Raw genomic sequence first — 281,694 nt, forward strand, 5'->3', positions numbered from 1 at the left:
AAGAGTTCTACTGATTTTATCAGTGACACCTTTAATAAAAGGTAGAAAGATTTTGGGTTGATCCGGCGGCAAGGTTTCTTTTTTGGATGGAATGGGGTTTAGATGTTTTTGAATGCTTGAACCCATATATATTTCCGCGGTTAGTACAATTAAACTTAGAGCTAAGATTAATATTATTATAAAAATTAATATTAAACTCACCAGTCTTCCGGGTTGAACCGCGTCGATATCCATTTTGCCGAGCTTTCGACATCCTCTCTGATGTCTTCTTCAGGGCCTCCGAGGTCTCAGTCTCCCGAGCCCCCAGACACTACTACACTCACTAGTCACTTCTAGTTCACATATATATATATATATATATATATATATATATATATATATATATATATATATATATATATATATATATATATATATATATAATATATATATATATATATATATAATATATATATAATATATATAATATATATATATATATATATATATATATATATAAGCGAGTTGTATCATCATCATCATCATCATCATCATCACTGGCTCGACAACCCTTTTTGGGTCTTTGCCTGTTCCAGGATTCTTCTCCGTTCTGATCTGTTTCGTGCTTTTTTTTCTCCAGTTTTTTATTTTTAAGGTTGTTATATCATTTTCTATTTGTTGTAAGTATCTCAGCTTCGGTCTTCCTCTTGTTCTGTTTCCTACTGGCATCTGTTTGATTATTTTGTTCGGGTATTTCGCCTTCTTCCATTCTTTCTACATGTCCTATCCAACGCAGCCGTCCTATTTCAAGCGAGTTGTGATATTTCCTATTTCAAGTGACCTAAAGGCAGCTAGCAATGAAGTTGGCCTAAAAGTGAACTTGACAAAAACAAAACTAAACAACACTGCACTTAAGACAGTAGACAAGTATGTATACCTGGGACAATTATTACATAAATCTGGCTCCTTGCTCCCAGAAATCCACAGAAGAATGAAACTGGCTTGGACATCTTTTGGTAAAAATGCAGTTATATTCAAATCCAGGATGCCACTCCACCTGAAGAAAAATGCATTAGATGACTGTGTACTACCAATCATGACATATGACTGCGAAACTTGGACACTAAATAAAGGGATAATAGCGAAACTCAAAGTCACTCAAAGGTTAATGGAGCGATACACGCTAGGTATGACAAAGAAAGATCGAAAAAGAATAGAATGAATCAGACAGAAAACTAAGGTCACTGATGTACTCCACAGATTTAGATCTTTAAAATGGCAGTAGGCAGAACATTTAACGAGAACAACTGTTAATAGATGGTCCATTAAAATTACACTCTCCTATCCACAGAAACTTAGTGGTGGAACGATGAAGTGCAACAGAACATTGAAGAAAGAGGCTAAAAAGAGGTATGACAGGTCTAAAAGAGAGAAAGATAAGATATATATATATATATATATATATATATATATATATATATATATACAAAGTAGCATAGAGGGAAGCAAAACGCGCTGTTGCTACGGCAGCGGTTATACAGCATTGCTACAGCAAGGGGTATTCAGCAAGTCATCAAAGGAGTTGATCCACGTTCGGCAGATTAAAAGTGAGGATGAAAGCGTATTAAGAAACGATGTTGAAATAAAGCAAAGATGGTATGAGTACTTTAGATAGTTGCTAAATGAAGAACGCCAGAGGAGAGACAGAAGATGCGGGATCCCAAATGAGAATGTAATACTAGGGATAACGACATAGATTAAGAAAGGATGCCCACTGCATGGAGAGAGAGTGTATGAAGATAAAGTGGACATTCAGAACTATTTATTTATCGTATGGCATACAATAAGAACACATAATTAAAAATCAATATAAAACGTTACATGGAGTATTACAAACGAACATCTAATGTATTATTAATATAATGTAAAACATTTTCGGTCGCATTGCGCACAAGAGGCACACTCAGGAGTAAGGGCTTTTCTCCATCTGTATACGCTGTCAACATATCTACCGCTGCTTGTTATTATTCTGTTTAGCCTTGTCCATGTATTGCGGGTCAGTTCAAAGCCTGGCGGTTTCTGATCGATACAGGCTATTTGGTGTGCTTCCTATGGTGAGTCGCTCTCCCATTGTTTCTCCAAGCACTGGTGACGTTAAAATGTTCCTGATGTAAGGAGTTGGCTCTTAACAATGGAGGATATCTAGAGTGCAGTCTGTTTATTTTGATATCAAGCTTATGATGGTGGATGGATAGTTGATGGTTAGCCTCGATTTTTCGATATTCTCTGAGAAGAGAATGACCTCTGAAACCAATAGTTCGGTGTGGGTCTAATTGTACCTGAGATCATTCACATTGTTTGGTTTAATTGGGTGTCAATAATCTTCGTATGTTTGCTATTGAGCCATACTGGGGAAGCATATTCAGCCACCGAGTATACAATTTCGAGGGCGGATGATCTGAGTACAGAGGCTCAGGACCGCCATGTAATAATAGGACCGCCTAATATTCTGTACAGAGTTACTCTAAGATATTTTTGTGTTGAGTTATGAGTGAGCAGTCTGTTTTCAAAGTGAACGAAGAGTTTTTTGTTGGTTTGGGCATTATTCAGATGGAAACAGCAGACTTCGGTTTTCATTACATTGGGCCGTAGCCTCCATTTGCGAAAGTATTCTCCCATAACGGCAAGGTCATCCGTTAGTATTGTCTCTGTAATATCCATTGTATTATGTCTTTCTGCAATGGCCCAGTCGTCAGAGTAGCCAAATTTTTGCGAAGTTGTCCCAGGCAGGCAAGTGCCAAAACAGATCCCTGTGGCAGTCTATTACTAAGCTTCATTTGGACACTTTTAAAGTTGCCCATTATGACTTGAAAAGGTCTGTCGGTGAGCATGCTATCAATGAGTTTAGTTACCTTTTGACACGGTATGGCACGGATTAGTTTTCAGATTAGTCCTTGTCTCCACACAGTATCGTATGCAGCTGGTATGACAATGAAAGCAGCGGATGTTTTTTGCTTTCTTTGAAAACCTGCTTCAGTATGTGTTGTTAGGGATGGGATCTAATCTGTGCAGCTGCGGTTAGGTCTGAACTCTGCTTGCTCAATAGGTATCAGTTCAACTATGTTTCTACTAATTCTGTTGTAGATTAAGCGTTCCACCAGTTTATAGAAACAGCTCAGCAGTGCAATCGGTCGGTAGTTTTGCGGCTAATTATTTGAGGCCTTTTTTAGTGAATGGAGGATTTCTCCTGATTTTAACATATCTGTATAGAAATCAGCTAGCCACTTCCTAGCATACTTGCCACAGTGGAGTAAAAAATCTGGATGTATTTTATTGAAGCCGGGTGCCTTTCCAGACTTAATTTCTGATATTGCTGAAATAATTTCTTCTGGAGTAACCTCGTTAGAGTATTCAGATGGGGGCGAGCATGCAGATTTTAGTATTTTTAATTCTTGTTATACTTTGGTAGTATGGTCACGATCTCTGAGGTTGCTACAATGTGGGAGGCCACTCTGTTGGAAGCTATTGGTACTTTGTCTCTAGTTGGGAGTCTGCTACTATCGAGTTTTTTAAGTAAAAATTATGCTTTTCTGCTTGATTTACTAAAGTCTAATTTTTTCACAGTTTACATATATTTTTGTCGTCTGGCTGCATCCAAACTGTGTAGTAGTTTGTCCACAATTTCTCGGTCTTGGCTTTCGTTGTATTCTTAATACAATTTCTCACATATTTCATCCCATCCTGGGACATACTCTTTACGATCTCCTCTGATATTATTATTGTTATTTTGTTGCCAACTGCTATTACAACTGGTCTATGTTGGCTATGTGGAATATCTGGGAGCACTGTACGTGAATCTGCCAGGGGTTGATTGTTTTTATTTGTGGAAATGTTATATCCAGAGTTCATGATGACTGTTGAAGTCTCCAACACAAACTGAGGGGTGTGGGTGGGCGTGACATGCGGAGGTCACAGGACTGTCGGGGGTTTATAAATATTGCTGAGAGTAATTTCACCAATTTGTATAGTAACCGTATGAATGTTATTTATGTCTGATGTAGAACATATGTGTGCATTTTCTATTTTGTTTCGAACATAGGTTGCCACTCCATAAGCTAGATGGTAAGTTGCACCCAATAAATCATAGCCATGAATTCTTCCTCTAACGAGAATTTGTTCTTCGTTTTCTACATGAGTTTCCTGAATTGCGACCACGTCGACATTATTTTTAATGAGTACCTTTTGAAGGTTCTCACATTTACTTCTACTAATACCTTCTATATTTAAATGGCTGATTTGGATGTTTGGTCCCAGTCCTTTTGTCGCTTGGTCCTGAGAAGGTCCATTTAAATTGTTGGTTGGAGGCATATCTTATATTCGTGATGTATTTTTGCCAGGAGATCTAGAGATTCTAGATTTTTTGCCTGCCTATTATGCTAGTTCATTTAGCATTACCCAGGGTGCACCTGTAGTATTCTACGACGGACGCGAACTAGCTTTACACTCCATTCAGGACTGTAAGAACTATAGAGGGATAGACATCGATAGAAGAACAATTTGGGTTTATGCCAGGAAGGAGGAAAAGATGCCTTGTTTGCTTTGAGACAGTTAGTAGAGAAATACAGTGAGAAGAAAAGAGAGCTACATAAAATATCTATAGATTTTGAGAAGGCTTACAAAACAGTTCCTAGACAAGAGCTGTAGAGATGTATGACAAAGAAATGGGTTCCTGAGAAGTACATAAGGCTCGTGAAGGATATGTATGAGAGAGCATACACCAAAAGTAAGGACTTCTCTCGGATTGACCGAAAGTTTTCCAGTGACGCGACGGTTGGTTTGCATCAAGGCTCTTCACTGAGTCCTTACCTGTTTAATGGTGTTATAATCTTGTGATTTATGTATTATTTTTGAATGTTACAACTGTCCCCTATTCGTGTTACAACCGCCCCTGGTATGGGGTAGGTTGTAACAATCGCACACACTTATTTAAATCACATATTCCGTCCAAAATGTTTTACTTAAGCTACTGGTTTTAACATTAATTTAAAGACAAATGAATATGCCTTCACATTAAAGGCTTTGATCGTTGCTTACAGCTGTATTAGCAGTGCTGTGAACCATTTAAGAAAAATTGTTACAACCGTACCCTGTCTACCCTACTAAATCATCATCATCATCTATCTTTATATTCAAATCTACGTCTTCTTCTTCTTATATTATTGCCATCAACTTGACTTTTTTTAGTTAATGTTAACTTATATTTATTCCAAATAACGAAAACAGTAACTAAGGCAAAATCATCAAATTAACTGGAGCTCTCTAGAGTCAAACATTATTGTTCGATTACAGTAACACTCTCCATTTATAATTAGGTATATTTTACTGGAATATACTAAATAAATCATATTTTGTGTTTACTAAAACTAACATTTTTGTAATGCAAATGTAGTTGGGAGATTAATTTATTAAATTAGAAACTTTTTCAGATTAAATTACCCTCTCGAATCCTTATCAGCAAACAAACTTTTATGGGGTTAACCCCACATCATTGAAATAAGGCGAGCAGAGCGGACTTTTCAATTCAACTCAAATTATATAAGATGAAGCGTTTTGTCTGGTGTAATGTCCATTAAAACTTCAACTGAAAGGCGCCGTTCCGTAAAAAGATACGACTGTTTTGAATTCGGAGTAGCATCGGGGTGTGCGTGTCACAAAGTATCAAAGTCTGATTAAACAGTGGATAAAAGGCGACACTGTTTCGCTGTATTCATCACATAAGGTTAAATTATTAAAGTGCTTGCATTCGGTGTCATTTTTGATTAATACTTTCCTGATAATAAATTACTTATTTTAGACATATATATATATATATATATATATATATATATATATATATATATATATATATTTATATATATATATATTTATATATATATATATATATATATATATATATTTATATATATATATATATATATATATATATATATATTCCAGTTCAAAACAGTGGAGTGCAAACCTCTTATATTTTTTACCCACAAATAGTTGCGTTTTCCCAGTCCCTTCTTGTCTTTTTATTTTCTCTTCGATAATTATAGATTTCTCATTTAGTTAAATGCTGATCCTGTCGTTTCTATTGAAATCTTACATCTAAATCAGGATCTAAGTACGATCTTTGCGTTTGTGGTAGCTAACAGGGGTAGCAGGGATGAAATATTTTGATTTCATGATTCTCAAAAGTTTATTACTAACGGAATTGTTTCTTGTTTATTCTTAAGGGCCGACTGTTCGAACTCTAATCAAAACTTTCTGATGTTCGAATCAATAATAATAATAAGCAATTTTTAATAATTTTAACAGCTGCTATGACGTATTTGATTGTAATTAAATATTTGATTACAATCAAGTTTTGATAAGCGTTCGAACAATCGGCAAGATTATTATCTAAATTAACCGAAAAAATATTTGTCCTACAAAATGCAAGGTTTTATCAAAGACTCCCTTCTTTCCAGCATATATCATTATCGGGGTCATGAAAAATAATTACTAACCACCTGATTTTTTTTTTCTGTTTAACCAGTTAATATTTATATCGATCCTATTTTAATGGGAATAAGCCACAATTTATTGAAGGTTAAAATAAGTTTATTGACGTTTCAATTTCCACTTCGAAAATCGTTCTCAAAATACAATCATTAATAAATTTAAAAAAATTTTGTTTTTTATTACTTGGTGAAAAATTCTTCTAATAATTTAATTTTATCTGACTTATTTATATTGACAATTCAGACATATATTATACATTTTAAAGTAGATGAGTTTAAAATAATATTGCCAATATTGCTGAGTTGTGTTCCTGGGACGACTTTATTGTAAGATAGTTCATTCGATTGACATTAAACACGGATGGAACAGAAGAACCAGAAATTCAAAGAAGAATAGTAAAGGGAAACAAAACTTACTTTTCACTCGCCTATGTGTTCCGCTCCAAAAACACACACTGGAGATCGAAAATCTGACCTGAAAAATCCGAAAATCTGAAGACCTGCTTCGTGGCGTTTTATCCGCCTTCTGCATGCTTCTACCTTCGCCTCCTTCTTCATCCATATATGTAATGTAGAGAGGTGAGCATGACCTCCATCGAGGTGATTGAGATAGTCTACATCGCTCCTGTTAGGATTAAGCATGCTTCTCTGTGGTGGTCTTTTCTGTTGGCATTTAGACCGCCATATTAGTGCGCCATATGTAATAATATGTCTGACTACATATATTAGTCATTATTTCTGTTTGAGTTTCATACCCCATGTTTATCCACATATCCTTGGACATGTCCAAAGGGAATTCTTACCAAATCGGCATTCCATGTAATGTTCCAATGTTTTTGGGAATAACATCAGTAGTAGATAGAATAATAGGTACTGTCTGGGTACTTTTCATTCTCCATTGTCTCCTGATTTGTATTTCTAGATCTCTGTACTTGGCGATCTTTTCGTTGTGTTTAAGACGTAAATTATTGGTGTTGGGTATCGTCACATCAATAAGTGTTGTTTGCCCAGTAAGTTTATTAACTAGTATGAGATCTGGTCTATTATGCACCATTGGTTGGTCTGTAAGCAGAGTATGGTCCCAGTATAGCTTGTAGTTCTCATTTTCAAGCATTCTGTCAGAGATGTATTGATAATAAGGAAGATGGTCGGTTTAGAGAAATCCCAGTTGGTCAGCTAGTTCTTGGTGGATAATCTTTCATACTGAATCATGGTGTTATTTATAATCAGTAGCAACAAATGCCTGGCAGCCACCGATAAGATTTTGGATGGTTTCTTGGGCTTGGCATCCATATCGGCATTTGTCATTTTGGACTTGAGGATCTTTAACAATATATTTCAGGTAATTTTTAGTTGGAATAACCTGAGCCTGAATGGCAAGTAGGAAACCCTTAGTCTCGGAAAACATCTTTCCTGATGTCAACCAATAGTTCTACTCTGTATTGTCGACATATTCTTGGCTGATCTCATTGAGATGTCGTCCATGCAGAGGTTTACTCATCCAGGTGCGCATTTTTTCTTGCTGAGTCAGGTGGTTTATGCGCATTTCTTGTTCTTTCAGTTTAAGCGGCGTTGTATTATCTACTGCGCAAATTGCTCGATGTAAAGTAGATGTCTCAGCCTGTACCTGAAAATAAGTTCTTAAATTAGCAATTTGTTTATCCAATTGCTCACCTATATCCATTAGTCCTCTTCCCCCTTGATACAGCGGTAATGTTGTTCTCTCTATTGCACTGCGTGGATGATGTTTTTGCGCCTTCGTAAGGAGTGTTCTTATTTTCCGCTGAAGACCCTCTATATCCATTTTTAACCACTTTATAATACCAAATGAGTAGCTCAGCACGGAACAGGCGTACGTATTTGATACCTTAAACAAATTTTTACTATTAAGATATGACCGATTTAAATGTCTTACTCTTCGCACGAACTCCGCGGTTAGTTCAGTTTTCATTTATTTATGGTCAATTTTCCGCGCTTGTTTTACTCCTAGATATTTGTACATATCATTTTCACCCATTGCCTCGATGTTTTGGCCATCTTGCGTATCGAAACCTCCGGGCTGAACCTTTCCTCTGACTATATTTAATATACGGCACTTGGCTAGTCCAAAATGCATACTGATATCATTTGAGAAATTTTCTACAGTTTTTAGCATCTGATCTAAGTGGTTTCGAGTGGAAGCCATTAATTTCAGAGCATCCATATACAACAAATGATTAAGCTTCGCCACAACAGTATTGTGATTTTTGATGCTAAAACCTGAGTCAGTGGAGTTCAGTAGCTGAGATAGTGTCTGAGATAGAGTCCCCCTGTAAAAAGCCCCGGTTAATTGGGATATCTTCACTTTCGATGTTGGTCGAAGAAATGGTGGTATTTCTTGCGGATTAAAAATAACGTGATTAATGTTAATACTGTTAAAAGCTCGTGTGCACTCCAAAACTTCTTTAGCCATAAATTTTGAACTCCGTCTGGTCCAGGATATTTCCAGTTATGATAATATTCGAGACTTCTTCAGTGGTGAAAGGTTCATAGGGAATATTATTGTAGTATTGACAGTTGTTTGTCGTTTCTTCAATCCATCCAGTATTGTTGTTATGAGTAGATGGCGTTGAAAGTTGGTTTCCCCAAACCTCCTGAATTTCTTCTTGGCTTGGGTAGGATTTATTTGCATTTTCTACAGTGGAATTAAGTTTCCTATAGAAAGCCTTCTCTGCTTACCCAAAAAGTATATTGTCACATTTCCGGTTGTTACTAACTTTGTATCTCCTTAAGCGACCTGAATAGATGAAAAGTTTTTGTTTTAACGTGTCCAGGCAGTGCTGAGCTGTGTTATTTTCTGGATCATGTTGTGAGTGTCTTGGAGTGTTCAGAATTATTTCTTCAGCTCTTTTAACTACTTTTCGAGTTCTTACTCCTTGGATGTATTCCGTAATTTGTCAATATCCCTACGTAATATTTCAATTTTCCTCAGCAGTCGTTTTTCCCAGGGTGCAATTCTATTTTCGGTCCTTCCGATATTAGTACCCCGTCGTGTTCTGATTTTAATGCCCATAACATTAGCAATTGCTGTTGCTGCACAGTAAATCAGCATATGCAAATATTCTAATGTATGGGCTTCCACGATATAATTGGGTAGGACTTCAGTGTTTACAATTTGTAACAGCGCACCTAGTTTCTTTCTTTTTTAGATTTTATTTTTGGTAGCGGTGGTCTGTTAAGTGGGTTTGTCCCATTAAACTCTTGTACGGCAAGGGCCATTTCACTTACCAGGCTATCTTGCAACTCGTTGTCCTGCTGCGTATTAACAGGTTGAGTTTCTTATATGAGAGACTCAGGAGTCAGTGTTTTGTATCTCCGTGCAATATTATTAGTATTATTATTAATACCTACAAACGAGTATAGAAGGGTTATTATTCTCTAGTGCTTTATTTGTGGAACATTGTCTTTTCTGCTCTATCAAGTTTGTGACTTTTCTTCAATATTCCTTCGGTCATCCATTTTTTATTTTGTTTGTTTCGCTTGTACCTATAACTTCGTTTTCTAGCGTAATTATTATCTTATTCAAAGTATCACAAGCTTGTTTAGTATGTTTTCAAATCACGGGTATCTATAACTGATTTACTAAGTCTCAGGTTGATTGTTTATTGGTAAGTGCCGAGGTTTAGTGATACAAACTGTTTTAATTTGTTTCTTTTTTAATTTTTTTAAATCGAAAATTGCAATTTCCTACGACACGGTTATAGCCCGAGACAACATTAGTACCGGGATATGCCTTAAAACCTTGAATTCCATTTCTAAATCTGTCTTGGATAAGTTAAAATGGATGGTTTGAAGAGGTCAAACACGACACACTAGCCTCAGTGGCGAATTCCGTGAAGGCCGTCTAGCCATAGCCATTGTCCCGGAAACTTGATGCTGTGCTGTCCATATGAAGACACGTGTCGATTGGTGCCACATCACACCAATACGATTCAACAGAAATAGTTCAAATTTGGTATGGAACATCATGACTATATTGCTATGAGCCCGAAATGAAAAACCAATCAACGGTATGCGTGTTTCAAGGCAAGCCAAATCTAACAAAATTAGTCCGCAGCACTCTCAGCGTTAACAAATAAATGGTCGCGAGTTTTTCTGCAAAAGGGGGATATGTTGAAACGATTTAATTAGAGATTAAATCATTTGTCACCTTTTTCCGGTGACTTATCAGAGTCACCGGGAAAATAATATATTCTACAGACATTTCATAATAGCCAGAGGGGTATGAATACTGCCTCAAAATTATCAGGAGACTTCTGACATTTAGTAGCCTTAGAAGAGAAGATTCTGGACAAAATAGTGGAGCTAAAGTAGAAGGCCTAAATTTCGCAACCTACAGTTTAAACCATACTGTAAATCTTAGACAGGCAATCTACACTGGAGACTCTGAAGTCTACAACTTATGAATCCGTAAAATGATTAAATACAGATGATTCCAACATGTCCAAACATACTCCAGTCAGTTTTGTTGTTGTATAATATTCTTTTAATGGTATCATAGAGTTTATCGTGCTAATTACTGGAGCGTGAGGGAACATCATCGAAATTTGACAACATATCTATATATTCTTGTGCAAAGCTTGTAGAAGATAATAAACAATGCAAAGCAGATAAAAATAAATTTAAGGACAACCATCATCATCATCATTCTGACTTTACATCCCTATGTGTGTCCTAGCCTCCTCAAGAATTATCCTCTAGTCTTTCCTATCCATCATCTTCCTTCGCCAAACACGTACTCCCATGTTTCTCATATCTTCTTTGATGGTATCAATGCATCTTTTTATGGGTCTTCTTTCTTCCCAATTGGTCTATCAGGGAGTGTTGCTCTTAATGAATAATAGAATTTATGGATAATATTTACGGTTAAAAAGCTTTTACAATATTAGACAAATTACTGGAAAAACCAAAAAGGAGGAAGTTAATATTATTTTAGGCGACTTCAATGCGAATGTAGAGAATGGAAGAGATGAAAAGTTGTAGACTAATATGGACTAGGAACAGGAAGAGGTATTGGAAACATAACGGACAAAAACAACAAAATAATAATTGAAAGTCCAGAAAAAATCAATAGATGTTAAGAATACATAAAAGAGCTAGACGACGAAATAATGGAGACAATAGATTCAAGAGGTAGAAATGAATTTATACCGACAAGTTTATATAGATATCAGAAAGCCATAATACGAGTAGACCAACAAAAATCTAAAGAGATACCTATAAGAAGAGGAATGCAGCAAGGATGTGTACTATCATCTCTACTTTTTAATATGAGCTCAGAAGAGATGTTTATAGAGGCACTAGAAAACATCAATCAACGGAACACTAGTGAATAATCTCAGATATGCAGTCAGTACAATACTCCTTGCGACCAGCAGAGAAGGGCTGAAAATTTTGATTGATCGCACTACGTAGTACTGCGAGAGGTATATAATGACTCTGAAAACAAAAAAACCAAATTGATGATTGTCAGTAATAACAAGATTGAAGACGAAACACAATCTACGTTAAAGGAAAAGCTTTAGAGAAAGTACCCAGATACAATTACTTGGGAAGTGAGCTAAATGAATAAATAAAACGGCGCATCGAGATGGCCAGAAACGCTTTCAATAAGATGAAAGCAGTAATATACAATATAACACTGGTAATAGAAATTAGAACTAGAGTATTGAGATGCTACGTATTCTCTGCTCTTTTATATAGAGTTGAAGCCTGGACAATTACGGACCCGACCGAGAAAAGATTTGCTTTAAGATGTGATGTTATCGGTGTAAGAATGTGGAAAATTCGGAAAATATCATGAACACAACACGTAACACCCATGGAAATATTAAGAAATATCAAAAAAGAAAAAGAAATACTAAACATTACGAATATGAAAATATGAAGAAGAAACAGAAACAGTATAGCTAAAGGTTCATCCATAACTGGATAATTTCTTTCTGAAACATACCTAAAAATAGATAATGTGAAAGAAACAGCGTGTAAAGTGTCTCGTAGGTGTTCTGTCTAAACAAATAAGAAAAAGCGTCATACTTAATACATCTGTATGTAGATATTATTAATTTACCAGAAAAAATTCAATATAGAAAATACCTAGAAAAGAGCAAACTGTAATGTTGGTTGTCTATATTCGAACGTTTAACACAATATTATTTACTTCACTCCCGTAAAAGTTAATATTACATAATGTTAAATAAATAATGAATTGTAAAAAATTACTACATTTTATCAAATTTTATAATATTTTAATTATTTAAATATGTTCACACCACCACAGAACTATAATTTCAAAGTTGGTAATTGCTTTTCTCCACTGCCGCCACATTTGCCGATTTATCGGAGAATGTCATTTAGTTTTTGATCTGATTTTACATTCTTAATATATTTATTTAATAAATAATTATTATACAATATAAATTTAAATACAATAACTTTAAATCAAACATTGAAATTTAATATTTATTTAAAACTTTCCTTGCACAATATCAAAAGAAATTTTCATTCTACTTTTTTATATTAATAGGATTAGTTATTTTACGTACATACTTATTAATTTATTACTTCACTTTTCGTAAATATATTCTAATATGTAATAAATAATTTAGACTATATTTTATTGACTGAAATTGTTTTAATTAATGTGTTTAGTATTCTGGTATTTTATTTTACTTTATTATAACTTAAAAAAATAACCTGAACTAAAATTGATTTTATTGAATATTTTTCTCTGGAGAGATATATTTCTTGTTAACAAATAGTTTTGTTTTTATTTTAAAGTGAATCTATACAAAATGTTTTCAAAAAACCCACGATTTTTAGTTAGAGAATCGTGGCAGCAACGATTATGTCACTAGTGTCAAATGGCCCAATCCGACTGCTACCTGCTAGCTTGCTACCTATATACAAAGAATATAGACGCTTATAGAAGAATTTTTCACTGTTATTTTTGAGCATAGCAAAAGATGTGACATAGATAAAGAAAAGTGGGACGAGTGGAACGCACGTGTTGCACGTGGTACCACTAAGGAGCGGTTTGCTTCTAAAATATGAAAGAGTGGGGCAATAAATGCAACTTTAGATATTTTTATATGTAGATGCCGCGTGGTCGTAGAATAGGATTAAATTTTTGCGTTTTATAAAATTGTTTAAAGAAAATAATATTATTTTAACTTTTAATAAATTAATCTTTTTAGAAAAATTATTATAATTCAAATTTTTAATTGAAATATGTACAAATCTTAAGTATAAATCAGTTTAAGACTATATTGTAATAATTTCACCAATATTCATTCATTGTGAAAATTATGTTTTAGATACTATTAGTTGTTATTTTAAAACAAGATTAAATAGTACCCATACAGCGTAAAAACTTTCACATATAGGTACTATTCATTAAAATGTACTGTTAAAGTTTATTTTGTTATTTCAAAAATAAATCAGGAATGCTTTTTGTTGTTATTGAAAAATTATGGATGAAATGGAAGTTTTGGCGAAATGGAAAATTTCATAATTTAGTAAAAAGTTTCATTGAATACTTTTTTTTTAAATTGAAATTTTTTAAAATTGTTTCGTTAATTTCTGGGCCGAAAAACAGTATAATAAAAAGTTATGTGACGGTTTTTCGTTGTGTTGGAACAAACCAATTTTTAATTCAAAGTTATACAATTAAAAAAATAAATACTTTGAATATTGTAAATATCATACATTTTTAAGTTTTAAAATTAAAAATTTAAATTGGCAATAATGATTTTATTGTGAAAAAACAAAAAAAAGACAACAAAAAAAAAGTTTGCAAATCAATGGCGTCGAAATTTGTTTCGGCGTAGATGCAAAGTTACCCGTTCGTACTCCTTTCCCACTTCCCCCTAACTACATATTTCATTATGAAATTTTCATGATAGTTTTAAGCCGACGGCCACGGCACCACGCTGTGAGTTTATGCAGCCACCCTCTTAAACCGTAACCAAATCGCCCATTTGAACTGGTCTTCTATAAGCGTCTATCTTCTTTGCTATATACCTATCTTTCTATCTAAAATGTCAAACCTCAAGAAGACCCCATAATGATGTGAGCTAGACCATTTTCTCGAAAATGGCAACACAAAAGCCTGGAGAATGGGCTAATACTTTGATTATTAGGTTTGAGGAACAGGTTAGTGTTTATTATAAACCTCTGTTTATAATACTTGCTTGCTTTTCTATTGCCCACCTTTTAATCAATATTTACATGCTAGTCCATCATTCATATATACAAATTTTTAAATAGATGATTTAATAGTCTATTTATTTACCTAGTTGAATTAGCCCTCAAACAATTAAAAATTAATGAAGTGCCCTTGGAATATTAAGGGAAACAAACTGTATACATGTATATAAATATATATATATATATATATATATATATATATATATATATATATATATATATATATATATATATATATATATATATATATACACACAATTTATTACAGTTATTGTTATTCATACAGTAAAGCAGATATATTACATCTATTTTCTTATTTTGTACATATTAGGTCATTCTTACAATCTTTTAATGATTATCATTTAATTTTTCATTTTAGTTACCCTGTCGAATTGGTCCTCAAACAACCCATTCTAGTATTAATGAAGAACAAAATAAGAACTGCATAATACAAATATCAAGATACCGATTTGCACTTGTCTTAGATGGATTTGTAAAAGTTCTGAAAAGAATTCATGAACTGGTAAGTTATTCTTTGGCAACTTTCTATACATGTTGCTTGTGTTAACTAGTGTACAATAAATCTATTGTCATTGTCGAGCTGCTTGTTAAACAAAATATGTACATTGAGATCTATAATATATAATAAGTACTAAACAAAATAAAAAGTTGAACGATTAATCTAAGCTAAATCTTTGCACAAAATAAACAAAAAGAAAAGAAATTTATAATGGAACAATGAAAATGAAAGACTAGCAAAAGAAAGCAGAAAGTTTGGATTGATAAATGTCACTAACAAATTACTAAGCTAGAGTCAAGAAAAATTGCAGAAAGGATTTATAAGATGGTGATCAAAGCTTAAAGTAAATTTTTATGAGAAGCACGGAATATTAGGGAAAGAAGAAAATCAGTATAGTCTGAAATGTAAATACTAAAAAGAGAAATAAACTGCTGCAAGACAAAAGAATAAATGAAGTAAGGAAATAAATATACATGAAATGCAAAAATAACAAACAACACAGTTAAAAAAGAGAAAACAGAAGAAATACAACAGCTGAAGAAAAGTTCATAAATAAAAATATTCACAAGATATTATTAAAATTAATTTATTTATAATCATTTTGTCTTTTTTACAGTACCAAACTGGCACTTGTAGTGCCTCCAAACACGGTCCCGAATTAGAGAAAAATTATTTTGATAGTTTAATAATTGTATTGGAAACATTGGAAAAGTGTTTCAGTATTCAACCAAAAGACTCAATTACTTTAACCATGGAAGAAAACAACAATTTAAAATGTTTATTGAAGGAAATATGTACTTTCTTAGTAGCTAAAGGTAAGTAAAATGTTTGTACCATTTTGTCTTACAATAGATTTATATTTGGTAGAATTTTATATTGTAGAAATAGGCCTTTGAAGGTATTTAAACAAAAAAATAGTACAAACTAGGAAAGCAAATAGTCAAAAGAGCTAATGTCAGAAAATTAAAGGCAAATTGACCAAACTTAAATCCAAAAATTTGTATTTTATACTACAAGTGTAGGGTATAAATTCAATATTCAAATCTGAATTGATTATCTACCAAAATAGCAAAGAGTGTGGCTCTTTATGCTTACTGTTGCACAAAAAAAGGTGAATTTTAACATGTAAATATTACGCCAAACTTACTTGTATCAAATAACACATTTTCTGTGTTTTTTTCTAGTATGAAAAGGCATTTAATAACTAATTAATCATGAAATAATTATTAAATCTGTTTAAGAGTTGGGATTGCACAATAAACATATATAATCACTATTGTTAATTTGTAGTGGCCCCAGATAGTAACAATATTTTACAATCTATAACAAAATAAGGCAATTTGTATTAAAAAGTTAATATAGTTTGGATGTATACTTTCCCTTATATTGTTTAACTTTGACCAAAAAAGAAAGAATTCACAGAAGGAATGAAAGATTCTAATAAGGCAATTAAACTTAACAGTTTATTTATTAGTTAATCCAACCACACCACAGTATCATTCAGGGGACATTAAGAACCTACAATATCCTTTACATGATATCAATTTGGCAGTTAAAGCTGTAGATCTAAAATAAACTTTTAGATTACAAAAATCAAATAATGATAAAAATATCTAAACAAATTTAAAAATATTTGTAGCATTAGAATTAATAGAAAAGACTATTTAAAACAATAGTGGACTGAACTAAAAAAACAGAGTTGTACTAACTAGATGTGTTTCTTAAAACTGTGGCAGTTTCTGTGCTTCAAGTATATCCTTACCTTGTTAACTTTGCTCATTTAACACCTTGCTGTGATAACGAAAAATATCAACCTTATATTATGTGCCTACCAGTCATAAATGATTGTTACTCTAAATTTTTATATTTGTACAAACCAGTTGAAATAGACTGTTAGTACTTAAGAAATTTGAGTGCCTGTTTATATGCAAGTAACACACACATTTGTGAAAAATTATATTAGTACTAGATTATTCTATCTGGTAAAACAAAAACTGAAACTTGATTGCAAAAGTCCTCAGTTTGTTTCTTTATTCCTGTATGTTTCCATTAGCTACCTTATAATGAAAATTGTTTCTGTTGCTTATCTGCCTTAAATAAATCCAAAAGTGATTTTGAGATATTTCTGTTTCTTCCTGAATCAGCCTATCAATTACTCTCTCCCATATTTTCATGATGTAACTAAGTAGTTTTATATCTCTGTAGTTTGTGCATTGTTGAAAATCTCCTTTCTTCTTGTAAACGGGACTAATATACTGATTCTCAATTCGTCTGGAATTTGTCCCACTTCCATAATTCTATTAAAAAAACCTATTAGCCAACTTGTTCCTGTCTCTCCTAAAGCTGTCCATACTTCACCAGGAATATCATCTGGTGCAAGTGCTTGAACAACTTTCTCATTTAGTATTTTGGTCTCTATTGCTGTTACTATCTCTGTTAGATGTACTGGTTTCTTGTCAAATTCTTTGTTTAATAAACTATCAAAGTACCTTTTTATCGCTTTCTGTCATCATGTTGGTAAACTAGTATTATTTTAATTGTGGATGCATCTTCTTCTCCTTCCTCAGCTTTTCCATCCTGGGAGATTTGTTAGTGGCAGAGGAGAGCTCCTCAGCGGCGACCTGTCAAGAGTGCGGGGTCGAGCCTTGACCTGCGCTCACCTAGCCACCCCGGGGGGGAATTAACGGAGGGTGTGCGTACCGCAACACAGGTACTACGGGGAGGGTGGAGCCCCGTGTAGCCACTTTAGCCGTGAGCCACTTCATGTAATCACGCCACTCTCAAATGGTGTCGGACTCATAGGTGTAGAGGTTCCGCTAACGGTCGTTTGCCGAAAGGCCAGGTAGACCAGGGTCCAGAAAATGTCTTTACATTGGAGGGTACACGAATTCTCTCAATGCATGACCCTAGACAAGGATGACACTCTTGTATATCTTTCCTTTCAGCCCTTCCCTGATTTTTCGATCACAGAATACCCCGCTCATTTGCTTCCAGTTAAACCAAGCAGCCTGTATCCTTTGGACAATTTCTCAATCTAGCGCCCCATTTTCCGTTATGTAGGAGCCAAGTTAGTTCAATTCTACTCATCCTAGTTTTTCTCCAAGCAATTCGATGTCCCCAACCAATCCTCTTCCTCTCAACCACATATACTCCATTTTCGACCTGCTAACCTTAAGTCCTCCATCTTCAGTAGCCCTTCTCCAACCTTCCAACTTCTCCTTCAGCATTTATTTGCTCTCCTCTACTAACACGATATCATCAGCAAAGAGCATTGACCATGGAGCTCCTCCCTTACCTTCTGTCAGTAGATCCATAAGAGAGGTAGGGACTCAACAGGGAAGAGCCTTGATGCAAACAAACCATCACTGGAAAACTTTCGGCCAATCCGACACAAATCCTTACTTTGGTTTATGGTCCCTCATACATATTTTTCACAAGCCTTACATAATTCTCAGGAACCCATTTCTCTGTCATACATCTCCATAGCTCTTGCCTAGAAACTGTGTGATATGCCTTCTCAAGATCTATAAATACCAAGTTTAGCTTTTTTTTTCTCGCCATATTTTTCTATCGGCTGTCTCAAAGCAAATGCAGTTGTTGTCCTCCTTACTAGGTATAAACCCAAACTGTTTCTCACTTATCAATGTGTCTCTTCTCTACAGATATCTTTATACAATGATACCATCACACTATCTCTTCATACATTGGCATCCTTTCCTCCTCATATATCCTCATCATTTGCCACAAAACATCAACCCCTTTCTCTCTTAGACCCATCCAAAGCTCCAAAGGTATTCCATCAGGTCCTACTGGCTTACCATTCTTCATCCTAGTTAACGCCTCGACAACCTCATCTCTAGCTATTCCCAGTATTACATTCTCATTTGGGATCCCTTATCTTCTGTCTCCCCTCTGGTGTTCTTCATTTAGCAACTTTCTAAAATACTCATACCATCTTTGCTGTATTTCAACATCTGTTCTTAACACTTTTCCATCCCCATTCTTAATCTGTTACACATGAGTCAAGTTCTTTGATGCCTTGTCTCTGTATAACTTTTCATCTCCTTGGGTGTTTCCAACTCTGCATACAGTTGTGCAGACAACCTTTCCTTAGCAGTAGCTACAGTACATTTTGCTTTTCCTCTTTGCTACCTTGTATAAATCTTTATCTTCCTCTCTTTTAGACCTTTCATACCTCTTTCTAGGCTTTTTCTTCTCCCTATCCTTCCGATGCACTTCATTGTTCCAACGCCAAGTTTCTTTGTCTCTAGGAGACCCTTTACCAGATGTTTTTTCTAGTATTTCCTTTTCTACTTGTAATAACACTTTGCTGTTGGCTTCCCATCAGTCATTTACCATATTTTTTCCTCAAATTCTTCTAGCACTCTACTCTTAAAAACCCATGCCAAATCATTATCCTTTGACTTCCACCACTTTACTTTCTGGTGTCCTACTTGCGTTCCTTTTCGCTTCACTGTTATCTCTGCATCTACTATCACCGGCCGGTGTTGACTAGCTATACACTCACTATTTATCACTTTACAGTACCTCTTTAGCTGGCTTCTTCTACATAGCACAAAATCTCTCTGAATTTCCTTTTCACATTATTTGTAAAATATTGTTCACAAAATATGTATTATAAATGCTAATATTATTAATATAAATATTAAAATTGATGTATTATGTTTAAACATAAAACTGGTTTTCCCTCACATATATCACAGTTTGTAGTGACTTTAGTTACCTTTCTATTGGCATCTTTATTTTTCATTCTTTTCCTCAGATTTTTATAGTATTCATATTCCATACAATTTCTCCTTTTTTCAGTGCTTGCTTTTCTAGTTTACTTTGCTTACTTACTTGCATTTTTAAGCTCATTATCACTCTCAGAACTGATTTCATAATCTTTGTCCTCATGTGAGTACTAGTTGAAGATTCAGAAGGAGTTAATTAGGATCACAGTCCTAATTATTTCTTGCCAAAAGGTTCTTTATCTGAATCATTAAAGGTATTTATAATCGATATTATGTGTAGATCTAAATTTTGGGTAGATTCTATACACGACCTGCTCTGTTCATTTGTAATGGTACTTTGTAAAGCTAAATTTAATAATTTATCTGTTTTTTAATTTTAATTTTTAATCTGTTAATAATATTAAACACTATTGCTTAAATAAGACAACTGAAACTAACAAACTAAATTACCTTATACCAGATAAATTCGTCTGATAATCCCATATTAGAAAAAAATTACTTGTATGCGTTACCAGCATGATCTGTCTGGTAGTAAATTATCCTTATATAAGACAGATATCTTTATGACAAGAAAATAAGTACCTATAATGTTAATTTCTACCAACAGGTTTAGTTTTTGTGCTAATTGCAAGATGGATATACAATATACATGTCTTTATCATTAGCCATGTTTTAAGTAAATGTAGTTACCAGTCTTTCAACTGGTGACATAGTGAAGGTGTTAATTATAATCAAAACCGTAATCATAAAAATATTAGTAATTGTTTTGTTATAGATATGCCTAGTGATAATCCAAATGTACATGCAATAAAACAGTTGGCAAGTAAGGTGTTATTTGCTCTGAGTGTAAATTTTTTTAACGCAGTATTTAACCGTATATCCTCAAAACTACAGGAGCTAGCTTCATGTCCAGATGAAAACCCTGATTTTAGTGATATAGAACTAATACAATACATTAATGTGGATGTGAGCAGGTTAAGTCGACTTTTTGTGGAAGCTATATCAAAATTTCGTCTGCTGAAAAAAACTGCACATCTTATGCTCGTAACTTCATTGGAAAAGGCTATATGGAATTGGATGGATACCTATCCATACGAGTTTGCTGAGTTACAAAAAAATCCCAATGAAGATATGGCTAAGTGTGCTGAACAACTTTTTGATATATTGGATGCTTTTGGAGATAATAAAAAAGGAAGGTCTGCAGTTTGGTCTCTTCAAATAATGTTATTAATACTTGCTCCAGTAAGTACTCACCCTTTTTACTCTGTTAGAGTAGAATGTGCTTTCCTTTTGTTTTAATTATTTTTTTATTGCTTGTAATCATAAATATTAAGTTTGATTTCAGTGCTACTTCCTGTATTTTAGTTTGTTAATGTTCATTACTGTACATAGCAATGCAATTCTCTTATAATTATTAGTTGTCGCAAGTATTAGATTAATGTCAATATTTTTAATTTTCAGAAAGTTCTGGAAGAAATAGTCAATGCTGATAGCGGCGCTCCTTGTTCACCACGTCATAGTAAAAAGAAAATGTTCATTGACAATATTAAAAAATGTATAAGTCCCCATGGTAATAGTAAACAGCTAACAGAAGCTGCAGCAGTGACTTGTGTGAAACTTTGTAAAGCCTCAACATACATTAAAGTATTGGATCCTAATAATGTTACATTCGTATTAGTACAAAGTATTTTAAATGACTTAAAGGTAAAGTCTGTGTTAGATTTTCAGTTCGGGGTAATCTAACTTCTCACTTTTTTCTAGGCCCTATTATTTAATCCACAGAAACCTTTTTCAAGGGGACAGAACTACCTATATCAAGATATGGATTTAATGATTGACTGCTTTGTATCAATATTCAGGATAAAACCACACAATAATGAAGCCCTGAAAGTGTGTTTAAGCCTAAACTCACCTCCAACGTTTCATTTTGTGTTGGTAAGATCGCTTTACAAGATAGTTACTCAACCAAGATTATTTTGGTGGCCTCAGATAGATATTGTGTATAGCAAAGCATCAGAATTAAGAGCAATGTTTACCGATACACTTAACAAAGTTTCTCAAGGATACATAGCTCACACTCCACTAAGAATGATACAAATTACTTTAAAAGGTAAAGATTGTCCAGGGAAATTTAAAGACAGGGCAGAAGAGGTGCATTTACTTCTCTACATGGTGAGGTTAGTACATGCAGATCCAATGTTGATGTTAAACAACCAAGGAAAAGCCGGCCATGAAATCCAGAGCTCTACCCTCGAACTTATAAATGGCTTAGTTTCTTTAGTCCACCAACCAACAATGCCGGAGGTAGCTCAAGAGGCTATGGAAGCATTACTAGTTCTCCACCATCCAGAGAAGATTGAAGTATGGAATCCAGAAGCACCAATTAACACATTTTGGGATGTCAGCTCCCAAGTAATGTTTTCTATTTCCCAGAAATTAATACAACACCAAATAATGAACTATACCGATATTCTAAAGTGGCTGAGAGAAGTTTTGATATGTAGGAATGCGTTTCTAGCTAAGCATAAGGATTATGCGAACCTGGGAAGCTCCATTGCTATTTGTAAACAGGCTCACATCAAACTAGAGGTAAGTTTGTTTTAAATAAATAGTATTTTTCACAGCTGCATCTTACACATTTGCATACTGCCTACAGTTTTAGTAGCTTGTCTAGCAACATTTTTAATTCAATAAAGGCTTGAGAATATTGTATTTTAAACATACATTAGGTGGAGTTCTGCCCTGACAAACATTGTAAACAGTATGTTTGTCTCTTGATATTTTTGTGTTTAATTGCGAATATTGAAAGTTATAAATTACAGTTAAAGTGTACCAACCTTATTTAAGACTGTAAGTTTAAATATTCCTTATTAGTTAAACTTAAAATCGCATTCTAAACTGGATTTACCAACCTTATTTAAGACTGTAAGTTTAAATATTCCTTATTAGTTAAACTTAAAATCGCATTCTAAACTGGATTTATTAGGTTTTTGAATGATTCATCGATCGTAAATAATTATAAATTTGTCAATAATAAACAACAACCAGTATTGTTTTTTGCTGGGACAGAGGGGTACTATTTTTCTGCTACTGTGAAAAATAATTGGTATGTCGACAGATGTCTCTATATAGAACGTTTCTTGAATGTACAAATCTTATTCATTAACAGCAGAGGTTTCCTACTAAAGATCAAGCGATTATTTTTAGTGCTATAACGCCCGTCTTCAGGATTATTTGATCCCGGCTAGGCACTTTAATTAATCCAAAAAATATTTTATTTTCTTCTCGTTTATCCAATAAAAGAATATGTATGTACCTAAATAGTAAACTCACCTTAAATGAATTTATGCGAAATATGGTTCTACTGAAGTGCAAGGAGAAATCTTATGAGCTAGAAGACTTATAACACCAGCAGAAAGACTAGTGTTATCCAACGTCTGTCCAACAATCCTACATGATGTACTTATCCGGGAATAAAAAAGAGATGAGCTTAAACCTCGTTTTCTCTATAACTCTCTTAAAAATCGATGATATACTACAAGAGTTTTACCACATATTAAGCTTCAGAAGACAAGTATTTGTCAGTCCGCATCACTATCCCAGATTCTATTGAAATAACACCACCTACAGAATTGTCTTATCTCAAGACAATCTGACTTGTTACACATGTAAGCAATTAGTATCGAGTCCTATTTCAACGCCAAAATCACAGTCTTCTATCGATATTGGTAGCCAATTACATCAAGTTGGAGTAGGAGATCAAAATATTTACATACCGCAAAACCATCTTCAATTTCTTGTACTCCAGAAACTTTATAACTGCCTACTGAAATGAAAAGAACTACAATTGCCAATGAGAACATTTCCACTAAAACTTCAACTGAAAAACCGTGGGAAGAAAAGAATCCACAAGCTTCACTCGAAATTATGAAAGAATCGCCCCGTTCATCCGTGAAAAGAAGCATTAAAGAAACATTATCTCCCCCATCGAAAATCTTAAATGCAAGTGCAAATACTCAATTATTAACTCCCCACCCATCTCTTACAAAATCAAAACCCAAAAACCAAAAAAATCCAAACACACAGCACCAACCTCTGACTCTCTTAAATTATTTATGAATGAAAACTCCATATCAGTTCTATTCTATGATCAACTCATGATGCTAATTGAAAACACCCAAAGCAATTAATCACTTATAGAAATTGTCAAGGAATATACATCCGATTTTCTTGTCCTAATAAATCTGTTAACCATATCTTATCCATACATATCAGACAAAACTATAAAACATCGTTAAAACTACATTACAAATATTGAATTATCATCCCTCGATGCATAATTTTCAACTTTATACTACAGTGGAGTATTGAGGGACTATTCCATCGTCTACCTATGCTTCAAATTATTCAATCAGAATACTACCCATCAATAATATGCCTACAAGAAACTAACCTTACTCTTTCCAATATATATCCACCAAAACAATTTAACTGTTTCCGTAAGGATAGATCAAACCACCAATCGAGCTAGTAGAGGAGTCGCAATTTTTGGTAAAAAAAATCAATAGACCATGAAGCTTTTCAACTCACAACAAATCTCGAAGATATTGCTGTAAAAATATCAGAATCACATAGGAAATTCTACATCTGTAATATTTACTGTAATATATTGTATTGTAATATTAATAATAATCTGTAATATTTACTTGTCTCCTAACATATAAGTTAGGTACGAAGACCTTAACAAACTTCTTGATCAGATACCCACACCACGCATAATTTTAGGTTGCCTGAATAGCCATAATACAATTTGGAGCTCACAAGATAAAAATTTAAGGGGCTAAATATTAGAGAACATTATTACAGATTTTCATCTAAACTTTTGAAATGATGGTAACCATATTAGATTTAATCTGGCATAAAATGGTTGACAAATATATTTAACAGTATATATGATACGGGCGTGGTTCCCCAAGAGTGGTTAGTGTCAACTTTTATAAATCTTCCAAAAAAACCCAATGCGAGAAAGTGCGAAGACTATAGAATTATAAGCCTTATGAGCCATTTACTTAAAACATTTCTAAAGGTCATCCACAAAAGAATATATACAAAATGTGAGGAACAACTAACAAGAACACAATTCGGATTTCGTGATGCTCTGGGAACACGGGAGGCCCTTTTTGCTGTACAGGTGCTATTTCAGAGATGCAGGGATGTGAATTGTGATATATACGTATGCTTTATAGATTACCAGAAGGCATTTGACAGAGTAAAACATGACAAATTAATGACTCTAATGCAAGAAATTGGAATTGACAACAAAGATCTTAGAATTATCAGAAACATTTACTACAATCAAACGGCCAAAATCAAAATAGAAGACCAGTTAACTGATAAAATTGCAATAGAACGTGGAGTACGACAGGGCTGTATTTTGTCTCCATTGTTGTTCAATATTTATTCTGAATGGGTATTTAAGGAAGCTTTAGACGGTTGTGCGAAAGGAATACTAATAAACGGTGAATGGTTGAATAACATTAGATATGCAGATGACACTATAGTTTTTGCCGATAATCTGAATGACTTACAGATATTAACAAATCGCATAACAGAAGTCAGCAACAGATACGGACTAGCTCTTAACATAAAGAAAACCAAATTTATGACAATTAGTAAAAAACCAATACTAAACGCTCAACTTACAATCAACCAACAGAATATCGAAAGAGTCGAGCAATATACATATCTAGGCACCAATTTAAATAGCCAATGGGACCACTCAACAGAAATTAAACAGCGAATAATAAAAGCAAAAGCAGCATTCGTTAGAATGAGAACTATTTTCAACAGTCGAGACATATCATTAAAAACAAAATGCCGTCTATTGAACTGCTACATATTCACAGTTCTGCTCTACGGAATGGAAGCATGGACACTGACTGTTGCATCTATGAATCGGCTCGAAGCTTTCGAAATGTGGTGTTATAGGCGCATCTTACGTATATCCTGGGTTGACAGAGTTACTAATGTGGAGGTCCTGCGTAGAATGGGGAAAGAATGTGAAATTCTCATGACCGTCAAAACTAAAAAGTTGGAATATCTAGGTCATGTAATGAGAAATCAAGAACGTTACGGCCTTCTCCAGCTGATTCTCCAAGGGAAAGTAAATGGTAAGAGGACCGGGAAGAAGACGCATTTCCTGGCTTCAAAATTTGCGAAAGTGGTATAACACGACTACCACTGAACTGTTCCGCGCTGCAATAAGCAAAGTGAAGATAGCCGTGATGATCGCCAACGTCCGGAACGGATAGGCACTTTAAGAAGAAGAAGAAGATGGTTTTGGGTCTGGGAAGTATTGCCTTATACATATGGAAGTGATCACTTTCCCACATTAGGAATTGATCGTTATTACGAATCTCAACCATGACTCAATTTCTCAATATATTGATAGTCACATATCCAGGGCCCAAATAACCAATGATATTGACGAAACCATTAAAGCAGTAAATGTCAATTTTAGAAAGTGCTATATTGCACATTGGTAAAATGTAAAGAGGGACGTACACCAGTACCGTAGTGGTCTAAAGAATGCGAAGAGGTCATAAAAAACACTAGACTTGCTTTTAATAATTATAAAACCGCAAAACAAAATAATATAAGACACCGCAAAACAAAATTAAAGGCAAAAGCGCAACTTACTATAACGCAAGCTAAAAATAAGTCATGGCAGAAGTTTGAATCGGAAATAAATAACACAACTAGCTCTAAGGAAGTCTGCCAAAAAAATTGAAAAATCTGTGGTAACCCGCAGATGACTTTTATCAAACACTTAAAAGTACAAAATAAAATAATATCCACAGATGAAGATATTGCAAACGTTCTAGCTAATTTTTACGAAAGCCTCTCAATCGACAAAAATCCCCGTGCAGACTTTCACATTTATCATCTGAAACCTATATACTCTTCCTAATGTAGCAATGAATAGTCGCATTACATTTCAAGAACTTAATTCAGCACTTTCAAGCCTTAAAGATGCTTGTTCTGGACCCGATGAGATCCAAACCATATTTCTAAAACATCTTTCGGCCAAATATCATATACTTGATATATTTAATTTCATATGGAGCAACAGCGTTTCCCTTCAATATCGACTAATTCCTACGTCCTACCTCTTTTAAAAGACAAAAAATCAATATATAGTGTAGTCCTACAGGCCAATCTCAATTACTTGTTCCATGTGCAAACTTCTAGGGAAAATCGTTAACAGTAGTTTAATATGGACATTGGAAAGAAATCGATTACTGATTACTGAGCAAAACAGATTTAGACAGAATCGATCAACGGCTGGTAACATTCTGGAACTTGAAATCGATATTATGGAATCGTTTGTAACTGTACATGTTTCTGTACTGTAATCGTTTGAAAATGTACAGCGATATTTTTTTACTTAAAAAATGCCGTTAATATTGCCAGGAAACACAGCATTCTAAAAACGTTTTATTAGTGGAATATCCAGGGAAATTGTTTATCGTTCATCAACAATTTTTTAACCAATGGGACTGTTCGGATAAGAGTTTCAAATTCTTGCTCGAAAATTCACTGCTTACCACAAGGGTGTGTTATTAGCCCAACACTCGTCCTAATAGGGATTAATGATATTTTGAAAAACATAGAAAAACCTTTAAAAGCACGGTACTGACGATTTAGCGGTATTTACAAAGAGAAATAATATGTTAGTGTGATAAAATGTTTACAAAGCTTTATAAATATACTGGAAATATAGTCTCAGAAAACTGGCTTTGAATTTTCTATTACAAAAAAGAGAGTCATTTTTCTACTAAAAATCCTAAGAAGACAAAGATGGTCCTCTTCACCAGAAAAACAAGAATCAAGGGCTTAATGCCCCCTTGGATTCTAAACTACAGTCTAAACTTTTCTGACGAGCTGAAGTACCTTGGTATTACCCTCGACAGGAAATTAACATGGAACTCACAGTTAGATGGTGGAGCTAAAAGATTAGCATATATTGCCTATGAACAATGTCGACGAATTCGCCAAGGGGGGTGATCGCTTGGGTCTGCTGTGTCATTAGGCTAATGCTAACTTACGGAGCTATTGTTTGGGTACCAAAAGTGCTACAGGCAACAACGATTAACAAACTAAATATAACAGTTGGTCATTGGCATCACGCCTCTAGACTTTTGTGTCAAAGAGGTGGCGCTGGTGACAATAATGCGACTGCGCTCAGCTAGTGCAAAGTTTGATGTACAATTGAGAACTCGTTCCTGGCGGGGAGAGCTGGATGCGCTACCCCGGCTACAGGCAGGCAGCCATTCAATTAAACCAAAGTTTGTCTTTGACCAACCATACAAAATCGAAACAAGACAGTATAGGGAGACAAACGTGGCAAATGCGTACTGCATATACACCGATGTCTCCAAAATCGAAGAAGGCTCAGGATGCGGGATATACTCCTGATCACTGAACCTAAGAATAAAGTGGGGTATGGGCAAAAATGCCAGCGTAGTTCGGACAGAACTGGCTGGTATCTCCATAGCCGCAAAAGAGATAACCGAAAAAGGTATAACCTTGAAAACTATAATAGTCTGCACAGATAGCAGAGAAGCGCTACTAACCTTGAATAGACTCACATCATGTACCAGCATCCTGAGGTGGGTTAAAGTACACAGTAGAAATAAAGGCAACCACATTGCTGACCGATTGACTAGAAAGGCGGCAGGCCTAAGACTCTTAGGACCTGGAGATCTTTTTGGTTGGTCAACTACAACAATCGCGTAAATTGTCAAATGTCACTCCCACACGCAAACCGTGAAAAGATGGGAAGAAGGGCAAGGATGTAATCTAAGTAACCTTGAAAAGTCAGCATCAAAGAAGTACTTGAAAATGACCAGGAAAAACCTACTCTTGACAGTTGATTTTTTAACTGGTCATTGTCAAGTAAGCAAACACCTCCACACACTAGGCTGGTAGACACACCTCTATGCATGTGGTAGACACACCTCTATGAAGTGTGAACGAGAAGACGAAACTGTAGAACATGTCCTATGTGATTGCCCGGAGTTATCGTTAATACGAGAGTACGCGTTCGGCGAGTCCTGGCCCACACCTGCCCACATAAGGGAGATGTCCCCTGGTGACTTGTCCACCTTCCTAGAAATGGCAGGATGGACAATGAGCTAAGGACGACAGCTCCCTGGGAGGATGCATAATGGGTCAATTGTGGCCTGAGTCCTGTGGAACTTAACTCGCCCTCTTCTACTCTACAGATATTGATACAAAGGAGTCATAGTTTTGTAAAAACAACAAATATAAATATCACGCCAATTATTACGTTATACAAAAAACCAATAACAGTCGATCCTCTTATTAAATTTTTAGGAATGCGTTTGGACAACAACCTAATACGGCGAGAACATATAAAAAGCAATTACAGTTAAGTTGTCATGAGAGAATAAATATTTTAAAAGCATTATGAAACAGAATATACAATAATTATTAGTATACAAATCGTTAATCAGGCCTAAACTGGATTATGGATGTATAGTTCGTCCCAAACCCTTCTTTCAGTGCGTCATAGTTGATCGAATTCTCTCTAACACATTAAGCTAGAAGTGACAGAAAAAAACGTGAGTCTGTGATTATTATACATAGAACTTAGAAAATGATTTATCGTAAAGCTAATTCTACTTACGGATGTATAATTGGTTGTAGTTTAGAATACGCTAAATAGATATCCAATCAACGATGCGCATAAATATAATTTGACGCAGATTGTCTCGATCGTGACAGTACTTTCACAATGTCAACTGATAAAATGATAATTTTCATTCCAGGTTAGTATTATCAGAGATTTTACAGTGAAAATTTTGTATTTACATAAAAATATTTTAAATATACCGGAATATATCGAGAAAGAACAACGACTAATATTAAAATTATTAAATTATTTTCAATTAGAAAAAGAGAGAATACGATCCTACAACTGTCAAATTTAACTAAAATGTCATGCAATAATTCTCGACATTCTTAAAATCCTATATGACGGCAAAATTAGTGACGCATTGAAAGAAGGGTTTGGGACAGACTGTATCGCTTATTCCTCAGCCACAAAATCTCTTTTAAAATCACTAGATACAATTCCTAATACCATAAGAATCGTACTACGAGCATTTACAAGTACACCTATTAAACGTTGATTTTCAAGATATATTCGAACCAAACATCGCCAATCCTCATACCCCTTGGTCAATCAATATACCACAATGTAATGTATATTTGAGCAAATAAAATAAGTCAGAAATACATCCCTCGGTAATAAAAACTATTTTGTCAAATATACTGCAATCTTAAGAAAATTTCTCCAAAATGTTTGCAGGTACTTTATCGAGCAATTAAATTTATTAATAATGCCAATATCGTTAAAGCGGTGATTCTTTCCGATTCTCTGAGTTCGATTACTTCACTTCAACGAGTATACCCTAAACACCCAGTTGAACAAATAATCAAATCAGAACTTTGCATATCTCAAGAAAAATGTAGAACAGTTGACTTCATATTCCTTCCCTTGTGGGTATTCCCGGAAATGGAGAGGTAGACTTAAGTGCGCGTAGTGCAGTGTCTAGTGCGGACTCGAAAATAATATAAAAGTGTGGACCAGAAGATGTAATAAAACTTTCTATTAAGGCAAAAATCTTGGAAGTCTGGCATAAAGCATGGCAAACATCAACGTCTAAACAACGACAAATTAAAGATACAGTTATAGAGACAAACCTTTCTACAAAAATTGCCATGAAAAGAGTGAAGTTAACTGATTACGATTAGGTCATACTAAACTCACACACTCTTACCTATTTTCAAAAAGTAACCCACCAATAAGCGAGCACTGCTATACAAACTTAACAAAACCTATTTATTATTGAATGTGACAAATTCAAACATCAACAATTTCTTTATAACATAGATTCAAATTTATCAGTTGTTCTAGGTCAAAATAGTAATTCAAAGAACTTAATAGACTATTTCAAAGTTATGGATGTATTCAATAAGATTTAATTTTTTTGTATAAAATTGTTTACGTTTTAGTACTATTATGTAAAAATATCTTATTTGTAACCATGTAATCTACCTATAATACTTGTAAAATTGTACAGATATGTCGCTAATACCCATTAGGTCGATGCGACTTTGCCTTTAAATAAAAAAAATCATTAATTCATTTCTGTTCTTTTAGGTGGTATTTTTCATGTACTTATGGAGCACTGATATGGATGCAGTTCTTGTTTCAATGAGCTGCTTCGCCTTGCTTTGTCAAGAAGCAGAAATACGATGTGGCTCTGATGAGGTTACAGTAACATACTTAGTACCAAATTATCATGTTTACCAAGAATTGGCCCAGGCGTCTACAGTGCTCATTACAGGTTAGTATTATTGTGCCTTACTACCAACAATTAAGCTAAATAAATATTACCAATATTATATCAAGATTTTTTTATGTCAAAAACAAATTTTTTAAAGGACAATTATCCACTTTTACGTATTTCTCTCTTAATATATCTATTACTCACAGCTATACTAATTCCAATAAACAATTACTAGCGGACCAACTCGACATCGAGTTTTTTAAATGAAATTTTTATTTTGCGAGAAAAATATACAATATATACAATGACCGGAAGTAAAAATATTTTTATCAATAACTCAAAAACTATAAATGATAATTTCGTGAACTTACATTTTTGAACTCTACGTTGAATTCTCTATTGATTTGACTAATAAAAACGAAACCGGAAGTCGACCTCAAAACCGGAATGCAATTTTTAGTTCATCAAATGTCGACATGGATATCATTTAGCAGTTAATTTTGCATGCTGATCACGAATTCGGTGTCATATTTGCTCTATCTTGACGTTTTATGCGCGTTTCGGGTTACTTCCGGTGTCGGATCGCAACCGGAAGTACATATTTAGATTCGTCTCGACGAGACCTTTCGATCCATATATACATTGTGGGGTCTAAAACTTAAAGTAAATTTTAACTTCCGGTCATCTCAAAACCGGAAGTGAATTTTTGTACCAAAAGTATATCTTGACAATCTCATACGTAATACTAATAATATTCCGAAAAAATATTTTAATTATCTAATATGGTTTTTGAGTAAAGTGGTGGACAAGAAAAGGGCTTAGCGTTTTAGTATATAAGATTTCTTTAATTTTATTTTGCGTTTATTAAAAACTCATTTCACATTGTATTTATTGAAATTATAACATATAGGTACGATTGAGAAAAATATACTTTTTTAAGTCAGGAAAATAATCTCAATTTGGCGCCAGCATAAAATCGGCTAATAATGTAACGTAAGTTGCATACATTTGGCGAAATTTTCGTAACTGATAATTTGATTATAAAAATGAATTACATATTCATTTATTCCTTAATTTTATCATAAATTAAGTTGTAATTATTAAGCATCCTAGCTCCTTATTGAAATCGTGCCTACTATTTGTGCGATAACTGTTGAAGGAAAAGCTCTACACAAGGGAAAAGTTAATTTTGTGTAGTCGGTTGTATACCACAAACATTTTTATTAAAAAATCCTTCATAAAAGGTATATTTATTTAAATAAAAGAACTTCCACATGCTAAATCACAGTACGTTGTACTAATTAGTCCATCTTCAGTGCTGCTACTAGGTATACATGTTTAAGGTACTATTACTGTATAGAATGCTAAAAAAGGCAAATTGTCGGCAATTTTGTTTGTATTTTATTTATTATGTATGGCAATTAAACTTCTTTTTTAGTATTGTACAACTTTTGAAGATTACAAAAAAGGTTTTTTTTTTCATTGTTCGTATATTTTAAAGATGGTCCCAAAAATTATTGCTCCATGCTCTGGAACGGCAAATCTGAAATATAAAATTCGAGAAGTTTTAAAAAAGAAGTGCCCTTACGTGATAGTTTACTAGAAAAATCTTTAAAAACAAAATGGCGGACATTTGAAACAAATTTTCAAAAATTAACCTTTTTTCGACTGTTTGAGTCACAAAAATTTTATTATTATTTTTGTGGTCAAATTGTAGTAAACTCTCAGAGGAACCCAAAATAAACAAAGTGCATCAAGGTTTATTAAAAACAACCGACTATATCCGGAGATTAAAGATTTTCAGAAAAACTAGGTTTTTAAAACTGGCGGACAGTTTTGGTTTTGTCTATATTTTACCACAATTTTACAAAGAAAAATAATAATAAAATTTTTGGGACTGAAAAAATCGAAAAAGGTCAATTTTTGAATAATTTTTGTAATGTCCATTTTGTTTTTTTTTGTAATTTCCAATTTTTACTGGTAAACTATCACATAAGGGCACTTCTTTTTTAAAAATCTTCCCAACTTTTATATTCCAGATTTGCCGTTCCGGAGATTAACTGTCCGCCATGGAGCGGTAATTTTTGTACGAAAATACAGGAACAATGGAAAAAAGAAAAAAAATTGTAATCTTCAAAAGTTGTATAATAATATAAAAAAAGTTTGCCATTTATAACAGATAACAAAAAAAATTGTTGAAAATGTGTCATTTTTTAACATTCTACCTTCTTCTACATTCTTAAACCTACTAAAGCAAACAGTTGCTACCTAAAGTCCCTTTAGAGACTACGTCACCGGACCAGTAATCCTGGTTGAGAGCTTACGGTGCCATGAAGTGGTATGAATCTACTTAAAATATTATCATCCTACATAATTATCAGCAATTATGTAATCTAATACCAATTAAATAACATTTTAAGAGTTTTCGCCCATATATTTAGTGGCTTTAAATATGTATAACTAGTAGCAGCACTGAAGAAATGTGTGAAATTGTTGAAATTTTGTCTTGGTGTAAGAAAGCACAATATTGAATTTGGGCCAAAATATGTTCTTATTGTTATTTGTTTTCTTGTTCTTGGAGGAAACTCCTAGTCTTGGAACTTGTACATATCAGAAAGAAACAGTGTGTTGTAACTTGGTCTTTTAATATTTTATATTGCATTTATTCCTTGTCCAGTCCTGGAATTCCTAATTTAATTCCTTATTTTAAGATTTGCAATATATAACTAATTTCGGAGGATAAGCTAAGCGCGCACAGGGTCGCGAGGGTATAGTACAGGGCGGACAGTTTTTAGGAACCGACAGAACAGCAAGTAGTCACAACATAGATAAAATGGTAAATTATAGGATGCTGAAAAGGACTTTGACCTCCGAGAAGTCTGTCTGTCTGTCGAGTCCCTTCTGGTTTCTTAAACGGAATTAAAAACAGCAAGTAAATGAGTTAATAGACATTGAAAGACAAACAATGTATTGAGAGTACAGTTATCATAATTTGTCGGAGGATGGTAAAAAGAAAAATTCAGACAACTTAAATGAAATATTCCGAACACTCGATAAGCCAAATACAAAAATTAATGCAAGAGAAAACCAGGAGGCAATGATTGAGTTAATGAAACAATTAACAAATGATAAAAAAACAATAAAGGACTGAAGGATAGCAAATCATGATGGGGGATATGGTAGAAGAATTGAAATAAATTAGGAAATAAAATAGTGAATATAAAGAAAATTAAAATTTGAAAAAAAAGGAAATGCGAATATCAAACAGAAATAGATAAAATAGAAATAATTAAAAATATGAGAGAAATTACTTTGAGAGAGTAGTATTATGTCGTCTGCATAAAAGATTTTTTTAAGTTGGTATCCTTTCTCCCATTTGGTATCTTTTAGTTCTTACTTTTTTTATTATTTCATCCATGATCAGGTTGAACAATAGAGGTCTCAGGGTATCTCACTGTTTTATCCCATTGCCAGCTTCAATTAGGTCAGTTAGTTCTTCTACTTTTACTTTTATTATATTGTTTTGGTAGTTATTTTCGTCCTTTAATTTTCTTCTGCTAGTGTTATAATTTTATTCAGTTTGTTTAGTTGTTAATTTTAGTGTTGTATTTAATCTCTGCAATTTTCATATTTCTTTTTGTGAGAAGCTCTGCCAGTGTTCCCTTTTTATTTGTCTGACTAAAGTATTTGTTTCATTTCTGATTCGTTTATAGTTGCTGTAAGCCTCTTGTGCTCTGTATTGTAAAAAGCCTTTCTTTTTTTCTTGAAAAAAGCATTTCATAAGAATGTATTATTGTCCAATGTTACTCATCCATCCAATCTGAATTTAGTCAGAAACTTAACAATTTTCAAGAAAGCATTTCTGGCTTATTCTATTCCGATTTTGTTTTAGTCTCAGTATTCCAACTGTCATTTAACAGATAACCCAAGTATTTAGCTTGATCTAGCAACTGCTTGATTTGCTCGATTACTTATCCAGTTCCATATATAATTATGCTCCGGCATTTGGGTAATTATTTCTACCTATAAACATGTTTTCAGTCTTCTTGATATTTATTGTCAGCCCCAAGGTTTTAATTGCGAGAGTCAGATCATTTAGAGGACATAAATGATCCACGGCACTGCCAGTACAGCTTTTTTGTCTACATACCTAATGTTTTTATTTAATATTATTACTAGAGTCTGCCACTCTTCTGTGAACGCTCTCTCTACGTACAAGTTAAAACGGGATGTGGGACTCCGGGAGTGACCTAGGGGGGAAGCATAGGTTTCTTATCGTCTACGCACAAAGCGATGGTTTTTATTATTTTATTTTATTCTATTTAATTCAATTTATTTTAATTTATTTTATTTATTTATTTTGTTTATTTTATTTATATTTTATTTAATTTATTTTATTTTATAAATTTTATTTATTTTATTTATTTGTTTTATTTATTGTACGTATTTTATTGATTTTATTTTATTAAGAAACACGCATGAACTCTACTCCACATAGTGTGTGGTCGCTCTATATGTCTTTCCATTGCGTTTTAGTCGTTTTTATTTGTTGATAATGCACGATCCACTGCACCGATACGATCAATGCGTATTGTCCGTACCCTGCGATAAGAAAGCTATTCTTCCAAAAAACATTGGAAAACAGTCTACACCTAACCTCACTTCTTTTATTATTAAGACAATTTCTGTTCCGTTGTAGTGTTTATTCCATAATAGTGAATTTAATTGCTTTTAAATGAAGCCCTCTGCACTTAGTTGCTGTAAAAAAATGAATTTTTCCTAGTTTATGTCTTTAGTCATTGATATTCTTCCCAAAAATTAATAGTATAAAATATAAAATAAATACTTAATGATACCTATTTTTATGTTAATGCAGCTTCTGGGGAAACAAGGCTTTGTTTTCCGGATCATTTAAATGGTAAGTTTTATTGTTGTTCAAATAATACCGCTAGAAGACGATCAGAACTGCTAAATCCTTCTCCAAAGAAGAAAATTATCACCTACCAGCAAAGAGGATATGATGAAATAGGTAGAACATTTCTGAGACTTACTGAAGTATTAACCCGTTGATAATACAAACAATAAAGAAATATAGGCCTAAACGAGGAACTTATGGATCCTAAACAGTAGGTGAATTGAAAATGGTCATAAAAAAAACTAAAATACAAGACATCCCCAGGCAGCGATGGAATCTCAATAGAGTTGTTTAATAATGGCATACAACATATAACCAAGGATATGCACAATATAGTTTGCAATATCTGATTTTGCATTTCAAACCAATTAAAGTGCAGTAACTACTGCGAAATAAGCATTGTGAACAACGCACATAAATTGTCAAACATCTATGATGTATTCAAGCACTACACCTAAGCCTAACTGGCAGATTATCATGACTAGGCCATTCTACCGTTAACAAGATTGTCATTAAATTTTTGAAAAAACCTAAAGAGTTCAACCTATTTGTCGACCTTAACGCAGCAAATGATATATATAATCGAAGATCAAGTCTTTATAATGCTATGAATGATTTAAAGATTCAATGACAACGTCATTGACAGAGTAATCATTTCTTTCTTAAATTGTTCACTCAAACACATCTCCAAAAGTTTAGAAGAGCCTTGTAAATTTACGCATTTAAATGTTGTTTTACTCATATTTATTGTCATTATCTTCGCCTACTAGTAGTTAAGGGAATAAGTAAAAAAAGTTTTTAATTAATATATGTTTTGTTGTTTTTAGTTAGTAACAAGTGCAAAAAAGGAATTTTTCGACTTTTTACTTACCATTACAAAGGTAGTATTTGAAATTTACCTTTTTAAATGTAACTAAAAAATTAGAAAACAATTACATTTTTGCACTTAATTGTTAATAACTAATAAACAACGCCGAATTCTCTGCAGTCACATGTATGTTTTCTTTCTATAGTTATATATTAACTTAGGAACTTATTAGTTACCTGGAATGTTCCACAGGCTCGAGAAAAACTTAGTTCACTGGAGTGTAAATACTATTCTTCATGAGATGTCTCATTTATTTCTAGGACGAGCAGCGCTGCAAAAGCGCATAATGGCGTTGCTGAGAAAAATAGAACATTGTGTAAACGGTGTTCAGCCCGCTTGGGAAGAGACATTTATGAACTGGAATGGAATGTGTAAAAACTTATCTTCCAAAGCGAGATCAGAAGAGGGCCAAATGGAACCGTTTCACAGATCTGTGGGTAAAAGAAGAGCGTCACATCAAAATTCTGAACATGAACTGGAGGTACCTTTAAAACTTTATTTAGTTTTTTAAATTTGTATGTATTCTCACGACCTTTTTTCAGTGCCTCATTTCTTTCAAAGACGATAGCGACAAAAAAGTTTTATATCCGTGCTTATTTATCAAAGAAAACCAACATTGTATCATTAAAAATATATTCCTATACAGACACGAAAAAAACTTATTGTTAGTATTACAAAATTAGCGAGAGATACTGTCAAGCATTATGCATTAGCATTATGTTTCCACTTAACAGACAGAGATCAACATCATATTTCCTCCTAGTCTCCTGATTCAAACCCGAATGTTTCTGATCGAATTTAACACTGTTTAAAATAACATCCTGCGTTGCTAGGTGTACGATAGTATGTATGCCATAATAGTGAAATGTACGATAATTTTAGTTGATGCTATGATCATCCTCTTCAAATTTTTACCTCGTGTAACAAACATCTCAGGCGCTACAACGTCTTAACGCAACGTAAGGAAAATAAAATAGAAATTAATGGATGATTTGGATTGGGAATTTTTTTACCTATTTAAGGAATGGGTTTTACCAAAATTTGTGGAATTAAATAAATGTTTCCAAAGCGATAGTTATCACAAATTTGCACGTTTGGAATGATCACAATGTATAAAGATCTATTGCTTACTTACATATGAGACAAAATAATTTTAAAACAATTGATCCTCAAAATATTACAAAATTTGTCAACATTTATCTAGGACATGTATCAACATGTCAACATGTATCTAGGAATTGGGTTGACGCAAAATATTCATGCTTTAGCTGATGAATCGAACAGGATTTTGACGAAAAATGCAGGCATTTCTTGATTACAGCTTGTATGGAAGAAAAGAAAAGAAATGATTTTGCAGATCCAGTCATGGACAAGAGACACTTTCTAAATAAAAGTAGCTTTAACATTTGCCAAAGTCTTTTACCACTAATGTCAAAATTGCCCCAAATTTGTAATCCTCAAGCCCTACAAACGATGCAAAAGATCGACGGCGAATGGAGGAAACTTCAACAATACCAGTATATTTCAATAGAATTCAAAAATCTGGTGGATGGAATTCTATTTTAAAGTGGGCAAATAAAACATTTTGTCGGTAATCCTCTATTTGGTAATTTAAGTGATTTTGCATTGTCTGTGTTAACTTCTTAGAAGTATATGTATAACCTAGAATTTTTATAATATGACTGATTTTCTGTGATGATTTTATAACATAATTTTACTTAAATGTTTGTATGTAAAGGTTTTTTAAATGTGTGTTTTGTGTAAAAATGTTTTTTAAAACAAAGAATTTTTTGGATAGATTTCGCCTTTCTCTCCAGATTCTTCCAATTTGTAGTTGCCCTTCTTTTTGCAGAAGCATCTATTAGTGTTGCAAGTTTTCTTGCATACACAACGTGATCTTGACCTTCCCTATAGCACATCTAGCAGTAGTTCTTAAGGAAATATTTTCTTCGGGCACTTCTTTAGATGTCAAAAACCTTTATATTTTACGAAAATAACTTTTACATCCCAATAATCAGCATTAAATATGTAGCAGACTATACTCGTACTTACCATCAATACAGTTTTCTATCCTTCCATATTTTATTCCAATTTTGTGCAGACCTTCTTGGGTTTTTTCAAGCATGACTCCGATAATATTTCGCAGATCAGCTTTTGCCCTGTCGACATCTGGAATCGGCAGAATATGTTATCGTCTTTTTCTACAGGGGGATGGAGAACATCAGATACTAATTTAATTTTTTAGCTTTCGTTTTCAAACTCTCCTTGCTTGCTTCCTTCGCTAGCTAACAAAATTTGATGTTCTCCAATAATACCAGCATCTTCAACACCAGATTCTTTATTTTACGAACTCAACTCCTGAACAATTTTTTGAAGGTCATCTTCATCAGTCAATTTTTCAATCACTTCTGATGTCAAGCTTGATGTCGAAAGCCGTACTCGAGGCTCAATCCCAAACATAGCACGATATGGCGACTGTTTTATGTCAGAATGAAAATCTCTATTTTTCATAAATTGTACGAACGCAAGTCCTTTTGAGCACGTTGTTGTGTTATTGTCTTGCATTCAGGCTGCAAACATTTTCTCAATATCTTGATTAGCTCGCTCGACTGAACCTCGACTCTGGCTGTTCCTTGGTTTTTCATGAACTAATTTTGCCTCAGACCAGTATGACATTACCTCATTTATAACCGCATTAACGAACTTTCGGCCATTATCGGAATGTAAAATGCATGGTGCGCCAAAAGTCAAGAATATACAACAATGTCTCAACAAAACAAATTTAGTTAAATGGTCTTGATAAACCATAATAAACTTGTAGCCGTGATCCTCTTGTGATTCCATATCCATGAAATCTACCTGTCAGCGTTTATTCATTTCTGAATGCAATATAGGTTTCGACACAAGACCCCTCTTCGCTTTACTCTTCTTCCGTTGGCAGGTTTCACACATTGATATAAAAGTGTTGATCATATCAATTGTTATATTTGCGTATTTTTTGGCAGTTTCAGTCTTCAACCCGACCTCCATGACCAATAGCAACGTGGTCTGCTTCAATTATGTCAAAAATGTCTTCAGCAGGTACATAATATTTGATGGGTTCAATTCTAGAAGACAACTTTTTTATTTGGCCAACTTCAACAAAAATAAATTGTTTTAGTCTTCGATGTTGTAACGGTGTTTTTTTGACAGACAGTTCCGCATCTTGTACTTCGACCATTAATTTATTATACATGTTTTTGGTCACAACATTGTAGTGACTTTCTTTCTTCCTGTCTCTTCCTTTTGTAAAATCTTTTCCAAATAACGTTCTTTCCTCGTTCTTAAGTCTCTTCTCTCAACCTGATCTTCCTCATTATCACTCATGGTGGGTAATACACAGTAGTATAATATAACCCATTAAAAACGATGCAGAAAAATCAACAGTTGCACACACTAGTTTGTTACCGACTGGCCGCCTTCGTCATTTATACTACCTCGAACAAGCCAAATCGTATTTGTCTCTTCTCGCAATGATTTTAATTGCTATTATCTAGTAATTCCTGTAAAAACTAGTTTGAACTAGTATAAACTACTCTAAATGAAATTCGTTCGGGATTTATATTTTTAACTGAATTTAGCAGTCAAATGTAGTTTTGACTAGTTAAAACTAGAATTGTCTAAAGCGTATAAATCTATATATACGTACATATACATTAGGATATACTGCTCTTAAGCTCGAAGAAATGCCACTATGACTGTTAAGATACACGATAAAACCCGACCAATAAGAATAAAACGTGGGATAAGGCAAGGAGATATATTAAGATGGTTAATTGGGGGACCACAGAGAAGTATCAATAGACGGCGAGAAGCTTAGCCACCTCCGTTTCGCAGATGACATTGTCCGTATCACAGATAATTTAGGAGAAGCCACAGATATGTTAAATGAATTGGACTTTGTATGCTCGAAGGTGGGCCTCAGAATGAACTTAACCAAAACTAGGTTTATGACAAATAACCATTTAACTATTCAGACACTAAGACAAAGTAGTAGAACTGATGGAGAAATATACGTATTTCGGTCATGAAATAAGAATTAGCAGGGATAACTAAACATGCAAAATCTAAAGACGAATTACTTTAGCGTGGGCAAGCCTTTGAAAAACTGCGGGACACACCTAGGGCCAGCATACCAATTAGCCTCAAAAGAAAAGTATTTTGACCAATGCATATTACCGGTCATGACCTATGGGGCGGAAACTATGACTCTAACCAAGACTACGGCTTCGAAATTGAGAGTAACATAGAGACGAATGGAACGGTCTACGCTGGGAGTGACGTTGCGAGCCTGAATAAGAAACGAAGAACGACGAGTATTGCTGATGTTGTGGAACGCATAGCGGAACTGAAATGGAACTGGGCAGGCCATGTAGCGAGAATGCAGGATGAGCAAAATTACAAATTGGAGGCCAAGAGTAGACAAACGTAGTAGAGGAAGACCACCTACACGTTGGGCTGACGACATCAGGCGTATCACCAAAAATTGGCAACAAAGAGCACAAAATCATAAAGAATGGAGGAGTTTAAGAGAGGCCTATGTCCACAGTGGACGTGATAAATTAAGGCTGGATGATGATGATGAAGCTTGAAGAAATGAGATTAAATTAATACTTACTTTTTTCAAAAAGGGCTCGAAGGATGATTTTGATTTTGGGCTAGTTTATTATCCCACAAAACAATTATTGGTATTGCGTAAAACGCAATAAAATATTGGTTGTTTTGACTTTGCACAATAAGTCCTTTAAAACTCACCGTGTTACCCATATCCCATTGATTGTGGTCGTTCAATCTTTGTGAGAGGTCAAATCCACATTTGAAAAAGCAAGGTCAAGTTTTATATAGACGAAGCACATATTTACTAACAGGTAATTTTCACTACCACTAGAAATCAGATTAAAATGCATCGAGTTAGAATCTATGGAGAAGCTATGAGCATATTAACGTGTGTATTAAAAGCGGCATCAGTAGGTGTGGCTAACGAGCATACCAATATGGCGATGGGATCAGGGCCTGACTCAATAGTATTAAAACTGCTATATAAATATGACTAGTTATTCAGAAGATTTAATCATAATCTAAAAAAGTGAAATACATTTTTAATAAACTATTATTTATTTATCCCGCGGTAAACACTAAAAACACGACATATTATATATAAAGATAAATTAATTCAGTCAAATAACAAGTTGTATCTGAAAGAGATAATAATATAAATAATATTTTAAAGGGTAAAATGAGTATACGGTATGAAATAAAAATACGTTCGTTTTACAACTTATATATTTGATAACTACAAATTAACTGACACTTAAAAATTTAGTTCAATTAACAAAGTTAGAAAAGTTAGTATTAAAAAAACAAAATTGAATATCTGCCGAATATCACAATGGAAATACTGTGTAGAAATAAAAATAATTATGTTGCAGTAATTAATAAGAAATTTTAAGATATTTAGGATGAAGATATTTGAGTATTTTCAAGAATAGCACGATCTACCTTACTTATAAGATTTTTTATGAATACTATTAATTTATTTTCTGAAGTACGGGCCATTATTTTGTTTACATATTTGTATACTAACCCGTGGAACGTTATTCCTGAAGATTTTTTATTAACATTGCTTCTGCTACTGCAACTACGTTGAGAACAAGAAACCACCATTATTATGCACTATCACAATATAATATTACCGTTTTTATAAAAGTATTATAAAACTAAAAATATTCGAAAAACAACGTAAACAATCATACACGATCTGTCAAAACGATCATAACAATATGGCCGAAGAGAGGTCGTTTTAGTCACGTGATGCCCTCTCCATAGATTCTAACTCGATGTTAAAATGTTACATATTAACGGTTTTATTGTATGTGTGGAAGCATGGACCATGACTACTTGACAAACAATCCTTAAACTTTTGCATTCAAAAAAGAAAAACCAAAATTGCCTCCTTTTTATACATATTCCCGTAAAAACACTACTCCACTGGCACCTGGAAACTTTTAGACGTGTCCATTCCAGTCAACACTTTGAAAAAAAAAAATGCTCCCGTCTGGGCTTTTATGTATCCTAATCTATATCGTTATTGTTTATATTCATTCAAATTGAAATAAACACTTTCCATCAAACCAATTTCTAATTGGTTTATACAAAAGTAAGTAAAAACACAAATTTTGTTTTTTAATTAAAATTGTAATATAATACCACTTTAATTTCATAACAAGTGCACATTTTATTAATAAAACCCTCAGCTGTCAAATTTGTCTCGAATTGCAACATTACGTCAAGACTGAAAGAAGGCACTGAGAAGAACCATAATTTGTTTTGTTTTTTATATCTGTCGTTTCTGTTATTAACAATCGTGGAAAGTTTTGAACCATAGAGAAAAAATTTTATTCAAGTGTTTATATAATATTATTTTTACAATTAATTTTATTATAATTTTATTATACATTTTAGAATTTTTACGCATGCTTGTTACCATTCAAAATGCATACAATCCTTTCTTTTGATATTTTTGAAGGATCAAATAAACGAATGGGCAAACATGACTGGCTTCCTATGCGCTCTTGGAGGAGTCTGCTTACAAAGGAAATCGCCATGTAGACCTCCATTATCAACTAGCTCACATTCTGGTTTATCCTCGATGAGTTCCATTGGAAGTAGTAATCTTGGTTCAGAACCAATTTCCGGCACTAGGAAGTCAAATACACTTCAAAGTCAACAAACACCACAAGATCAGAGGCAATATTGTCCTGTGACTTCGTAAGTATTTTTAATATTGCTACTAATATATCATTATTATCTCTGTTTTTATCCGTACGCAGAGTATGTTTGTTTAATTCACATTTAAATTCCTAAATATTTTATAGAGGACTACGTATTATGCACCAGAAGGCATATATGTATGTCTTTTATCTCTAACAGTCTGTCTTTGTTCACACTTCGACATGTTTCGTCTTTATTGAGACTCATCAGACAGTGCCTTCCTAAATATTGATTTTCTTTTGCAGATTCGTTGACCTGCTGTTACGCCTGTTGGTCTGCAGTAACGAAAAATTCGGTGCTCAAATACAAAAGCATGTAAAAGAATTGATAGGGCACGAAATGTCTTCGGCGTTATATCCAATATTATTTGAACAAACAAAATCCATAGTAGATAAGTTTTTTGACCAACAGGGACAGGTTGTAGTCAACGAAGTAAATACGCAGTTTATTGAGCATATAGTGTTCATCATGAAGAATATTTTAGACTGTACAAAAAACGATCAACCATCTGAACATTTAGGAGTGACCAGTATAGAAGGAATGATGTTGGCAGTAGTTAGATACGTCAGACATCTAGACATGACAGTTCATGCAATACACATGAAGACGAAATTGTGCCAACTAGTAGAGACTATGATGAACAGAAGAGACGATCTGGCCTTCCGCCAAGAAATGAAATTTAGGAACAAACTAGTTGAATACCTTTCAGATTGGATCATGGGAAATTCCCACCAAATTGCTCCCCCTGGTTCCGGCGATGTTACAACTATTACCAGAGAATTAGATCAAGCCTGTATGGAAGCAGTCGCTGCGCTACTTCGAGGTCTTCCATTACAACCCGAGGAGTCTGATAGGGGTGACTTAATGGAGGCAAAAAGTCAGTTATTTCTGAAATACTTTACACTTTTCATAAATTTATTGGGCGACTGCACCGAGCCACAAGAAGTGGACAAAGATCTTGGAAAACAAAAGGTGTTCAGTGGAAAACATAATACTTTGAGAAATGCTACCATACAAGCTATGTCAAATTTGTTATCAGCTAATATTGATAGTGGACTTATGCATTCTATATGTAAGTATTTTTTGATCCTATAAATATTAATATAGAGTGTAATCTTACTAATAGTAAACTGTAAACTACCCCGGCACTTTTCTTATGAAAGGTGGTTTCAGTTAAATTGGCTGAAACTTTGGCAGAGATTTTGGTCATGCCGATCAAAAGTTGTCATTGCCCCAAGAGTCCGAAAATAATCAGGGTTCAAAGTGTTGGTTCTTAGGCAGTTTGAATAATACATATTTGTATAATATACAAGGTGATAGTAAATAAGTTCAACAAACTTCAGGGAGTAATTCTGCAGAAAAAATAATGACAGTTTGCTACATAAACGTTTCGTTTTCCGAGATACGGGGTGTTGAAATTTTTCTTACAAACTGACGATTTATTTATTGCTCTGAAACTGGTTGACATATGCAAATGAAATTTGTTGTGTTTTTAGAGGTAGTTGTTGCTCGTTTTTTGTCATATAATGAAGAATTTTATATTCATCATGATCGTGCATACGGGTAATGGTCTCAATTTATTTAAAGCAAAAAATGGTACGCCACGAGATATTTCAAATTAAAAATTATTTTTGAATTCTTCTTTTAATTTGTGTAAAAAAATATATTCTTTATTTTTCATATGAGGCACCGTGTTTATGGAAAAAAAATGTTGCCGCGTATTTTTCATTTCTTTAATACATTCTCAAGAACTATCTAATACAATAACATTAAATAATAAACTCACAGAGCTTTATATCGGTCCTAATAAATTTATTTAGTAATTAAATAGATACAAATTTCGGTAATTATTTAGTAAGACGGAACGCCCCAAAAAATGCCCAATTTTTTGTGGACTTGTGGCCGAAAAAGTGAAAAAAATCCTAAAATTTTAATGTTTTCTTCAAATAATCGAAAAATACAGAAAAAATTTAAAAAAAGTATTATGAACCAAAAAAATTTAATTTATACAAAATACAAAATATATTTATGTCTTAATAAAAAAAACGTAACTAAAACATATTAAATATCACTAATTTTTACTGTTAAATTATGAAAAAATGCGTAAAATTGTTTAAAATAATCAAGATTTTTAATATCTCAAAACAATATGGCGGACATGCGCAGGAAGTTAAATTTTATGTACATTCGACATTGTTGCCAGTTTTAACCTTTAAAAGATCTAAAAATTTCATGAAAATTACTTACCTTAATATTATACTGAAATACAACAAACCTCGCAATAGTCACAGTATCAGTCACCCGTAAAATGAAAATTAATATTTGTAATATATACTTACGACATCTTACTCATTCAGACATATCTGAACTAAGCAATGTTTTAAACCAAGTTCAACATTCAAAAATAACATTAGGCGATTTTAACTGTCACAACAGTACTTGGGAACTAACAAAACAGACAAATGTGTTAAGCTCTTAAATAATCTCATTGATTATTTTATATTTAGTTTTACTAAACACTGGCAAATCATACAATGTGGTCAATTCACAAGGTTCAATTCATACAATGGTACATTTTCTGCTATAGATCTGTCTTTATGCAGTTCTTCGCTAGCTCCTGTATTATATTGGGACACATTGAAGTATTTATATAATAGTGATCATTCCCTATCACAATAGCGATATGCACTAATGATAAATCAACTTTTCCAATTCACCAGACATGGAAAATAAAGTCTGGGATTTATATCGAACTCTCGTAGAAGAAAAATCAAACAACTTTAATTGATAGTGCAAACCAAAATTTTAAATTACTTAATAATATAATCATTTCTGCAGCAACAATTGCAGTGGGAAAAACAGAACTGAGTAAAAAAACATAAAACTAACGATAACCTTTTAACCTATAAAAACCTCAGAGCTCAAAGCAGACAACCAAAAGATGAAAACAAGAAAGTTGAAAAAAGTATGTGTCTTCAATAACAAAGTCCACATGTCCAAATGCATTCAGACAAGAAAGTTAATCCAGAAATACTAGCAAATATAAAGTGTAAAAAATTCGACACCAGACCTGATGATATTCATCCTCTTTTCTCGCGAAATCTTCCTCTGAATGCAAAACTAATGTTAGTTGATATTTTTAACAATATTTTTTATTCACCATGACTTTCCTGATCTGTGTTCGCGGACAACTATAATCCCAATCCTTAAATATAATAAACCAAAAGACGATCCAAATTCCTATCGCCCAGTATCACTTAGTGCTGTACCCGAAAAGTTGTGTAACGTTGCAGAGATCATTTTGAATATTTTTTGTAGCTTTGCGCTTGTTTAAAATTTTATTAGTGGTACCTTCTATTATTTTTCTGATTTAACGTTATTGTATTAGATAGTTCTTGAGAATAAATTAAATAAATGAAAAATACACGTTAGTGTTTTATTTTTTTTGCATAAAAACAGAACCTAATATAAAAAAAGAATAGGCAATCAAAAATGTTTAATGATTTTTATTGAATTTTTGATTTTTAATTTGAAATATCTCATTGCCGCATCATTTTTTTCTTTAAAAAAATTGAAACTATTACCCGTATGTACGCCAATGATGAATATAAAATTCTTAATTGTATGAAAAAAAAATGCAAAATAACTACCTCTTAAAACTAACTAAATTTAGTTTGCATATCTCAACCGGTTTCAGAGCAATAAAGAAATCGGTCAGTTTGTAAAAAAATTTCACCTTTTATCTTGGAAAACGAAGCATTTGTGGAAATACGTTTATGTGGCCAACTGTCATTATTTTTCATATAGAATCACTTCCTAAAGTTTGTTTTACTTATTTACTAACAAACTATATACACTGCTCAACAATTGATAAGGATCATAATTATTTCAAATATTTTAAAAGTTTGTTGACGTAGTATTTTTTCATTGGTTATAGTTAAAAAATATATATTTTTTTTTAAATATAAATAATGAAAAGTAAAAAGAAAATATTTTAACAAGAAAAACAATTTATTGAAATAAAGTAACACAAAATTGTAATAATATTTTGTTGGACTTCCTCGTGAACGAATTAAACTTTTTACTCTATTAGGGATACTTTCAATAATTGCACTCAAAATATTTTGATCCAAAGTTGTCCATATGTGCTTCACGCCTTCACTTAACTGTTAAAGCGTATTCACAGAATTATCTAACACATTTAGTTGTCGTGTTATAACGGCCCAGACATGTTCTATGCAGTTCATGTCTGGTGACTGGGCTGGTCACTCCATTCTGTCAATACTGTGATGGTGTAATCTTCCATTCACTATTACTCAGCAACAGTGCAAGCTTTTTGCTAAGGAGAAAGTATTTGTGCGGCTCCCGGTTAAAAATAAATATTTATAAGAACTGTGATTTTATTTGAACATATTATTTATTAACTTATATTTAAATTATTCTAATGCCTATTTTAAATGTTTCAGATCTTGGTTACAATAAAGACTTACAAACCAGGGCAGCTTTCATGGAAGTTTTAACGAAAATATTGCAGCAAGGTACAGAATTCGACACCCTAGCAGAAACGGTGCTAGCCGATCGGTTTGAACAGTTAGTCCAGTTAGTAACAATGATCAGCGATAAAGGAGAGTTGCCAATTGCAGTAGCCCTTGCTAATGTTGTGACCACTTCACAAATGGACGAACTAGCTAGAGTATTTGTGACACTATTTGACGCCAAACACCTTCTGGCCCCTTTGTTGTGGAATATGTTTTATAGAGAAGTTGAGGTGTCGGATTGTATGCAAACTTTATTTAGGGGAAACAGTCTCGGAAGTAAGATAATGGCGTTTTGTTTTAAAATCTACGGGGCAAGTTATCTACAAAGCCTCCTTGAACCTTTTATCGGTCCTTTATTGGACGATCCTTGTTGCAGTTTTGAAGTTGACCCAGCTAGATTGGAACCAAATGAAGACATAGAAGAAAACCGACAGAACCTAATAGCTTTAACACAAAGAGTTTTCAATGCGATTGTTAATTCAATTGACAAATTTCCACCCCAGTTGCGGTCAATGTGTCATTGTCTCTATCAAGTTTTGAGTAAAAGGTTCCCTCTAGTTCCTCAGAATAATATAGGAGCTGTGGGAACAGTGATATTTTTACGCTTTATTAATCCTGCCATAGTTTCTCCACAGGAAATGGGTATTGTCTGTAAACAAGTACCAAATTCTGTGAAAAGAGGACTTATGTTGATGTCTAAAATCTTGCAAAACATTGCAAATCACGTCGAATTCAGTAAAGAGCAACATATGCTTCCATTCAACGATTTTTTACGAGCGCATTTTGAAATTGGACGACGATTTTTTGTCCAGATTGCATTAGACTGTGAAACCGTCGATCAAACCTCACATTCCATGTCATTTATTTCAGATGCAAATGTCTTAGCGCTTCATCGGCTGCTATGGAACCACCAAGAAAAGATTGGAGATTATCTGTCAAGCAGTAGAGATCACAAGGCAGTAGGAAGGAGGCCTTTTGACAAAATGGCAACACTGTTAGCTTATTTAGGACCACCGGAACATAAACCAGTTGACTCACAGTTAGTACATACATATTTGTATTTTTGTTTTTAACATCAATTTAATTTAATAATTAATATTTTCTTTATTGTCATACCCTGTATATTGTACAGATTGTGAAGAACTTTTTTCTTTACAGTATGTTGTTTTCATCGTATGCAAGGTGGAGTTCAATAGATATGTCATCGAACAACTTTGAGGAATTGATGGTTAAGCATAATATGCACGAAAAGGAAGAGTTCAAATCCATAAAATCGTTAAATATATTTTATCAAGCAGGTACCAGTAAATTCGGACACCCTGTATTCTATTATATTGCCAGAAGATTCAAGTAATGTAGCCTACGTTATTTAAAGTGATTTATTTTAATATATTTCTGCGTTTTAGGTTTGGCGAGACAAATGGAGATCTTTTAATATACCACGTGATTTTAACTCTGAAACCATTTTGCCATGCTCCTTTTGAATTGGTTGTAGATTTTACCCACACATGCACAGATAATAGATTCAGAACAGAATTTTTACAAAAATGGTTCTATGTTTTACCTGAAGTTGCATATCTTAACCTAGCAGCTGCTTATATTTATAATTGTAACAACTGGGTCCGTGAATACACCAAATTTCACGATAGGATTTTAGTTCCCCTAAAGGTATGTAATTATATATACATTCACTGGCACGAAAAACGGGCACCTTTATAATTTCTTTTACAAATTTGGCAACCAATGAATACGGTTTAGCTGAAATCCCTAAAGATAGTTTTTAACGAGAAATGTCTTTCAAATGGAAATTGTCCAGGTATTGTTAGAAAATCTCAACAATATGAAAGTTATCATCTTACCCTCACTTCAGTGCTACAAGTAGGCTGCGCATTTTGAAGCGTTTGAAGGGAAGTTTTTTCTTACTATGACATTTATGTTTATTGATGTCTATTATTATCGTACTTGTGTCACTTTTTGGCAATTTTAAGATGTCTTTGAGTGCAGAAATTGTTGCTCTTATTCAGTATGGAATAAGTCAAGTTTAGGGAGCTAACGCATACTGAGTTTACGAAGTACTGTGCAACGTGTCTTTCCTCGTTTTATAGAGACATGAGCTTACACTCGACGTCCTCAAAGGAGAACTGCTTATCGGCACGACAGTTTTATGTATCTTCAGTACTAAGAATTCGTAATTAAACTGCTATAGACGTTAGAAACAGTCTTCAAGATGTCATAAACGAAAATATTTGTGAACGAACCGTTAGAAAACGGTTAAATGAGGCTAATCTCAATGTTCGAAGACCCGCTATAGGACCCGAACTTTTCGGAGAACATCCTGTAATCAGATTACATTTCGTTGCATAGCGATTGGAATGCAGACAACTGGAGAAATTTGATGTTTTCCGCTGAGCCCAGATTTTGTGTATGTTCCCCGGTGTCGCGGAAGAGTCTGGAGAAGAGATGGTGAACGATATGCCGAGTGCACTTTTTGTCCTAGAGTAAGTTTTCGAGGGGGTTCAGTTATGGTGTGGGCTGATATATCTTCGGAGGCGCGTACAGAATTGTACGTTGTCCCTAGGGGATATCTAACTAAAACTAAAACAATTTTCAATTGACGGTGATTAATTGGAAACATCGCACTTAAAGCCTTATAGAAATTCCCCTTATCAACTTTTCAGAGGCGTGCCAAAATAATATTTTAATTATTTATTTAAACACATAAGTAATTTTTGTAGCCGTTCCATTGCGAGTTCTAACAAACTTTGGACACCAGAAATTTTATGTAACGTTTTTTTTCAAGAGCTACGTAACCCTTTACTTGAGCCCAGATTGCCTCAAAATAGTGATGCCTTTAGCACAAGCCATTGTATGTACAACATGCTGGCTATATCTGTCATGATGCTGTCTAATTACACTTATAAGCTTAGCCTTAACCATGTCTAGATGTTCTACTAATCGGCTGTGATAAGAAGCGTTATCCACCACTATTACCAAATTTGGCTCGACTCGTGAAAGAAGGGATTCAAAGCGTTGGGCCGTCCATGTCTTCGTGATAATTCCCCATTTTTTTTTTGATAAAAAAACTAGTGTACTATCGTCTGAAGAGCCACTCTCACTACCTATATGGGCGACAATCAGTCATTACTCTTTACCCGTTCGTCCTCGTAACCCTGTTGATAAACCGTCCACAAATGCTTGACGAAGTAGTATCTTGTCATATCTCAGATACTGTGTGACCAACATTTACCCACGTTTCGTCCAGATAATAAATGTTTTTATGGTCAGAACGAACGTGTCTAATAGAGCGAAGATATTTTCGTCGCCATGAGACTAAATATCTTTAAATTAAGACAGATTTATGGAATGTTTCGCATATATAAATTTTAAACCTTTTATTATTATCCGTAATGTCTCTTTGCCCATTTTTGGAATGAGGTCATTCTTTTGTCGTAGTGTATTCGAGGTTTGGTGCTTTATTCTCAAAAAAGATAGAATGAATAGTACTGCGTATAAAATTTTTCTGGTAATCATCTAATTCAATTTTTTTTTCTACCACGGCAATGTACTTTTGGAGCATGCACAATCCTAGTCACCTTTTTTCCACGTAAAATGCATTCAATTGTCGATACGGATACTCCCGTTAAAAATGTGTCAGAACGTGATTTCACGATTGTAGCGTCGTGCTTGATCGACTATGAAAAGGTATTTGACAGAGTTCAACATCAAAAGATGATAAACATTTTAAAAGAAGCAGACCTGGATGACAAAGACCTCAGAATAATTTCAGAACTATACTGGAATCAGACCGCATACATGAAAATTAACGGAGAAGAAACAGATCACATAAAAATACTACGTGGAGTTAGACAGGGATGTATCCTATCGCCGTTGATATTTAATATGTACTCAGAGAAAAATTTTAACGAGGCTCTTTACGGAATAGACGAAGGCATCCTTCTAAATGGTGAAAGAGTAAACAATGTTAGATATGCCGACGACACCATGGTGATAGCAGATAGTTTAGAGGAACTTCAGAGGCTAATGGACAGAATAAACGAGTACAGTCAACAGTACGGACTAAACATTAATACCCACAAAACGAAACAAATGATTATCAGCAAGGAGAATATAAATGTGGCTCATCTATACATTATTGGGACGCAGATAGAGCGAGTAAAACAGTATTGCTACCTGGGAACTATTATAGACGAACAGTATAGCAATGTACAGGAAATAAAGTGCCGCATAGGAAAGGCAAGAACGGTCTTTAACAAAATGAGCGCCATCTTCAAAAGTCACAACATATCTCTAGATACAAAAATGAGACATTTGAGATGCTGTTTTCTCTGTGTTGTTGTACGGGGCGGAGACATTTGAGATGCTATGTTTTCTCTGTGTTGTGTGTAGTGTTATTATAAAAAATATTAACAATTCAGTACTAAGCCGACATAAAATTTCACTAACGTACATATGGTAATAACACGCTATAAGAAGTATTCACTTCTGTTGGCACTCTCCAAGTGCCATGCTATTTCTTGTTTCTTTTTTCAATCGGTAATATTAAATATCTTCCGATCCCTATTTTATTTATTCTTATATCTGTCTTTTTCTCTATTCGTTTTTAAAGTATTGTCTGTTAATTTCATTTTTGGAGCTTTTCGGCTGTCCTTTTACTCTATATGTATTCCAGCCACTAGATCTTTTGCCATTTGCTGCTTAGCGAAATATTTACGTTAACTTTCACATTCTTCCAAATATCTCAAGAATGAATCAGCCAATGTAAATAAGGGGGCTGTTATATGAGCGCTAATACCGTCGCGTTGATGCCGCGGAAAGCAGGGCGCATAATTTCCAAGTTATACATGACTGTAGTTGCGCCGTGTTGAGATCACTTTGTCCGCGTTGTCAGAGCTACGTATAACTTGATAATTAATACGCGCTCTGTGGAACGGGTGAACTGCGCGATACCAATGCAACCTGCCGTACTAGCAACGCTTGACGTCAAGATAACGCGGACTCGTCGATGGCAATGTCGTTCTTATAATTTACTCTGGACTGACGCTAACGCGACGATATTAGCGATCGTATAACGGCCCTAAGAGTCATTTATTGCCACTACAATCTGTCCACGTAAGAGGGGGAAGAAGTATTTGTGAATGAATTTTTTTTTATTAAATAATAAATTCAGATGTTATGTCAAATCTGAAAACTAAAAGGTATTTTCTAATGATTAACTTAATGATATTTCTTCCTTCAGATCATAATAGAGTAGAGCGTAGGTAAGATCGAAGGTAGACGAAGACCAGGTACGCTGAGAAAGGCTCAAGATAAAGGAAAATTTTGCAAGATTGTCGCTCATCCTCGATAGCAGAAGGTATTCGAAGAAGAGACATTTTTGTGTTTCTGACATAAAATCATGTTTAAATACTAAATTTTGTCAAGTTGGTTTTAACAAAAGAATAAAATCAAAATAACAAATGAGTCTTAAGTTAGCCAAAGGACTCTACCTTCCTTATGAAACTTTTTTTGGGTAAGGTAATATAGGTTAAATCGACGTACAATCACGTCAACTATCTGCGATTTTCATTTGGCGGAAGAGTTTCTGGTCAACCTGTATATATTTCTTAGAAACTTCTATTCTCCAGAGTGTTGTCACATTTTCATTTTAGTTTATATTTGGATTTATTGCTGCCTACAGTGCTGCATTGTATGCTTTGATTCTATTTATAATTATATTTTAGGGAAACCGAAAAATAATTTTTATAGATGTTCCCAACAAACTTAATGACTACATCGATTCTGAACAACAGAAGCTACCTGGAGCGACACTAAGCCTTGATGAAGATTTAAAAGTATTCCATAACGCTTTAAAATTATCACACAAAGACACCAAAGTAGCAATTAAGGTCGGACCAACTGCTATTCAAATAACTTCGGCAGAGAAAGCGAAAGTACTGTCGCATTCAGTGCTACTGAATGATGTATACTACGCATCGGAGATTGAAGAAGTTTGTTTGGTGGATGATAATCAGTTTACACTGACTATTGCGAACGACAGTAGTCCACTTAGTTTTATACACAACGACTGTGATAGTATTGTTCAAGCTATTATTCACATAAGAAACCGTTGGGAACTTAGTCAACCGGTATGTTATTATTTTGATGTAAATACAGGGTGAGCCATAAGTGCATTGATACTAGCAATTTAAGACGATGTTTTTTCTATATCTTGGTAACATAGTAGAACATCATTTCTTTTTCAGATTTGTTGAAAATAATCAATCTGTAATGACATTAAATTAAGTAAATTGTGTAATTATTTTACAAGTAACATGCAAAAAGTTGTCCCATGGCAATTTTCTATTTATAATTTAATTTTAACAAAAATTATTTGGATATTTGGGATCTACACAAAAAATTATAAAAATAATTGTTTAAAAAACTTGTTGAAAGATCACTGGGAGTCCGTTGCTTTAGTCTTCTATTTGGTAGTGACCTCATAGGTTCGTTGCAAGATTGTTAGGATTATGAGAGTATGACCATGATTCTTGGAATTATTTTCCAAAAATTGAACTTTCACCTCAGCTAGATGTTCGCAATTTAATTGCAAGATTTAAATTTTAATATATCGTAATTTTGTATACAAATGTTTGACTCACCCTGTATTGTTAAAAATGCATATACGTATTCTTAAAATCATATAAGTAAATGGTTGGTTCTATGTTTTAGGATTCGGTAACAGTCCATCAGAAAATTCGACCCAAAGATGTCCCTGGAACTCTTTTGAATATGGCTCTATTAAATTTAGGGTCTTCAGATCCAAATTTAAGAACCGCCGCTTATAACCAGCTCTGCGCTCTTACAGCTACATTTGATTTAAAGATAGAAGGACAGTTGTTAGAAACGCAAGGCTTGTGCATTCCATCCAATAATACCATATTCATTAAATCTGTGTCAGAAAAACTAGCAACGAATGAACCCCATTTAACTTTAGAATTTTTAGAAGAATGTATACAAGGATTTAGGGTATCAAGTATCGAATTGAAGCATTTATGTTTAGAATATATGACACCATGGTTGCCTAACCTCGTTAGGTAAGTTTAATGTTGAAATAAATACATCCTTCCATTTTTGATAAAATCTGCCGCAGTTATAGACGAAACGTCAGAAATACAGATTATGGAAACAATTTATAAATCCCGACAACAATGGGCCTTTACATTCACTCACATAGTAGTAATCCCGATCTCGGGAGGCTGGGGAGGATTGGCCTCTGTACACGCCAGGAATGAATTATCACAACCACAACTCTCCTCAGGCACTACTACATCACCCTCCTCCCCATCCACACAATCCAATTCACTGTGAGAGAGTACTGTCATTTCATAGGTCCAAGTCAAGTAAAGGTCTTCACAAATTAGACGTCTTCTCCCCGTAATGTCCGGGACATTTTTTATCGTCCTGAAGGCGGTATATATTTATAGTATAGAACTTAGTTCCTTTTCTTTTTCTACAAGTAACTTAATGGGATAACCAATAAACTGAGAGTGTTTCTTTACTATTTCCTTAATTGTACTCTCTTCTAAAAATTCAGTTTGAATGCTCTTGATGTACAGAATAATTTTTGTACCACGCTCCAATGGCTCTCCAAAATCTGGTCTTATTGTAAAGCTACCTCCAGTAGAAGATTCCCAAATAAATTTTTTATCATCATTATTTTTTGATACAACCACCACTCGGTCAGCAATTAAGTAGGCTGAGTACAAATCTACACCAAATTGATCTATCATAATAATATCAGCTCCAGCTTGGAGGGATAAATAAATGCTCCACAAATGCCTTTGTCCCAGATTTTGAAATTGTACCTAAGCTGTTAAATAAATCTGCCTTCGTCATACCAATTCCTGTATCGATGTTATTTAAGGTCCATTCGCTCTTGTTTGGAACAGTTTTAATATGCAAATCATTTCCTGAGTCGAGACAAGATGGCATGGCTTATCCAAAGCATCTGAGGAGTTTGAGATAACTCTACTGATTTCTGGATTTGAGCATAATGTGTTTGATGATCAGACTCATCAGTTGAGCGGTTTCAGCCTGGAAGGCGAAGGTCTCGATATCTCTGCTTTCAATTTCTTCAGGCATTTTGGACTAGTTTTAACAAATATTCACGAGTCACAATGTAAAAACCGCTTTGAAATAATTTTCTGCTTTGGAAATTCACTTCGGCAAGTGACGCTCGCTGTCTCAACGTAAAGTTAACTTACAGCCTGACGGTTGGGCATATCCATAAGCTTAACACTCGTATGAAAAGTGGGCCCCATTTATCCTTGTTTTTTTTTTTAAGTTTTGTTAGTAATTTATGTTGTTGACGTACATTTTTGTGTTTAATGTTTTTTGTCTCTAACACTGTTTTGTCTCTGTTTAATGTCTATTTTCCCTCGCTGGATGTAATTCGCGTGGTTTATAGTTCAGCGACTTTTGTTCTTTCATTTTCGTCCATTTGATCCAGTTTTTTTTTCGGAAGTTTTCTATTATAAACCGGTTGTACTTAAGCCAGTTGGCTTATTGTACATCTTGTATTCCTTAATGATAGCTATTCCATAATTTTGGAGCCCTGTACCATCCTGTACAGGTCTAGTTCATAGGTACCATATGTTTTTGGGGTCATTTGATAGTCTTCAAAAATTGTTAGTTTTCTGCGATCTAATGCCTCGCAGTCATGGAAGATATGATTGACTGTTTCAGGTTTTCCAGGCTTCTTTTTAAACATTACTGATTGTATCGTCCCGGAATTTACTGCTAGTTTCAATTGTATGTATCAGTCTTCTAGAGTGTCCAGGGTTGCATGTTTCTGGTTGCAATGTTTGGATCTCTGTGTTTGGCTGCAAGTGACGTGTCGTCTGCATAGAAGCAGGGTTCCTGTTATTTTGGGAAGGTCAGCTGTCGCACTCGCAACCTTCGGCACTTCGACTTAGACATGACTTGCCTTATCCGAACTCTGAATGTCCAGTTGGCAAGGTACGAAGACAGCAGCTCCTTCATGGCGTTGCTGTACCCATAATTCTTCATCTCGTAGATTAACCCCTTATGCCATACTGTCGAATGATTTACTTACTTCTAGGAAGACTAGAAGTAAGTAAATCATTCGACCTGTGTACTGCCTAACATTGAAGCCTGCTGTGACGTAGTCTGTAAGTGTGAGTACCTGTAGTTCGCTTGAATGTTGCCTTCTTACTTCTACTGGACACTGTACTATGTTAGACGTCTCCCTTCAGCTGATCACTCACACTTACTGATTGATACTACTTTTATGCTTAATTAAGTATTTTCGTTTATACTGGAAGCTCTAAACGTAATTGTAGTTGCCTGCAATTTATTAGTAATTTACTTAGACAAGGAAAGAGCGGGGACGTGTAATCGTATGGAATTCACTGATGCCTAATCCGGCACCAGAAGGGTTGCCAGGTCATATTTGATTTCTTCAGTAGATTGAGAATAATGGATATATATCAATAAATAGATTTTTTTCAAAATTTATAATTGAACACTGATATAATCATCACTTTTTGAACATAATTTTATCATTACATATTTTTTAGTAGATCGATATAGTGTTTCAGTAAATTCAGACCTTGTAACCCTGCGAGAGGTAGTAATGGCCAAAGTACAGGCACCAAAACATGCCGGTCATATCGAAACTGGACTCACTTTGCGAAGGTTTTTCACTTGGCTTCACTTCGTTTTTTTTTGGCTTGCATACGAGTGCATTCGCCAGCACATTTCTTATGTGCTGCAGTTTGTCTTGCACTTAGCAATACTGCAGCAGCACTTCTCTATAAAAAACAAGATTACATAATTAGTGATTTCTTAAACCATGAAAATACGATACGATGGCAATTGTCCGTTGACGCGAACTGACGTAACATTACTCTCCATGTCTCCATAACGTTTTATGTTATCTTGTAATGAGGTTATGGTTATGTAATGTAATGCTTGCGAAGGTTTATTAAATGCGCGTTACCTGTCCTCTCTCTTTCTTACTTACTGGAATCTCCGCGCAGTCGTGGTTGTCTAACGTTATGGTACTACTACCGTCTAGAATGCTAAAAAATGACACATTTTCAACAATTTTGGACTACAAAAAAATATTTTTTCCATTGTTCCCGTATTAAGATGGGGTCAAAAATTTTTCGTCCAAATATTTCTGCTACATGGCGGACAGTTAATCTCTGGTACGGCACATCTGAAACATAAAGTTTGAGAAAGGTCTTAAAAAAGAAGTGCTCTTAGGTGATAGTTTACCAGAAAAAATGAAAATTCTTGATGAAAAAATGAAGAAAAAAACAAAATAGCGGACGTTTGAATAAATTGTTCAAAAAGTGACCCTTTTTCGAGGTAGTAATCAATGACTACGTTTTTAAAACTGGCGGACAATTAATCTATGGATCTAGTCGGTCGATTTTAATAAATTTTGATGCATTTGGTTTGCTTTCTTCAAAATTTGTAATCTTCAAAAGTTGTATAATAATATAAAGAATGTTTTATTGCCATATTTAATAAATAAGATAAAAAAATGTGTCATTTTTTAGCATTTTAAACGGTAATAGTACCTTAATAACATATGCCGGAATCTACTTGCTCAATCATGGTTGCCTACTATTTGGAGTAAATTTTATAAACTACTACATGTACAGTTTCCCCAACTGAGGGTTTTTATCACTTAAGATACTAATATATTCTTATATACAACTTCGGCTTTGTGTGATATTTTCCTCACAAATTTTAGAAACTCTAGAATAGTAATATTTGTAGATTTTGTAAAGCATCGGAAGAAAACAAAAGGCAGAAACAAGTGGCGGGTATAATAGAAAAATTAATCCTGCTCACTATAGAAGAAACCCAGATGTACCCTTCAATCCAGGCAAAAATATGGGGCTCGATCGGACACGTTCCGGAACTGATAGATATGGTGCTAGATAATTTTATTCACAGATCTGTAAATTCTGGACTAGGTTCACCTATGGTAGAGATTATGGCAGATACGGCTGTGGCTCTGGCTTCAGCAAATGTGCCTCTGGTGGCCAAAAAGATTATTGGTCGGTTATGCAGGGTAATAAAAAAAGTACGCATTCTCCAAGAGGATGTTTAATATAAGCATTAATGTGAACTATGCTCGTTTGGTGTCCCGATTTCCAATTATGCAGTTTACTGATCAGTCTATAACATCAAACTAAAACTAAAATGATTTATTCTATGACGTTAACTTAATTTTAATAAAAACTTGTCAATTTATTTAATTATTATAATTTTTAGTGTTTACTGAGTAAACCTAAAATAAATAAATCGAATAAAAACAAGACTAACAGTTTTAAGATACTAAATATCATATAAGCTTTGTGATAAAATGTTATATTTAATCAATTACATTTACGAGTTTAGGGCTTTAAAAAATTAAATAATTTTGGATCAGTAAACTTTGTAAAGTGTTTCCAAAGTCATTTGGACTGATTGTGTCGATTTTTGATGATGTTACATTTGGTGTCAAGGATATTTCTTTGTATGTTTTTAATTGTTAAATATTTATTTTCTAAATAACTAACTGCAGTATCCTGAATGCCGTATATTATTACTCCATACTTCCTTTGTCCATACCAATCTATTTACAAACGATAATATATTTGCTTGATATAAGAGAAACATAAATATATCAATAATAAGTGGACACAAAAATGTTATTTTTCTAGAAATATTCCGGACACTTAGTTGTTATCATTCATTGTGGTTGTCATAAATCCTCTTAATGCTTATGTTAACTTTCTTCCTTTAAATACAGTTACAGTAAACCAAATAAATTCTGTCACACACATTATATATATATATATATATATATATATATATATATATATATATATATTAAATTAATTATATATTAAACCAAAAATTATTTTTTACTTCATTTAAGACATTATTTATAAGTTTACTGTTAATACTTTACTTAAAATCCAAAATATTAAAATGTGTGCTTATCCTTTTTTCATGAATGTGTAGTAAAAGGGGTCATCATTAAAGGATAATACTTACTATACTCCAGCAAATAAAAAATGAAATAAGTCGTACGCGAGATCACTTAAGTTTGTCGTATCATTTAGCTGCCAATATGAGTTTTAACAAAAAGCGTGTCAGTAGCGGAGAAATTATTTTTTATTTGGCGTATGGCATACAAAGAACACATAATTAAAAGTAATAGAAAATGTTAAAGGGAATATTAAAAACGAACGTCTAATATATCAATATAATCTAAAACATTTTCAGTCGGATTCAGGGATTCCAGTCGCATTCTTGCTGTTCTGTCAGTATATTACCCTACTTATCTTTTCACATCATTTGTTTGAATTCTTTTCTGCTTTTGTTCAGTTTCTGGTAAAATATTCTTGTCTCTGTTGCCGTACTTAGTTCTTGTAGTTCTTGAAGTTGTTTATTCATATTTTCTCTCTTCGTTCTGTGGTGGATTTGCTTTGCTTCTTACGTAGTTATTTATATTTCTTCTCTGCCTGTCGGGTTCTGTGCGCCTGTTCCATCAGTAAGAATACTCTGTTTTTTCTTTCGCTTATAATCTGACATTCTGTTTTTTCTTTCTGTTATAATCTGACATTCTCCGTCAAACCAGTGATTCGTTCTTCTTCTTTGTTTACCTTTCATGCCGAGTAATTCTTTAGCTGCTTCTGTCATGATGTTTCTGCACCCTTCTCACTCTTCATTTATGTTTTCATGTTTTAGTCTGTTTTCTAGTTTGATATTAATATTTTGTTTATATTCTTTATTTTTGTTCGTATCTGTGAGTCCTTCTACATTGTATCGTGTAGAACCTATTTCCTTTTTTTATCTTTAAAATTCAGGCCCTTGCCCTACTTTCGACCAGTAGTCATCCGAATCCGCATTTGCTCCACTACTGGTTATTATATTCGATTGGTGTCTTGAGTCTACAATAACATGATCTATCATATTTACTGTAAGTCCGTCTGGTGATTTCCAGGTGTCATTATGTATATATTTTCGAGCGAAGTTAAAATTATATAATCGATTTAAAAAAAAACTACTATAAAAGAAGACATTTTTTAAATCAGAGCATCAAAAATATTTAAAATTCGTTATTTCTCAAGCACCAAATTTTTTCATTTTGTTGGCTGGGCTATCATTCCTGTTCCATACCATGCAAGTTAAACTTTCACTTTGTATTCCAGTTCTTCCTTTACGGAATTTTCAGTGTTTTATTAACGCTTGTAAAATGAAAGTATATGCTTCGTTGCATCAATCGTTGATTCATCTGTTGTGTCTTTATTTCGACGTATTGTCAGGACATTGATTAATTCCGCCATTAAATAGACTGAATCGGTTATTTTTGACACTCAAAAGAATTCAATTTTTCTCAGAAATAAAATTCAACTCGTGATAATTGCCTTTCATTCTGTTTACTGCCGAATACGCAGAACCAGTTGCGGGAAGGATTGTATTTGTAACAATTTGATTCATGAAAACTTATTTTATAAACTAGATCTAATATATTATTTTTGAAGTGAATACTTCTTATCGCTCGGTATGATGTTTTGTACGGGCCCGAAATGCTATTTGGCGTGACTCGACAAATCGAGACGCATATAGTAACCTTACGATATATCGTAATATACATAATATACATACATATACAATTATAAATTTAGGATATTTTTTTTTATAACAACTCGAGAACGACTGGATCGATTTGGCTAATTTTTATTTTGAAATTTTGAATTAACAAATTTTCAAATTATGAAAATTAACTAAAATTAATTAAAATTAAATAAAATTCAATAAAATTAAATTAAATAACCAAAAAATGTATAAAATTAAATAAAATTATATAATATTAATTTAGAAGCGTAATTCCTTTGTGGTTAGAGCATTCAAAGATATATCATTTTTTGTGTATGGTGTATTCCAATATTCCAATGGCGGAGAGATTTATGTGTCCATATTTCTTTTATAAGCTGCTGTAATGCCATAATGATATCATGGCCACCTTCTTTATATAGTTCAGCTGGGATATTATCTATTCCGGGTGATTTGTTTGTGGCTCGTTTTTTAACTGCAGGAATCGTTGGTGGTTCCTCTTCCCTCTCGTCTGCTACACTTACCTCATCTCTTTCGTCTTCCATGTTTTCTTGTTCTTCCTTCACAATAAGTGCCTGGTTAAAGTATTCCACCCATCTACTCATTACATCTTTCCTTGTCGTTAATAGGTCAGATTCAGACTTCTGCATTGTCTTGTGGTTGCCTTGAATTCTTTTCTGTTGATGTTAACTTTCTTATAGAATGCTCTGAATTCTTCCTCCCTGTTAAAGTTTTCTATATAATTCAAGCACATGGAAAAATGTATATTGGACAGGCATGCGCTTATAGGGCTAAAGTATTGTCCAGAAAAAACAATTCAGCTCAGAGTCATAACAGGCTTCATTATTTTACATGAGCCAGTCAAGGGACACCTGCATATAATGGGACTGTTTCATGGAGATTTAAGCTACAGACTGTGTTGCAGAAAACCTGAAATAGTCAACCATAATGTGCATAACTGCATATAGGTACCCAAACATTACTAATTAATTAAGATACCCTCCCATTATTAAATGGATAATAATATCCCTAAATACAAGATAATAATGAAAATGTATGTGATAAATAAATTTTATAGGTATTATATTTAACAAATTTTGAAAATTACTAAAATGATTAAACAACATTTTTAAAGAACTTACATATTATGTAGTGTTATTATAAAAAAATATTAGCAATTCAGTAATATGAAGACATAAAATTTCATTAACCTACATAGAGTAATAACACGCTATAAGAAGTATTCACTTCTGTTGGCACTTCCCAAGTACCACGCTCTTTTATTATTATACGCAGAAATATACTATTATATTTTTACACTGTAAAGTAACCAGCACGGAAACTTATTTACTTACGCGCCGCCATTGATCGAATTAAAAATTTGGGAGACGGGTGATTGACACGTGATTTAGACTATTTTCGACCAGTTACGACGCGTGATTTTGGATGAGTTATTTCATTTTTTGTTTGCTAGAATATAATTTATTTTGTATTTACTTCTAAAATTGTTTGTTCTCATCTTCTGATTTTCAAAAACATCAAAAATTATTAATATTTTGGAATTTGATACAGGTATTAATAGGTGGTAACTCGCTTGCGTATTTCTTGAACACCGATCGATTATTTTCATCTTTTTCTTTTCAACTGTTACGTTTATAGAAAGCTTGATTGTTCCTTTCCAATTACATATTCAGTACTATATTGAGTATAGTTTGGATGAATTCGGCTTGTTCCCCATATTGAGCTCATGTTTTGGTCATTCCCATATAACTGTATCGTCTTTCAACCGCCTTCATAGTAGTCAGGCGTTTCTGCTATTATAGTGTATTTTTATGTATGAGAGAGTAATAAAACAATAAATTATGTATGCAAATCCCTAAACTGTTGATACGGGTGACTCAATGAAAAACAGATATTTGTCAACAAGTTTACAGAAGTATATAGGAAAACAATTTTAAATTGAGTATGACCACCAGGTATAAAGGTTGGAGCAGAATAGAATACAATAGTTGTGAGGGTTACTAATCCCTAAATAAGGTTGCCAGTGTCGGAGTGATGAAGGTTAACAGGTACTAATGAATTTGCAAGAAATAGTAAGATGTTTATTTTATTGATTATATATAACCAATAAAAGTTTAATAAGTACCTACCTATTTGCAAAATAAAGTTTAATTCTTTAGATAAAATAAAACGTTTTATTTTATCTATTTGCAAAATAAAGTTTAATTCTTTGCCTATTTGCAAAATCAAGTTTAATTCTTTAGATAAAATAAAACGTTTTATTTTATCTGAAATGAGTGCATTCCACGAAGTAAGGGTTTCAACAATCAAACATTTAATTCTTTAATTCCAGGAATCTACGACAGTAATTGACTAGATAATTACCTTCTAAACTTATTCCACAGAAAATGTGATAGTGGGTTTTTCCATTTTGTATATAGGAAGGTCCAAGTGGCGTATTCAAAATTCTTAACAGTTCACTAAAAGTAGGTACTTCAGTTGCAAGGTGCAGTTTATTGTGTATACTAGTGTTATGGAAAATTTGGAAGTGCCGTGTAAACGCCGAAAAATTGGTCCTCTAACAGTTAATGAAAAAACATTAATATTTAATTGTTTTAAATCATTTACAGACAAACGTTTATGTGAAAGTGTTGATGAGACCGTTGAGTTAGTTAGCAGTACACTTGGTGTTGGGAAATCTACGATTTACAGAGTTATTAAAGAAGAGAAATGTGGTAGTTTTCAAATGCCACGTAATGCTCCAGGGAAACCAAAATTTCAAATAGAATATCATTTTAAAGAAGGACTTCGACGGAAAGTGCATGAATTCTTCTTTAGACAAGAATTTCCAACATTGGATAAAGTTCTTGTCTCAGTTCGAGATGATAAGGATTACCCAGAAATGAGTCGAAGTACGTTATGGAAACTTTTAAAAGAAATAGGCTTCCGCTGGAAAAAGAATCCCAGAAAGTATATTTTATTAGAAAGAACCGATATTGTCATATGGAGAAGACATTTTCTAAGAACCATAAAGGAAATGAGAAACCAAAAAAGAAAAATATTTTATCTTGATGAAACATGGATCAACGAGGGTCATACACCAAATAAATTTTGGCAGGATGAAACTGTTACAAGTCAAAGGCACGCTTTTGTAAATAACTTATCTACTGGTTTAAACCCACCATCAGGAAAGGGACGCAGGCTGATAATAGTACACATTGGCAGTTCAGACGGTTTTGTTGAAGGTGGTTTATTAACTTTTGAATCAACTCGTACCGGTGACTACCATGAAGACATGAACGCTGATGTCTTTCAAGAATGGTTCGAACAAATGATAGATCTTCTTCCTAAGAACTGTGTAATAGTAATGGATAATGCAAGTTATCACTCCAGACTTATAGAAGGACTGCCCACAACCAAGTGGTTAAAAAAAGACTTGCAGAATTGGCTGAGTTCAAAAAATATTACGTACCATCCCGGATCTATAAGAAAGGAACTTTATTCGTTGTGTGCCCTTCATAAAGAAAAATTTAAAAAATACGAAATTGATGAAATTGCCAAAAATCGTGGAATGACAGTACTTAGATCCCCACCATATCATTGTGAATTAAACCCGATTGAACTGGTATGGGCACAGATAAACAGTGAAGTTTCAAGAAAAAATACCACTTTTAAAATTCATGATGTTAAACAGTTGTTTTTGGAGGCCGTAAATAATGTAAAACCTGAAAACTGGGAAAAGGCAGTAAATCACACTATTAAAGAAGAGGAAAAAATGTGGAAGCTGGACAATATTACTGATAAAATGATCGAGCCAGTTATTATAAATCTTGGTTCTGAAAGTTCATCTTCTGAATCTGATTTGGATTTGTAACAAGTAGCTGTAAGTTTTATATTAATATTTTTATTCATCTATTTAACATACCTTAGACGGTTTTAAAAACTCTTTTTCTCTTTTGTAATTTTTAAAAATTAAAAAAAATGTGAATTTTTTAAAACCCTTTTTAATGTAGGCCAGTCAGTTCTAATATAGTGTGTGATAAAAGAGGTCACTTTTGTTTACATACACATAACACTTTATAACACTGAAATAATTCATTTATTTTTTACAATTATTCAAAGTAATTTTTCAATTAATCTTGAGCACGCCCATGGAGTGGTCGGAGCTACCAGTTAAAATTATGCTAATTACTCTCTCGTTCATAAAAATAAACTATAGTGTTGATCCATTATATCGTAATATGATTCTTAACCTATTTTCTTGTGGCATTTCTATATTCTCGATTCTATTTAATAGGAATAAACAACGATATTAATTCAAAATGCAATATATCTTATTAAATTCAAGTAGTTGTTGATAAACCGCTGTCCGCATGCCAACTCATACCAGTGGCACATCGTCTTGATGTTTGCAACAATCGCAGATGAATCGTCAAAAAGAAATAATATCAGTTCATGATCTGCATGTATTGATAATTTCGTTGAACAGTAGATCGGTGATCAAGTAACACCTATGACTGGTACCACCTTAAAGAGTTTGTGAAACTGTCGAATTAGTTACAAATATCTCAAATATGCCCTAAAAAGTCATTGTATTTCGACAGTTACATAAATGTTTAGCTTTATTTCAATAATTTTGCATAAATATCATTTAATTGGTACCATGACTCATATTTCATTTTTCATGATGAATTTTCAACAGGACTGGTGTGAGATCTACTGAAAATACGAAAAATGTGAAAGATTCTCTCTCTCTTATAAACTTTATATATATATATATATATATATATATATATATATATATATATATATATATATATACATACATATATACATTATATTATATATATATATATATTATACTACTTACACGATATTTATGAAAATTGGTTTATGGAAATTTCCTTAAGCTTTCTACGCCATTCTGTTCTCTCCCTTGCTTACATTTTCCAGTTGCCGACTCCGATCTTCTCGGCATCTTGTGTGACCCCGTCCATCCACCTCAGCTTTGGTCTACCCCGTCTTCTCATTCCCACGGGTTGTGCTGTTAGAATCTTTTTTATCACGTTCGATTCAGGGGCCCGGACTACATGTCCTGCCCACTGCAGGCGGTTTCGCTTAATTATATTGGTAATATCTTTCCCACCAAACGTATGCTTGTAGATATTCTGCATTTCAAAGATTCATCTGTTTTAGTTGGCGTCCATGCCTCTGATCCTGTGAGAACGGGGACTATCAGTGTTCTATACAGCCTTATACGAGTTTTTTGGGAGAAACGTTTGTTAGCTAAATACCTTGATAGACCATGATAACACCTGTTTGCAATTATTCGCCTTTTTATTTCCTCAGATTGTATTTTTAGATTGTACATAAAATTCTAGACAAAATTTGTATGAGGTATAATAGGTCAAAACTTCATATTTTTTAAGTTATTCATCTTTTTCAAAAATTTTGACAGATAGAGTCAAACTTTTCAAAGTTAATAGATCATCCATTTACAAACATAATGTATTTTAAAACCTTTGCACACAAATAACAGGTAACGTTCTTTCAGGAATTTACATAGAAATCGAATTCTATGTAAATAGAATTCGCTAGATACAGGGTGTTCACAAATGATACGCCATTTATTTAAATGTTAGATAATGGAAAGTCAATAATTTTAAGTACTGAGACAATGAAAAAAATGTCAACTGTCTTCCAAATAGAGAGTTTACTATTATCTCCAAAGTATTACCTAAAGTTAATACTTTGGTGATAATTGTGGTTTAATGGTAAAGGCAAGATATGTCATAGTAGTCATAATTGTCATTATTTCTGGTTACTGGCATTCTTACAAAGTGATATAAATGGCTTGTTTAGAATTAAACAATGAAGATTACAAAAATTTACTTTTAATACTTGGGGAATGTGACAGTTATTACTAGAACATGTGCTATATTTACTACAAGATATCTAACGAATGACACCATGAAGAGATTACTTAAAAATTTTAACACATTTTGGTTGTTTTCAACAAAAAGGTAATAAAGTAAAACCTATTGTTGATAATAATGATCATACAATTAATGTTCTTGGTTACTATGCTTATCCCAAAGCGTGATTACGTTGTGGTGAGAGAGATTTAGGTACACCAATGCCATCTATTCAAGAATTAAAAAAAAAAACATAAATTTCATCTCTATTCTTATAACTCAGTTCAAATTTTAAAGGAAACAGACTATAATAAAATATTGGAGTTTTCAGAATTTGTAACGATGAAATGTCAAGAAGATAATGAATTTTTGGAGAATATATGGTGCAACGAGTCAAAATTTACAAATGTCGCATTACTGGATCAAAGTAAATCAATATTTAACAAGATTACGTAATTTTGAGGAGCCATGGGAGTTTAATTATTTTTTTTGTGCGATCAGAGACAACCAGGTTGTAGCTCTCCACTTTTATGATGATAACTTGGACGGTTAAAAATTGCGGTTAAATAATTTTATAATTTTTTATTTCCTAATAACTAATTTTTTAGGTGAAAGATATTTCAATATATTACAAGAATTAAAAACTAATTATTTAGATCGTTTACCACCGCAAAAATTTAGAAAACTATTTTTTCTTCACGATCGAGCTCTTCCTCATTGTTTCAACGTATTAAACCAATTTTTAGATGAGACAATTTCTGTCCTGGATAAGTCTTTTTCTGTTAAATGTTTATCGAACTTTTCTTGTAAAGATGCCTTCTCTTCCTCTGACGAAGACCTGCATCGCCAGCACTCTTCACATTGGTCTTTTTTAGGGACATGCAATGCTAGATTAAATTCTTCGTTGAAGATCTTAAAGTACATAAGGTAGTTCCCCTAGGAAACATTTTGTTCCTTACATAATTTAAGGTAGTCCCTGTGTAAATCAGCTATGGTTTTACTTCCTTCAATCTACTCTTTAGTGAAATGCGACCGACAATAATGGCTTTCTGTCCTGGGGATAGAGTTAATGTGAGCTCTAATTGAATTTTTTGTGCTCTCAGAACCGTTGTTATGACTTTGTGATTAATTGATAGCGTTGCAAAAAAAAATATTTGCTCACCCTTACTTGCTGTCCGTCAATTAAAAAATAGTATGCATTATTTGATTTTCTGAATGCTTCTTTATTTGAATATCTGTACTGTGGTGCAACAGCGTTCAAATTAGACGAAATATATTCTCTTTTTTTGTCAAGGTCATTCAGATCCCAGTATTCTTTAAATATTTTGTTTCTCTGTAATTCGTCTAATTTTTCGGAACATTTTAACTTGCATTTATTTCCGCAGGGTGGTAAAAGAGTTTTAGCTGGCCGTAATATTTTGGATTTGGTTTTTGTGCCGTCTGCATTTTTAACAATTCTGGTAGATAAATAGGCTTCTCCGCCATTTCGCAATCTCTTTGAGTCTGCCTGTTGCCATGTTGCAGGCTGCCGAAGTTTCTTCCTACCCACCTTTTCATTGTTTGAAGGATCTTTAACTTTTCTTTTTTAAATGCATTATCTGTTGTTTTCCATTTTCTCCAAATATTTGGCATCGTGGGAACAATTTTATCTGTGGTATATATATTTATTATAATTCTTCTTAATATAGCTTTCTCGGCATCGTCGAGGTCAGTTTTAGGTTTTTTTTTGGTTCTATGTTTTTTCGGAGACTGGAATGACGAACTTTCACCAGCATTTATTTTACTTTTTTCTTTTACGATATTTCTAATACCTGTAGCAGCAATAGCGCGTTCATACAGCCGCTCGAACGAAATTTGCGGCGCTCCTAAGGATTTTTCTTCCTTCATAAATTCATTTCTTTCTAAAATCTATTTCGAGCTACACGTGGTAGGTCTATCTACTACGCCGTCAAAGGAGGGGCTTAGCGACCGGCAACAGTAGAATCCGTGTACAGTAAATATGTTTTGGTGAAACAATATAGATGAATCGGATTTATTGCTTTCTTGAAAAAATAGCCAACATGGACATGTGGTGTTATCAAAAATTACCTCCTCAATTATGACACCGTCATACACGGCCTTGCTAAAATAAAAGAATAAATATCTTACCTTTAACATTAAACCACAATAGTTATCTCCCAAAGTATTAACTTTACGTATAGGGAACTCGAATACTATTTAAAAGATAATTGACTACTTTTTTCATTACTATTATAAAATACAAGGTATTTTTTTTTAAATTATTGCCATACTGTGGTTTAAAGTTTAAAGAAATGGCGTATTATTTGTGAACCCCCTGTATTCAGCAATTCGATTTCTATGAAAATTTTGGAAAGAACGTTACCTAATCTTTGTGTGCAAAGGTTTTACAAGACATTATGTTTGTAAATGGATCATCTATTAACTTTGAAAAGTTTGACTCTATCTGTCAAAATTTTTGAAAAAGATGACCTATTATACCTCATACAAATTTTGTCTAGAATTTTATGTACAATCTAAAAATACAATAATATATAAAATAGGTACCATTATTTATTTCCGGTATAACCGGAAGTGGCATATATGTCAAAATATATTTTTTAAGTTCATCATAACTTATAATACCCATAAACCAATTTTCCTAAATATCGTCAGTATTTTCCCATATATAGATAATGTAAGCTCTTCGTGAAATGAACGAAAATAGAAGTATTTACTTTTATATACGAGGTTTGTTAAAAAATCATTACTTATTTTTCTCGAAAAAATATTATTTATTAATCGATATCTATTTTATCCCCTTTAAAGTAATCCTCCGCAGATATAATACACTTGTACAAACGCTTTGCCAATTTTAGTCTGATACGCACTTTTTGGTATGGCTTTGAGCTCTCCTAGAGTTCTGTTCAATCGTGACACACCTTCACCCTTTCATACTTTCTTCAATTTTGAAAACAGGAAAAAGTCGCAGAGGCCAAGTTCGGTTAATATGATGACTAAAGCATAATGGCAACTCAGTAAAAAAAGAGTGAAACACCTTATAATCGACTTCCAACCCATAAACGAAAGACTATGCAAAATAAGACTTTGAGTTAAATTCTTTCATTATTCATTAATAAATGCTCGTGCACCAACAGAGAAGTCGGATGAATAAAAAGAAGAATTAGACGTAAAGGTATTAATAGGAGATTTTAATGCAAAGATAGTCAAGGAGAGGGAATACGCGCCAACCATTAAAAATCACAGCTTACATGAAGAGTCGAACAACAAAGGAACTCGCCTGATACACTTAGACACCTCAATAAACATGGTAGTTGCTAGCACATGCTGCATGCACAAAGGTATACATAAAGGAACATGGAGAAGCCCTGATGGGAATACAGTTAATCAAATCGCCATGTAATGGTCGACGCAAGAAATTTCAGCGACGTAATAGACGTATGTGGAAGACGCGGGGCTAACATAGACTCGGACCACTACCTAGTCCAAATGAAAATAAGAGCTAGAATCTCCAATGCAAAGAAAGTCTTCTTCTTCTTCTTTTTATATAGACATGACTCTCTGTTTTTTAATGTGCCTCCAGTAATTTGTCGTTCCATCGTTTACGTGGTCTTCCTACTGATCGTCTTCCTATTGGGGAACCGTCTCTTGCCGTCTTTACTACTCTATTTGTTGTCATTCGGCTTATATGATCGTTTAATTCTACTCTTCTATTTCTTACCCAGTTCTTGATGTTCTCCACCTTGCATCTACGTCGTATATCTGTACTTCTAGCTCTGTCCCATAGTGCCTTACCATCAATTTTTCTAAGTGTTTTCATCTCTGCTGTTTCTAACATCCTTTTTGTCCTCTCTGTGTCGGATCTTGTTTTTGCCGCGTAGGTCATTATTGGTCTGATGACTGTTTTGTAAATTCTGACTTTCGTTTCTTTCTCGATATTTTTATTTCTCCATATTGTTTCATTTACGCAGCTTGCGGCTCTGTTCGCTCTATTCACTTGATCTTCCACTTCGGTTTTGACTTTGCCTAGCTAGATAATGTGATGCCTAGATATTTAAACTCCATCGCTTGTTCTATTATCTGACCTTCTAGCTCCAATTTACATCTTAGTAAATTTGCTGTTGTACCCATGCATTTTGTCTTTTTTGGGGAAATTAACATGTTAAATTTTCTTGCGGTTGTATTAAATTGGTGCAGCATACGTTGAAAATCATCTTCATTTTGAGAGAGTAGTATTGCGTCGTCTGCATAGCAGATTATTTTAAGTTGTTTTTCTCCCATTTGGTATCCGTTTTTAGTTCTTACTTTTTTTATTATTTCGTCCATAATCAGGTTGAAAAATATAGGGCTCAGGGAATCTCCCTGTCTTATCACATTGCCAGCTTCAATAGGGTCGGTTAGTTCTTCTTCTACTTTTACTTTTATTGTGTTGTTTTGGTAGATATTTTCGATCGTTTTGATTATTCCTAGAGGTATCTCTTGCATACAGTAAGTGGATAACGTTTTTTTAATTTGACCCGGTCAAATGCCTTTGTAAGGTCCACGAAACATAGATATGCCGGTTTGTTGTATTCTAATGATTTCTCTTGCACTGGCCTCATTATAAATATAGCGTCGGTGCATGATCTTCCCGACCTAAAACCTTGTTGTTCTTCTGCTAGTGTTATAATTGTATTCAATTTATTTGTTATCACTGTGGTTGTTAATTTTAGTGTTGTGTTTAATAAATGAATTCCTCTGTAATTTTCCGGGTCCGATTTGCCTCCCTTTTTGAAGAGAAGTATTAGGATGCTTGATCTCCATTTTGAGGAATTCTGTTTTGTTCTATTATTGTTTGGATTAGTTTTAATAGTTGTTTGCTAAGATCTGGTCCTCCGTACTTTAGGAGTTCGTTCGGTATTCTGTCCTCTCCTGGTGATTTTCTATTTTTTAATTTCCTTAATGCTTCCTTTACCTCTTCCTCCTCAATATTTATTTCTTCGTTTGTCGTCACCTCTGGTGTTGGTGGTTCATTATCGTCAGCTTTAGCAAATAGGGATCGAAAGTAGTCCACCCATGTTTCTTTCTGAATGTGTTTCGTTTTTATTAGTTCGTTCATCTCTTTTCTTTATCCTCTAATCATTCTCCATATTTCTTTTTGTGTTCCGTAGAAATCGTGTTCCATCTGTTTTGAGAAACTCTGCCAGTGTTCCTTTTTTATTTGTCTAACTAAAGTATTCGTTTCATTTCTGATTCGTTTATAGTGGTTGTATGCCTGTTGTGTTTGTTGTGTTATGTATTGTAAAAAGGCTTTCTTCTTTTCTTCACATTTTGTCTTCACTTCCTCTATAAACCATGGTGTTTTCTTTTTTGATATGTTAGTTAGTGTTCGTTACTTTCCTCTCTCCAAGTGATTCTGTTGCTGCGTTAATTATGTTATTTTTGAGTTTTTTTCAGCTTTCATCGATGTTATCGTTTTCTAATATTACATTCCCAGCGATCTTCTCTGATATTCTTTTCCTGTATAAGTATTCCGTGGATTCCGTATTTAGTCCTTTGACTTTGATTTTTGTTTGTGTTGGCGCCGCTCTCTTGGATGGGAAGTATTTCAGGATGATTCTTATTTTACATAATACTAGGCTATGGTTACTACCTACATCTGCTGAGTTGAGGCATCTTACGTCGATAAATTTTCGATGGATGTATATCTCTATTGGTTATAACATAATCTATCAGCTATCAGCAAAGAAAGTCAGAGGATTTAAAGAGGAAATTTGAGAAATATCTGGAAGATAAGATAGGGGACTGTACAGATGGTATAGTTGAAGATGTTAACAATTATTGGAGGCACTGTAGAACCATATTGGAAGAGGTAACAACTGAAGTAATTGAAAGACAAAAACGTGAAAAAATAAGGTCGGACTTGTACGATGAGGATTGTGCACAAGCAACACAAAGAATAAATCAAGCATATACAAGGCTCCAAGGTCGAAGAACGAGACAAGTAGAGAGTATAGGCAGCTCAGACTAGACAAAAAACAAATACTGATAAGAAAGAAGGAGCTTGTAGAAAACCTACTGAAAGAAGTGGAGAAGTATAACACACAAATGGACACGCGAAAATTCTGCAAGAAGGTTAACCATAACACAAAGGAATTCAAACCTAGATTATCAATAGAAACAGAACAGTAGAGATCATTGGTGATCAGGACCAGATACTAGAACGATAAGCAAACACTTTTGAGGAGAGCCTAAATATAAGAAGTGAGATGAAGTTGCAAGAAGCAGAAATCTAGTTCGAAGGCATAGAAGACGAAAGAGAGAAAGATAAGATCCCAACAGAGGAAGAAGTTATCAAAGCAATACAAAAATTGAAAGAAAACAAAGCTCCTGGAGCAGATGGCATTCCTTCTGAGCGTTTAAAATATGGCGCAAAAAATCTCACCTGTTGTATAAGTAGGCTAGTAGAACTGATTTGGAACCAGGTAAAACCACCAGAAGACTGAAACGTAGATATAATTGTACCTATTCACAAGAAGGAAAACAATTTGTGAAACTACAGAGGAATTACCTTCCTAAACATGACCTACAAGGTATTAGCCTACATTCTTTAACAACAAAAAACATAATAGGCGAATACCAGTGTGCGTTTTGCAAAGAAAAATCAACTTCAAGGTAACATCATTATTACTTTTTGGTAAGAACTTATAATGTACCACGCCATTGTAATCGAAGAAGACAGCAAGTCCTTAAGTTTAATTGAACTAGGCGTGTCCTTTTCGTTCTCCGATCTTCTCGTAGTTTCATCTGGAATAATTCGACTTCATAAATATATACCAATGTTTCCTCACCAGTTATGATTCTTTTGAGCAAATATAGATCATCGTGACGTCATTTAAAAGATGCAATATTCACGGGAAGCTTATTTTGGACAAAATTTAGTAATTTTGTAACAGACTTCACTTCTACACGTTTCATGCCCTAAATATTCGAATACGAGTATATTTTGCATGTATGAGCCAATCTATTGCCGACATCCTCATAAATTTCTCGAAGTGTTTTTCTTCATTTCTTCAAGCTTTTTATTGTTTGGTGACGTGCTGGGGCATACAGGACGGGTATAACATCTTCACGGCATTATGTGAAGAATCTGAGTCGCTGCTGTAAGTACTGGGTACTCTGAATGTTCCAGACAGCCGCAGTCGCTGGAAAAAGTAAGAACAGAGTAGTAAATAAGTAGAATTTGAGTCGGTGATTGTGGAGTATGGTAGAGCCCATAACCGCAAACACCTACCCCAGGGATATTGATGGATAAAAAACTGAATTACCAATAAATAGAGAGAAACACTAAGTTGTGAAGAAGCGGAGTTAATGTCCACTGTTACAGATAGTCTGTCTTGCTCTATTGTTGTGAAAGTTGAAGAATGGACTTTGAAACAGAAAAAAGAATAGATGCCTTTAGGATGTATATATGTATATATATATATATATATATATATATATATATATATATATATATATATATATATATATATATATATATATACGGGTGCTGAGAATTAGATTGGTACAAAAAGTTATCACTGATGAGGTACTTCGGCGCATCAGTAAATAAAAATAATTACTAATCAGAATCATAGCGAGGAAAATAATCTTAGGTCATGTGTTCAGAGTTGAAAGATATGAATTACTCCGAATCATATTGGGAGGTACAGTACAGGGCAAATATCAGTAGGAAGACGCCAGAACTCATGGCTTAAAGACCTGAGGAGATCGTTTGACCTCTTATCCGCAGAAATCTTTCGTACAGCAGTTTCCAAAGCTACAATTGCCATTTGGATCGCCAACCTTCGAAAGGAGGCGCAATAAGAAAAAAGTTGCATGTAGCTAAGTTCGGATTTAGTACACGATGAAAAGAGATAAGATCCTCGTTTCTTACATTTCAAAATACTAATACTATTTAAGTAGCACAAAACATAAATTACAGCCAGCCCATAGACCTAGGCAAGATGAGCTGGACTCCATTCACAGTAGAATGATTCGGGATTCTAGGAGTACAAAAGTAAACTACCTTTACTTAGAATAAATCTAATAATAAATATTCATAAATGAATTAAAAATGCAAAATGGCTGATAATTTCAACATCTTAGGGACAAAAACATCAGAAATTTGAATATTCATCGTTTTTTAACAAACCTCGTATTTTGTAATATATATCTAACTGATAGAACAACTTTGCCATCAGCAAATGTTTGAGGTATTCTGACCTTAATTTCTTCATATATATGTTTATATCTTTGTATTTTATAGCTTTATCACATATAATAATTAACTCAACCACTCCTGTAATTGCTTTAGCTTTAATGTATAATTCATGTTGTTTTTTAAATTTCTATTGCAGGTAGTTGATAAAACTTGTCAGTCTCCAACGCCACTGCTTGAGCAACACATGATGTGGGATGACATAGCAATTTTAGCGAGATATCTCCTTATGTTGTCATTTAATAATAGCTTAGATGTAGTGCGACACTTACCGTATCTTTTTCATACAGTTACGTTTCTGGTCTGTTCAGGATCATTAAGTATGAGAGCTTCTACACATGGTCTCGTTATAAATATTATCCACTCTCTTTGTACTTGTACAAAGCCTTCGTTTTCTGAGGAAACTCAGAGATTACTAAGACTGTCGTTAGATGAGTTTTCCTTACCAAAGTTTTACTTACTTTTTGGTATCAGTAAGGTAAAATCGGCAGCTGTGACAGCATTCAGATCCAGTTATAGACATCCTAACGAAAAATGGCTTGGCAACGAAAGAAGTTTTTCTGGCACTGGCAGTCAGGATAGGGAAAGGCTATCTCTTACCTCATTAGAAGTAATTACAGACGCTTTATTAGAAATTATGGAAGCCTGCATGAGAGACATCCCTGATTGCGACTGGTTGACTAGCTGGACATCATTAGCCAAATCATTTGCGTTTTGCTTTAATCCCGCTTTACAGCCCAGAGCGTTGATCGTATTTGGCTGCATAAGTAAAAGTATCACCGATAAGGATATGAAACAATTACTCAAAATCTTAGTCACTGCGCTTGAAAGTTTCAACGATATCATACTGATCGAAGCCTTAGTTATGTGTTTGACAAGACTGCAACCTTTATTAAGACCCGAATCTCCAATACATAAGGCTCTCTTCTGGGTAGCTATTTCAGTGCTTCAATTAGATGAATCTTCTTTATATGCCTCAGGATTGGCCCTCTTAGAACAAAATTTGCATACGCTGGACTCACAAGGAATCTTTGAAGACAAGGTAATTTACAATTATATTATTTTATAATGTTTCAACTAATACGAGAATTTTTACACGCTTTTAATGTGTGGCTCGTAAGTGCCGTCCAATATGCGCCGGCAGTGAACGGATAATATTTTTTTAATAAATTTTGAATCTGAAAGTTTTTATATTCTAGTGGTTTCATTTGTATGGTTCTTCTCTCGGCCTTTTTCCAATGCCCTCCTTCTTTCTAATAGATACGTTTACTAGATAGCGACAAAAAATTGTATGCCCGTGATTATTTCTCAAAAAAAAAACAACATACTCTATCCAAATATAATTTATTATATTATAATTTAACCACACACAGTATCTAGCCAATCGAACTGTACAAATATTTAAATTCAAAGTAACTGCCATTCCGTGAGCGAACGAGATTTTAATCGCGTCGTTTCGTGTTTGGATTGGCATTCTGTAACTCACATCGTAATCAGTGTAAATCTAAAACGCCATCTTACGCTATTTGATGCGCTCAGAAGGTGGTGGCAACCCCGCACTGAAAAATAAAATAAGTGTTCTGCGACGTTAATTTACAGGAAAGGCTAATGCGGCGCTAACAATTCATCAAAAAAAGAATAACTATATGTTTGTTTTGGTTAAGTTTGAAAAATTCAACACAAGAATACAAAATGGCAAGCGGAACACCAAAGAAACAAAAAGTTAAATTACTTAGTAGACTTTATGACTGAACATAAAATATTATTGCACAGTAAAACCAAACCGTCAGAAGCAAACAATAATAAGATAATTGATAAATTATGGGACGAGTTAACTCTCTCACTGAATTCCATGGGTTCAGGTTAAAATTAATCAATCGCTAATGTATTTAACAAATAAACGTTAAAACAATAATAATACCAAGGCGCAAGCTTCTTCCTCTTCTTTTTATGTAGACATGACTGTCTGTTTTTTAATGTTCCTCCAGTAAGTTGTCGTTCCATCTTTTTCGCGGTCTTCCTACTGATCGTCTTCCTATTAGGAAACCGTCGATCTTGCCGTCTTAAATACTCTATTTGTTGTCATTCGGCTTACACAATCGTTCCATTCTACTCTTCTATTTCTTACCCAGTTCAAGTGTTTTTATCTCTGATGTTTCTAACATCCTTTTTGTCCTGACTGTGTCAGGTCGTGTTTCTGCCACGTATGTCATTATTGGTCTGATGACTGTTTTATTGCTGTAAATTTCTTTCCCGATATTTTTTATTTCTTTTTTTATTTTATTTCTCCATATTGTTTCATTCTAGTCTAGTTTCATTGTCTAGTCGAAATCAGTTTCGACCCAACGTTCCGATAGAAGAGGTCAAGATGAGTTACAGATAATTCCTACACATTCCGATCCGACTTACTGACCTCTATTCGATTTGATTCATTTTTATTCGATTTGTAGTTACAGAATAGGGCTGATTGTAAAGTTCTTCACATTCATTATTTCAGCCCGGTATATACTCTTTGGGTTATACACTTACCTCTTGCCATACACTTTTTTACAGTTGAAATTACCGCACCTTCAAATCTACCGTAGTACCCATCTTATAACTTTATAAATTTCAGTAGAGAATTTTTGGCCAGTCTGCCTTCTAAAAGTTCCAAGTCTTGGTCTGGGAATGGATAGGAATCTGGATACATACTTTATATATTATTTGACAATATTTGCTGTGTAAGAAATTATTCAGGACTTTTCTTGTTACATGGACGGGTTGATTTTGAAGTTTTGGGTTGAGAAACAGAGGTTTGGGTTTTATTCTTTTTTCCACTCTGCGGATCTAAATGTTCCGCTGTCTTTTGCATCAAATATTAGACTAAGGTTGTTTTCGTCTGCCCACTCTACAAGTGCTTCGCCGTTCTGGTCACTGCTGTGATATTTCCACATTGTATGATAGCTATTCAAATCTTCGGATGGTGAAGAAGAGTTAGTACTTCAGGAGGCCATTGGATTTCTAGGGGCTTTTATATATTTGCAATTGTCAGTTGTTCGATTTTTACTGTAATGATTTACGTGTTGCCATGGGTACTGGTGTCCACCAGATGGATATTTTCTATGTTGCTGCGGATGTATGTTATACAGCCATATAATGATATGTTACGTCAAGAATTTCATATCCTGGTACTTTTCCTCTACGTTTTAGATCAGTTTCATCACCTCCGTGAGTTTCTTTAATGGCAACCACGTAGTTCCTCACACTTTGATCTGCTAAATGTCTCTATATTTAATTGGCATATTCGGAGGCTTGGTCCAATAATTCTTGTCATATAGTTCGGAGAAAACTAGTTTTGTAATTGTTGTCATATATACCGATGACCAGGAGATCTTTAAGAGATAGACTAGTCGCCAAATGTCGCGCTAACTCATTTAGCATTACCCAGGGTGCACGTGTAAAATTCTTTTACGGAAACGAGCTAGATTATACCCCTGTAAGGTTATTGTCTATATTCCGTGTGTAATTAAAATTTTATAACAACCCATTTTACAATAGTTTATACAAAATCAAGTAAAAACACAAGTTTTGTTTTTTGATTAAATTTGCAGTTAACTCAGTTTAATTTCATAAAAGGTGAACATTTGGGTCATACAATACTGGAAACTGTCAAATTTATCTCAAATTGCACGCAATAATTCTAGATATGCCTAAAACACGATCTGCCACGACTGATATAAGGCTCTGAGAAGAACTATATCTATGAAATCTATAATTTAATGTATTAATAGTAATAATTGGAATCGTGCTAATACTTAACTCATATACCATATCTATAAAATCTCCAACTTAATATATTAAACTGGAATCGTGCTAATATCCCAACTCTTATACCATATCTAGCAAATCTTTAAATTAATGTATTAAATTGTATTAAATGTATTAAATTGGCATCGTGCTAATACCCCAACTCTTTATTTTAGACACTGGAAATGGTCATGATGCAAACGAGAGAACCATTAGAGTGGCATTTCAAACAGCTGGACAATGCAGTCGGTTTAAGTTTTAAGGCGAATTTTCATTTTGCTCTGGTTGGTCATTTGCTCAAGGGATATCGGCATCCCACACCTACAACGGTTTCAAGGACTGTTCGAATATTAACTATGTTATTAACAATAGTGGCTAAGCCGCAGAAAAGAGATAAATTTGAAGTCACACCCGACAGCGTTGCATATCTTACAGGTAATTTATATTTTATAATTATCTCTGGACTTTTAGGATTAATGATACACATACACAGTTCAAGGAAATAGTAATTTTAATTTTAATGAGTTAAACTAAAACTGGTATTACTCCTAATGCAGAACTTAATTTCAATCCTAAAAAAATGCAATGTTATGAAAATTAAAATCTTATTTTTTATCTTGGAATGCCTATAAGACAATAAAATAATTGAGCCATTACTCCTGTTTGACATTTTCATCACATTGACAAATAACTGTTATGTGTTCCAGAAACGTGTATTTATTGCATATGAAACAAGCATATTTTGGTTTTCGGTTCTTTTTCCCATCACAAAAACTGCATCTTCCAGGTATATTATTCTTTGGAGGAGCAACTCCTGCCAAGTACAGTAGCTTCAGTAGAGCATGAATCTTAATCGCATTTGAAGGTGCTGCATTTCGAGGTCTTGAAAAATTGTGGCGAATACACTCGATATATTGATTTGTAAATTGAATAATCAAATTACTCATACCATCATCGATAAAGTATTTCCATATTTCTCTAATCCCTTTCAAAGGCCTGGTAATTCGTTTTGCAGAATGAAAAAATGTTTATAATGTTATGTGCTCTGGTTCTTATAGTCTTAGGAACTGATGAACGTTTTTTCCAGGTTGTTACCACATTCTTTTCAATGTATGATAATATATCGATCTCTGGAATATCATCTTGTGTGAGAGCTCGATATAATTATAATAATATCATATATCGAATTGATTTGACAATTGACATGACAGCTACCGGTTGTTAATAATAAGAATTGACAGTCGACACAAAGAGGAATATTTGGTAATTGAAATAACAGCTAACGGCTGCTTATAAGAAGGAGCGAACAGATCGAAAATTGACAATTTAAATGACAGCTGACGATTGCTGATTAGAAGGAGCGAACAGATCGGTTTGTGGCGTCGGTGAACTGGAATTTATTCCCATTTGCCAGTAGCTTTGTTCTGACATTAGCTACGGAAAAGAAGAGGAATTGGCAGTTGACAGACGAAGAAGAATTGACGACATTAGGTAAGGAAAAGAAGAAGTATTGACAGTTGACAAATGGTTCCGGTCTTGGCTAAGGTTCATACTCGACCGATAATGCAGATTCAACGCTTACCGACAGTGACGTCAGAATGGACTTTGATCACCTGTCTCAAGTGTCCCATACTCTACTATATATCGAATAGTAAGAAAACGATAGGAGGTAAGAGTAAAAATCAGGAAAGCAATAAGAATGGGAAGATGTTGATAAGTTTCGTACAAGACAATGGCATGAGAATAATTCCCAGGTCCATTTTTACCATTTATTACTAACAAGCTAATTTTTCGTGAGTAGCTTCATTTTGACGAGACACCCAACTTTTGTTCTTGCAAAAATTTTCGTTTATGGTAGCTAACAGGGGTATATCATTGACAAGGTCATCAAAAATAATTACTACCACCTGATTCTTTTTCTGTTAATTAGTTAATATTTATATAATTTAACACCAACATTGTCCTACAAATTGCGTGGTACGTTATCGTGGTCCTACGTTCAAAATTTGTTAATACCACAAGACCATTTTTTTATTAGTAACTGTCGGACAAAGGTATCACGTGATAGGTTAGTGTATTTTTCATCCAAATAAAATGTGCTACAATAAAGCAGGTATATATCGCTAGTCCGACAAAATTTATCATTTTCGTTTTCCAATTTATAAAACAACATAAAGTGATCACATATTTTTAAGTATAATTACATTATATTTTTAATATTTTTAAAAAAATAGCAAATGTATTAGAACAAAAAATAAAGCTGATATCAAGCAATGATGAAAGTACTGAGGAAAACTGGACGAGAATTAAAGATATATTAAAGGCCGTTCAAGAAACAATATTAAGTGCAGTATAATCAATAAGAAAACAAGGGTGGATGACTGAAGAAATACTGAGACTCATTGACCAAAGAAAAGCAGTCAGAAATAAAGATAAAAACGAATACAGGAGGATCCACGCAATAATCAGGCAGAAGATGTCATGCGAAAACACAATTTCATAGTAAAGAATGTAATGAAATTGAAAACTATGAAAAGAAACACGATACATTTTATCTGCACAAGAAATTAAAAGAGATCGCCGGAATCAAACGGAAACAACTATCCCAAAGTTTAGAAGACAAAAAGGGACACAGTTATTAGAATATCAATAAATAATTAAAACAATGGAAAAACATATATAACAAAAAGTTAGGTTATATGGTCAATACAAACGACAAAAAATGGAAAAGCACTTAGCCCCGTTGAAGTAAGTGCTGAAATACTAAAGTTTTTGGGAGAAAATGGAATTAAAGCACTGCGTGGTCTCTTTAATAACATAATTTGTGACACTGGGATATTACCAATTGATTGGCTTAAGTCGACATTTGTCACAATACCAAAGAAGCATCGTGCAAAGACATGCATATTTAACAAAATTTATAAGGTATATGCAAAATGTAACTGTAACAATAATATCCTCAAAAGATTGAAAATAGTTTGAAAACTATTTAGGCGAATGGTTAGTTTAAAAATCTTTATGAAGTCTATGAATTAATGAATCGAATAATTTTTGTACCTTAAGAACACGTAATAAAATCTAGTGATCACTATCTTTTGGCAAAAAAACACTAAACAATAATGATATTTAAATAAACGTAAATACAGCAAATCTATACATGTAAACTATACAGTAAATATTATTACTGTACTTATAATCTAAATTGTCCCTCATCAAAAAGAAAACTAAAGTATTGAAACGTTATAAATCACTTACAAAGGGTTTTTAGGCTTGTAAATCTTGACTGTTGGTCGAATAAAATAAAGCGACAAAATGTACTTACAGGTCATACTATTGGCACGTGTCTGAGAGGTATGTCCTCAGGCACAGATGAGGTAATCGTTGTGGACTGGCGTTAGAACTGACGCCAATAAACAACTCGAAGGTTGTGTCAACAGGACATATGTAACTAGCGGCCTAGAGGTATCTAGTTAGTGGCAAGATGTATGGCAAACAGAAATGATATTTAAGTCTATAATTAATAATAAATAGTCAACATTAGCGGGACTGTGACAAGAAATGATATGAGTAGAAGACTTACAGCCAAGAGCTGAACCGCTTCGTTCGAGAACTAGTACACAAATGAAATAAAACTTATAATATTCGTAGGAAGGCTTAAATTTTTTGTCTGAGGAGGGGAATTTCTATGCTCATGCAAGACTAGCCCTAATTATAATTTACGAAAGGGAACCGTTTCGGATAAAAGGGACTTTCTCGTCGTTTTTCTTAAGCTCCACTTTCGGAGAAGGTTTTAGAAAGGGAAAAAGATAATTCATTATATCCGTTCTTAGAAGTGAAGGGTTAGCAAATTAACAAAACATACAAGCTATTGACTTGTTTCTGAGAAAGGAAAGATCGTATGAATATAATGACTTTTTTTCGATACGCCAATAAGAAAGCGTACCATGCACTTTCTGCGGATTTGTTAGCCATCTTCTTCTTCAAGTGCCATCTCCGCAGCGGAGGTCGACAATCATCATAGCTATTCGGATTTTTGAGACGGCTGCTCTGAAAAGTTCATTTGATGTACATCCGTACCAATCTCTCAGGTTGCGCAGCCATGACATTCTACGTCTCCCTATGCTTCTCTTTCCTTGGATCTTTCCCTGCAATACAGTTGGGGCAAGGTGTATTTCTCTCCACGTGTAATATGTCCGAGATATTTCAATTTTCTTGTTTTAATTATATATATAATTGCCATTTCTTTATGCATCCTTCTCAGAACCTCTTTGTTTGTGACGTGTTCTGTCCACGATATGTTCAGAATTCTTCTATACACCCACAGCTCGAAGGATTCCAGTTTTTTCATTGATGTCGCATTCAAGGTCCAAGATTCCATTCAATAAAACGAAGTCGAAAAAGTATAGCACCTCGCCAACCTAACTCTTAGTTCCAATTTTAAATCCCTTGTACATAGCACTCTTCTCATTTTGTTGAAATTTGCTCTAGCCTTTTCTATTCTGATTTTGATCTCTTGAATGTAATCATTTGTGGAGTTAATCGTTGTTCCCAGATATGCATATTTGTCCACTTGTTCGACGTTTGTTCCGTTTATTAGAAGATTTTCGATATTTCTTTGAGTTTTCGATATTCTTATAAATTTCGTCTTCTTGACGTTCATTGTTAGACCGTACTCTTTTCCATACTCCGCTATTCTGGTCACCAGTCTCTGAAGATCATCCGTATTTTCGGCTAAGATCACAGTGTCGTCCGCATATCTAATCTTGTTAATGGAAACTCCATTTACCTTTATTCCAGCACCCTCAAGAGCGTTTTTCAAGATCTCTTCGGAGAAGACTTTTTTTTATTTGTCTTTCTTTCTTCCAGAGCTTCTTTAGCTGAGTCTAAGAAAATTTATTATATCTATCGCTTTGGATGATACATGTGTTTCTGCATTTTTCTGCTATTCTTTTTTCGTATAAATACCTTGTTGTGTCGTCCTGCAGATTTTTAACTTTTATATTTGGGGTGTATTTTGTAATTTTATTTTTATGATATATATGTGTCTTCATTCGGGTTTTGTGCAACAATAGCTTATGATCGCTTCCTATCTCTGTCAATATTAATGCCCTTACATCCAAAATTTGGGAAGAAAGTAGCTTTCTATTTAAAAGAACTTGTTTTTTAAATTATGTTTTTATTAAATATTGCCGTAATACTTAGTATTTTACTCTGTACTTATATGTATTGTAACTGACCATGAGAATGTTTAATTTGAATAGGATATAAAAAAATCTGGAGAAAGATTAATACTGGTATAATAAACACCATATGATATCAGTATCTGAATTTTTTTGACTTGCAAATCAAAATTGCCTGGTTTTTTTACTATAAACTACTAGCAAATTTACGTCCAGTTTACTACTAAATGTCATGGAAAGTAATACCCAATTTACTAATAAATGTACTACCATAAACTACCAAATTTATTATAGATAATGACTATGTTTAAAACCGGATATTTTTAGCTTTGGTTGGTTTTTCCGAAGAAGTGAAGAGTCGATGTCACATAAAGCACTCTCTACCTCGACAGATGACAGATTCAATATCACAAGATAACTTTTCGGTGGATAGCGGTCAGAATTCCGGTATACAAAAAGGTTCAAGTACAGAAAGCACTATGTCAAACAGTATGAATCGGCGACAGAAATCCTGGGATTTACTAGATCAGACTGCTATAGCTCAAGCTAGACACAAGCAGCCCACGTCTACTACAGGGCAACACCAAGTAAGTTACAATTGTTTTGATTACGTTCTATTTCAAAAGTTTATCACGCATCTATTTTACTTGTATTTTAGATTCGGAGTACCAGAGTATCCGTTAGTAATGAAAATAATGTCTTGCTCGACCCAGAAGTACTAACAGATTTCTCGACTCAAGCTTTAGTTTTGACAACGTTAGCTACCTTAGTCAAATACAGCACTGATGAAGCAGAAACAAGAACGTTATATCAGTATCTTGCAGAAGGCGCTGTGGTGTTTCCCAAAGTGTTCCCAGTGATGTAAGTTAGAAATACAAGCTATACGATATTAAAATTATAATTTTTGCTTTTTTGCAGTTACAATTTAATAGATATGAAAATTACTAATGTTCTAACTTCATGCCACGACCAAGAAATTTTGAGCGCTGTAAGAAGCGTAATTCAGAACATGATCGCATGTGAAGATACAGAGCAACAACAACTGCATTATTTGCAGAGTTGTGGATTCGGAGGGCTGTGGAGATTTGCTGGACCATTTAATAAAGTAAGGAATATTTTTCCAGCCATGGGTTTCAACATTTGCCTTTTTTAAATGAAAGATTTCAATATTAATTTAAAATTACATTAAGTTTTTTCAGTATAACAATATGGCAGAAAGTAGCGAACTTTTCGTGAACTGTTTAGAAGCAATGGTAGTAACATGTCTTCCAGTAGATGAAATCGAGGCAGAAAACGGAGAGATGACGCAATATCCATCAATGTTAAGCGTTAGTTCAAACACGAACCTCTCATCAAGTCTATCGAGTCTTACTTTAGGATCTCCCACAGAAAAAGATATGACCAGAGACGTCGAAGGAGGTAGTACCACATCTCTAGGACGGAGCTCATACAACAAACAGCGCGGAATCAAAAACAAGTCACTTATTCATTCGGAATATTCATCTAAACATGAATAGTCCATTAGTGACTGACAGAAATTTTGTTATTATTAGTAAGTACATGCCAACAGGTAACACGTGACATTTGGGCATTGATCCAACAAATTTGAACACATTTAATGTGTCCAAGAGAGTTGATACTTTGGTGACAGAGGTTTTTAAAGTGGTTCGCCTTATTTAAGCTTGAGTGGAATGAATTTTACGACAATGGATAGTTAGGCAATACTCAATACACCACAAAAGATACAAGATATAATATTTTATAAAGCAGGATACAACTAAGAAATTTCCTATAATGTAAGAATTATATATCAAAAAATTAGTACCAAAAAAACAATTAACTATATTTAATATCATTTAGAGCACAGTACAGGAATTTAGTTTTAATTCATGGAGTGCAAATGACAGAAAATGTTGTTTCCACAGTTGCCGTGTGTATTTTTTATTAAATCAAAAAGTTTTGAGTAATTTCAACAAACTTAACATACTGCGAAGAAGTAATTATTGATTAGTGAATGAGCTAGGACAGTTCGGGACCAAAACAGGTCATTTTCCCATGTAAATCTCCATAAGAAATTCTAAGGTTGATACTGCTCATTTTTGGCTTGTTTTGTGATAGGGGTAGAACAGTTCGTCGGATCGTGACGTATAATACATAATTGGAAAGGAGAGGGGATGATGAATATGTTGAGACAGAAAAAACAAGCATAAAGGCACTACATAGTATCTTGTGTAGTGTAATAATAATACTCGGTATTTATTAAATATTATATTTAATAAAAGTATAAGATTAACAATATACACGTTACATCTTTTTATGCTAACCTCCTAACCTCTATCTCTAACTTCATCGTGCCACGCCTCTTCTTCTTTTCCATGTGGCCTATTACTACATGTAGTGTAGTAAATCTATTTTCTTCACTATGGAAGAAAATAGATTTACTACAAGACAAATTTTGATTTATTGACTTAAGGTCTCTGGCTGAGTACAAAATAAACAACTAATCTAATTCTAACATGCGACATAGCAAATGAAAGGGAGGGATATTTACTTTTACGTTTCCAGGCGTGATTACTTCAAATATTCGGTCCAGAATCTTTCCATGACCTGTCGTTGGCCGCACGTACATAAGGTGTAAGACAAGTCCCCATCTTGCATTGTCGGTCTTCACAGCGGCCACGACCGATCTCATTTGGTTCAGTATTGCCCATGTCCTCCAGTCGCAGTTCAAACCAGTCGGTGTGTTGGGTTTCGGGGGATATTAGTCCGGAGGTTCCACGGGAATGACACTGAGAAAACCTTTCCTGGATAAGTCCTCGGTACTCCGTGGAGATCCGAGTACCCCAGACTGGGGTTTTTGGGGAGTTGGGCTTTAGCGAGTTCCTATTATAGTAACTTGTAAGGTTTCCAAGTGCTTCTTCGACCCTGGTTTCAACCCCTTAGGAGGTTCTGTCCTGTACGGGCAAAGCAAGGTCGTCAGCATACAGGAAGTGTTTGGTTGGTCGTTAGTGTAAACGTTAAATAGGGAAGGATATATGTAATACTATTTTGGCAATCCCCTATCCTTTCCAATGATATATCATACGGCATGATCCGACGAACTATTCTATCCCCACCATAAAAAGAGCCAAAAATGAGCAGAATGCACCTTAGAATTTCTTATGGAGATTTTCATGGGAACTGACCTGTTTTGGTCCCGAACTGTCCTAACACATTTACTTTGCTTGATTGTATTTATGTTAACAAAATGCAAAAACTCATTAGCCAATATGTACATCTGAATAGATAAGTTAATAATAATACACACCATAATTCACTACTTTCTGTACTATCCGGGTAATATGACACCTCTGTGTGAAAATAACCGTCACCGTTGGATGACGTTCAATCTAGTTTTATTTTCTTGATTTTGTAATGTTTCTCCTATTATTACAGCTCCAAACTTTCCTGTTAGCTGTGAGTTATCACTGTTTCAATTTTATCCTTTTTAGGCATGTAAACGAAAGGTTAAAGGAACCGAATTTTTAAATTAAATTAGTCTTGTTAATCAATTGTACATCGAGAATTTTTGAGTAATTACTCAAAGATAACTTTTTTGAAGTACTAAAAAAGAATGGCGCACTTTTATTCGGCCTAGAGAGTCGTAGTAGGTTAAAGATTGACGGTTAGACCATATTTATTAACTTAACTTTTTGGAAAGTGTTTGAAAATTATCTGTCGCCGAAGTATTGACTGATGTAATACGCTTATTCAGCTTTTTAGCTGGACTCTCGCCTAGACATAAAAATGACTAATAAGATTTTTTCCTGAATAGACCCAGTGATCGAAAATAATAACACAAACCGTTTCAGTACAAAGAACGGCACAGTGCTTAAACTTTATTCAGAAAATATCTTTAAGAGATGTTTTTGTGTCAAGGTTAAATAAAGTAATCTTTACCTCAATCATCATGAAACTAAATTGGATTTCTTCAATGTAAGAATGAGCTCATGACAATACTTTCTCTTACTAACCAGTAATATTTAAACTGGATATAAAATATGACTGATATTTATTGTTGTTTATTTACTGTTAATATTTAGGGGAGAAGCATTTATCTGCTTTTCCAAATATAATTGTACATTAAGTATTATTTTATTCATTTATCAATCAATTTTATGATTTTACTTTTTAGATTAAATATTTTGGTATTTATTAACGTACTTTTACTTACTCTATATGTTTTTTGTTTGGTCAAAAAACTGAAATATATAAATATCAATTTAATTTAAATAATTTATGCATGGGATATCATAGGCACATGTACATACATTAAGAATGTATAGTAAACACCAAAGTAATCTAACTTTAGTAGGTCTCGGATGCTTTGTATCCAAGATAAAGATTATTTTTTGTTTTTAGTACATTTTTATCCAGTAATATAAATACTAATCCGAAGTTTTAGACAAAATATATTTTAATATATTGGTTGTTTTAAATGTTCTAATCTCTATGTTTTCCATCAGTCTTTTATATATAGTATTGTTATATTTCTGGAGAAAAACGAACATAGCAGTAAAGAAGCACCTGATAAATGTACAAGAAGTGATACCGAGTGAAAACACAATCAAATTTCTTTTTACTTCCATCTAAGACATCAAAACCATCTTATCATATCCAAACTAATGTACCATTACATATACAGTGTGGTTTGTAAGTTGTGAAGAATTTAATAAAATTAACCTTGGGTATAAAGCACCATAGACCCAATAATTATAGATTATTTCACACTCCGTTGGTGTTCCTTTACTTAACTATCATTGCACGCCCTGTATATTATCAATCACTATAAAACTCAGTGTTAGATCTAAATTTATTTATAGTATTTAAGCAGTCTCCATTTCATTTAACAATATATTTATTTATTTTTAAATTAAATTAATCTTTTTATGAGAAAACTTGTATATATTAGAATAAATTGTTTTTCATATTCAAAAATTGTTTGTGACAATAAAATGTGGAAAATAGGTAAAAACCCATACCAATCTATGATGTTTTTATTAATAGGAATGTGAAATTTTAATGCCTGATGGCATGTACTTATAAACTGGGTTGGAAGAGTTCATTTACATTAAATTAACCTATTGCCACAATAACATTAAAACAATACTAAATGATGAAATTGTGTAAACAAAAATTATCATAATAGGACAAAAGGGCTTAAAAACATTGGTATAATTTGAGGAAAATTTTGGAAAAATCTTTTTGATCTTTTAATTTATTTTATCCTTTATCTTTTATAATATATTTATTGTAGGGAGTACAACGGGATATATTATATACTATTTTAATTATTTAATTATTTTTTCATAAAAAGAAACCATCTCTTGATAATCTCTAGTAAATCTCAGTAAGACTGCTAATTTTTATTCAACCAATTAAAGTAACAATGGAGTATATTGAGGTAAAGATGACATAAATGTTTCTTCTTACTATTTGTTATTATATTCTAAATAAACTTAAGGATATGTGAAACCCAATGTACAAAATAATACTAATGTATTGTCATTGTATGCGTTCGTTTCATGCACAAAATAATTTAATTTTTTTATATAAAACGTATATACAGGGTGTGTCATAAATAATGAAATACATTTTTCCCTAACTTAGATTTACATTAGGAAGTTTTATCAGTTGTATTTTTTTTATTATTATTAATACTCTATCTACTTTAATTTTAAATATATCAACCAAAATTAATAGCATCAATAGGTTATAAAAATTTTGAAATACCCGTAAACTAATTTTTGAAACCAAATATCAGATGTCGCTATTTGCGTCCATACGAAGCCATGTTAGAGTTGCTTCCTAAGACAGACAAGATTTGTTTTCACGTTCAGAGCGACTGTGAATAGCCGTTCTGAAGAGCCCTTTTAGGGCAAAATTCGTATAAGCAGATACACAGACGCACTATACGTGAAATCAAATCTTAACTGTCTTTTTCCTCCTACTTTGAAATATCTTACTGTTTAGGCATAAATCACGATATTTTCTAGATTCCGCGTGTACAGAAAACGCAAACAATAATTCGGCCATTTTTACATCATTAACAATAAATAAAGTATTTTTTTGTTTTCTGAATTTATAATTTGTCACATTAGTTACGACTCACCCTCTATACATATATATATATATATATATATATATATATATATATATATATATATATATATATATATATAATTTTAAGACTTTTCCCATAAAAATAATCCTAATGTGTTTTGTTTTTACTTTCACAACCAAATAGCATCTAGTGATAATGTACAACCGCATATTCAACGATATTTTTTTTAAATAAACGGGAAATCTCGTATTGTATATCTGTGACCTATGGACTAATTTTTTTTTGATGTCAGAACCTTAACACGTACACGAACACTTTGGTTATGTATTTATATATACTTCTATTACACAATAAATGTTTTTTTAACACAATAAATGTTAAAAATTTATTGAATATAACAGTATTCCATAAAACATGTATTTTGTGAGAAAGGATTGGATACAAAACAAAATTATCTTGAATATTTTGCATTTTTATTTTCAAAGTTATATTTGTAAACCGTATTCCAGGCAGATGCAGTTTTTCAAGCAGGAAGGAGATTTTATCTACTGATAATATATTATTATTTTAATGGAGAACTTTATCATATACAAAAAATTTGGAAATTTTCATAGATTTAGAACATAACAGTAGGCTTAGCGTTTATTACATGAGCCTATCATAACTAATATGAATACTACAGTATACTCCCTCTATAACGAAACCAGTTATTACGAGTTTTCGGTTATAACAAGGTACATTAGATGTCCCGTGAAATTTCTGTTGAACTATAACCCTCTATAGCGAGACAAATTTGGTTATAACAAGAAAAAATAAGATCGAAAAACGTGTTTATTTACGTTTTTGGCCCGGCCGTGGCTATAAATAAATACCCTTTTTAATTGCCTACCGCAATAAACTTCTTCTGTTTAATCTACCCACCGATATTGTGTTGTCGGTTGTTGCAACCGATGGATCAGGGCATCATAAGGTCCCTTAAAGTTCACTATAGAAAACTTTTGGTTAAGCGGATCCTGAATAATGTGGAAAACCGTTACTTTATTAGATGCCATAAATTTCATCCACGAATCATGGACACTCGTAGATAAAAAAACCATCAGAAAATGTTTCGGTCATGCGGGGTGGACAGAGTTAGAAAACCAAGAAGATGAATATCCTGTAGCAGAGTGGTTGAGGTTACAACAGCAAGGTCAAGAACTAACCCAACTGAACAATGATTATGAGTTTGCTGAATTCATAACCATTGATGATGACGCCATTGTTTGTGATCTTCTGACGGATAGTGAAATTATCGCGGATGTAATACTGTAAGCACAGTATTATTGTTGTCTGGTATAACGAGATCGGCTTATAACGAGGTAATTAGTCTACCATTTCAGTTCTCGTTATAGAGGTAGTCTACTGTAATTGGAAAAATCTTGTAAAGTTTACTTTTTGCACACTCATATTTATTTTTGTCCCAAAAACTGGCAATACGAATTAAGGAGAGACTTCCGTCATTATATAGAAATGACTGCAAAAACAGTGGAATATCAACATAATGAGTGATTACTTTGTTTACGAAAATACAAGATATATTAGATAAGCTTTTGCAATATATTGGAATGAGTATGCAAAAAATAATAGTTCTGAAGATATTAGGAGATTAAAAGTTAGGCTGTCATGGAATAAGAAACAGTAAGTATACTTTTTTTTAACTATAAATTAGTTTACTAAAAAGTGCGTCGATTTAGAAATGTTTATGAACTTCAAAAACATTCACATTCGTTTCCCGACATCTGTTTAGTTGGATGAAATAACTCAATTTGGTGAATTATTAATAAAAGACCAAAATCTGACGGATAATAATAAATACAACCAAACTTCATTGAATCAGCATGTATTTAAAACCAACATTTATTTCTTTTATTTATTATTGCAAATAATAAAGGTTTTTATTGAAAATAAATAAACCGATAAAACAATCAGATAACACACCTCTGTACGTTATAGATTATTTGCTTTAGCTGTAAATTGAACAAAAAAAACTTACTTTTGCGCACAAAAGCGAAAATGTGCCTTATGTAGGGTTAAAGGATGTGTAAAGGGAAAATATTATTGGTCTTAGAGAGCAAGAAATATCTCAGGCATAGCTGCAGGGGTGGGCGTTGTCAAAAACCTGTGCTAGATATTAGGAACGCTTAAGAATAGACAAAGTCGACAAAAAGTAACAAAGGCTCGCCACGATCGTTTCAATATCCAAGTAGCTAGAAGAAACCCAATACTTTTGGAAGCTACAGGTGTAAGTGTTTCAGTTGAAACAGTAAGAAAAAGACTTCGTGCCCAAGGACTATTCAGCAGTAGACAGTTACGGGTTCCCGAGTCATCCAAGCAGCACAAGATTGATCACCTAAATTGATGTCTAGAACACCAAAACTGGAACATTGGCAATTGACAAAATGTGCTATTTTCAGACGAAACCAGGATTTCTTTAAAAACCAATGACCGACGAATTCTGTACTTAGAGGACGAGGAAGATCAGTAAGAACGGAAACTGCCAGATCTGTTCACAGAAATAATGGAGAAAGTGTCATGTTCTGGGGAGGCATTATGATCGGTGAAAAAACTTTCACTTCCACCCAGGCAACTTTAACAGCTTTACTTTTAAAAAAACCTACGTTCAAAATAAGTCCGGGAATGGATAAATTGACTAACTGTGAGCAACTTTTGGTCTTTTTGGAGTTTTTTCACTAAGTCAATACTTTTCGAGTTACTTGGGAGTAAAAATTTTCATTTTTCAAAAAAAAACACGTTTTCAAACGGTTTTTCACAAATAACTTACAAATCAAATGTTTTACAAAAAAAAAATATTGTTATCAAAAATTTAGCTTATAAAAAAGAACAAAAGGTTGTATTTATGAAATCTGTATACCCAGTAGAAGCTCATGAAAAGTAGGTTCTTATTTGTAATTCCAAATCGAATATTTCAACGTAAAATAACCAAAAAATAATCACTTTTCGGGAAAAACTCGTCAAAACTTTTAAAGTGTTTAATAAACCTTTATGTTTGTTTTTTTTTAGTTTCTAGCATCAAAACTAAGTAACTACTAACTAAGAACTAAGAGAACTAACTAACTAAGAAAATCGCCCCCTAATTAGCAGCTCAAATGATATTAATCGTTACCGCTTTAAAATTTATTTATATTTTTTTTATATGATCTGTAGGTTTGACCGGTTCAAAGTGCTTATCGTTAAAAAATTTGGATTCAAAGTAAAAAATTTTCATTTTAATTTTCAAAAAACTGCCTTTTTTTCAAAATGACTGAAAAGTGTTAGCGACGAAAAATCTCGAAAAGAAAAAATATAGGTTTTGCTTTTCTGTACATTTTGTTTTCTTTATTTTTCTGTAAGACAAAAAAGGGATAATAGAATATATATTTGAGGAGGGGGATTCGAAAAGAAAAAAGACGAAAAACCCTGAACCATCCGAAACGTTGAATTTACTAAGAAATAAAAAGCAACTAACAGCCAAGTCCAATTTTGAAGTGGAGGGCAAGTATTATCTAAATCCAAATTTCCATGCAAATCAGTGGAGACAAGGTATTCAATGGCATTGTTTTAATTGTAACTATTCTAGGGGGTGAGATTTAGGGGTTAAACTGTGATAATACCTGAAATTATATTGTTTAATGTTGACATTCATTCACTTCATTAAAAGATGAGTGAATCAATTGCCCGCAATAATTTAAAATAGTACTATTTTTTCTAATAGGGGTAGTATTTACCCCTAAAAAATAAAAAGCAATCAACGGCAATTAAAATGTGAAGTGGAGGGTAATTAGAACCTAAATCCAAACTTCCATGCAATTCGGAGGTGACACGGCATCGCCGTATTTCACATTCATTTACTGGCCCTTTAAATCCAAAAATAATTTCAATTTGTTATTTCAAGAATTTATTATTTTCTTTATTTTTATGTTTTCGTCATTAAATTGATTTAAAATAAATATTGTTTATTTTTTTAAATTCGCTTGAATAATAAGAAATTCCAATGAGTTTGGTTGTTTGTAAAATACAGTCATTATGACATTGACGAGTACTACATATTATAGAACCAGTAATACTGCTTTCTACCGAAGTGACGTTATGTCGGTAATTACTTAATCTACGTTATTTTTTTAAAACGAAACTGCTTTCTTATTGTAACTAAATTAAAATAAAACTTGATATTTTACAGGACGTCCATGCAAGTTAAATAACTGTGTTTTCAGTAACTGTTCTTTTAGGGATCAATGTACGATAAACAATCATAAGCACGATAGGGTTCATAGTACCGCTGACGTTTCTTAGAAAGGCTAAAATAAGAAAAATGGTCATTATTATTATAATTAAGCGTAATATGTTTATTATTTCAATTAAAAAAACGAATAAATATAAGCAGATATCTTAATTTGACAAAAAGTAAAATTTGTGTAAATAAATATGGCAACTATGGATCAAATTCTGTCAGTCTGTCAGCCATGTATCATATAGGGTATTAAGCTCTCTTAAATTTAAGGAATTACTTATATAGATAATATAACCGAAAAATTAAGATTAATTAATATTATTTCAAATCTGAAATTAACATTATTTCAAATTATACTTCGTAAATTAAAATTATCCCTTTAAACATATAGTCTGCTGTTTCTACTTCATTTCATTATTTGCTGTCTGTGCTGTGGGTGCCGTGGAGCTGACAGTTTATAGTTTAAATTGTACATATTTACTTCTTTTAAATTAAAATTATTTTATTAAACATTTATCAAAAATGGGAGATATGGGACCTGGAGAGTACTTTATTTGTGGGGGTTTTGGTGGAATATGTACTGTTGTAGTAGGCCATCCCTTAGATACTATAAAAGTAAGTCTAAACTGGAATTCCATTTTTTTAACTCTATTTACTTTCATTTCTAAAGTTTATAGGTGCGGAGTTGTTCACCTTAATAACTGCAACCTAAGGAAACCAATAACATTAAATACTTTTCTATTTCCATTTGGTCAATATGCCCTTTTAAAGTCCAAAGTCCAAATTAATTATTACTTCTCTGGATAAGATTTTATCTATAAGGGATATATTTCATGATCATACCTTGGACATATTGTCCATGCCAAATGATTTACAAGCCTATGATCATCCATGCTTCTGTAAAATTCTTTCAAATTGTTGATCAAGCAACAAATTAAGGCACAAAGTTGAATACATATTCTGATGGTTACAATTGCAAACTAAACATATCCCTAAGCTGCAGTAAAGGCTATGCTGAGTTTTCCTTCTCTGCACTATTATATTATAATAAAATATCCACTAGATGGAGGTTGGAGTTAATATTTCCTATATTGATTTTTTTATTTGTCTAAGAATGTGACAAGACCTTAGTAGTGTAAAAGTTTATTAGTTTATAGGCACCATATGTCAGTAACTTAAATTAGACTGAATATCAAATAACCAGGTCATTATGAAAACCTTAAGTTATTCACAGCTCAGTCAAGAGTGGTTTAGAACTTAAAACAATCTCTTAAATAACTGTTAGAGAGAATGGAGTGATCCTGATATGAGTAAAATTTTCTATGATTCTAGGAGAATAGTTAATTCGATTTTAGTTGTTTAGAGATCAAAACAGAAGTAAGTAATAACAAGATTAAAGTGTGAAGGATTCAAGCATTCTTGAAATGGATAAAGAATATGTTAGATTTGCGACTGACTTTTTTGTTGACAACTGCCCCCAAAGATAATTGATGAAAGTTAGACAAAGCAGACAGCTAATACTATCAATTGTGGGTTTTCACTCCCCTCGTTGCATTTTCCCAATTGTTTATTTCTTGTTTATAAGATTTTTGCTACTCGTTTTTATATCAATAAATGAAACTTCCACTTATATTGCCATTTATATTCTCTATTTTGTATATTAGGTACACATAATATGCCATGTCCATAAGGATAGCATATCCATTTTATAATGTCAAATTCAGACCAACACTATAATTTTTTTCTAATTTATTACTGGAACAAACAAATTATTGCTATAGCTCTTTCTGAGAAACAGTGGGTATACTTACTTTACAGTAAAGCTAGCATAGCCATATCTATACCTCAGTAAGGAAAAGGGGTACAGTGCCCATCTCGAGCCATATTTTATTTCCAATTAATTGCTGTTGATTGGTATATTAACCAATCCCCAAAAATTACCCATCATCTCCTATCTCAAAACACACCCATCAGAAAAACCGAGAGAATTGGTCAGAGAAGAAGAGGAAGACCTAGAAAAAGGTTCCTTGATAATATCGATGAAGACATGAGAAATATGGGAATACATGCTTGGTGGAGAAAGGCAATGAATAGGGACCACTGGACACACCAATTTTTGGGATAATAACAATCAAACACAATAAAACAAAGGATTAATTTTTGAAATTTGAATGGTTTATAGATTATTATTTACAATTGAAAAGTTTTTAATCAAAAGTACTACACTGACATATCAACAGCATCCTCATTTGCCAGTATTTCCATGTTTTCTCTATTAACTACAATATTATGTAAAACTGAACAACCTGTTAGGTATTATTCTTTAAACAAAACGTAACTTACATCTCTTTCCACATGTTAAAATGGTAAATCTCTTTAAAATACCAAAAGCTCTGTCATTCACAATTCTTGACGCAATTTGTGATAGATTATACAGCACTTTGAACTGCTGTCTGAAGATTCTACAATGGTAATTGAGAACTGGATATTCACTATTTCCTAATAATCCATTGTCCATAAATTCCCTATTTTATATACCCATAATATGCAAAAGTATTTAACAACTCCTAAAATAGCTACTTCTAATAATTGCACTTTCATATTGTACGACGAGTATTATGAGTTTTACTCTTTTCAATGATCTTATTTTAATTTTTATTATAGGATCCTATAATAGGTAACAAATACAATGTATAGTTTATAGATTATATTTATATATACAAAAATATTATTTAATGTCATTCGTCAAAATAAAAGAATAAAATCTGTGTTTGCAATAATTCTATGGTCACTACCTACATCTACTGAGTTGAAGCACGTCGATTATTTTCGATGGATGTATATCTCGGTTGGATATAACATAATCTATCATAGATCTTTGTCCACGGGTGTTATTAAATGTATATTTGTGTTGGTCTTTGTAGTCAAACAATGTGTTGTTTATTCTTAGTTTGCTATTCGTGCAGAAGGTTATCATCAGTTCTCCATATTCGTTTTTGACATCCTCGTTATGTTTTTCCTTAATTCCGGGTATTGATTGATTGCCTATTCGAGCGTTAAAATCCCCCAATATTATCATCTTCCCTCTGACTTGAACTACTACTTCTAGTTGGTCATAAAACGCTTCCCTTGTTGTTTGAGGCTTGTTATTTTCTGGGCCGTATACCCCAATGATGTTCAGGTCGTCCTTCTCCATTATTATCTTTGTTGTTACTATTCTTTCTGATATGTATTGACACTCTTTGATATCATTTTGGTACCTTTGGTGTATTAGTAAGGCTACACCTTCTTGGCCCTGTTTTGTTTTGCTACCCCACTGTACGGAGTGTAGATATTTGCCAATTCTTTTGCTTTCAATGTTAGATCTTTTGTTTGCATTTCTTTAAATCAAACTCTATTCAAAAATCCAAACTTGCTGCTTATGTTGTCCAAAGCCTTAAACCTGTCACTGAGCTCAAGTGACATGGATACTCATCCGGTCAATAACCTCTAACATAGCTACTTCTTACACATTCTCAGTACTTCTAGATTAGGACCTCTAGATTATACTACATCTGAGCCAGCCGTGGCGGTCATATGCCAGAAATCATATTTAAATTATAATGTCATAAGATTACCTTTTGAATAAAGTCAATTTCATGTCAATTTAAAAAATTGTTCGCTAATGATTTCTGCTTAGTTGAGGAGACATGTCGTGGAATGCAAATTTTAGATTCCCCATGTCTCTATTAACATCTTTATCAACGTCTGCTATGCCTTGCAATTTTTAGAAGGCTCAGATTAAGGCAGATATCTGAATTGTGTTTCGAAACTATTTTACGGATTTAATATCAAGATGTCGCTATTGCATCCGTTTCGAAGCCATTTTATTGTTGCTTCTTAAAGACAGGAAAGATTTATTTTTCACGTTGAGAACGCCTATGAATAGCTGTTCTGATGAGCTTTATTAAAGCGAAATACGTATAAACAGATACATAGACGCTTTGTACGTGAAATGAAATCTTGACTGTCTTTTTCATTTTATTCGGATCTACTCTGTATGAGTACAAGAAACCAATTCGCTAATGATTTCTGCTTAGTTGAGGAGACATGTCGTGGAATGCAAATTTTAGATTCCCCATGTCTCTATTAACATCTTTATCAACGTCTGCTATGCCTTGCAATTTTTAGAAGGCTCAGATTAAGGCAGATAATCTGAATTGTGTTTCGAAACTATTTTACGGAATTAAAAATTGTCTTTGTTTTATCATAATTCAAAGTTCTATACCTCTAAATAAGACACCCGTTCTTTTGAGCCTCCAACTTCACTAACATTAGGTTTTTTAAAAAGTGCTTCTAATTTTTGTGTTTGTGGCAGCATATCGCTTTATTTCTTTCTTTTTTCTTTGGAAAAGTTTCTATACTCGGCTCCACTGAGTCGTTTCCTGCCATCTATAATTTGGTAACCAATAAAAACGCAGTTTAAAGTGTACAATACCGTTTTCTAAACGCTACCAAACGGTTACAATAAAACTATAACACGAACCAAAATCAATAACAACTTCGAAAACTACCTAATTACTAAATGTAAATAAAATAAAACAACTGTCGGTTCGTATCAAAACACGCAGACAACAATGTCTACAGGTTATACATGTGTAGCCGTCGATAACGACAACAATAGGGAGTTTTTGTAACTACCCAACGTAACGTATTTCCCTATACGTAAAGAACTAACGAAGAAGATAAACGTTAAATTGAAAGTTCTGCACGTAACGTAACGATGGTGTTGCCCTCATCGAATTAGTGATTAACTAATAAGTTGTCAGTGCCAGTCTTGCCCTTGTCACTTAACCCTACTTTTGATATTCAAAATAAATAAGAAATATTTTTTTGAACAATTTTTAATTTTGGAGATGGACGCAATAGTAAATGTAGGTGCCTTTATTGATGATGAAGAAGACGAGGACATAGAAAATGCGCTTCTTCTCCACATCTTGCACGACTATACGGCCGCTTTAATTTAGATACCATGTCTAATATACAATGTACAAATCTTTTTCGCTTTTGGATTAAATTCCACCTTTCTGGATGATCGTAAGGGTTCTGGCCTACGACTTCCTTCAACAAGAACAAATCATCTTCATTGCTGAAGTGAAGTCGTTTTCTACTGCTTTCCATTATTTATAAAAATCAAAACAAATAAACTTAACCACAAATGTACGAACCCGTTACGTTAGGTAATACTTACGTATCTAGATACGTTAGTTCAACCATTAATGCGCATGCTTATATGTCAAAAAGATACGTTACGTATACGTATTTGCCACAAAAACTCTCTAATGACTGCAGGAATCTGTTTAGTTGACGGTTTACTGGAACCATAGGGGAGAAAGGGGGCGAAATAGATGAAATGTTTGCGCATCCCACACTGTTTTTGAGGCCCCAATCCCGTTGCCGAGCACTCAGGCTATTAATTCGTATCAGTAGTTGACGTAACAGGATAATACTCACTCCAGACCAACAAATTACGTTAATTCTTGTATCGTGTCTTATAATGAGGAAAATAACTTGGTATACAGTGTCAGTTTAATTAAGTTTATGAATTGTGTAACAAAATCAAATAAAATTAAGCAATATAATTGTGGTATTATTATTAAAAAAAAAAATAGAATAACTTTTCAACATTTGGCAGTCCCCTGAAATCTGCCGCATGGGGCACGTGCCCCCCTGCCTGCACATATAAAATAATTTTGAAAAACATATTAGAATCTTTTACATGAATATTGTACCGTTTTTAAATAAAACGAGCGGTTCTAATTTATGTAAATAGATTTATTTATAAGTTTACAGTACGATAGTATCTTAACAACTAATTAAAACTCATAAAAGCAGTGGTTATATATACAAGTTATTATGTACTAGAATATTCTGGAGTAATCTACCTCTATCCTTCCCGTCGAAAGCGAATCGAGAATGCCAACGATCGAATATTCTAGATCCATACTTCTAAGAACTGTGACACGTACCACGCATCGGAGATGGGCTATTTCGTTACAATATTTAAACTTTACTTTAAGTACTTTTTAACTTCAAAAATGATTTTTTACTGAGTTTCAGAGCTTTGAAAATTGCGGATATTCGCGTTTTTCCAAAATTCTAACTTATTATAACTGGACAACAATCAACTTTGAGAAAAGTTAGTACGGACCTTTTTTGTTCAGGATCTCCCAAAAACTTTTGTCCCGGGCGAAAAAGTTAATTTTTGAAATTTGTATGAAAAAATGGATTAAAAAAATCTCGACCAAGGTGGCCCGTGGTTTCTTGCGGATTTAATCCTGTTAGGGACTAATTTTTGATAAGCTTGTGCAAAGAAACCGAGTCCGAATAATTTTTTTAACTTTTAATCGGCTACGACTCGCCACAACTTGATCATGTCTGGACTTGACAAATAACCCCACACCGACACCGTGGGTATAGATTTTAAGAAATTTATAAATAAATCCGCACACTACATTTTGTGTAATATTTTTATCCATTTCTCCCAGCACTCACTACGTTTCTTACGACAGCATTCACTCTGCTAATCCATGTCATGTCAAAACTTGGATGTTATGTTAGGCTGCAGTCACAGTAGCGCGAAACTCAGCTGTGTGTATAGTTCAGTGTCCTCCCGCACTAACATACTGATATGGTATGATGGTATGCTAGCGCCCAGCTTGTTTACGCCTCATCTAGTCAATCTTTAGGATTTTCTCGGCAAAATAGAATCAAATATGCTGCCAAGATCGGCTCTGTAGCCTTATGATAGCTTTACCGTAAAGTTACCATAATCATTGTTTCTCTGAAACAGTTGCAGCTATAAATTGTTTCTTGGAGTAAAACTTCAGCAATAAATTAGCAATCAATTTCTTGCAGTTCACTTTTTGGCCAATATCTCGGTTTTTCCTGGGGGTGTTTTGAGCTAGGGGATGATAGGGTAGTTGTTGGGGATTGGTTAATATACCAATCAACAGCAATTAATTAGCAATAAAATATTTCACCGAGATGAGCTCTGTACCCATTTTCCTTGCCGAGATATAGCTATGGCTATACTAGCTTTACCATAAAGTTTTTTCTTTTTTCTTTCCGTAAAATTTTTTCTTTTCGTTTTTTTCTTTCTTAAAATACAAACATTAGTGAATGTTTGTATTTTGAGAACGATTTCCTAGGTGGAAATTGAAACGTCAATAAACTTATGTATTTTAACCTTTAATTGTGGCTTATTCCCATTTAAATAGTAATTACTTTGAGCATATATTTTTGTCAGATTTGCACTCTTTAGGTGTATAACCAAACATCTAACTCATATATGATTTAGTATTATTAATACATTTACCTTCTTTTTACAGGTGAGGTTACAGACTATGCCAATACCACAAGCTGGACAATCACCCTTATACTCAGGAACATGGGACTGCCTACAAAAGACTGTACGACATGAAGGTGTTAGGGGGCTATACAAGGGAATGGGTGCTCCCTTGGTCGGTGTAGCTCCTATCTTTGCCATTTCCTTTATGGGTTATGGTGTAGGAAAGAAAGTTTTTGGACCATCAGATGGTGGTCGCCTTACATACACAGAAATGGGACTTGCTGGAGCCTTTTCTGGTATTTTCACTACTTTAATTATGGCTCCAGGGGAGAGAATAAAGTGTTTGCTGCAAATTCAACAGGGGGCAAATGCACCAAAGGTTTATAATGGGCCTGTTGATGTAGTTAAGAAACTTTACAAGCAAGGAGGGATATCCAGTATCTACAGAGGAGCAGGTGCAACACTGCTAAGAGGTAAGTCTGTTGTATATTTATATAATTAAATTATAACTAATATATTGAACATAAAAAAATTTGTTTAAATAAAATGTATGTACCTACTTCAGCATTTTTATTATAAAAATAATGTTACAAACTAGATTTAATTTAATTATATCATGAAACATTGAGAAGAAAACAGTTGTTTACATTACCAAATTAACAGTAAGAGAATAGGCTTAAAATTTACTATTTGAAGGTGATATATAACATACATTTTGTAGAGTGGAAGTTTCATACATTTTTGTATACATGATGTACATAGATATTGGTAGATTTTGAGCCCATTCTTGTGCTGTTTAATTAATTTACATCTTCCAACAACACATTCTTAATTATGTTAAAATAATTATAAAGTATCAGTATTCCATGCTGCTAACATAACAAATACCAAAATCGACAATAAGAATCTATGTATAAAAATTTGTGTAGGATTTTTAAAAACAGATAAAATGTTTCATTTTAGTCTGTAGTGTGCACTATAGTAAGTATATCCAATCTATGTTGTTTCATATTATTAGTTTTTATTAATATATGTTGTATAAATACATTAGGGCCCCACCAAATAGTTTAAAGTATGTAATATATTGTTTTCCTGGTCTATATACACTGGCCTGGAATTATTTCCTTAAATTTCCGGAAGACAGCTCCGACCATTATCATATCATCTTTGATAAATTTTACTGCAGTCACAGAAGAAACGTCAGGCAGAAACCATAGACACCATTCGGAAAACAAAGTATTATTACATAGCACTGGTCATAAAAGTGTACATTTTAAATTTATAAATACAGATTGTCTAAATTAGAAACCATGTAGTTTAGTTTAGAAACAAGTGTTTTTTATAAAAATTGCTCATTTCTGTGCCAATAATAATAAAAATAAAGGAAAAATGCCCAACTTCCTAGAAATACACCACTTCTTTAACAAATCATTCAAATGAGACAAGAGCTTCCGCTTTGGTCACTTTTTGTTCTTTAAGTTTCTTGAAGTGTATTTCACTAAATAGGAATCAGCTAGTAGTTACAAAAATGCTACAGTAGCTTCTTCCAGGTGTAAATAATTCTATCCAAAAGGATATATATATATATATATATATATATATATATATATATATATATATATATATATATATATATATATATCTACATTATGTAGGACTCACAATAAACTATGATAGAAAATAGGATCAGATAAATACATGTATATATTAAAATAATAAAACATTAAATATCATTACTAATATCATTATGTTTTTGTCTTAGTTTTCTGAATCGCTTTTTCATTTTTCTTCTTCTTAATGGTTTTCTGTGTATTTCGATTGACTCAATTGAGTTGGTAATTTCATTATTGCTTTCATAATTGCTGTTGTCATTTCCTCCGAGGCTATCGTTGCTTTCATTAATTTCAATAGATTTTTGAGACATATGCAATGGACTCTTATGCTTAAGAATGTTATGTTTTTTGAGTTTGTACCTAAGTTTTTCAAGTTTAGTTAAATTGACAAAGGGGGTGGGGGTAGCGGTGATCATATCGGTAAAGTTTTGAGATGCGACTGTGGAATTTCTAAACCGTTTTCTTAGTTTAGGCCGGTAATCTGTGCACTTCAAAATGCGTCTCATTGCGTGAAAAACATTCCAATTTAGAAACTGTTCAGGTTGTGAGCATTTAGGGGCTATTTTATTTTCATAAATATATTTATAAGTGAACATATTGTCTTTAGTACACGATATTCCTTTATCGTTGCTGTACTCACATGGTTTCAAAATTCCCTGCTTCACTTTGTTTACTATCATAGGCTTCCATTCACTCATATCGCAAGAGCAGTGCCAAGGATTTTCGTTCAGCCTCAACAGTTTTGGATGTATTCTTGAAAAAATGTCTCTAGGCAGTTGTTTAAATCGATTTCCATTTAAATACAACTCTTTTATATTCAATAAGTGATCGAAAGTTCCAGGAGGAACCATTTCCAATAAATTTTGTGACAAATCTAAGTATTGTAAAGCACTCAGACCCATGAAACCATCCATAGATATATTAACTATTTGACAATTACTTAATACCAGTGTTTTAATTTGTTTTATCTCTAAAAATGCATCATACTCAATTCTTGTTATATTCCCAGTTAATATAAGTTCGTTTAGCTTTGGCATTCCACTGAAGAGGTCTCTTTTTAACACAGAAAGTTGTAAGTTATTTAAAGTAAGCTTTTGCAACTCCTCTAAACCTAATAGAGAATTCGTCACCAAAGTAAGCGCTATTAATTCACTACCTATGATTAACGAATTTGTGGTGTTCATAACTTCGAATGTATTCGAGAAAATGGTATTTATCGGATTGTTAGCAAAATTGGCGAGTTTTAAATTAGGAAAAGGAGGAAAAGATAGCTCAGAAAGTTGGGTAAAGTTGTTGTAGCTGAGATCTATATACTCTAATTGCAGAAGGCCGGCTAAATCTGTGATCTGTATATCTAAAAGATTATTATGAGCTAGTGATAATGTTTTTAAATTAGGAGTTCCATGGAATGCAAACGGAGGAATTACTTTTAAGTTATTTTTTTCTAATAAAAGATACTGTAAGTCGTGAAGGCCGTCAAACATTTCCCAATTGATATGATTTAAATCACAGTTGTTAATTCTTAATAACAATAATTTTTTAAAGCCCATAAATATTGGGGTTTCCCCCGTAGCTTCCCTCTCTTTTATAAAAACATCGTAAGGAACTATTTCATCATTTGTGGTCTTTTTAACTAACGTAATGACATGATTATTTAGTTCAAACTTTTGAGGATATTCAAACGTAATATTCTCCTCATTTACCTGTTTTAAAAATTTCATTATTTGCTCTTTAGAATTTCTTATCAAAACTCTCTCTAAATTTAAGTACTTCAAATTGTCAATAGCAGCGTCTATTTCACAAATTAAATAACTATTAAGAGGGCGATTTTGAAGGTTAGGTCCTACCAGTTCTAGGGTCATCAGCTGTGTAAACTTCTTCATAAAACTCATTTTGATAGTTTTGTTGCCAGATTCATACCCTTGGATGATGGTTAAGCTTTCAATGTTATCGGGAAGATCTGATATTAGGTCCGGAGGATTTGTTTCGGTTTGTAAGATGCAGATTGCTGAACGGATAATTGTCGGCCCATGTTCTTCTAACAGTTCAACAGTATCTAATGTGTCTTCAGATAAAACCTACAACAATATAGAGAATCTTAAAGAGGCGCTAGATAACGCTCTACTATAGAGCATCAATTTGAATTTGAAAAAAAAATTTATCTGAGTCATTCACTTCATAAACCAGTGAAGAACTTATGATGATAATTACTGAACGATAATTATGAACTGAATAATAATTATAAAGAAAATTATTTGAAATATTCTTGTCTCAAATGTTGCAGTATTACGTTCCTCCAATCGACATAAAATTTCTCATTGTCAGTTATTTCAATTAATATTTACATTTTTGTCTATTTTAAACATAACGTACAAAATTGTAAGTTTGGTAGAGGTAATGGATTCTAAAGAGCCGAGTCATATCGACGCATAACACAAGTTTACGTCTGAAATAAGTTTTACTAATCATCGTAAAAGTTTCAGCCCTTAAATTTCATTGTTTGGGAGTTCTTCGTTCAGTCTACTCCAAATATTTTAATAGGGCAGTAAAATTTGTTTCTGTTTTAATTAATTATTATAGTTTTTATTTTTGTTATTTGTTAATTTAGTGACTTTTATAGACAATAATTTTTGAAAATATTTTGTGCAGTGAAATAATTTATTGGGGTATACTAAGTAAGTATACTATAATTAAAATTTGAATGTGTGAATAGCTGTAGATCCAGAGTACGTATAGGTGACAAACTCTCAGAATCGAAATAAGCAGTGGCCTGAAACAAGGAGATGCGCTGTCACCTCTCCTCTTTAATATCATCCTGGAGAAAGTAGTAAGAGCAGCACAACTTTAAACAGAATTACGGACAGTAAATGGACCAAAATTACTACTAGCATACGCAGATGACATTGACATTGTGGGAAACACAATCACCAATGTGAAGGAGACTTTTAATAAATTGGAGGTAGAGCCAAGAAAACTGGTTTAAGGCCAAAGGAGAGAAAACCAAATACATGTGCACCAACAGACAAAAGAGACGAGATAGAATAGAGCAAAATATTACAATAGACCCATATAACTTTGAAAGAGTGGAGAGTTTTAAATATCTCGGAGCAACAATCACTGCAGATAACGATATCGCCGAAGAGATTAAAGGAAGAATTCAGGCAGCAAACAGATGTATGTACAGCCTCCACAATACTATTAAATCTAAAAGCCTAACACGAACATCAAAGATAAGAATAAATAAAACGGTGATTAGACCGGTGCTAATGTATGGGTGTGAGACGTGGACTCTGACTAAAGAAACTGAAAGAAAACTTAAATGTTTTGAGAGGAAAATCGTCAGAAGAATCTTTGGGCCTTATCACGACATTAATAGCAACCAATACCGAATGAGAACAAATGCTGAGGTCAAGCAGATGTATAGAGCGAGCGATATAGTCCAAGAGATTAAATCCCAACGTCTAAGAGGGGCTGGCCATGTCCATAGACTCCGTAATTACCGCCTTGCCAAGTTAATATGGGAGTAAGCCCCCACAGGAAGAAGGCCCTTAGGACATCCACGAAAGTGATGGAGAGACAATATACGGTTAGATCTAAGAACAATGGGGCTACCCACTGACCCAACTATTATGAACGACCGTTCAAGATGGAAGCAAGTTGGGCAGTCAGCCAAAACCCACCCCGGGTTGTAGTGCTACGAGAAGAAGAAAAAGAATATAATAATATTACAGCAGATAATTGGAAAAAATGTATAGAGTATGCCAAAAAACTAGAAGAAAAATACTTTGAGTTACAAAACATTATAAATAGAGTAGTTATAGATTTAAACGATAGCGATGATAGTGATACCGATTTAAATGTAGACGATAGTTAAGTTTAAAATTATTTTTTTTTTGTGTTTTTTCACTATGTTAAATATATATTTTAATATAAAAGTATTACTTATAATGTGTTTTTCTTTTACTTTGTGGGATTGCCGTAATTTTGATAAAATGTATCAGTATATAAGTCCGATCCTGTATACAACTATACCTAGACTGAATACTAAAAACGCTTACTCTATCAAATTAAATTATATAACGGTAAAAAGTTTATGCTAACTATTGTAAAATTATATGTATATATATATCATAATAAAATATTTAAAATAATTAATTTGTTTGTATTGGTTATATTGGAATTTTTATACAAATTCCAAAAAAAAACAATGTCCTACGACCTTTAAAAGCCGAGTTAGCCCTTTTTTCAAAAATTCACTGGAGCTTTGTTTATAGTTCACAATAAACTATTTAAAAAGAACCATTTGAATGGTTAAAAGTTCAAGTTTGGACAAAAACAATTAAAATTATTCATGTAAAAATGAATGAAGCGCCAAAGATAAAGGGTTAAAAGCGAAACGATTTTACTATTTCAAAAACTGAATTCATAAATTCAAATTTCTAAAAGTGGCTATATGTCCGGTTTTAATCCATGAAAATTGACGTTTTTTCTTAGAGACAAGTAAAACTTTGCAAAAGAAATATTTATTTTAAATTGTTTAAATTTTAAATTACCTAACTGAATTTTTATAATCTCTGCAACGGAGTACCCAAAATTAAAAAAAAAACATCGTTTTTTGTTTATTAGAACCAGAGGCATTGCGACTTTTCTTTTTTGTTTTTTTTTTGCCTTAGGAGGCATCGCGACTTTTTTTTTGAATTTATGCGTTCAGTTTTAAAAATAGTAAAATCGAGAAATAAAAGAAATGCTAACTCGGGTTATTTTAAATGTTTATAAGCTTTTTCACAGTACTGTTTGAAATCTATATTACAATAATTAACATCAATTTTTTAATCATTAAATGATTTAGCTTTTAAAATAAGCCGTTCACGAAGAGTGTCACATAAAGTGCCATTAAGAACGTCACGAAAAAGGGTTTTTATTTGCTAATTTACTGGTTCTAGTAAGAATAAATTACCATATGGTGTGTGGACGCATTTATGTTTTGTGATGCATGTACACTCGCGATCATAAAATCCGGGTCACCTTGAAAACACCGTTATTTCATTTTTAACGAGCTTTATCGTAAATAATAATAACACGAATACAAACTAATGCATGTTTCTGAGAATTGTTGCGGGCTTAGCGGTTTCCTTTGTAACAAAGAATTCCAATAATGCCGATTTTGCGGAAAAATATACGTCGCTTGTTTTAAATGTCTCATTTGTGCTTCGACTTTCTGTTCAAACGCAACAAACGTTTATTATTGCCACCATTAGTGTGTATTAGTGCCAATATTAGTGTTTATTATTGTTTATTTTTTGCCAAAAATGCCTTTGACTGTTGTTGAAACGGCACGCATTGTTGCGCTTGTGAAAGACGGTCATACTCAACGGCAAGTCGCAAGAACTGTTGGCGTAAGCCTTTCTACGGTTCAACGAGTGCTTCAACGCTTTCAGGAGACGGGTTTGCTAACCAGACGACCTGGCTCTGGACGAAGAAGAACGACCACGGCACGAGATGACCGTTTCCTTATGTGTCAGGCTTTACGAAACCGGACCTCAACTGCGGTTATGCATCGAAATCGTCTACAGGAAGTACGAAATTGCAATGTTAGCGTTGCAACAGTCAGGAGAAGACTTCGTTCTTCTGGACTATCTTCTCGGGTAATGGTTACAGGACCGCCACTTCGCCGGACGCATCGAGTTGCACGACTAGCTTTTGCTCAACAATACGCGCATTGGGGAATTAATGATTGGAGCAAAGTGTTATTCTCAAATGAATCCCATTTCTGCCTAACTGCATCCCATGGACGTGTAAGAGTTTGGAGGAGAACCGGTGAACGATTTTCACAAGCTTGCATTGCTCCAAGAATGCCATTTGGTGGAGGCTCGGTCATGGTTTGGGGTGGTGTATCTTCCGATCTCCGCACAGATTTAACCTTCATCGAAAATGGGTCCTTAACTGCAGGAAGGTACATTACGGAGATTCTGGAAGAACATGTTATGCCCACCATGGCAGGGCTTGGAGAAGACGTCGTTTTTATGCAGGACAACGCGCGACCGCACGTTGCCAAGATCAGTATGCAATACTTGGACGAGGTTGGAATTACGAGGTTACCCTGGCCAGCTAGGTCTCCGGACCTGAATCCCATCGAACATCTCTGGGACGATTTGAAGAAACGTATTCAAACCCATACACCACCTCCTAACAACGCACAGGAGCTTAAAGATCTGTTAGTGAGAGAGTGGAATAACATACCACAACATGTAATCCGGGGAAAAATTGAGAGTATGCCCCGTCGTCTGCAAGAGGTTATTAGAGCAAGGGGAGGCAATACACGATATTAGTCATTGCAATTCCACTGTTTTATCAACAATTTGGTTTGTTTTCTGCTTTTTCAATAAAAACAATAAAAAAAACCGTTTTTTTTTTTCAAAACAAATTGTAACAATAAATTTTTTCGGCCCCAGCGAATATTTTTTTTTTTTGAATTTTTTGGATCATTTTGAACAAAATAGGTCTCTTATAGTTTTTCTCTAAACTTTCTCTCAAAATTAAGATTTTGAAGGCTAAAAAATACAAGTAAAAAACATTATTTTTTAATTCACCTACAGACCTTAATTCATTTTCAAACCGTGTTCTATCATTTCTCGATAAGTATTTTGGGTCTATTTCATTTTAAAATATTGTTTTTTAATTGTTAATGAAGCGCTTATGACAGGACGGGCGCTCGGGTTCGGCGTGTATAAGAGAGAGAAACAAAATCTAGGGCACAAATGTTTGCTGGTTTAAATTCTCATTGTACAAATGAGTGTCCGCACTGCCATACGCGCTTCATTATCAATTAAAAACAATGGTTTAATAGTTATTTATGCACCAAGGCTGTTATTAAGATGATTACGCCAGGAGAGCAACATAATCTAGCCAGAAGGTCCTCTGGCATGAGGGCTGGATGTTGGTCAATGAGCATAATCATCCAGTATCACCATTGGCACATACAAAATATGCAGTAAAATAAAAAGTAAAAACGTCTCAATTTTAGTTTTTATATTATGTGAAGTGAAAACGTCTCAATTTTAGTTTTTATATAAAACACTAGTGTTACCGGATGATTATGACCAATGAGCAACATTTATCCGTCGGTCCAGAGGTCGTCTGGTTGGATTATGTTGCTCTCCGGGCGTAATCATCTTATAAAAACCCTTGGTGCATAAATAACTAATAAACCTTTAAAAATTACGTAGACGGATATACGTCTACGTCAGGGCCTCTCTTACCCTTAATCTTGCCCTGTAGAAGCCGGTATTTATCATTACGCATGATGTGGCCGAAGTAAGCCAATTTTCTGTTTTTTATGGTTGGAGTTGCTATCAATAAGTCCTCGTAGACACTTTGTCTCAGGACTAGCAACCTCCAATGGAGTCTTACGTTGCCATGTTATCTATTCCTGTTGTAACTTAAACATCTTAGTTTATAAAGTTAAATAATGTAACCCAAATTTAATTTAACAACATTTAAAGGGATTTTACCCATGTATTTAGTGGCTCAAACATGTACATCCACATAGCACTGATGATGGAATATTACTTCCAAAAACGTTGGGCGCTCATTTGTACAATGGGAATTTAAACCAGAGAAAAATTGTGCCCTAGATCTTGTCTCTCTCTTATACACGCCGCAGCCCGAGCGTCCGTCCTGTCATAATGCATTCATTTTTTTCGAATCCTGAGAAAACTAATAAGTATTTTTAAAAAATTTAAACGCAGAATGAAAGATTACATTATTACCGAGAGCCGAAAGTCCCTAAAACTTCTATAATGTTTATTTTAATAAGTAACAGGGGTGAAAAAAATGAGAAAATTTTGTGTGATTTTTAATTTCAAATATCTCATTAAAAAAACTTTTTGTTTATTCTAAGAGACTTTCGGCCCTCGGTAATAATGCAATCTTTCATTCTGCATTTAATTTTTTTTTAAATATTTATTAGTTTTCTCAGGATTCGAAAAAAATGAATGTTTGAATGAAAAACAATGTTTTAAAATGAAATAGGCCCAAAATACTTATTGGAAAATGGTAAAATAAGAAATGAGAGAAATAGTCTGATATTGAAATTAGGTTCTTGGTAAATTCAAAATATTGTTTTTTACTTGCGTTTTTGAGCCTTGAACATCGTAATTTTGAGTTTTTCTCAGTTTTAAATTACTTATAATTCGATAAAGGTCAAGTTTACAAGAAAACTACAACAAACTTATTCTGTTTAGAATGATCCAAAAAATAAAAAAAAATTGAGGACCGAAAAAATTATTTGTTACAATTTGTTTAAGAAAAATTGTTTAAAAAAATTTTAACGCCTGGGCCACCTCTTGAACCTTATTTTGGGATATCTTACGAAAGTGACTATGCAAAAAATTCTCATGGGAATATTTTTCCGAACGAACCCGAGCTTTTCGCCTTGTGTACAAGAATAATAATGAAAAATTATAGAAGAAAAACCTATTAAATTCCGTATTGCTGACAAACAAAACAGGTTTTGAAAAAAAAAAAACAGTGGCAAATTCCATTTTTATATATGATTTTAATTTAAATCAGTTAAGATGACCACACACTAAATATACGATGAAGCAAATAATTACTGGAAAGAATTATGAAAACCAAAAAAACTTCTAAAAATGGGCTAACAATTTATAATACACTACAGCATACGGCAAAATGATAAAAGGGGATCATTTTAGTAATATTTACGAATTTGTCCAATTGTTTACATTCCTTAGTGATTGAATATCTTATTTTTTATAATCAATGGCTATATAAACCTTTTATCTCTATACTTGACATACATTATTTAATAATTGATAACAATTTTAATAGACACAAATAAATATTGAATTAATTAGTAAAAAGTCACTTACATCGTTATTTTCCATTGTCCCTATTTCTCCAGGTATCGGTTTCTCCTTGTGTTTCTGCATAAATCTGGATATCGCTGTTTCTGTTAGATGTTCCAAGTGGCATGTGCATATTGAGGGACAGTTTATGTCTTGGTCCCATGATGCTGCTATCTGTAAAAATGCATAAAATTTTAAAAATCTTCAGCTGATCGTAAATTGACATTGTTTGTTTGTTAATTTAACCTATCACATACATATTTTGTGTCACGTAGCTGAAACAGTTCATATATTTTTCCTTTTTTTTAAGGGTTGAACTTATCAATATGTATATCTAGACTTTTAATAAGTTGACATAATGTTACAAACTAGATATAGAGCAAAAGAGCTCAATACTTTTGTCAAAATTTGAACATTTCGTTTGTAAACACACAAAGGGGTAGTATAATAAATTTCTAGTTTAGCTTCATTCGTTCATTAATTGAAATTGCACGTGAAGTCTTCAACAGAAAAATGCTGTTTTGATACATATATTTGACAACCTTTGAATGTCAAAAGTATTAGGGATATTAGAAGCTTGTGTAAAGATTAATTGGATATAAAATGATGAATTAAAAAGTGGTACTACGAAAGATAGTAAACCTAGTAGTCGGAGTACTACAAAATTATTACAAACTAAAGGAAAAAAGTGAAAGATTGAAAAAAATTAAACAAGGAGAAAATACAGAACTTAAAAAGTGTCCAGAGAAGTACTACCAACATTAGTACGACTCACATTTTTTCACAAAATAAGCAAATCGTTTCAATTGAATGAACTGAAATGTAGAATTTAATGAATAATAAAAAATGTCACAAGAGTGTTTTGAAGAGTTTAGAAGAGTTTTTGAAGATGATATATTTCAGATGCACATCCAAAATGCATAAAAGAATGAAAATAGAGTTTAAAATTGATTAATAACTGTGAAAGATTTATACAGCTAAACAAAGAAAAAATATAAAACGAACTACAAGGCGATAGAAATTGCGTTGCAGTGCATCGTGTATTTTTTTTTGTTTTTCCTCATGATTTACGATGAATAAATATTTTACTTTAAAATGTATAATAATATCTCCAAATTGTTGATAGAAGAACAAAATAAGATTAAATTATGAGCAGAATTAATTTATTTTGTTTTCATTGTAATAAAGCAACGTAATTTGTAGAAAAAAAACAGCGTCCGATCTGAATTTTTAATTATATCCAACAAGATATTTGAAAAAAGTAGAAATAGGTATCGACCAAATTGCCTATAATAAAAATCAATGGAAAAATTGTCAAGAAACATCAAAAATATAATTAATATTGTGCCCTAATTGAGCAGAATGGAAACAAACACGGGAATAATATACATGAACATCCTGATTTCGGTACTTTACTTCTATATAAATTTTAAAAACTTTTTTGTGAATAAACTATTACTTACATTTTCGGTGTAGCTTAAAATTACAATCAACAGAGCCACATATTTAAACATTTTTCTGAAACTGCAGAGAATTTCATCTATACCATTTATGATAATAGCAGGATGTTCACCCCCACTCGCTTCCTGATAAATGAAAAATTTATCTGTTCTAAATTGTCCATATATAAAGATGTTCCCAAAATCAGGTACGATTTCTTTCCCTTGCATATAAATTGTAAATAAAAAAGAAATATTGAATAAAATATACATGTACAGGGTGTCTAAATAATTATTTACTTGCCCGAAGTAAATTTATTTATATTTTTTGAATATGACTGTTTTTGTTGTTTTTGTTGTTTTTAACTTTGCTACATCGCGATTTCTACGTATATTATCCTAAACAGGAGTCAGGAAATTCAAAGGATATTAATATATAAAAGGGCATTAGTCATGAATGTATGTTCTGTTCTATTTTGTTTAACGTATATGCAAAATATATCATCAGAACATCACTGTAGAACTGAAAAGATGGTAAAATTAACTTCAGAATTTGGTGAAGATATTGACAGAAGCATAATATAGCTTAGAGATAGCCGTGCCATTTTTTATATCCAGAATCATTTGATTAATATCAACTATGGACATATCACAGTCACATAACCGGGAGTTAAATATCCCTAATTTATCAAGGTATACCGGTTAACAGACGTGATCCAATTTTAATCGTGAAGTATAATTAGAGATTGTATGTGGTATTTTATTTGGAAGATGTCGGTAAAGCTGAAAATAAAGATTTTTCGATGTTTTGTCAAAATTTTTTATCCCTGTTTCATCCCTAATATACCTGTCGACTAGTTTCTCTAATGTCTTCTGTACGGATGACATTAGACTTATTACTCACCCCTTTTGAGATGATTTTACGCTTCTTGGCTTTGTTCTTGTCACTTTTAGGAGTCCGTGACTCAGAGCGGTATCTATTATCCCCAATGCTCCTGCTCTCCTCTTGTTTCTTAAGCATATCTTGCTCTCGGTAGTCTTGGTTTTCTTCTTGTGAGGATTTTCATTCTTCCAAGTCTCTTCTGTCGTTTTTCTCTCCTTGGTCAGCTTCCTCCTCTGAGCTCCCGAAAGTCTTTTTGTATTAAGTTCCATTTTGATAATCCCCTTCGATAATGGTGCAGAGCCCTGGCTTCCCTCTGCTTTTTGTTTACCATCAGAATCAATGGGTTTCATCTCCCTAAGTATTGAAGCCGAAGAGTCTTAAGTCAGTGGTTACTGGTTTTCCCCTGATCTGTATTGGTGAAGAGTCTGAGTCAGTGGTCCCTGACTCCCTCTTCTCTTGGTAGCTTTTTTGTTGTTTCGTGTACATTTAATTCCCACGAGTAGCTAGGGAATAGGTGGCCCGCTCCTGCAGAGCCACGCTTGCAAGAGTAAGGCTATATACAATGGGGTTTCGACCTGTTCCCCAAGGGTACCGTTCGTGATACTGATAGCTCCAGTATCTTACATGCCATCGCCAGTAGGGTCGAGCCGTTTCTTGGTCCAGAGTCCCACCCCAGCATTTCGGCTGAAGGGTGGGAGCTCCCTTAAGCCTTCACATCAACGACAAGCTCATACGGTTTCCAGTGGCCGAAATGCTGTTAGATTGGAAACAGGAAGAGTCACAATTTGTTTCACTATTCTCAAGCTTACTTTAATTGGCTCCTCAAACTATCCAAACTATCGCAAATGCATGATTTAAGACTTCAACTTCAAGCTTCAACTTACTTCAGTAAATAATTCAGTAAATAAGAACAGATACAACTGGGTCTCACAGATTAAGCTATATTTTCAAATATTAGTCTATGAATTGTCTTTGGAGATAAACATTTCTAATTGGCTGTTAAAATACAAGAAAAGCACGTTAAAAAATATATGGATATGCTTCATCAAGAAGACATGCAGCAAGTAGTTTCTCTATCAACATGCTCAACTGCTTACAAACATTTAACTGTAGATACCACACTACAACAATATTTAGAATTTCAAATTCCCATAAAATACATTTGTACCGTGGCGCGACTTAGAACATCTAATCGCTATGTGTTAAAATTCACCTATAATGGGATAACGTATCATATTCGACCATCTAAAATTTGTCCTATTTATAACACAAACAAGTTGAAAACTCTTGAACATTTACTATTTGAATGTCCCATTTACAGTTTAATGAAGCCGGTTAATATGGCCTCTTAACAATTGTACCGACCTTATTGTTTGTCTTAATGATGTCAGTATAACGCCTGTAAAACAATGTCAATATACATATATTTGGAATATCTAAAACTTAAATCATTTTTTTTTGTTTGAAACTGCTTCAACCACAAGGGTTATTAGCAATGCTTACATACCCAAATCCCAAATTTTTCTCATTTTTGAGTTCCGCTTCGGATTCATTATTAAATTTCTAACAATATCCGTGGTAATCAGCAATATTTGCTTGTTTAATTCATTCCGAATACATTATTAATTACAATACAAGTACTTATGAAAACCACTCGATAGGCAAGTGCTTGCCAGTTACTGGCTTATGCTAGCAACTGGCATGCCAGCTACTTTCTCAATTTACTGGCATGTGTGTATCCGTGTATCATGTGTAAATCGACACAATTTAAGGTACTAAAGTGACGTAATTCCACACTAGATGCGTGAAAACTATACTCAAAAACAACAAAAATTAAATGTATGGTCAAGTATAGTAGGTACTCAGTTAATTAGGTCATTTTTTATCGAAGGAAATTTAACATCAGATAGTTACGAAATGTTACTTAGAAATGAAATTGTACCTACACTGAGAAACTTGTTTGGGGCCAATTTTAATCAGATATGGTTTCAGCAAGTTGGAGCTCCAGCTCATTTTGGTGTAAATGTTTGGCGTTATTTAGATGGGATATTTCCCGGACGATGGATTGGTACACGAGGTAGAATTGAATGGCCTCCACGTTCACCTGATTTCAATCCTAAAGATTATTTTTATTAGGGATACTTGAAAAATTCAGTATACAAAACTAAACCACCAAGTCTAGCAGAGCTAAGACAACGAATTATCGATTAATCTCGAATAATTTCTAGACAATTATGAAGAAATGTGGTAGACGCATTCTACCATCGGTTAGGGTACTGTCATCTCACAAATGGAGCACATTTTGAACACTTGATAAAGTAACCATTATGTTAAAAAATGTTGTAATCTATCATTTGTTACGTTTTAATGTATGTAGTTGAAAATAGTTAGTATTAAAAAATTTATTGAGACAATTAGGCAATTCCAGACTACATAAAATCATAAGTGTTACATATGGTTGAACTCGTATTGAATAGGAGATTCCAATAATGACTGAATATACAGGGTGATGAATTTGAAAAACCAAAGTTACTAATAATATAAGGGAAACGGCAAATCTGGCAACATTGCAAATATCAAATATGGAATCTCCGTATCCCAAAATAGGTGTACCTCAAATTTTGTACAATTATGAGTAGCAATTTACGAGATAATTGGCCGTTTCCAGACTTTTGGGCCACTCTGTATATACTATACTAGTAAATACTACTACTAAATATATTAATAATACTAGTAGGTACTACCTTAACACATTTTATTCGCCCTGTTAAGGACGAGTGGCGGTGCGTGGTAGTCTACGAACTACAATAAAGTTAAAAGAACGCAACATTTAAAAATCTGTAAAATGTCAAGCATAATATTTTATCGTTTTCTTCATTTTATAATTTTATAATCGTCTTTTATATTTATTATATTCATTTAATAATCAACTTATCGCATATTGAAGTGAATGAATTTTCCATACGCCAGAGAATTTGAATGCTGTTGTTGCGTTCTTTTAGCTTTATGTAGTTTATAGACAACTCACCACGCACCGCCACTCATCCTTAATAGGGCGAATTTTAGCTTTATTCTATTCTGCTTCTTATAAAATGCCCACTACTTCTTTTAGGATTTTGGGTAGCCCTTGATACTCTTACACAAACGAATTGTAGATGAAAATTGACTGCTCTCTCTTGCACCTTGTTTAAAATATATCGCGAAGAAGTATAAAAGTCTATACAAAAAGTCTTTTCTAATACTATATACTTTTAGTACTGATTAGTGCGACATCGAACACTGTTCGTTTTACACATCATCCATATATAATTAAAACTTTTTTACAGATGTTCCTGCTTCGGGAATGTATTTCCTTACTTACGAAGCTATTAAGGACTACGTTACCGAATATGGAACAAAGGATATCACTATATTAGGAACTATTCTGGCTGGTGGATCAGCTGGAATATCCAACTGGTTGATTGGCATGCCCGCCGATGTTTTAAAAAGCAGATTACAAACAGGTAAAGGTTTTTATAGTTTTTATAAATTATTGTTGCATTTATAATCATCTAAGGTTAGGGGTTCGTACCCTGTCGTACTCCTACTTCCTAGGTACCTCACACATTATTTTCATGTTTCTTGCTGTCAATATTCTTTTTATAATAGCCATAAATACTATTTTCTTCTTTTATTACATGTTTTCTTCCTTTCTGAACCTGTTTTGGTAAATGGAGTTAGATAATATCTGTCGCGATTGTCTATAAATCTTCCTCTTAGGAAGAGCTATGTCCTCCTAAACAATGACAGCAACAGAAGATCATCCTTGCCTTAAATGATATTTTTAAAATCGTTTTCGTAAATTAAATGTATGTGATGACCTTAATTTTTTTTTTAATAAGATACAATTTTCCCCGACTAACTAAATTTTGACAAAGGCAACAATTTAATCCAATTTATAAGCGGAGCTAAAACCTCCCTATTACCTACTTATGGCGTCACATATAATTTAAAAATAATATCAAATATTTCCATATCTGAATGAATGGGTCCTTTGAGGGTCTTGGTGATTCTCAAAATATAATAGAAGAGATTTCTTGTATCTGATATCTTTTAGTTTTTGTTAAAAACAAAGACCTATGTACTCAGGCCTGATGATGAGGTATAAGTAGTATAAGTATATAAGTACATTCATGATATCCATTAGAGGAATTCTGGAAGCCTGTACCAACTTGTACAGGTTTAGATGATGGGTGCCACATGTTTTTGAAGTCACTTGGTAATCTTCAAAAAGTGTTTGCCGTCTGCAATGTAGTGTCTAGGTCTCATCCAAGATATGGTTGAGTGTTTCAGATTCTCTCGTACAAAGTCTGCAGCTTAAATCTGTATGAAATAGTCTCATTGTGTGCAGGTTCCTTGACTAGCGCATATCTGTTACTGACTATGAATCCGTCCCAAATTTGTGTTTTGTTAGTTGACAGCTATAATATATCATATACTTCTTCTTTTTTCAAATATTGTCTTCCCCAGCCATCTTATTTCCTGAAGTTTAATTATGAGTATTATACTCTTGTAAAGTGCCAATAAGTATTTGTAGGACACCTGGCTTGATCTTAAATTCTACGTAAATAATTTTAGATCATTATCATTTTTGGGAGCAAGTCTTCGTCTAGATTTCAGTATATATTCTTCTTATTATATATATATATATATATATATATATATATATATATATATATATATATATATATATTCCTCCGACTGATTGCCGCTAAAAGCAATCCCCAACTAACTGACCAACGGCTTCGGGCGGATGAGTTAGTAAGTGGTAGTGCACTTTTTTGTCCTTTTTGTCCTGGGGTTGAGAAATTGGCCCCAAAGGCGGATGAACCTTTCTGTGTTCAACGGCATAAGGATGAATAAGGCAACGGGAAACCACTACATTAAATAGAGTAAGATTTCCCTGAATGAACAGACTGAACCTAGAAATATTAGACATAAGCGAAATGCGCTGGCCTGGTTCCGGTAAAACATTGGTCATGGTTAAAACGATGAACGTCAAGAAATGAAAAGATTAACATTAGAAACGAAAAATACTGAGAATATGAACATTTTGTGGAGCAAAATCAAAGATTCTAGCATGTGGAGGGATTGCAGAAAAAACATGATCATTATAATCTACATAAAAAAGTCAGAGAATTATCTGGAAAATCACGAACACACACCTAACCGATTAATTGACAACAACAATAAACCTACTAATAACTCAATTGAAATAAAACAAGTATGGACTAAATACATTGAAGATCTTTTCATGGACACAAGAACGGAACCAACACAAATTGATGGCGAGGAAGCTCCAAAAATATTAAAATCTGAAGTCCAACATGCTGTAAACAGCTCAAAATCTGGCAGAGCCCCCAGACCAGATAAAGTTCCCATCGAGCTGATTAAACTTATAGATGAAGACAATTTAATCGCAATAACTACCCTCTTTAACAACATATACAAATTATTGAAAACATTCTTAAAGGTTATACATGCAATAATATTCAGAAAGTGCGAAGCAGATATGAGTAATAGACAGTTTGGCTTTCGTAATGACTTCGGAATAGTAGTAGCTCTGTATAGTTTCACAACTGTTGCTCAAAAATGTAGGGACCAACAAAAAGATCTTTTCGTCATATTTATAGACTATGAGAAAGCTTGCGACAAAGTTAAACATAACATTCTCATGGAATGTCTAAAGCGAAAAGGACCCGACAAAAATGATATTAACATAGTGAGAAATCTTTATTGGAACCAACAGGATGTGGTAACATTAGACGGAAATAGCACGGATGCGCAACAGATAAGAAGAGGTGTGAGACAATGCTGTGTACTTTCACCATTACTTTTTAATATATTCTCTGAAGAGTTATTTACACAAGCACTAGAAAACTGTACAGAAGGGATCAAGATAAATGGTGAAAATATAAATAACATTCGTTATGCCGACGATACAGTCATTATCGCTGAAGACAGAAAGCTCTACACCGACTAGAGTAGTCGGTGCGTTCTGGTTTAGTTTGAGTTTTCTTACAAGCTCTCTCTGATGACGGGAAGACCCAGAAACACGTGTCAGGGAGTGGTAAGAAACTCAGATTAAATCGAAACGCAACCATTTTCGTATATTTATCGTTCTTACTCGACGCAATGAGTACAAGAAAGATGGTAATTTATATGAGTAAATTGTTGATGCATAGTGGAATATAAATGTTCCCAGCATCGCTCTTAATGGCTTGATTAAGCGTGAGTATACAGTTTACTTTAATTGCTATCGACACATTTAACTAAATCTTAGGTGGTTTAACTTTTTTTCATTAACGTTGATGTCATATTTTATGTAGACCAATACCTCTCTTAATGGGGATAGAAATTTGTATTTTCGTCTAGTTGTACTATCATAAGTAAATTAAACAAATTTTGTTTTTTTTTTGAAATTTGAAACGTCAATAAACGTATTTTAACCTTTAATTGTGGCTTATTCCCATTTAAATAGTAATTAATTTAAAATGCCACAAGAAAATAGCTTCAGAACAATATTAAGAAACCGTTATGGGCCCAGCGTTATTCAAAATTTTCGAAGATTGGAAATTCTATACAAGAAACTGGCACATTGTCAAAATTCAATCAAATTTTTACGAAGATGTACTATCATAGTTGCGTTTTCATATATATTACGAATTAGTTGCCTATACCTCGAATCTATTCTACAATTATTATTGTAGCTTGTATAGCTTGTTCTATGGCCCATATCGATACCATCAAATGCCTTTTAATATTCCCTCCCTTATATATTTAGTAGTTCCTCTGATTCCACGTTTTTTCTTGTTCTTTTGACGTTCTCCTTTGTTGATTTAATAGGCTGGCTTTGAGAACTGTACAAGGTTTTGTAGAAGTCTTCGACTATCTTTGTTATTTTATGTTTGACCTTCTCTTCCTTAGTATTGGTGCCTTTAATTTTGATAATTTTTAAACACCCAGTGTTGGTCTTAGACAAAAGAGACCTAAAATGTCCTTGTAAAATAAATATTATAAAATAAAATTTCAATAGATCGACATTCAGAAAACCTCCTACTTTTTTTTATTTTTATTCCAGTAACTGCGGAAAATGACGACTCAATTCTTTGAAGGCGTTTTCTTCTGAGTCTTCCTAGTTTGATGGATATAGGTGGTAATAATTTTTTTTCGTTTGGAAGAACTGGAATTTCAGTGATTTTGGTTCGCAATCTGAATTCCTCCCGTAAAGGCCAATTTCGTTCGTTATAGTGGTGGCCTCCAAGACGGGTCTGAAGTTTGCATAAACCAGGACTACTTTGAATTTAATAATGAAATATATACAAATAACAGTGCAGGACTTATAATGGGCAATCTTCTAAGCCCATTGCTATCAGATATTTTTATGGATCATCTAGAGACAAAGATTTCAAAACATCCCATATTCAAACAGTTTTTATATTCGTGGAGATACGTAGACGACGTACGGGTATGTTTCACAGGAACTAACAGGCAACTCAACCAATATTTATCGTATATTAATTCACTTCATAGTCATATTGAATTTACAATAGAAACACAACAAAATCAATCCATAAATTTTTTAGATTTAAAAATTATCAGACTTAAAAACAGACATGATTTCTCCATATTTCATAAACCTACCCATACTGACACGACTATTCACAATTCATCATTCCATCCCACACAACATAAACTTGCAGCCTATCATTAGCAAAAGCAAGGAATTGCATTGATTCGTTATATAGTGAAGCGGTGGTTGTGATTTGTGACATCCGTCTTACTTTTTCAAGAGCTACATTGAACAGTACACAGGAGGGAGAGGCACAGCCAGTTATTTGTTTTAAAGATTCATACCGTTCCCCGTGGATTCGTACTTTATATTAAACTTTTTCCAAGGTTAGCTTTGTTAAATTTACCAACTGATTTGGTAGTCCTAGCTCTCTCGTTGCTCTGAACATATTTCTTCTATTTACAGAGACGTAGGCTGCCTTGTAGTGTATAAATATGTGGTGAGTATAATATACTCACATATACTCATATATATTATGTGACAAATTCCAGTTTTTTTTTTAATTTGTCTCAGAGTTGCAATCTGATGAATTGTCGATTTATCACCGCTGAAACCAGCCTGGTATTTTCCTATTATTCGTTCTGCATATGCTGCCATATGGTGGCATAGTATAGTGGAGAATATTGTATCGCTGCATTTAGAAGCGTAATTCCTCTGTGGTTAGAGTATTCAAAGATATCTCCTTTTTTGTGTATGGTGCAAAGTATTCCAATATTCCAATCACTCGGGAGGGATTTCTATGTCCATATTTCTTTTAACTTCAAGAATTGTTGGTGGTTCCCCTTCCCTCTCGTCTATTCCGCTTACCTCATATCTTTCGTCTTGCAGGTTTTCTTCTTCTTCCTCTATATTAAGTAGTTGGTTAAAGTATTCCACCCATCTATTCAATACTTAACGTTGTTAACAGGTCACCATTCTTTCCTGTGCGTTGGCTTGTGGTTGCCTTAAATTCTTTTCTGTTAATGTTAACTTTCTCATACAATGCTCTAAATTCATTCTCTCCGTTAAGTATTTCTATATATTTAAGTTCCTTATTTAAGTTTCGTTTCTTTATTTTGTGTATCCTCTTTTCTTCTCTTCTAATTGTCTGGTAATTTTTTACAGTTGTTCTAGTTCGTCGGGTAAGTATTTTTTTGTAGGCTTCACTTTTTTGTCTTGTCATATTCTTGCATTTATCGTTAAACCAATGATTTTTACGGGCACAGGTTTCTGTTCCTATTTTATCTTTTGCTGCTGCTTCAATATCTTCTTTATTCTGGTTAGGAAGGAGGCTATATTTTTCTGGCATCCATTTACATTTTGACTCCTTAGCCTGTTGGTGATGTTTCCGAGTACCGTTCTGCAATTGTTGCGTCTCTCAGCTTTTGCATATTCCATTTTTTTCTAGGAATTTTATTTTCTTTGATGACGGTTTAAATTCTAGCTTTCAATGTTAAGATCACTAGGCAATATCACTAGGTATCTTGAATATATTAAGATGTGATCAATCTGACTCGTTCTTGAATCAGAGGATGTCCAGGTTCCCTTGAGTATATTCTTGTGTTTAAAATAGCTGCTAGCGACTGTCATGTTTAGTGGCACTGCTAAGTGTATTAGTTGTAATTAATTATCTCTACTGAAGTTGTGTAGGCTGTGTCTTCTTATAGTTGGGATTAAAGCTCTCTCCTATTCTTGCATCCATGACACCTAACACTATCTTAGTGTCATTTCTGGGACAATTTCTGTAGACCTGGTCTAGATTTTCGAAGAACTATTCTTTTATTTCTTCTGGTTTATCATCAGTAGGGGCATGTGCATTGATCAAAGTGTAATTGAAGAATTTCCCTTTTAAACATAAATAGCACTTTCTTTGACTGTAGGCTTTAAACTCAATAATAAGGCCTTTTGTTTTTTTATTTACAATAAATCACACTACATCTACGTGTTAACTTTAATTTCAGCTATAATACTTATATATAGTTTTATTTACATTATTTATAAATGTATATAATTAAAACGACCCTTTCGAGCTACATCACAGAACTTTTTCTGACTAAAAAGTTCACCATCGGTGTACTATTACCCTGATTGAGTTTCTAGTTTATGAAATTCAGTTTTATAATGGTTATAAATCTCCTTTTTTAAAATTCCGAGTTGGAAGGTGTTCTTTAAGTTGACTAGAAGATTTCCTGGAGTTTTAACTTTACAAAATGCAGGAAATACATGATTGTTGATACATTGGGAGACGAACCAAACGTCTAGCTTCAGAGTGCATCGTTTAGTGGCTAAGCGCATGTAGTGGGGAGCCAAGTTGACCATACCGTCAGTGCGTCCTCGAATTAGGTTTACCCACCAGATCTTTAGTTTAGCGCAAAAACGTTTTAGATTCAAGCAGTGTTATTTGTGTGGGATTCGGTTCTTGTTTTCTTGATGATAAAATGTTAAAGTACGTGTTTTTACTGAATATTCAAAACTAAATTCTTCTTATTTTTAGCCCCTGAGGGTACATACAAGAACGGTATTAGAGATGTATTCAAACAATTAATGAAGACTGAAGGACCCCTTGCCTTATATAAGGGTATTACACCTGTACTGCTTAGAGCCTTCCCGGCGAATGCTGCCTGTTTTGTAGGCTTTGAGTTATGCAAGAAGTTTATCGATTTCCTGTTCCCGAAGAAAAAACCAACAACAGAACAAATCGCTTAGTTATATCAACGAGATTATGGTATTGGATCCTTGGATGTATTGATATATTTGTGATCCTGATTGATAGAAGAAATATTATTATGTTTGTATTATTCGACGATGACAGGTTCCTTGTCTTACTTGACATAAAAAATATGTAAATAAGTGAGTTCGTTACTGCTTAAATCTTGTAACTCTAAATAAAAAAAGTATTAATAGTTAAATCTTTACATATTGACCGAACATTCTGTCATTATAAATTGGTTTTAACAGATTAAGCGCCAAGCGTTTTTTCCATGAACTCAAAATATTGTGTATGTCTATGTTTTTTCAAGCTTTTTTTTTTTCATATTATTTAAGATCGGTACAACCTTATTCAATACGTTTCCAATTCAAATTCAAAAAATATATCAAAAATACTATTTATAGACCTCAAGGAAGCAAATATAACCATCGTTCATGCGAAAAACCAGGTTTTCAAGCCTTATTCGGGGGTTTTTACTGGATGTGCTGAACTTTTTCACTTTCTATCCCATTTAGCGGCATGTTTTCAAAAATTTTATAAAATAGCACGAAACGGTGTATTTGCCATAATCAGAGAATCTAGAAATTTCTTGAAATATGCGAAAGACTCGGTTTTCAAATGTTTTTGAGGATTTTAATGAATTGTAAAAGTAAAAATCCCCAAATAACCCTTGAAAACCCGGTTTTTCGCATAAACCGTTTGCTTCTTTGGAGCCTGAAAATTTTCTTTTCAGGGACAGCGAAAGATATGGGTTGCTTCAATTAATTCTACAAGGAAAAGTAGAAGAAAACGATGACTAGGAAGGCGAAGGATTTCCTGGCTGAAAAATCTACGTGCGTGGTTCAACACAACAACCACAAATCTTTTCAGAGCAGCAGTTTGTAAAATACAGATTGCCATGATTGTCGCAACATCCGAAATGGATAGACACTATAAGAAGAAGAAGAAGAAGAGGGAAAAACATTAATTCAGATTGTATTGATCTCAAAAATTATGATTAAACCCGGAAAACCCTTGAAAAAAACATGAATTTTGGGGATTTTAAAGCTGTTTTGCCCGATTTTTGAATGCCCTTAAGGACTCAGTTGCTTCAAATGATATGTGACCAATAAAAAACCTTGATTTGATCTATTTTGAAGTCTATAAATCTATCTATCTATTTGCAGTCAATACCCAGTTAAACCATTTTTTTGTTTTGAAAATATTCTTAATCCAATAAATGAGTAGTATTTTTGAATCAGCTATACTTTTTTGTCCTTCACTTGGATGAATATTGATTTTATGTTTTATTGAAAAACTGTGATGTCCACCTCTTGGATGGTCAAGATTTAATGTACTAGTACATCTTGGTTTCCCACGAGAAACCAAAGGGTATTTGAAAAAATTGTTCTATGATAATAAATTAAGAAAATATAGCTCTGGCACTCCTAAGCAGTTCACAAGATTGTGTCTTGGCACCAACAAGGTGTACTCGTGTCCACCCAATTGGATGTACGTGGCGCTTAACCTGTTAAAAAAGCAGTTACTCGATTTAAACACTAAAGAGTCTAAATAAAATTTGTTTTGTTCCAGATTGGTTTCCGCCAATATTATTATTATTGTTTTTTTATTTAAATAGTGTCAGATATTGCTAATATTCGTATATTTTTATACCCATCAATTATTTTAAAAATATATTGAGCTAGTCAATTAAAAAAGTGCCTGAAAAGTTGTATCGTATACATATTAAAATGTATGTTTGAATCGCCACCTAGGAAGAACGCATGGGCCGTTTTAATATTTCCACACAAAACTTTGTGCCGTGATTGATGTCACCACTGTTTGTGTTGGAGCGATACTAAAATAGGAATCTGCGCAGGTTCTTCCTAGCTGGCGCGTACTGTACATTTTTCTTTACATTATGAAAAAGAGATGAAATACTCATGTACTATGTTGACTGAAGGCATTTTGCACGTATTCCTCACACTGCTTTAGTTCTACGTTGATGGATCTAGTTCCAGAAGGGAAAAAATAGAAAAGTACAAACTTTTGTTTGGCGATCCGTTATGTTACATTAGTCAAACTTTCTTCTCTCTTAATGTTCCACATTTTAAGAATACCACAATCTATATTTAAAAAGGAACGATTGTCATTCATGTAGAACTGGAGAAGAATAGGGAATCAAATGAGTGGATAAGTATTTTTTAAATCTTTTTCTAATGTGTTAAATTCATTTTTAAAACGAATTTTTACTATTTTTTATTGTAAGTGTACAGTATTTTATATTGTTAAAGTTGAGATTAAAGGCAACTAGTTTCATTATGGTTGTTTACTATTTTTTTTTTAAATATTTCGATACATCTGTATAGGTAGAACTTGTGGAACAAATTTGAACTTTATTTACTATTAGATTATAATTTACATTTAGTCTGGTATTACAAATCGTACCTATGTCTTCCACTGATTTCTATCCAGTACTATTGCTCCATCGTGTTTATTCACATTATCACTTCATCTCATATTTGTCCTCTGCATTCGCATGGTCGCCTGAATATTATCAAATTATTCCATCTTTCTATCCATTTTGTCGAACAGTCTGCAAATTTCTATTAACGTTTTACTACTTGCTCTCTAACGTCTGTCTTTTTGACACTTTTTGTTTTAAAGTTTTAGGTGCAACAGTTGGCCTTCAAATGATCATTATACCTTTGCAATTTGATCAACATTTACTTTTGTATTTGAGAATCATAAATGAACGGAGTATGCATTGGTTAAATATCCTCGTTTTAATATATTGTGGGCATCTTTTGTATTTCAATATATAGCATAAGTAGATAAGCTAAGCTGCTCTCACTACAAGGATATCGAAATCAATGTGTTAGAGAGAGAAGTACTTTTTAGGTATGTAAGCGGTTTTCTAATTGTTTGATAGTTTTGGTTAAATCTTGATATAATGTAATGTCTTTCCTTAACGTTATAAGTTTCTATGTATGTACTCATTCAATTACATGAAGCTACTAAAACATTTAATGACATACGTTACGTAAAAATGCCTCACGTTCTATGGCCAATGGTAAAATGTCACGTTTTATGTCAAATTCACATAAACATAAATGTTACATAAATATTGTCAATTAATTTAGATTAAAAATGGCGAATTACTGGCGCCGACTAGCGGATAAGAATAGTAGAACTATGACTGTCAGTAATGTAGATTTCTTCGACCTAATGTGACGTCAACATATATCGTTCTCACTCTTACATACCTAAAAGGTATTTCTCTCTTTCTGACACATTTATTTCCCTATACTTGCAGTGAGAACAGCTTAGCTTATCTACTAGCATATTTCTGTAATGCTCTTCAACTCTTTTTGGTTCGCATTTTTGTGTTTACTGTTTGATTTAGCTTTTTTGATGTTTGATTGAGGCTGTTCCATATATGTTTATTAAGGAGTTACATAGGGCTTGAAGGAAAAAACTATTTCAAATGATTGTATTTTAAAATCCAAAAATCTGTTTTATTTAAAATTTACACAATTTAACCATTTGAATAAGTAACATTTTCAGCTAAAAATATTGTCTATAATTATCAACTTTTGCCTGCAGTTTTCCTGGTCCTCCCCTTTTTTGCGGTAGTCAGAATATTTTCGTTATTTCGGTGCAGGTTTATCTCAAATCAAAAATTCGAAATTTTTCTTATAGTTTATGCCTTTGGCTCGTAATTGAACAAAGGAAGAAAAAAAAATGAAATGTTATGTTTTGAAAGAAGTTTAAATGAATTTTCTTCTCATATTTTTTAGCATTTTTACGATTCTCATCTTTTTAAAACATTTTTTTCGTATAAAACAAAAACGAGTGGACCGATTGACAATCCCTGCGTTAAATCACGAAGCAATACTATAAAGAATACGAACTATGCAAAGTTCCAACAAAATCGGTTGATTCGCTCTCGATAAATCGTCCTTACCGCACGGAAAAATAAAGTTTCGAAAAAAAAGGGGTTAAAAGTTTTTGGAATATGGAATAAAAAAGTCTATTTTATGAAAATACAAGACCTATGTAACCCCTTAAGTATGTTCGTTTTACTTTTTAAAAGACATGGCGGCGTGCCAAAAGGACCTTAGATCCTCAGTATCTAAACTTAACATACAATAGTGTGCGGGCTGTCGTTTGATAGACTGATAAAGTTGTGTAGAACTACTGACATTTCTGACTTATTGATTGACAGCTGGGAAACAGTTCAGATTAAATATTATTTAGGTTCTGAAGATGACAAGACAAACATAATATCTTATTTATAATCAAATTTACGTCTTTCTTTTAACAAAACTTGTGATAAGCTTAGAACTGCTGAAAAAAGACAGTTAAAACAGTTATATTGTACAGTAAAAATGTTCTGTTGCATGTTTCAAACTCAACACTTTCAAAATTTATATTTATATCGCAAGCGCTACCTAAATTCGAACCTACAGCTATATAACCAAAATATTCTTCTTTTGTATCATATTTTCGTAGAACGTCCACAACTGAGTATTATATTGTTCTGATGGCGTATCATTGACATAAAATTCTTCTTCGAGACCACGTTTTAAAGTTCTTCTTTAGGTGTCCTCCACTGAAGTTTCGCCATCATTACGACAAATTGTTTGTTAATTTATTTAGCCTCGAAACTTTTTTTTCCACGCCTTTTTCTTTCTTTTGCCTCTTGGATTTTTCAGTTATAGGATATACGAAATTACATTCCTTTCCTAGTAAAATATGTTTCTTAATAATGCTTAGAAGTTCTTTATGGGTAACCATCATCTACAATTTTATGTGTTCTGCATTGCATCTATGAGATCTTTCGCATTCTTTGAAATACCCACATCTCGAAGGCTTCTAGTCATGTTATACTGTTTAGACCTTGTCGTAACCTAGTATGCACCACCATACTACCACTATTATCCTTCTACTCTGGCCGAGTACAAGATTTTTCTATTAACAAAAATCTCATGTTTGTTGGATGGATCGACTAGCTCGAGGCGCCACAATTATTTGGATATAATAAGCGACTATTTCACAAAGATAACGACGATTACACTTACTCAACAAAATAACATAAAAAGTCGACGCTTGAATAATAAGTGCTTGACAGATAAAGAAAGACATCCTTGAACGCGGTACAATTTTATACCGCCGTAGAGCAAGAAGCAGAAAAGTGTGTCGAAGTGATTCCAAAGGTAACGGAGACCTGACAATACACCTTGAATTCGCTTCTTCCTAAGATATATTGTATTTTACTGGGATGTCGAGTGTCCTTTTGTATAGAAGTCTTCCACGAACTTTCTCCTGTGGTATTCAAATCAAAAACTGGAAATATGCCAATTGAAGGTATATTTCTTCCAAGCTTTTGGTTTGGACCTTTGATACAATGGATTACTGTTCATATAATAAAGCCAAATCTGTGTGGTAAATATGTGGCATCATTTCATCTCGTAATTATTCGTCGTAACTTACTACTTATGTTTGGGATATTTTCAAGTAGCATTATCCCCAAAATAGACCATTGCTCAAATTGTCATTTGAAACTTTCATTATTCATTACAGTAAGATGCTCAGATTGATCAAATCACCAAAATTTCGCGTGTATATAACGATCATTTTTATACTATGTATTTCATATGCGTTCTTATATTTAAACAAGGGATTTGGTTTTTGTGTTATATATTCATAGAGCAGAAAATTTAGGTCTATTATTGTAATGTTCTAAGCTTGAGTTTGCAAATTGTAAATCACTGCACTAAAGTATATTCATAGCTGAGTAAAAACGCGCGACCATATGATCATCTTTGATAACGGCATATTCATTGATCGAAGTATCGTAAAAAGTGGAGTGTAGTAGGCGAGTCGTATCTCGAGACAGATATGTTTGTTTATTTATCAGGATCTGTTTACTTGACGGCCTTAGCTCGGCGACTAAAATACTGGAATATCAAACCGGAACGCACGAGTTCAATTCTCGTCACTGACAACAACATTGTTTGCGAGCAGTCACAGTGTTTCGGAGGACACGTAAAGCCCTAAGTCTCCCTGTACTAGTATGCATTGACACTAGTTACATAAAATTCGGTTAAATTTGCAATTGGCACAGGAACAAACGAAGCATCTCACCGGCAAAAATCTAATACGATAATATTATTATTATATGTTCACTTGTAATTGTTTAGGCGGGCTTTTTCTAGACTGACTTTTTAGAAAAATGTTATCAGTCACGTATTGTCATAGTGTTCATGACAATAATACAACAATAATTTCTATAGCGTCGTTATAATTGGAAATAAAAAGTTATAAATAAATAAAACTTACCGTTCGCACGGTGAAGGATTTTCAGTGTTTATTTGACAAGTAAAAATGTCTTAAACTCTATTTTTATTGGAATGTGTTACGAGATATTTGATGACAATAGGAAACTGCAACAAAATGTGTAACGAGAGTATCGAAGGTGCCATTTCTGTGCAAGATAATGCAATAATAATTATAGAAATAAAGCATTAAGAGCTGATATCATTACATGTAACAGTTCAAATAACAGCTTAGACTTGCAAATTTTAAGTTATTCTATAAGTAGGCGTAGAAGCAATCTCTTTGGAAGAAATGTCATGTTTCGTATGTCTTATATGACATATACTGTCACAGTAGTTATGATTTTTATAGTGTATTATCGCTAGAATTTAAAATAAAAAGTTGCAAATGGTTCTCTTTCCTCTTTAGGTTGCATTTTCTTTATAAAATCTACCACTTGCACAGTGTGGTGTTTATTTAACAGATAAAAATATATTTTTCTAGCAAACTGTTACAATATCGTTGGAAAAATATGAAACTGTAAAAATTGTCAAAGGAAAATGTCGAGTACGACATTATTGTGCAAGATAATGCCAGAATTGTAGAAGTAAAATACCGACAACTGAGAAAATATATGGATGAGGTGAGCATTAAGTGTTTGAATTGATCACCAGACTTCATTCTCCTCTAATATGCCCAGGACGAATTGGCACCACATAACAGCTCCAAAAAGAGTAGAGGAGCTGAAAGAGTTGCTATTACAGAACTGTTGTCCTTAATATGAAGAGAATTTCATCTCAAATAGTTCTATTTTTCAAATAAATCGTAGATATCAAAAAATAATTTGTTTGGCTTAAAAATACAACACACACAATTACAATTTTCAAATATAAACTTGGAACAGAAGAAAACAAAAAAAAAATAACAATTTTAGTGACCTAAATTATTTGCACTCACCGGTAATATATGTGTATTTTACTGTCATCTTTATATTATTAAGACATTTTATAATTGTTAGTGAAGCAAATTTGTGACAGTATTTTTTGTATCTGGAAGTCTCAAAGTTTTTCTACAAATAAATTTTTTATAATGTTCACTGCAGTTTTATTTTAATTATAAGTAAATTGGTATTTTTATTTTAAAACATAGTTCCATAGGTGAGATTACAAGGTAATGTTCCAAAATAAAAAGAATTAAACTTGAGAGAAATACAAATATTGACCATTTTCTTACAAATCCATTACACGTCGTTCAATTTGACGTTGACGTAAAGCGTTGCATGATTATTGCGGAATATCGTAATGTAAGGTTATTATTAGTTCATTTGTTCAGAGGTACATCATGACAAATTGCAATGACAAAAAGTTCCGCATTGTAATGAAGAACACCAGTTATAATTAAACTACAGACACTGTAAAGCACATAGTATTTTTTAAAACCAATTTCTATTACTATCTACATGTCTACACAGCAATTACTAGTAAGAGTCGTCCTACATTAATACGCTTTCTTTCGAAATAATAATGAAGACACTTACCTTACAGAGACGATTGAATTGTTTTGGCATTTTTTGGTTAGGAATATAATGTAATGTTTATTTTAAATTATTTAAAGTTTTCTAACACATCTAACATCAACACTCTAAAAGAAATACTCATCAACAACATAAAACGATTACAATCTGCTACTAATGTCCCTACAATCAGGAAAAATTAAACAAAAAAATGGTTGCAATAACCGGAAATAATTTTCCACCCCCTACAAACACTAACGAACACAAAAGAAGAAATGTCTCTACAAGACTCTACAGACTGGGTATCTTTTTTCACAAAATAATTACCCCAATGTAACTGGTTATACTAACCGCAAAAAGGTTTCTAGCATAAGAAAACCCTGAACAAGTAAAACTCAGTAGACTGAGTAAATTCTTAGACAAAAGAAATACTCCACTTTAAGAAGTATGGAAAAATCAGCAAGAAATGAGTATAAAAACCGGAAAAAGGTCTCTGTCATAAGAGCACCTTGTAAAAAAGGAAGAAGGAATGTGAATACTGGACTTTATACAGAGAATTAATTGATGGCGATGAAAAATATTATGGATATTTTGCAAAACACATGCATAAATGACAAAATAGCCTCGAAAATTATTTTTTTTTAAATACTCTATATCAAAATCAAACAAATACCTAAATAAACAAGGGGAAAACGACGGACATCTAATTCACATTATCCTTATCAACCGGTTACGATTCGTTACGTAGCCGTCGGCATCAGTAAAATATTGTTTTCGAATATACTGAACGGAAACGTTAAGTGTCTGAAACGCTATGTCCGGACAGTGTGCGTTGTTCATATTTAAAACCATTTAAATTATATTTTTCGGAAGCTGAACGCTATGTGCTGTTAACGCAACGTGCACGATAATATGCCACGACCTTAAAGGTCGCGGCATATTATCGTGCACGTATAGTTTCCGGCACGTAGCGTTTCCACTCCAGCAATTGGGCTGCGCGTTCACATTTTCATACATAGAACGTTTCAGTTTGGTTCGGTGAAGATATGATCTCGCTTTTCTCGACAAAAATTATGTGCAATTGCTCTTCTACTTAACGATGAAGAATGAAAAACTGTGTTAAAAGAAGGTTTGAAGTACATCCAATGCTAAGAGAAAGGAAGAAGTAATGTGAATACTGGACTTTATACAGAGAATTAATTGATGGCGATGAAACATATAGATATTTTAGAATAAATAGGATTCAGTTTAAATATGTTTTAAATTTAATTTCACCTTCAGTTAAAAAACAAAATACTACATTTAACGAAGCCATACATATCAAACCAAAAAGTATTTTTAAAAAGAAGAAGTATTACTTCCGAACAAAAGTCCTAATTGTTTATCACTGCCGTGATTAATTGTCACAAAGCAATAAAAACACATGCATACATGACAAAATAGCCTCGAAAATTATTTTTTTAAATACTCTGTATCAAAATCAAACAAATACCTAAATAAACAACGGGGGAAAACGACGGACATCTAATTCACATTATCCTTCCCAACCGGTTACAACTCGTTACGTAGCCGTCGGCATCGGTAAAATATTGTTTTCAAATATACTGAACGGAGACGTTAAGTGTCTGAAACGCTATGTTCCGGACAGTGTGCGTTGTTCATATTTAAAACCATTTAAATTATATTTTTCGGAAACTAAACGCTATGTGCTGGACACGCAACGTGCACGCTAATATGCCACGACCTTAACACTTAGTTTATTTAAAATCTTTATTTAATTTATATATACAATATTCTTACACTTATCACAAATACTTTAATTTATATAATTTATTTACAATATTTATTTCCGCGTTATTTATTACGCTATCCTTGCTGAGACGTCTGTTACAAAATACCCAAACACACGTCTGTTAATATTTTATAAATGTTTACATACATTTGTGAAACTGCAACATTGGCTACGTCGAGTAAAAGGTGCTGTCATCTCGTTAAGTTGATTAAAATTAAATGTAACAACCGTTGAATCCAATTAATAATTATTCATATACCATATTCTTCAAACTTGGACTGACCCAACATTTAAGCTTCCGTTTTTGTGAACCAGAATCCGAAATTAAATCCGCAACAAAAATGAAATAGGTACTTAAAAATAAATTAATATTTAATATTATTTAATGGGAATTAACTACAATTTCGTCAATAATATTGTATTCACAAATGTTCCCTTTGAACATGAAATAATATGATTCAAGTTTCAGTAATATTATTTATTCTAATTAGCGTTTAAAAGCTTTTTTAACAGGTATTTTTGAAATTATTTATTTGTATGTGAAATTAATTAATATAATCATCATCATAAAACATTATCATCCTCCTTCCTTCCTTCCCTTTCAAGCAAACCGACATTTCTGCAGATGTTTACAAAATTTTGTATTGGGATAACAGAAACGCGAGAAGGTCGTCTTTCGGTTTGACGCATCAGTTTGTACACGCCTACAAAATAGTGACTGGGACAACATGGTACATAATATTAAATTAAAAAAAAACATTAAACTAAACGTGTTTATATAAAATATTAGTATTTTGTTTTAAACTAATAAATATATTAATAATATATTATGAATTTAAATATTTACTACTAGCATCACCTGTTGACATGGGTCTAAATCTTTGTCCTACTTGTGATAAGCGTTTTTGCCATTGCTGTAGGTATTATGGTAAATGGTATTACATGGTATTACAAAAAACATAACTTAGGCAACGCCGCAACAAAATGTGTATTTTAAGATAGTTAATAAAATAATTTAATTTAATATCTTTTAAATTAAAACTTATGAAATTATAGTTTTAATAAATTATATTTTTAGTTTGATTTTTGGATCATCTACCCAATAATTCATGGACGATTAGATTAGGCAAAGAAGTAAACTGTAAAACGGGACGGTAAATTATTGTAATAGGCCCGGATAGTTCGATCCTCCGAAAGTAGATACCACATACCACAATCTTCCTACAATTTTGTTCTCTACTTTGCTTATGCTGGATAGATAATTAATTGAAAAGGATATTAAAATTTAATTACTTAAAAGCAATTAATAGTTTTACTAAGTTTATTAATCCTTCAAAATAAAGTTTCGATGGCTATTTTAGAAAATCTGTTTTACGATAGGGGAAGGGTGGGCATAGTGGCCACTGCGGGCATAGTGGTCACTGGTTGTTACCAGTTGTTACTGCACAGTACGGTGTTGATACACAGCGACGGGCCCGTCAACTCTTTCATTTGAACGCCAGCTTAGATTTGTTAAAGGTGTAAGCTGTTCTGATTATTTGTTTAAAAGTTATTGAAAATGTTCGTGTTTTTCAACATCCTGATCCTGATATAAGGTAAGTGAAATGATAAAGCAAAACCTACGATATAAGGTTTTGCTTTATCATTTCAATTTAAAGTGCCTTCTTTCAAACACTGACAGCATAAAGTTGCCTACAATATTAGAAGTCTACAGCCAAAGCGATACTAAGGAGGTTAATATCACATCATTCTCCCACACTATAATCTTCCAAATACCGTGGTAAATGACGAATTCTTTCAGATCTTCTAGGTAGTGCTGAAGGAGGCGATAAGCTCTGTTCAGAACTCATTGGGGGTTCTTCAAGAAGTAATGAATCCGGTGCAGGGGGAGATGTAGATGTATCTGCCAGGGGCTGCATGTTTTGCGTGGTTGTATTGGATGAGGAATCATTAAGACTCGAATGTAACTCATGTGGGTCTTCTACGAACACTGATTCTTGACCTGGTATATCTAGTATTTCCCCTTCACCTCGTCCACACGGAGCCAGATGACGATTAGACACTGTGGTCTCCCGTCCGTCTTTCAGTTTAACAAAAGAGTATTCAGGATTTGCCTCTATTACCTCCACTTCCTCTACGATAGGCTGGTACTTGTTCTTCCGATCGAACCTTTTCATCAAGACATGCCCAGATTCTGCTAGCCATGACGGTATTGTATTCCCATTTGGAGATCGACGTGTGTGCACGAACATCCTTTCATGCGGCGTACAGTTAGTTGCGGTACACAACAGTGAACGAATGGAATGCAGCACGACAGGTAGGTATTGTTCCCAATTCTCAATAGGTTTTTCATGTGATTCACAGGCCAGTTGAATAGCTTTCCAGACAGTAGAATTCAACTTCTCCACTTGACCATTTCCTTGAGGATTATAAGCAGTAGTTCTACTTGTTGCGATTCCTCTGGCATTGAGAAACTCTTTGATTTCAGCTGACAGAAATTGAGCCCCCTATCCGAATGAATGTATGCAGGCATTCCAAACATCATGAATAAGTTATTTAAATTCTTGATTACTGTTTTGGCACTAATGTCACTGCATGGGAAAGCAAATGGGAATCTGGAATACTCATCTATTACCGTAAGAATATAATGATTATTGGTATTCGAAGGCACTGGTCCTTTAAAGTCAATACTAAGGCGTTCGAAGGGAGATGTGGCTTTTATAAGCTTTGGAAAAAGCCCCTCATTCTTAAAGTATCTCAGCTTAATTTTAGCACATACCCCACAGTCACGAGTCATAGTCTTGACTTCATTGAGAGAGAAAGGCAAATTCTTTGATTTTATCCAATGAAACATACGTGTTACCCCTGGATGACAAAGTGCAGTGTGAAGTGACTTGAGTTTTGATGCACCTGCCGCCGTGGTAGTAGCACAAGAGCAGATGCGCGATAAAGCATCCGCTGCTTGGTTGTCTTTTCCTGGTCGATACACAATGTCATATTTATAAGGTGCCAATTCAAGTCGCCATCTTTGTATTTTCTCATTTTTAATCTTGCTGGAATGCTTCGTGTTGAACATAAATGTTACAGACTTTTGATCAGTAATGATTGTGAAAGGCTTTCCTATAAGAAAATGCCGCCACTTCTTTAGAGATTCAACAATAGCATATGCTTCTTTCTCCACAGCAGAATGGTTCAGCTCACTAGAGTTAAGTGATCTTGAAAAGAAAGCAACGGGTCTGGAATCCTGACTCAAGGTAGCAGCAATTGAGTGTTCTGAAGCATCAGTTTCAACAACAAATGGCATATTTTCGTTGATAGCGTGAACAGATGACTTTGCAACTATAGATTTCAGATTTTCAAAACAAGATAAAGCATCTTCGTTCAATGGAAAATTGTTGACATGAGCTAATGTGTGGACCCTTTCGGAAAATTTGGGAATCCATTTTAAATAATGGGCATACCTAACATACCTAATACCCTTCTGAGAGATGCAGTGTCATTCGGTGGAGGCATTTTTAATAAGGGTTATAGTCTACTAGCATCGGGCTTTATGACATGGTTTGGTCCTATAGTATAACCAAGTAAGTTTATTACTGTTTTATTGAATTTGCTCTTGGTTTTATTTAGTGTTAAGCTATATTTGTCTGTGGCCTTCAGAAAGTTCTCAAGATTTTTGTCATGTTCTACCTTCGTCTTACCACAAACAGTTATATCATCAAGATAGGCATATGTCCCTTCAAGATTTTCTGTGCATATGAGCCAGTCGATTGTTCTTTGGAAACTGGCTACACCATTGGTAACACCAAACGGAATGCGACAAAATTGGTACAGTTTCCCAGCGGCTTCAAAAGCTGTGTACATCTTTTCATGTGGAAGTATTGGAACCTGATGGTATGCACTTTGGAAATCTATTGCACTAAAGACAGTGAATTTTGATACATTGGAAACCATTTCCTCGATATTTGGCAGTGGATAGGCATCAAGTTGAGTGAATCGATTAATTGTTTGAGAATAATCAATGACAAGCCGCTTCTTGTGAGTTTCGTTTTTGGTGATAATACGATTAAAAAATATGTTTTGTACAATAAAAGCTTTTGTAAAAAGCCATTTACGTGTTCTAGACTTTGTGTAATGTGTGTTTAATGAAGAGGTTTTCAACATTTTATGCAAAACACGAACACTAACGAATAGGTATACCTACTATAATGAAAAAAACGAGAAAACCGATTTAAAATTTATGTTATTTTACTTGCAGTATTGTTTTAATATGAATTTTTTAACACGTAATCTAATTAATAAAAAGTTAATATAAGCCAATATTTTTTCTACTCAAATAAGGTATTACCTTATATAAAGCGTCTATATAGTCGTTGATATTATTATATTATTATTTATATTTTATGTACTTATTTCTAGTCTGGCTACCTACGTCATCTATATGAAGAAAACTAGACTAGTATAGCAGTTAAATGAGTACACTGTAGTAAGCTAAGTAGGTACAGTTTATGTGGACTAAAATACTCTATAATCTTCACGCATTTCTGTTATCCTGATGCAGAGGTGTGCAGTTAGGAACTATTCCAAACACTAACTGAGGGAGTAATGGAGGCAGGAGGGTGGTTGGTTATGGATGGTGAGGAGAAGAGTGATTAAAAAAGGCCTGTTTGATATTTTTTTAATAAAAATTTATAGAATATACGTGGAATTAATAATTTTATCAGAAATATTTAACTTCTTATAGTAAGTAGGTTGATTATGTTTACCATAGATCGATCGTCCACGTATATTTTCATAAATCTAAGTTCTGACACATTCTCACATTCCCTCCTAGACTATCATCATCAACATTGCCCTTGTCTTTATCTCAACATCTCTCCATAAGTTCCTATCTTGGATCATACTCACAAACATGTTCTGCCTAACCGTCTCCCACCAAATTTCCTTTGGTCTTCCTCTCCTACTCCTATCAAGAAATTGCAACTCAGCAGTTCTTCATATTGGGTGATTATCATTCCGACGGTTAACATGCTCTAACCATTTTTTAGTCTAATTTTGGCATCAATTGTTAATTTTATCCTCTCTTGTCACTCCACTCATCAATTGTATTCTGATTTCGCCCACATGCATTCGTGAGAACATAGATGATTTTATCTCAGATACATACATCTCCATCTAGTTCCCCATTAATCTGTGATAGCAAGCTGATGCGCTATAGAGGCTTCAAATCAGCAAAATGTTTGCCATGTGGGAGCCCGAGATGCAAGAACTATGCAGGACAGCGTGAGGCGCTTTAGTCCCGCTATCTCTAGTAACTTATCATCGAACTGTATTTTTTGCTATTTTGTTAGTATTTTAGTATAGTGGCTTGCACCTTTTGTTAGTTTTTGTTTTGTATTTTTTGTACATTTTTTTGAGGGATGTCTGAAACATATAAAATCTAAGATTATCTAGACTTTATTATATGTTTGCTAATATCGGCTGTTTGGGTCTTCTGTGGTTCCATCTATGGTACACATCATACCTTAATATCTCTAACAAGGTCAGGTTTGGCTGGTCTTCTAGCTTAGCTAATTTTGTTCTGTCTTTTTCCTTTATCATATCCAATACCATTATTTGCTTTAGGTGTCTGAACATAAAGCATTTTTTTTGTTGCTATGACATATGTGTCCCCATGCGAGAGATACATAAGTAATTATTGGTAGTATGATGCTGTTTATCAGTCTTAATTTTATTTTCGTAGCTAATTTACTTCGTCTTCCTATGAGTCCTCTTATTGCGGCTATGGCTTATGGTAGAAATGTAAACATTTATATCTACTAAGAGAATATACCTTTGTTTTTTAGGCAGATATTTGTGCATTCTTGCATTATTCCAGTGAAATTAATACAAATTCTTTTTGACTTAGCGGACCAATATATGCACATATTGTCATGCGGCTATGGTGGCTCTTAGAAGCTCTATGGTAGTCTCTAGGTTAGTGTGGAAATGTCGAAAATAACTCGACAGAATGGAGAAATTTAACAGTGTCATGCTGGTTCGTCAGTCTTGCTACTAAAGAACTAATAAACATGCTAGAAGATGATCAGCTACAAAATACTTCGGTCCACAGCCGACCTTAGAAGGCAAAATTTATTTGCTTATTGTGTCTTTATTGGACACGCACCAGTCAAGGACACCTTCATATAATGAGGCAGTTTCATGGGGACTTAAGCTGCAGACTCTGTGGCAGAAAACCTGAAATAGTGAACTATATCTTAAATGACTTCTAGACACTAGATCCAAGGCGCCAAACACTTTTTGGACATTACCAAAGACTCCAAAAATATAACTCCAGTAAATGACCGTTTTGGAGTGTAATTTTTCTCGTCACGACGGATTTGCTTGATAATTTAGATTTAGGTTCCTCTTACCCTCTACTTCACTTTTGGTCTGGAGCTCAGGGTTGCTTTTACTTGGGCGGTGAAAGCCACCACTTCTCGGGGGTGAAAAAACATACGTTCAAAATGAGTCCGGAAATGGATAAATTGACAAATCCTAAGCAACTAGCCTTTAAGATGTGGGTTTTTCGAAGGATACTGAAGATTTCTTAAACAGAGCACGTGACCAACAATGAGGTGCTGAGAAGAATGGGTACTGAGAGAAAACTCCTAAATATTGTAAAAACCAGAAAAACGAGTTATCTAGGACATATTTACAGAGGAGAAAAATACAACTTCCTACGACTGATAATGGAAGGGAAAGTGGAAGGAAGAAGAGGTCCAGGAAGAAGAAAATGCTCCTGGCTGAAAAATGTAAGAGACTGGACAGGCATAGACACACATTCGATACTACGAACAGCTCAAGATAGAGAGCAATTTGCTGTAGTTATAGCCCACCTTCAGTAATGGAGAAGGCACCTTAAGAAGAAGAAGAAGAAGCAACTTTTGTTCAATAGAGTTTATTCAGTGAGTTAATACTTTTTGAGTTATTAGCGTGTGAAAATGTTCATTTAAATTCAGACGGTTTTTCACAAATAACTCAAAAAGCAAGTATTTTATAAAAAATATTCTTAGCAAAAATGTAGCTTATAAAAAAGCAAAATAAAAATTGTGTACGTATGAAGCTTACAGATGCAGTAGAAGCAGAGTTGTAGCTCATGAAAAGTAGGTTCTTATTTGTCAAATTCCAAATCGAATATTTGAACGAGAAATAACCAAAAAATAAAGCACTCTTCCGGGGAAAACTCATCAAAATTTTTTAAAAGTGTTTAGAAAAAACCTAACTTTGGTTTTTTTAAAAAGTTTCTATATCATTAAAACTAAGCGAGTGACGCTCAAAATAAAATTGGTTCCTTGTTTATGGTAAAATGTAGTGAAAATCATCCCGTTATTAGCACCCAAATGAAATTAATTGTTACCGCCGTACCATTTACTTTATTTATATATTGTTTATATGATCTCTAAGTTAAACAGATTCGAAGTGTTTATTTTTGAAAAAAAATTGGTTTTAAAGTAAAATTTTTTTTTGAAATTTAGAAAAAAATTGCTTGTTTGCAAAATAAAAGTATTAGTGTTACGAAAAATCTTCAGAGTAAAAAAATATACATTTTGTTTTTCGTTATTTTTCTGTAAAAAGATTTCTATTTAATTTTCTGACAAAATAAATAGTTAAGATATGGCTGTTCAAAGTTTGCATGCACTCGTGATTAGTGACTCGTTCAGGCCCTTTTAACTGCAACTCCTTCAAAAATAAAGGTTGAAAAAAATAATTTAAATGATTTTATTGCCCCCAAAAAAACCTACAAAATGGTTTTTTAAGTACTTTGTAACTTAAAAGCTAACCGAGTTATGAGTAAAAAACCAATCACATATTTTAGAAGACCTCAGAACTCGTATACTGGAGGATTTTAAGATACACATAATGTGCTATTAAGGCACAGACATACTTTCATCCATCCTTACAAACTAATAAGGGTTGTTTTTTGTTGAAAGTTGAAAAATAAATTTATAACATTTTGATTGACAAGATAAAATTCTTGTATTTATAGTTTCAAAAATATTAAAACTATTCGAATTTCTTCGCAAATTGTGGTTTTTATAAGGGTAGAAACAATAGGTAGAAACTTTAATGTCACTGTATAATTAAATAATTCCAAATTGCTTGAATATGATTTTTTCTAATAGGGGTCGCTTTTACTCCTAAAAAATAAAAAGCAACCAACGACCCAAGCCAAATTTTGAAGTGGAGGGTAAGTATAAGCTAAATCCAAATTTCCATGCAAATCAGTGGAGACAAGGTATTCAATGAAATTGTTTTAATTATAACTAATTTAGAGGGTGAGATTTAGGGTTTAAACTATTATAAAATCTTAAATTATGTTGTTTAATCTTAATTAACATTCACTCGCTTTATTAAAAGATTATTTTAATCAATTACAGGATTTTGTTTACAATTATACAAGTTCCGCAGAATGAGTGGCCCGCTGAATTCTGAATTTGATCGGACCATATGGTTGGTAACCGTCCTCTTGGTCTTCTCCCTGAAACATTTTCAGAAACAATTAAATTCTCTTAACCTCTGCAAACCTCGTGACCAAAGAACTGTAGAATTAGCTGCAGACATGTAGACAGTCTTTTTTTTTTAATGTTAAGGTGATTAGAAGTGGAAACGTTTGTCCAAGGTATGTGCAGCATTCTTCTCCAACAAGTCATCAATACAGAACAAGTCGTGGTTTAGTGGTTGAAACGAAGGGCCCTTGAGAAAATATTTGATGTAAAACTATAAATTGAGTAAGGACAAAAATAACAAATACAGAGTTGAAGAAGAGGTAATAGGCAAAACCGACTATTTTAGGAGTCATGAAATTACATGCAATTTAAAATTCGACTCAATATTTCCAGTTCTGGGTCAGTCTCTAAGTCAGGCTGAGAAAAGAAAGTTAAGGGATTCTATTCGGCAGTATCCTGACATCTTCGTACCTAAAGGAGAAAAGACAGGAAGAACTACCGCTGTCAAAAATAAAATTGATACTGGTAATGTTAAGCCAATTCGTTAAACAGCTCAAAGATTACCACAGGAGAGAGGAAGATGAAAGGATTGTTCAAGAAATGAAGAAAGACGTGGTGATTGAACCTTCTACCAGCCCATAGATCTCTCAGGTGGTCCTGGTCAAGGAGAAAGACGGAACTACTACTCTGTGTGGACTACCGTTAGTAGAACTATGTTACCAAGAAAGATAGTGATCTTTTACTTCGGATCGATGGCACGTTGGATACATTGGCTGGAAGTAAATTGTTTTCTACTTTGGATTTGACATCGGAATACTGGCAGGTAGAAATGGACCCATAGACCAGAGAACTAAGGATTTCCCCGTGACATTCGTTAATATAGGTACCTCATAACAATATGTATCAAACAAAATATGCAAAAGATTAAATGCCATTTTTTACCAATAAACAATATATGAACAATGTAAGATTGCTATTTAATTTTAAACACTAAAGGTGAAGACCGGTAAACTACCGGTATAAGGAAAAGTGACACAATTTTACTGAAAAAGCATAGAAAATCCTTTAAAATGAAGGTTTGTAAGGTTATTTTTGGTAATTTATTGCTTAATTTTTGCAAATTTAGCTTCAAAGTTGATTTTTAGAAAACTAATAATAGTTTTTCTAAAAATTCACAAAATATTTGATTTTGCTTGACAATAAGAAACATGTCACAAACATTCAGTGTTAAAAATTTTAAGAAGATTTACTTAATAGTTATTGAAAAATTGAAATTGTTTATTTAAAAAAGTTTTTATCCACAACGTTATTATGCATAATCTATTGGGTCTACATGAATTCTGAAATCACCAGAATGAAGAAAAAGGCTCATTTTATCAAATTAAGTAAGTTATTTGAAGAATAAAAAGTTTATGTAAAATATTATGAAATAGTTCGTAGTAAAAAGGAAAGTCAATGATAGTACACCATAACCGGCTGGCACCATTCGAAGAAAACCACGACGTAGATGAAGAAGTGGAAGTAAACCAAATCCAAGAAGTACCTGACCTCACGTGTGAGGAATTCATGGGGACATATGGAGATACCGGTACAGCAAGACATGGTTTTACTACTTAAAAAGAGTAAAATCTACTGGCACTTTCACATAACTACTCACTGGACAATACCATCCCGGCCAGTACTAACGACCCACAACGGTTGATAAAATTTTAGGCATTGATTTCCATTTTTACAAAAGTTTGGTCGAGTTGCAGAACTTCTATGCCAACTTCCGGCCCACGGAAAAGCCATTAAACACCAAGATGCATCACAGTACCTTTTCTATCTGGTAACAAAAGACACTGCCCATGACCAACTTAACTATCAAGATGTATGGGAAGCATTACTTCAATTGAGAGAGCACGTGCTGGAGTCCAACGTGCAAAAGATAGCCATGCCAAAGCTAGAATGCCCCCAATTAGATTGGAGGGTTGTCCGAAATATGGCGGAGGAAATTTTTAAAAACACCGAAGTCCAGGTCCTAGTCTGCTACAATTCGCATGGTTACTGGTGCGGAGCGAGAAAACCATCCCCTGCCACTTTTATTCAACTGGAAGTTGTGAAAGAGGGTCCAGTTGTCCATACCAGCATCAGTTCCAGTCCCGACAAGGTTTCAGAAGGAACCATTTCTTAAGAAGGGGGCAATTGTTCCGCCTATGATCGGCTGGACACGTATTCGTCTAGCAAGTTCGAAATAATGGCACTCGTCAAGGAATCGAGAAATTTCTACTGGGACCTAGGGGCAGTTCACAATATATATATATATATATATATATATATATATATATATATATATATATATATATATATATATATATATATATATATATATATATATTATATTATATTGTATATTATATATAGGGAAATTTTGGTTGTAAGAATTAGTCTAAGATATAAATCTGTATCATTAAGTAATAAAATAATATAAACTATTGTTTTTTAATGTTGGTGTAAATGAATTAAAATAAGACTAAAAATCCCGTTAAGCATATCCGCAGAATGCTCGAGTTGAGATTACCTGATAAGTGGTGAAATTAGAAGAAAAAGGAAAAAACCAGATGGAGTAAGAATGTTGAAAAATCTAGGAAAATAAAATAAGAATCAGGAAAAAATTATATACGATATTCAGTGAAAATTTTTATTTAGTGTTCATCGTAAGAGGTACTCTATCATATGTTTTCTTAAGATTAATAAATACAATTTTTTTTGTATTTTATTTTTTAATTAGATTGCTGCCTTTTTACGAACATAACATCATTTGTTACTATAATAATATAGTTTGATGTAGACTATATATAATATAGTCTGGTTTACATTATTATGTTTTAACGAAATATAATATCAATGGTACGCAATACCGAGAAGCTTAATCGATAGCTCTATTAAGCCCTGATGTTCCTTTGAGATGTACTTAAAGATTACATCTTTTATAACTTAGATATTAATTACAGTTGTCAAAAACAAACGTTTATGGAGGGTTTAGTTAAACGAAATTATCTTGATTGTGACTTTGTAGAGACCGTACAAAGAGCAAATAACATGGCTTTTTATATGCAGGGTAAATTACTGTGTCTGCTTGTGAGATACGTTTTCACAAAAAAGAAATAAATCTTTATAAATACGGATTCTATATAAGTCTACCTTCTTGTTTCGTTGCTTTTGTAGTTTTTATTGTACGAAATGTGACGATAAAACTTATTTGGCATATTCGGAAAATATTAGCACATAAATATGGATATATGTATATATATATATATATATATATATATATATATATATATATATATATATATATATATATATATATACATGTATATATATATATATATAAATTAAGGAACACTCGAAGAGTGGTGGGTTCTTCGGTCAAAGTGGAGAAATAAAAGACAAAGAAGGTGGCTACTTCATGTATTTATTGAAGACGTTTCGCTTTCTAATCAGAAAGCATCATCAGTTCATCCAAAAAGAACAATATGAAAAACCAAACATCCATAGAAAAGTTATTATAAGTGTGTTACCTCAAAAAGATATGTAGCAGTCAAAGATATTAAATGTGTAAAGAAGCTTACGACAATGGACATTACAAGATTATGTTGTATAAACAATTAATTGGAACTGAATACCGTTTACAAATTAACTCAAACTTGACACAGCAAAAGACATGTGATATAGTAAAGTATATAAAAAATATGTAAAAAAGTTAAGTAAAAAACTTTAATTTATAGAGAACTAAAAAGATCATCAGATGCACTTCCAACAGTATATTATTAGTTAAATTTAATTTTAACTTTAGGCAACATTATTAAATTGATTAAGATTGAATTCTAGTGATATTTAAAAAAATATATAATGAAGTTACCACCCTTAAGCTTCTCAGTTACTGTCGATGAAATGAGACTGATACCTACTTATAGCAGGTAGGACAAACGTCAACCAACGAGAAAAGACAGTGGCCTTGAGGTCAAAATATGACAGAACAGCAAGGCAAATTTAAATAGTCTACGTTGTGGCTGAATAGCCAGCTAACAGGTGAAGATTGATTCAACTTCCAACAGTCCAAGGTTCATAACATTTGGAACTGAGACTACTAAAGATTCTGTGAATCAATTTTAATTATAAAATTTTATTAAACTATTTGATCAGAAAAATTATTCCACATATGTAAAAGTAACATTGACAAAATAATCAATAAAATATAAGTTGAATGAATTTAAGTTAAAAAAGTAAGAAAATATTTTAATTTATTTTAATTTGAAATTATTTAATATGAAAATATGATAGAAAATACACCTTAGGGGACAATTTTAAAGTAAACAACATATTAAGCCTAATTCTGCAATATTAATGCATGATAAATTTGGCTCAAGTTACTAATGTCCGTTCTCTTATTAAGAGCATTAGGGTGTTTAAGTATTGAACACATTTCCAAAAACTGCCTTTTGACGAGATTACGTTCATTGCCAAGAATCTTAACTTCATTAAAGTCCACTTTGTGTTTAGTGTTAATAGCATGCTGGGCAAGAGCACAAGTATGCTTAGATAAGTTGATATCACTGCAGTTTGTAGTAAGACGCCCTCTCAGTGATCTCCCTGTCTGCCCGATGTAGCATGAGTCACACTCAGCACAAGGTATGTGGTAGATGACATTAACTTGTTTCAGAAGGGACAAGGGTGTTTTTGTTTTACAAAATAAATTCCTGACAGTCTTAGCATTCTTAACAGCAATTTTAAAAGGTACGTTATTCTGTTTGTACAGTTTAATAAGTTTTTCAGTAACTTGAGGAAAATAAGGTAGGGATGAGTAATGGGTGGTTGGAGTCCCAAGTACAGTATTAGGCAGAACAGTGTTATTAATGGAATTATTTGATATTATCCTCAGTTGGTCACCATTAGGTATGTCATTTAAAGAGGAACCATAGCTTTGTAAATAAAAGTATTTATTAATGAGGGAGGATGGATAGGAATTCTCAATTAGAATATTTCTAAGTAATTGAAGGGATTCCCTTCGAATAACCGGATGTGTCAGTGTATTTAGCCTACAGCTTAAAGCTTTAATTAGGTTTAATTTATATTTGAAAGGATGACAAGAATGGTAGTTGAGAAACCTATTAGAGGCCATTGGTTTCCTATACCAACTTGTGGTTAAGGTGTTATCTCCCATTCTAATGATACGCGTGTCTAAGAAGGGAATACTATTTGTGATGGGGTCCTCAAGTTCAACAGTGAACTGTAAGTAAGGATCACTATCTACTGGGTCACTATCATTAACTGCTTCATAGATTTGCCTTAATACTTTTCTCTCGAAACATCCTTTCCAATATGTTTTCATTACTTTTTGTTAGAGTCCAGGTCTCTGATCCATATGTTAGAACTGGGCGTACTATTGATTTGTAAAGTTTTACTTTTGTATTTCTCGATATAATTGAGAATTTCACAAGGACATTGAGCCCAAAATAGCACCTCATAGCTGTAAAACTTCTGTGGTGGATCTCTGCAGTAGTGTTATTTTCAGTGTGTACAACCGCTCCCAGGTATACAAATTCGTTAACTGCTTCGATGACTTCGTTGTCTATAATAGGTGGCTGTAGGATTTGTGGTTACGTGCTTATTTTTATGTACTTCGTTTTGTTGGTGTTCAATATTAAACCCATTTTTACAGCCGATTCTTTTAGTGCTACATACGCCTCTCGTAGAGCGTTTTCCTTCTTCTTCTTCTTGTGCCACTCCTATCGGAGATTGGGAATCATCAAGGGTATCCTGACCTTCTTTACAGCTGACCTAAAGAGTTCATTAGACAGACAATCTTAAAATAATTTTTAAAAAATGGATTGCAGAAGTACAGACCAAAAATAGATGGAAATATCTAGAGGAGGCCTATGTTCAAAATGGACAAATCAGTGCTGATTAATAGTGATTTTATTGAAGAATGCGTATGTGTTTTTTCCTTTAAATACGTAATTTTCTTTTCTGTTGTAAGTAGAATAGTTTTGTCATATATTTTTCTATTTTCTCTCTGTACAAATAAGACTGTACGTGTAAGTATGAGTAAGTAATTGTATTTATCACAAAATTTAGACGCAAATAATGGCAACCGTCTAACCCCTCAGGGTTTTAATCTTCAAACCCTAAAATGTCAATTAATTTTTCGGTCTAATCAGACTGTAATTAAAATCGTTCAGGTAGGAAATTTTACTCGTCAGACGACTACTCGCTGTGAGAAAGACGTCTGTGTATTTATATCTGAAATACTGAAAAAAAATCATTGTAAAATTGTAAATAAATAAAATTTTACTATTGTTTAATAGACGTAAGCTATTTTTTATTCACCAAACTCAAAACAATGTCTATTAATAATAAAGACATGAGTTCTTTGGTTAAATTAATTTATTAATATCATATTAATAAAATATTTTCGACAATTTGCAGAGCCATTCCAACAGAAAGTCCCACTTCTCCATCCAATCTGAATAGACGCCCTTTTAGTAACTGTTTTAATGGAATCAATCATGGTAATCACACGGTTATGACTCAGAACTGTAAGGTGGATGTTCTAAGTCTTTCCATAGCATATGCACAATTAACACTTCAATTGTATAAGCGATATTATTGTTCTAGTATCGTCGACCATAGGTGGCAAGTGTACATTGATGGTAGTGGGAAGCCATTAAAATTTCTGCCTGGTTTTTATCTGAAACATTAGGAAACCAGCAGAAACTAAACTGCAAAACCTGTATAAACTACATTCGTTTTACATATTCCCATCCGTCAACAAACGCACGTGAAAGCCAAACAGGGTCGTACTGAGGTATATTATATGATTTTTAAAAATATTTACTTTTGAAAATATTAGTGTAAGAATTTCTTGAAATTTAATCACTGTGAGCAAAATTTAATGTTCCATTGAAGGAAAATGTGCTAAAATAAAATATTCAATAACTGAGAGATACATAACAAAGTAAACATTTTGCATAAAAAAGTAACACGCTACAATTTGAATTTAAACAGACTGGCAAGTTTGGATCTGTAACATGAGAATCCGTCTGGCTTAAGGCAATAAATTATATTTAATAGCCTCTTGACGAATGAGAGGGCGAATATCAACACGTGCTCATGTTTACAGATGGGTATTTGCTAAATGAATAAACTTTAAGTGTGTTTATAATGGGCGAAAAATAGTGTTGAGTGAAATTGTCGGAATAAATGTCACGAATTACTGTCCAAAAAAATGGGTCGCAATTGTATTGGACATGTAATGTAATAGGAAAGGGCGACCAATACAACGATAGTTTGATAGCGTACAATAATATCTCAAAAGAATAGGAGTTCATGACTTATGAGAAAAAACAACAAACTGAAATGAATGCCAGAGAACAGTAAATTAATTGAGCAGATAAGGAGCATGGTTAGACTAGAAGCCACCTAAATGGAGAATATGTATGTTTTTATATTTTTTTACGCTTATAGGAACCTGGCATTGTATAACCAGTGTATTGTATACCTGGTCTCCCTGCCAAAGGTAGTAAGTTCAATAGAACCTCCATCGCATTTGCTGTTGGAGAGGTTGTGGACAACAACTTCCCACCCTCATTTCAATGGAGGCTTTGCTTACCGAGGATACAAAAATCCTGTTCATTGGAGCCATCGACCTACACTCTTCTTTAGAAGAAAGACCTTTAATTATGAACTCGAACGAGACATTGATAATCGCTTCTTCCACTTCTGGGCAAATCGCTGCCTGTCTCTCTGTCTTGAGAGCAGTCATTGTCATTGTCAGTGTATAGAAACATTCTTTTGTCTTCTTCTTTTTATGTAAACATGACTATGTCTGTTTTTCAATGTGCCTAAAGTAAGTCGTCGTTTCATTGTTTTTGTGGTCTTCTTACTGTGCGTTTTCTATTGGGGAACTGTCTCTCGTCGTCTTCATTACTCTATTTGTTATCATTCGGCGTATATGATCGTTCAATTCTACTCTTCCATTTCTTACCCAGTCCTTGATCTTCTCCACCATGCATCTTCGTCATGTTTCTGTACTTCTAGCTCTGTCCTATAGTGTCTTACCATCAATTTTTCTAAGAGTTTTCATCTCTGCTGTTTCGAACATTCTTTTTGTCCTGTCGTCAGATCGTGTTTCTGCCACATACGTAATTATTGGTCTGATGACTGTTTTATAAATTCTGCCTTTCATTTCTTTCCCGGTATTTTTATTTTTCATTCAGGTAACCTGCAACTCTGTTTGCTCTATTCACTTGATCTTCTACTTCTCTTTTCGAACTCACCTGTGAGTTTAATAATTTGGTCTACTACATATCTTTGTTTTATAGGATGATTTTTCACCAATGTTAACAGTTCTGCCTTGACTATATCATCAGTGTATGGAATATTTTTTTGGCGTAACCAAGTTTGAACACCAGCCTTAGACGTGGCACTGGTTGGCAATTTTTCATATTTCCTACTGTGCTGTGGTATGATGCATTATCTAAAACAATGACTGCATTTTCAGGTAAAGTTGGCAAAGCTTTTTGTAACCACTCTTTGAAAAGACTGGAATTCATATCTTCGTGGTAGTCACCCTTTTTCTTAGACTCGAACAACAGCAACCCATTTTTTCAATCCTATCTTTACAACCGATATGTAACACATTAGGTATTTTTCCTTTTCCAGAAGAATGTTGCAGTCCTGTAGATAGGCCTTTCACATACGCTTGTCGAGCACTGGAAATTGACATATTAGTCCAAACGTTGTTAACAGTATGGCCAGCATTAACCCAAGTTTCATCTAGGTAGAAGATACTTCGATTTTCCTATTTATATTGCTTTATACATCGCAAGTATCGACGCCTCCACGATATTATCCCATTTTTCTAATTTAATACATTATTTCGGCATCTTTTCTTAAAACTGCAAAATAAAATATTTTAAAAATAAGTATGCTACAATAGACAGTGTAAAAATAAAGTGACGAACATCATAAAATATTATTTATCCACAGTATAAATTTGTCCGAAAATTAATTAATTTCAATACTTTTCCCAAAGTAGTCTTCTTTAAATTAGGGATATTAGGATTTTCAGGAATTTTCTGCACAATTTTTTAAATTGTTGGAAGCTCATTATCCAAGAAGAAACTGTGAACTATCCGACGAACCATATCCTTGTGCTCATCTGTAGCTTTATCCAGAACTTTGCTCCCTTATGTTATGCTTTTGGTGGTCTAAATTCACCATTATTTTCACGATGTTCATGTAAAACATTATATACTGTTGAATTGCTGATACCTAAAATATAAAAATATAATTAATATTATTGTTGAAATAATAATGCAAATAGTTACCTGTAGCCTCAGATCAGTGAATTTCACAGCATTTCCCTATTTTGCTAATTCTTGGGATGCTTTTTTAAAAGTTTTCATTATTACACCTTTTTCCCCAACAGTTAAACGTCTTTTTTTATCATTTTCTTGGAGGTGAAAGAGTGTTTCCCTTCATATTTAATCAACATAACACACACAATTAACAGGTTGACTGCCACGGCGGGCGTATACACCCGCTTCGTAATTTTCCCAATATGCCCCGACGGGCGTATACACCCGCTATGCACTCGACAAAATTAACAATCTAAACAAAAATAAGGCTGTCCCTCGCAGATATCGCAATAGATACTCTTTTACATAGTTTTTGGATATTTCTCCACGAAGTTTTTTTGCATAACAGCCTTTACAATATTTTCTGGCTTTGTTAAAAGGCCCTTCTTTTTTAAGCAGCTTATGAAATTGTGCCGATTTCTTTGATGGTTCTGTTGTTTCATTTTTATTATTTGTCTCTTCATAAGTTAGCAGGGATCTCACTAATTCTTCACGAAACTCTGTAATTTTAATTTTTTTGTCAGCAAACTGGTTATTATATTATGTGAGAATTTACAACCGCTGTCCCCAGAATGAATTCTATCGCTAGTTTTCGATACCACTTTAGTGATTTTCGTAAAGATGAATTATAAGAGGTCATCTGATCAGATTAATCAATCGATGACTTTCCTTTGTTGTATTCAATTATTGCCTTCGGTTTATGAACCATACCACTGCGTCGCTGTATGGCTACGGTTTCTGTAGTGTGCTTAGTGCTGAGAAGAAGAACATCCCTTTTATCTTTCCACTTCAGGACGCGGACACCTTTTTCGTTTTCCTGTCCAAATACTTCCCCTCTTTTTAACTTTTTGAGTATGACTTCTTTCGGATTTCCACGCCGGTTAGCTCTCAATGTACCGATGTAATGTGTTCTATTATCCAACAAAATATTTGTTAGTTCAAGACTTGTATAATAGTTGTCAGCAATAATAGTTCGTCCTGAATTTAGTAGGTCCTTTGAGAGGTTAAGGACAATGTTAGTTGGTACAGAAGCGTTGCCCTCCTTTTTTTCCTTTCCGGCATAGATTCGTATATTCCATGTATACCCATTGCCACTGCGTAATTTAAAAAGTTTTACTCCGTATTTGTGCGTTTTCTGGGGAATATATTGTCTGAATATCAATCATCCTTGAAATGGAACGATAGACTCATCTATACAAAATGTTCGACCTGGAGTATAAACCTTTTGAAAATTTTTGATAAGTTTTTCCACTAGTGGCTACACCTTAAATAATCGATCTTCTTCTGGGCAACTTTCATTATCTGAGAAGGGCTACATTCTAAGCAGCAGCTGAAATCTATTTCGGGACATGGTTTTTGGTATAATCACATTTTTATATAGGTCGTCGTTGCTCCAATACTTTTCCAACGAAGGCATTTTTACCAGACCCATGTAAGCTACTATACTAATAAATCTGATCATTTCTTTTTTGTTGGTTGGAACCCATCTGTGTAGTCTTGAGTCTTTGGCTACATCGTTGGTATCACACAATATTTGAGTTGCATATAAATTTGTTTGATTTACAAGCTCATCAATAATTACATCATCAACGAAAGTACGAAAACACTTGAAGCGTGCATTTCCATAACGTTGTAAGTATCGTAGTGCAATTCTGTTAAATGTAGAGTGGCGCAAATTATGAATGTTCTTGGGAAAAATACTTTTTTAAAAACTGAACTTCACAATTAAAACTTTTATTTCGACTGACAAAGATTTTAGTAACAACAATAATAATTTAAATCAGACTGAAAAATATTGATTTTTACATGGTGTTTTTATAATTTATTAATTGCTGATCTTGCTGTTCAATACGTCGCAATTTAGTCCAGAATGTTCAAGCGGTAGCCTCGTGTTGGAATCCACGTGGTGGAACTTACTGGATGGTAGCGGTCATTGTACTGTAACTACTCCATCCCCTGAAGAAGTTTTGTGAGGGACGAACAGAACTGTTGAGTTGGCCTCTTCTGGAGTTTCGTCGCTAGAGTTGGGTTTTTTGTTGTTTGTTTTATACCTGTAACATATATAGAGGCAGATTATTGTAATAAAGATATATAAAGGAGTCATCCAAAAATGGTTATGGCTATGGTTCCATAATTTCGGGTTAATTGTCTCTAGATGTTCCTCTTCCTTAGAGAGTTCATGCAGTTTGTCTAAGGGGATGTGATCTATCCTTAATGGTTTGAATTTAATCGCTGTTTGAATATCTATGGTCCTTATTTTGGGAAGCATTAGCGGTTGCTCTGGGATGGTTGTCCTTGAATTTATGTAACTCTGGATTGGGGTTTTGAATTCGCATCTTGGCGGAAGATTGATGAGATAAGTTCCTTTTAGGCCCAAAATTTTTGTTGTAGAACATCGAGTTGTAATTTTGGTTGATTCGGGGAATATTCCTATATAGTGGGCGTCTGATAATCTTTGAATGATGACATCTCGAGTTTGGACGGGGGTGTATTGGCAAGAAGCTTCTTGGGTGCTCAACTGCAGGATTTGTTTGATACAATCATCAGTTTTCGTTGCTTCTAGTATTGTTTCCTCTTGGCAAAGATATCTTGTGTCGATTCGGGCACATGGTTCTTCCAAATATTGAAAGGATTTTTCGTTTATGAGGAGATATGGTTCCGGAGGAATGATTGTAGTAGAATTTGCGGTAGGTATAGGAAATAAATGATAATAAGTAAAGGAATCAGGGTGTAGGACAGGAAAATGAAGGATAAATATAATAGTACGGTTTGAATAATAGGCATCTACTTTGATGATGTCGTAGTACTTTAGGATGTCCTCTTCTTCGATGTACACAAGTTGGTCTGCCTTGTGGTGTTCCAGCATTTTATTGATGATCCATTTTATTTCGTCTTTCTTGATCACACTGTTATGGAGAGTGTTTACACGAGAAAAGGTAATGGCTTCTTCTAAGTCATTAAGTAACTGAAGTATAATTTGAAGGGTTAAATTTAATTGGTCCAGAACATTCCTTGCTTGCAAATAATGATTGAAGTCAAAAATGAATGTATTGAGATTCGTGCTGATATTATTTACTTCTTCTGCTATTATTTCTTGGTTATGTGTTAGTAATGTGATAGTTTCGTTGAACTCTTTTATAATCTTCTTGTTCAAGCTAATGTGACGATTAAGATGATTTATAAGATTTTCCTGATTCGTCTGTAAGGTTTCTATAGCATTGTTGTATTTTTCTGCGTCATCTTGATCTAGATTTCCAGAAATTGCTTTGATAATGCTTCCTATTCCATTAATTAACCCTCTTTCTGTTCTGCTATAGGGGTAAATTGTTGAGAATTTTTCTTGAGCTGATTTTAATTGATATCTAAGAGCTTGGTCGAAATTTTGTAAACTGCTAAAATACGGATGGCTAAGTCCATTTTGAATTGCTGTGGTCACTGCAACGTACTGGGTTTCAATTCTGTCTAATTCTTCCTTTATTGGTAGTAGTTTGAAAAGGTGTATAAAATCGTGTGTACTAGTATGAATCTTTGCTTGTCCCAGGTTGAGGGGAATTATTCCTGGGTTGTCTTTCAGGTCCTTGATCTTCACTTCCTCTCCCGTCGCCAGGGTGATCCTGTGGGGAAGGTTCAGAATTAGTTTTTGATTTAGGTTGGTGTTTTATGTTTTTCTTGTGAACTGTAGTTTTTGATGTTTTTACAGTCACTTCGTTATTTCTTTTTATATGTTTTGCGGAATATCGCGGAAGTAATTTATTTCTGGTAACTGTTTTCCGTGTGTAGATTTTTGTACTTGGTTTATACGTAATAGGGTCTTGTCTCGATTTATTTCTATTTTCAATGACTTTATTTTTATTCTCTTGTATTTGCTGGTTTACTTCCTTGTATAATTCCTTTGTTATCTCTCTATGATTTTGGATATAATTGTTCAGTATTACTTTCTGTATGTCAACGTCAAAGGGATCTTTTGCGTCGATATGTCCGTTTAATATGTCGATGGGTCTTAACTTCGTTGCTGAATGTATGGAATTATTGTACCCAATTATAGCGTATAGCATTTGTTCTTTAATCGAGAGCTTTGCTTTGGTGTTCCTTAGGATTCGAAGATGTTCGATTAACGTAGAATGAAATCTCTCAATCATCCCGTTGGATTGCGGATTCTCTGGTGTTGTATAGTGGATTGAGATTTTATGAGAGTCTACAAATTCTTGTATTACTCCATTTTTAAATTCCGTACCATTATCGGCTACTATCATTGTTGGGAGTCCATGATGTGTTATAAAAATCAATAGGGCGTTGAGTACATTGATTGCATTTCCTCCATTTATTGGGTAGGCTTGCCCATACTTCGAAAATGCGTCTATTATGGTTAGAAACTTCTGTCCATCAGCCTGGAATAAATCAATGTGAACTATTTCCAGTGGTTTAGTGGGAGTTGGTGTAACCATAAATTTTGGTTTGGGAGGAAGTCTGTCGTATTTATTTTCTTGACATATATCGCAAAAGTTTATGATATCTTCTATGTCCTTCTTCATATTAGGCCAGTAATATCGTTTCCTTATTTGACTTTCTGTTTCAGCTATTCCTCTATGGTTCGTTTTTCCTTCATGATAGTTTTTTATAATCTCTTTTTGTTGTTCTTCTAGGTTAACATCTTCTAATAAAAGATTGCACTTTACTAAGTCATATGCGTTGTTTTTAAAAGTTTTCCTGATAATTTCGCAAATTTCTGCAAAAATTTCTTCTTCTGCTTCAAATAAAATTGCATATTTCTTTTTCGGGTTGAGGTGTTCCTTAAAAATTTTTATGGTATCAGCTTTTAACTGATCTTTCGACAGCTGGATATGATAACGTCTTTTATTCGGAAAGGTTTGTATAATTGCTGGAGGTCGTGGATTGTAGTTGACGATTTTGACTATAATTTGGTTATTGTAGAAGTTAAGTGGTTTTTCCGAAATAGGTATACCAAGAATTGGGTTTTCTACTGCTGTATGTATTGTTTCATTTCCGTCTTCGTCCATGTTTTGATCTTCGTTTTCAACAGTATCTTCTGGGATGTTTTCTGGAATTAATTCTGTTGCTTTTTCTTCTACAATCTCGTCGATTATTCGATCTGCATCTGGATTATTAGTCGTTGACCATCCATCGTCTTCCATGTCTACTAAATCATCAAAGACTTCCTTAATTTGTGAATCGATGTCCTTAGTTTCCTTTGTGTGTATTTCGATTCGAGAGAGTGCGTCCGCATTTGTATTAGCTTTGCCTTTTTTGTAAATTACTTCGTAGTCAAATTCTTCTAATTTTAATCTCCAACGCACTAGTTTGGAGTTGGGTTCCTTTAGGGAGAATAGATATTGCAAAGGGCGGTGGTCTGAGAGTATTTTAAATTTTCTTCCAAATAGGTAAGGTCGAAAATACTTAGTTGCCCACACCATTGCTAACATTTCCTTTTCTATTGTGGAGTACTTGGTTTCGGTTTCATTTAGTGTCCTGGAAGCAAAGGCAATTGGTTTATCACTGCCAACTGGTCCTTGGGAAAGTACTGCACCGATAGCGAAGTTACTGGCATCTGTTGTGAGGTTAAACGGTTTGGAAAAATCTGGATATTGCAATAATGGCTCATTCATTAATAGTTTCCTGCATGTTTCAAAGCATTCTACGAATTCGGGTGTATGTTCGATCTTTGCATCTCTTTTCAGGCATCTTGTTAGAGGTTTCGTGATTTTTGCGAAGTCTCGAATAAACTTTCTGTAATATCCCAGTAGTCCAAGAAATCCTCTTATTTCTTTTGCTGTTTTCGGTATTGGGTATTTTTCTATTGCTTCAATTTTCGCTGGATTCGGTTTTATGCCTTCTTGTGTGACTACGTGTCCTAGAAAATTAACTTGTTTTTTTAAGAATTCGCATTTGTCGACTTGGATTTTTAGTCGGGCTTCTCTTAGTCGTTGAAATACTTTTGTGAGATTTACTATGTGTTCCTGTAGTGATGTTGAATATACTATTACGTCGTCCATATAGACAAGGCATATTTCTCCTTGAAGTCCCTTCAATACGTTGTCCATCATACGTTGGAACGTGGACGGAGCGTTCTTAAGTCCAAAAGGCATTCTTAAATATTCATAGTGTCCATTTTCCACATTAAATGCTGTTTTGGGAATGTCTTCTTCAGCCATCTCGATTTGGTGAAATCCGCTTGCTAAGTCGAGGGTCGTAAAATATTGACATCTTCCCAATTTGTCCAAAATATCGCTAATGTGAGGAATTCTGTATCGGTCGTCAATTGTCTTCTCGTTGACCTTTCTATAATCTACTACTATTCTCCACTTTATTTTACCGGATGAATCTGGTTTCTTTGCCACGACCCAAATAGGCGAGGACCATGGCGATTGACTTGGTCGAATGATCCCTTGCTCTAACATTGAAGAGATTTGTTTCTTTACTTCTTCCTTGTGCACATACGGATACCGGTATGATTTCGTATATACGGGCTCTTCATCCTTGGTTCTGATGTGGTGTTTAACTTCGTTAGTAAAGCTGAGAGGAGTGTCTGGTTGGTGAAATATATCGGAGAATTTTCGACATAGGTGGCGAACTTGTTCCTCTTCTTCTTCGTTAAGATGTTCGGTTTTAATTAAGTCGTCGATATCTTGTCTGTAGTCTGGTCCGGAGGTTGTTTCCATGGAATATATATGGAAATCTTGAATGTCTATTTTATTGCTTTCGAGTGGTTCCATAAGAGAAAGATGAATGGGTTCTGACGTGAAGTTGGCAATTTCGGTCCAGGCGAGGTGGTTCTCGGCGTTAGTAAGGGCTTCTCGTACTACGACGCCTTGTACTTTTTGGGTAGGAATAATGATGGTTCCTTTTTCTTCTTTGACAGGAATTTTCACTTGGCTAATAGAATTTGCTTCCAAATGAATGGAATAAAATTGTGTTTTATTTGTTTCGTAATATTTAATGGGGATTGTAGAATCTTTTGTAACTAGAAGCGATTTAGGGAAGTTTAATTGGGCTTCGAAGAGTTTTAGATTGTCGAGGCCAATAAGACCATCGAAAGTTTTGTGAAACTTAAAGAGATAAAATTTCATTTTGCTGTCAGAATTAAATTCTGAAAATGAAGGAATTTCGGCACAATATTTTTGGGAATAGTTTTGAAAAATTGATGTGACGACAAAGGGTTCATGTTTTATGTAACTTGGAAAATATGAAGAAGCTATTTCTGGATTAAGAAATGACTTTGTAGATCCTGTATCGATTAAAAGTCGTAAAGAAGGCTTAGAAATTTCGATGTAGGGTAGCTCCTTCTTGTCGGGAAATGAATGAAGTTCAATTACGTTCCGATTGCTTCTGGTGGGTCCTCTCGAAAATTTACGTTTTCTTCGTACTCGGTTGGTTGATTTTCATATGTATCTTGTAGAAAATTGTCGTAATCAGGTTCGTAGTAATCATTGTAGTTGGCATTCTCTTCTTGCTCATCTCCGTGGCATTGTATATTGTAAAGTTCTTCTACGGTGAATTTTGGCTGCGCCCGGTAATTTGGTGTAAAATTTTGACGGCCTCTGGTTGTGGTTTCTGATATTCCACTCATAGGTGTTGGTCTAGACTGTTTTGGCTGTCCGGGTTTGGGTGCCCATACATTTGACTGGTTCTGGGTCCTGAATGCTGGAGGGTTTGAATTTTGTCTAAATTGATCGAAGTTTTGTTGCCGATGTGGTTGCTGAAACTGATTCTGCGGATAGAATTGTCTCGTTGGTTGCTGCCATCGTGGAGGTGCAAAATTTGTCTGTTGGTACAATGGTTTTTGGATCTGTACAGGCATCTGCTGTCTCTGAGGTCGGCGTTCTTGATAATTTTCGCTTCTTCCTGATGTTGAAGGTTGACTTATTTGATTTTTTTGAAGATATCGAACATTATTTTCTTCCTGTACGTACTGTATTGCCGTGGCTAAACTTCCTGGTCTCATTGCTCTGATAACAGAGCCCATTGGTTCTCGTAGGCCTGCTAAGAATGTTGTAAGAGCTTGTTGACGGAAAAATTCTTGTTTGCTCCTTTTAATATCGGCATTTATGGTATGTAATTCTAGGTAATTATTAATACAGCTTAAAAGTCCCATGATTTTTTCGTAAAAATGCATAATAGATTCTGTTGAGCCTTGTCTTAAATTTACTAGATCCCTTGTAAGCGAATTTTCGTCTCTCTGGTCTCCAAAATTTTGAATTAATGCGTTTTTTATTTCATCCCAAGTTTCGCATCCATATACAGATATAACTTCTTTAGCTCTACCTGTTAATTTACTGATAATACCATGAAGCAAAAATTTGTTTTGAATACTAGCTGCATTAAGTCTGTCATAATAATGGTTTAGAAGTATTGTAGAAACTTTAATAAATTCATGTAATTCATTTGGATTTCCGTCAAAATTTGGAAGAATGCATAAATTTTTAACGTCAAATTGTGGAACTGCCATATTTCAAAAATTTTCAATATAATATATAGTCAATGGTCAAATAGGTATAGTAATTTTCAATAATCAATATATAAATATATAAATCTTAATCTACTTATTTTCTATCTATTAGTCTCTATGTTTATTAATATATAGTATTTATTAAGCTATTCAATTTTGTCTAAATCTGACTCTAAAGTCAATCTAAGGACTTAGAGGAGATATTTTTAAATTACTTTAATCTTTGTTAATCTATTCAAATCTTTGTTTTATTTATCTTCTAATTTAGCTCTGATTCAATCTAAGGACTCAGAGGAGTCTGATTTATTAAAAATTCTTTCAAAATCTAATCTTCTTAATTCTAAGTAATAATAAAATCGCTTACAGGATAAAGACGATGCCGATGTGCATTCCTTTGCTCCTGAAGACTTCTTCTAAATTCTAATTCTCTAATTCCCTCGGGTGAACTCTGCAGACGGTTTCCCTGGGGCTGGTTCTTGGAACAGTGGACAAACACTTAAAAGTGACGAGGATCTATAAAGACTCTTCCACTTCCGTACTGACTCTGCGCCAATTATGAATGTTCTTGGGAAAAATACTTTTTTAAAAACTGAACTTCACAATTAAAACTTTTATTTCGACTGACAAAGATTTTAGTAACAACAATAATAATTTAAATCAGACTGAAAAATATTGATTTTTACATGGTGTTTTTATAATTTATTAATTGCTGATCTTGCTGTTCAATACGTCGCAATTTAGTCCAGAATGTTCAAGCGGTAGCCTCGTGTTGGAATCCACGTGGTGGAACTTACTGGATGGTAGCGGTCATTGTACTGTAACTCGCATCAGTTACTAAATTATTTTTGTTTGGACGTGTTGGGTTGGGTTTAAACATAAGTATTTAGAACGAATATGGATGAAACTACAGAAAAACGGTCCAAAAAGAAAAGAAGAGTTGTTGATAGTTGGAAAAAAAATAAAACCAAGAAAATGAGAAACTCTGGCGAAGAATATGTTTCTCTAGTCAATAAAAAGACCGTTACAAAGAAAATGCCACCAGCTGATGTAAGTATGGTTTAAAGAGATACCTATCTAAATAGACGTTAAAACATAAATAATTTTTTTGTTTAAATCTATCTAAATAATCCAAAATTGTTTTAGGTAAAATGCAAGTGTCCACTAGCATGTAGATCCATAAGACTGGAATACCTTGTTGAGTTGTATAATCATTTCTATGAAATGGCTGATTATAGTAAGCAGCAAAGTTACCTACAAAGGTTTACTCATCCCCAATTAATCAAAAGGAGACGTCATGGTCAGTACGAACATCCCAGTGAAAGTAGGAGAAAGCACTCTTTCACCTACCATTTACTTTTGCCTGGAGGATCTGAAATAAGGGTTTGCCTCAAAACATTTTGTAGTACGTTTGCCGTAACTCCAAGAAGAGTGCAACTTTTGGGAGAAAAAATTCTTAATGGTAAAATGGATATGTCAGAAAAACGAGGAGGGGCTCGACAAAATATTTTCAAGACTGTCTGGACTAACAAGATTATAGAGCATATCGAAAGTTTTCCAAAAATTGAGAGCCACTACGCAAGGGCGAAAACCCCGGATAAGCTCTTCTTGTCACCGGATTTAAACGTAAGTAGAATGTACCGTGCATTTTTAGAGAAATATTGTGCGGATTATCAGCCGCCTAACAAACCACCAGTGACTAGACAATGGTATAATGAAATTTTTATATCAAAATTTAACTTATCTTTTGCAAGGCCTAAAGTAGATACATGCTCCACATGTGATAGTTTGGCTGTTCAAATAAAATCAGGAGATAAAGCTGCTGTAACAGAACAGGAGCTTCACCATCGGAGAGCAGAGGCTGCTACAAAAGCAATGTCAACTGAGACCAAAAATGCATGTACAAGTAATTGCTATGTTCTTTCCTTCGATATGCAGCAGCAAATGTACATTCCCCAATTAACTCACTCCGAAATGTACTATTCACAACAGCTTGCAGTGTGTAACTTAGGAATTCACGATTCCATCACAGGAAAGGGATTCATGTGTTTATGGACTGAGGACTTTGGGGGAAGGGGTGCCTTGGAAATTAGCTCCTGTTTATATACTTACCTTACTAAGGAAATTGGCAATCACGGAAAGAAAAAGCTTATTTTGTGGTCGGATAATTGTGGGGGTCAAAATAAAAATCAGTTCATGATCGCCATGTATTTGACCATACTAGCAAATAACGTTTTTGAGGAAACTATTCATAAATTTCCTGTAAAAGGACACACTTTCCTTAATTGCGACAGAGATTTCGCAATCATAGAAAAACGTAAAAAAGTGTGTGTAAGGCTTATACATTGATGAATGTTGTTAACATCATTACTAATGCGGCCCAGAAAAATCCATTCTCGTGCATGGTGGTTAAGGACTTTTATGATTTCAAAACCGTTGCCTGTGATAAACTGAACACAAAGAAGTTAGGAATTTCAACAGCTACGCAGCTTCGTCTTACAAGAGAGAAATTTGGTACGGTGATGGTGGCTAAAGGACATAGTGAGACGCTACTTCTGGCGTTAGTGGTTCATTATCGTTATCTTTGGCTAATAGAAGTCGAAAGTAGTCTGCGCATGTTTCCTTCTGAATGTATTTCGTTTCCATTAGTTCGTTCATTTCTTTTCTTTGTCCTCCGATATTTCTCCATTTTTCCTTTTGTGTGCCGTAGAACTTGTGTTTCATCTGTTTTGAGAAACTGTGCCAGTGTTCCCTTGGTTTGTAAAATATATTATCGACGAAATGACAAAAAAGATGTATTTTATGTATTTTGACTTCCTTTCTACCACTTCAAATTTAATCCACTTTGAACATGAATAAATTCAAATGTTATATGGTAAACAAAATATAAAAAAAATGTGAGATATTTAGAAATATTTTGAACAAATACTTCACGTAAATAGATTTAATATTTAAATATAAATATAAGCTTTTTGCATAAGCTCTCTCCCTTTCTCTCTTCCTCTCTCTCTCTCTCAATACCAAATAAATTGTAGTAGATTTGTCTATTTCCATTTTAGTTTTTATCCGCACCCCGTATAATAGTAATTCGATTTTAATAAAGGTTACCGACGAAATAGTGAAAGTGGTATTAGATCAGCATGACCAAACTACCTGTAAGAAGTACTGGTATTATCAAACCATATTCGATACTTTCTACAATCTTTATATTCATAATTCGGTTAGATTACGAGAATGGTTTATCTTCGATAAACACCGCTTATCCGTCAATATTAAAACATTCACAATTATTAAGGTAGTGATTATTCACCACTCCGTCATAAAAGTTGAATTGTACAGTTGTAGTTTCATTGAACAAAAATAAAACTTATCTTGCAGTTGTCTGTCTCTTATCAGTTATGAGTAGTGAAGGTACAGATTCTCCAAAGATTTAAATAAATTACTTCTTTACTATAAGTGTTATGGGTAACTTGAAATCCCAGTGAGTTTGTGTTTTACGTGTACCTAATGTTTGTCACGCTAGAGGTGGAACTATTGTTGTGAAATGGTAAGTGTTATTTATCTCCATAAAAGTTTTTTCATATAATCAAGCTCAACAGGCTCAGAAGGTCTTTTGCTATTTACATTTAACTTTTGATTAATACATTTAACTTTATTTTATACTTTTTTCATGTAGTTATTTACTACTTATTTTCATATTCCTCTATCCAATGTCTTTTTCCAATTATTTATCTTAATTCTATGCAGATCTTCGTATATACATATTCTCTAACCATCTTTTTCGCGGTTTGCCTCTACGTCTCCTCTGTATTACTTTACTGGCGAGTACTACTATTTCTCTTTTAACCTATCTGCATATCCTAAATATGTTATTCTTGGTCCTTATGATCCTACTATGGTTCCACATATTCGTTTACCGCTTTTTGCGTAAAAATTTCTCTGGTTCTTGCTTTTATTTCACATTCTGCGTGTCCATTGTCTTCTGGTTTCGTTTTTTGGTAACTTCTTTGGCTCTTTTAAAACTATATGTGTCACCTTCTTCCATGTGCAATTTATAATTTTGTTCCATTTCTGTTTCTGTTTTGGTCGCTTGAGTGTTTTCTTGATTTATTAGTCCAAGATGTCTTGTTGCCTTTATTATGGTTCTAATGAGTGTTTTATTGGTTTTTATTATTGTTAAATAATCTGCGAATACTATAATTTGCTGTAATTTTTATATAATTCTAAATACTTTCTTTTAAATACTTTCTCTGTCACTTCTCAGAACCATATTTAGTTTCTGTTTAGTTGGTTTCTAGACTTCTATTCTTTACTGCATTTTCTAGTCTTCTGGTTATGTTTTTAAGTTCTTTTTTAAATCCAGATATGAGAATAATGTGCGAATTAGAACAGGCAATTAAAAATGCAAAGACCCTAAAATCAGTAGGCCCAGATGAGATACCCACTGAGCTAATTAAATACATTGACGAAGAAACTTTGCATATACTTTTAGTTTCCTTAATAAGCCACACACTTAAGATATTTCTCAAAATAATACATGGAAGACTATACAAAAAAATAGAAAAAGATATAGATGACACCCAGTTTGGATTCAGAGGAGGACTAGGAACGAGAGAGGCTGTGTTCGCTTTTAACGTTCTCGCGAAAAGACGACTAGATATGAACCAAGATCTCTATGTCTGCTTTATAGATTCTCAAAAGGCTTTTGATAGAGTACCACATCAGAAACTCGTAAAACTGTTAAAAGAAAAGAATGTGGATAGTCGAGATATACGGGTTATTGTCAAATTGTACTGGACTCAAAAAGCAAAGGTAAGAATCGAAAATGTCGATACAGAAACTATAGAAATCAAAAGAGGTATTAGACAGGGTTGCGTGCTATCCCCATTGTTATTCAATCTGTACAGCGAAGCTATTTTTAAGAAAGCAATATCAGAGGAACAACAGGGTATATCAATAAGCACAAATCTTGAACATAAGATTCACAGACGACACCGCTGTTTTTGCAGACAGTCTAGAAGCACTGCAGTAAATAGATTACACCAAGTCATTATAAAATATGGACTACAAATAAACGTTAAGAAAACCAAGTGCATGATTATTTCTAAGCAACATACAGTAGGAAGGTTAGATATCGAGGGAAAACAAGTAGAAAGAGTGAATAACTACACATATCTAGGAACCTGGGAAAATGAAAACAATGAGGTACGGTACATACAAGGTAGAGAAATAAGAAATTCTAGTATTGACTCATGTTCTCTGTAGGGAATCTAAGTTCATCGGCATATTGCCAGATAATTTAACAATTTCAAGAATGGTTTAATCCATTTAAACCCAGCCACTCTTTGGTTTTAAGGTTATTTTGCAAGTACTACAAAGTTCACTGAAGATGGACTGATTAGTCCGAAAACGTTTTAAGCTGACTCTGATGTTTAAGCTTTTGATTGCTCTTATGACGAATCTTTTGTCGATATACTAAATTCGACTTAAAATTTTAGGGATGTTGGCCTAATTGGTGAATGAGTACTAAAGGATAACCTCGACTTTGGTTTCCTTAGACTCCTCAGGATTTTCCTTTTGGTTGTCATTAGGATGTTCATTTGGCGTTTCGCGTAGAGGCGCGCTCTGTACGCGACAACAGGTCTTATGAACGTTTTATATGTATGGCGGAAACTAAGGTAGTGAATGTTCTCTAACTTACCACTAAATACACCTAGGAGTCTGGCTCTGCTTCTCGCCCTGTTTAGGTTTATTTTGATATTAGTTTTCCAATCGAGTGCCTCAGTAAATTCGACGCTCAAGTAAAGACTAATGGTCTGAAATTAAGCAGTTCTCCATGGATCATTATGTGCTTTTAATCCTCGAGATGAGAACGGTATGAGTTAAGGTGTCTATAAAGGACCAGTAGAGTTTAGTGTGACTATCCATTTGATGCACCAATTAAGTCAAGATGTAATAGAGCTTTGTCGATCCTGTGGAGAACAAAGAAGTGACGTTAGCTTAAAAGAGGATATTGTCAAATCGATTGTGGGGCTCTGGGAGGTCGCTGCTGTAAACTGTGTATAGTATTGACGCTAGTATTTAGTCGTTTAAGAGTTCTCATTTAGAAGTAAATGGAACTGAGAGTTTCTACGCAACTTTAGCACGAACGGTCCGAGCAGAGAAGTAGGGGCATATGATACCCAGAAAAGAAGTCGGCGGTCCAGCTTGGTAACGTTTCTCGATCAGGCCTTAGTGTCAGACCTGATAGATAGTCTTTTGGACATCGAGGAAAATATCTATTAAGTGTCTGTGGTGTTCGTTAATTGTTTAGAATGTGAAAGTTACTGCTTATATCAACGTATTATGTCCAGAATAAGCAGCTCTGAATCCAAATTAAAAATTGGGGATAATGTGGGCTACCTCTAATCCTAAGGATCCTCTCGTAGATATTGCCTAGATTGTTTATTTGTGGGATTAGTCTGTATGATTCTGTATTGGTGAGGGGTTTTCCTGGTTTAGGGATCATGATTGTGATGGATATTTTCCAGAAAGTATGAAAATATTCCAAAAAAAGACATGCGTTGATAATTTTGAAGTATACGGGAGAATACTCTATGAAAATTATTAGAGACATATTCTGTGGATGCCATCTGGACCAGAAGCTATATTTTTATCGTAGCTACACACCCTTTTGACGGTGCCTTTGTCTACTGGGGCAACTATCGGGTGATAGTTATATAGTGAAAGGGGTAATAGGGTCTTATGGGTCTTCGATTCTCTGTTCGGTGTTCTGTCTAAATTGCTAATTAAAATTTAGGCTTGGCTGCAAAGTTTGGAATGTGTCCTGGAATTTACTTTTGGAAGCGTTATCATTGTCTTGAGGATGATTTATGATCTTGTTTACTATGAGATGTAAGTGAAGCTGAATTTTTGTCTGGTTAGGACTTTGAATTTGTGCCAAAATTTCCACAATTTGCCTTCACTGTTGTTGTTTCAGCTTGTCAACCTCTAGTATGATCGAAAAGCCAAGAGGAGTTTATATTCTATTTTGATTAAGAGATCTCGGAATCTTTTATACTCTATGATTAATGGTCCGTTAACTCGGATTTTAGCGAGGATTCTTGGAGGTAGTACTGAAATATCGATATTGTATTTGCCATTTGGAATTGCTAGGGATGAAGCTTCTTGAAGAAGTTTCATGCCCTGAAGAAGAATTTAGTTGCTGTTAGGTTGCCTAACTCTGGTTTTGGTTTATAAAATCTTGGAGGAGTTACCAATTTGCTGTACGATATTAACTTCTACAGATTGCAGAAAATCTTTTTTTGAGGGAGGTTGGGTCGGTTTAGAGAGGAAGTGAAACGTGGTATGATGTAATCGAGTCACTTATGAAATACCTATCCTTAAACCTATTATAATGCTCTTTGTGCTAGGATATCGTCATTGATAGCATTCCAATATGACTGAATATCACGTTTTCTGTATTGGCGATTCTGAAAATTGGTAGATCAAGAAGTAGATGTGATAGATATCTACTGTTGGATTATTAAATTGTAACAAAATTGAGTATGTTTGCAATTAAAAAATTACCAACTGGAAAAACAAAGCAAATAACATATCAGAATGGAGGAAAATCCTGGAACAAAACTCACAAAGGATTGTCGAGCTGATAATGATGATTACAAAAAACCTTCATACTCGGTCTTGGATCGCTCTCTGGCTCGAAAATAGCCATGAGAGCCAACATGAGCCACAAGGGAAAGGTTTAAGTATCGACCAAAGCAAGATTTCGACTCAAAAGAAGATCGACAGCAGGCGCTAAAGCATATCCGAAAGGAACAAAAATAGAAGCAGGGCTTTAGGGTTTTCAAAAATATTTTTTAAGTCGAAGTTTGAAAAGATATAACGGTCCAAACAAGTCCGTTATCTATAATCTGTATTCTACAATCTATGATAAAAAATTTGTAATTATAGACACTAGGCTTACAACGCTTATTGAGCTTAATAAATAAACAATGTATTTATAAGTAGTGTACATTTACAAATATTCATTTTTATATTTGAGTTGTTTCTTTTTTTGACAAATTGGTATCTATATTTTACTTAAACTATTTCAAGTAGGACTTACTTGAATGATATCACAAGTGATAATTGATAACGCAAAGTATGCGATATTTATTCAGCGCTTTCGTTAATACTTAGTCAATGTATTTAATCAATCAACTCGTGAATTTTCACGCGCGATTTAAACTCGAGCAAATTTGTGTTTTGATTATGTGTTAAACGCGGCATATATCTCATCTGTATATTTAACATAGGATATTCATTTTTGGCCTTATGGTTTGCCTTGCTAGTACTATTGCATCGAGTTAAAACGGTTGACATACGTTAATTAAACAAAAAATATGGTACTCAGTTTTTTCATTTATTTCTAAATTATACTCCCTAACTTTCCTATCTAATGTATTAAAAATTTCTTTTAATGAGCGGATGTTCTTGTAATTGAGAAAAGATCGTCGGGATATATTCACGTTGATGCAAGTGATGATATATTGAACCTTTAGTGTGGATGTTATTTTTTGGTAAAACTTTCTTTAAGATTAAATTAAAAAATATAGTTGATCAAAGGTCACCTTGTCATAGGCCTCTGATGACGTTTAAACTGTCCGAGACACGTCTTTCTATCATAACTTTACGTTTAAGCCCTTCATCACTTTTCCTTCTTTCTTTCTTCGTCACTATGGATCTCCCAAGGGACCCCAAAAAAGCTGATGTACTCTTTGTACATCTACAATAGTGGTGGCGTTCTACTAGAATTGCTTAGATCTCGACCCACTTCGTGAAGTAATCCATCAATGTTCTCTAATCTGCGAAACTGTTAGTAATTGTTGAACGTTCACGCCCGTCCAAGTTCTGATATTGCGAAACCATGACATGGCTGTTCTGCCTACTCCTCTTCGGCTCTCTATCTTCCCTTCAATTATTATCACAGCTGTTAAAGTTAGAAGACAAACTTTGAGATTCTTTGGGAAAAAACAGCTGAAAGAATAGGCTAAGTGTACTCTTTATTCCTTTATTTTTCCAATATTTCGTCGATAGTCATCGACATCATCAGGGATAAGCTACAAATAGTTTTACATGAAAAATTGACAGTCTATTTGAAAAAGTTGATTAGTCTACTTCGACCATCTAAGAGAGAAGAAGATTTTAGAGGTTAGTGTTTTCAAACCTACAAATTAACCACATTACATGGCATAAGGTTGAGGTTCTGAATTAAAATAAAAAAGATGTAAAACTCTCGAGAGAGGACTTATTTCAGTCCGATGCATAAAAGAAACACTTTTTCGTTATTTTTGTACCAGTTTTGTGAATTTACACTACATGTTTTTTGTAAGAAAAGTTTTACAATTTTTTATAACATTGATCAGCTTTCATTACGGCGCTAATCTCAAATTGTAAGTAACATCAACTTTTGGACGAAATATTGGAAAAATAAAGGAATAAAGAGTACACTTAGCCTATTCTTTCAGCTGTTTTTCCCAAAGAATCTCAAAGTTTGTCTTATATATGTATATATATATATATATATATATATATATATATATACACACAAACAACACAGTTTATTAGGGTTGAAGTCAGAATATTGGCCGGGATGTTAATGAAACACTCTTATGATTTTTGTCTAGCTTTCGGAATGGTTTTATTCCTTTTTCAAGACACTGTAATAAGAAAAAAATGTAAATATTTATAAAATATCACAAATCTTCAGTGCAACTTACTAGTCGTTGAGATTATTTATAAAAGCATAGACACTCAACATTATTAACACACATTTCGTCTAGTCCACAAGCTTTCCAATTTTTTGTACATTATATCGCATGTTTTACCTTTACGTCTAAGATTGGGGTTCTTCCATCTCCCACGTCAACGTCTGTTCCAATTTAGGTCTGTCATCTGCAAAAGATTTTTCTATAAATTCTTTCCATACTTGAATTTGTTCGCTGCTTTCAATAATTATTCTTCCTTTGTTTTCAGCTGAAGTGGTTTTCTTGTTATTATTGGAGGTTTCTTTTAATTTTTTGTAGAGATTAAATGTATCATGTTTGTTATCTAGGTTTTCTATTTCGTCACAAATTTCATTTATCAACTTTTATTTTGTTTTTTAATTTTTGAATCTATGGTTCTTTGGATTTCTTTATATAGATGTGGCTCTAGAGGAGTAGATAACATGGCCATCAATTTCTATTCTTCCTGTACCATCTTGTACCATCTGTACCATCCTGTACCATCCTGGGCCATCTCACTTCGCTCAATCCTAATATTTCAATAGCTTGAATTACATTATGGACCTTTCCTGCTCCTAGTAGGCTTCGAATATTCCACGTTCCAATTTTTATCGATTTGGCCTGCCATGTTGAGTGATTTTCTTAAGATATTCATAGAGGATCTTAAATGCAGTTAGTTCTTCTTGCTTTCTGCATCCTGATGCCGTTGACCTTATTGGTTCCTCCGCTTTTAGAGTTGATTTCTCCACAAAACCAGAGTGTTTGTACTTTAGACCACTCTTCCACTTTCTCAAGAAAGCTGTTGTTAGATTTAAAGGGGAACATTTATACCGATGCTCGTTCGATGATTTCCTCATATCTGGCTACCCTCACTTAGTTTAGCCTGCAGACCACCAATTATCTGGGGTGTGGCACGTGGAGCCAAGGGATAGTTTGGTGTCTTATAAGGACCAGTTATTAAAAACCATCTTCCGTCTATGAAGCTTGATGTGGTCGTTGTGATAAAAAATCTACCTTTAAACGCAGCCCTACAACCCAAATTTTTATATAGGTACGTTAAAGCCTTATACTCAATAATTCGCTAAAATGCACTAAGTGGAAAAATCAACTTAATTCTGCCCCTAAGGTGGCATCCCCCATTAAATTTACCTAGTTGCAGATTGGTACCAGACGAACCAGGCGAACCAGAAAAATCACCGATAAACTATTTGATATATATTTGAAGAGCTTGAGCAACTTCCTCTTTTGTTTTTTGCAACTTGCAGAATCACCAAAAAACTTGTTTTTACTTTCTTTATTATTATTCTGTTATTGTTATTTTATTGTTTTCGTCACAGATTCATTTAATTTACCTGAAAAATGTTGCTTTATTTTTTCTACATTTAGTGTATTCACGATGTCGACTATAGATGTTTTGGAACGTCTTGTTAAAGCACTTGAAAAGATCTTTTCTTTAAAATACGTGAGATTATGTGCATATATAGACATAGAGATTGATAACCTTTTGTTGGAGCCTATTAACGCTACCTTAACAGAAAAAGGTATAATAACACCTTCCATCACCAACTAGATCCAATCAACTTTGAATATCAAGTCCTAATTATTGAACATCTTTTTTATACAATATTATTTTTCGTCGGTTCTTTTTTAAGCTTCTCTAGTCTATTTTATTTCTTCTGCACTATTTTGCTATTTACAGATCCGTTTTTTTATTGCTTTGTTTCTTGTTTATATTCTTTTATTTATCTGAGTTATTTAACCGTTGTTTTTAGCAAAGTTTTAATATCATCATCATTAAAGCATTCATCCTCAGTTAAATTGAAAATACGAAAATATAACTTACGACAATAAATAAGTAGTTACTGCTACAAAGATAAAAATCTCTTTGGAATATAATGAACTGTCGAAGTGTTTCTTTTTAATTTGTAACTGATATTCTTCACAAATATTATTCAAAAAATATTTTTAATAAATATATAGATTTAATTAAAAACAACTTTAACTAACTTATTCCTATCTCTTATACTCCAATAGGTTATCGCTACCAAGAAGTTCATCGAAAAGGTGTAGTCTATTAGAAAATTTCATCTCATTCGAGAACAATTTTTTATCTTTTAACACCCAGGCACGTTTTATTTACTCATTAAATTTAATTTATATTTAAAAATTACTGCGTGGATACAAATAACTGGTATATCGACAGTAGAATATTTTTTATTGATGTATAAGATGTAAAGTGGAAAGTATATATCGAAGTGTGACTATTTAATTAAGTATCATTGATTTGGACCAAAATCACCTTTTATTGATTAAAGGTCATGGCAACATATTCATACATTATCCAATGGATGCTGTATAGCTAGTAATCACTAATTTTTTTTTTCTAAAAAGGAAAATTTTCTAAAAATTCTTCTTCTGTCTATAGAGCGTTTCACGTTAAGAAAATAACATTGCGGAGATAGGGCCATGTATTTCTTATGGACGATAGAAGCGCAGCGATGCCACGATGAACACAAGCACGACTCAGGGTTGTATAATTTGTATTTTCGTTTTCACAGACATGAATTAAATTAATGTTTTTTAACGTAATTGACCAAAAGTGCCCATTCGAAACAAGAGATGAAAAGTAGGGAAAATGATTTTAATTAAATAAATAGTATTTACAAAAGATAATTTTATTTTATCTTATTTTAATTATAGTAACGACAGTTTATTTGTTTTTCGATAAGAATATCATATACCATGAATCATAGAAATCAGTAGAAAATATTGCTTAGTTAAATCATGCACTTTGCCGGCTATTAAAGATTTAAAAGCAAATAAACGGACCGCTTGGAATGCATATATCTAATTACTAATTGCAACTTAAAATAATACGGTGTGCGTATGTCAGCGATTTTATGTCGTTCTCTGAGACTACATAATGATAATAAGGCTTCGTGGTTCTTCAGTTTTTCTGACTTTACAGTTAAATGTTAATTGAAAATTGAAATTCGAAAAATATATCGACAATCTAGTAAACTGCATGCCTGAGAGTTTTGGCAGCACTGATCTCCATAAGCCTAATGTTATTTTCTTAACGTGAAACGCTCTATAGATCCACATCTCTTAATAAGCCTTGAGTTCCCTTAAAAGAGCCTTCCAATGGTCCCTACTCAGGGCCAGTCTTATCTATGTACTTAGTTCAAGTACCTATAGATCTGCTTCCATATCGTCCAAGAAAATTTTTTCGACACCACAGGTTTTTTAAACATCGATTTTCGGACCCTATCTTCACCGTATATCCTTAAGAAATAAATTACTCACCTCAATCTGTTGATATTAATTATTGTTTTAATGATATTTGGTTCTCTAAGATCTGATCTTGTAAAACTCCCATTCTTGATAGGATCTCTTTTTTTGAGTTACACTGGCTGTTGATATTTGCTCCCAAATATTTTATGAAAGTTACCTGTTCTACCATTTGTTCATTGGCATACACATATAAGTTTGTCGGTGGTTTTGAAAATACTAGAATTTTATAAAATTAATGGAAAAATTTCAGTAGTTGGCTGTATACCATAGTTAAAAAACTTCAGAAGTACAAAACTTCAAAATTTGTATATTGGTATAAAAACATTTAATTAAAACTTGAAATCGTAGGCTTCCACGGCCAGAGTCAGAATTATAGTTTATTCGTCTTCCGGGTTTGGACCGTGTCATTTGTGAGTGACCCAAAAGTGGGTTCATCTCGACGTTTCGCTACAATTGTATGTAGCTTCTTCAGGAGAACAAAAAAAGAAAACAAAAGACAGGAAGATGGATAGTTAGCAACGGTAACTCAGTTACTCAACGCAACCAGAGGCGAATACTAACTACCAAGATGGGCGTTTGGTCACAGTAACTCAACTACTTAACGCAGCCAGAGGTGAAAACCAAATGACAGGACAGGGATTCACGTCCAACAGCTCAGAACACTAACGCGTCGAGAGGCGGGGAGTGAATCCGACGATTACTCCGCTACCGCTCTATTTATAGTCGCGGTGACCTGTCGTGTCGGGACGTAGCGGCACACTTCGTGGCGCGAACGTCAAGAAGCGCGCGCTGGCCAATCATGTGGCTGCATCGTGGTAGCGGGACCGGACGGCGGCTCTAGACTGAGATTCCAGATGGGAGACAAGTAGTATCCTTCCTCTCGATTGATATTATGTGGATTTTTTCGGATCTCTAGAGATTCGCGGATTTTCCTGGAATAAAAGAAGGGGCTCTTAGAAATAATATGGGTTTTTTCGAACAATATGGAATGACCGGTTTCTTGGCAGTGTTCTGCAACTGCCGAATGGGAGAAAATACCTAATCGAATGCATCTTTGATGCTCTTGAATCCGAGTTTTGACGGAACGACCAGTTTCGCCAATATACACTTGTCCACATGAACAAGGAATAGAATAGACACCACAGGAAGATAGGGGCGGTAATGGGTCCTTAGGAGAGGGTAGATATTGTGAGATTTTCTTGGGTGGTCGAAAAGTAGTCCTGATACCTTCTTTGCGAAGAATTTTGCCAATCCTATCAGTGACACTTCGAATATACGGAAGAAAAGCCACAGGAGTATTACCCGAAGATTCTGAATTTGTCGTCCTAGGGTGTAAAGGGGGATGTAGATGTCGGTGTGTAATATTTTGAATTGTGGACTTGAAGTAACCGTTGGCGACAAGGGTTTTTTGCAGATGGCCAAGTTCTTCTCTAAGGTTGTCAGGTTCAGAAATCGAAATGGCCCGATGGATGAGAGAGTTGATCACAGAATTCTTTTGGGCAGGATGGTGGTGTGATGAAGCATGTAGGTAACGATTCGTGTGAGTCTTTTTTCTATAAACAGAGTGACCCAATCGGCCATTGGGCTTGGAGGTGACTAACACATCGAGAAAGGGAAGGGACCGATTATTTTCTACTTCCATTGTGAATTTTATACTCGGATGTTGTGAGTTAAGATGATCTAGGAAGGGAGAAAGGGTATGTTGACCATGGGGCCAGATGATAAATGTATCATCAACGTAGCGCAACCAGACTTTTGGTTTTAAGGGGTAAGATTCTAGGGCTAAAGACTCAAAGGCTTCCATGAAAATGTCAGCAATGACAGGGGAAAGGGGAGAACCCATTGGTGTTCCAGATATTTGTTTGTAGAAATTGCCTCTAAAAGAAAAATATGTTGAAAGGAGGCATTTTTCCGCAAGATCTGCCAAAACCAAAGACTTGTTATCATTGGCCAAGTGATCTCGCAGAACAACTAGAGAGTCATGTATGGGGATATTGGTAAATAGGGATGATACATCGAAACTGACGAGAATGTCTTGGGGATCGACCGTGAGGGAGGAGATTAAGGTGATGAAATGTGTGGAATTTCGGACATAAGAAGAGGTACGACCAGTATAGGTCTTAAACTGATTCGACAAGTACTTTGCGAGTTTGTAGGTAGGAGAGTTAATCGTAGTTACAATGGGACGAAGAGGCCCATTTTCCAGACAGCGATCTTCCTGTCTTTTGTTTTCTTTTTTTGTTCTCCTGAAGAAGCTACATACAATTGTAGCGAAACGTCGAGATGAACCCACTTTTGGGTCACTCACAAATTACACGGTCCAAACCCGGAAGACGAATAAACTATAATAATTAAAACTTGTTAAAAGTGTCATCCAAAATTTATAGATGCATAACGTTTTCGATCTAGCTCAGATCATCCTCAGTGCTTTCTTTGGGTACTTGTAGCTAACACTAAAATTGCAGTGTAGACATCAATATATGGTTTACATATTTAAATTTAAATTATAATGCGACCCTAGGTCGATGACAATGGTTGTAAATGTTAATACCTAAAGAGCAACATGATTCCTTGCTCGAATTGAATACGTGGTTCTTGTCAGTTAAAACGACACAGACCAACTGGACACAGTTGTTTGGTATGTTTGTTAAAATTTTTGTATGTCGTATTTAATAGGATTATTGCTTTGTAATTCTCGCACTCCTCCCGATCTCTTTTTTTATAGATAGGCACTATAACACCTCTGTTCCAATCATCTAGTAGTGTGTTTTTGTAATTATATTTGTTGTATTACCTTGTTTAATTCTTTATATAATTCTCTTCCAACGTATTTTGTTAGTTCAGCTGCTATTTCATCTTCTCCTGCTTCTTTTTCGTTTCGGATGCTTTTTATTTCTGTTTGTATTTCTTCTTCTGTGGGAATTTCTGTTTAGTCATTATCTTGTACTATTTGTCTTACTTCTTCATCGCAGTGTGTTTCCTCTGTAGTGAATAGCAGTTTCTCGTAATATTCTTCCCATATTTTGCTAATATGTTTATCTTTAAATACGGCTTCTCCGTTTTGGTTTTTTAGTCCTCTTATTTTAATGTTGGGCATTTTTGGTTGTTGTTTGTTGCTTTGCTAATATGTTTATCTTTAAATACGGCTTCTCCTTTTTGGTTTTTTAGTCCTCTTATTTTAATGTTGGGCATTTTTGGTTGTTGTTTGTTGCTTTGACTTTTTTGTAAAATTGTTTTATTTTACGATTTTTTCTTACTTTTTTAATACCCTCTGGCTTTTAATTTAACCAGTCATTCTTCTTCTTTTCATTTGTTAAGCTGGCTTTCTTTCTCGCTATTTTGTATTCTTCCCTGTTTTGTTCTGATGGATTGTTGATCCATGTCCTTCTGGCGGAATGTTTTAGTGTTCTCTATTTCACAATCTTGATCGTATCAGTCTTTATTTCTTTTTGTAGTTTTTTCTTTCCTATTACTTCATTTGTTGTTTCATTTATTTTCCTTCTTAATTCTTGCCATCTTTCGTTTATATTTGTGGGTTAACTCATAAGATTGGATATATTTTCATTCATCTATTGTTCAAATTTTTTTACTATTTCAGTCTCCTCTAATGCTTCTAGCTCCATTTATTAGAGTTGGTCTTAGCTTGATATCTTTTTTCCATTTGAGCGCGCTCATTTTTATTATTACAAGAAAGTGGTCCGAGTCCGCGGTTACCCCTCTATAAGATCTCGTATCCTGTGTTTTTTGTAATAACTCTTTAGTTGCTAGGACGTGGTCGATTGGATTTTCCCTGCCAGATGGCTGTCTCCAGGTTGCCTTATATTTTCTTGGATGCTCAAACTTTGTCGATGAGAAAGTCATATTTAGTGTTGTTGCAAGTTGACAGATTCTGGGGCCGCTGTAATTTGTTTCTTTTCTGTTTCCGACTAAGTATTAATAGGTTGTCTTTTTCTGGTATTTCGTCGCATGCTTGATTTAGTTTTTCATAGAATTCATCTTTTTTTGTTGGATCGAATGTTTCAGTTGGAGCATATATATTAATTAATGTTATATAGTGTTTTTCCATTTTGAGTCTCACCGTGGCGATCTTCCTGTCTATTAGATTGAACCTTGTTATTCTGTTTGTGATTTTTTTTATTTATATAAAACCCTATTCCATTCTTGCCTTGTTTGTCGCCTCCACTGTACATAAATACATATTCTTTTTTTGTGATTTCTCCCGTGTTTTCCCATCTTAGTTCTTGTACTGCAGCATTGTCTATTGTGGGTTTTTTAACTCTCTTGCTACTTCTTTCATCTTTCCTGTTCTTAATAACGTCCTAATATTCCATGTTGCTATTTTAATATATATTTTTTGCTTCCTTTGTATTTTTTCTTTTTTGTTCCCTGATCTTTAGACGTTATGTTATCTTTTGTTGTTTTTTCTTGCTGCCATAATCAATCTTGTCCTTATTCTTTGCCAAATTCGTTGCCGTTGTCTGAGTTTTACTTATGGTTTTTGCTAGTTTTTGGATTCATTTTTCTTCCTTCATTTTCACAAGTTTATGATCTTCCTGACTCCATTTCCATACTTTCTCATATACTCATATCAGTTTCCTGTTGTTGGTTCATAGATATGAATACTATTTAGGTTTCTATGGGTTATTCTTAATTTCATCATTGATACTTAACATTTAGAGAGATGAAGTCTATAACTGACTGCGCAATTTTGTCCGATACAAATATATCCGTTCCATTTCAGTTCCTTCTGAATAATATCTGTATCCATCTTTTGTATTTTGTTTTCCTGATCCAGGCCATCTTATTTTACTCATTCCCAAGATGTCTTTTTTCATTCTTCCCATCTCGGCTTCAGTGTTTGCAAGTTTCCCGGACATGAATAAGCTGGGTACATTCCAGGTGGCAATGCTTACTATCCTGTCATGTATCTGGATTCTCTATCTACTTCCTTGGACCTCATTAGTAGTTGACGGGGGATTTCTCGCACCCTCTCCCCATTTAAGGAGTACCTCGAACTAAGGGCTATTTTCTTTTTTCCGTCTGTCATTTAGATCTGTGAGAAATAATGGAGTGGTTTTCCCGTTGCTTTCCCCATCGCAGTACCACAACCATTCAAACTGCTCTGGTCATGCTTGTAGTATTCCAGTTTAAAGCCGGTCTAGGATAATTTCCTCGGCGCTTTCAGCTGGTTCTGATGACCACTGCTACCTTTGAGCAGGGAGGGTTGGGAAATAGGTAACTAGATTTTGGAAGGATAAAGGGATAGGACATGATTTCTCTCAGTAAGGAATTGAGAGCAAAGCATGGCTCGCGTGGGCAGGGTCGCTTCCCTGAAGTAGGCCTATTCTCTACCGGGATTGTAGAAAAGTGTCTACCTGCTACCCCTTAGTAGTCTTATAGATTGTGCCTTTTAGTTTCACTGGTATCTTTATGTCGTAATATACACTGAATATTAAAATATGAACAATCGGTAAGCAATACCGATTGCTTACGAGTTTTTTATTATCATTTTCTACTTTCTCGACGAAACTGATAGAAATGAATCAATTATTAAGAAAATTATTCATCGTTGGCCTATGAAATTGGACGCTGAGAGCCATAAGCATCAATGACACGAAAAGAAAATATCTATAATGAAGCAATGTTAACGATATTATGGAACCAATATTTAAACATAACCGTTATTGTAGTTTTAATTATAAAAAAACATACTCAAAACATAATTATAACATAATTATATGATTAATGATGACCTTCAAGAATCTATGAATTTAAATGCAACATCAGTATTAAGTACAATATTATCTTTTGTTTTCAGAGTCTGAACAATAATAACGATTTGAACTAGTGAATGTTTGTTTGTGTAAACATAAGAAAAAATTATTTCAGGGCTGTTTGAAAACAAGCAAATAAGTTTTGATTATAGAAAAAATCTGTGTCAAAATATATTACATATCTTTGTTTCTTAACACGCAATGGGATACTATTCTACCCCTCCAGAAATCTAATTCTGCTGTTCATCATAGTTTTTCAAAATAGTGTAAAATTTCGTTTATGACCCTATGGTCAATGGCAAAACGGTGTCCTAGGGGCCGTTTATTTAATTTTGGGAACAGAAATCATTCACAAGGGGCTAAATCTGGTGAAATCGACGTGCAGTCGATAAGTTCATATCCCAGTTGGAACTCTTTTGTCAACAATTGTATTCTCATAGGTTTATATTCCTCATAGCGTAAGCGCATAAGTGTTTTGGGTGGTAGTGCCAATTTTTGAACGGCCTTTTCCATTACTCATTACAGCGTAGCTGGACATAAAATTATAATCTTTCTACTTTAATGGTGTCTATCAAAGTATTCTTGTACTTTACTAATAAAGCAATTAGGAATTCATAAAAGATAAAAGTTTAAAATTTAATTCACATTACGCAGTGGGAAATGTGAAACTTTACTAAGTTTACTATAGAAATTGAACAAAATAATAAAATAAATTTTCTGGATATCACCTTACATCGCATTAATAATACAGTTAAAACCATGTGGTTTACAAAAGGAACATCTCAACTACAATTCTCATCATCCACTCTTCCATAAGAAGTCTGTAATTATAAGTCTTGCTGATAAATCTATACAACTAGCAGATCCAGAATACAGACCAACTGCAATAAAAAAAGCAAAAAATGCCCTTCTAAAGAATGCATAGCTCGAACGTCTAATCGAAACTATTTTCAAATCAAGACTTAATAAATTTTACAACAATACAAATAACAATAAACCCAACAGTACTAAAACTACTTATACAACTCTTCCATATATACAAGGTTTATCCGAACAAATAACAAATCTTTTAGCCAAACATAACATAACAGTGGCCCACAAAGGCAACAACCTTTTAAATAAATATTTCACTAAACTAAAAACACAAACTCCAAAAATCAAAAAACTACCTATTGTTTACGAGATACCATGTATTAACTGTGAAGGTGTCTATATCGGACAAACCAGTCAGCTGCTTCAATCCAGAATTCGTTCTCACAAATATGACAAGAATAACGTCACTGCGCTCAGAAAACATGAAAATGAGAAGAAGCATAGATTTGACTTCGAAAACATCAAAATTTTAAAAACTTAACAAAACAAAAAGACGAGGGAGATATACGAATCAATAGAAATAAAAAGAAACACCAACGCAATAAATGACAAAAAAGATATACAAAACCTAAATAAAATATATTTCAGTCTGATTTAAATAATAATAAATATAACACCATGAAATAAACTAAGCTTTACTATCCTGACCAAATTTTTAGAATGTATTGTCCATTATTAATTTTATATTTGTGTTGTTAATGTTCAGTGTCAAAGTTTATTTTAAATAATCTCAAAGACTGTAAGAGAATCTCAAGAGTGTCTCTCTAACATCTCGGTCAACCTTCTGACTGCAGCCCTAATAAACTGGTGGTTTTGTTTATGTCGACAGTCACGAATATCCTGTATTTCTTATATATATGTAAAAGTAAACCTATGTTTATTTTAAGTGAAACAGCAGGGCTTAGCTATTTAAAGTTTTAGGTTGTATGACTGTTTAAGTTTTATTGACATTGACATATTGTAAATTGTATGGTACAATTGGCGCAATTACTTAATGGCGTAAGAAATAGCATTGTTCTTGATTCTCTTTTTAGGTTTGTATATTTGTTAAGTTATTTTAGTTATGTTATTATTGTTAATAATTTATATTGTAGAATTTTAACGATAATAAACTCTTTTTAGACGAATTCAAACTGCTATCTCTTCACATGAATAAGGGTATGATATTACACTTATAAATCAAGAACTTAAGCTGATAAAAAAAATATAGTGATAACTATAAATTTCCAAGCCGTTATTTGGATAAAACGATATTTAAGAATGAATTTTACATCAATGAGAATTTGCATGGCTATAGAAGCAAACAGTAGTGATAGTAAGAAAAATGTATATAAATTTAAGTGGCTGCAGCCAACAGGGTCCCGTTTTTATTATGAAATCCCCTTTGAAAAACAACTTCAAATTGATCATTCTGAACTATTTCATCTGAAAAAAGTGAAGAATATATTAGCATCTATGAAAACAAGAGGATCCTTTAGAACATGTACTATAGCATTAGAAGACAATTTGAAGGAGATTTATTTTGATTCAGATGGTGATGTGGTTTATCAAAGTGATTACTTACAACAGACCTTATTACCAGTGTATGAGAAGATAGAAACAGCTGAACAATTTCCATCATTTGCTGAGTTGCTCCAGAAATTTAATGACACAAATTTACCTAAAGTTGAAAAGAAAAATTTAAACAAAATAAAAGATGATTTTGTACTTCGAAATTTTGATGGAAATCAAGACCTTCGAATCAGAATGTTTGCGATGTGAGGTGGTTGCTGATGAAGACAAGATTTTGATTCTACGTTTGTTTCTTGATGGAATAGCAAAAGAATGGTTTGAATCAAAAATAATAACATTAGGCTTAGATAACAGTTTTGAGGTATGGAAAATTAATTTTTTAGATAGTTTTTGTGAAACAGGTTGGCATAATCATAGGCAAGCTTATTCTTTTAGGTATATAGGTGGTAGTATTGTTGATTATGCGTTTCGTAAAGAAAATTTATTGCTACATATAAAGAATGATTTTCCCATTGATATACTAATTGATTTAATTGTAACAAATTTGCCAATTTATATACAAGATAATATTAATAGAGCTGACGTTACAACAATGGAAAAATTGGTAGGTGAATTACGAAAATTGGAAAGTTTAGTTATAAAAAAGAAGAATAAATTGGAGACAAAACCAAATTTTTATCAAAAATCTACTATAATACCAAAAGAACAGAAAACTACTTGTCAATATTGTGATAGAAAGGGATTCCCTGGGAGGTTTCATCCAGAGGCAATATGCCGTTTAAAGCAAAAAGATAAAAAGGTAACAAAAGAAAACAAATCAAATGATATTAAATATATTAATAATATTGCTATACAGGAGACATTAAATGAAACAGTAACTGAACAAAAAAACTAGATTTGCTGCCATTGATCAAATTAAAAGTATTCCTAAATAATAAAGAATTATGTGGAGTTTATGACCCAGGCTCAAATGTTACTCTTCTGAATTCGAAGGTGGCAAGAAAGTTAGGATTAGATATTCAAGAAGATAGGAATATGTTTAAAACGATAAATGGCAGAACAAATTTTACAGGAAAACTAATTGCAAAACTGAAAATTAATAAAATTGAGAAAAATATTAATCTTTTTGTAATTAATGATGAATATTTTGAGTACGATATTCTACTCAGATTAGATTCTATTTTAAATTTTCAAATGAAACAAGATTTTGATTTAGAGATTTATCAAAGATTATACGGAAAAATTGAAGAAAAAATCGAAAAATTTAATTATAATATTAATATTACAGAATACTCCATAAACTTTAATGAGGGAATTCCCACAGAACTTTTTGAAGCAAAATTACAACATTTATTGCCATATCAGAAAAATAAAATAGAAATATTACTAAATAAATATGACAATATTTTTGCAAAACATAAATTTGACATTGGGCAGGTTCAAAATAATGAAGCTCAAATTAAACTTTTAGAACATAAATTTGTTGCAAAAAGACCCTATAGATGCTCGATAGAAGACCAAAAAGAGATAGAATTTCAAATAGGACAATTATTGAAAGCAAATTTAATAGAAGAATCATCTTCACCTTTTGCAGCACCTGTTACATTGGCTTTTAAAAAAGATGAAGGATCTAAAACAAGATTGTGCATTGACTTTCGTGAGTTAAACAAATTAATTATTCCTGAACCCCAACCTTTTCCTTTAATTGACGAGATTTTGACCAAAACAAGGAATGCTAGGTTCTTTACTACTTTAGATATAAATTCTGCTTTTTGGTGTATTCCAGTTCGGATAAAAGATAAATACAAGACAGCCTTCGTTACCCAAAGTGGTCATTGGCAATGGAAATGCTTACCTTTTGGGCTTAAAACATCTCCCGCAATATTTCAAAGAATTTTAAGTAATATTATCAGGAAGCATAATTTAAATTCATTTTGTATAAACTACATAGATGACATTTTAATATTCTCATTATCATTTGAAGAACACTTAGACCATATAGAAAGACTTATGAAAGCAATTATTGAAGAGGGATTTAGGCTCAAACTTCTAAAATGTAATTTTGCAAAAGAAGAGGTTAAATATTTGGGACACATTGTGGGACACAATTCAGTTCGTCCGTTACATGATAATTTAATATCGATCAGAGATTTTCCAGCACCAGACACGAGAAAAAAAGTACGACAGTTTTTGGGAAAAGTAAATTTTTACCACAAATATATAAAAGATTCAGCTAGGTTATTAGAGCCACTACATAATTTACTTAGAAAAGATATCAAATTCCACTGGTCTTTAAGCTGCCAAACAGCTTTTGATAGGGCAAAGAATATCCTCTGTTCTGAACCTATACTAGCCATTTTTAACCCAAATGCTCCTACAACTATATATACAGATGCTAGTGTTCTAGGAATTGGTGCGGTTCTGAAACAAAAACAAAGAGATGGAGAAATGAAACCCGTAGCATACTTTTCAAAAAAATTGAACAAATATCAAAAAAATAAAAAGGCTATTTTTTTAGAATGCCTGGCAATTAAAGAAGCAATAAAATTTTGGCAATACTGGCTAATGGGAAGAAAATTTCTCGTTATTACTGATCATAAACCCCTTGAGGGAAGAGAACTTCGTACAAGACCAGATGAAGAATTAGGAGATATGACACATTTTCTTTCACAATTTGACTTCGACATTAAATATGAACCTGGAAAAGAAAATGTAGAAGCAGACTGCCTTTCTAGAAACCCAGTGTTGGAAAATATGAAAAATGCAGAAACATTCATAAGAACAGTAAACCTAGCCACATTAACTGAGATAAAACAAGACCAAAATAATAATCGACAAGTTATAGATACAATGAGAGGAACAATTTTGAACCAAGATATATTTTATAAATTAAGGAAGAATGAAAAAAGAATAATTTTATCCAAAGATTTTGGAAAAGAGTTAATAACAAAGTTGTTCACAAATTTTATGGTCATATTTGTGCTGGTAAAGTAACAAACAAAATTAGAAATTTTTACTACATTAAGAATATAGATTCACTAGCAAAGGATATCTGTCAAAAATGCGAGATCTGCTGTAAAAATAAAACAAGAATCGGTCCAAAATATGGTCTTCTGTCACAATTGGGTCCAGCAAAAGAACCTTTTCAGATAATGGACTTAGATACAATAGGAGGATTTGGTGGCAATCGTTCGACAAAAAAATACCTCCACTTACTTGTAGATCACTTCACCAGATATGCGTTTGCAGTTACTTCTAAAAATCAGACCACAGATGATTTCATAAAATTAATCGCCAAAATTCAAGATAAACACCCCATAAAAACATTATTAACAGATCAGTATCCAGGAATTAATTCCAAAATATTTAGAAATCATATGAAACATTTAAATATTCAATTAATTTTTACAGCAGTAGACTGTCCATTCTCGAATAGATTAAATGAAAGACTTAATCAGACATTAGTTAACAGAATAAGATGCAAACAAAATGAAACTAGAATTCGAGCATGGACAAAAATAGCTGAAGAATGTATAGAGGAATACAATAAAACAGATCATTCTGTAACCGGATATAGCCCAGAATATTTGCTTTTTGGAAAAGCAGATCCGATTGTTCCCGAGGAACTGTGTGAGACAACAAATGTATCAAAAGATAAAGAAATAGCCTATAAAAATTCGGTACGACATCATGAATATAATAAAAAACTGTATGACAAAAATAGAAAATCCTATGAATTCAAAGAGGGAGATTGGGCATATGTAGAAAATAAATCAAAACTAAATAGAAAAAACTTGACGAAGTAAGAGTAGGTCCATTTCAAATAAAAAAACAAATTTCAAATACATTATATGAAGTAGATATTGGATACAAAAAGAATGATATGAATTATTTCCATATTTCAAAATTGATGCCTTGTGATAAACCATATACTTAGATGGTTTATCATACCTTTTTGGTAGGGGGATGTAAAAGTAAACCTATGTTTATTTTAAGTGAAACAGCAGGGCTTAGTTATTTAAAGTTTTAGGTTGTATGACTGTTTAAGTTTTATTGACATTGACATATTGTAAATTGTATGGTACAATTGTCAAATTACTTAATGGCGTAAGAAATAGCATTGTTCTTGATTCTCTTTTTAGGTTTGTATATTTGTTAAGTTATTTTAGTTATGTTATTATTGTTAATAATTTATATTGTAGAATTTTAACGATAATAAACTCTTTTTAGACGAATTCAAACTGCTATCTCTTCACATGAATAAGGGTATGATATTACACTTATAAATCAAGAACTTAAGCTGATAAAAAAAAATATAGTGATAACTATAAATTTCCAAGCCGTTATTTGGATAAAACGATATTTAAGAATGAATTTTACATCAATGAGAATTTAGAATATATTTAGAATATATATATATATATATATATATATATATATATATATATATATATATATATTGTTGTGATCTGCTTTATGATGTTTTATTATTAATTAACACTAATTTAATTAATCCAATTATTTAATTAATTAATTCACTAATTTATGCAGAGTCATACAAATCAATTACTATTAAAAATTCTCAGGGTGCCTTCTTAATTTTACTTTAATCAGTTTACTTTATATATCTCTTCTAGTGGGTTCAGTATCTCCTAGTTGCTCATAATCGGGATAGAACAGGAAACGGAACTAACATTAAAACAACATAAATATGCACACAAATTATTATTTATTTTCAATAAGCAATACGATGAATATTAATAAATAACTTTTGTGGGCAATTATCTTTCCCAACAAACTTCTATACTCTAAATTTAATTTTAATTACAAACTATTTATTGATCTGTTTTATAATAATATCTACAAAAAAAAATGACCATATAAAAATATAATTTATTCACAAAAAATTAACTCTTTGAAACTTGGAATCTTTTCTTGGAATCTCTTGGAAAGAAAGTTTTCTTTCATTCAAATTATTTGACTGACCTTTATATTTTTTTTACACCAATGATGTCTCCTCTCGATCAAACCACAGTTCCTTCCTTGATTGATTATGTCCGGCTACCATCAAATCTTTCCCGTTCTCAGCATCGATCCAAACCGCATACCAGCAAACTACTCCTCCGAAAACACAAGCCCAAGCCTCTTTTGACCGGTACTCTTTATTCACAAATTCTCCTTTCTTTCTCAATTATATCTCGTGGACTATGCAGACTCAAAAGAGGTATTAATCTTCTCGATTTTGATCTGCTCTCAGCTTCCACCTTTTTCACTAACAAACGAAAACACTGGTACTCAGATTGACTACACGAAAACACGTCTTCTCCTCTGGTCTGCCGGTAACATAATCATTCTTTCAATTTCTCCCAGACAAACCTTCTCAACTTTCTCATTCCCACCATTCCTTTTTAACCAATCATAAGCATTCATCTTTCCCACTTATTTTCGATTTAGAAAATTTCCAACATGATATTTAAAACAAATAAACTACTTTCACTCAAATTACTTTTCAGAAACCATTAACAATTTTGCCTTTTTCAACAGAAATAAGTTTCCAAATTCTTGTTATCTCATATCTAAATCTAATTCTTATTTACTTTCGAAAAATGCCCACCGCAAAATACAATTACAAGTTTATTCTTAAATCTATAATTATACGGGTTCCATTGTCCTTTCACTATTCACTCAGTCTTTCACGGAACAATGTTTTCTCTTATTCTAACTATTACAAATAAGTACAGGGTTGTATTTTAACTTATATGCCCGCGGTATATTAAAATAATAAAAAAACTCTTTATTTTATTTCTGATCGATAAACTGATCCATAACAATATATATATGTATATATATATATATATAATAATATATTATATATATATATATAATATATATATATATATATATATATATATATATATTATATATATATATATATATATATATATATATATATATATATATATTTATATGTATAAAAATAAATTAAAATATAAAATATAAATATTAAAATTCTATAGTTAAAATTAGGAAGTTAAAATTAATGTGAGATTACAAATTAAGGGGTTTAATTTGTGATTGATCATATATATTTAAATTTTTAATTAATTATAATGAATCTTTAATCTGTTTTAAACTTTTATTAAGAATTTTGGAGTATATTTTGTATATAGCATTCTTCTTGTTCTTTAAGTGCCCTGTTTTTCAAGAACATAGGCAACCAATCGCATGATCTTTACTATGCCCGCAGCGGAGCTAAATAGTGTCATGGTGCTGACTCCATATCACTTGTGGAGGCACTTGAGGCATGTTCTTCCTCGTCCTGGACCACGTTCCTTTTCTATTTTTCCCTAAATAATAACAAATAGTAATTCGTATTTAGGATTTCTCATCACGTCGACAAAATACTAAAATTTTCTTCTTTTTATAGTATTCAGAACCTCCTCCAGATTTCATTGAATTGAATGAGTAGACTGATAGATAGTTTTCGTAATCGTGACGTTGGTGTTTTTTAAATAATGATATGACTTTATACCACTATGAGTATTCTCATAGTGTTGCATCCATTGTTGTTCATTAATGACTACTAAGTGGGCGGTATCTTTTTCTGTGCTATTCATTTGTTTTATCATTTTGTAAGCAAAAGGTTGTCTTTCATGTAAAGCAAGTACTTGTGATATGCGGGTTTTTTTAATCACTGTATATGTATATATACATATATATATATATATATATATATATATATATGTATATATATATGTATATATATATGTATATATATATATATATATATATATATATCTTAAATCTAGAGTTAAATTAGGTATATTGACAAATTATTTTTGTATCTAAAAATCCATTAGTTATATTCCACAGATTATCAGTATGTACATATAGTTTCTTGACAGTAACAAATTAGTATTTGTATAAAGACGCATTTAAAAACCGCACATGACCAACTGCTGTTAGAATATTATAAGAAAGTACAAAAGTTTTTAGTTTTCCACTGAACATTCAAGTATCACAAACGATAAAAGGTTCACCGAACCTTATTTGCAATATCCCTTATCAAAATAATATAAAATACAGTATTATAAGTGAGAGTGGTTGGAGCAATCATTAAAAACCTGTGCGTTGAACAGAACGAAGCTTAAAAATGCTTACTATGGATAGCAGCAGAACAAGTACACCTAAGAATAGCAGAAGAACCAGGAGAGAAAGAACTAAAAGGAGAGAACGATATCGTTCTCCAATCGAAAAAAATCACAGTGTGTTTTGTGATGATAGTGGCAGTGGATTTCGTGTGTTAACGTCTTCAAATGATTCTAATCAATGTGGTAATCATAACAACAATGTCGTATGGTCTAAGTTTAAACAGAAGACAACAAAAATGGTACCATTTTTAACTTTAAAATATTGCTTTACATTAATAAATATTGATAATTATTGGTGACCTTAGATATTATGTTGCATATACTGACTGCAATGGCTGCAACGTCGCCATTACTTTTTATCTCTATTTTTAACCATAACATAGTAAACTATAAGAATAAAATAATGTAAAAAGTTTATTATTAAACTATATAATTTCTTATCTAATTATTTAGCAAACATCAGTTGTATGTCAAACTAAAAGGTTTTACCGCTCAATTTGACCGATATGATAACGGTTTTTATATTTTGATGATGGTTTAAATAGCGTTGTTTGCAGCTCTGACATGGGGTTAAGGGTTTAAATAGAAAATACACTGCTTGCTATAGTGTGCTACTGTGGTCCACCTTGTTTTATTATTATTAGATAGCTTTACAGCCCTTCGTGAATTTTGACCTGCCTCAAAACATCCTTCCATTCTTTCTTATTGAATATTTCTATTTTCCATATCTTCACTCCAATCTCTCAGACATCTTCGTCCATACCGTTCTGATATTAGCGAAGGTAGTTCCCTTCTTCTCTTTCTCAGTGGATTGTTTATCATAGTGATTTTAGCAAGGAAGTATACTTTACTTAATACAGGTTGTTTCAATTGGAAACGGAAATACTTAACTCTGTTGTCCTGTTTGAGTTAACTACACGAATGTACTGTTCAGGTCAACATGACCCAACTATGGTTTACGCTCCTTAATCGAAATAAAATAAGCTAATGGTGCTAAACAAAACTTTATTAACAAAAAATTATGGTTAATTAAACAAAAATTATGTTGTTAATGTAAATTAAACCTTATTAACAAAAATAAAAGGTACTTTTTTCTTTCATTAACCAGAAAAACCTTAAAAACCAGAAAAAATATCTACAAAATTTAATTCAGTTTACAACTGGGACAATAATAAAAAGAATAGGTTGTATAAATATGTTTATGACATGTACAACATAAAACCATTAGTCTTGGAATCGGTTTTAGATCAAAATTTAAAGCGTGTTCGTTTAGCAGGCGGAGTTAGACTGTCCATAGACGGTTCAATAGAATTTCCATCTTGTCTACTCGTTTCTGTTCGTGTCCTTTTTACCAGTCCTTGTGAGTATTTAGTTCTTGGTATATTTATCCTGGAAACGATAAGTGGTTTCACCAGTGTTTTTCCAAATTCCTCAAAAAAAAATTCTTTGTTTTTTCAGTTTATTGGTATTCTATTGGGGATTTATTGATGTCCATAAAACAAACGCGTTGTAGGCAGAAATGTTTACCATATTATAAAAAACAATTATGGGCCAGCGATTTGTATTCGTCACTCTCCGACACGTTCGCGAGCTCGCGAAGTTCATTTTCTGTTCTTCTTCTTCTTGTTTTTATGTAGACATTACTCACTGACATGTCTGCTTTTCAATGCGCCTCCAGTAAGTTGTTCCATCGTTTTCGTGGTATTTCTACTGATCGTCTTCCTATTGGGGAACCGTCTCTTACCGTCTTTACGACTCTATTTGTTGTCATTCGACTTATATGATCGTTCCATTCTACTCTTCCATTTCTTACAAAGTTCTTGATGTTCTCTATGTTGCAGTTACGTAGAATATCTGTACTTTTAGCTCTGTCCCATAGTGTTCTACGATTAATTTTTCTAAATGTTTTCATCTCAGCTGTTTCTAACATTCTTTTTGTCCTCTCTGTATCAGGTTGTGTTTCTGCCGCGTATATCATTATTGGTCTGATGACTGTTTTGTAAATTCGCCTTTCATTTCTTTCCTGATATTTTTATTTCTCCATATTGTTTCATTCAGGCAACCTGCGGCTCTGTTTGCTCTATTCACTTGATATTCCACTTCAATTTTGAGCTTTCCGTAGCTAGATAATGAAATGCCTAGATATTTAATCTCCATTACTTGTTCTATTATCTGAACTTCCAGCTTCAATTTATATCTTAGTAAATTTGATGTTATAACCATACATTTTGTCTTTTTTAGGGAAAATTAGCATGTTAAGTTTTGCGGCGGTTATATTAAATTGGTGCAGCATACGTTGTAAATCATCTTCACTTTGAGAGAGTAGTATTGCTTTGTCGGCATAGCAGATTATTTTAAGTTGGTTTTCTCCCATTTGGTATCCTTTTTTGGTTCTTACTTTTTTTATTATTTCATCCATAATCAGGTTAAACAATAGAAGACTCAGTAAATCTTCCTCTTTTATCCCATTGCCAGCTTCAATAGGGTCGGTTAGTTCTTATTCTACTTTGAATTTTATTGTGTTGTTTTGGAAGATATTTTCGATCGTTTTGATTATTCCTAGAGGTATCTATCTCTCTTGCGTACAAGTGAATACCGTACTTTAATTTAACCCGGTCAAATGCCTTCTTAAGGTCCACGAAACATAGATGTGCCGGTTTGTGGTATTCTAATGAGTTCTCTTGCACTTGCCTCATTACAAATATAGCGTCGGTGCATGATCTTCCCGACCTAAAACTTTGTTGTTCTTCTGTTAGTGTTATAATTTCATTCAGTTTATTTGTTATCACTTTTGCTGTTAACGTTAGTATTGTGTATAATAAATTAATATTATACACAATATATATTGTGTATAATAATTATAATTATATAATAAAATAATTTTGGATTAGTTTTAATAGTTGTCTGGTTAGATTTGGTCCTCCGTACTTTAGGAGTTCGTTTGGTATTTTGTCCTCTCCTGGTTACTTTCTATTTTTTAATTTCCTTAATGGTTCCTTTACCTCGTTTTCCTCAATATTTATTTCTTCGTTTTCGTTTGTCGTCACTTCTAGTGTTGGTGGTTAATTATCGTCACCTTTGGCAAATAGGGATCGAAAAAAATCTACCCATGTTTCCTTTTGAATGTGTTTCATTTTTATCAGTTCGTTCATCTCTTTTTGTTGTCCTCTGATCGTTCTCCATATTTCTTTTTGTGTGTTTCCGTAAAAGTCGTGTTCCATCTGTTTTAAGAAGCTCTGCCAGTGTTCCCTTTTTATTCGTCTAACTAAAGTATTCGTTTCATTTATGATTCGTTTATAGTGGTTATATGCCTGTTGTGTTTGTTGTGTTATGTATTGTAAAAAGGCTTCCTTCTTTTCTTAAAATTTTGTCTTCACTTGGCGTTTTTTTTATGTATGTTAGTGTTCGTTACTTTCCTCTCTCCAAGTGATTCTGTTGCTGCGGTAATTATGTTATTTTTGAGTTTTTTCCAGCTTTCCTCGATATTTTCGTTTTCTAATATTTTATTCACAGCGATCTTCTCTGATATTCTTTTTCTGTATACGTATTCCGTGGATTCCGTATTTAGTCCTGCCACTTTAATTTTTGTTTGTGTTGCCGCCGTTCTTTTGGGTGTGAAGTATTTCACGATGATTCTTATTTTACATAATACTAGGCTATGGTTGCTACCTACATCTGCTGAGTTGAGGCATCTTACGTCTATTATTTTCGATGGAAAATACACTTGTAATTTTAAATGACCCCAGATCTACTGGATTAAAATCAGGGGATCTTGAAGGCCAGTTATAAAGTGAAGGCCCCGGCCGATTCATGTATTATCAAAATTATCATTTAGAAATTTTTTATGAATACTGCTGATTTTCATCATGTAGTAAAAGTGGCAGCATATTTGACAAAAATTCCAAGTACAGTTCACCAGTTAGTAACGCTGGTAAAATGTAGGGTCCAATTAATTTTTTATCGAACACAACGTACCATAATATATTATTGGAAAACTTATGCTGAGAATTTGTCTATATATTCTACTAAGAATGAGATTTTCTGTTGTCCAGGTACGAAAATTTCTTGGATTGAAGACACCGTCACGCATAAATAGAGCTTCGTCTGTAAACAGGCATTTATTTAATATGTGCAGGTTCTGTAAGATCCGTCTACTAAAAGTTATTCTAGGAATATTATCCCCATCCTTCAATCTCTGTACTTGTTCCATATAGTCCTCCATTACAATTGCCTCCTTTCATGACGTTCGTTCAATGCTACGGTAGGAAACCGTCCATGCATTCTTCTTCTTCTTCAAGTGCCATCTCCGCGGCGGAGGTCGGCAATCATCATAGCTATTCGGACTTTTGAGACGGCTGCTCTGAAAAGTTCATTTGATGTACATCCGTACCACTCTGTCAGGTTGCGCAGCCATGACATTCTACGCCTCCCTATGCTTCTCGTTCCTTGAATCTTTTCCTGCATAATCAGTTGGAGCAAGGTGTATTTCTCTCCACGTGTAATATGTCCGAGATATTCCAATTTTCTTGTTTTAATTATATTTATAATTTCTATTTCTTTATGCAACCTTCTCAGAACCTCTTTGTTTGTGACGTGTTCTGTCCACGATATTTTCAAAATTCCTATATACACCCACAGCTCGAAATAAATTTGATATGATCCTGAGATCGTTGTAGTCAATCATCTTTGATTTCAGGACATTCATTAATTGTTTATGTCGTACTTTATCGAATGCTTTATATACATACGTATATATCTTGATTGTCGTCCAGGCATCTTTGTATCAGTATATTAAGTGAAAAAAGAGCTTCACGCGTTTCTAGGCCTTTGCGAAAACCAAATTGTGTATCAGTAACGTCTATGTCCAGTTTGTGACATATTCGGTCATGCATGAATGCGGTTCCATGCATTCGTTTATAACTAAATACTAAACTGTTATTGCCATGCGTTCGCTTATAATTAAACACTTAACTGTTAGTTGGTCATCTATGACCAGGAAAATATCTAAAGTACTCTTTTCTTGCAGCTAGCCCATTTCCATCACAAAATCTATGAATAACGATAATATTAGCATATTCTTCACTAGAAAATTGATGAGGCATTTTTATAAATCAATACTAACAATAAAAGAAATACGTAGATAATCTAAATTTTCTGACATAAACAATGATTTTCTGTCTAAGTCATGGGTGTCTAGATTGAAGCTTGGATACGAATATTGTAATAAGTAGATTCTTATAATGTATCAGCTTGGGCTGATTAATCACAGGAAGTATGCGGGAAATGTAAAAAAATAATCCAAATTAATACTAAAATCACTTCGAAATATTTTAAGTTATTATCTTAAGTTTCTTAAATTTCGATTTAACTTTTTTAAATTTATAAAAAACTATTAAAAATTTACGAAGGTATCTCAATATCACACTATCTTTTTCTTTGCATATTTCTTCTTGGGCAATTTAGCCAGTTCATTATGTTATCTGTTACACCTTTGATTGTGGATCTCTACTCTCTAATGGACCTTGTCTGTCCATTAGTACTTTTCCTGTGCTATCTCTGACTATTTTCATATTACAAGTTTCTATAGTTATCTCCCTGCCTAAAATAATTCTTTCCTTTAGTTTACGTTCTTTTTACTATACCTACCTATTATCTTAAATATGGCATCTGTTCAGTACACTGCTCTGAATTAGAAAATACGAAGTTACTATTTTTTTAGTAGTTCATAATTAATTCAAAATTGTTATATATTACTTGAGCTAGTAAAAGATATTCAAGGGTCGCATTTCATTTCACTGTAAGATCCGGTTACATCAGAAGCCACAGAAAATAGTGTCAACGCACTTCGAGCGGCTGGTTTTGAAACCTTATAATACGTTTTCAAACCTTTTACCGTGGCAATCTGCGATTCTTATTGGCAAACTATTATTAATATTTTCGCTAATATTAACTAGCTAGAAGGTGGCATGCAGTAATTAGGTCACCACTATAAGTATTGTATATAAACTTTTTTATTTTCATAATTTTTTGTTTTTGTTATATTAATAATTTATTTAGGTATTTCTAAATTTCTATATAATTTCCGTACTTTTGTTGCGATCTTTCTAAAATTTCTTTCTTTTTTATGCGACTAAGGCCTTGTACTTATATTTAAATTCAATAGTAATAAAGTAGACTTTTCCAAGCTTTGTGCCCATTTAGTTTCCATCTGTTTAGTTTGTCGTAGCAACTTTCCTACCATTATCTTCGAGCTAGATAGTGTTAAATGTCCTGCTCATCTTAGTCTTCTTATTTTTATGAGACATATCGGATGTCACCAAATATTTCTCTCAAGATCCAAATGAGAATAAGCTATTCATCTGTTTTGGAGATTGTCCATATTTTCCTTCAAACTTAGTTGGCCGGGGGTGTTAAATTCGTCCATGACTTCATACAGAAGGAAGACGTGAACATCATCAGAGTATACGGCCCAGAAAATAACAAGCCTCAAACAACAAGGGAAGCATTTTATGACTAATTACAACAAGTAGTAGATCAAGTCCGAGGGCAGATGATAATGTTGGGGGCTTTTAACGCTCGAATAGGCAATCAAGTAATACCCGGCATTAAACAAAAACATAACGAAAATGTTAAAAACGAAAATGGAGAACTGATGATCAACTTCTTCACGAATAACGAACTAAGAATAAACAATACATTTTTTGACCACAAAGACCAACACTAATATACATTTAATAACACCCGTGGACAAAAATCTATGATAGAATATGTTCTAACCAACAGAGATATACATCCATCGAAAATAATCGACGTAAGATGCCTCAACTCAGCAGATGTAGGTAGCGACCATAGCCTAGTATTATACAAAATAATAATCATTCTGAAATACTTCCCACTCAAAGGCGGAAAGAGAGCGGCGCCAACAAACAAAAATCAAAGTCAACGGACTAAATACGGAATCCACGGAATACTTATACAGGAAAAGAATATCAGAGAAAATCGCTGGGAATGAAATATTAGAACGACACAAAAAGAAATATGGAGAATGATCAGAGGACAAAGAAAAGATATGAACGAACTAATAAAAACGAAACACATTCAGAAGGAAACATGGGTAGACTACTTTCAATCCCTATTTGCTAAAGGTGACGATAATGAACCACCAACACCAGAGGTGACGACAAACGAAGAAATAAATATTGAGGAGGAAGAGATAAAAAAGCATTAAGTAAATTCAAAAATAGAAAATCACCAGGAGAGAACAGAATACCGAACAAACTTTTAAGTACGAAGGACCAGATCTGACCAAACAACTATTAAGACTAATCCAAAAAATAATAGAACAAAACAGAATTCCCCAAGAATGGAGATCAAGTATCCTAATAACTTTTTTTAAAAAGGGAGACAAATCGAACCCGGAAAATTACAGAGGAATTAATTTATTAAACACAACACTAAAATTAGCAACCAAAGTGATAACAAATAAACTGAATGAAATTATAATACTAGCAGAAGAACAACAAGGTTTTAAGTCGGGAAGATCATGCACCGACGCTATATTTATAATGAGACAAGTACAAGAGAAATCATTTGAATCCAACAAATCGGCATATCTATGTTTCGTGGAACTTAAGAAGGCATTTGACCGGGTCAAATTAAAAGACATTATCCACTTACTGAACGCAAGAGAGATGCCTCTAGGAATAATCAAAAAGATCGAAAATATCTACCAAAACAACAAAATAAAAGTAAAAGTAGAAGACGAATTAACCAACCCAATTGAAGCTGGCAATAAGATAAGACAGGGAGATACCAAATGGAAGAAAAACAACTTAAAATAATCTGCTATGCAGACGACGCAATACTGCTCAAAGTGAAGATGATTTACAACGTATGCTGCACCAATATAATATAACCGCCAGAAAATTTAACATGTTAATTTCCCCAAAAAAGACAAAATGCATGGTTACAATAGCAAATTTACCAAGATGTAAATTGTAGCTGGAAGGTCAGATAATACAACAAGTGATGGAGTTTAAATATCTAGGCATCACATGAATACAGCAAAAGATCAAATGAATAGAGCAAACAGAGCCGCAGGCTGCCTAAATGAAAAAATATGGAGAAATAAAAATATCGGGAAAGAAACGAAAGGCAGAATTTTCAAAACAGTCATCAGACCAATAATGACATACGCGGCAGAAACAAGACCTGACACAGAGAGGATAAAAAGGATGTTAGAAACAGCAGAGATGAAAACACTTAGAAAAATGGATGGTAAGACACTATGGGACAGAGCTAGAAGTAAAGATATTCGACGAAGATGCAACGTGGAAAACAACATCAAGAACTGGAAGAGTAGAATGGAAGGATCATATAAGCCGAATGACAATAAATAGAGTCGTAAGGACGGCAAGAGACGGTTCCCCAATAGTAAGACGATCAGTAGGAAGACCACAAAAAGGTTGGAACGACAACTTACTGGAGACACATTGAAAAACAGACAGAGTCATATCTATATAAAAAGAAAAAGAAGAATCAGACTTCATACAATATTAACTTGTTTAAAGTTAAAAAGAAGTTGTCGACATATGCGTCTTATTTGACTTAGCGCAAAAATTTGGTCTGTTCTTGATCAACTAGGTTTTAAGTCACTGAAAAGCTCATCCTAATATTCACTTAACATTTATAACAAACATTTATAACGACATATACGAAACTGGAATAATGCTAGACATACTTTACTACTACAAATACTTTAAACTAATTAGTCTTATGAGTCACTCCTTCATACTGCTTCTTAAGATATTCTTAATAGAATTAAGCAGACATGTGAAGAAACAAACAATTCGGCTCCAGAGAGGAATTGGGAACAAGGGAAGCTTTAAACATTACTTTAAAGATCATGGAACGTACAGAAACCAATTTACGTCTGCTTTATAGATTTTGAAAAGGCGTTTGATAAGGTCCAACATGATAGGCTGTTTGAGTATCTAGAAATGATTGAAATAGATGATAGAGATCTGATACTTTTATAACAGTTATATCAGAATCAAGAAGCTTCTGTTCTGGTAAACGGTTAAGAAACAGACACAATTTTAATTCAAAAAGGTGTTAGACAAGGTTGTGTGTTATCCCCAACTTTGTTTAACGTGAACTCAGAAATAATATTTAACGAGATGTTACTAATAATAACAAAGAGGTGTTAGACAGACCAGGTTGTGTATTATCCCCAAGTTTGTTTAACGTGTACTCAGAAATAATATTTAACGAAGCCTTGGAAAGGCAATGTGGAGTTCGAATTGGGGGAGAAATTGTTAACAACATTAGATATGTAGATAACACAGCGATCATGGCTCAAAGTATTAAAGATCTTCAATTACTTATGATCGGGTCAGTAAAGAAGCTCCAATAACGTACTTTGCATAATTACATCAAAGATAAAATTACTTGTGAATACTAAACAAGACGTTGTCCCTACGCAACTAATTGTCAATAATGAGTCGATTACAAAAGTTAATCCTTTTAAATATCCAGAATATCTTAAAATGTTTAAAATATCATGGGTTCAAGGCATCTTAAACATAGAAATCTTAAACAGAATAGGTCAAGGCGAAGGTGACTTGACAAAGATGATAAAAAAGAGAAAACTTGAATATCTGGGGCATATAATGAGAGGTAGCAGCTGTATACTGCAGTTATTACTCAACAACTCAACTTAAGGAAAAAAGAGGAATCGGTAGGAAGAAATATTCATGGCTCAGAAACCTTCATCAATGGATTGGCTTATTAGCAGATGAATTGTTACATGCCACACAACATCGAGAACAATATCGACAAATAGTCATGGAAGCTACCCACGCTTAATTTGGACACGGTACTCAAAAAAGAGGAAGAATATGCACTTACACTTCTACAATCGCAGAAGATAAGGAAAGTATTTTAGTAAAACAAAAATTAAAGAGGGTCAAATATCTGGAAAAAAATTCCAAATCTAAATCTAAATCGATTAACCCAGAAAAAGTGATAAGGTGGAAGCTTTATAACAATAACTTTAGCGATTTGTTTACAGTGGCTGTGACTGTTTTCTCATTCTAATCGGTAGTCTTTACATTTGTTCACGTTTAATCTTTTAAGTTTCTTTTATATATTGCTTCTAAAATCTCTTTATTTCAATTTTTTCTTGGTCTACCTTTTTTCCTCTGTCTTGGGCTTTATATTCATGTTCTCTGTAGTAGACTATTTGCATTCATCTTCTAATATATCCGTACCACATAAGTAGTCTCTTTTCTATTTTTTTCAAATTGGGATCCTTGTATCTGCGTCATATCCCTTATATTTTGATTTGGAACTATTCGTGATTGTCTTGTTGTAGAGTCATCTCAAAAACTTTATCTTTGAGCTATTTATTCTGTCCTTTTCTTTCTTTGTTAGTGTTCTCCTTAAAAAACTTCTTTCCCACCAATTTCATTTTTAAATCTGTGGACTATGCCATTTCTTATAACTAACTGGTCAGCTAAAGGACGAAAGCCTTTCATCGTTAGACCAAATAACCGAGCCTTTATATTTTTAAATAATTAACTGATTTCAAGTTCCTGCTTTTCGGTAAGCACAGCTTCTTTTTAAATCCTCAATTGTATCGAGAAATATAAAGGTAAAACTATACAAAACAATATACGCCCAGTCTTAACATTTGGTTCAGGGACCTGGACTCTAACAAAATGAAATGAAAACATGTTAGGATGTTTCGAAAGAAAAATATTTAGGCGAATCTATGAGCGGTGACTGACAGTGAAGTGTAGAAAACACGATACAACTTCGAACTTTATAGAATATACCAGGAACCAGATTCAGAGTCCAAGATAGGACGTTTAAGGTGGATAGGGCATGTAATGTGGATATAATAAAATGACCCAGCTAGAAAAACGCTGCTTGATAGACCAATTGGTCAGAGATGAAGAGAAAGACCCAGGACAAGGGTCCTTGATAACATTGATGAATACAATGGAAATATGGGAATACGTGCTTGGCGGAGGAAGGCGATGGATAGGGTTGTAAAGCTAGTATGATGATGAACGAGTTTTTCAGAAGTAATATTAAGGGCATGCTTGAACAGGTCTAGAACAGCTAAAATCAGTTCAGAACAGATTTAGACACACTTAGAACAATTTAGCTTAAAACATATCGATCCCAGCTTATAATGAGTATATCATAGCTAAGAACAGTTCAACACAGAATAAGAACAGCTCAGAAGAGCTTCTTTATCTTCTTCAAGTTCCGCTCCTATCGGAGATTGGAAATCATTCTGGCAATTATAATTGTGTTGGTTACGCGCCTGGATAGTTCAACCCAAACCATTCATGGAAATTGCTAGAAGAGCTTAGAACAGATACTTGTTCTCAGATCTTTTTTACCCATTATAAATGTTTTAGAACTGTTGCTAGCTGTTCTAAACCTGTTTTAAGCTTTTATAGATTTGTTCATAACCTATACTTGCGATCATAAAATCCGGGTTACCTTGAAAATTTCAAGTTTCTTGAATATTTTGGCCTCTGGTGCAGTAATAACTTTTTTTTAGGCTGATGTATTTTTTATTTGTCATCAATGTTTGTTTTGAAAGAAAAAAAAAATGCTTTTTTTATTGTTTTTATTGGAAAAGCAGGAAACAAACCAAATTGTTTTAACGTGTTTTGTGTTAACGAAAAACAGACATACGAAAAAAAAAATGGAAAATACAAAACGTGGTAAAACATCAGTGAAATTTCAATGACTAATATCGTGTATTGTCTCCCCTTGCTCTAATAACTTCTTGCAGACGACGAAGCATACTTTCAATTTTTCTCCGGATTACATGTTGTGGTATGTTATTCCACTCTCTCACTAACAGATCCTTAAGCTCCTGTACGTTGTTAGGAGGAGGTGTATGGGTTTGAATATGTTTTTTCAAATCGTCCCATAGATGTTCTATGGGATTCAGGTCCGGAGACCTAGCTGACCAGGGTAACCTCGTCCAAGTATTGCATATTGATCGTGCAACTCGATGCGCCCTGCGAAGTGGCGGTCCTGTAGCCATTACCCTAGAAGATAGTCCAGAGGAACGAAGTCTTCTCCGGACTGTTGCAACACTAACATTGCGATTTCGTACTTCCTGTAGACGATTTCGATGCATAACCGCAGTTGAGACCCGGTTTCGTAAAGCCTGAAACACAAGAAGCGGTCATCTCGTGCCGTAGTCGTTCTTCTTCGTCCACAGCCAGGTCGTCTGGTTAGCAAACCCGTCTCCTGAAAGCGTTGAAGCACTCGTTGAACCGTAGAAAGGCTTACGCCCACTGTTCTTGCGACTTGCCGTTGAATGTGACCGTCTTCCACAAACGCAACAATTCGTGCCGTTTCAACAACAAAGGCATTTTTGGCAAAAAAATAAACAATAATAAACACTAATGGTGGCAATAATAAACTTTTGTTCGTTGCGTTTGAACAGAAAGTCGAAGCACAAATGAGACATTTAAAATAAGCGGCAGTTACAGGTACCGTTCATTTTGGGAAGTGGGCACTTTTCCGCGAAATCGGCACTATTGGAATTCTTTGTTCCAAAGGAAACCGCTGAGTCGACAACAATTTACCAAAAAGCTCGTTAAAAATGAAATATCGGCGCTTTTATGATCGCGATGTATTTACACACCGTCAATCTCAAAAACTCGCTCATTGCTACAAGAATGACCATAATAGACCTTAGCGTTTTCTTATGAGATTTAACATGGGGTGTTTAAAAAGGTTCTGAAACTGTCTTATTGTGACATTAAACATAAATATTTTTGTATGTAATACAGCCCCAATTGATTATAATAACAATTACATTTTATATTTGCTTTGACGTTTCACGGAAATCGTTTTCAAAAAATTGTGAAATAAAAGTTATGAATGATCTTAACCGGTAAATGTTTCCAACTAGCAATGGCTCGTAAAATCAATTTGAAAGTCGAATTACTTGGCCTCGATCTTATAGACATCAGCCATGTTTTAAGGTCTTTTATGTCTTGAACTTATGTCATTAAATGTAAACATATAATAATGTATGTTAATAAATCAAAACAATTTAATAAATCCCTACGACTACGGTTATAGAGATATCAGGAAAATGATCACTCTATACTGATGTGAAAACAACTGTAGAGACAGAACTTTTTTAGTAGACCGTTTATTGATCCGTGGAAAGTTGAAAACAGCATCAGGTAAACCTTGGAGTACGAATTAAATGGTTATTGGGGTTTTAGAGTCTTCCTTTAGTTATATCAATAATTTATTTTTTAAATGTCTGCTTAATTGTTCCACAGTGTATCATCCATTCGTAGTCGTTATTTTTAAATAAAATATTTTTTATAGTTTTATAATCAATTTGGTATTTTAGTTGTGACAATAAATAATAAATTGTCTATATAGATGAGTTGGATTATTAATACATATCATAAAACATTTTTCTAATATATACAGCTTTATTTAATTTGAAGATTCAAGGTTCGTGTTTAATATTCTAGAGTTTTATTAATATTTAAAATTTACCGTTTGTTGTAATATTTATAATTATTTTTAGTTTACTTCCTCTTACTTGCATCCTTCTATATTATTTGTACGTAGTTATAATTATCGTTCATCTTCCCATCCTCTTTTGTAATTTCGATTCTTTTCTTTGAATCTTTTAGCATTATGTATCTAATTTGTTTATTGATTCTTCTATTATTTTTATCCATTTATCTCCATTGTTGTTTTTTCTTTTCAATATAGCATACAGCAATATTAGGATACAACAAACTGGAATTTTTCAAATCCTAGTTTGCTATATCGTTTTTCACTTTGTTTTCTTCTACATCTCTTTTTATTTATCTCCATAATATACCTTAACATTTTCCGTTATATCCTTGCATTTATTCGATATGCATCCAATGTCTTGCAGAGTGGATTATAGTTTACAACTTAGCAGAATTTGAGTACCTTGGTGCTAAAGTTACAAATAGAGGATGCGAAGAGGGAAAATAGATAACAGGTTGTTGAAAGCAGAAGGATCATTAAACGCATTGTTGAAGGCAAAAAAACAGTTTTGTATGCATGTGAAACCAGGAACTAATGGAGATTTATAAGGCACTCAAAATAACGCAGAAAATCAGGGCATCGAGAGTTAGATAGATGGGACATGTTTATGACTATCAAAATAAATAAACTTCCTTCGAGTCCTGTAATCAGGAGAACAAGGAAAGAAAAGAAGAGGAAGACCACGAAGGAAGTGGTTTCATGCCGTCCGGATCGATATTGAAGAAATGGGAACAAGAGTCTGGAAAGAACAAGTGAAGCACCGTAAAAAGTGGCAAAAACTAATCAAGACTATCGAAGTCAAGAGCCCTTAGGGGCTAAAGGCCTCTATCTTGGTCTTTATTCTCTAATTATTAATCTAATATTAATCTAATTATTATTATAATTTCAGAGTATAAGAACTATATTAAACAGGGCTGGTTCAAAATAATTAGGGAAGATAATAAACGGTATACAGATTATATCCAATCAAGTTTATAAAAAAGTTTACCAATATCACTGTTATACACATTCGCGGTATTCCATTCGCGATATTCATACGCGGTTATTTCTTGTACGAGGGGAGCTGTCTTTAGTCGGATCAGATGTTTCTACACACGTGTCTGCGGTACTGTTTTTTGTTAACTAGAATATCGAAATGTCACGTGTATCATGCACGATTACGAATATCAGAGATCTGAGCACTCTGCATCTTTTGTCTATGCGATTCAACAGAAAAAAAGAATTCGCGGTATTTACGCCTCGTTGCTACCAGAACAAAAATCAGGGAGTGGTGTCAAAATATGTGTTTGTGACATACGCCGAGTGAAGAGAAAAGCTTTTGTTGCTACCGGCAGACAACAGTCGAGGGGGAGTTTGTTTTCCACTTTGTAAGACGTGTCTGTATTTGTTGAAGGTGGGGTTAAAATGGGAGTAGGAATTATTACCAAGGGTTAGATTAAGATAATGATTTTGAATATTGAGGTTGAGAGTTATAGGAATTAATACCGCGAAAAAGACATTGTTTTTAGCATGGGAAAAATGAAATACCGTGTTAAGTCTTGGCGAATTGTAGTCAATAGTCTCTTTTTATGCTATCGGCAGTATGTTTTAATCTAATACTGGAAAGAACTCTAAGGGAAAGCCATATACACACTAAAGGCTCAATATACCACCACAGATATCAATGCGTAATATACGCGGACGACCTTGCCCTAATAAGAAGAAGACCAACAGAATTAAGAGAAATTTTTAAAAGACTCGAGAAAACAGCCAAGGAGTATGGGCTGGAAGTAAATGAAGAGAAAACAAAGTATATGGAAATGAGAGGAAATAATGAACATTTAGGAAAAATCTCTGATTTTGGTGTTGAACCAAGGCTTTGATATTTATATTTTGTTAAAGTGAATTTTTCTGACTCCTATTTTTTGCGGAGATTGAGAAAAAGAAACAAGATAGTGACTCACGTCATGCCATGTTTAGTCAGGAAAGGCACCCCTCAAGATAGGGTTATTCAGAAGAGGTTAAATGTCCAAAACTCAAAGCACGGACTTGAATCAAGGGTGCACTCACGTTGACTGAATGGTAGCCAATGGTAGGACCATTCAAGTGGAGAAACATTAGCATTATAAGATGTGAAGAAGCGGTCTGGATACATAAAGTAAATAAACAGAGCTAAAGATACAAACACAGGTCAAAACTATAACTGTAAGGTTATATATAAGGTACATATATGCAGGCTCCCTCATGGTCAATGTTTCAGAGAAACAAAAAGAACGGTATTACTAGACTATAATCTAGTCTAAGTGTTACGTTGCATTGAGCAAATACACTGAATTGCTGTAATTTGAATTTATTTTAGAAATTATTATTCTATTTTTAATAACTATTTTCGGTTGTAACATAGTTTACTAACGGATTGCTTGAAGAAAATAACATTTTTGACCTTTAAAGTTTATTGAAAGTAATGAAAATGAACAAGTTTCCTTTGATATACTAAATATTGAAAAGAGACAATTTTAATTTAATGTGTTTTTTGTTAAAACAAAAGGAAGGTTTTAAGAACTTCTGTAGCGAGTATTCCTCTTCTGGCAGTCATAACAGCTTGCAAACGAGGAGGCATGCTTTGGATCAGCTTTTGGATCACTTTCTGCGCAAGATTTTTTTATTACTGCATTAATATGTCGCGAAGCTCTTTAGAATTTCTGGCGGTCAGCACATGATCCGTAAACATCTGTTCATATCACCCTCCAAACATGTTATATGGAAATGATATTTGCACTAAGAGTAGACCAAACTAATCGTGTGATTTGAACTTCGTCAAGATACTCAGTAATTATCCGAGTAGTGTGGGGCCGTGCGTTATCATGCATAAATGTTGCATCGTCTCCAAGAATAAAAATAAATGGTAAAACATGGTCTTCTAGAACCTGTGTTAGTCAACTACACTCAGTCAATGTCCTATTTTCGATAAGGACTAACTCCTTGCGAGCGTCAAACGATATGCTATATATGCCCCATGCCATAACTACCCTTCCATCAAATGGAAGTCGCTAGGCAACACTTGCTTGAGCATATCTCACGCGTGGACATCGCCACACTCTAACACGTTTGTTTGAGCTCGTAAGATAGAATCTCGATTCATCGGAAAAGAATACATGACTCCAATCCTGTATTGTACAAGCCAAGTGTTCTCCTGCAAAATTCAATCTGGCAATTAGGTCTTCATGAAAAAGCGGCGGTCCAGTTACTCTAGTTCAAGAAGATAAACCAGCAGGATAAAGTCACCTCTTAACTGTCCATTCACTTACGTTTACATTTCCAAGGAAAACTGTCATGACCGCTTGGTTTCTCAAAACACTAGAAACGATAAAGCGGCAATCTCCAGCTCTTGTAATTCTGCCTCGACCTAAACCAGGTCTTTAAATAAACAAATCGGTCTCTTGGTACCGTCGCCATACTATTTGCATACTCGAGAGACTTACACCAACGTTTCTCGCAGTTTCGCGATGACCATGGCCATCTTCTAATGCCGCCGCAATTCTTGCCGCCACAAGAGAACTTATGCTCATTGCAATATACTGACAGTGACAACACTACACAAACAATTTACCTTATCTTTTTTAAGCAATCCATTAGTAAACTATGTTACAACCCAAAATAGTTAAAAAAGAATATTAATTTCTAAAATAAATTCAAATTACCCTAATTTTATGCTCGGCTGTGTATATAAAGAATAGAAACAAGCCAAATAATCAAACAAATTATAATATAAGACACTGATCCTTACTGGTGCTAGACAAGGCAGTATATCACTGAGCTCTATAATAAATATAAAGAAATAGCACATGACAGTGATGTATTCATCATAAAATTAGACTAAGATGACAGGACATAAATTCTGGTATTCCACAAAAAACCCCATGAACAAGTTACACCTAACATACAAATAAATGGTATCACCCTTCAGAGTTCCCAAAACTTCATATACCTGGGCAGAGAACTAAATAGTCAACTAGACCACTCAAAAGAAATTAGAAGACGCATTGAAATAGCAAAATCTGGTTTCATGAATATGCGTAAAATGCTCTGTAACCCCAAGCTATCAGTCTCAATAAGATTGAGAACACTAAAGTGTTATGTATGGTCTCTAGTCTCTATTACTATATGGCTGTAAGACCTGGACACGAAAACAGTATGACGTCAACAAATTAAATTAATTTGAAATGTGGATGTACCGCCGAATGCTAAGAATAAGCTGGACCAGCAGAACTACGAATGAAGTAGTACTGAGACCAATGAACACACGCCCTCATCTGGTCAATACTATCAAAATTAGAAAGACGTCATATCTAGGACACATAATGCGCCATAGGGAATTTGAGCAGCTCCAGGTAATATTAGAAGGCAAGATTGAAGGTAAAAGGGGCATAGGACGAAAGAAAAAATCCTGGCTACGAAACATCAGAGATTGGACCCACACAAGAGGAAATGAATTAATTCATCAAGCCCAGAACAAAGAGAAATTTGCAATATTGATCGCCAACCTCAACAGAGAAGGCACTTAGGAGGAGGAAGACAGAACATATGCCAATAGCGAATAAAAACTATTCCTCCAGGGAAACCCTACTGTCAATACTTGTAGAAAATAGGAGGGGTAGGCCAAGACTGAGGTAGAGATGTGGTGTAGACACAAGGACGTGAGAAAGATTTGAGTGGCAATTGAGGCTCAACTGTGGCTGTAGTACCACAGGTGATGATGATTATTTATATATTCGCTCACAATTTTTAATATCTCTTCCTATTAATTAAATACCCCGTATACATACAGAATTACCGTGAATATATTAATTATTAGATCCCAATTTTGTTATCTCTACAATTAAATTACAAAATGTAGGAAACAGTTGGTGTTTATTTATTTTATTAATGTTTGTTTTAAAAATGTTTTTTAGCGATAACAAATTAATGAATTTAAATTAAAAATGTTAGTTTCCGCAAATTGCCTCTGTCGTTTTGTTTTGGTTAAAATATTTTTGACAAGCTCCTGGTATATCTTTTATATATAAGTTAACAGTTCCTGGGAAATATCACTTCACCCGGTGTTATGTAGGAATAGGATAAAAATTCCCCACCTTAACGTGTTCAAACTTTCCTCCCCGCCATGATTACTAGGTAATTAATGCCCATGAAAGCAAACGTTTCAGTCTCGTTGCGACACTTGACGGTCATTATCGTTAGGTATGTCTCGAGTTAATAACGACTACCAGTTAAAATGAAAAGTGACACCGAAAACGAGAGCACACAAAACAGAGGCAAAGAAGAGAGAAGCAGGCGATCGAAGAGAATTCCGATACCCCTGTCACCGAGAGTTAAACAGCGGATGCTGATCCTGTCTAAGAGATTTAAGTCGAGAAACAAGATTACTACCAGGAGAGAAATTAGGGAACTAGCCAAGGTGCCTCTCCCTAGTACTTCGTCCGACGAACGGCACACGCCAGATAGGGACAATTTTTTTTTGACACGATCTGTGTCGGATACTGATTTATCTTGGCAAAGCGCGGACAATTTGACGAAGGCATCCGCTAGGAGTCACAGTGTTGGGTACCAATCAGCATTGGAACGCACAAAATCGTTAGAGGATTTTACGGACATGACTGCTTATGGTGAACTTATTATGGACCAACCTCCAAATACGGTAACCCGCATCTACTTTTTATCTTACATTTTTATTTTTTTCAACGCCATTTAATGACTTTGTAAAAAGTAGTTTTTTGTTAATTATGTGATGTTGAGACTTCTACAGACCTTATTTGAGCATAACGTTTTAGAATAATTATTAAAAATTAAGCCTCTACATATTTTTCATGTAGTTTTTATTTGATCAGGATGATAATTTATGAAATCATTAGTAAAATAATCTAGACGAGCGAGTTGTACTGTTTTTAATTGGTTTTACACATAGCTTAGTACTTTATAATAATTATTGTGAGTGGTTTTTATTCTTCGCTGCTTTTTTATAGTTGTTTTGGAACTAACAGAAAAGTAATTTTAATTTCTTCATCAAAGCAGACTTTTAAAATGTAGTGTTTCTTATTTATTTATTGAATTTTACCATCTACCCTACTTGTTATTTGTTTTAATTGAATATTTGTGTTTTTTAATTTCATTAATTTTTGTTTTACTGAGGAATTTCAATGTTTCTGTACATTTTCTTCAGGTACGTATTAATCCTTCGTAATTAATATTTCTATTTTTACTGCTGCTCTTCAATCAAAGTCTTTAGTCAGATCTACAAAGAACATAGGCAGGCAGATTTGTTAGATTTTAATGCTTTTTCATTAATTTGTCTGGCTATAAATATAGCATTTATAGTTGATTTACTTTATCAAAAGCCTTGTTGCTTTTCACTTTTGTATATTTTTCATTAATCTTATTGGCACATTTATCCCTGTTAGTAATTTAATAATTATGTTGAACAAGATGATCGTACTATAATTGGTATGATTTTTATTATTTCCTTTTTGTGTGTTGTTATTGTAATGCTGGATTTCCATATTGTCGTCATCATTTTTTTCTTATTCTACTACTACTTCCGAGATCTAATAATGTATCTACTGTAAAGTTCTTTTATATAAGGTAACCATGGTCCTGTTTCTATTCTGTCTCTTTATATGCTTCTTATCCTAGAATTGATGTAATTTTTTTTATTTATATATTGCTAGTAGGGGGCACGTATTTGATTGCCACAGTATGGGGGGTATTCTTTCCTCTTCTTGTATGCAAAATCTTTAATTTCGGTGTTGAATCATTGATATTTTTGTTGTTTTACGCTTAATCTTGCTGACTCCCATACTTTATTTTGAAGCTTGTATTTTGTTACATTGTATTTTTACCCACATCTCCTTTACATTTTCTTTGCTTGTTACTGGGTTTGTCTCAAACTTTTCGTCTAAGCGTTTTTTATACAACCGTTTGATATTTTGTTTCCATATACATTTCAGCTTTAGTTTTTTCAGCGATTTAGATAGTTTTTTTTTGACTAGACGTACTTATATAACGATTTGTCTCTATATCTGGCGATGTTAAAGCTGTTACGTCGAGAATTCATTATCATCATTCGTTTGCTCTAAGATTCGTCGCCATTCTGTTCGGTTTGCCATCATCATCATATTCATTATCGTCATCTGATTTTTAATACCCCTAAATCGATCTCAACTCCATCTAATTCACAGACGCTCTCTGTTTCTGTTTCCTACAGGTATTGTATTGTCTGGGATTGGTATTACGTGTCCAGCCTATCTGAGTCGCTGTGTTTTAATGAATGTTATGATACCTGGTTCATTAAAGAGTTGGTTTACCGGTACTGTAAATAGTACCGCCGCGCCGTCTATAATTCGCGTGTCTCCGACTTTTCAAAGACCATATTGTATAGGAAGCAAGCCAGCGCACCCCCTTGTCCAAGTCCATCCTTTATCTCAAAATTTCTGGAATTCTCTTCCGGTATTTTAACACTTATTTTTAAGTTGAACAACGAAGTTTTTCTGGTATACCAAACTTACGCATTGATTAGTATAGTAGGATCTGTTCTCTTGATACTGGCGTACGCGGCCTTAAAGCCGAAAAAAAAGTATGGGTTTCAATTATAATTTCTAATGTTTCCTCGAGGATCTGTCTCATTGAATGAATCTGGTCAGCTGTTGGTTTTTCAGGAGTGAATATGGGCTATGGTATTTTCCAATTATGCCCACTGTGTAAACCTGTATCCTTTCGTATTTGCTAGTATTTTGTAAGCAGTTATTAACAGGATTGTACCTCTGTAGTTGTCAAAATGGAGCTGGTCGCCTTTTTTTTTGTGTAACTGCATATCACGCCTTGAGACCATTTACAGACCCATTTTGCCAGATAAAAAATCAAAGTTTATGCAGTATCTGTAGCAAGACGTCGCCACCATTCCTGTAGATCTCACCAAAAATTTGATCAGTTCCTGGTTATTTATTATTCTTAAGCTTTTTAATGGCTTGGGCAACCTCCTTAATTTATTTGGGTCTTTTGATTGGGTTGAATAGATTTCAATTTGATCTGCTAGGATGTTATCTGCTTCTTTCATATGATGGTCAGCTCCATTTTACGTCGAAAATTTCAACCCATCGGTTCAAGACTGGAACCGTATCGTTTAGGATATTTCCTTCCCCATACTTATAGCTCCCTGTTCTTGACTCTTTTCTCATTTTGTTGATATTTTTGTAGAACAAACGATGTTGTTGTGCTTGATTTATCTTACGGTATGCTCTATTTTTGTTCTCTTTTGCTTCGTGGCACTCAAACCATTCGTTTTTTAAATTGGTTTTCCTCAATATATCTGTTGACTTCTCAATTATTAGGTTTCTACATTTTGTCCACAATTCCTTAACATATTTCCCTTCCTCCAGACTCTCCATTCCCTCATCCATTTGTCTTCTACACTCTCTCGTAACGGTTTCAATGCGCAGATTGTCCACATTAATTATATCTTATTTTACTTGGTTATCCTTCTTTAGATTTGATATTCTTCCTCTGATTTTTGCAATAACAAGAAAGTGATACCTATCTATGTTTAAACCTCGGTGGCTCCAGATGTCCATGAGATCGGATTGCATTTATCAGGATGTAATATATCTGGTTACCGGTTTCGTTGTCAGCCGATTTCCATGTTCCTTTGTGTATGTTTTTATGGAGAAATCTTGTTCCTCCTTCTATCATGTTTTGGTGCTTGCAAAGCTTATTAGTCTCAACCCGTTATCGTTTAACTTTTCATGGAAGCTCTCACGTACTATAGTTGGCTGCAAAATTTGACGGTCTCCAGCAAATATTTTCACGTCATGATGTTGGCTTTGATCATATTTTTTTTCAAGGTATCATAGAATTCATCTTTTTCGTCATCTTCTTTTGCTTCCGTAGGTGCGTGTACACTAAATAAGCTATAATTAAATACGTAGATAACATATTCTCTTGTTTTATGGGTTTAAAGTTTAAAGGACTAAGTGATTTGCTTTTTTACTAACTATAAAACCACTGCCAAACTCGTGTCGGGTGGTATCTCCGCTCTAGCATATAATGCAGTCTCTTCTTTCGATAATCTCAGAACCAGCCCACCTAATCTCTTGAATCGCTATTACATCGGCTTTCATTATATCTAGTTCTTGTATCAGCAATCTAAGAGCGCCTGGATCGTAACCTCATGTTGAGATACGTGGGGTAAACCGTGTTGGTTTTTCTCAAATGTTTGTGTTTTAAATCGCTGTTTATATTGCTCGTATTCTCTGTGTTGTTATTTCCTACTCTTGTGTTACGATCTCCAAGAATTACTATTTGTAAATTTTTTTGTATCCTTTTCATTGCATTTTGGAGACTATTATAAAAGTCTTCAGTTTAAGCTTACGATTTGCTTATGTCTGAAGATTCCATAGACAAAGTCGTTTTCATGATTCTGTGCTGATATCTTCTATCTCGTTTTCAAATTTCTCGTGCCATAAAAAGCCCACACCTGAGGTTGAAAAATCTCCTTTATCTTTTTCGCTGTAAATGAGTAGGGGATTTTAATATTTTAATTTCTTTTTTCTTTTTTTCCTAGTTTTCGAGAGTGAGCATATATCGATTTTATGGGTGGCACTTTCTATCAGTATCTCTTAATCTTTTTTTGTCTGCGGTTCAATATTCCAGTATGCTAATCGTAATTCAGTATTATTTCTCATAGTCTCTTTCCTCGCTAATCTTTCTGTCCTGTATCCAAGATTTTGTGAGGGTTTCTTTGAGCGTGCTTCTTTTTTATCTGGACAGGTTGGCGGCTTGAGTACTATTAAGCTACTCGATCCACCTAATAGCAACATTGTATTTACTTTCATGAATTAAACTATTTACGTTATACTTTTTTTTTTGCTAATATTTTTTTTGTGGGTGGTATGTCTGTTGATCTTTCTGTTTCTTTGTGTCCAAACCGAAATATTATCGTTGATTTTATCATATAATGGTCTAAACTACATGTTATTCTTCTGTATGCTGTTCTGTCTTCATGAACTTGTTATTTTAATATCTTGTCTTATTACAACGTAATCTATAATTGATTTTAAGATTTTTAATTTTTGGTGATTTTTGTCAGGTATATTGGTATGTCCTTTCACACATTTCAATTAACATGTCACTATTATAATTCCTGCTCATTTCTCACTTTATTATCCACTTCTGCCCTATTTTTCACTACCAATATTATCAAAAAAATAGGAACACACTTCTCTAACGAAAAATATGGATACATTTTTAACTTAACCACTAACGATTTTTAACTTAACCACTTAACCATAATTATATTGAAGGCGAAGAAATAAGATAGAAAAAATCAAGCACAAATGATGAAATTCACACCAAGGTTATGGACTTACAAAAGGCGTATGATACGGTTACTATAAACAAACCCTGGAAAGTATTACTAGAAACCAACACTACTTCAATATAATCGAAGTCTTACGAAATCCATACGCAGGAACATCACATTTAAAATAATAGCTACACTGATTAACTAGCCTAATTTAAAGCTTAGAATCAAATGAATCTTGTTTTGAATAGTTGGATTATGCTGTTTATTGCGTTTTCTCTTGATTTGTATTTCTCTTTAACACATTTTTTTCATTTTAGAAAAAGATATGAGGTCTTTCGGCAATTCTTTCATCTATTGATATACTTTTCGGTATGAATTGGTATATTATATATATTAAATTTCAGGGAAATACAACGGTATAACCAAACGAGTTTGATAGATCATGTCTTTCAAAATGTCAATTTTATAGGCAAGGACATGCTTATGGTTAAAGAAATTTTGGGGGTGGTGTTTTTACCCTCGGAATATCAAAATCTGACTGTTCTGTATGTTTTTTGTGTTATATTATGTTTCTGTAATGTGTATCGTAGCCGTGATTGTGTAACGTATGTTGTGTAACATGGTTTATATGATTGTGTATTGCATGTTGCATATGTATTGCGTGTGAGTTGTAGGCGATGTCTCCGCTTCCTATTACTCCGCTAGTGTTGTTATGTTGTTGTTGTTCTTTTTCCATGGCCAATTTCGTCTTTATTGTTGATGTCCATCAGAAATAATTCAGTACTTCTTGTCAATGAGGCAAAATGGAGAACAATTGGCTTGTTTGTGTACAATGTTGTGGTCGAAATCCCCCATGAATATATTTGCTAATAATGAAGATAAGGACGAGACCACGGGTAATCCGAAATCTTCCTTATAGTAATCATCATCTAGCTAAAAATAAGTGTTACCTGTGCAAAGTTTTAGTAGCTCCAAATTTTGCATACTTACTCACAACTTACGTAGTGAAACTGTATCGTATACCTTTTGTAGGTCTATAAATATTAGGTGTACTGACCTTCTTCGTTCTATTTTCAATAAGATGCTTTAGAGTTAATATATCATCAGCACATGACTCATCCGCATCCCGGTCTCAAACCATACAGCCGAGCTATTTTACAAACAACACTAATTCCGCGATATTTTGTGTGGTTGCACAAGCTTTCTTTTTTTTTAATTGGTGAAATAATTGGTTTGTTTCGTTCATTGGGCGGCTGCTTTCTATTTAAACATTTACTAAATATACATGTCACAATTTCGGACATTTCCGATAGAGTCGCCTATAAAAGTTCTATTGGTACATTTCCCAATCCTGGTGCTTTTCCATTTTTTATTTAATGTAGGGCTTTAGTTATATTTGCTGAGTCTATAATTACTCGCTGCTGAATTCGTGTTAGGTTGATTGAATGACTTTCATAGAAATTTAGAAATTCTGCTCTATTTTCTCTTAAGAGGTTTTCGTAATGGGATTTTTACTCTTCCATTGGAATCAGGTTTATTCCTACAGTGTCTTTCTGTTATTTCCGCATTCCTTTGATAACGTTTCATGCTTTGTTTGCTTATAATACTTATTTTTTTCTCTTGTTATCTCTTTCTGTACACTTCTCTTCTTGTGGTTATAGATTATTCTATCCTGCATATTTTCTTTACTTAGCCATTTCCCATTAGTAGCTTTCTTTTCATTCACAAATGTCCTTAAGTCTTCATTCCACCATGGTGAGTTGTTCCTGTATCTTGTAGAGACTACTTTTACCCCAAGAGTTTCATTTGACGCTGCGTATATACATCTCTTTATATTATCGTAAATTGCATTCGGCGACTATTCTCTTATTATATTATATTTCGGAGCTAGTCTTATCTGTTGTAGGAATTTTGAAGTCATTTCTCAAAGTGTCAAAATATTTGATAGTAATTTTTATATATAATAAAATATTTGATGGTATTCATTGGGGTTCCATTTTCCTCAGCTAATCTGTTGATTCTATATAGTGTTTTTAGGGAAAATAAGTTTTATGTACCACAATTACATGTTTTAAGATTACATTTTTGAATGGGTTGTGTCCAAGTATACTTACGAATGCCTTTATGTGGAAACCATCCATTTAAAATTATCAGCATCTGTTGTTCACATAGGTCGATGAGTCTTTCCCCATTGTTATTTACAATTTCTGTTTTGCTTCTTACTACTGGACCATTTACCTTGGATCCACTTATGTCATTTAAGTCTCCAATCAGAAGCACCTTCATTCTGTTTTCTTATGCATTTTTTATAACTGCTAGAGAAACTCCTCCTCGGCCTCGTTTCTCTTTTGGTTGTATATCCATATCGAACCGTTTTCTTTCTTTAAATACTTCACTTTTTATTGTTAGCCCTTGAATATTTCATTCGTAAAGTTCTTTTGATTGCTAGTTTTTGTTTATTTTTCTGACAGTTCTTTTTCGGGGATGTCTTAAAGAATTTTGTGACTGTGATTTTTTATAAGTGATGAGCTGCAGACCCATCGCCTTAACCCCCAACCAGGAGGACTAGGTAATTTTTAATTAAGGTTTTCTTCCTCTAGATTTTGACTATATCCTAGGCACGGGTCTCCTCATCTGTTGATGATGAGGCCCTAGGGTTGGGTCTGGCTTAGCGGAGTTTTTATCCTACTTAAAAAAAGTTTAAAACTAAAGTTATTCTGCGAGCGTTTGTCTTCACTGTTTCAGTCTTTCCTCTAATTCCCTTTCAGTATTTTCTACTAACATCACATCAGCAAAATACATTAAATACCAAGATTTTGAACTTTTACAATATTAGTCGATTGTTTGTTTCATCTGTGGAAAATACCATTTACAAAACTTTCCTTCGAATTACTTAAATAAATTTCTAGAATCAACATTATAGATAAACGATTCTGGAGAGGTCATCAAATAATTTTCCACAATTTCAAACGACTGTTAGATCCTACAATAAAAACTGCGCCTTATTTCAGCATTTTTTATCGTCAGTTTTCAAGAAGTCTAAAATAGAAATTAGATGGAGGCTCTTGTAAAATTTAAAACTTTAACAACGCTTAAAGTAAGTATTTTTGCAAATACATAATAGTATAATATAAAACTAAAATTTATTGTTCATATTCGAATAATATACAATATTTTTAAGCTCCTTAAAATCCATGATCTTACTCCTTCTTTATTTTTTTCATTTCCCTTTTTTGAAGCAAAGCTTCTATACTGGCGTTGTATTATTTTTTTCTCTATAGTAAAAATCTGAGGCGATCGTCACGTAACATAAGCGTAAATAGCGGTTCTTTACATCGAATCATTAGTCTCGATCATTCGTTTCGAGTCATCATATATTTATTCTAAGTAGGTGTAAATTAAAAACTGCATGAAAAATAACTCATAAAATACAGAAATCAAATGAGAAGTAAAAATTAAAAGAAAATCTACCAATGAAAGATTGGATTCGTCTAAACGATTGTCAAATTTTAAAAGCCATAAATGTTATCCAATTACTAACAATAATAAATCATCTAATTAAATTATTTGACACTTCTCGATTTAAAATAATTTCATATAAATATAATTATTATTTTTAAACATCTTATTTAGTTTATATAATAATTATATTTACTATCAAATGATATTTATTTATATTTTATTATTAATTTATTATTACGTCTGAATTTGACAGGTATGTCAGAAGTAACCAACGTATGCTTTGTTAATAAGTTAATAGGTGGCGTAAGGAGCAAACGTAATGATTTATTGAAATATATAAAAATCGAAGATATAATAAAATCAACAGATTGGGAAAACAGAGGAATATGTATTAACGGAAAGTACCTAAATCACCTTAGATATGCGGATGATATACTCCTGATCTCCTCGGAACGACAAGAACTAGAATTAATGCTGAATGAACTTAATGAAAAATCACTGCAAAAAGGCCTAAAAATTAACTTCAACAAAACAAAAGTAATGACAAACACGGAAGACCAAGAGGCAATAAAAATACAAACAGAAAAAATAGAACAGGTAAATGAGTATATCTATCTATGACAAGCAATCAGAGCTAACAGAGAAAATCAAACAGCCGAAATATCGAGACGAGTAAGAATGGGATGGGCAGCGTTCGGCAAACTTTCTTACGTTCTAAAAAATCAAGCAATCCCTCTATACTTACGAAGCAAGGTATATAACTCCTATATAATAGCGGTGCTCACCTACGGAGCACAGACATGGACATTTACACAGGCCAATTTGGATAGGATAAGGAAGGCACAAAGAGCGATGGAGAGACAAATGTTGGGTATATCACTTAAAGATAGAAAAAGTAACCAGTGGATCAGAACCAGAACAAAGACAGTAAACGCGATAGAACAAGCAGCAAAACTGAAATGGAAATGGGCTAGACACAATGAACGTCTCCAAGACGGACGATGGAACAATGCCATCGGAAAGTGGCGTCCATACAATGCAAAGAGATCAAGAGGCAGACCACAGATGAGGTGGAAAGATGACATCAGGAAACACGGAGGTCCCACATGGCAGAGAACAGCTCAAGATAGGAAAGATGGAGAGAACTGGGGGAGACCTACATCCAACAATGGAAGGATAGAGAATAGGTTCAAAAAAAAAATAGGTTCGTGGTTTTAACAAGACGGAGCAACACCACATAGTACAAAAAATGTTGGCTAAGGAATATCAGAGATTGGACTAATCTTAGTGTTGAACAAATAGTTCACGTTGCAAAAGATAGGGAAGCGTTTCAAGAAGTGATCGCCAACCTAGTTAGAAGATTGGATATGGTGGAACTGTTGAATGGCCCAAGATCTCCAGGACTAACTCCACTGAACTATTTTTTTTTGGGGCACATCAATAATATAGTATACAACGACGAACCCACAACACGGGATAATATGAAAATTCGTACACAAAATGCTTTTGCCAGCGTTGGATCTGAAATACAAGACGTTCGACAGTCGTTTATTAACCATATAGGACTGTGTCTTGAACATAATGGGCAATATTTTGAACATTTGTAAGAATTGTTAATAGTGCATTTATATAGGTTATCACTTAGGGAAATATTATTTTGGAACTAATTTTTACTAGCATACGTTTTATTTAATCTTTATTACTTGGATTTATATAAGGCTAGTTAGGTTATAATTTTTACAATTTTTATTTCTTTTATATTAGTTGGTAGATTTGTTTGTTATAAATATGTAAGTATATAAATTTAATAATAAAAAATCTGCAAAAGCTTAAAATCTATAGTTACTCTCTAAATATCTACAAATCCAAACACGATAGGTATATACAACTATATAATTAAGTAAAGCCTGCAATATTTTCTACAAAATACAATAATTATATACAGGGTGTTTCGTTTTAAAAAATGAGAAAATTTTGTATTTGAAAATAATGATCACTGTATATTGTATGGTGACCACTCTGAGGTATTAAATTATTTAAAAATGACACTACACTAGAAAAACTTTGATATGTCATATCCATTTTTATTACTTTCGAAAACTGATCCACAGCACTTTAAATATTACCATTTTCCTCAATAAAACTGTAAATATTTCGCAAATTATTAACTTTAGACCTATAATACTTTATAAAAACTTCTTTAAAATATAGGGTGTCCTATTTAAAAAAACACAACTTTGATTCATTCCGATGTTCCGACTGACCCTGTATAATCGAAATTAATTTTAAAATATAGACGTCTTTGATATACATCAGTTGTTATTAACATTTTTTATATACTCCATAATTTAGCCGTAATAAAAGAAAGCTAGAGGTTTGGCGCACCCTGTATATTTCACCAACCTACTCATATTTTATACACATCTTTCATTAAAAGAATGAAGATTGTTAATCGAAGCGTAATATAGACAAATCTTTAAACATAGACCCGTGTTTACTTGCAAAAAAACTTTTATCCGATATTAAAATACCGTATATTATGCATCTAATACCTCACCGCTGTATTGGAATTGTGTCCAGTGTAAACTAATTATTCTACAAAATTCCAAAACTCCATACACTCATTTACATACATGTAGACAGGACTGGGTTTAATCTCCTAAACCCCATAAGCTCTACTTCAAAATAGAGTTTTTTAATATCAAGCCAACAACTTAAGCGTCCAACCTTTAGTATGCATCAAAAAAAAAATTAATTCTTTTGAATACTCCAGCAGCGTCGAGCTAGCCCGCTGAGTATATTATGTTATCTGAATGTCTAAATCGATGTAGCAGTTGTATGTTTGCAACTGCTGATTTAATGATAACCATGCACTTAGTTTACTTTAAATTTATTTCAATTTAAGCAACGTATGCAGGATTATTACTCTATCGTTTATAAAGGTAAATTATGTAAAATTTCTCGTTACGTAGGAGAGATCCTTGTACCTTAACACTTTTCTTCAACCCCACAAAACTTTTGTCTTAATTAACTTGAAGTATTGATTTTTGTTGGGGTGATACTTAATAAATTAAAAACATTGTGATAAATATCCTTTATTTGTGATAATACTGATAATATAATACTCTGACAGATACTAATATTATAGTTTTAGCAACAGTCAGTAATCTTTGGAACACATCTTTAGTTTAAGCCATTTTTGGACTTACGCTTTCTCACATTTTTGACAGTAATTTTCATAACTGGTGCAATTTATACATTGAATTCAGTCTTCTTTCCTTATTGTAATGTAATAATTTTCTCCCCATCCTGCACAAAATTATATTCTTCTTGCATATCGGCACACGGATCGTCATCGCTCTCTAACTTTAGATTAATGTCTTCCTCAGAACTAGTCTCGTATTTTTTTCTCTTACAAGATCGCTTTTTTAGGGTTTTGCCTTTTTTCTTTACTTTGGTTTTCCTTTTTTGTGGCTAACTCTTCCAACTTCTGTTTCTCAGGTGTATCGGTTTACACCCTATTCTTACACTTTTTGTTTCGAGACTATGTTTTTCTTGGCTAGGTCATTGGGTAATGTCTAATCACTTGTGGTGACAATAGATTATCTTTTTAGCATATTTTTTTGTACCTGTGGATGTAGATGGTACTGGAATTACCTTCTATTTGTTATTGGACATTGAACGGATTCGATGAGCCAGGTAAAGCTACATTCTCTTGAGAATCAGTGGTGTTTGACACCACATTTGGCGCATCTAAACCAGTTTCCTCATCCAGCAGAGGTCTATCGGTAACAAAAGAGCTCATAAACTCGTCTTCACTAAAAATTTCATCATTAAATGACCATATTCCCCTCACGTTAAAACCATTTTGTATGTTAGAAAGTGTAAACGCCATAAGAAAAACAGTCCAAAACACTCTGCGACGTTATAAATAGTCAGTGGCGTTCCTGGATGATGCAAGAGCCAATCGTTGCAAGCTTGCTGTAGTATTTCTTCAGTGGGCCAAAAACAGAGGGTTGTAGCTCGTGGCTTGTATGAGGAGGAAATGTAGGTACATAAATATGACTACGCTGTTTTTTTTTTAGCCTTTATAATTTTAATACTCTCGTGGGTCCGCCCACATTGGGTCCGCCATTATTTATGAAATGGTTTAAAAAATCTTCAATCTTTTCAGCGTTGGACCACCCATTGAGAGTAGCAAAAACCAATGTTTCTGGGGTGCGTCATTAATCATGTGGGGCTTAAGATGTTTTCTTGAAAATGTCATACAAGGAGGCACATGTCACGTTGCCCACTTGTTTTGCTCCTTTTGGAGCTAAGACTTTAATGGGGGTGTGCACAGTAGACAGCTCAGACTCGTCTACATTGTATATGTTTTCAGAATTGAAATTGTGTTTGAGCAGCAAGTCCCTGTATTTTTGAAAAAACACAGAAATGTTAGCCTGGTTAACAGCTGTAGGACGAACCAAGCTTCTGGGTTTCGTAGACTTGGATTCTGGTGTCATTTGAGAAAAGAGTCACAAAACGTGTTTCCAGCTGCTTTATTTGTGTTTAGAAAACTTGGGGTAGGCCTTGTTCTAAATAACTGCATATTTATATTCTAACTTCAGAAATTACTCTTTTCAAATGCCAAAGTGAAATTTGGATGTTTTCAACCAATATGTAACTAACTGCTCTTATCAGTTAACACCCTTTTTACAGCATTATTGGGATTGTACATGACTGTTGTATTTTCGCTTTTTTGTTCTTCTTGACATATCGGTCTATCAAAGATTCTGAAACATTAAATTCTTTATTGCCTTTCGAATTGACCATCGTTGTTTCATAAACTTCTTTATAGCTTCTTTGATGTTATCCATATTGGGCTTATGTTTAATTACTTTGTTCTTACTTCGTGGCATCTAAAACTACAAAAATATTTGCACTAAAGTAAACTTTTAAGCCATATAATAGCTTGTACCTTGGGACTGTCCCAAGGCATAAAAATATGAGTTTTCTAAGGAACAAAATCTTATATACTAAAACGCTAAGCTCTTTTCTTGTCCACCACTTTACTCAAAAACCATATCAGATAATTAAAATATTTTTTCGGAATATTATTAGTATTACGTATGAGATTGTCAAGATATACTTTTGGTACAAAAATTTAGACCCCACAATGTATATATGGATCGACAGGTCTCGTCGAGACGAATCTAAATATGTACTTCCGGTTGCGATCCGACACCGGAAGTGACCCGAAACGCGCATAAAACGTCAAGATAGAGCAAATCTGACACCGGATTCGTGATCAGCATGCAAAATTAACTGCTAAATGATATCCATGTCGACATTTGATGAACTAAAAATTGCATTCCGGTTTTGAGGTCGACTTCCATAATCACTTTTTTTTACTTGCATTATTATTAATGAATGTTATGTATATTCTTGCTTATATTGTTTGTATTGATCTCTTAATCTTATATACTAAAACGCTAAGCCCTTTTCTTGTCCACCACTTTACTCAAAAACCATATTAGATAATTAAAATATTTTTTCGGAATATTATTAGTATTACGTATGAGATTGTCAAGATATACTTTTGGTACAAAAATTTAGACCTCACAATGTATATATGGATCGAAAGGTCTCGTCGAGACGAATCTAAATATGTACTTCCGGTTGCGATCCGACACCGGAAGTGACCCGAAACGCGCATAAAACGTCAAGATAGAGCAAATCTGATACCGGATTTGTGATCAGCATGCAAAATTAACTGCTAAATGATATCCATGTCGACATTTGATGAACTAAAAATTGCATTCCGGTTTTGAGGTCGACTTCCATAATCACTTTTTTTTTTACTTGCATTATTATTGATGAATGTTATGTATATTCTTGCTTATATTGTTTGTATTGATCTCTTAATTTTTCTCGCAAAATAAAAATTTCATTTAAAAAACTCGATGTCGAGTTGGTCCGCTAGTTATTATTAAAGAAGTAAGGTTATGTAAGCTGATTAAGTAATCTATCAAAAAACAGCAAAATAAGTAAATACACCTTAGCTGGCAAGTAAGTACCCATGATATATATGCACAACATATCCGTAACTACTGACGTGAACATTCAAAATGGCCGACAGTTTCGGGTACGATCAAGTTGTTGACAACAAAAGACCGAGAAGTTCGCTTGTGGCACTTATAGCGCCAAATTTAAAAGAAATCTATTGATGTCCCTAGGTACAAGGTGTCCTACGGTAAACGGATCTCCCCTATATCCTCTATTGAATCTCAGATCGCTGCTTTAAATACCACTTCACTATAGATATTAAAGAGCAGCAGGAAGAATACGTTACCCTAGCGAACTTCTCTCATTATCTTTATGTACATCGGTCACGTCTTTATTAATGAGTTTTATTGATTCGATGGGCTTTTGTATGTATCTAATATTCGTTGTTTTGTCATTACTAATACTTATTTACTTTTTTTTATTTAAGTTTTTTGTTCTGCTCAGCTCAGAACAAAACAAATTCTTCTAATGTTTCTAACGGTTATCCTAAGGCTATCCTAAAACCTCTATCTTTAATTTTTTCACTTTTTTTCTCCATTTTCTTCTGTCCATAACCGCACTTCTCCAATTTGTTATCCTGATTGATTGTAGGTCTTCAAAGTCTGTAAGATGTACCAAATGGTTTTCTTTCTGACAATTTAGCTTAATGGCGTTTTAAAAAAGTCGAGCCCACTGTACGTCTGCACTTATTAACATTCTCTGCTTCCTATGAAGCGCCGTATTTCATGTTGGATAATCTCATTAGCGTAGTTTTCGGTACTTTATACTGTTAATTTGCTTTTTTTCAACCCATCTTTTTTACTTTTAATAGCCTCTACAGCTTCTTTCATTTTTGATGGACTCCATCCCTTCTGCTTTGGTTTTGGTGTAAGTATTCTGATACACAAAACGAATACGTTATATGCGATGGAAACGTCTACATTAAAAATGCAAGGTTCAATTTGGAAACAAACATGAGGCCTGATTTGAGCAACCATATCATCAGATTTATAATTAAAATAAACTTTTCGATAAACGTCGAAATAAAATAACTTGGATACAAACATGATCCTCAATCCTTCCCATTAAAGAATGTATATAGAGATTATCACTTATCTTTCAGTATCCTGTCAGTAACAATTAAAAATTAGGTCGGTCTTAACTGTTTGATGGCACTCAAAACGTTTGTTGTCATCTCATTGTGCCACAGTTTGTCCGAGTGACGCAGCAAACGCTCCAATACATAGCAGCGAAAGCATAAATTAATGTTTATGGCCTTCCCAATAGAGTGGAGTGCATGGAGAATCAGGAAGACTGAGGGTCCGCTTTGGGACCGGGGTCTAAATTTAGGTACTTTCGCGCTTAAATCAAAACATCAACAAATAATATTTTTTATCGATGATTTGTTTCTGGTTACATACTCAACATTCTCGTATACGGTAGCTGTCATGTAAAAAATCAGTATTGTAGAAATTTTTACAGATAATACCTACATATGAATACATATCAAAAGTTAGACAAAACTAATTTTAACTTCAACTTCATTTCTAAATTGACACAACTTTAAATGCACTCCAGGAATATTAATTAGGTTTTTGAAACTAAATTAACTCAATTCAGAACATGCTTTTTTACGTTTTGGAATGATGCTTTAGGAAAATAACACCTAAATATAGTTTGGATTAACTGCATAAAACATACAGTACATGAAACTGAAAAATGCTAGTAGAAAATAAATTCGTTCTTTAGTTGTTTTTTCTTATTATATTTAGCCATATTATTTTTCTAAATAAAAGTTAAACATTGAAAAATACATTTTTCCAATTAATATGATAGTTATTCTCAAATCAAATAGTTAAAATATATTTGTTTTATTACAGTCCAATGCAAATCAGTCCACCAGCAAACCAAAGGACCACTTATACAAAATCTTGGTAATAGGAGATCTTGGTACAGGAAAAACTTCAATAATAAAGCGCTACGTTCATCGATTTTTCACGCAGCATTACAGAGCTACTATCGGAGTAGATTTTGCGTTAAAAGTACTCAACTGGGATGAAAATACTCTCATAAGGCTTCAATTATGGGATATAGCAGGTATAAATGGATTTTATTTAAGTAAAGAGATGAATGTCACATATTTGTGTGTGCTATATATATATATATATATATATATATATATATATATATATATATATATATATATATATATATATATATATATATATAACCAGCAACGACTGTCAAAATCAATAAGCAGTGATAAAACAATGGAAAGAGTGTGTTTTGGTGTGTAAAACTAATGTATTTTTAATTACATTGGTTTTCAATTTAACTTTAAAATAGTGAACTGTTTTTATAAATTTAATTTATTGACTTTATTTATTATAAAATGTTCTACATTTAACAACACTTTACAAGTTTATTCACATACATTTATTTATTTAATCTACAAAGAATCACTTAAATATTAATTTATTTACACTTATATAATTTATTTAAGACATTCACACCGGTTACAATTTAAACCGGTAAACAATTTATTAATCGGCACTTGTTTCAGACTGTCCTTTTAAATCTCAAATCGTCCGTTTCATACTTGATTTGTTTATCTAGAAATTTCTGCCCGCTTCTTTGACCTTCGGTCGGAACGCCAACGATATTATTCGATCCTCATCTGGAAAGTTCCAATCGCAGGTACAAGAGGGGGCCCGTGTTTACAGCTTAGGGTATGACTCACATTTATCGTAACATTGCCCCCCTCTTAAAAGATGGTTCCTCCTGGAACCTTGTCGGGACTGGAAGTGGAACGATATGCTAGTATCGGCAACTGGACCCACTTTAAAACTTCCAGTTGTAAAAAAATGACAAGGGGCGGTTTTCTCTCCGCACCATTAACTATGCGGATTGCAACAGACTAACATCTGGACTTCGGTGTCTTTAAAGATCTCCTCCACCATACTTCGGATAATCCTCCAATCTAATTGGCGGAACTCCAACTTTGGCACGTCGGACTTTAGTACGTGCTCTCTCAACTGAAGTAAGGCTTCCCATAAATTTCGGTAGGTAGGTTGGTACGGGCAGTGTCTTTTGTTACCAGGTAGAAAAGGTAACGTGATACATCTTGGAGTTTCAAAGCTTTCCCGGGAGCTGGCACTTGACATTGAAGTTCTGCAACTCGACCGAACTTCCTTCGAATGACGGATGCCAACCCTGGTGCGTCTTTGATACTGACCGGGATAGTAAGGGCCGTCTTGCTTTACCGGTACCTCCATAGGCCCCCATCAGTCACATCTTGGACTTGGTTTATTTCCACTTCTTCATCTACGTCGTGGTCACCTTCGAAGGACGCCAACAGGTTATGGTGTACTATCATCAGCTTCCCCCTCGGAATCTTGCTTATTCGGTAAATGACATCGTTGATCTTCTCCATAATGAGGTATGGACCTTCCCAAAACTGCTGCAACTTGGGAGAACAACCTTTTCACTTCTTGAGATTATAGAGCTAGACTTTATCGTTCTTCTTAAAGCACCCCTTTTCGGCTTGCGTATAGTACCGTTTCTTCATTCGGTAGATAGCGACCTGAAGATGGGAACGGACCAACGCTTGTACATCGTCCATTCTTCCTCGTATTTCGATCACATAATCTTCACCTGCTACATCTTCTCCAGGTCGACACCCAAAGTCCAGATCACAAGGTAGTTGCATCTCGCGTCCGAATAGGACTCTGGCTGGTGTCTGGCCTGTTGATTCGTTAACAGCAGATCTGTAGGCCATTGTGAAGAACGGAAGATATTGGTCTTATTCATCCGTTCTACCATACCATCCGATTGCGGATGGTATGCTAAGGATCGATCCCCTGCCTTCAACGTTAAGACACGCCTGATCTATCCCGCCCATTCGCAGGAGCTACATGTGATTTCTGTGGTTTTCCGGGTTTGACTCCGCATTAAGTTGTTTTGGTTTTGACTACAAATTTTGCAAAAAGCATTGTTTTCACGACATTTCGGCAAGGTCATACTTGCCATTGTCACGTCAGTTCTGCTTCTTCCTGAGGTTCGAGTCGAACTGATTTCTAGGCTCACAAATAAACTATGTTTTGACTTATAGAATTCTATGCACATTGGCCTGCGAATATGCAATAAATTAACTTCATCGCTGTAGAAGTTAATAATTTTTCATTATTTACTTTAAGGCTGGAAAGAGTTTCCAGACTCTTGGGTTACTAATAAAATCGCAGGCTTGGATTGGGTAAAGGGATTTATGAAGGGACAATCAACACTAACATTACGGAAACCAGAAAATACAAGTCCAAGAGAGTTCTTCAGAAATACCTTTTCGCTGCAAATAGGATTTTCAATCTCGACGAAACTGGTGTAATGATGATTGTTCAAGCTCCGAACATAATCTCAAAAAAAAAGGAATAAACCAGGTGGAATAGATAAGCTGTTTCTGGCAAATGTGGACAGCCAGTTACAATGGTAGGAATTGTTAGCGCATCGGGCAATACCGTACCACCAGTTTTTATTTTCCCTCGAGTAAGGTTTCATGATACTTTTATGGTTGTTGTCCATCTGGTAGTTTAGACTTGGTAAATAGTCCAACTAGTGGATGGATGACCGCATTGCTTTTTCTAAAAACGCTGGAACATTTGGTAATTAAGACTAAATGCACTAGGACTGACCCAATTTTACTTCTCCTAGACAACCACAAAAGCCATTGCTCACTGGAAGCCATTATTTATGCAAAAGCCAATGGTATTATAATGGTCCCCTTTCTTCCGCAATGCAGACATAGGATACAACCGTTTGATGTATGTGTTATGGAACCATTTAAGGCAAAATATAAGGTAGCTCAAAATGATTGGATACTCGCACATCCCGATAAGACCATTACCATTCATACTGTTGTAGAACTTGCGGACCAGGCTTTTGAGAACTCTTTTACAATCAAAAATATAGTAGCAGGCTTCAAAAAAACTGAAATATAGCCATTTAATAGAAATGCGTTCTCAACTTTGATACAGAAAACGTCACATGCAGGCCTATTGTAGAATAAATCATAGAAGCCTCAAACACCACTATTAAAAAGCAACCATCAACCAGTGCTTGTACTTTTAGAACTCCTCAACATACAACTGTTATTGAAGCTTCCGCCTCTTCATTATTTCCTGTTGATGCTGTTCGACCAGGCACCAGCTACAAGTGGAAAATCGCGCAGTAAAAAGCAAGGCAGGTCTAAAATTCTTACTGAAACACCATAAAAAAAGCCTTGGAGTAACAGAAAATAGACAAGGAAAAGAAAATTAAGGTTACAAAGAAGGTTTTACAAGGAATTAAAACATCTAGTGAAATCAAGGATATTTCCACAATACAATTAGACGATGTAATTCGGAAACCATCTTCCTCCAATACGAAGGGCACCGAAAGAACCCAATCTTTAATTTCATTTAGGTTTGACCAAAGTCAATTTAATTTTCGATAAATTAATATCCTGCTTTTTTTTTACTATTTTAATAAAGTTCAGTTGGTTTATGTAATGTGTGCTAATATTGTTCAAAAGTACCCCATGCAATGTTCAAAAGTAGCTTTCAACATTGGTTTAAAAAAATAAAAAATTCACAAAAAAATTGTGTTATAACATATAGTTGAAAAAACATCCACATACTGTACAAAATACATACAAGTGGGCTACAGAAGAATGAAGTATTGTTTGTTTTCTTTAGAAGCGGGCAGAGCTCCTGTAGGAAAAAATGTTAAAAGGTGTCCCCTCTCCCCTATTATTTTGACACTACATTCAGTTAACTTATCATGGATTAAAGCTCTTCTGATATTTATGGTTATCAAAACAAGTTCATCTGCGAACAATAAGTCGTTTACAAAGCTTACTTCGATGTTAAGACCCTTTATTTATCATTTTAGTTGTTCAAAAACATTTTCTAGATCCAATATAATAAATTTCGGTGAGACAGACTCACCTTGTCTCACACTCTTACCTAGGTGACACTCTTATCTGTTTTAAGGTCCTCCTCGATTTTTATGTGAAAAATAGTATTTCATGTAAATATCATCAATGAAAGTAAAATATCTTGTGTCTAATCCCGCTGACAAAAATGCATTGCTAGTCTAAGCAAGTCATGTGTAGTGGGATGTTTTATTAAATGATTTTCTGGATTCTAGTTCTAACTATTTGCAGATGTTCCACCGTGCCAAAGCGTCTAGAAAATGAAAGATTATTTCCTTATCGACCGTATAGACCAAACATTAATACTTTTAAATCTTAAATATGTTGCCTGTGTGAGTCCATTTCAAATAGGTAAAAGGAAATAAGAATAAGACTTACTCACAATCAATTTATTATACCACCAACGACCGGTTTCGCATACTTTTTGTTTATTAGAATAAATTGAATGTGACATTGTGAGTAAGTATTATTCTTATTTCTTTTTACCTATTTTAATTAATACTTTTGTTCCAAGTTTGACTCTAATTCCCTTCTTGTATTTTCTCCTTTCCTCAGCATACACTACACAATATCCTTTAAATTTATTAGTATCTCCAACATCTGTTCTAATACTAGTTGAAACCCTATCATAAATACACAATCTTCACGTAATCACTTTTTTATTCAGTTCCCGCCACAGAATCTCTCAGGAAAATCTATCACATGCTTTCTAAAGATCACCAAATGCATTACCAATCAATGAATCATCATGCTATAATAAGTTATTATTTTTAGGCCAAGAACGTTATGGAAACATGACAAGAGTATATTATAAAGAAGCTGTAGGAGCGTTCATAGTTTTTGATGTGACACGTAAGCCCACTTTTGAATCTGTAGCAAATTGGAAGGCAGATCTCGACAGCAAAGTCCAGCTACCTGATGGATCAAAGATTCCCTGCGTTCTTTTAGCGAATAAGGTAAGTTTAGAAGATTTAAAATTTATATAAGTAACGTCTTCAAGGTATTTAATATTAGACCGTTTATGAATTGATCCTCCTCTATCTTTTCTCCTTCGTAAGGATGTAGTGGCGTCATGTAATTTGTTTGATTATTTCTGACCAATTATCTCTCTTCTGTGCGTGTTGTTTTGCTTCGGAGAATGAGTAATCAGTCATGTTTTTTATTTGGTCCTACCATCTTACAGTAGTTCTTCCTCTGGATCTTTTACCCGCTGCGTTACCTTCAACTATCATTCGCTCCATGCCTTCTCTTCTTCTAGTTATATGTCCAAAATATATCAGTATATTTTGGTTGACAGTTGTGATGAGTCTAGGTTTTATGTTAGGTTCTGATAGAATTAAGTTATTTGTGCGATGGGCAGTCTATAGTATGCGCAACATTCTATGGTAGACCCACATTTCAAATGCCATTATACGCTTTGATCGGCTTTTTTTATTGTCCAAGTTTCTGCAAGTTTTGCAAGTTCACAGTTGCCCCAGTACACATGGTCACATTTACCCCAGTATGCAATATAAACGAGGTAAGTGTGACCTAAGTCATAATTCAGTTAAAAATTAAAATTGGCAATTTTTTTAATACATACAACGTTATGTAGTTGTTAAACAATCCTGCATACCATAAAATATTTATTGAGAAATTATAAAGTTCTGGAACAAAAATGGAGATTTGATGAACAAAATGAAACACGTGTTTACTCTATGACTGTAATTTTGCTACTACACTAAAAAAGGAAAGTGATACATTATTCAACTAGTAAAGTAGCCAATAGATGACACTGCTAGAAAATATTTAAATTTATTTATCTATATCCAACACTCCCACTAGATAAACAAATTTAAAAAATATTATTTAACAAATATTTCTGACACTACATTAACTAAACCAATCTCTTTCAAAAACTTGTTGTGTTTTACAGGACTCAAGCTTTTTGTCAAGAGATCAGCTGGCATGTTAGCTGTGTCTAAATACTCCAGCTTTATCAAACCTTTGTTTACAGCTTCTTTGACAAAATGATATCGGATATCAATGTGTTTTGTTCTTCTATTCAATACAGGATTCATTGCTAGTTTCTGAGCTCCCATATTATCATTATATAGTATAACAATTTCATCAATACCCAACATTTCATACAACAAATTCTTTAAAAAAATAGCCTCTTTAGCAGCTTCCGATACTGCTATATATTCAGCTTCCGTGCTTGACAGAGAAACACTATTCTGTTTTCTGCTTTCCCAGACAATAGGTCCACCAGAAAACTGAAAATAGAAACCAGTATAAGATTTTCTGTCATGAGAATTACTCCCCCAACTCGCATCTACATAACCTTTTAAATAATTATCATTTTTTGAAAAACTTAATCCATACTCTTTTGTAGCCTTTAAGTATTTTAATATTCGTTTTACATGCTTCCAATGCGTTTCTGAATGATAATTATTAAATTGACTGAGATAACTTACAGAATATGAAATGTCTGGTCTTGTCAAAACTGACAGATACATAAGACCACCTATTAAATTCTGATAAGGCACTTGAGGAGATGCATTATCTTCTCTATTCAAACTTAAACTAATCTCCATTGGGGTAGCAACTTCTTTTGAATCCTCCATATTGAACCTTTTTAACAATTGTTCAATATAGGATTTTTGATCTAGAGTTATAACACCATTCTCTTTATTACGAGTTACTCTCATACCTAAACAATTCTTAATTTCTCCTAAATCTTTAATTTTGAAACATTCATTTAATTTCAATTTTAAATTATCTGATTCATCTGAATCGTTAGAAAAAATAAAAAAATCATCAACATAAACAGAAATAATGGTTTTTAGACTATTTTTCATCTTTGTGTACAGACATGGCTCATAATCAGATTGCTTATAACCTAGATTAATTAAGAAGTTATCGATTTTTTCATACCAAGACCTAGCTGACTGTTTTAAACCGTATATGGCTTTCTTAAGCCTTAAAATTTTGTTATTTTCGACTTCTAAACCTTCAGGTATAGTCATGAAAACATTTTCCTTTAGATCACCATTTAGAAAAGCCGTAGCTACATCAAGATGAAAAATATCCAAATTCAAATTTGCTGACAGGGCAAATAAAAGTCTTAATGTAGAATGCCTTATGACTGGAGAAAAGGTTTCATTATAATCAACTCCAAACTTTTGAGTGTAACCCTTTGCTACCAGTCTTGCACGATATTTCACTTTACCTAAGTTGTCAACCTTTCGTTTGTATACCCACTTACACTTCACTACACAACCATCTTCGGGAACATCAACCACTTCCCATGCTGCGTTATCCTGGAAAGACTGCAGTTCTTCTGTCATAGCCGCTAACCATAGATTACTATCTGGTCTTGACATGGCATCCTCGACACTAACTGGATCACAGTCACTATCCGAACACAAATAACTCACAAAATCATCAAACCTTTTTGGCTTAGGTATTCTGGTTGATCTCCTGATTTCATCTGGTAAGTTTGGCAAGTTACATAAGTAATCAGGATCGTTGTCTTCAGCAATTTCATCAACCGATGTGTCCTTTTCATTATGATGATTTTGTTCCTGACATGATTCATGATTATCTCCCACTGAATCTGATAATCCTGACAACTCTTCATCAACTGTGATTGAAACATCAACTGATTTTTCATTTATTACTACATCCCTACTTATAACAATATCTTTTATTTCGGGATCATATAATCTGTAACCTTTAATGTTGTCACTATAACCAACAAACACAGTTTTCTTTGATTTTTTGTCCCATTTATACCTTTTTTCTTTAGGTATCAGCATCATTACCTCAGATCCAAAGATTCTTAGATGACCAACTTCAGGTTTTTTGTTGGTCCAAATTTCTATCGGAGTTTTAGTGACACCTGTTACAATTGAACGGTTTCTTAGATAAACAGCAGTGTTGACTGCTTCAGCCCAAAATATCTTTTCGAGGCCAGAGTCAAACAAAAGACACCTTGCTTTCTCCACTATCGATCTGTTTAATCGTTCTACAGCACCATTTTGTTGTGGAGAATAAGGATTTGACTTTTGATGAATGATTCCATTACTTGTTGGAAAATTTTTAAAAATATTACTACAAAATTCACCACCTCCATCGGTTCTCAAAATCTTTATTTTAGTATCCTTCTGTTTTTCTACTAAAGATTTAAAATTTTGAAAAGTTTCATCTTTACCCTTTTGGAAATATACAAAAGACATCTTACTAAAATCATCATGAAGGATAAATAAATATCTAGAACCTCCTAATGAAGTCATCTCCATCGGTCCACACAGGTCAGCATGGATAATCTCCAAGCAAGCACTAGCTCTATTACCTCTGTAACTAAATGGGGGTCTAGTCTGCTTTTCTTCACAACATACTTTGCATACATCATTGTTTGTTATATTACTGTTGCAATTTATACCGTCTACTAAACCATTCTTCATTAGATTTAAGTCTTTATAATTTATATGACCAAATCTTCTGTGTCATGTTTCACTACTAATTGTAGTTGCCATAAAAGCTTTCTGCTTATTGGGCATTTCAAAATTTAAACGATATACATTGTCTATCAAATCAGCTGTTGCAATCAATCCATTTTTATTGTATATTTTGCAACCTGCATTGTTAAATATAACATAATTTCCATTTTTTATCAGTTGAGAAACAGATAAAAGGTTTGTTGTCAGATCAGGAACATGTGATATATTATTTATGCTTACCTCAGATCTCTTATTATCAACAATTGTGGTTATCATCATATCACCAGCACATTCTACCGTTAATAGTTCACTGTTAGCCACAGATATATTGGACATACTACCATCTCGAATATTTCTCAACCAATCTTTTCTAGCTGTAAGATGCGTGCTTCATCCTCGATATAAAAATCTGTAGATTTAAATTTTCTACTTAAAAACACTGCACTAAACGCATTATTATTAGCATTAGGGCACTTATTCATGAAATGACCTTTCTGTTTACAACGAAAACAGGTTATATTTCTCTTGTCTTTCTTGTTGACGTTCTTGACATGATTAGTGCTAACTTCACTCGACTTTGTAGCAAAAGCTTTCTGCTTTCCACTGCTAGCGCCGTCTATCTGCATATCAAGCAATTTCGATTTAATTTCAACGGTGGTAATAGCGATTCCTGAATGTTCGATAGCTAGAATCATGGGCATATACCTTTCTGGAAGTCCCGCCAAAAGTAATGACCCCACCCACGTGTCATCAATCTTGAAGCCGGTCCTATTCAATTTCTGAGCCGTTTCGATCACTTGATTAACGTATGATTCCATGGAATTGCAGTTTTTCAACCGTAAAGATATCAGCGTTCGAAGCAATCCTATTTTCCTCGAAAAACCTGAATCTTCGAATAATTTTTTTAGCGTATCCCATACATCTTTCGCCGTGCAAGCATCTTTTACATGCAAATATAGGGATGGATCTAATGTCAATATTAACTTAGCTTTAGCTTTGGCAACAAGTGTTGTGTCTTCTTCAGTTCCCTAGATACACTTGGACAATCCTTCTAGAACGAAGACATTCTCAACCGCAAACGACCAGTCCTGGTAATTGTCCCTACCGGTTAAACGCGGTACACTTGTAAGATAGTTTACAGCCATTTTCGATACTGTTAATCCACTAACTTTTTACCGAATGAACACGTACTACACTATTTGAACTAATCGGAAATCTTCCACTTAATCGTCTGGGCACATAATCTATTGAGAAATTATAAAGTTCTGGAACAAAAATGGAGATTTGATGAACAAAATGAAACACGTGTTTACTCTATGACTGTAATTTTGCTACTACCCTAAAAAAGGAAAGTGATACATTATTCAACTAGTAAAGTAGCCAATAGATGACACTGCTAGAAAATATTTAAATTTATTTATCTATATCGAACAATATTTACTTACCTTACCACCTAATATTCGCTTCTCACAAAATTTGTAAACAAAGTCTGCACACTAACATCAACAAGTTAATTCATACTAACATACGCCAACGGTCAAATATCAAATTACTTGTTTTCTACAAACTGCGTATTTGCGTAGATCGCTGTTTCAAGAACTTAAGTTTCTACTCACAAGATGCCGCTGGCATCCCTAAATTGTAGAAAATTTTATATAGTATAGTCACACTTGCCCCACAATCACACTTCACCGGGTTTACCTTATAGCTTACGTCTACATTCTAAGAAATGCCATTTTGAAATTATGGATGTTGATACAAAAGGGTATTGAAGATTAAAGAAGGTATAGTTTTCTTCTGTTTCCTGTACAAATTTTTAAGAAAATACACAAGGCCTTCCTTTTCTTCTTTATATTGTCATTATTCCTATAACTTTTCAACATCAGATTTCTAACAAGCTCCAGTTCACCTTTATTTTTCTTCTATTTATACGTATAATCATGATAAAAGGATATTTAAATTTACTGTGGTAAAGTAGCAATTTGTGGATCATTGATACTATTCAAAATATTTGATTTTTTTTTTCTATTTTAATCGACACTATAACTCTACGTGTCGTATTGAGTAATGCCTAAACGAGATAGTATAGGTTAAGATAGTTAGGGTACTTTTAATACGAAATTATGATCACCTAATAGAAAAATCCGTAAGTTTCAAGATTCTGCAAGGAGTAATGGACGGAAGGAGTAAAGAGAATGAACGGTAATCTGTAGAGGATATCAATATTGCTTTGGTCCAAGATAAAGTATGAGTAAAAATAGTGTAATAAGAGTCTACTTGCAGTTCTTTTCATGAATTATGTTTCCTTGGTTGTTACATCGCTACAATACTTAGGTTGACTTATATTAATAAGAATAAGCTTTATATACCTGAAAGCATATATTTTTTAGTCATACTGTAATTATGAACACAAAGTAAAATTGTTGAGCTTCCTATGTTGACCATGCTGGAAGCTATGTTTTTGAAAACACGTCCACGTTCAAAAATTTAATTATCTAGTGCCATGTTTTCCAAAAGCAGAGTCGTGCTTTTATGCTGTTAAATGAAAAATCCTCGCGATTTTTAAAATTTGCTTTTTGAATTCGCCTACAAGGGTTGTTCTGGAAATTTTAGTAACATATCATGCGTTCATGTAATTCATTTTGAAAATATAAGAAACATTCAACGTAAATTAATATTAGACTGTAAGAAATGTTTAATTATGTATATAGTGTGGACGTTATAATATGTGCTGACTAATTAGTTTCAAACCAAGACTATTAAACCAAACACACATATAGACATTACCATGTGAACGAAACCGAAATTCTTATGTTACAATTTTAGCAAATTTATTTTTGTTTGACATCTAGGAAACTCCGATCACAATTTAAAGAAACTTTTTGAAATGTTTTTAAACAATGGCTACCCAAAACATATATTAAAAAAACTTATTTATAACACTAACTTTTACAATAGAGCTTTAATAAATAATCCACAACCAGTTTCATATAAAAAAATACCTTTCATAAAAAATTGAACAGACCAAATTGTCCCACTTTTCAAAACATTTCCGAACATTAAATTAATTAAATACAATCCACTTCTAAATTCAAGGTTATTCTAAAAAATAAAAGCTAAAACTCCAAATTCATTAATATATAATTTATAGAATAAATTGCAGTCAATGTCAAAGTTGTTATATTGGTCAAAGTCAACAGTGGCTTAAACAACGTGTCACTCAACACAAAAGTGACTGTAACATACGAAAAAACTCTTGTGCCTTAGTGGACCACCACTTGAAGACAGGACATAACTTTGACTTTAATAATGTAAAAATCTTGGAACAAGTTGATAATTATAAAAATCGGCTTTTCCTTGAAATGGTACACATTAATAAAACTCCTGAATCTATCAATTATAAGACAGACACCAATCATTTAAGTAATATCTACTGCAACATACTAAACAATATATAATGTGATAGATCTTAACATTTAAACACAAACTTAGTAATTCGCTAGTAACTGTACCAATAATTTTATTACATTCCTAAATATCAGTATTGCAATAACTGACTACATACCATCAATTACATTTTATAGATCAATTTATCGTGTTCCTGATTCTTTCTCAATTCTGTACTATTAATTCCATCTTTCCACTTTATAATATGGATAATAGTGTCATAGTAATTGTTTATTTTAACCGACTCACTAAAAATTGTACAATGGGAATTCACTCTATAAAATATTGAGGTTACCATAACTCCTAAATAAAATCAAACAAACATGTCATTTATTTAGATATGCTAAAAAAATTTAAATTTTTATTCTTATAGTTGTAAGTATTAAAATATTCACTTTGTTTACACAGTAACACACCCAATAATAATTAATGATTCTAATAAATTTACAGTTTTCTCCTGAAGAAGTCACAAAATCGTGACGAAATATTGAGACTGAACAAATAGAGTTTTATTTCCTGACCGATTGCTGATACTATAAATCAATATATATATATATATATATATATATATATATATATATATATATATATATATATATATATACATAAACATTATGCTGAAAAGTACACCACTAAATTTAGTTTTTCATCCCCTTTTCAAATGCAGAGTCCATTTTTAAAAATATAGGCTGCTTTTTTTTTGGGTTCCAAATGTTTTTCCAAATTTTTGAATCTGGACCTGGATTTCTTATAATTATAAATAAACCAATCGATTGGACACCTTAAACTATATTCACGTGCCAAATATAAAAAAAAATATACAGTGTGGTTAAAAAGTTGTGAATTAATAAAATAGATAAAACACCTAATATCTTTGTTATTGATGAAGTAAGACCCATTACGTATGGGGTTTTTGAGATCGCCTAAGTGTCCCCTTTTTTCAGTTAACGTATGTTACTTTTCCAACGAAACACCATATATAATATATATATATATATATATATATATATATATATATATATATATATATATATATATATATATATATATATATATATATATATATATATATATATATATTTATAACAGGATCCAACTTGTAAATACAATACATTTTGGAGACGGCTATCGCCGTATTCCCGTTCTCCTCCGCCAATCCTCCTGGTCCAAGGCACGCTCCTCCTCCAAACCTCTCGATTCCATCGCTCTTCTAATTCCTTCCTTCCATGAGCGTCGAGGTATATCTGTTTTTCTTCTTCCAGGGGGCTTCAATCTGTGAAGTTTTTGGGGCCAACGTTCATCAGGCATTCTCAATAGGTGTTCAAACCATTTTACCTCTTCTTTCTATTCTGTCAATGACCGTTTCTGTAGCATTCATATTATTTCTTATAGATTCGTTGGTGTTCGTTTCCAGCCTTGATGTTCTAGCACTTCTCAAATAATCCATTTCAACTGCCAACAATCTTCTCTTCAGGTTTGCATTAATTGTCCATACTTCAGAGCCATAACAAAGAACTGATTCAACCATTGTTTTCCATATTCTTTTTTTGTTCGTTTTGGAAATGTTGCGATCACACCATAAAGAGTTATACACCAAGATATCCTACAATTTTACGTCCCTGATTAATTCGGTGTTTAAATTCGGTTTCTCCTAAACTGTTCTTATCAATGAGTGCATCTAAATATTTAAATTTTTCCAATTGCTTGATTTCCACGTTCTTGTCTATCAACACTTCAAACCTTGCATCTGAATTGATAACTAAATATTCTGTTTTCTTCATGCTGACTTGTAACCCCCATTTTATATATAACGATGTGAAAAATGAAAAAGGAGATTTAAAAAAATAGTATAACCGTATCGTTCGAAAAACACGCATGAAATACCCAAATTATTAGAACACAGTGGTAATTTTGTAAGACCGAAAGAAAATGAACTGTGAAAGGCTATTGTCACTTTCTGGATCTCCCTCGTACATGAGATATTGCCATTTTTTACGTCGGTTATCCTATAAATTCCCGCTATCGATTGGCAGTAGCATCATTTTATTTACTGTTTCCAAATGTGACTGCATATGAAAATTATGAATATTTTTCGTTTATTGTCCCTATACAGGGCCGGATTTCAAATAAAATTAATATATTTATATATAAGTGTTTCTCATTAATTAGTTCAATATCTGTCAATCTCAATTAAAGGCATTCTATTATTAATTATCTTTTATTTGGGCCATTTATATTTAAACTAAAATAAATTATAATAATTAAAGTGTTAATAATTTAAAATTAAATGTTTAATCTGATATCTAAAAACTTTAAATAATTATTATCCATTAATAAATCACTTTTTGATGAATGCCGTTAGAAATTTGCAGTTCAAAATTTGTTTTAAGTGAATTTAATATTGAACAGTAATATTTTCGGATTTTTTAAAAATCTATTCGAACTTAACGAAAGTCTATTGAAATTAAATTAGGGATAGAGGTGAATGTCCTAATATAGGCCATCATTTTTTTTTTTTTTCAAATATTTTTTCTCTTTTTCATGATAGTTTTGTGAAATTTTAGATATACTTAGATTCAATATTTATTAATAATACTGAACAGTTATTTATTTAAAAAAAGCTTTCGGAAAAACATAAATTAAATATAATATAAATTTGGTGCAAATTTTAAAATTGCTCTGTGTGTTGGAAATATGGGCCCCTAAGAAAAATCACACAAAAATGTTTTTTGTTTAACCAAAAAGTTAACTTAATTGGTAAAATAGAAATAAATAAAGTATTTTTAAAAATCGCAAACGTTAAGTGTCTTTCTAAATTCCTGAACATAGTTCATGTGTGCATAAGCTACGAAACAAGGCATTGAATCCAAAGCTCTCCCTTTCTATCTGCTTGAAATCGTCCCTCTCAAATTATTCATTCTGCGTCTTGGTCTATTGTGTATTGCCCAACTTTTTCAAGGTCAACATAATCGTTAACTGGAAAAATTTATTCAGATGCTGCATAACTGCCTTCACTGCTGGTTTCAGATATCTTTGATTTCTTCTGGATTTTTCTTTTTTCGGCAATGTTGAACCATTGTTTGCTGAATTTGTAAGTGATTTTCTTTTTACGTTATTAAGTTTTACCGAGAGAATCTTGTAAGTCAGTTTTGCAGGGAGAGGAGGTAATTATTTGTGATTTGGAACATTTTCGTCCACGAGTGGATTGTTTTAAAGATTGGTATAGAAGATATTTCAAAAGGTAACACAAATCTTGGAGAAGTCTCCTTGGAGCATGACTTCGATGCATCCATGGACTCTTTGCCAATAAATTTGGAGCAGGTAAGTTGTCGTTCCATCAGTTTCTCTTGTAAAGAACCAGCTGCTCATTTGAGGAAAGATTTGTTGGCTTCAGCTTTGGAGCTTCCTAAATAAGCTTCATTTTCGGGTACAATGTGGTATGTCGATGTTATGTTACACGTTTTTTCGGCTTCATATTGTTCGGCTTTAAAGTCTGCGCCAGAAAAAATGTTACAGTCAAAGGGATAGATTCTCGTTATTCTAAATCCATTTACGGCAATTTCTCCGGACCGTGACTTTAAAAATGCTCTGCCTAACAATTCGGATAAGTCAAATTGTGTCACGAATCCAATTCCTTATTTCCTCGCTGTCTTAAACCTGCCCATATAGATTTTATCAAGACGTTGAAGCTGATGTGTGGAATAAGGAGATACGGAGATTATAGAAACAAAGCTTTCTCTAGCCAAATCAATCGCTTCTAAATTGCGCGTGTGGCTATAATGGCGATCAAGTACTAGAAGAACAGGAGACCTTTTTATCGGTTTCACACAATTTATAAAGAGTTTTATCCATTCTGTAAACAAGTTCTGTTGTATCCAACCACTTGGGTGAACCGCATATATTCACCCAGGTAGAGCAATAACCCAGGTATGCACTAATTGGTCATTTCGATTTTTTTGGGGAAAATCAACATAGGCGGAACAAATTGACCAGCAACATTCATTGCTACAATTAAAGTTACAAGGGAACCACATTCAGTAGATTTTATTGATGCAATTTGTCATTTTTTTTCTTCCTACAACTTGTGCAACTTTGCTCTAGACAATTGACAATCCAGTTTCATCTACATTCAAAACTCTGTGCGGAGAAAAATGATATTCCTTGTATTCGGTTTCCAAGTTATTTAAAAACTCCTGTACGTTTGATTTGTTGAATCCCAGAGCTATAGAAAAAGAAGTTCCAGTGGGCATTCGAAATGATAGGGAAGTATTCTGGCGCCTTAAGAAAGTATCCAGCTAGCTTCTTTCTGCAATGTTATTTTTAAATTATTAAATTAATCCATTTTTGTAGCTAATGTGTATGCCAATCTTAGAATGTCTTTTCATATTAGCCCAAAATATGCAGCTTATATTGCTAAAATACACTGAAATAACTGTACTTCGACCTCTTTTTTTAATGATGTTTTTCTTTCAAGTGAAGTTGAAAATATTTTCTCTATATTTGAGCCTCTAGTCTTCTTAATTTTCAGAAGTCTTTCCAAATAAGATCTTATGTTTTTTCTCTGATATTTGGGTTTGCTTCGAGGCATGGCTAATCTAAAAAAAAAGACGCAACTGGTGATTAATCAAAAAATAGGTTTCTGGGGCCCATATTTGCAACTCATAGGGGCCTATATTTGCAACCTATAGGGACCTGTAGGGACCTACAGTTTGCAGGTGGAACCAACAGATATTAGCCACATTGTACATAACCACAATATGGTGACAAAATTTTTTTATAGAGCCGAAATGCATATAGTATGCTAAAATACAAACCTAAAACATCACACTTGAACAAACATTTTCCTCCAATACAACAAAATCGATACAAATTCAATAATTACAACTTACCCTGAATAAATATCAGAAATCTATCGAATGTACTAACCTCACTCTAACATACAACGAAATAGAAAACAAATGCGGGAGGTCGGCAAATTAACCAACACTTCGCATTCTTAATTTTAACCTATTTTTAAAAGATAGCGCTACCTGTCATCTCCAATTTTTGATGGGGACCCATATTAACCACAGGGCTCATATTAGGACCTTCTCCTCTACCGCATGGATGGTGACTTTTGACCTAAAAAGGTCTTAAGAATGTGTCTTTCCAGAGAAACATGTGCCCACTAGAGGGACGAAGCAGAGGAATTACACAACCCCGTACTGTATTGGTACACAAACAGGTCTAAATATGTAGAAAAGTAGGGTGTAGGAATATATAGTAGTAGTGGAAATGCAAATATTTCTATTTCACTAAGAGAATGTACACCTTTGTATTCCAGGAATAGATTTATACAAAAAAGCCTGGGTCCGAACACAACATAACTGTCACTGGGAAAGTACACCCGGTAATGCACATGGTAAAAATGTATTGGACGCACGCCCATTAATATGGCTGAAGTACTTCGGAAAATAAAAAGTAATCAGCTCAAAAGCATGGCAATTACTGGACATGCGCCAGTCAGGGAACACTTGCGTAAAATGGAACTGTTTCATACGGACTTTAGCTGTAGACTCTGTAACAGAGAATCTGAAAGGGACAACCATATCTTGCATGACTGCGAGGCACTTTATCACAACCATTTTTTGGAGATTGCCAAGTGGCTCCTCCAAAAACATATGGTACTAGTCCAATAGACATATTCAAACTAGTACAACGTTCCAAAATTTTAGAATTGGTATTATGAATAAATAAAAGTTGTACAATAGCCAACTGGCTGCAATACAATCGGTTTATTATAGACATCATCCGAAACAAAGTCCTACATTTATTTATTATTTTTTCTGATTTTCTTCTATTCTTTATACCTTCTTCTAGTGTTCTACAGTTTATTTCTTCTTGGGAGTGGTATAAATTCCGAACAATTATGTTGTAACATAAACTGAACCTGGATGGGAAGACAGGAGGCCCAAAAGTTGGGTACTACTTATTATGGTCGTTCAGTAAACTTGTTAGCCTTCTTTATATATTGTCCAAGAGAAAGAAATATTGTCAGAGAAATTAGACAATTCAAAGTTGATATGTACTATGTTACTAGCCGAATTATAATTTTAACTGGACCTATTAATTTACATCTTACAAACAGAAATTTCCATTACAAATTGATACCTTCTTACATCTTTATAAAAAGTTACATACTAATTTCTCTCGATGATCTGGTAAAAATATTTGTGTCAAAGATGATCTCAATAAGAAAATTAAAATTTACCTTGGTCATAATCATATCATGATATGTAGGTAGGAGAACTCTTACAATCTACATAGAAAAGAGTTGTATACAAACAAAGGTTATTCAAACATGTAAAAGATATATGATGTATCCTGTCAAAAAAAACAAACACTGCATCAGTGCACTTTACTAGGTACATGTAGAAGAAAAAAATAAAAATAATGCCAGATATATTTTCCTTTTCATTAGTCTCCATCAGAAAATATTGGCAGGTTATAAAAAAAGGTAAAATCTTTTGGTGAATTTGTGTTTTCACCACCATTAAAGATGAAGCAAACTGCACGAACTTAAAATTTTCCTTTTTCCAGCTGGTTTTTTACATGCTTCACTTTAATTTATACTTTGATTTATCACGTACTATTTTATTGACTACTATTATTAACAAAACTGGCAGACATTTCTGGCTACTGGTTCTTAGCTTTTACCAGCTGAGTAAATCAGCGCTAACTCAAACCATTTTGTACGTCCAACAACCAACAGACGAAAAGTGAACTCCTTAAAAAAATCCTTCTCAACGATCCCACGGGATTTTCGAGAGTTTTATTTATTTTACGGGTAGTAAAGTATCTGACAATCGCTGGTCTATCTTGATTTAGAACTCATCAATTAGTTTATAATTTCTATAAATAGGACAGAGAAGAACCGAATTAACGAAAAAGACGGTAAAAAACCAGTTTGGTAGAAGTAGGTATCTGGCAATAAAACCACTTTTAATTATGTTGGCCTGTGTTTCCAATGCAAATAAATGGTTGGATTTTGTTTATTCCTTACTTTTACTTTTTCGTATCTGGATCCGACTACAGTTTTTCTGCCCAATATCGGGCTACGTCTACACCCCTTTGTATTTGCAAGCCATAAATCATCGAGGGTGCACTGTGATGGGCAAAGTCTGCATACTCTCAGGTGCTCCACGTTCTGTATTTCCCAACATTCACAAGGTGCGTCGCTGTCTGTCTTGATGCCACATTTAATGAGGTTCTGTTTTACAGGGGCAACACCTGTGCGTATGCGATTGAGTGTCCGCCAGGTTCTCCAGTCCAAGTTCATTCCATTAGGTCGTTCTGAATGTAGGGGGAACAGTTCGGGTGCTTCGACGCTGACATTTCTCATAAACCTTTTCCTTGATTTAAGTCGGCTGATTCCTGACGGTTCGTCAAACCCGTATAATTGGTGCCTTTCATCGAAAGTTTGCCTGAACTTCTCCACATATTGTGAGGCGCATCTACGGTCGTCTGGTGATGCGAATCCAGCTGTCCGGTACAGTAGGGGGAGAGGGGTAGGCTTCATACAACCGGTAATTATTCTACATGTTTCATTTAACGCCGTGGTGACTTGTTGGGCGTGTCTAGATCTACCCCAGACGGGACAAGCATATTCCCCTGTTGAGAAACATAAGGCCTCCTGTTGAGAAACATACGGAAATTAATCCAATCAACGCTTTTGAGACGCAACTATTACAGAGAAAGCGATTTACGCAAGGTAATTTGAAATTGTTTTGTTTTTCTTCTAAGATTTTTTAAACTGCAAATTAAAACCTTGTGCATAGTGGTATTTGAAATACGTGAATTCAAACTTTATACAGAACGGGACAAGAAAAATGCTAAAATGTATGAAAAATTCTTACAAAGTTGATAAAATATTATAAGCTTCTATAAATATTTTGCAATTCAACTCAAGCTTTCTTTGTTGTTGTTTGCCTTTTTGACTGCGTAAAAGATGTAATTACAATAGAAATGGGTTTCTATATTTATTGTTATTGGTACAATTAGACTTACCTTCCGCTCAGATAATATGCATGAAATTGTAATCTCCTTTTCCTCTGTGATGTTAATTGAGTTCGGGAGAAGTTATAAAGTTGGAAAACTAAGAGCGGCAGTTCTGAAATTATTTTTATGTGGTGTTATTATATTCACTACTATTTAATGACAATAAAGCCAATGAAGTTTTTCTAATAATTTAATTTTACCTGCCTCATTCATAATAAAAATTCAGACAAAATATTGTCAGTACTTTTAAGGTATTCTTGGGACGACTTTATTTGATGATATGTATGTCTTTTTTATTTATACGTAAGTGTTTTATTATTACATAATATTATGTTACTATTGTGGGCAATAAAATGTCTTAATTATTTTCTAGTGTGATCAGCAAAAGGAAGGAATTGCCAGTAGTCCAAGCAAGATGGAGGAATATTGCAGAGAAAATGGTTTTCATGCTTGGTACGAAACTTCGGCTAAAGATAATATTAATATAGATGAAGCAGCTAGATCTCTTGTAGAAAAGGTATGTATATTATATTTATTAAATCTGTTGATTTACATTCTCCAGCCATCTCTAGCATTCCACTAAGCATCTATATCTCTCAAATATTCGTTTATATCGCTTCTCCAACTTGGTCGGGGTTTTCGGAGTTTTCTTCTTCCACTTAGTTTCTATAATTTGTTTCAGAAGTCTTGTGTCTGGAATTCTTTGTATATGGCTAAACCAGATTAACTTTTATCTTTTATTTCATCGGTTATTGCGTGTCTTATTTTTATGATCTCTCTGGTTCTTGTATTTGTCCCCCTCTCCACCTTTCAGTTGCCTGCTGCTCTTCTCCAAAGGTTCTGTTGCTTATGACATTATTGTATTTTTTTCTTCAAGGAGACATACTTCTGAGCTATATGTGAGATCCTTTTTTTAATGGTGTTATATATTCTTGTTTTCTTTTCTTTGCTTATATTTTTATCCATATTTTTTTTATTATAAAACGTGTTTCGTTATAGGTATAGTAAGTTTCATTTTCAGGTATTTATATTCTGTACAATTTTGTATTTCCATTCCAATATCTGATATTTATAAGGTGTCTTTATTGTCCTCCTATACACATATACTCTGTATTTTTTACTTATGTATGATAGACCTCATTAGAAAGTTTGTTGATAAGATAATATCGTGTTATAAGCTTAAAAAAATAAATAGATTCAAATAAATTAGAACCGCTCGTTTTATTTAAACACATTACAGCGGTGTCACGATGTAAAATAATTTATTAATTTAAAAATAAATTACAACAATGACTTTTGAACTTTTAAAAAGCATTGTTCATCGGAAACATCCGTGTAGTTCGATGGTGATTTTTGTAAGAAGTAACATTTCGAAAGTACGCGTAACTAAGGATGCGGACCGTAGAACTGTCAGTAAAACAATTTCTTAAACAACTAGAAGAACGGGATGAAGACTGCAGTAGATCCAAGAAGATCATTCAAGAACGAATAAAGGATGTTCTTAACATGAATGGAGATGACCCAGAGACAATACCGTTTTAGTCAGCAAAATAAGCAGTTTTAACGAAAATAAATGAGAAATCGAAAATGATTGAAGAAACTTCTAGAAAGAATGATGAAAGATTCTAAAAAGAATGATGAAATAAATATATACTGGTAGCTATGGATTATTTTATGAAATGGACTGAGGCATATGCGATACCAAATCAGGAAGCAGCTACAGTTGCAGATATCAATAAGACCAGAATGATACCCCTGCATCCTCACTCAGATGGAATGGTCGGGAGGATGAACCAAATTATCGGTAAACACTTGTCCAAATTTATATCTAAACATCAAAGAGATTGGGACCAGCACATTCATTTATTCCTTATGGCTTACTGCTCAGCCGTGAATGAAACTACAGGCCAGACTTCAACCTGCCTGATGTTTGGTCGTGAAGTTCGTTTGTGCTGCAACCTAAAGTATGGCTACGGACCTTTCGGAGTATATGTCGACCACCTGAAGTTTAGAATGAACAACATTTATGAACTTGCCTCACAATACATCCAGCTATTCAGTGATAGAATAAAACATCAATATGATTCTCGAAGCAAGAATGAAAATTTGGAAGTAGGTGATCTTGTCTGGCTTTATAATTCACAACGTCGGCGGGGCTTGTTTCCTAAACTGCAAAGACAATGGGAAGGTCCGTATGAAATTGAAGAGAACAAATGACGTAATATACTGAATTAAGAAGTTGCCAAAAGATAAACCAAAATTTGTTCATATAAATCGTTTTGCACCATATCCATTCTCAAATGAAACTAAAGAATAACGAATCCTTCAACATGAGATAAAATATGACCGATGACCTTAAGGAATTTATGTCAAATTACGCAGAAAGAAAGAGTGCTAGATTCGGTGTGACCACAGAAGTTCAGCAGGATTTATTTAGTGTTCTAGAAAACGTCTCTCTAACCCACTGTGTTGCTCAATACCTGGAGATGACTAAGGAAATCTCATCCAAATTCAATAAGAAATTCGGTCGCTTGAACGGGTTAAAAAATCAGTAGCCTAAAGGTCCTCGATCTTTGCAGTATATGGTGACCAGGAAGTCTTATACAGACAAGGCAAGCTTCGAGGATATATGGCGTGCTCTATGGCGTGAGAAGCATGCTTGAAGTGATCTTCCGAGAAACTGGCGTACGAATTAATGTGTATGTTTATGCAGGACCGGAGAGTCCTGTAGATTCTGCCATACTGTACCTACATATAGAGTTGCTGAGCGGGAAGCTTAGATCTAAGAGGGGGACAATCTAAGGAAAAAGCTAATTTCGATGTATTCCATATAACAGTTGCATCTTTTAGAATGTTATACATGTACCGACCGAGGTACGGAGAAGCCATTGTTAATATTAGGCGAATAGAGGTGGACTGCTCCAGATATTTCTAGAACTAATGTATTTGCTCTATATAGGAGCGTTGTTATTAGGAAGTTAGTTGATAAGATAATATCGTGCTGTACCTAAGGTTAAAAAATAAATAGATTCAAATAAATTAGAACCGCTGGTGTTATTTAAACATGTTGCAGTGATGTCACGATGAGAGATATTTAAACACATTACAATATGTTAAACAGTATATGTGATAAGCTGCCTTGTTTGAAAAATTTTGTTGCTCTGAATCCTTTGCTGAGCTTATTTCCTTGTTTGATTTCTATTATCGCGTCGTGGTAGTTTGTTTAACAGCTGTTATTAGTTTTATAGTTATGTTGGTTTTTTCCATCGCTTCCACAGTTTGGTCAGGGGTACACTATTATAGGTTTCCTTTATTATTCCTTATTTCTGTATCTTTTCTTAAATATAGTTGTCAGGTAATTTTCTTTTCATTCATTCAAATGGTATTTATCTGTTGTTGAGACATTTATATTAATTATTTTTTTAGATTGTTGAATAAAAGCAAAATATATATTAGCTAGTGCTGGAAAAGTCATTAAAGGTGATAAAAAAAGTAGAAGAAATAAATGGTTAAGAAAAAGAACGATGATTATTTACTTTATTTTTAAGACTAGTTCTTAAATGCATCTTCTTATTTTAGATTTTTCTTCATAATACATAAATTTTTATGATTGCAGATATTAGCCTACGATTCAGTCCTAAACAGTGACTCAAAGCGTTCCTCAGATCAATTTTCTTTAAGACGAGATAGTGATGGAAACTCAGCAAACAGAAGAAGTTGTTCCTGCTAAAAGAAGAGCTAAACCATATTGTGTAATATTACTTTAATAACAAATACCATTATAATTAAAAGTTCAATTCACTCCTTAACCAGATCTTCCCGTATGTAAATAGTACCCAGAAATCGCAAAACAAGTACTGTTATACGTCATGATGGGACCAACAAAATTCTTAAAAAGTTCAAGAATTGTTTAAGTTTAGTTGAATTTGACTTGTAGAGAAACGCCCATTGATATTTCTCTTTCCACAAATATGTTTGTTTAATAATTAAACATTTTTCGAATTTTCTTGCCAAGTCCTTAATTTTAAACCTCGTCAAAGTTATTGCATTTGACGGTTGTTATAAAAAAAGAAAGAATGTTAGTTGATATGAAAACGATTCTAGTAGTTTAGAATATTTCTCACATATGTTGTGCAACGTCCACCACCGTCTTAATAACTGTATTTTTCTGGAATTTTTTAAATATTTCTAGCGTTGATTAAATCCAGGCTTATCCAGTCAAATTCTAAATACAACAACTGAAATATGACGTGTAACAGCACTTGTTTTGCATATGGTATACAGAAAAAATTAGTATGTACTTAAATATACTTTTTTCAAATAAAATTTTGGAACTGTACTTTATGATAAGATTGTAGACAGTTTTCTTTGTATTCACTAGTAGGTAAGTTCTCTACGTAGATATATTGTTCATTATATTTTTTATCACTATTTTAATAGTAAAGAAAAGTTTTTAAAAACATGTTTTTAATGCAACTTGAAGGTTTCTGGAATAGTCCCAATAATAATCTGGAAAAATCAGCTGGATACCTAGTTTACTGTGTATAGAGCCCGAGACACAAAACAAAATAATTCAAAACAACTCGAAAACCTTAAATGATATATCAGTTTTTACAAATTATGCACAAAATACTCGAGAACCAACATTCGTTATAGAAAATCAAGCCCTGGAGAATAAAATGTACTGCTGCGATGCGTTTTTGAACATTGATCAGGCATTTTATTACAATATAATGATAATGGCTTAACGAGAAAATCTCACCCATTTATCTATTTTCCTATCCTCGTCTTTTAAGTAAACTATCAACACGAATATACAACACTACGTTCTATAAACACCTGGTGTAATACAAAGAAGCGTACTTGGTGACCTTGTTTGTCCTCTGTGTAGAATTGATCTTCTTAGTCATCAGTATCGCCATGAGATATTTGCAGCATATGCAAGTTAGATGATATGTTGTCCTGTGACCCACCAAAATCCGTATACTCTTTCTCTTAATTATTGCAACTAAACCCCGATGTATTTAAAACTTGACGAATCAAGACGAATCAAAATTAATATATTTCTGAAGTTAATATGTTCTGCGACAGATCGTCGAAAAAAACAAGTGAATATAACATCGACACACATCATCTCTTCATAGACTTTGAAAGCGCATATGACAATATAAACCCAGAATTCTTAATAAAAGCAATGAAAGAATTTAATATACCAACACAACTAATATAACTGATAAAAGAATCTCTAAAAGTAGAAAGTAGAATCCGGATACAAAATGGATTAACGGAAACAATAGATGTGAAAAAGGGACTATAATGCTCTATCATGCATCTTGTTCAACATCGTACTCGAGAAAATACTGAGGGACACAACAGTCAATACACGAGGAACAATCATTAATAAAAGCGTGCAAATACTAGCATTTGCAGATGATGTTGACATAATCGCAAGATCAAGAAGAGAAATGATAGAGGCATACAACGAAATAGAACGAGCTGCACAAAATAGTGGTCCTAAAATCAACCAGACCAAAACAAAATATATGCAGGTAAGTAAAAACGCAGAAATAAGGCAGCCACAAAATATAACAATAGGAGAATACAACATAGAGGGGGTAAAAAACTTTATATACTTGGAATCCCTAGTCACGTCTGATAATAACGTTACGGAGGAAGTGAAGAGACGAATATTTATTGCAAATAAATGTTACCATGGTTTAATTAGGCAACTAAGATCAGATAACGTAGCAAGAAAAACAAAATGCCAAATATCTAAAACCCTAATAAGACCGGTACTCACATACGACTCAGAAACCTCGACACTCACTAAAAGAGAGGAAACGTTTTTAGCCACCTTCGAAAGAAAAATCTTGCGACACATATATAAGGGCACAAAAGAAAACGGAATATGGCGAAGAAGATACAACTCTGAACTATACAAAATATACCAGAATCCGGATATTATAACATTCATTAAAATAGGACGGCTGCGTTGGATAGGATATGTAGAAAGAATGGAAGAAGGCGAAATACCAAACAAAATATTCAAACAGATGCCAGTAGGAAAAAGAACAAGAGGAAGACCGAAGTTGAGATACTTAGAACAAATAGAAAATGACATAATAACCTTAAAAATAAAAAACTGAAGAAAAAAGGCACGAAACAGATCAGAATGGAGAAGAATCCTGGAACAGGCCAAGACCCAAAAAGGGTTGTCGAGCCAGTGATAATGATGATGATATTTCTGAAGTGATAAATTAAAGTAGGAAAGACTGTCAGATTCCAATTAATAAATTTCTTATTTACACCTCTATTTTAAAATTTATACGCAGATTATGCACTTAACTCAGAGGTACTTCCTCTAACTTCAATATCAGGTTCTTGGGACGATAGTTAACGCTCCTTTGTATGTTCTCAAATATGTGTCAACCCTTGGAGACGATAAAAAAGAAGTATATAGTATTAAGCTTACTTCAAATCACTCGGATGTTCCTCCAAGGGGGATCTAGCATTGTTAGAGAGGGGGGCGATCTGCTAAATGTCTAGATAAATAATAATAATAGTAATACTATTTTTTATTTGTTTTATCGTGTGGTAGTTTTATGTCAGTTCTTTTATCAGGCATGGCCCCCAACAGCATGGGATATGCTCTCTGGATATTCTTAAAACCAATACCCAGAGGGTAGCAGGAATACCTGCCGTGGAAAAAAACTGACACCTGACAGTAGGTATAAAATGCACACTCTAATGTTTGTATTTTGAGAACGATTTCCGAAGTGGAAATTGAAACGTCAATAAACGTATTTTAACCTTTAATTGTGGCTTATTCCCATTTAAATAGTAATTAATAATCTTTGTGGTAAATACAGCGAAAAGATCGCCAAGTACTGAGATCTGGTAATACAAATGGACACAATGGAGAATAAAAAGTACCCAGACGATACCTATTAGTCTTTCTACTACTGAAGTAAATGAACATTTCTATAAGACCATGTAGAAAGCTGTACTACTCTCGACGTCCAGATGCGTACGAAAATTTTTGGGAGATACACCGACGTATCAAGTCACCTAGGGCTCGATAACACGGAAAGAGTTCCACCAGAGCTCAATCCTTTTGATAACGTAAGCACGTAAGAAGAATTATAATACAAAATATAAACGATGTGTTCTTATATGCGCGTAACTATCGATGAAGTTATTGAGATCAATATGAATATTCATCAATGCCAAGCTAGCCAGTCTCTCTTCAGTCATAATTGACTGAAGCCACGTTTTATTTCTCCTAAAAGTAGAGAATGTTCTTTCAGCACTAGATGCACTTAAAGGTAATGTCGCAAAAAATTTCAACAAAATATGAATTGTAGGATATATATCAATATCACAAAACGATAATAGTTTTACACCCTTATAAGATACGTCTTATTGTTCTTTGCCAATTTGCTTCCCACAATTCCAATTCTGCTCTTAGGGTTTTATATACTGAGGTTGAATTTTCAGTGAAAATTCAACCTCAGTATAGCCATATTTATCAGCAAGAATACTAGCAGCATTTGCTGTTGACTAAAATGTATGAAATATTATATGAAATATATGCTAATTACAAAAATACTACAAAATATACACCACACAATGACAATTAATAGTAGATAGAACAAGTAAAAAAATATCAGTACTTGGAAACTTTGATCAGTGAAACTAATGATCATACTGCTAAAATAAACAGGCGAATAGAGATTGCTAGATCAGCATTTATACGAATGAAGCCACTCCTAATGTGCAGAAATCTTAATTTGAAAGTTAGACTACGTACCATTCGATGTTATATATTTTCAATATTATTATATGGAACTTAGACTTGGACATTAAAAATGCAATATAAAAAGAATCGAGTCTTTCGAACTCTGGTTATACCCTAGAGTATTAAAAATATAGACTGAAAGAATTACAAATAAAGAAGTACTGGAGAAGGTTGGTAAAGAAACAGAACTAATCACCACTATACAAACAAGAAAAATACCTAGGCCACGTGGTGAGGGGACCAAAATATAAAATTTTAAGACTCATAAGACAGGAAAAGATTCAAGGAAGCAGATTTGTGGGCCGAAGGCAGAATTCTTGGTTGAAAAATCTGTGATTGAAATCAATGTGATTGGTATCAATGCAGATCGATTGATTTGTTTAGAGCAGCAAGTTTAAAATAAAAATAGCCATTATTATTGCCAACCTCCGTAGGGTGACGGCACTCTAAGAAGAGTTAAATTTATCATTTCTTCAGGAAAGCAAGAATTTAAATGTTCGATAATGTTATCAATTATCGGAATGTATATAGATCGTCTAAAATAGTCTTGAGGATTTTCACATGGATAATTTGCTCGATTTCCCTGTTTTTGCGATGCAGTTGAAAAGTTTTAGGTATTTCTATACCGAGTTGATAAAGGTTTACCAATTAAAAAATTTGAAATATTATTGAGGCATGGTAAATAAACTATATTCATAGCTTCATTTTTGATGGTAATTACTGCACCAACAGTTATAGCTAGGCAAGCCTACGCAATACTTAACATCTAAAGTTGCTTTTTTAAACTTTTTTAAAGTTTCTAATACAGTTTGAGCTAAGTTAAAAAAAATGTAACCCTTTGGATTGAAAGGGTGTCGATCGCCCTATCGCCCAGATTGTATCCACACCTATGTGTTCCTCATTATGAAACTTCTATAAAATTATTTAGGGGATTAGGCATAGTAAATAATATTGGCAGTTGCCTGCTTTCTGGCAACCAACAGACAATTTTTGCTGTGTATTATTGTTTGTTATGAATTAGTTACACGAAATAATTAAAATGTTAAAAGAAATAATTAAAGTTGCATTTGTAAATACTAAGAAACCATTACTAAAAACATTAAAAATTAACTTAAGGATCTATCCAAATTCCACGTGGACGAAAATAAATTCCAGTGAACAAAACTTATAATTGTAGTGTTGGTTGCCTACTTCGGGCGTTCAGGGTGGTATTAAACTGCAAAAATAAGGCTACATCTAATACAAACATTAACTTGTAAATATTTATTATTTTATTATCAAATTATCATTAAGTTATTTCAATAAATGATTATACATATACATAAAAACAAAATTTAAATTTAAACATTTTTACTGCGTAAACAATTTCGTAGGATATTCTTCAAAACATTTGTACTTCACACCTGTAGTTCACAAGTTGGATCATAAAATTTAGATCTTCATTTACAATCTGTTTAATTTTCAGCTCTTAATGTTAATAAACAATGACATATGGTTTTAAGAAAAAAATGCTATCTTGTTTCCTATTGGTCATACAAGGGACTGTTTTTTTTAAATGTGTTTTTTCACCAGCTTTTGATTAAAGATATCTACTTACAAGCATATATATATAAAAAAAGCATAAAAAATATCAGTTATAATATTTATAATCTGAAAATCAGCCTTTTCAAACTGTTTTTTAATAACAAATTTAATAAAATGTTGAGGTTTTTTTAATACATATACCTTAAAAATGAAGCCTCAAAGAATAGATTGCGATTATGCGATTTACAAAACACCTCTAGAGTGACTGTTTGAGCAAGTACATTTGTTTAAATACTCGCTCACCGGAAAAAACAAATTAAATAACATAAATTATTTGGTCGATCTATATGAAATTTAGCACCGTTTAATAAATTAACTATAATTTAATTACTAACTGCCACAATTTTGAGTAGTTATATTAAATGTCAAAGTTAACATTTATAAATTTCTGCAAAAATAATGGTTTTTTGCAGTATCTTGGTCAATTGTTTAAGTATTTTAATGCGGAAACTCTCAAAATTAAAGAACATTTTCTGATCTACAACTTTTATTTGAATCATTTTTTTTGTAGCATTTATAAGAAACTTTTTATAGGCCAAAAATAGTTTTTTCACTTTTTAAGATTGTTAAAAAAAAACAAAACCAAATGAGCTGCACGTCTTCACGGATTTTTCATCAACTACCCCTCATATACCTTTTAGGACCTTCTTCTGACGTATTCTGCGCAAGCTAAAAATTTCGACAAGGTGTGAAGGTTCAAAATAGTCTACTAGAAGCAAAGAATATAGAAGCATATAGAGACAAGTTTCAAATAGCCGAAATGGTCACGGTTAGTATACTTCAAAATATTCCTATATATGGCGACTGTATAAACTTTTTTATATTGTTTGTAGATTTCTACACATTTAAATTAACAAGTTGAAGCACAATATTGTTTATAGTTCTAAAATATTCAGTTATCAAAATTATTAAAAGTTAAAATAATATTTTATTTTTTTATTTTCTAAAAAAAAAATATGGTGCATGAGTACGACTTGATATCTATTAATATATATATATATATATATATATATATATATATATATATATATATATATATATATATAATTATAAATGCAAAAATTTAAGGTTAAGAATTCCCAGCTCCACTCTTTCATATTTCATAAGCAGTAGTAGTTTGTGGGCGAAGACGTAGCGTGGGTGAAGAGGGGATCACATGAGCACTTCGTGGTGTTGAGGAAACAGAATTAAAAAAGTCACTTGTTCTATCACAGTACATGTATACCAAAAAGATACTTTGATATGTGCTTGTACTCTCTCTATGTGATTGTCGTCCACTCATTTTTTTCGTTTTGGCTATAATTTTCGTATAAATCAGGTTATAACATACCGCGCTGATTCAAAACTAGTTCGACACTCTCGTCGTTGTTAAGGAGCTGATAACCTGGCTCATCTTTGTTACACTTTGACCATGTCTAAACCTCGGTTTCATCAATGTATTCAAACTTATTGGCGTTGCGCATTAATGCGGTTAGTTCAGCTATGTTTCATCTTCCTCTCATTATTTTTTAAAAATCTCTTTTGAAAGTTTTATATTTCACTCCACTACATGCATTTGCCACTGTAAAAATTGCATCTTTGATGGTAAAAGATTTCCAATACTTCATCAGATCAACTTCATCTAACAATTTCATCATAAATTATCTTAGGTACAGGAGTTTCTTTGTCTCAACTAGCACCAACATTATCCAGAAAAAGACGCGCCTTTTGTAGTTTTGTGGCAAATTTTCCGTCTTCAAATAAGACATTACTTCTGGAATGAATTTTTTATGGAACCAATTTTGAAAGATGTCACAAGTTACCTAGGCAACGTGCTGGTTATAGTAGTCAATTGGGAGATTCTGCGATTTCATGTTTTTAAAAGCACGGGGATTCTTTGACTTTCCAATCACAGTCGGCTTTAGTCTATAGTTGGCAGACGCAATGGGATCCGGATTGCCACAGCACTGTTATCCGGTCTTTACTTTTTTTAAACTCCGGTGCACTCATCTCATTACTTGTAACTAAGGTTTTTGTAAGTATTGCTCGCCAATTTCCTGTTTAGTCAGCGTTATAAATTTGAGAAAGTTGTAGATTATTTTCTATAATTATGGTCTCCAGTTCATAGCAAAATTCCACCAATACTTCTCCTCGACATTGAGCTTTTCGCCTTGAATGATAAGCTAATTAAACCCGTGACGTTTTTTGAATCAATGTATCCAACCACTGGAGGCATTGAAACGTTCTTTGATTTTTAAGTGTTTTACTCTTGCTTTCCACACACATTGGCCTTCCGATATTTTCTGCACAAATCAATTGGAAAGTACTTCATCGAGTTGATGATTTCCATGGAGATATATTTTTAAAAGAGTCAGACTGAGATACGATATTTTGTAATTTCACTTTGTTTTTATTTGATATCGCGTATTGTTTGCTTGCCAACTTCATAGATTCGTGATAATGATACGACACTTTCACCCTTTTCACTTCTGTTTAAAATCTCTAGTTCATGTTCAATTGTCAAAATATTTTTCTTGCGTTTAACTCTGGTTGTTGCTATTTTGAAAACAAAGATAAGTGTTAAGAATATAGCAGAGTAGTGACTCTTCTCTAGCGCGCAACAAAATCTCACACATTCGGCGTAATAAACAGCGGCAGATGACAATGCGAATGAATATCAGGGATTCCCCGATCACTGGCGATATGGGTAGTGTATTATGAGTCTCCCTCCTGGCGCTTGGACAGTTTCCGTCGAGTGATGGTGGTTCTTTGAGTAATGCAAAGCACGGATAATCCGCAGCCCGTATAACCGGCACATGGATAATCGGGGTTCTACTATATTTCAAATTAATTTTATAATAAATCAGCATTATAATAGAGCCGCTTGTATATTACTAACTAAAATTTTTTAAATAACATTTTCTTCTCTTCTTAGAGTGCCATATCCCTACGGAACGTCGGCGACTACCATGCTCATAATATTGTTATACTGATCTCGGTCTTGCGCTACGTGTAGCAATTGGTCCGCTGTCAAACCTGTCCACTGCCGCGAATTCCTCAACCAAGAGAGTTTCTTCCGTCCTATCCATTTCTTTCCTTCGATTTTACCGTTGAGAATTAGCCGAAGGAACTCATATCTTGGTCCTCTGATTATATGTCCAAGATATTCTAGTTTACGCCTCTTAATAATATTTAATAGAGTTCGTTGATGTCCCATTCTTCGAAGAACTTCTTCGTTTCTGGTTCTGCTAGTCCATGGAATTTTTAGTATCCTTCGATACAACCACATCTCAAACGCCTCGATTTTATTCATGATATCGGCGTTTAAAGTCCAAGTTTCACATCCATACAAAAGTACAGACCACACATAACATCTTGTAAACTTTTTACGGATTTCCAAATTTAATGAGTTATTGGATAATAGAGGCTTGAATTTTTGAAATGAGTTTCTTGCCTGTTCAATTCTACATCGAATGTCGAAGGATGGATCCAGATTTTGGGTAATCCAACATCCAAGGTATTTGAATCTCTAAACTCTCTGCAGCGGTTGTTGGTTTAATATCAGTTGGGTTGCGCCGATATCCACTTTACTGGTCACCATGTATTTAGTTTTATCGATATTTATCGACAGTCCCCAATTTGTGCATTCCATGTCAACTCTATTGATTAGCTCCTGCAGATCGTCGATGTTTTCAGCTAGAATCACAGTATCGTCGGCGTACCGTATATTGTTAATTATTTCTCCTCCTATGATAATTCCTTTTTGATCTTTTAAAGCTTCCCTAAATAGATTCTCAGAATACACGTTAAAGAGGGTGGGAGACAGTACACAGCCGTGTCTTACGCCTCGTTCAATACTGATTGGCTTTGTTAAATAACATAATTACAAATTATTTACCGAAGCCATAACGAAGGTTTTGTCTAATCTCTGTACTGAAGACCACTGGTACAACCCGTTGTTGCAGGTGTGTACAGGAATTGTTTAGATAAGAAATAGTCAATAAGAAGTTCAACGCTCTTGATTGAACATGATTTTTGTAAGTTGGATCGTTAACGACCCGTTGAGCATAAATAGTTTAACTCAGAGTTATTGCTGTTGTTCTGACTGCAGAGTAAACGACCAAACATATAATCCACAACTCTAGAGTAATTCTTCGCCAACGCTGTAAATACCTAGAACAAATCTTTTTAGAACCTGGTAACAAACGTAGAACGTTCCTTAGAGGCTTAGATGTTTTGTAACAAAACGTAGAGTACATAATATATATACAAAAGCTTTTACAGGTAGCAGTCAATGGCGCGGATACAGTTGGGTATTGGTACGCCCCCAAATAACATGGAAGGGAGCAGAAATCTGGTGGTCATTTTTTATTTATAATTTTTTTAGTACAAATATTAAAAAAAAAAGATTATGCAGTCCTGAATTTCAAGTTTATGATTATATATAGCAATTAAAATTTATACTTATACATGTTTTTAAAATAAAATAGCATTTTAAAATCCATTAGGAAACTAAGTTCCTGTAGCTGGCTGTATACCATGTATCACAAATTTTTTTTATTTAAAATCCTTTATAAAAGGTATATAATAAAATACAGAAACGGGCTATATCACAATTACAAAACGTTTTCGGAATATATATTCCATCATCAGTGTAACTAAGTGTACATGTTTTGAGCCACTAAAAATTTGGGTAAAAACCCGTTAAATGTTGTTAGTTTAAATTTCTGTTACATTGTATGTTCTTATAAGTTAAGATGTTAAAGTTACCAGTGGAATTGGTAACATGGCAGCGTACGACTCTACATGAGGTTGCTTGGTCCTGAGACAAAGTGTCTACGAGGACTTGTTGATAGCAACTATAGCATTTTAAAGGTAACTTTTTTTACTTTAAACATCTAATATATTCGGTTAGGGGAGACCAATATTTACGCAAAAGGCATAATTTTTGGTGTTAACGTCCACAAAAAAAAATCCCTGGCCACGCTACTAATAGCATGGAAAGGTTTAAGAGGTCACCTTTGAAATCTATAATCTACAATATCTGTCTAATTCCTTTGACTCTTTCCGTTTCTCTTAGTTGAGGCATTTCCATACCCTCTTCTGCAACTTCCTTTACCTGGTACTTAATGTGTGCTGATGATGTAGTGCTGGCACGAAATCCTGAATGGATTTAGAACAAAAACTGGAACAGCGAAGACAAGCTCTCGAAAAAAAAAGGTTTAAAACTTAGGACAAAAATAGAGTATTTGGAAGGTTCATTTAAAAATGGATTTACCACCATAAATAAAGTTATAACTTTGGAGGGTAAAATGGCGGTAAAAAGTAATAGTTTTGAGACCATTCGCCGCTCTGTCTAGTCGAGAAGGCCATTGACTTTTCTATTCTAACGGTATTGGGTATATAACAGGACCTTTTTGGAGAAAACGGGCAGTCAGAAAAGAAGATCGCGACGCGTTTCAAATGTAACGTCCGATAGATAAATTATGTAATTATTAGTCAAATAAATTGTTGTACAGTGATTTAATAAATTGATATAAATTATCGTGTTTTAGTAAATTAAAATAAGAACAATAAATTATAATTAATAAAGACATAACAATAGTTAGGGCGGGATGGATGCAGTGGAAGGCAGTGCGTGATGTATTGTGTGACCGTAAGATTACGTATCTACAATCTACAGATCTACAACTATATCTACAGATCGATCAACACTCTATCCGGTAAGGAGTGGGAAGTGATTAAACAACACAGTCACGGTACGGTTCGATCTCAAATCAACACTGTAATACTGGGATCGGTAGCTGCTACTAGATTAATACTCTAGAAGCGGTTGGCCTTCGGTTTTTGTTGTTGTTGGCTCTGTTCTCAGATTAATACTCTGATAGAACTCCCAGGACGGTTGGCTAATGGGCAATACCCAAATGTTCGGTGAAGGTCCTACCCAATACTCTGGAGAAACTCACAGGAGAATACAGTTGACGGAGCTACCGAGAACCAACCATTGAAGATGGAGACGAACAAAACATAAACGGAAAGTAGTTCGTAACACGATGCCGAAGAAACGCGAGCCTCGATGTCAGAATGAAAGACTTTCTTGGCAATACATCAGTGCATGTAGTCCAGAAATCAATTCGTACTGTAGCCTGGTACTAAAAGATGATATTTTTTACAGTACCTTTGAGAACGATCATGGTACAGAATCTAAGCTTTAGTTGATTGTGCCTAAAAGTAAAGTGTATATTGCGTCAGTTGCATGACGGTGCATCAGGTGGAGACTTTGGTATTACGAAGACTCTGCAAAAGGTTCGAGAACGGTTCTATTGAGTAAGTTGTAAAGATGATGTAAGAAGATGCTGCCAGAAATGTGAACTGTGTGCAACGAGTAATGGTCCAGTTTGTAAAAAGAGGGTACCCATGATACATATCAATCTTGGTATTCCTATTGAAAGAGTAGCAATCGACATTGCTGGATGATGGAAGTTAATATATCCTGGTAGTTATGGATCATTTTACGAAATGCGATACGAAATCAAGAAGCTGCTAACGTTGCAGAGGTACTTGTTAAAGAATTGTTCAGCCGATTTGGTATTCCCTTTAAGATCCACTCCGATCAAAGGCGAAACTTCGAGTCAACCCTCTTCCAAAACGTTTGTAAATTAATTGGTGTTAATAAGACCAGAACGACACCTATGCATCCTCAATCAGATGGAATAGTTGAGAGGATAAACCGAACGACGGGTAAATACCTGTCCAAAGTTGTCTTCGAACATCAAAGAGATTGGGACCAGTACTATTATTTATTCTCAATGGCCTACCGATTGACCGTGAATGAAACTACAGGCCAGACCCCAACCTGCCTGATGTTGGGTCGTGAAGTTTGTTTGCCCTGCGACCTAGAGTTTGGCTGCAGACCTTCCGAAGAACATGTTACAAGCGAAGAATATGTCGACCGCCTGAAGTTAAAAATGATCAACATTCATGAACTTTTCCGATAAAACATCCAAATAGCCAGTGACAGAATTAAAAATCCATATGGTTCTAAAGCTTTGAAGTAGATGATCTTGCCTGGCTGTATAATCCACAACGTCGTCGACGCCTGCCTCCTAAACTGCAAAGACAATTTGAAGTTCAGTATGAAATTAAAAAGATAATAAATGACTTAATATTCCGAATTAAAAAGTTGCCAAAAAGTAAACCCAAAATTGTTCATATAAATCGCCTTGCGCCATATGGTGGCTTAAATGATTCGAAAGAAGCACGAATCCTTCAATATGAGATAAAAGATGACCGACAGCCAAGTTTTAATGAGTTTATGTCAAATTACTCAGAAAAAAAAGAGTGCAAGATTCGGCCTGACCACAGAAGTGCAGCAGGATTTTTTTAGTGTTCTTGATAACGTCTTTCTACCAAACTGTGTTGTCCAAGACCTCGAGATGCCTTAAGGAATCTCGTCAGTATTTAATGGAAGTTTGGTTGATTGGACTAGTTAAAAAATCAGCTTAAACTTGGAAGAGCACTGCGATTAGAAGATAATCCTCGATGATATGTCCTCGATCCTTGCTGTATATGGTAACCAGGAAGTCGTATACAGACAAGGCAAGCTACGAGGATTTAAGGCATGCTCTAAATAATTTGAAGAAAATGTTGTGCAATTAGGACATCAAAAATTTTTTCTATACCAAAGATAGACCATGCACTACAAACACTGGATTGGAAGATTGTAACAAGCATACTCGAAGTGATTTCCCGAGAAATCGCTGTATGAATTTACTGATATTATAAATTCCTTATTTTAACCTTAATCTCGAATTTTTACTCTGCAGCTTTAGTCGTTGTTCGTTACGCCATCCCGTTTCTACATTGTTTATAGCATTCGCAATAGATGTATTAAGGTAAATGGAATAGGTTATAGCTTGTGCTAAATTAATGTAAGTGATAATTTTACTACTAATTTAATAAAACAGAATGAAAGCTTACCTTACTGAGTTACGTATCTCAAAAAACAAAAAAGTTTACATATTGAGGAAGGAATTTTGTTTTTAATAAAGTAACGATGCACCTAATTCTATGATTAACCAGCATTTTATATTTAATTTAGTTTGCTACTTTACTGTTCTAGGTATTCGTAAGTTCTACAGTGTCCTTTCTGATATGTTCATGGCATTTTAATTTGCTGTCCAAATGTAACCCTTGGTATTTAACTGTTTTCTTGTACGATACGATTTTATTGTTTAATCTAACTGGGAGATTATATATTTTTTTGTAAGTGAAGTCGATATGAGCAGATTTCCCTTCATTAATTTGTATGCTCCATTTATTACTCCAAGTGCTTATTTTGTTCACTGCAATTTGAAGGTATGTAGTTGTTTCTTCAAATGTGTCACCGACTGTTAGTATTGTAGTGTCGTTTGTAAATATGGCCAGTTGAATATTTTCTTTAACAGGAATGCCACAGGAATATAATAAATATAGTATGGTCCCAGAACACTACCCCGTGAGATTCCTGCTTTGATTGGTCGTAGTTCTGAATATTCGCCTTCTTGTTTAACTCTAATAGGTCTGTTTTCCAAATATAAGTGTATTAGATCGACATAGTGAAACATATCTTATTAGTTTTAAATAAATCGACTTCCCTGCACGCCTGGTTAGACCCTGATCAGGTGGTCGATCAGTCTATGGGTGGATCTATGTATCCTCTGGATCCTGTTCTTCTCGAGGATATCCCTGGTCTTTCGTAGTCTTCGAGTGGCCTGGTTGAAGAACCACCTGGTTCTGTTCTCGGCCACTTCCCTTAGTGGCGTGTATCCTAACCTGTTCTTGATCGTCGCGTTTGTAACTCTATCCTCCCATGTTGCTCCGTCGATGATTCGGTAGCATGAGTTCTCAGTTGCTTCCAACTTTTTCCAGTGTGATTCCGCAATGGAGCTCCACACTGGTATAGCATACAGAATCACCGACCTAACATATGCTTGGTAGAGTTGAATTTTCTTCGCCTTCGAGAGTGGACTGGACCTAAAAATGAAAGGAAGTATTAGTTTTTTAGCTGCATTAGCTTTTACCTTAGTTTTTTGTGTATGCACCCGGAAGTTGAGTTTTCTGTCGAGGTGGACTCCTAGGTATTTGACCGTCTCTGTTTCCTGAATTCTGTTGTCTCCTACTGTGATCTGGTTCCGTAGTGGTCGTCTATCCTGGCCGAAAATGATGAACTGCGTTTTTTCGGCGTTAATCTTGATTTTCCATTTTTCGGTGTAGTCCGTGATTTTTTCCAGGTGGTTCTCCATGTTATCTATGATTCTTCCTTCGTCTTTTCCGGATGCATACACTGCTGTGTCGTCTGCATACAGGGCTGTAGAAGTCCTTGGATCTGTAGGGAGGTCTGAAACAAAAATGTTATATAAAATGGGTGATAAGATGCTGCCCTGAGGCATTCCTTCCTGGATTTCTTGAATCGTCGACATCTTTTGGTCAGCTGAAACTTGGAATGTTCTATTAGATAGATACATGTCGCAGATGTTGATGAGGTAGTGTGGAAGTCTAGCCTTGTCCATCTTGTAGATTAGTGCCTTCTTCCAAACCGTGTCGTATGCTTTCTCTATGTCCAGTATGGCTAATCCTGTCTTCTGTTTCCTGTTGAATTTTATCTTCGTGTCGCTGATGATCCTTGCTAATTGGAGTTCGCAGTTTCTTCCTTTTCTGAAACCAAACTGGTCTTCTTGGATGACTCCTCTTCTTTCTGTATGCTTCACCAGTCTCTTGTAGATGATTTTTTCTAAGATTTTTCCCATCGTTTCCAGGAGTGATATGGGCCTGTAGCTTTCCGGTCTTCTTCCATCTTTCCTTGGTTTCAGAAGAGGTTTAATCTTGGCGTGTTTCCAGTTGTTTGGAAAATGTCCTTTTTCCAGACAGTATTTGAAGATATAGTACAGCTGTACTATGATCTTCTTCGGAAGTTCCTTGAGGGTGATGTTGTGGATTCCTTCTTGTCCTGGTGCTCTGCTTCCTTTCAGTTTCCTGATAATTTTTGCAACTTCACTTGGGCTGGTATGGTCTTCCTCGTCTATTTGGAACTCGTTCCTTCTTCTGATCCTGTTGTATTCTTGTTCGACTTTCCTCTTTGTTCTTGCATCCGACATATCCTGGTTTTGTCTGTGTGTGGCTGCCATCTTCCTTGATATTGCATCAACTTTTCCTTGGGTGTCGTAGTGTGTTCCCTCATTGTCCATGATTTGTGGCATCTTTTGTTTTCCTCTTCTTCTTGCCTTCAGCATTTTCCAAACGTTTCCATGGTTTTCTTCAGCTCTTCTGATGTTGTTGTGCCACTGGTTTTCAGTAAGACTTCTCAGTCTTACTCTTATTTCTTCGGATAGGATGTCTCCGTAGTCCTTGAATTCCTGTCTTCTGGTTCTTTGGAATGCTCGTCTGGCCTTGTTTCTATCCTTGATGATGTCCTGTAGTTCTGTTGGGATGATCAGTCTTTGACGAGAAGGGATAATTTCTTTGTGGTGGAGTATAGGTTGTATTCTTATTAGCAATAACTTCTCAAATAACTTGGAAATAATTGCTGGCAACAATATTGGTATGAACGATTCTACTTTATTTACTGGTTTCTCTGGTTTGGGAATGATGATCAGTTCAGCTGTTTTCCACGTTATTGGTAAATATTGTAACTTGAATATTGCATTTATAAGGTTTTTGAGCTTTACGATGGCCTTCCTAGGTAATTGTTGTTCTTCCTGTTATTAAGACAAATTCCGGAACCTTTTTGTTATTGATATTGTTTTTAATTACTTTGGTTACTTCTTTAGGGGTAGTAGGCTTATTTATTCCTTGATCAGTATTGTATCATGTTCGGTACTCTCATCTTCATCGTTATCGGCGTGATGATTATATTCAATTTCGTGATTTTGGAATGCATTTTCTAAGTATGAAGCGAACAGATTTGCTTTTTGTTTTCTGTCATATGCCCATGTGCCATTTTCTCTTCTAATCGGCGGAATCTGTTGCTTTGGTCTATTTATTCTTTTTGTACCTTTCCGCGAGTAGTGAATGGTTTGACATCTGTCAGATCGTTTAGATATTGGATTATTAATTCAATTTTGAATATATCTATTTCTCTTTTTAACTGTTAAGTGAGGTTATTTAATACATTTTTATTTTCTGCAGTTCTGCATTTTGCCATGTTTTCCTGGCCTTTCTTTGACTTTGCACCAGTTCTCGAATTTCTTTGGGCTAATTTTAACCTTTAGCTTTTCTTATAATTTGTTTAATATTATTTCATGCTGCTTATTGTATATTTATGGTTAGTTTATCTGCTTCTTCATCAAGTTGTTGATTAGATTTGATTGGTACATTTAGTTCAATTTTTCACTTTTAATTTAGTCACTTAACTCCTGTCTTTTTCTTTTGAATTTAATTAGATTATTTTTTACTATTATTGCTGCTCCTCCACTGTGTTTCTAGTGTGAATAGCGTGATATATTTGATATCCTCTCAGTTTAGTGTATGTTTGTTTTGTGAAGTTTGTCTCTATTATTAAACATATATCGATTTTTTGGTTGTTTAAGGTAAACAGTATTTCTAATGTAATATGTCAGAAGAAGTATCAGACGACCGCGCAAAAGATGGAGTGACAACCTTTCATAGAGGTATTAACCCGCCAATGAACAAGCAGAATTGCTTATAAAGAGGAAGAAGAAGAAGAAGAAAAAGTACATTTTTTTATTGAGTTTCTCTTTCTTGTTCGTTCATTCTATTAGTATATGTAGCATGTTTGACATCGAATTGGGATCATTCTCTAATACTTGTTTTGACTCGTTAGAAGCTATTTGGACATATGTTTGGATTTGGTTAACCTCTCTTGATTGGTTTTTTGTATAGGATTCTCCATGGCTGTTGCCTTGTTTTGTGAAATGGTTGTAGGTTTCTGTTTGTTCCGTAACTTTTGAAGAGCTATAACTGTGGCGCAACCTCTCTCATTAGCTGGGTGGGCACCACCACAGTGTATACATTTAGGTTCTTTATTTTGTGGCTTTTCACAATCATTAAATGTTTCCCGATGTATTTGATGCATCCCGGTTCTCTTCTAAAATAATTTTGCGATATCCGTACTCTTGATATCGTTTGAATTGTGGAATCAATTGTTTTACGTGTGTTTTGAGGAAGGATATGAAAACACGAAAATACTAATTTAATCATACACAAACATATTTTACATAAGAAAAGAAAAATATGCAAAAAATAAAAAAAAATTACAAAGATATTAATTAGAACACTATTAGAATAAAAAAACTATTCCAAAATAATTGATAATCGTAATCGTATAAGCAATTATGTAATTTAACATTTATGAAGTATATAAAAAATAGAAAGTAAAAATCAAAACTTCAAAAAACAAACTTTTTAAAAAATTGGTGTTGTTGTTACTATTATTAAAAAACAGGAACAAAAAACACTGGTTGCAGCTTCTGGACCAGCCTCGGTTTCTTCCGGAAACAATGAGATTTTTCAAAAGAGTAAAAGGCATTATATAAGACTTGATAGACTGAAAAATGCAAACGTAAGACAAGAACTGAATATCTACTCGATCGATCAAAGAGAATAGAAAAATACCACATTTACACAATTACAAACCAAAGGAGGAATAACTGGATCCCTGGAATGAAGATAAAGAATATATATATATATATATATATATATATATATATATATATATATATACTATATATATATGGTACTTATATTTAAACACAATTAACGATATGCGAAACGATATGTTAATAAAGAAAAACGGAAGAGTTTATTTCGCTTTGGATTATGTAATTATATTAAATTGTATACGTTTGATAAAAATGAAAAATTAATACAGCGAATCACGTAGCACCATATAAAAAAGTGAAAAACGGAATAATTGAAACCATTTTTGGAATATAAAAGGAAAACGAATCCGTGAGCTCCAATTCAGGCTGTCAATTTACCCGTAAAAATATACATACCTACCCACCGGAGTATTTGTATATGAAAAAAAGACTGGTAGCCGGGTAGATGGTAAGATGCATAAGAATTTTTTAACCAGTTCTGGCCATCATATAGCGGCAAATCAGGTAAGTTAAACGAAACGGTAGAAACATCCAGAGAGGAGATTTTTGCGATCAAGTTTGTGCATAATATGACATAAATCCTTTTGTTTAGGGCGTTTTTAAGGAATCTTGCATATAAAATGGATTCGGCTGATTTATTTAAATTGATTAAACGATTAATGTCTTGGCCTTCCGACGTTTCTTGTCTGCGGACAAAGAATCAATCTGTTTGAATCATTATACCATTGTAATCATGACCATGTATGTTGATTTGCAACTACAGATATCCATGTTACATTATAACGATGTCTCGTCTCTTGTTATTCGCCGTTTTTACTTTTAAAACAGAAAGATGCGTGAAGGACCTGATACTAACTGTTCGTTATTTCCTCCAGTACCGAACTCGCCCTTCCCATGTACTCACTAACAAAAAAATTCTTCGTGGTCCGTCGAGGTTTCTTATAAACAGAACGAAGAACGCTTAAAATTAAACGATTTACGGTACCTTCTTCTTGGAGTGCTTTACCCGCCTTAGCGAACATTGGCTATCATACTGACGATCATTACCTTGCTAGCTGCTACCCAGAAAAGAGATTCGGTTGCTTGTGCATATCGCCGCCTCAGATTTTTAAGTCACAATTATCTTGGTCTTCCTGGAATTCCTCGTCCAAATAGTTTTCCTTACTCAATTAGTACTCGGTGTAAAAATCTGTACTTCTCCATGTGTACTTTTACATGCTTAAAAAATATCTCTGATTTTAAAGGTTTTTAAGCTGTTTTTATCTTTCTTCATTCTAAATAACACGGTTTCATTACTTACTGTGTCCATTTAACACAGCACAATGCTCAATATTTTCATGTAGTACTTACAACAGATATGTTTGGTCCAAAATCAGAATCTTATTTAACATCTTAATTTAATGTACAATTACCACATTCAAGCACAAATTATGAAGTATTAGTGACAAATAAAAATGATTTATATGAACGAAGCCCAAAAGCACGCATTGTATGATATATTTATCTCATTAAGATTCTGTCTTCCAATCATCCATTTCTAGCGGACTTTACTGACACTCTATTTAGGGAAACTTTGTATCAAAGAGAAATTCTCAAATGACAATTTTTATTTGTTAAAATCACTCGCGATCATCCAGATCCATGATGACGTATGTGGCCTAGTTCTTAAAACCATCTGGACCAACATTGTAACAGTATTGACAAACTTTGTACTGGATCAATGAAAATTTGTCTATTAGAAAATGGCTACGAAATAGTGCTTATCATAAAGGAAACGAGAATTATAAAATGACGTCTTCATCTCTCCGACCCTTTGGGTGTATAGAACAAATTAAATAGGAACCTCTAGTCGTCTTAGTGTTTGTTGATTTTGAATATACATTATATACATTGCATATACCCAGTAATTTATTAGTTCGTTCTTCTTAACTCCTTAAGTCTAACAGGAATAAAACTCTAGCCAATAGACGATATTCTAGAACAAACAATTCGAACAAAACTGCATTTATAGTCAAGGAAATTAAGCAATGAACCTTCGAAAATTGGCGCAGTAAGACGGATGGAGATGCAGATTTTCAAAGGTTGAGCCGATTTTTGTAATTCATTGCCATTTCCATTATTTTATTTTCAAAATAAGATACGTATTTTGGACAAACTTTTAGCAGACATTAGTTGTGATTAAATAACATACATATATAACAATAAACATAACAAACAAATTGTGGGCAATTTTGCATGAATTAGACTTCGTTTGTGAGAAGCACGATAGAAAATCTGTGCTTACAAAAAAAAAACAAATGTAGGAAAGGATTTAAGAGAATATACGAAAATGGTTGCGTTTCGATTTAATTTGAGTCTCTTACCATTCCCTAGCACGTGTTTCTGGGTCTACCCATCATCAGAGAGAGTTTGTAAGAAGACTCAAACCAAATCAAAACGCACCGATTTAAGAGAAATTCGAAAACTGAGAAGAGAATTCACTAATATATTTTATCTAAATGAATGATATTTTGAAGGAAAAGTTTGGCTACATATATTGATTATCAAAGCTCGTCATGCGTTTACTAAAAATGTGTACATGTCTATTGTACATACACTGTCTATATGATTAAAAGTTTCATCTCGGAAAGGCCGTCATTTGATTATCACTCATATTGGAGGAGATAAAGGATTTACTGATCAAAGTTTGTTATAATTTGTTTCAAATTATAATTCTTCTCCTTGTTGGACCTGATCCTGTTTATTTTGTCCTCCCAGCTTTTATGATATTAATGCCCAGCTCTCATACCACCTCTTCGGGGGTCTTCGTATCTTTTTGTATTGGGTTTATGTGTTTTTGCCCATTTCGCGGATCCTTTTTGGGTCCATTCTGTCGCCATGATCTCTCCATTTGCGGAGTCATGCCCGTATCTATCTCACCACATCCTGGACTTCGATTTCTCTTAACATATCCTCATTTCTTATTCTATATCTGAGAGAAATTTCTTTTATGGTTCTTAATACTTTTATTTTTGTAGTTTTCATCAACCGTTTTGTAAGCGACGTTTCAGCTCTTGTTGTAGCTGCGTATGTTACTACTGGCAGTACACATGCCTTATATATCCGGATATTGCTCTCTACGCTCATATATTTTTTCCTTCATATGATATTCCTCAGGTATCCCGATATTCGCTGTTGCCTTGTTGACTTATGTTTTCATTTCATTTTCAGAATATATATCATACGGTATATCTATTCCGAGGTAGTTGAAATTCATAACTTGTTCTATTCTTCTTCTATTTGTTCCTCAGCTTTTTCCTTTTCAGGGGTCGCTCTTGCTTACTCTTTGTCGCCACTCATTTCTGTCCATTGGGTCTTCTTCACCTAAACCTTTCTGTCTCAAGTCTCCTGCCACACAATTCTTCCATCTTTTCCTCTATTTTTATCAACTTCTAAGAGCTGTATCCTTCGTCTCACATAGTTTTCATCTCTACTATTACAGAGTTGACATGACCACATTGCGGTCTTTGTTCTTGAATCTTTTTTGAGACTGTAGTACCTTGGCTATTGCCCTAATCAAGTCGTTTCTGCCCCTTCTGGTATTTTCCAACATCCATCGTAATATTTTTAATTTTAGCTACCTTCATCTTCTTTTCCTGAATCTTCTTTACAGGCCACACTTCACCGCCTTACAACAACATAGATCTCACCACACTTTTGTATATCGTTCCTTTCAGCTCTTCTCCTGTTTTTCGATTACAACGTATCCCGCTCATTCGCTTGCAATTAAACCAAACAGCTTCCGTTATGAAGGAGCCAAGGTATTTAAATTCTCCTACTCGTCCTAGTTTTTCTTCAAGCAAGTCCTCTCTTCAATAGCCCTTCTCCATCACTCCAAATTCTATTCCTTTGCTCTCCTCCACTAACACGGTATCATTATTAGAGCATTAACTAAGGAGCCCCTTCCTTTACTTTCTCTGTCAGTAAATACATAACAAGGTTAACCAGGTAAGAACTCAGTGAAGAGTCTTGATGCCAACCAACCGTCACTGAAAAACGTTCGGTCAATCCGACAGCGGTCTTTACTTTGGTGCACGCTCCGTCATACATATCCTTCACGAGCCTTAGGTACTTCTCAGGAACCCATTTCTATCTCATACATATCCATAGCTCTTGTCTAGGAACTGTGTCGTGAGCCTTCTCAAGATCTATAAATATCAAATGTAGCTCTCATCCGTTGTCCCCCTTCCTGGCATAAACCCAAAGTGTTCTTTTCCTATCGGCGTCTCTCTCCTTAACCTTCTCTCTACAGTTCTCTCCCAAATTTTTATTGTGTACGACATTAACTTCATCCCTCTATAGTTCTTACAGTCCTTAATGACCCCTTTCTATTTATACAATGATACCATTACACTCTCTCTCCATTCATTGGACATCCTTTCTTCCTCATATATCCTACTCATCATTTGCCACAAAATATCAACCATTTCCTCTCCTAGAGCCTTCCAAATCTCCACAGGTATTCCATCAGCTACTGCCTTTATCATTCATCATGCTATTTTAACGCCGCGACAAATTCATCTCTTGCTATCTCCGGTATTACATTCTCATTTGGGATCCTGCATCCTCTGTCTTTAGTCTGGTGTTCTTCATTTAGCAACTTTTTAAAGTACTCATACCATCTTTGCTTTATTTCAACATCGGTTCTTAACACTCTTACATTCGCACTTTTAATCTGCCTTACGTGGGTTAAGTCCTTTAATGACTTGTCCCTTGCTTTAGCAATGTATTCTATGATGTGTTCATTAATCATTAGTTTACATCTGATGGGGATCTTGACTAAAACTATTGACTTGGTCTTTTTATGGGATATTGACATGTGTGTTGTTATACTGAATCTGTATAGTAGGTGCTGGAGGTTATCTTCATTTTCTGTCATGATTATTACATTTTCCGCAAAGCAGAGGATACTCAATGCTCGGTTTTCCATTTTGTAGTCAATTTCTCTGTCCCATTGACTCTGTCAAACGCTTTTGTTAGATCCACAAAGTACACGAAAAGGTGAACTCTATGGACTTCTTTACCAGTTGCCGTAATAAGAAGATCTCGTTGTTTGCGTATCTATTGGTTCTGAATCCTTTTTGTTCTTCTGATATGCCTACGGTGTTAATTATTTTCTTGTTCTCCATTCCTATGGTATGGTACCATTTCTTATTCTTGTTGAAATATATTTGTCCATTAGGTCACAATCTCTGGGCTACCGTACTTAATAAACTTATTGTTAATACTATCAGTTCCTAGCAGTTTTCTGTTTTTCATTTTCTTGATTGCTATTTGTACTATTTGTACTGCTTTTACAACGGTAGGAAAAGAGAAAAACATATTTAAATCGGCATAGTAATATTAGTTGCCTAAAAATACCTTCCTAAAAATTTAAAATATTTTTATTAGTGCTAGGAATCGGCGAGAAGAGGCTAACAGTGTTGATAAATTTATTGTTTTTACTTGTCCCTGTTGTCTTTTATAGCATTTAAAGAATGTGCCAAAACAATCAAATTTGGGCGAATTATAGCCTTTAGGTATAGCCTTTAATATCATTTACAGGAGAATATACTCAATTAATGTTATAATGGGCAAAATTATGTCGTTTAATTAAAAATAAGACATTATTTGGTATTTTCCAAATAATCTCTTTGAAACGATATTTTTGTTTAGCTATTTTTAAAAGCAGTGAGTATGAATATAAAATTACTTAGTCTATGTTCTAGACTTCTATCTAGTCTTCTCCACTGAAGTGTGTAATTCTGGGTTAAACCATTAAAGTTTAATTTTTTGCATTTTATTTTGTTTTGTATTCGAAGTTTGTTGGGGTGAGGGGTCATATTATTTTTATAAATTCTTGTAAGGTACATACACAAATATAGTGTCTTGACTTAGTTAGACTTAGATATCCAGGTGCCTTTGTGTATGTTTTTGGGGGCAAATATGATAATGTTTTTACTAGCTGTAAAGATATTGGCCGTTTTCATTCCTGTCTCTATGCCTTCCAATTATTCCTATGTATTATATTTCCTTTTGCATAAAAAAGGAGATAGAAGGGACTTAGAAAATTATAGACCTATTAGCCTGTTGAACCACATATACAAGCTCTTCACTAGGTTAGTGACATCAAGATTGGAAAAAAAATTAGATTTCTACCAATCGAGAGAGCAGGCAGGATTCCGTTCAAATTATGGTACCAATGATCACACCTCCATACAGTAAAGACACTCATTGAAAAATCTATAGAATACAACAAACCTCTTGTCCGCACTTTCATAGATTTTCATATAGCGTTCGATACGATCGAAATAGGCAGCCTTTAAAGACGCAATGAATGCCAGCAGGATTGACCATAGGTACAGTGAACTTATTTACAATATTTACAAAAATGCTATGACTGTTATGATACATCATAAAACCCGACCAATAAAAATAAGACGTGGGATAAGGCAAGGAGATATGTTGTCACCGAAATTATTCATAACGGCATTAGTGTATGCCTTTAAGATGGTCAATGGTATGCCTTAACTATCTCCGTTTCGCAGATGGCATTGTTCTTATCACAGATAATTTAGGAGAAGCCACAGATATATTAAGTAAATTGGACTTTGCATGTTCGAAAGTGGGCCTCAGAATGAACTTGACCAAAACTAAGTTTATGGCAAATATGGTCCTCAATAACCATTTAAATATTCAAGATACAGTGGTAGAACTGGCGGAAAAATATAAGTATTTGGGTCATGAAATAAGAATCAGCAGGGATAACCAAACATGCGAAATCCAAAGGCGAATTATTTTAGCGTGGGCAGCCTTTGGAAAACTGCAAGACACACTTAGGGCCAACATACCAATTAGCCTTAAAATAAAAGTATTTGACCAATACGTATTACCGCTCATGACCTATGGGGCGAGAACTATGACTCTAACCAAGACTACGACTTCGAAATTGAGAGTGGCACACAGACGAATGGAACGGTCTATGCTGGGAGAGACGTTGTGGGATCAAATAAGAAACGAAGATCTGTGAAGAAGGACGAGTATTGCTGATGGTGTGAAATGCATAGCAGAACTGAAATGGAACTGGGTAGGCCATGTAGTGAGAATGCACGACTCACGATGGATGAACAAAACTACTAATTGGAGGCCAAGAGCAGACAAACGTAGTAGAGGAAGACCACCTACACATTGGGCTGACGACATCAGGAGTATCACCAAAAATTGGCAACCAAGAGTACAAAATCGTAAAGAATGGAAGAGTTTAAACGGGGCCTATATCCAGCAGTGGACGTATTATATGAAGGCTGGATGATGATAATGATTGTTTTTCAGTTCCTTACTTTACGTTTGTGTCACCTATTACTATTTTTATGTCGTTTTTTGGTTTGGTGTCATATTTTTGCTCTAGTAATTGGTAAAAAGCTACTTTCGTGTCCTCATCTTGTTCACTCGTTGGACAGTGAACGTTTACTATGGATAAGTTGAAGAAGCGAGTCTTTATTCGTATTCTTCAGATCGTTCAATAACTGCTTGAAAATATGTTATGAAGTGTTTAAGTTTATTATCGATTATAAATGCCACCCCAAATTTCCTATTTCCTGTATTTAAACTATTTGGCAATATTTTCGTCTCCCGAAAACCCTTCCCTAGCTATCTTATTTCCTGAATCGCTGGCACACCAATCTTGTATCTTTTTAATTCACTAAGCAAGGAGTTCAACGTTCCGGGTCTGTTCAATGTTCTAACGTTCCAAGTCCCAAAAGAGAAATCCATGTTTAGTTGCCAATACCTATCATTGCCTTAATATCCGTCTATTCCGAGGCTTGTTTTCTGGTTTCGTAGCCTGTCGCCCAACCCTCTTCTTTTATCCGGACTTGGGACCGGCACTGATAGTTACTGAGCTACGCCATCCAGCACTAACCAGAGCGGGGTTCTTTTTCGTGATTACCATTGTTTTTGTTTTCTTTGCATTAATTTTAAGACCATACTTATTTTCCTTCACCCTCGCTTACGAGCTTACGACCTTGTTCAGCAGATTTTGTAGTTCTTGTTCGCTTCTGGCTATTAATACCGTACCGTCGAAATATCGGATCTTATTAACAATTCTTCCGTTGATTTTAAAACCTTCTTGTGCCTCATCCAGAGCTTGTGCAAATATCTACCCTGAATACAGGTTGAATAATAATTCGAGAGTATAAAACCTTGTCTAACTCCTCTTTGGATTGTTATGGTCTCAGTCTTCCCCATTTTCTTTCTAATAAATGCATTTTGGTACCAATAGAGCCCACGTATTATGCTTATATCATTGGGATCAACGTTCTTTTTTTATGAACATTCTACTAGTTTTTCGGGATTGTTTTTATCAAACGCCTTCTCATAATCTATAACACAAATATGCATCTTTTTGTTGATTGCGGCATTTTTGCATAAGCACAATGAAACTAAACAAGGCCTCTCGGGTTCCCATATCTTTCCTGAAACCAAATTGTTCTGGGTCCATTTATCTTCAACACACTTTTTTTAAATTCTATTAAGAATTATTTTCAGAAATAACCTTAACATATGGGACATGAGACTTATCAGTCGAAAGTCGATACATTTTTTAGCGTTATTAGATTTAGGGAGGGGATATAACTGGATAAATGCAATTATAAAAACAGACCTAGAAGCACTAGGGCGATATGAAAAGATCGGACAACAAAAACCATATTGGTGGGATCAAGATATTTCGCAGGGAATAACACAGAAAAGAAAATTGTATCAAAAATATCTGAACACAAAAAATGTGGAAGACAGAATCGAATACAAAAGAATGCAAGCGATGGTCAGAAGAAACATTTGCCAAAAGAAAAATGAATCCTGGGAAAAAAAGTGCACCATGATAAATACATACATTGGTGGAAGCCAAAGTTCACAAAGCTGGAAACTGTTAAAAAATTTAAGAAACAACAAAAAAAGAGATATTATCCAGTCCATATCACCGCAAACTTGGGAAGAATACTTTAAAGATTTACTAACAGAGACAAGAGAGCCCTTCAAACAGATAGAGAACTATGGTTTACAAGGCGTCAGGCTGATAGGGTCACCAATCAGAATAAATGAGAGAGAAGTCGAAACCGTATGTAGACATCTAAAGAATGGCAAATCACCTGGCCCCGGAAATGTAGCTCCGGAACTCATTAAACATGGACCCAAAATACTAATTCAACGACTACGACAAGTTTTCCAGGAATGCATAAATAAACATGAAATACCTGAGGAATGGAAAGAATCGCATATGAGCACCATCCATAAAAAGGGAGATAAATCGAAACCTGAAAACTATAGAGGAATTGCAGTTACTAGTAGTATTAGCAGAATATATGGGAAAATAATAAAAAATCAAATAGAAGAAGAATACCAAGATATGGAAGCCGAAGAACAGGCTGGTTTTCGTGCAGGTCGATCTACAATAGACCATGTCTTCTCTATTACTCAGATAATTGAAAAGAAAGTTGCTCGTGGCCAAGAAGTCCATCTGACGTTCGTAGACCTTAGGAAAGCATATGATAGTATCCCGCTTGATAAATTATGGGAGGCACTGGGGAAAACAAATATAAATATAGAATTGATTGAAGCAGTAAAAACGTTGTACTACCAACAAACAACAAGAATTAAAACAGGAAATCTGATAACACCGGGATTCAAAGTTACTAAAGGACTAAGACAAGGATGCTGTATATCCCCAACATTATTCAAAATATACCTCGAAGCAGCACTCAACAAATGGAAGAAAAAATGTACGAATATGGGCATACCACTAATAGACTTAACTTTGTACACTCTGTGCTTTGCAGATGACCAGGTCATCATCGCACAGGACTCTGAAGACCTTAGTTACATGATGCGAAAACTATTAGAAGAGTTTACAGAGTGGGGTTTGGAACTGAATATGGAAAAAACTGAGTACATGAGTATCGGAGGAGATCAACATAACCTTCTCGTAGAGGAAAATCAAGAGATCAAACTATGTGATAACTACAAATACCTAGGAGTAAAAATCACTCAAGACGGAAAATTAGATGCAGCCATTAAGGAACGAAATACACAGGGAAGGAAAGGCATAGCCTTACTAAACAGCGTACTGTGGGATAAAAACATCTCTAAAGACAACAAAAGAAGAATATACAACACCATAATAAAAAGTATCACAACATATGGATGCGAAGTGTGGCCCCTAAAAGACAGATCAGAGAAAATGCTTAGAGCAACAGAAATGGACTTCTGGCGCCGCTCGGCGGGAATCTCCAGACGCGACAGAATAACAAACGAGAGAGTCCGAGAAATCATGGGGGTTACACATAATATTGTTGATGACATCAAAACGACACAACTCAGATGGTACGGACACGTAAGGAGAATGCCGGAGAATAGAATACCAAGACAAATTCTTGAATGGCAACCAAGAGGTAGGCGAAGACCAGGAAGGCCTAGAAGAAGTTGGAGAGAAGGAGTTGATAAAGAAATCAGAGAAAGAGAACTGGAAGACGATCTATGGAACTATAGAATGAGATGGAGATTGGAAATCGGAAGACGTCGAAGAACGTTGTAAACCGAAATTATATATATAAAAACAGACCTCGCATAGGACTGATAGCAAAGCGAATATTCGATTGTTTGGAAATAGTGTATTCCTAGTTTCTGCACGCCCCTTGTAAACGCCGGCTCTCGAACAAACGGCGTCTTTTACTTAAATCGGCCACTAAGAAGAGGATGTCGCTAATTCTGCAGCCGTATTTAAAATAACTACTTCGTAATGTAACATTTAAAAAAAATTGCAGTATGGATAATAGATACCCACTGTATACAATATAATTATCTTCACCGCAACACGAGTAACGTTTTTTACTACAAAATAAAGAAATTAAGCGACAGTGTATAATATATTTTTTGTAATGTAATTATGCCACAAAGATGAGGCCTTAATAGAAAATCAAGCAAATTAAGAGAACAAGTTCATAATATACGACTATTAAATAATTTTTGAAATATAAAACAAATTTTATCAACGAAATAATGTAAAAACTATAAATAATATAAAATTGTAATTAGTAAATTTTTAAATAATTGACACATTTAATAAACTGCAGAGTTATTTATATTTCCGATTTTATTTCTCTTAATTAAATTTTATCTACAAATAACTCTACACCGACTCGTTCTATATCGCATTTTGTAGGTCATTTTTTCGTACTAAGTTTTCATTTTGAAATACCGGCTTTTTACAACGGAATTACAGGTACTATAATAGTAGCAGAAGAGAATGAAAGGTATTCACTGCTTGCAGGAGATTGTACTTTGTTTTGTATTTTGACCAGATCAGATTGTAAACGAAAACTGTCGAAGATATTAGGAGTGGCTATTCACACGCTGCAGTTAAGGAAATATTTTTAAGAATAATTGGCTACACAGATAATTATTCATTAAAAAAGTTTAAGAATTTCTTACTTTAAAAATGGAGTAAAAAGACGAGGACTGTTCTATTAAGGAATTAAAAATATTAAATAGTTTAGAAAATACTTGTATGTTCTATATTTTTTTCTAAATTTAGTGGAAATAAACCACAATTTTATCTAAAATTACGTTATATTTACCGTTTCCGTGTCCAACTCGAACGAGTTACGAGTGGATATCAAAACGTCAAATATGACGTATTTTTAATTAAAATTGTAGTTTATTCCCATTCAATGTTTTAGAAAAAATATCTAGGCAAAGCTTTATTTTTCAAGGAAACAATTTATGAAATAATACTAACTATAGTCAGCTTCAGCTCTTACGTGCTGGAATTCAGTATCATTGACAGGTGACAGTTAAACAAATAATCTACACTCAGAGGCAAAGAATTGTACACTTGAAAAACTGAAAAGGAAAAACAATCCTCGACTTAAAAAAGAAAAATAAAGAATGAACTAAATACTAGAAAGAAGTGCTGCTTGATACAAGTACACCACATAACACAAAATATATAAATACTGGTCCTAACATTCTAAAAGCAGAAGTGAAAAGAATTATCAAACAAAGCAAAAATAGTAAAGTTCCAGGTCGTAACCAAATACCAAATAATAAATATCTACAACTACATTTACGAAACTAAAATAATTCCACTAATATGGTTGGAGTCTACATTTATCCCACTTACAAAAAAAAAAACGAATATATCACCATGTAAAGACTCAGTAAAGACATAGTCTCAAAAGTTACTCTCTCAAAGTTCTTTTCAAAGATAATTCTCAATATTTTTTTCACACCGGAGATAATTAAACAAAATTTATGGAAACTGCGCAATAATTCATCACCTGTTTTAGATGGAATTAGACTTTTTCCTTAAACAATTTGCAGAATCTTTAGCCAGGACAAATACTTCTATTAATCAGCGTTCTCTCCCCCCGTCTTGGAAATTGGCTTGGGCAACTCGTGTATTCAAGAAAGAATATAAACTTGATTGTAATAATTATGGTACAATAAGCCTGGTTCCTATTGTCGGCAAGGTCATTATTTTGGAAGCTATGTCTGAGTTTATCCTTCAAGAAAATGTCATCTTTCACCAACAATAAAGGGTCGTTCAACTATCTCAAACTTAGTTCATTGTGGAAACGATTGGTGGTCATCTTTAAATCATCTGCTGAGTATACTTTGACTTCTCCAAAGCTTTCGATCGTATTCCTAAACGTCGATTACTAACTAAATTGGATCACTATGGTATTCGCGGAAAGTTAAACATTTGGACTCAAAATTTTCTATCCGACAGATACTTACGGGGAAGTAGTTCGTTCGTACTGGGAAGTCTATTCACTAGATAAATCAGTCAAGAGCGGAGTCCCACAAGGATCTGTATTAGGACCCCTATCCTTCTGTATCTACACTAATGATCTTCCACTCATTGTATTCAGTAAGGTTTCCATTTACACTGATGATATCAAATTATATGTAAATCCCATTATTAACCAACATGTTCTTTAACACGATCTTGATGCAATATTCAACAAATACTCCTCAGAATGGTTACTTCTGCTTAACCTTGAAAAATGTGTTGTACTATATATCGGCAAAAATAATCCATCACTACCGTACTTTATTAATGGGTATCACTTACACTTAGCAACATCCCACAACGATCTTGGAGTGATAATTAGTAGTGACTAAAATTCTGCGTAAACCTGAAAACTCCAAACTGTTTCTGATCCGTAAATGTTTTACACGTATATCTCTAATATCCGTTACTAAACTGTACTCAATATACGCAGATCAGTGTGGAGTCCAGATTTGTCGATAGACTCTCCAGGATTTTTACTGCCTTTATTGACTACAAGAAGGCCTTTGATCCAGTGCCGCAAGAATGGCTTATAGATATATTGAAAATATAACAGTCAAGAATATAGTGACCTTTTTAAAGCATGTAATGACGGAATGGAAGAGAAAATTCACCTTCAAATACCTGATGAAAACAATATCGAAACTGAAGATATCCCAACTAACCCGGGTTTTTTTTTAGGGGGATTCTTTGAGTTCACTGTGGTTCTGTTTAGCGATGAATCCGATATCTCAGCTACTGAACTACACTGGTTCAGGCTTTAGCATTAAAAAGAACAAGACTGTTGTGGCGTAACTTAATCATCTGTTTTATACGGATGTTTTGAAATTGATGGCTTCCACTAGAAACCACCTAGATCAGATGCTAAAAACTGTAGAAACTTTCTCAAATGATATCAGTATGCACTTTGGACTAGACAAGTGCCGTATACTAAATATAATCAGAGAAAAAGGTTCATCCCAGAGGCTTCGATATGCAAGATGGACAAAAATCGAGGCAACAGGTAAAAATAATATGTACAAATATCTCGCAGTAGAGCAAGCGCTTAAAATTGA

At 33.7% G+C, this 281,694-nt stretch overlaps 5 protein-coding genes and 1 pseudogene across 9 annotated transcripts; 4 read left to right on the forward strand and 2 right to left on the reverse strand.

Moving 5' to 3' along the window:
* The first annotated feature begins 14,571 nt into the window (after positions 1 to 14,571).
* On the forward strand, positions 14,572 to 91,909 carry Nf1 (neurofibromin 1). Of its 3 annotated transcripts, none has more exons than XM_072546790.1 (23): positions 14,572 to 14,717; positions 15,151 to 15,294; positions 15,908 to 16,106; positions 20,821 to 21,287; positions 21,507 to 21,749; positions 21,807 to 22,634; positions 31,297 to 31,483; positions 36,303 to 36,344; positions 37,470 to 37,690; positions 43,775 to 44,016; positions 44,265 to 45,091; positions 48,486 to 49,596; positions 49,716 to 49,907; positions 49,964 to 50,225; positions 54,299 to 54,703; positions 55,287 to 55,651; positions 59,370 to 59,679; positions 76,519 to 77,421; positions 80,342 to 80,600; positions 85,673 to 85,932; positions 86,004 to 86,206; positions 86,264 to 86,450; positions 86,536 to 91,909. In XM_072546790.1, exons 1-23 carry the CDS (start codon positions 14,658 to 14,660, stop codon positions 86,860 to 86,862), a joined length of 8,244 nt encoding a protein of 2,747 aa, XP_072402891.1. In that variant the 5' UTR covers positions 14,572 to 14,657; the 3' UTR covers positions 86,863 to 91,909. The 3 variants fall into 3 exon arrangements, with proteins under 3 accessions (XP_072402891.1, XP_072402892.1, XP_072402893.1); XM_072546791.1 differs by having other exon boundaries at positions 86,545 to 91,909; XM_072546792.1 differs by having other exon boundaries at positions 59,370 to 59,667; positions 86,545 to 91,909.
* On the forward strand, positions 23,877 to 29,265 carry LOC140452212 (uncharacterized). The gene is made up of 3 exons (XM_072546327.1): positions 23,877 to 24,051; positions 28,651 to 28,781; positions 29,076 to 29,265. The coding sequence occupies exons 1-3, from the start codon at positions 23,877 to 23,879 to the stop codon at positions 29,244 to 29,246; spliced, it is 477 nt and encodes a 158-aa protein (XP_072402428.1). The 3' UTR covers positions 29,247 to 29,265.
* On the reverse strand, positions 55,885 to 56,699 carry LOC140451968 (heat shock protein 83-like; annotated as a pseudogene).
* A 4,142-nt stretch (positions 91,910 to 96,051) lies between the features above and the next one.
* On the forward strand, positions 96,052 to 128,447 carry LOC140452286 (congested-like trachea protein). The gene is made up of 4 exons (XM_072546454.1): positions 96,052 to 96,330; positions 103,086 to 103,518; positions 119,174 to 119,350; positions 125,933 to 128,447. Exons 1-4 carry the CDS (start codon positions 96,238 to 96,240, stop codon positions 126,142 to 126,144), a joined length of 915 nt encoding a protein of 304 aa, XP_072402555.1. The 5' UTR covers positions 96,052 to 96,237; the 3' UTR covers positions 126,145 to 128,447.
* LOC140452285 (uncharacterized) lies at positions 103,586 to 115,095 on the reverse strand. Its single transcript, XM_072546452.1, has 3 exons — positions 114,989 to 115,095; positions 113,550 to 113,699; positions 103,586 to 106,736 (listed from the first exon to the last, which is right to left on the reverse strand). The coding sequence occupies exons 1-3, from the start codon at positions 115,037 to 115,039 to the stop codon at positions 104,769 to 104,771; spliced, it is 2,169 nt and encodes a 722-aa protein (XP_072402553.1). The 5' UTR covers positions 115,040 to 115,095; the 3' UTR covers positions 103,586 to 104,768.
* A 61,883-nt stretch (positions 128,448 to 190,330) lies between the features above and the next one.
* Positions 190,331 to 250,271, forward strand: Rab32 (RAS oncogene family member Rab32). 3 transcript variants are annotated; one of them, XM_072546166.1, is made up of 5 exons: positions 190,331 to 190,711; positions 225,759 to 225,975; positions 230,618 to 230,799; positions 246,185 to 246,328; positions 249,428 to 250,271. In XM_072546166.1, the coding sequence occupies exons 1-5, from the start codon at positions 190,475 to 190,477 to the stop codon at positions 249,539 to 249,541; spliced, it is 894 nt and encodes a 297-aa protein (XP_072402267.1). In that variant the 5' UTR covers positions 190,331 to 190,474; the 3' UTR covers positions 249,542 to 250,271. The 3 variants fall into 3 exon arrangements, with proteins under 3 accessions (XP_072402267.1, XP_072402266.1, XP_072402268.1); XM_072546165.1 differs by lacking the exon at positions 190,331 to 190,711 and adding an exon at positions 209,225 to 209,733; XM_072546167.1 differs by lacking the exon at positions 190,331 to 190,711 and adding an exon at positions 217,408 to 217,486.
* Positions 250,272 to 281,694: the final 31,423 nt, after the last annotated feature.

Source organism: Diabrotica undecimpunctata, chromosome 10 (assembly GCF_040954645.1).
Source record: "Diabrotica undecimpunctata isolate CICGRU chromosome 10, icDiaUnde3, whole genome shotgun sequence".
In the NCBI taxonomy this organism is placed as follows: domain Eukaryota; kingdom Metazoa; phylum Arthropoda; class Insecta; order Coleoptera; family Chrysomelidae; genus Diabrotica; species Diabrotica undecimpunctata.

Excerpts from the sequence above, each read along its gene's own strand:
- LOC140452286 (XM_072546454.1), top strand. The coding sequence starts at position 96,238 with ATGGGAGATATGGGACCTGGAGAGTACTTTATTTGTGGGGGTTTTGGT. Across the intron at positions 96,331-103,085 it reads ATCCCTTAGATACTATAAAA|GTGAGGTTACAGACTATGCC; the intron begins GTAAGTCTAAAC and ends TTCTTTTTACAG. Across the intron at positions 103,519-119,173 it reads AGGTGCAACACTGCTAAGAG|ATGTTCCTGCTTCGGGAATG; the intron begins GTAAGTCTGTTG and ends ACTTTTTTACAG.
- LOC140452212 (XM_072546327.1), top strand. The coding sequence starts at position 23,877 with ATGAAAAGAACTACAATTGCCAATGAGAACATTTCCACTAAAACTTCA. Across the intron at positions 24,052-28,650 it reads ATCGAAAATCTTAAATGCAA|TCTGCACAGATAGCAGAGAA; the intron begins GTGCAAATACTC and ends AAACTATAATAG. Across the intron at positions 28,782-29,075 it reads ACCGATTGACTAGAAAGGCG|TGTGAACGAGAAGACGAAAC; the intron begins GCAGGCCTAAGA and ends ACCTCTATGAAG.
- Nf1 (XM_072546790.1), top strand. The coding sequence starts at position 14,658 with ATGGCAACACAAAAGCCTGGAGAATGGGCTAATACTTTGATTATTAGG. Across the intron at positions 54,704-55,286 it reads GTTGGGAACTTAGTCAACCG|GATTCGGTAACAGTCCATCA; the intron begins GTATGTTATTAT and ends TCTATGTTTTAG. Across the intron at positions 85,933-86,003 it reads CTACTACAGGGCAACACCAA|ATTCGGAGTACCAGAGTATC; the intron begins GTAAGTTACAAT and ends CTTGTATTTTAG.
- LOC140452285 (XM_072546452.1), bottom strand. The coding sequence starts at position 115,039 with ATGTTTAAATATGTGGCTCTGTTGATTGTAATTTTAAGCTACACCGAA. Across the intron at positions 113,700-114,988 it reads TTTTAAGCTACACCGAAAAT|ATAGCAGCATCATGGGACCA; the intron begins GTAAGTAATAGT and ends GCATTTTTACAG. Across the intron at positions 106,737-113,549 it reads GGACAATGGAAAATAACGAT|GTTTTATCTGAAGACACATT; the intron begins GTAAGTGACTTT and ends ATATTGTTGTAG.
- Rab32 (XM_072546165.1), top strand. The coding sequence starts at position 209,311 with ATGAAAAGTGACACCGAAAACGAGAGCACACAAAACAGAGGCAAAGAA. Across the intron at positions 230,800-246,184 it reads GCGTTCTTTTAGCGAATAAG|TGTGATCAGCAAAAGGAAGG; the intron begins GTAAGTTTAGAA and ends ATTATTTTCTAG. Across the intron at positions 246,329-249,427 it reads CTAGATCTCTTGTAGAAAAG|ATATTAGCCTACGATTCAGT; the intron begins GTATGTATATTA and ends TTATGATTGCAG.